This window comes from Balaenoptera physalus (genome assembly GCF_965194825.1).
Source record: "Balaenoptera physalus genome assembly, chromosome: 13".
NCBI classification, from domain to species: domain Eukaryota; kingdom Metazoa; phylum Chordata; class Mammalia; order Artiodactyla; family Balaenopteridae; genus Balaenoptera; species Balaenoptera physalus.
In genome coordinates, this window is record NC_138892.1 from 62,879,413 (window position 1) to 63,167,770 (window position 288,358).

The window sequence follows — 288,358 nt, forward strand, 5'->3', positions numbered from 1 at the left end:
TTAAATCCTTCCTCATACCTAGGTCACAAGGATGTTCTCTTCCATTTTCTTTTTTTCTTAAATTTATTTATTTTTGGCTGCGCTGGGTCTTGGTTGCTGTGCACAGTCTTTCTCTAGTTGCAGCGAGCGGGGGCTATTCTGCATTGCGGTGCGTGGGCTTCTCATTGCAGTGTCCTCTCTTGTTGCGGAGCACAAATTAACCTAAAATAAGGGACTATTGACTTAGCTCTTCATGAATTTATATTCTTCCATATAAAATTTAGAATGCATTTATTGAATTACTAAAAAAATTACTGATTCACTTTATAACAAAGTGAATCAGTTATACATATACATATGTTCCCATATCTTCCATATGAAATTTAGAATACATTTATCGAATTACTAAAAAAAAAAATCCAAGTCTTGACTAGGGTAAAACCCTCTGCTCCTCCCCTCAAGGGTCAGAAGTACGCTGACAGCTTTGAGGGCCTGAAGCCAAGAGAAGGCCCTGGTCAGGTGGTAACCAGGACTGGAAACTGTTCCGAATTCAGGAGAAAGACCTCAAGTTGTAGATGGCTGTTGGTTTTCTTTTAAACCCTGGCCATTTAGAACCATCTATTCTGCTCCTTTATGTTTGCCTGACTGTTTTATTAAGGAATGATCTCTCCAGGGAAGAGGGGAAAAGAAGTATCTACTATAAATCTTTAAAACAACCCTGTCTGAACTTCCCTGGTGGTGCAGTGGTTAAGAATCCGCCTGCCAACGCAGGGGACACGGGTTTGAGCCCTGGTCCGGGAAGATCCCACATGCCGCGGAGCAACTAAGCCCATGGGCCGCAACTACTGCGCCCATGTGCCACAACTACTGAAGCCTGGGCACCTAGAACTCGTGCTCCGCAACAAGAGAAGCCACTGCAATGAGAAGCCCGCGCACCGCAGTGAAGAGTAGCCCCGGCTCGCCACAACTAAAGCGCATGCACAGCAACGAGGACCCAACGCAGCCAAAATAAATAAATAAATAAATAAATTAATTAAAAAAAAAAAAAAAACCCCTGTCCATGATCCACGACTACTTGCACTAGTGAGGACAAAGCCTCATCACCCACCTGGTGGCAGGTTATCTTAACTGCAGGCCGAGTGCTTGAGAAAAGGGCCTTTGTTGAGCTGAGCTTACAAAACCAAACCCAAGAAGGGCAGTTGGACACGCTTTGCAAACTTGTTTGTTTTCTTTCCCTAAACATCAGTCCAGCTTCTTGTCCCAAAGGATCATAGACTCCAAATTAGTAGAGTCAAAATTAATGAGATTTTCCAGTAATGAGCCCGAGACTAAAATGATGGAAAATCCACTAATTATAGACTATGCAGCCACCTAACCACGACTTGGATCCAGGCCTCCGGCGGGGAGGGAGGAGAAGGGAAGAGGGAAGGTCGTAGATGCAACCTGTGCCTGACAGTCCTTCCTTCCTGCTGCCACTGCCCTTTTCCCTGGACTTGGGGGCCTCGCAGCACCCAGAGTTTCCTGCCTCTGAACTCCTACCCACCTCCTGCCCCCAGGTCAAACCAGGCCCTGCTTCTAAGGGCTCTGTAAGGCTAAATTCCTGGAAACTGCAAAATAGGGCCCATAGTGGAGGTGGGGGGTATGTTTTTGCCTCAGTTCTGGGAAGCAGTGGGGGAGGAGTGCAGGGAGAAGGAAGAAGGGTAGAAAAGGCAGACAAAATGCCCATTATACCCAAGCCCTGTCAATTTCCTTTTTTCATCTCTTTATCAGTGTTTGTTGACTGAGCTTCTTATCAACAGGAAACGCCTGCCTAAGGGGATGAGGCAGGTCCAGGGGGACTGGACGCCAGGGGCCAGGAGCTCTGGGTGGTACGGTGCTGCTATCCAGCCTGACTGAGTGGCCTCATGATTCCCAGGACCCAGCAAGTCTCCCAGGCTCCTCACCTTGGCATCTGGTGAATCCTTAGGTCTCCATAGTAAGACACTACAGCAGACAGGCCCTGATGATCCCCTTGCCGGGGCTCCAGCCCTAGCCTTCTGTGACCAAGGACAGGTCACCAAACGGCTCAAGCTGTGACATGAGAATTGTCCTTGCCCCTAAAATCCACCAGCCCCCCTCTTTTCTAGCTGAGAGGCCAAGTGACTTGCCAAGGTCAACAGACGTCTAGTAAGTCACCCTAACTGGCCCTTCTAGCATGTTTGCCGTGAGCCCTCAGAGCATGGTGCCTATTCTGGGCATCCAGGCCTGGGACAATTAGGTGCTTGGCACAGACTTCTGAAGGAGAGGAGGGGACTCTAGCATTGATTGACCTCCTACTATGTGCCAGATGCTTTAAAGACATTGATCATCAGACTAGGATACCGGTCTGTCAGGTGGGACTCCCGGGAGAGGGACAGACTGAGGGTCAGATTTCACAGGAGGCTAAGAGCAAGTCTTAGTGCTGAAAGTAAACGTCCAAGAGGGATAGCTGGGCCGAGCCAGCTTTATGGTGGCCGAGAGGAACAGGTTTATCTAGATGTCTTCCTTCAAACTGGCAGAAGACTGAATCAACCGTATGGGAACTGGCTGTTCTGGTAGAAGAGGCAGAAAAGGTTTGTGTAGAACAGAATATGGGCCACCTTGCTTCCCGTTCCTTGCCTCTGCTTACCAGTTGCCCCTGAGCAGCCCCACTCTGCTTTTGGTGGTGCTGGTGGTAGTAAAGGAAATGCCAGTGTGCCTCTTGCCCTGCCCCTCTGGCTCCCCGGACAAGCCTGCTCTGCCCCCCACCTCACCACTTGCTCCTGCAGTTGGGGATCTAGGTCAGTAAGAGTGGGTGGGTGAGAAAGAACAGAGAAGAGATTCATCCAGACGTGACACCCGCAGGGCAGCAGTGACAACACTTTAACCTGAAAGCTGCCTGAAAATAGACTGTGTGTCTATGATATTATGCAGATCATATGCAAAGACAAGAAGCCCTCTGTCTCTATTTCTAGCAATCTGAACGCGGCCCTGGTAGAAGCAGCTCGTTCCAAGAGTCGCCCACCCGGAGTGATGGCTGCACAGTCAGGATCGGTCCCCGCCCTGGGAGACTGGACTCCGGACGTGCACCCCTCCGCTCCATCCCTAGGGCTGGATCTTTTAGGCATGGGGATTTGCCACTTCTTGGTCTGTTAATCTGGATGTGAGTGAGGCTCTGGAGGGGGAAGAGCCACCCTCTGAGGGTAGATGTGGCGCAGGACTGAGGGAGAACGGTGACTGGGAGAATAGGGAGAACTGGGTACCACGAGGGCTTGGCAGGGGAGGGCGTGGTCCTCAGCATCAAAGCTCATGCTCCAGGAACCAGCTTCACTCTCATTTGGGCATGTTACACAGACACTCATCACCCCTCAGAGAGAATCCTTACCACACAAATGATCCTCTCCCTCTTTATATAGGTAAGGAAATTGGAGCCTGGGGTCCCCCAGGAAAGCAGAACAAAGCTGGGAAGAAGTTGATGGGTTTTCTTCTTTCAAAGGCAGGCAGGTTCCCTGAGGCTCTACGTGGAGGCAGGGGCTTAGATGCCGCGACCTCCCACCGACTCTTCTAACCCTGGAGGGCAAACGAGCCAATTCTCCTTTCCCAGATCCCAGCCTGTCTTCTTGGGATTTCTTTTCTGTAATATTCCTACGGACCTTCTGCCCACACGCCAACCATAATGTGGACATCAGGGTGGGGATTTAAGGACCAAAGACTGGCAGGCACAGGAGGAGGGGAAAAGCTGCCTTTGCAGGATGCCAGGAACGCTCTTATTTCCCCAAAGCTGGTGTAAGAGGTCCTCTGGGAAGGAGGGTACTGTCTCTTGTGGAGGTCCATGGACATAGGCATCCAGAGTCCTAGCCGGCTCCAGGGCTGAGGCCGCCTTGGGGGCTGCTGGGAGGAGGGCAGGTCCTCGTGGTAAAACGATTTGGGATACCCTTTTACCAAGGGTACCCCTTTCTGTGGCTCCCTAAGGGGGCCTCTACTGCAAAGGCACAGATTTTCTAGGCTGGGCGGTCAAATGGAAAAGTCACCTCTTGTCTTCTTTCAGTACCTGCCTCCCCCATGGTATGTCCCCGCCCCCAATTTCCCGGGCGGGGGGTGGGGGAGAGAGGGAAAGGTGCTGTCTGAGCCCGCCCAGGACGCCAAGGTGGGTTCCCGAGGATGGCGGTCACCTTCTCATTCTGGGGATGAAGACTGACTCCAGGCAAGGCGGGGGGCCCCATTTAAGCAGGGGATTGAGAACAGGGAATTAAGGCGGGCGGGTCCAAGCTGCCTCTGAGTGAGGACGCAGCTCCTTTCTAGATGTGGTTTTCGGGGGACAGTCCCTACAGAACAGAAGCATGGGGAAGGTCAAGCACGCTAGCGCCGGGTGAGGAGCTCCTGGGCGGGTAAAGGCAGGCGATCCCCCGCGCGGGGGCGGGGCGGGGCGGGAGGCGGCCGCTGGGTAGCCCTTCGGCCAGCAGAGGGCGATGCGGAGGCGCCGCGAGCAGGCTACTCCCAGCCGGCGGTGGGAACCGAGATTTGTCTCCAAGTAGGGGCCTGCGCCAACTGTGACTTGTCTCTCAAGGGCAAAGCCCGGGCAGGATACCCTGGGACCCTCTCCTTCCCCGTACCCTCTGGTTCCCTCTGCGATGGGCCACCGCAGAGGCACCGGGCTGCGAAGACTCAGCAGGAGCTCCGGACCTTCAACCATGCTTTATTGAGGACCTACTATGTGCTAAGCACGAGCTAAATGCTCCCACGAACAGTATCTCCAGGTTAAGAGACTGTCATTTCGGCCTTGGAACACCGTCCTGAATTCAGAAGCATTATGCAGACCGCTCTCACCAATGCCTCCTTCTCTCCCTGGCCACAGCTGTCCTCCCAACTGTGGCCCCTTCCCTCAACCCTCCCCCATCACTCCGCCTCTTGCCTCAGACCTTCTCCTCTTAGGGATTTTCCAGCCTTTGGGGAGCTGCTGCCTTCAGTTTCTGGCTGTAGAGTCTCAGGAGGCTTTTAACCCCCAAATCCAGTGGAGATAAAACCCTTGAGGAGTGTCCTGATTCCTGGGCTAGGTGGGTTCCGGTGACCAGAAGACGTGACACTACCGGGAAGCAGAGTGCCCCACGACGATGTGGGAACGTGGCAGGTCCATGTAGCTTTCTGTTTCACCCAGTTTCACTTCCTGGTTCTCCTCCGGGCCTTGCACAATGCTGGGAGGCAGCCTGGGAAGGTGCCTCTCTGACGGTGGAAGGAAGAAACACTCGAGAAGCCGAGAAGCTGGCCAGGGAGGCTGTGCTGGGGCGTTTCCAGCAGGAGGGGAAGGAGGCTGTGTTTCCTTAATCTCCTGTGGACAACTGAGGGTCCTTCTCCACCCTGTCCCAGGCTGAGGGCTGCGAGGCCACGACTTCCCAAGTTTGGGGCTGTCATGTCCCTAGCCGGAGCCCTGCTCCTCACCCCCAAGCCTTAGGCCCCACCTCCAGCCCCATCACCCTCCAGCCCATCTACCTGCCTAGGATTCAGGATAACCTCCTCAGCACATGGACATACACCCTTGATATTTCCAAACACCGAACTTTCCATGTGTTTCTCTACAGCCACCAGGTTCTTCCTAGACACACACTCTCTGGGGCCCGGCCAAGGGTGTGGGTCCGGGCCAGGGGCCAGTGGGGAGCAGGAACCTGGGTGCTGCAGGCTTGCTGGCTGGAGCCAGATTTCTTCTGAGCTTTGAGGCCCTGCAGGAAGCTGGCTCCTGGCCCCTCTCAGCCCTGGGCAGAGAAGGCGAAGCTACAGAGCAGGTGAGTGGCTGGCTGGCTTGCCTTCCAGAAGGCCCAGGGCTGTGTGAGCCCAAGGATGGCCACAGACATGGGTTAAGGCAGGAACTGGAGCTTGGAGAATTAAACTAGGAGGCGCTTCAGACACCCTTGGCCTCAGCTAAAGTTATTTTCAAATCTCCATCTTGAGGCAAATTGCCAGGGGCTGGGGCACAAGGAGTACAAGGGACTGATGAACTGAGTTCTGACACAGGCTAAACATTTCAAAGAACTTTAGAGCTGAAAAAAACCTCAAAAGACATCAGGACCAAATCTTCATCTACAAATCTTTCAATATGTAGAAAAGGTCCTGGGCCAGCGAAGGTCTCCTTCTTGTCCTGTAGAGCAAGCACCCGGACCAGACCCTGGGTCTCCTGACTCCCAGCTGAGCCCTTCTCTGGCGGCCATGCTTGGCTCCGACATCCTCTCAGTTTATTCTGAAAGTCCTGGGCCTTGCCCATCTGACCTGCCACCTCTCCAGTGGCCTATGACTCTGCCACACCCGCAGCAAGACTCCTTGGGTTTAATGCCACAATAAGTCAGCTAGGAGGGGAGTGGAGGAGGGGCCCAGGATCAGGCAACCCGCTCTCCTGGGCAGCTAGCATTCAGCTAGCGGGGGTCCTGTCTAGGAGATAGCGGCCCAAGGCGGCCTGGAGCTGAGATACAAACCCACGGAGAAAAACCGATGGGCCTGGGTGTCTGGGGCTTGGGACAGAGGCTAAAGCCTGGCAGGGCAGGGTGTCTACTGAAGGCTGGACGGGGCCCTGTGCCACCCTGGCAGCTCTGGTGGGGCAGTGGGGTTGACTGACGGCAGGGGGTAAAGTGCAGGCCCAGACTCTGGGCCTGGGACTGGGATTCCCTGGCTTGGCCACCCTGGCTCTGAGGCCTCTTTTGCATCGGGTCCTGGGGGTGGTAGGGGGTGCACCCAGGGCGTGGGAGTGGGGAGGGAGCCCGGCGTCAGGGAGCCTGCTGCCTTGAGCGGGCCAGACGGTGGCGGGTGAGGTGGGGGGATCGGGTTTCAGCCCAGCTGTATTTTTGGCTGGATGGGCTGGGGGCCGAGTTGGGCAGGCACAGCTGCCCACAGAGGGGCACTCCCCTCCCCAGCACACACACTCACAGAACCTCTACCCAGACAGGCCACCAACCACTGCCCACCACACACACACTGCAGGCAGAGGGGAGTCAGGCTTCAGGCCTGCGGCTAGTGAATCACTTTGGGCTTCTGGAGACCGTTGCTGAGCTTCTGTAGTGTCTTCTTGATCCGCAGCGCAGTGAGGCGGGCAGAGGGGTTTGGGTACCAGCACTCCCGCATCATCTGAGCCAGGCCTGAGAGGACCTGTGGGGAGGGAGAGCGAAGCAGAGGAGAGAAAGCAGAGACACGGGTCAGGGAAGGTGGAAAGGAAGAGGCGAGGAGGATGCCCAGTAGTGGGGAGACACGAGCAGAACAGAAAGGATGAGAAGACGGAAACGAGAGTGTCGGAAAGGAGGGGGAGAGGAGGGCCAGAAGTGGTAAGAGGGAGAATGGCGGGAACCAGGCAAGGATGAAAAAGAAAGATAAAAATGGAAGAGGAAGGGAGTGGAGTGAGAAGGGGATGGAGAAAGGCAGGCAGGACGGAAAGAGAGATGTAACTCAGATCTTCGGGGACACCCTCTGGTGAGTACACCCCACCCTCATCTCCACCAAGATCCAGGAAAGGGGAGATCTGCAGGCCTCGGGGCTCCCACATGCCCATCTGCAGCGGGACCCCAGTGTAGAGGGCAGTGGCTCCCAGCACCTCCACCAACGCTGGCTGCGTCCTCAAAATGCACGTGTCTAGGGAGGAACCCATCCCAGGAAGCTCAGCGGTCCCAGAGTGAGCCAGCCTCACTCCACCTCAGAGCTCAAGCCGGTTCCTGAGACAGAGTGTATGTGTGTGTGCACAGGAGTGCATATGAGTGGCTTTTTGTGGATCTGTATGTTGTGCAGAAATATACACGTGTCTATGTATACATACATGTATACACATGTGTACGTGTATTCATTCTTTCCATAAACATTTATTGAGTACCTATTGTGTGCCAGGCACTGTGACAGGTAACAGGGAGATAAGGGTCAGCAAAGGAGACATGCTCTTCCTCTTCATGGGGTCAACAGTCTGGCATATATGTGCATGTGTGTGTACCTGTGAGTATGTGTTTGTGTAGAAGCGCGTGCACGCCCCTGTGTGTCTATATACACATATGCGTGTGTCCTGTGTAAGTATATGGAGTGTTTTGAGAAAGAACAAAAATGAGCAACACCAACAAAAACTTCATGGCAGGAAATGCAGCAGAGAGCCTCTGACTTTTCAGGCGAGGTGAAGGGTTCTGGTTACCAGAATAACCAGAGGGTCCCGGAGGTCCACAGGCAGGGACGTGGGAGGAAGTACCCAGAGAAGTACCCTGGACTCTGTCCCCCAGAATCTATCCAGGTGAAGCAGAGGCCAGACACAAGTTCCTGGGCCCAGAAATCCCAGCTGTGAGCCACCACCCCACACCATCCCAGCCCCACCAGAGAGGCCTTACCGGGTCTGCAGCCAGCCGGTTGGGGATAGTGGGGGTCTGCTGGTCAACACACACCACCTTCTTCATGTCCTCAAAGCTGGGATCATTAGGCACCACATCATAGAAGGGTGGCCTGTAGTCCTCCACGATGCCTAGGGATGGAGGGCAATGGGACAGTCACTTGGGACCTCAAGGAGGCCCAATGTCACCCAGAGGAGAGCCTTGCCCACCCTCTGTCCCAGGGTCCAGGAAACCAGTTGCCTGGCCATGCTACCCCTGAGAGAGACACCATAATATAATAAATATATTTATAAATAATAATAATTACTGCCATTTATTTTACATTTACCATATATGCCAGGCATTGTGCTATAAACACTTTACATGCATTATCCTGTTCGTCTTCACAGCAACCCAAAGACCCATTTTACAGATGAAGAAACTGATGCTCAGAGAAGTTGAGTCCAAGGTTACACAGCTAGTAATGGCAGAGTCAAGACTTAAACTCATTGTATTCCTAGGCCAGATCTTGTTCCAGTCCTTCCACAGCTGCCTCCCACCCAGGGCCTGGGTACTGCTCCGAGGCCCCAACTATCACAGATGCCCCCAAATACCTAATATTCACTGAGCACTTACTATGTGCCAGGCACTGTCCTAACTGCATGGCATTAAATCCTCACAACAACTCTATGAGGTAAGCAATACTATTAGCTCCACTTTATAAGCAATGAAATTCAGGCCAGAGAAGTTAAGAAACTTGTCTAAAATCACACAGGTAGTAAGTGACAGAGCTAGGATTTAAGCCCAGAAAGTCTAACCAAAGCCCATGCTCTTGACCTCCAAGCTACACTTAAGGAAGGGAGGCTGGTTGACTGCTGGATGAGGATGTGAAATGAGGGAAAGGGGGAGAAAACACATCTCCTCAGAGAAAGAGATTTTTACCCAGGTCCAGATCACATCCACCCACTCTCAGGGATGGCACAGGCCTCTGCTGACCCCTTCAGCCAGCAGCGCCCCCTCCCCTCGTCATCCGAAGTGCGTGGTCCTTAGCAGGAGCTTTCTGAAGATGATGCCTGTGGAGCTGCAGGCGCTGGGGCAGAAGAGGCCAGACCCCAGAAAAGCGCCCCAGGCCACACCCTGCTTCCAGCCCCAGGCTGGGAGCCGCGGCCACACAGCACAGCCGCAACCTCCGTAGAGCCCACGCCAGCTGTGCTCCCCGTGGCGGGCTTCCAGGCCAGCCCCTGTGCTGCTCGAGCCCTAATCAGTGCTGCACAGAGGCCTGAGCGTGTCTAATGGGCCTTTAATCAGCGCCGGGGCTGACACCAGATTACAGTGTTTATAATGCGCCACGAATCTGTGTGGGGCTGACAGAGCTTCCCTCCGCTCCAGGAGTCGGCAATCAGCCTCCCCCTCAGCCCAGGCTGGTCCAGCCTTCCTTTCCTGCCTGAGGCCTGGTCCAAGGGGCTTCGGCTCCTTCCAGGTGCCCCCTTCCCCAGCCCCAGCCTCTAGAGCTCATGTCTGAAGGGGCAGGGACCTGAGCCCATCCAGAGGGTGGTCCCCAACCTGTCAGGACTCCCAGCAGCCTCTCCCCATGGACAGCCTCCGCAAAGACTGATCACCTCCCCACCTGGTCCAGACCGTCACCCAGCATCCATCCACCCCAGGGCTGGGAGGGCACCAGCCACAGGGCGGCCCCCTATATGGGGCCATCAGGAACGAGGTCCCTCCGCCTGCTCTCAGCCCCTCCAAATCTGAGTCCCCTGTGGCACCCATGGTAATAAAGAGGCAGCAGGGAATTCTCTGGCAGCCCAGTGGTTAAGACTCTACACTCCCAATGCAGGGGACACGGGTTCGATCCCTGGTCGGGGAACTAAGATCCCACATGCTGCACGGCTTGGCTAATAATAATAATAAGGCAGTAATAAGCAGGCACTGCAAACACTATTATATCCCGCATTTTTGTGGTCAAGGAAACCAAGGACCAGAGAGGTATAAAAAGCACGGTAATAAAGAGCACTGGCCCCCCAGAGTCAGATTGCCTGGTTTCAGACCCCAGTGCTGCCTCTAGCCAGCTGTAATTCTGTGCCTCAATCCCCTCACCTGTAAAATGGGGATGATACTGTGTCAAGCATGCGTCATTACAACAATAATTGCCACTAACATTCACTGAGCTACAGAACAGCTCCAGATACTGCCCTGAACACCCTATTTGGATTATCTCAACAACTAGAAACTATTTTATTCTCATCTTACAAATGAGGAAACTGAGGCACAGAGAGGTTAAGTACCTTGCACACAGCAAAATCAGGAACTGAACTTAGGCAGTCTGATTCCCAACCCACGCTCTTAACCACTAAGCAATACCACCTCCCTGCCAACAAAGGACGATTCAATAAGATAATACATGTATACAGCGTGGCATCTGGCACATATTTAAACTCAATAAATGTTAGCTGCTCTTAATATTTTTATTATTATCACTTACCCAAGATTTCACAGCCAGAACCAGACTCAGATGAACCTTAAAAGGTCATTCAGCTGGACCAGCTGGTGAGTGGCAGTAAAGGGAATATGGGAGGTCTGACCACAAGCCCCTCAGGCCACGGGCACCAGCCATGGCAGGAAGTCCCATCTCCTGCCTGTCTATCCACCCACCCCATTCCCCTTTCCCCATCCTGTGCAGGGGGAATCCTCACCATTGACAATGGTCCGGCGGGCGATTTCCCACAGCACCAGGCCGAAGGCCCAGATGTCCGTCCACTTGTAGGACTCGAAGCAGTCGGTTCGGATCTGCTCTTCCAGCACCTCGGGGGCCATGTACCGCTTGGTGCCCACTCGCGGGTTGTTGCCGATGTCCAGGTAGTCACTACCCTGGGAGTGCATTACAGCCAGGCCTGTGGGTACCGGGCCTGTCACTCCTGCCGCTCATCCCAGCCCACAGACAGGATGGGCCCTGGGAGGCTGGGGTCCGGGGGTGAGGTGGGATGGAGAGAGACGGTAGGACATAAGAGGGGCCGGCAAATGGAGACCCGCCCTGAGGTGGGCTGGGAGACAGCAGCCACGGGGAGAATAACTGTCCCAGTTACACTGTGCTTGTGTGGTGCTCTCTAGGTGCAAGAACCCAGCAAGATGCGAGTAGGGGAGGCAGGCATTATGATGCCCATTTCACAGAGCTGAACCCCAAGGCCTGGTGACGGGGAGCGATGTAGTCAGCGAAGCCAGGCTGAGAACCCAGGTTGCTGGCTCCCTGCCCCTTTCTCCTAACTCCTGGAGCTCGGCTGGTGTGGGCTTGAAAAGAACGTTAAGGCAACCTGTGGGGCTCTTGCAGAGGTGAGATGAGACCAAACACATGTCTGTAAGTTTTAAAGCGCCAATCAGTGTCATCACCGACGCCAGGCATCCAAACCAGCAAAGGCAGTACCGCGTGGAAAGGGAGAGCTCACGGACCCCACCCCCCGCGAAGGGCCCGCCCCTCCCCGCTCACCCAGGTCCGCGATGCAGCACTGCAGGTTGCTCTTGACCAGCACGTTGCGGCTCTTGAGGTCGCGGTGGGCGATGGCCGGCTTGCCCTGTGTGCCGAAGATCTCCACGTGCAGGTGCGCCAGGCCGCAGGCCGCGGACACGGCTAGCTTCAGGGCCAGCTGGGGCTCCAGCGTCTGCCTCTGCAGAAAGTCGTAGAGCGAGCCATGCTCGTGGTAGTGCGTGATAAGCCACAGCTGCGTGCTTGAGTTGCGGGAAGTCATGTCCGAGGCGATAAAGCCTGTGGGCGGAGGGTCAGGTGGCTCACCAAGGGTCTAGGGATGAAGGAGGCTTGACGGGTCAGGGTCAGGGCTGGGGACAGAGGATGGACTAGGTCAGGGCAAAGCTGGGGCTGGGGTGGGGGCTGGTCTGGCTTAGGTCAGAGGGGAAGCTGGAATCAGAGGGCTGAGGAAGCTGAGGGCCGGCTGGGAGTCCTGCAGGGTTAGGTCAGTGTCCAGAGGCGAGGTGGTGGTCCAGCCCTGAGTGCGGGGGGATGAGAGCCGGGGGCCTGGCACAGCACCCTCCCGCTTGCCTAGGATGTTGTCGTGTCTGAGCAGCACTGTGTTGTAGATCTCAGTCTCCCGGAACCAGGATTGTTCATCCCTCGAGGAGAAGATCTTGACGGCCACACTCTCACCGTGCCACAGGCCCCGCCATACCTCGCCATAGCGGCCCTTTCCTGATCCGACGGCCGGAGAGGAAGGAGGGGGTCACATACCGGACACACAGAGCCCTTGGGCACAGTAATCCCCAGAGGAGTCCCCCATCATTATGCTGCACTGACTTCATCTGCAGAACCTCTGATGATTATGTTTTAACTTAATCCAGACCCAAAGGCAGCCGGCAGGCCACCCCCATTTGCCTCTTGCTCCACCCCAGCTCCTGCAGAAGGGTCTGGCACTCACCCATCTCCAACCCCCTCCCTGGCCAGCAGAATTCCCATTCGGAGCCGGAGCCAGGCCTGGCCCCCGCTGTGACTCCGGAGGCCAAGAGCTCCCTCACCCCTCCCCCAAGCTCACGGGAGCTCTTGGTCCCCATCGCCCGGGCTCACCCACTGCTCACCCACACACTCCACCAGGGCGACCTGCCGCGCCACTGTCCTCTGCACCAGGAAGGGGAGCCCTGAGCCACTGCCGGTGGTGCACTCACTGTCCAGGAGGTCCTGGGAGCACCGAGAGGCCGCTGAGAGGCAGCACCCACCCAACCCCTTTCTCCCTCCTCAACCTGGGCCCCACCTCTGTGTCTCTCCAGGCTTCTCACTCGCCAAGCCCTCCCGTCCAGCGCCCAATCAAATCTCTGAGTGCCTGCCACTGTGCCTTTCTCGGCTACCTGCCCCTCTGGGTCCCCTCTGGCTCTGTGTCTCCTGTCTACCCTCACCACCCTGTGTCCCAGGGTCTCCCAGTCCCATACCCCCAGCATGCTGTCCCCCTGCTCGGATGCCTTCAGGATGAGGCTGGACTCGCCCAGCTCGCTGTTCAGGCCCCGCTGCTTCTCCTGCCTCCGCCGGACATGCCACAGGCCCAGGGCACCCAGAGCCACGAGGACCAGCAAGGCCAGCACGGGGCCCAGGATCAGAGGCAGCTGGCCATCTTCTCGCGGCTGCTCTGGCGGAGTCTGGGTGGCTGGCACAGGAGGGACACTGAGGCCCAGCTTCCACCGGGCCAGACGCCCCCCACCTTGCCACTCTGCCAGTCAGATCCCAGGGTCCTGCCTCCCCCGCCCTCCAGGCCAGAGCACGAGAGGCAAGCAGGGCGGGGAGGGCAGAGTCTGAGAAGACAGGGAGGGGTTGCTGGAGCAGCTGGACGTACCCTCCAGTTCCAGGGACACGTTGTGGTTGCAGAAGGGGCTGTAGCAACAGTAGTGGTTGAAGAACTCGGTGGGCCGCCCCTTGCAGAGCTCCTGGTTCAGGTTCCCGCAGCCCCGATGTTCCTGGGGGTGTGTGCCCTCCTCCCGCACCAGCACTACTGTGCACCAGGCCCCCTGGCAGGTAGGCCCCTTGCAGTGTGGGTTCGCACACGTGCAGGTCACCAGCGGGCCCCGAGAGGGCTTCACGGGGTCGCCTGGGAGACACACTGGAAGCTCAGCTGCTCTGGGCCCAACTCCCCAGGATAAGCCTAATACCCAGGTCTGCCCCCTGCCCCCCACCGCCCCCGCCTTCTGAGCTCTCAAATCTTTGAGGCCTTGGTCCTTCAGTTCCATCCTCAGATTATCCTTCCCTCCAGTGACTTATCCCTGCCAGGGGCAGCTGCCACCAGGGGAACCAGGCTTCTGTCCCTTCCCTGATCCTAGGACCTCCCCTCCCAGTTCCAGGCCCAGCCCAGCCCCCAGCGCCAACTCTGAGGGCTCTCCCAGGCCCTCCCTGCCAACATCCCCACTGCCCGCACCCCCAGATAGCGGTCCCACCCTGGAGTCCGACAGAGCAGCAGTCTGCGGGTTTGGATCAGGAGGACAGCACAGGAGGGTTGGGGTAGCCGGGAGCTTAGTCCCACTGAGCCCGTCTCCCGCCCTCCAGCCAAGCTCCTAAGTCCCCCTCCTCCCCAGCTCCTCAAATTCAGCCCAACAAGAGCTGAGCCCAGATAGCCCTTTCTCCACCCAGGCCCCTGTTCCATACTTGCTGCCCAGTACTCACCCTGGGTCAGGCCCAAGGCCGTCAGTAGCATCAGAAGGGTTCTCCTGGGAGGGTCCAAGGTCATGGTCCCTGGAGAGGAGAAGGGGCGCAATAACATCTATGAAATGTGATCCCTTCAGTGTTTTCAGCCACTGACCGTGGGTCCCTCCCACCCGGAGGAAATCACTGGGAGTTTTTTTGTGGGGGGGGCAGGGAGGCCTCCTCCCTCCTCCCTGTGTCTGGCTTTGGGGAGGGGCCTGCAGGGGAAGTCCTGGTTCACTTCCCCATGGAAACCATCCTGTTAGGGGTAAAGGGTGGGGAGCCATGTTTAAGTGACTGAGAGCTTGGTGGACTCCCAGCTCTCCTGCTGCTGAGTTCAGACTGGAGGGTGCAGAGGGCAGAAGGAGACTACGGGACTAGGGTAGAAAGAGCATCTCTTCAGCAGTACCACCACCCTTCTGTCCCCTGCCCGCTTGCCCACCCCTTCCCAGCCTCCACCCCTGCCCACCCCTTTCCCAGTGCCCCCGCCCCCCCGGCCTGGCTGCCTCAAACATAAACAGGCTCCTGTCTTCACTTCCTGCCATTCAGGGTCCCGCCAAGCTGGGAACAGGAATCAAGATTGTTTAGATTGGGGTCTGGATAGAACAGGCAGGAGTCACGCACAGCAGGGAGCAGGACGTATTCTCAGGGCAGGCTGGAGTGGCTACAGGGTCTGCAGGAGCCACCCGGGGCTGGGACACCCCCACGATGGAGTCCTAGGAGGACACCTTGTGAATCACAAAGCCCAGCTCTTATTTTAGAGAAGATGGGGATTAAGACTCAGTCAGGAGAGAAGGCTTGTGCAAGGTCGGGCAGGATTCAGTGGCAATACCAGGAGTACAACCCAGGTGTCCAGACTCCCAGTCCCGTGTTTTTCTACTCCATATCCCAATCCAGGGTGGCTGCCCATGTCTGAGCCCTCAGGGTTGTAACAACGATACAAAGCTTGGACAGTGCTGGGCTGTGCCAGGTGTGAAGGAACCTCTCTGCACCCTCATCAGAGTATAAGAGGCCCTCTCCGAGCCACTCCCCGGCCCCCTTCTCTCTCCTTGCCGTCCTGGGAAAGAGTGGGGGTAGGGCCAGTGATGTGGAAGGGAAGTGAAACATACTTAGACGTTGAATGTTTGACCTTCTGTGGCTGGCTGAACTTTTCCAGAAGTTTGGTGGAGAGCATTAGGGGAGTAATTCTGATCTATAACAGTCCCCATCTCAGCTCCCAAACCATCTAGTGCTTCAGAAGCCACCCCCTTCTTCATTTCTCAAAGGTTTAGAATGAGAAGATTAGGGCTGAGGCTGCAGCAAGAAGGACTGAGGTCAGACAGCAAGAAGGACTTTCTGAATGGTGGAGAGTATGCAGGTGTGTGCCTGGGGACTGGATCCCCAGGTAGGGGCAGCTGCCATGAGGGAGGGGGAGTGTCTTCTGGCATGACATGGTAAGGCTGGTAGGGATGGGCATATGGCCATATAGGCTGCAGAAGGCCCCTAGTCTAAGAATGGTGCCAAATGAAGATCCATGATGCTGAGGCTCTGAGGGCAGGATGACTCGGGGTGGGGGGGCGAGGGGGGCGCTCCGTGGGCCTCTCTGGCTGGTGGCAGCTCTGGCCTTCCTGCCTGGGCTTCCTCTGCCCCAGAGGCCCAGGGCTGGGGGAGGAAACGGAGCCCTGGGCTGCTGCAGCTGTGTCCCCAGCCTCTGCCTGACCTCCTGCCTCTTGCCCCTCCCAGAAGGCAGTGGGGAGTGTGGCAAGCACTCTACAGTGGGACTGGTGGCTGGAGAGGGAGCCCCAGACAAGCTGAATTTGCCCACTGGGGTAAGGGCGAGAATCCATCCTTGGCAGTCTTTGCCCAGAAGGCAGCTAGGGAGAGAGTATGCAGCAAGAAGCAAAAGGGGGTAACAATAGGATGATAGCCGGCAGCCTTCTAGAATCCTCTACCCATGCTTTCACTTCTCTGTGCTCCAGTGCACCCTCTCACCTACACAATTACGCAGCAGAATCACCTGAAGTGCTTCATTAGAAATGCACATTCTTTGGTCTCACCCCCACTCCAGATTCTGATTTAGTCCATTGGAACCAGTAAGAAACATGCATTTTAAAAAATTTCCCCAGGTAATTCTGATCAGTTTGTGTGGGTACCACACTTTGAGAACTGGGTCCTACACAATGCTGACTGGTCCCCGTGCTTTCATTTCACTGGGCAGGACCCCGCTGGGTGAGTGGGAGTGGAGTGCAGGGGGCAGGGACTCTAATTCCTACCCGGGGACCTCTCCCCTCTTCTGCTGGAGAAGGGACAGACAAGGCTAAACGCTGGAACCAGGGACTCAGAGACACTGCAGAGGGAGGGCAGGGCGCGGGCTTTGTTCAGGACATGTCCAGCCTCTGGGGCCCAGGAACAGTGCAGGGAGGGCTTGGCAGCATTTGCAGAATCCGCCTCTGGTCTAATCCTGGGAATGTAGTGGAGGCAAACTGCGACTGTCCAGTTTTTAACTGGGCCTGACATAAGATTAAGTACAGGAGGGTACTGAGTCCAGATCAGTCCCAACTCCGAGCTGACCCTGCCTGATTCGCCCTGAGACTTGACTCTAGCACAAACAGACTCCTGGAGACTGGTGGACTCCTTTCACGTCTAACAAAACATCTTGAAAGAACTCCTGCTGACTAGAAGCATCACAGTTTTAAGCCAGAAATCACAAATGCTAAACTAATTTCAAATATTAACTTACCACTGTGAGATTCTTAGTAATAAGCGTTAACCTTCTCTGAGTAATACTTATGTGCTAAGTACCGAACCTTGATGGCTGATCTCCGTCCTCACGACAATCCAATAGGGAAACGGAAGCTCGGGGATGTCAGGTCTCTTGTCCAGAATCACCAGGTATGCCTTGATCAACTTAAATTGCTGGTGATAAATCCTCACTTGGTCATTTTATTTCTGCAGTTGTTTGGTGTTAGGTAGGTCCCTCAAAAGAGAAAAAAGAGCAAGCGGGGATTGCATTAAGAGACTGCAGTTTTCATCACCTGCTGCCCAAATGCGGGTTTGTTTAGAAATCATCTGTTTGCTGTAGGCTTAGCCCTAGTTGGGGAGAAGCAGAGTAGAGGTGTGCTCAGAAGGTGGATGTCAATCCCTTTCTCCCCAGCACACCTGAGGGATTGACATAACCAGCTCGCATCCACAGCAGTGGCTCAGCACAGCAGTGACTGTCATGGGGCTGAAAGCGCCTTGCTCTGCACATCGGCACAGGACCATAAAGCAGAGGACCAGACTGAACTGCTCATCCTGGGTTGCCCCTTACCATCACAAAGGGGCACTTTCATCTGCATCACTTCACAGCGCTGGGATGTAGCATCAAGTCTGGATTTTAGGATCTCAGACAGAATGCAAACGCAGCACAGTATAGCACAGAGGTCAGGTTGTGGTCTCTGGATCATGTAGACCTGGATTCAAATCCTGCTTCTACCACTTAGGGCTATGAGATTTGGGGCAAGTTACTTGAACTTTCTGAGGCTTAGGCTCCCCTATGAAAAATGGGGAATAATAATAGTGCTCATTTCATAGGTATAATGTAGTAAAATTATTTAGCAGAGTACTGAGTGGTACACAGCAAGCACTTAACAAATGTTACCAAAAACCCAACCATCCATGGAGCTTTGGACAAGTGATTCAAATCTGAATCTCTTTCCTCTTCTGTAGGATGGACATAATAACACCTCTTCTGTTAGGTTGTGGCCAGGATTACATGACAAAAATGTATCTAAGTGTCTACATAGTTAAGTACTCAATAAATGGTAGCTATTTTTAACCACCTGATAAGATGAGAGGACAGGTACCAGGACAAACAAACAGTAAGGGGTAAGAGATGTCGGACAGACCCTGACTCAGCCAGAAGCTGCCCGTATAGAGAGGGTGAGAGCTATCGTCCACTCTGCCCCTGTCCTTAGAGAAGAAAAGAGGGGGTGGGTGGCCAGCCTTGAGATGGTCATAACAGCACTGGCCTCCAGACTGACCTCCAGGGCAGACTGAAAACCTGGGGTCCCAGGCTGGAGGGAGACTTGGATCCCCTCTGACCTGGATCCTGAAGGAAGTCCATGCATTGGGGATTATCTGACCACACAGGGTTGGAACTGAGGTTTGGGGGAGGGAGTTTACAGTGTCAGATTCCTTTGGCAAGAGCGGCCAGGACTGGTCTGGGAAAGATGGGCTTCAAGCGGAGGCTCAACAGTGCTGGGAGTAGACACCACCCCCAGGTCAATCCAGGTTCCTGGAAGGACATGTGACCCCCTTCTCTGTAAGTGAAGGAGGGCAGGGATCCTTCTGCCCATTTTATGGATGAGGATGAGAGAAGAGAGAAGCTAAGTGACGGGCCCCAGGAGCAAAGTTTTCTGATTCCCAGTGCGGGTTCGGTCCAGCCCCCTCCAGTCTTAGGTGGGGTGATGGGCAGATGCTGGTGCAGGGCGAGGGGCGGCTTGCACTACGAGGAGCTGGGACTGACCCTACGGCGACCTCTCTGAGGGTCTCTCTGGGATATGCCATGGGGAAGGGCCCACTGGGGTTGGGGTCAGCCGCACCCTCCCAACGGCCCGGCCCGCGGACCTCGACTCACCTCTGGGCCTGCCCTGCGGGCAGCGCGGCGCGAGCGTGCAGCGGGTGGCCTCCTCCCCTCCCCGGCGGCGGCCGCGGTCGCACGACGGGCGCTGGACAGCGGGCCAGGGTCTGGGGTCCGGGCGCGGCCCCGGGCAGGGCTGGGGCCGGGGAGGGGCTGGCTCGGCGCGGCTGGCGCGGCGGCCTCCCGGGACTGGGAAAGGGGCCGGAGCAAAAATGTTTCTTATTCCAGCGTCTTCCTGCCTGGCCCGGCTCCACCACTCCCTCCTAATAAACCGTTTCCTATTGCCCAGCTAGCCGACGGCCGCCCGCTCGACCCTCGCCAGGGCTCAGGGCCGGACCCTCCCCTGCGAGGCTGCAGATCCGAGGGCGGCATCCCCCTCGGCTGCCCCCGCCCGGGATCAAGGCCGCGCTCCCGCCCCCAGCCTCCCACATCCGCCTCCCCGAGGGGGCGGGCCTTGGCCTTGGGCCGCGGGGGTCTCTTGGGGTTCAGGCGCAGAGCCGTGGGGGCCAGTGCTGGGACGCTAGGCACCGTACGAGGGCCGGCCGGGGGAGGGGTGGAGGTGGAGGTGCCCCTCCCCGCTCAGAGCCGCTGAGGGGCGGCCTGGAATCCTGGACGGGTAGGGGGGCACCGAGGGAACGACATGCGGGGAGGGCAGAATGGAGAGAAGTTACCTGTCTTCCCACCCCAAACTCCAGGTCCTCCGCCTAGAAGTTTCAGAAGCACGGGCAGACTTTGGGGCTGGCAGGGTCCGAAATATTTTGGCTCCGCCCTCCCTCCCCCTCCCTCGGGGACTCCCCAGTCTGTCCAAATTCTTCAGCCTCCCCCCTCGGCCCGTTCACCCCCTTCCGCAGCCTCGCACTGCTCAGCGCTCAGCGCAGGGTAAACAGGCCCAGATGGGGCAGCTCTGAGTCAGTGGTGACGGTCTGAGCCCCTTCGGCTGTAGCACAGCTCAGTGACAGGGATACGTCTCTCCACCATGGGCGGCCAGAATAGAGGGAGAGGCTGGGAACTGCCTTGGACTGCCCCCCTTCGAGGCCGGCCCCTCAGCCCACCAAATGGAGCTTTAGAGTTGGGGACGGGGAGCCTCCCTCGGGACACTGCTGGGACAAGGCGAACAAGATGCTTTGGGGAGGGGAGCAGAATGGCTTCTCCTGGAGAAAGAAGCAAACCCTTCCTCCTCATGCCCTTGCCTGGGCTCAGAACAGTGACATCGTTGTCTTGCTTTGCTCCAACCACTGTGAGCACCGGAAGGCAGGACTCCACTTTATCCCTCGCCTCCAGGTTATCCACAAAGACTCTGAAGTCAGAATCCAGACTAGTCGTGTAACCCTAGACAAGTGACACCTCTCCATGCCTCAGTCCCCCATCTGCTAAATGGGCATAATAAACAGTGCCAGCCTCATAGGGTTGTCAGGAGAATGAAGGGACATGATGCTTATCTCAGTTCATAGCAGAGATGCCAGCTGGCTGAGCCTGGCACAGGACCTCCATGAAAGTGTTTAATTAAATTAATAAATGACAAGGTTGGGGAGGTGATGGCCTCAGAGCCAGGTGGAAAGATGTTGGTGTTAGAAGCAGAAGCAGACTTCTAAGGTGTCTTGCTCTAATATGGGGATTCTGTAAGATGGGCCAGGACATCCCTCCCAGCCCCCCACACCCTCTTCGACAGGAATAGAGGCTGGGGGAGACAATGACTAAAGGCTCAGACAAGCATCAATTGTTGACTGACCTCACTTCCTCTGCTGAAACCCTTCCCAGCCCCCACCCACAGCTGCTTCACAACTTGTGAGCCTTGTGAATTCCAGAACCAAGGCACACCCAAATTTCAGTGTCAGGGCAGAACTGTGTCCTGCAGCCAATAGGAAGTACTATGGGATTACAGTATCTGCTCTTTCAGATTATAGTGGCCGCTTCAGCACACTATTAGCTGGAGAACTGGGAGTGTGGCTGGTGTCCATCTTTCACAGCCACTCTCCCCCATGCCTCGCTGTGGTTTCTGATAAACCCTCCCCAATCCCAGCCCACGGGTCTGTGTCCTGAGAGGTGGAAGGGGGGGCTTCCCCAAGGGAAGCATTCAGTCTGAAACACACACTGAGAACAGAAACAACGAGATGGACAAGAACTGAGCATCGCTGGGGAGAGTCAGTGGGGACGGGGGACTTTATCTGGGAAGAGTTCATGAGACAGATAAAAGGAGAGTAGGGTTTGGAGGAGGAAGACGGGGCCCGATGCAGGGTGGCTGTTCCTCAGTGCTGGAGTCTCCCCACCTCTCCAGAGCATGGAGCCCTCTGGACCCTGACGCGTGCTCTTTGGGGCTTCTTGTGGACCCCATGCTTTCCACAAAACACGGAGAACCTGGGGAAGGCATCAGAGGAGGGACGCAGAGTTGGAGAAAGCACTGGAGACTCAGCCCAGTGAGGAAAGGGAAAAGGAATTACAGACTGCATCCAAGTCTACAAGAATTAATTACTCAAAAGGACCAGCTGTTCCCCATATTCAGTGAGGACAGAATAAGAGGAAACAGGCGTAAACGGCTAAGACTTAGATTCAGACATTCAGAAGAATTTCCCAGCAGCGTGTGAAGCAGAGGCCTGGAGATCCTAGGAATGGAATGTGGGGTGAAACTTCAAGGAGATTCTCACCTATGGAAGGCAGGTGACATGAAGGCAGGGGATTGGACAACTTGACCTTTCAGGACAAGCTATGAGTTCAAGCATTGATCTTGATACTAGGGCAGGGCTGACTTCGTGCATGTCCAAGCTGTACAGACACCACGCTTGGTTTAAAGCTCTGCTGGCACCATCTTGGAATTCTTAATCATGTTTGAAAAGAGGGCCCAGCATTTTGCACTGGGCCCAACAAATTATGTAGCCAGTTCTGCACCGGGATGAGTAGGAAGGAAGAGCAAGGAGTGGGACTTCCCTGGTGGTCCAGCGGTAAAGAATCGGCCTTCCAAGGCAGGGGATGTGGGTTCGATCCCTGGTCTGGGAACTAAGATCCCACATGCCACGGGGCAACTAAGCCCTCGCACCACAACTACTGAGCTCGCACGCCTCAACAAGAGAGTCCGCATGCCACAAACTACAGAGCCCACGCGCCCTGGAGCCTGCGTGCCACAACTAGAGAGAGAAAACCCACAGGCCACAACTAGAGAGAAGCTGGCACGCCACAACAAAGACCCATAGCAGCCAAAAATAAAAAACAAACCAAAAAACCCAAATAAATAAATATTAAAAAAAAAAAAAGCAAAGCAAGGAGGGTGGGGCGGTTAGCAGAGGGTGAGGTGGGCTTTGCTCCATTTAAATGGCAGAGTGGGAGATTTACATCAGACAACCTAGGGAGTTTTTCAAATGAAAACAGTAGAACAGGATACATAAGGAGGAAGAACTGTGGGTCTCCTTTAGGGGAGAAGCGGGGCAGATTCCTATGAATACCATTTATCCATCTGTTCAAAACAGAGGAGAGAGTCTCAGCTCTGAGGGCTGCAGGGAGAGGACGTGCCCTCCCTAGGTCTCCTCCGCTCAGGCCAGAGGCACCCTTACACCATTACTCCATTACCATGGAGTCCTGAGAAGAGCAGTAAACCAGGGGGCGTGGGGCCTTGGTTCCAGCCTGGCTTAGACCGGATCCTCCCAAAGGTTCTTCCCAGCCTTGTGTTATCTCCTTTGGCTGTAAGATTCAGGAAACCACCTGGTCCTGGGCCCTGACACCACAGCTCAGGTGAAAAGACAGTTTGGCCACTGCTAATGTTTGGGGAGGGGAGGGCAGCCAGAGCTCTGTCCAGCACCTCAGGAAGAGGCTGGCAGACAGGGGCCACATTTTGAGCCACTGGGTCACCTTCCTCTTCCTCTCCAGCTCTTCCAGGATGTCCCCTAGATGGGTCTGGCCACTCCTTGCCCAGCCGGAGCCCTGAGGATGAGTCATCTCAGGAGGGAAGCTCTTAAGAAAGGGACGGCACTTCAGGGCAGGAGGCTGAGATGAGACGGCGCCCGCACAATGCCTCGGGGGCCTGGGCTCTGTTGAGAAGCTGCCCCAGTCCCATCTCCTCCTCGGCAGTCCAGCAACCTGTGGATTGCCCCTCCCCATGGGCCTCCTCGAGGCCCTGACTCTCCTCCTCCAAACCGGCCCCAGCGCTGGAGGAGGGCACCCAGGCTCAGCTTCCATACCTGTAAAAAGGGGCTGCGAATTCCATCTGTACCACATTCTCCAAATAAAAGCAAAATACCTGGGAACATTCTTCTCTAGCTGTGCAACTCTCACAGCTGTCTGGTTTTGAGAGAAGGAGACTGAGCTGTGAAGCAGGAGAAGGAGCATGAACTGAGAGTCTCCAGGAGGGCACAGGCTTGCCTGTGTGACAAGGGCCTCAGTCTCCTTACCTGTTCAGAGAGGAGCACTAAATACTGCCTCTTCTATGAATAGCTCTCTGAGGGGTTGCTGTATAGGTGAATGTAGAGCCACTGCAGAGGGCTTGGAGGCATGAGGCAGCCATTCTGAAAATAACTCAGGAGATCCCAAATAAGCGCAGAGTAAATACACTTTAAAAATTCTGCAGAAGAGTTTATAATGAGAAGTGACTGTGTCCATCCCCAGACCCTCTTGCTGGGGCCATCCCCTTCCCAAAGCTATTTATTTCTCTGACATTTACTTCTATAACTCTAAATAATATGTTTACACTTCTATCTCTAGATTGTTTTCAGCTTTATTGAGGTATAACTGACAAACACAATTGTAAGGTATTTAAAGTATAAACATTGTAAATCAACTATACTTCAATTTTTAAACAGATGCAAGGTTTTACCAAAAGATACTTAAAATGTACATCGTGATGATTTGATATACGTATCCATTGTGACTGGATTCTTCCCATCTAGTTAATTAACACATCCATCACCTCACATATTTATCTTTTTATTTTGTTTTTTTTTTGATGAGAAGTTTTTTGGTGAGTAAAATTTAAGTGCTACTCTCTCAGCTAATTTCAATTATACAATAAAGTGTTATCAACTATAGTTGTCACTGAGCAAAGGGCTTGTGGGCCCATCACGCAGAAAGTCCAACTCTGCCAGCAGGAGTTTGCAGCAAAGTAAGGATTTACTGCAGGGCAGCAAGTAAAGGAGGAGGAGAGAAGCCTCAGATCCACTCCCACATGGTCTCTGAGTTAGGGGTTTTTTTAAGGGGAAGAACAAAGAGGCTAGGATTAATCATCGTCTTCTGACATTTCTGTGACATTTCTTAATCGTAGTTTCGAAAGTCAGGATGTTTCTGGTTTACGATTCTCTGGCTAGTTGGTCCATGGATTAGGGGTCCGTTAGCTGATCTTGCCTTAGAGAAACAACCTAAAGTTTGTACGTTAATGGTGATATTTATAATAACAATTTTAGTCATGAATAATGTTATCAACAACTGCAATTTTAGTCATCTGACTCTGGTTGATTAGTGTTCAGTTAGCACAGGATTGAGGTTAGAGGGGACCAGAAAGGGAATAAATTTTGGATAAAGAGATTAATCATAAACTTGGTAAGGGAACTCGGTTTTAGGGGGACTCAGTTTCATAGTCACCATGTTATATGTTAGATCCTCAGACCTTATTCACCTTACAGCTGAAAGTTTGTACCCTTTACCAACCTCTCCCTGTTTCTTCACCCCTCAGCCTCTGGCAAGCACTTTTCTACTCTCAGTTTCTATGAGTTTGACTTGTTTTTAGATTCCACGTGTAAGGGATCCCATGCAGTATTTGTCTTTCTGCTATCTCTAGATTTAAAAGCTTTGGAATTTAGGTCATTTAGGTTCTCTCCCTTCTAATTATTGATCATATGTTATTCTTTTGTAAATTTAATAATACATCTTTAGTTCCTTTCTGTTGGTATCACACAGTATCTCTTGACTCTTCACTAAGTCAGAAGCGTGGTATCTCCACTCTTCCCTAGAGTTGCAATTTTGCTGCAATAAAGGAAGGTGTGTCCACTAGCTGAGGTGAATGATCTTGTTTTGGGGGGATGTTCCACTGAGTCTCAGGACTTGAAGATGTCCTGAGGGTCTGGCTGAGCGTTTTGGGTGTCACAGGAGTTCCCAGGGGCATCAAGACTTTTGCCCACTCTAAACACAAGCAGGACCTGAGTTTGCTGTGGTGAGAGTGGGCAGAGTTGCCTGGCAAGGGGGTAGAGGCCTGGCAGGCTCTTGGGTGCTACTGCAGGGACCCTTGCTGCCTGAGGAGAGAGTCTGAGGAGTTAAAGGAACCATCCCCAATGGAGAAGGCTTGTTATTTGGACAAGGAGGGGGTCCCCAGGATTTGAGAGCTGGTAATGGCCCCAGCTGGGACAGTCATTGTTTGAAAGAGAGGCTGAGTGGCTGGGTGAGGCCAGAGGCCAGTGGGATTTCCTTCAGCTCCAGCCACTCGGGTGGGTGGGACCAGATTGCTGGAGCTGGACACAGGAATGTGCCTTTGTTTCCAGCTGGAGGGGAAATGCCACAAATCCTGCCCCTTTCCTACCCCTCCAGCATCCGTGCCTAGGCTCTGCCCTTCCCAGCGCCAGGGGGCCTGGTACTGAGGGCTCTCAGCGAGCTCTTGTCTCCAAGACTCCCTCATCTGCAGGCCTCTGCCCCTTGTCCCCCAGGGCAAATCACAGATGTAGTATGTAGGGGATGGGGGGTAGCCAAGCCTGGGCTGGAGGAAACAACCACAAAGAAGGATTTAGGCTTTAGCTGCCCACCTCTCTCCTTTCTTTCTTTCTTTCTTTATTTTTTTGGCTGCGGCGGTTCTTTGTGGCATGCGGGATCCTCACTGAGGCAGGAGGGATCTTTTTTGTTGCGGCGCGTGGGCTCTTCTTTGAGGATTGCAGGCTTCTCTCTAGTTGTGGCACGTGGGTTTTCTCTCTCTAGTTGTGGCGCGCAGGCTCCAGGGCATGTGGGCTCTGTAGTTGAGGCGCGCGAGATCAATAGTTGTGGCGCATGGGCTTAGTTGCCCTGCAGCATGTAGGATCTTAGTTCCCCGGCCAGGGATCGAACCCCAGTCCCCTGCATTGGAAGGTGGATTCTTTACCACTGGACCACCAGGGAAGTCCCCACCACCTCTCTCCTTTCCCTGAGAGGGACCATGGATTTCATAGTTACAGATGATACCTAGGTCTGTGGCGAGGACACGAGGGTCAGGCCTGGCCCTCCCTCAACCCCCTAACTCCTGCTCCCAATGGTTAGACAGACTCTGCAGCCTCGACCACCGTCACACAGGCTGTGTATGGAGCCGGTTGGACGGGGGACTGCAACGTGTTGGGGGCACAGGGGATAGGAAGGGCAGGGGAGGGGCCGGGAACCTCAGGGAGTGGGGAGACCCTGTCTTTATTTTTTCCTTTGTCAGTGAACCCATGTGTTTGTGCACCTGTGTGATGGGGTGTGTTTATGTGTGCTTGTATGGCGGGCCTCTCTGTATGGTACTAGAAGTTTGTGGACCAGTGGGCCTGTGTGTACTTCTGTGCCTGTGAGCCTGCAGGCCCCTAGGGCCCCTGGCTGACCCTGTGTCCGCATGTGACGTTGCCTGTGTGACTCTGAGGGATGTTGCAGAGTCCATCCAACCCCAAGCCTTGCCCTCAAGTCCTCCCTTCAAACGCAGCATCTTCCTTAACCATGAGAAGCCGTGGTCCCTCTGAGGAGGAGGGGCACGGCTGGCCTGGCGGCTGGTGTGATGGGAGGTACATAGATGTGTTCAACCATTTGGAAAGTACGACTGCTGGAGAGGAGGGAATCCTGTCAAGATGCCCCAGTTTGGGAAAAAGGGGACCCAAACAAATGAGCCCCCGCTTGTCTTTCTGTCCTCCCCACATATATGTACTCCTTTGCCTTCTCTTGACCCAACAGGGGTTTCCTAGGCTGTGCCCTGGAATAGCCAGGGCCACTGCCACTCCTGGAACCAGGGCAGCCCCTGAAAAGAAGAGGGAGATGATAATGGCCCCTCTGAGCATCACAGACCTTGGTGGAGCCTGAACTCAGTTCTTTTTTATACACATTTATTGAGCCTGTGTGGGTCGGGCACAGACCTAGGAGTTAGGGAGACAGACACGGTTTCTGCCCTCGCAGGAGTGAGGGGAGGGTTCCCCAGGAGTCCCCACAGCCTGGCCGACATCCCAGTGTGCGTCAGGACAGCCAACCTTGCAGTCCCCTCTGTAGGAGCCCCTGTCTGCCAGGTTGGCACGCCATCAGCGCTATGGTGATGGGGAGTGGGCTGGGCTTGGGGGCGCTGGGCTGCAGAGCCGTGTGGGAGCCGGTCTGAGAAGGCTGTCTGGGGTAAGTGTGTGTTTTCACTTCAGGGGCCACCAGAATAATAGCCTAGAATCACAGGGGAGGCCATGGGGTTCCAAGGACACGTCCGCTGGCCTCCTCCACGGAACTGCCCCCTTGGCCGTTTCCTTACCCGTTGCCGCCCAGCACAGTAACAAAAGCTGCTGTTTACCGGGCGCTGACCATGAGCCAGGCTGTGCTCCATGCCTCGCATGCCTCCCGCTGTTTAGGCCGCACAACAACTCTGGGAAGCAGCGATGAAATATTATCACCATTGGATGTTACAGAGGAGGAGACCGAGGCTGGGAGAGGACCTGGTCACAGAGATAAGAGGCGGGGTCAGGATTCGAACCCACGTCTGTGGGCCGTAGCAGAGCGGCTTTGATGTGGCCTGTGTGCTTCACCACCAGGGACCTTGTCCTGGGCTCCTTGGCCTCTGCTCACAGGGACTCAGTTCGGAAGCCGCAGGAGCCAGGCTGGGGGTGCTAGTGGAGACGTGGACTTAGGGCAGCCCACTAGACTTCTTTCCTTGCTGGTGGCCTGAAAGGCTGTCAGGAGCTGTTAGAGGGTTAGAGAGAAATGGCTTGGCCTAGGACTCTAGTGGCCCTGGAGATGGTCAGGGATGGAGGGGTGGGTCTTCTCCAAGGTGGAGAGGCTCCCTCTGCTGGAAACTGTTGTCTGACCCATGGACAAGGCATTACCACCTGCTAGCCCAGATCTACCCCAAGCCAGCGAGCCTGGAGGGAGAGCCACAGAGGGATAGTTCTCTGGCCCGGGCGTGCTGCAACGGAAGGGACATGGGCTTCCAAGTCCGACAGACTTGAACTCCAAGAACTACTTAGCCACTTACCAGCTGGTGACCTTGGGCAAGTACCTTAACCTTCACAGCCTCAGTTTCCTCAGCTGTAAACGAGGAAGGTTGTGAGGATTACATAGGATAATGATGGCATTAAGGCCAGGCACAGTGCGGAGTGCTGCATTAGCTCATTTAATTCTCACAACAGCCCTTTGGTGACAAGTCATTATAACCTTCACTCTACATATAAGAGCCTTGAGGCTCAGAAAGGTCCAATAACTTGCCCAAGGCCACAGGCCAACTCTCAGGCTGAAGCATGTAACTTCCATGCTGTTCCAAGCCTGTAGATGTAGTTTCTTTCCCTGGCTGCAATGCCCAGGGCCAGGGCTGGCTTCATGTGCTTTGATTTCAGCAGTGGGTGGGGAGGAAAGAACTCTAGCTCCATCCCAGAGGTTCGGAAGCAACTCGGTCAAACTCGGTTCCCCAGGGCCCTTCCATAGCACCTCAACTCTTGGCAGCTCTTTACGGTTTACAGAGCCTTTTTACCCATATTAGTTAATGGATCTTTCCAATAACCCTATTTGCCCCCAATTAACAGATGAGAAAAGAGGCAAGAGAAACTTAAGTGTCTTACTCAGGATCACACAGGTAGGAAATGGCAAAGTTAACCTTGAACCCATTCTGGTTCACCATAGTTGCCTTCAGAACCCTCTGGGGGAAATCACACACTATCTAACCCTAATATCATTGTCACCTCAGTGTGTGTGTGTGTGTGTGTGTGTGTATGTTTTCCTCTATTCAAAGAACAGATGTGTTTTACTTATTTATTCTTAACTGAGGTATAGTTGATTACAATATTATATAAATTTCAGTTGTAGGACATAGTAATCCACAATTTTAAAGGTTATATTCCATTTATAGTTATTATAAAGTACTGGCTATATTCCCTGTGTTGTACAATATATCCTTGTAGCTTATTTATTTTATACAAGGTAGTATGTACGTCTTAATCCCCTAACCCTATCTTGCTCCTCCCCACTTCCCTCTCCCCACAGGTAGCCACTAGTTTGTTCTTTATATCTGTGAGTCTGTTTCTTTTTTGTTAGATTCACTAGTTTGTTTTATTCTTTAAGATTCCACAAGTAAGTGATATCATGCAGTGTTTGTCTTTCTCTGTCTGATTTATTTCACTTAGCATAATGCCCTCCGAGTCCATCCATGTTGTTGCAAATGGCAAAATTTTATTCTTTTTTATGGCTGAGTAGTATTCCATTGTGTGTGTGTATATGTACATATATATAACACATCTTCTTTATGCATTCATCTTTTGATGGACACAAGAGCAGATTTATTTTCAAGTCTTTCAAAATTTGGTAATACTTGACTAAAAAGTTGAAACATTCTGTACAGAAGAATTCCAAATAATTTATGTAGATACTCCACCCCCAAGGAGACGGAGTATAACTCCCCACTCCTTAAGTGTGGGCTTCATATAATGACTTCTTTCTGAAGAGTACCATATAGAAAGGCGGTAAAAAGAGGAACATAACAGTGGAGAAACCTGACAAACACCATCTCAGCCAGGTGATCAAGTCATTTCATAGGAGGTACCCTGAATATGATGTGAGGAGAATGGTACATCTTCCCCCCCGAAAACCCATAACCCTCATCTCTTCAGAAAAACATCAGACAAATCCCAACTGAGGGACAGTCTACAAAATATCTGACCAATCCTCCTCAAAACTGTCAAGGTCATCAGAAACAAGGAAAATCTGAGAAAACTGTCACATTCAAGAGGAATCTATGGAAACATGATGACTAAATGTAATGTGGTGTCCTGAAAGGAATTCTAGACAGAAAAAGGATATTAGGAAAAAACTAAGGAAACCTGAATTAAGAATGGATTTTATTAATAGTCATGTATTAACATTCGTTCATTAATTGTAACAAATGTACTACACTCATGTTAATAAAAGAGGACACTGGGTATGGGGTACATGCAACCTCTCTGCATGATCTTCACAACTTTTCTATAAATCTACGAAAGTTTGAAAAAATTAAGTTTATTTTTTACAAAGGCCTAAAGTTTCAAAAAGATACTTAGTGAAAAGTCTCCCTTCCACCCTTGATCAGCTGCTTAGTCTTCTTCCCTAAAAATCTGTCATGTCTCTTTCCAGAAAGGTGCTGTGAGGCAGCATGGTTTGGTATGAAGAGTCTGGCCCCTACAACTGGAATGGCTGGCTCTCAATCTTGATCTCTGCCAGTTTCTAGCTGTGCGAACCTGGGCAATTCCTTACCCTCTCTGTACCCTGTGTCCTCAAAGATAAAATCCTCATAGGATTATTGGGAGTGTTAAATGTCTTAATGAATATAGTAAGCACCTTATAAGTGGTGCTTTCGTTATCATAAATAAGCAAGCAAATATATTTATGCAACAAATACGTTAAGAAAAAATACCCAAAACTTGTAAATAAGGCACACCAAAAAAACACCAAGTGCCCTTTCAAAGATATTTTAGATCATTGGCTAATAACCCCACCTATGGGTCATTCAGGGGAAGTAACTAAGTTTGCTATACGATTTACTATTGATTAGTGCGCAGACTATAAAGTTAAGAGGTTAACTAGTAGAAGATTGATAAATAGCAAATTATTTTTGTCTGGTAGGAAAAAAAAAACAGTTATGGTTTTATTGCCAGGTAGCAATTGATTTTTTTGTATCTAACTTTGCAATCTTATTCAAGCATTCTTTTTTCCCCTGAATGTCAATAAGAGTTTTTCATTTCTTCCTCTGATCCATCCTGCTAGTTTGCTCATTAAGTAGTTAAATAAATCTTCGTACTCACTACATGTCTGTATTAGTCAAGTTTATCTTGGTGCAGATTTTACTTTGACAAATAGTAGCATGCCATATACACTGTTCCAGCCCTTGTTTTTTTGGTTTTTGTTTTTTTTCCACTTAATACATCTTGAAGATAGTTTCACATCAGAACATAAAGAGCTTCCTTACTCTTGTTCTGCCACTGTATAGAATACATCATACGGGTGTGCAGTATTTACACTCAGAATCAATTTAGCCAGTCCCCTTTTGATGGACACCTAGGTTGTTTCCACTCTTTTATTGTTGCAAACGATGCTGTATGAATAACCTTGTACACAGGCTGAGAGTACAGTCACTTAGACAGAGGTGGATGGGAAGGCAGAAGGGGCTCTAGAGGGCAAAGGAGCCTCAGGGAGCGGCCTGATTACCTGTTCCCAGCCCGGCCTATCCCGTAGTCCCCTGGCTCTGTGCCAACCTGGCCTCCTCCTGCCTCCTCCTCTCCATCCTGAGCTCCTGGTACCTCCAGACAGGAAGGGACAGCCTTCGATTCCCTGCAGACCTGGACTCTGGCTTCCACTGAATGCCAGATGAGGGTGCCTTGGAGAGGAGGATCTTAGGGGCTTGGGGCCTGGGGCTGGTACTATCTCTGGGCTGGAGCCACTGATGGCACATGCTCAATACACCCTGAGGGCTCTGGTAGGGAATGAAGACCCGGGGGCCAGGGACTTCCTGGGGGAGTTGGGGTACTGGGGGAGGGGGCGGGGCAGTGCCTAGCAGCTCTGGCACAGACTTGCTTCGGGTGCCCAGTGCAGGTGGGTGGTCAGGGCACAGGGTGTGGCAGGCAGTGGTGAGGAAAGGACTCGCCAGGCTGGTCGTGACGGTCACAAGGTGGTCCAGGACACCCCCCTCCTGAGGAGACTGCGCAAAGGGGAGGCTCAAGGTGGCCTGAAGTCGTTCTAGGAAAGACGGGGCGGCCTGAGCCTGGGCCTGGGCCACAAGGCCGGGCAAGGCTGGCCACTCAGGCTGGTAATGATGGCTGAGCTGCTCCACTTGGGGCCGCCGCAGCAGCTGCTGGATCCTTTGCACCGTGTCGAAGCTGTCGGTCAGAAATGCCCACTCCAGGGCTGTCTTGCCCCGGACAGGATCCACTGCAGTCAGGTCAGCACCTGGGGGCAGGCACAGGGTGACATGGGGTAGGACAGGGATTGGTGGCTTGCAGAAGGGCAGATTCTTTAACAGCAGGACTGATTGGGGTTACATGCAAAGCCACAGAGTCCCATCCTGTTGCAGCTGGAAGCTGGGGCCCCTCTGTGGCTACAGCCCAGAGTCAGTACCAGTCCCAGATCCCAACTTCCGGTTTAGGACTGATAGAGAAATTGGAGTCCAGCGAGGGGAAAAGACTTCACAGAGACCTACTGGGGGGATGGGTATCTCCAAACCTGGGGAAGAATAGAGACCTCCTGAGCCAAGGCACTGACCAGAGGGGTGGTGTGAAGTTTGCCCAGGATGGGTGGGGGGCGAGCTGTACCCTCTGGAGCAGGTGGAGGGGGGATCCTGATGGTTCCCACTCCTGGTTCTTCTCTTCACCACCACACACCCCTAATCCTGGGAGCGAGGGGAGTGGCAGTCACTCTGAGACAAAGGAGGGGGTGTACAGCTTCCTCCCTTCTCACCCCAAACCCAGTCTGACCAGATGGGAAAGGGAAAAGCTGGAGGCTGGGGTCCCCCAGAGTGAACAACAGAGGGCAGCCCCACCTCAGGGAGTAATGAGGGCCCGAGACTCCACAGACAGTGTGGACTTCACCCCAGAACAACTCTACACGGCCACACGTCTCAACTACCCGTCACTGCATTCCTGGAACCCTGGCTCATCAGAGCTGGAAATCAGCCCAGAGAAAGCCATCACTCTCATCTTACACTGGTGAGGCCCAGAGAGGGAAGCTGTTTGCCCACGGTCACTCAGCTGGTGGCAGAGCCGGGATGAGAACTTAGGAATCTGGTTCCAGATACCAGCCTTCTTTGTATTAGGTTCTCCAGCTGGTCTAGGTTATCCTCCCAAGCTTTCCTTTCTGGGACCGCCACTCGCAATGCAAATAGAGCTATCACTAGCTGGACTTTGTCGCTTGTGAGAAGCCCCAGCACACTCCCCTCCTCCAGGAAGTCAGCCTGGATTGACCTTCCATCTCCACCTCTCTCCTCATTGCAACTATGACAGCTGATTTATATCTGGTGGGGAGGCGTGGGGGAGGGACTGGAGGCCACACATCTTGGTTCAGGCCCCATGCACCTGCCATGAGGAGGGCAGCCACGCATTCGGAGCGGTCCCGCATGGCGGCCTTCATCAGCGCAGTTAGCCCCCGCTGGTCCCGGCGCTCCAGGTCAAGGCCAGCATAGTAGTTGATCAGGAGACTCACCAGAGGCACATGGCCTGCAGGGCACCAAGGGCAGAGCTTAGCTACCCAAGAAAGGGAAGACAAAGCCCCAAACCCACCCTCCACCCAACAAGGCAGCATCTGGGGTGGGGGAACGTCGGTGCAAAGAGTGTGGGGCTGTGGCCAGGTCTGGGGGGTGATGGGGTTTGGTAAAGGGTGGGGTTAGCAGCCTCTCACCTGCTTGGGCAGCCAGCATGAGGGCTGTGTCTCCTTCTTTGTCCTGCTGGTTCACATCCAGGAAAGGACAGCGGCTGAGCAGGGCCACAACACTTTGGAAGCCGTGGTAGCATGCGACCATGAGGCCTGTCTGGGGGAGGGACAGCTCAGCCCCGGTGCTTTCCTCCAGGAGCTCCTTGGGGGGCCCTGTGCCTTCTAAACCCACAACTGTCCCAGAGATGTTCCAGCCCCTGTGAAGACCCACTCTCACCCACTCCCTCCCTCCTGAGGACCCAGGCTGTGGGTGTTGATCCTGAGACTCTCTAAGGATGAGTGTGGCGTGGTGAGGACACAGAGCGCCCCCTGCTGCCCTGTGAAGCACCCAGGGTAGCTCACCCTCCCATTGCTGTCCACCTGGGTGGCCTCCTCTGGAGAGACCCCATCATCCAGCATGGCTTGGAGCTGGGCAGTGTCATTGCGGAAACAGGCCCAGTACAGGGCGCCCAGCATGCAGCTTGGGGTAAAGGTCTCATTGTCGGGGCGGGACAGGGCCTCAGAGACGTCCAGCCCTCCCTTCTGCAACGTCAGCTCCTCCTCTTCCATCCTGGGGGCAAGAAGGCGAGTCTCCCCTCCTCACGCAGTTGGCATCTATAACACAGAATGAAGGGAACAGTCTCCCGGGATTCCGGGAGGGGTCCCAGAAGCTGCGAATCGCCCAACTGGCCCTGGGGAGAGCTTTTTCCCACGGGAGGCTCCGGTCCCATCCACCTTGGAGAGAGGACAAGCCCCTGGCAGGGATGCCGAAGGGCAAGAACCCTAAGAGGGCCGAAGTCGTTCACTGCAAGTAAGGATCCTAGTGAGAGTCAAGGAGAGAGGCGGTCTTCTCTTTCCCATGGGACCTTACGTGGGGTTTGGAGGGTCCCTAGGAGACAGTCATTGCTGGGGCCCAGCCTGGAGCCCACAGCACCCCCCCCAGACTCCTGGGAGCACATGCACGGGGTCTCTGGAGTGTCTCGAGGTGGACTATCTGCCCCAGGAAGCAACGCAGGTAACAGATGGCGCGACTTAGAAAAAGCTGCCTCAGACACCTCGGGGCTGAGCTGGATCAAGCCGGGTTTGTTAGGGATGGGGGGGCGGGCGGGGACGCTATTCTCCTCTCCAAGCCGACCAACACCCGCCCCAAAAGCCTAGCCGGAGTGGGCGGGGCCCGAGTCAGGGAGGCTCCTCCCCCGCGGAGGCGGCTCTGAGAGTAAGACCCGCCTCTCCGGCGACGCGCTCACCTTCGGCCTTCTGGGGAGACCAGCTGCCGCAGAACCAGACCTTTCGGCGATGGAAGGGCTGCCAGGTTTCCGAACTCGGCCCCGAAAGCTGAAGTCCCTTCCTCCTTGGTGGAGCAGGGCTTGGTGAGGCGGGGTGGTGGGAGAGAGTGCAGATGAAGACATCTCACTAAATAGGGGCTGGGACGGAGGTGGGGTGCCAGGGGTCACCTGAATCTATTTTTTGAGGTTCTGGGAAAATTAAAGTATAAAGAATTGCTGAATTCGGGGTACAAAAATCATGATATATTAAGTTTAATGGATTAATCTGGTGTGGTAAATTAAAAATGAAATATTTAAATTGTGTTAATACTTAAATCATTTAAATTAAACCATTTATTTACAATTATTTATTAAATTAATAAATTATTATTAAATTATTCTTTAAGTTAAATTACTATTAAATATCAAATTTAATGAATTGGTTTTGGACTTCAGGTGTAGAAAATGGAGCCAATCATATTGCTCTGCTTATATCACTCCCACTATCAGACTGTACAAGATCTCGCTCTTGTTTTATTTTACTTTATTTGGTTTATCTCTTTCATCCCCTATCCCCACAGCCCATTCTCCTCCTTTCCTTTACCAATTGACACATATATCCTTGAAAATGTACATTTCATTGAAAAAGGTAGTGTTGATTTGTGTATGTTTTAAGTAACACCTTAGATTGTGCTACAGAGCTCATCGTGTTTGTTCTTTTTACTCAGCGTTATGTTTTTGGGATCTGGCCTTGTTGCTCTGTGCAGTGTGCCAGTCATGAGTGCCTTTGATTGTAAGTAACCAAAAGCTGACCTCAGTAGTGTGGTGACTGCCACATTCTGGCAGTTCAACATCCATCCAAAACTACAGAAGCTGGAAAGCTAAAATGACACCTCCCAGATTCTTGTGAGCTAGGAATCTGTGATTTAGGTTCTACTCTTGTGTGAGGCATAAATTTGCAATAGAACTAAGTAGCATGGGACATCCGTTTTGCTGTCACAGGTCATGACAGATGCAGGAGGGTCCTGGTGAGCAGCTTCCTGATTCATCATCTTCCTGTAGTAGTGACTGTTGTTTTCCCAATCATAGGCAGAGGTCACATGCCTCTCAAAGCTGGGAGTTGTTCCAGGACCTAGAGCCTGCTTCTCCATTTAAACTAGCCAGATTTATTTCTGTTGTCTGCAATTGAACCCTAACTGACACATGTGGCTTAAACAAATAGAGGTTTATTCTTCATACGGGATAAAAAGTTCAGGCATAAGAAGCTGTTGGTGTTGATTTAGTAACTTTATGTTGTCAGGGCCTTCTCTAGGAGTCTCTTGACTTTTCCTCATGGTCACAAGATGACTGCTGTACCTCTAGCCATCACAGTAAAATGTGGTGAATGCACACTATGGACTCTATGCAGCAGTTAGAAGAAATCTACCAGATTATGTGTCAGAAATCACTGATTAGATGATAGAATCCCTATCCATAACCTCCCTTCTCCCTAGTCACCTTTTATTATAGTTTGGTGTGACCAGGTAACACAATTTTGGCCAATAAAATGCAAGCAGCAGTCTGATGGGTGAGGCTCCTGAAAAAAATCTTTGCTCTCCTGATAAAATATGTGAGGTGTACCTTTTAACCTCTTTCTTTCTTCCCTCTTATTCCTGCTGCATAGAATTCCATAGTGTGCATCCATCACATTTTACTTATCTACTCTTCCAGTGATGGACACTTATGTTGCCTCCAACTTCATGCCACTGCAAATAATGCTGCAGTGAGCATCCTTGTACATATCTAGTTGTAGACCTGAAAAAGAGCATCTCTGAGACTGCTAGGTCATAGGGAACATACATACTTATTGACCAGGTACTGTCAGATTGCTCCCTATTTTGCAGTGCACCCATCAACAGTACGTAAAAGTCTCCCAAATCATTACAAACCCTTGTACTTATTCGGCCTTCTAATATTTGTCAATCTGATGGTACAGAACTATAAGGGGATATTGCTATTTTACATTGGATTTTTCTGGTTATCAACAAGTTGAGCATCTCTCCACATACCTGATAGCCATTCTTGTTTCCCCTCCTGTGAATCACCTGTTCATAGCCTGGGTCCAATGTTCTATTAGAATTTCCTGTCTTTTTCTTATTGAGTTTTCAGGAATTCCTTTTAATATTCTAGATAATAAACCCATTGTCAGATGGGTTTTAAATGTGGCAACTGTAATATAAACCTTTCTGTTAGCTTTATCTGTGGTGAACTTCATCGAAAGAAATCCTGAATTTTGATGTGGTTAAATCCATAAAAAATCTCCTTCTACTTTGTGCTTTTGGGTCTTGCTTAAGAAGAATTTCCCACTCCAAGATCACAAGGATCTTCATCTCTCTTATTAATCTTGCAGTTTTATTTTTAATATTTAGTTTTTAATCCATCTGGAATTTACTTTTATATATGGTGTGAGGAAGAGAGCTGTTATGAACTGAATTGTGTCCCCCTAAAATTCATATGTGGAAGGCTTAACCCCCAATGTGGCTGTATTTGGAGACAGGGATATTATGGAGGTACTTAAGACTAAATGAGTTCATAGGGGGCCCTAATCCAATAGGACTGCTGTCCTTTTAGAAAAGGGAGAGACACCAGAGCACGCTCTCTTTCTCTTTTTCTCTCGTCCCTTCCCCCACCCCTGTGTGAGCACAGTGGAAAGACCATGTGAGGATACAGTGAGGAGAGGCCATCTACAAGCCAAGGAGAGAGCTCTCACCAGAAACCAACCCTGCTGGCATCTTGATCTTGGACTTCCAGCCTCCAGAACAGTGAGAAAATAGATTTCTATGGTTTAAGCTTCCCAGTCTGTGGTATTTTGTTATGTATGGCAGCTCAAACAGACTAATACAAGATCCAGCCTTTTCTCCAACTAGTGAAATAACCCCATCTGTTAAACAATTCTCTTTCCCCTGATTTGTAGCATCATCTTTATCATATATAAACTTCAAGTTTTCTTTAATGTTTTATGTTGTGTTTGAGTTCTTATATCATTTTACTAGACTGTTCCAGTGCTGATGCGACACTGATTTTATTACTCCAGCTTTGTAGTGTGTCTGACTACCGGATAGGGTGAGTTCTCCATATTTCATTTTCTTTTTCAAAATTGATTTTTATTCTTTCATATAAAATTGCAGGACTTCCCTGGTGGCGCAGTGGTCAAGAATCTGCCTGCCAACGCAGGGGACACGGGTTCAAGCCCTGGTCTGGGAAGATCCCACATGCCGTGGAGCAACTAAGCCCATGTGCCACAACTACTGAGCCCGTGAGCCACAACTACTGAGCCCATGTGCCACAACTGCTGAAGCCTGCACGCCTAGAGCTGGTGCTCCACAACAAGAGAAGCCACCACAATGAGAAGCTGTGCACCACCACAAAGAATAGCCCCTGCTCGCCGCAAATAGAGAAAGCCCGCGCGCAGCAGCAAAGACCCAACACAGCCAAAAAAAAAAAAAAAATGCAAATAAGTTTGTTGAATTCTTTAGAAAAAATTTGCTGGCATTTTGATAGGAATTGCATTGAATTTATAGATTAATTTGGAGAAAGTTGACTGCCTCACAATGTTAAATTTTCTCCTCCACAAACATGGTATATATCCATTTTCCAGGTTTTCCTTTATGTTCTTTAACAGTGTTAAATTTTCTCCAGCATGGTCTTATACATTCATTGTTAGGTTGATTCCTAGATTCTTTATAGTTTTTCTTGCTATCGTAATTAAAGTCTCATGTTTCTGTTTTTGTTTTGCTTATTGTTGATGTAGATTTAATTTTTTCTCTTTCTCTTTCTTAGACCTCATATATGCTGAATCAGATTAATCACAATCCCCAGTTCTCATTATTGGTGCCTGTATAGTCTGCTTTTATTTAGCTTATTAATTAGTTAATTATTTTTAACAAGGCAATAAACTCCCATAATACAACCTCCAAATGAAAGCTTGAACTTGACAATACACTACGTGATTTTCCCAATGTATCCCCTGCCTCTCCCCACCCAAGGCAGCTATAATCCTGAATTTCATGCCCTTTGTTTTGTTCCTTTATATATTGTTGTATTGCATCTTTAGGTATTCCTTCAAAGTATATATATTATGTATATTACACATATATAATTCTAGTATTTTAGCTTAAAGGATGTAAATGCTGTATGTAGCCTTTTGCTGTCTACTTTTATCACTGAATAACATATTGCTAAGATTCATTCATATTGTCGTGTGGTGCTACAGTCCGGTCATCTTTGTTGCTATGTGTATATTCACTCCATTGTGTGACTATACCACAGTTATCATGCTACTTTATTGATGGATATTTGGGGTGTTTCCAAGTTTCTGCTACTATAAATTGTGCAGCTATGAACACTCTTCTTTTTTTTTGATCCAGCAGGGAGGTATGCAAGATCTTAGTTACCTGAGTAGGGATCGAACCCGCGCCCCCCTGTAGTGGAAGCGCGGAGTCTTAACCACTGGACCGCCAGGGAAGTCCCAAACACTCTTCTTTTTTTAATGAGAGATTTCCATTTTAATATAAAAGTGGTCCTGTGCCTGATAACTTCAGTTATGGACTCACACAGAACAGACTGAGTACTAGCATTTAGTAAAATTCAGTTGAAGATTATAGTGCATTTTAAATATAAAAATAAGACTCTTAGTTTAAAAAGAGTACATAGCCCTGGATACATCCATAAAACAATGGAAAAGTATAAAGCAGGGCTACATCTCGTTATGGGTCCATAAGCCACAGGATTCTCAAACCTCACAGGATGTTTGATACCGAATTTTCTTAAACTTTTAAATAATGCAAGTGATCTTCTCAAGCAAGATGCATTTGAAAGGAGGCCTACTGAGTAATAATTTGGAGGCTCTTCTGAAGTGACGGGATCCTCTTGGCTCTGGCGCAGAGGCCCATGGGATTACCTGACGGAGAGGACAAACCGGGCTGCTATTTGAACAGGTGGGCACCCACATCCATCCATGAGAGATTTACATTTGCTGGCACAGGAGGGTTCCAAACCCCAACTGGAATCTTCCTTTTTCAACTTGCATCTTCTAACAATTCTCTGTATGGTTAAAATGTCCAGATTCCCCCGCAGTGCATCTGGAGGAAGGCTGAGCCGAAGAATCCCCACACTTGGTCTCCCCTGGCCACTGTCTGTCCTTGGTGCTCCTCCCGGCTCCAGGACTCCAGGGTGCTTGTCTTCACCTGGGGGCAGCCCTGCTCCTGTGCAGCTGCCTCCAATCTCCCGCAGGCCCGTTTCCAGTTCCCCGGAATCTGCAGCTCCTCTGGCCTCTGCCGTCGCCACTGGACCGGGGCCAGAGTGTCCACGCGGCCCCAGGCCTGAGTCTGCCCAGCCTCTCATCAAACGCTCTTGCATGATTGTGTATGCAAGAGTATTCTAGGAGTGGAATTGCTGAGTCAAAAATCATTTAATTATACAGTTTTAGGAGATAATGCAAACTTGTTTTCCAAATTGTTTGTACCATTTATAACTGAACCCAGTAATGTAAAAGAGATCCTGTGAGTCTGTATCTTCTTCCACTCTTGTATTGTCACTTTAAATTTTTGCCGGTTAGAAGGATGTAAAGTGGTATCTCATTATGATCTTGATGTGCATTTCCCTAATAACTAATATTGTTGCACATCTCTTCATGTGTTTGTGGACTCTATGTAATAGAATTCTCTCGCTGGACACAGGCTACCCAACTAGAGAGTACATTTTCTAGCCATCCTTGCGTTGAGTATGACTGTGTGATTAAGCTCTGGCCTAAATTGACTCTTTGTAAGTGGACATGGTATGCTCAGTTTCTAGAAGTATCTTTAATGCGATGGGAGTGTGTTCTTCTTGTCTTCACCATCTTGCCTTCTGGCTGCAGAAGTTATAGCTGGCGCTAAATCAATCATCTTGGACCATGAGGCAGAAGCCATATGTTAAAGATGAAGGAACTACAGAGAAGGTACCTGGTTTATTTGTCTATACCTGGGCCCAAATCACACTGTCCTAATTACTGAAGCTTTAAAATAAATCATGGTATGCCAAAACAAGTATTCCCACTTTCTTTTTCTCCTTTAACAATGTCTTGACTACTCTTGGTCCTTTGAACTACTGGAATTTTGAATGTTTGTCAAATGTGACAGATTGAAGACGGCCACAAATCCTTTGACACTTCTGCTACTGGGAGGTGTTCTATTTACCTTTCCCTTGAATCTGGCTGGTCTTAGGGGCTCATGGCAGAAGTGATGCTTTGTGACATATGAAGCTGGATCAGAAGAAACCTTTCAGTTTCCCCCTTGGAAGTCTCACTCTCCAGACACTCTCTCAAGTTATTCCCTCTCAGGATGCGGCCACCATGCTATGAGAAGTCCAGCTTGTAGGTGCTATAGTTGACAGCCCCAGCTGAGTTTCCAGCCTCCAGCCGGCATCAACAGCATCATGGGAGTGAGCCACCTTAGGCATCCAGGCTAGTTGAGCCTTCAGGTGACTCCAGCTTTGCAATGAACACCTGTCTGTGACCATATAAGAGACTCTTCTATTTAATCTGTAGATCAATTTAAAGAAAACGGATACCTCTATAATATTGAATCTTCTAATCCTTAAATATGGTCTATCTTCTGTTTATTTAGATTTCTTTAATGTCTTCAATATTTTATAGTTTTCTCCCTAAAGGTCTGTGCTGGAGACTTATTGTGTCCGCCCATATTTAATTCTTCTATCTCTTCCAGACATATGGAGGATTATACTTCCCCAGCTCTCTTGCAACTAAGCGAAGTTGTGTGGTTAATTTGTCTAATAGGTTGTGAGTGGAATTGACAATGTCCCTTTTGAGCCTGTGCATTCACTTGCTAATGTAAGACTCTCCAGCAGCTTTTTTCCTGCCTTGGTGATGGCGGAGGATGCCTCATGGCAAGATGATGGAGCCACAGGATCAAAGCAACCTGAATTACCAGATTGCTACCTGGATAATCACCCAGACACATGGCAGATTTTGAGTGAATAAGAGCGAGAAATCAACTTTTTGTGTCTGTTAAAGTACTGATATGTGGTTGACTAATAGAACATTTTATATTGTACATGTTTTGATAGATTTTTTCCTACATACATTCTGATGGTAGGTAACTAGTATCCTTTTATTAATTTTATTAATATTTTCTAACTGCTTATTCCTATATTCTATATTTCTATATATTATTTTTATGTTCTATTTTATATTTTATGTTTTATTCTAATAGAATATATTTTGCATATTAATTTTATATGCAACAAGCTTTCTAAACTTTCTTATTGATTTTAATAATTTATTTATAAATGCTTTTGGATTTTTGCACCTATATTCATGGATGAAATTGGCCTCTAATTCTCACTTCTTATCACCCTTGTCAGGTTTTGATATCATAAAATAATAATTCATAAAATAGGCTCATATAGTAAGTTGAGAAGTATTCTCTCATTCTCTCTTTTCTGGAAGAGTCTGTGAGGGGATCATGATTATTTGTTCCTTAATATTTGTTACTCTTCCCAGTGAAATCAACGAGGCTGTAGTTTTCTTGTTGGGAATATTTTTGACCACTAACTCAATATTTTTAATGGTAATAGGACTATTCATTTTTTGAATTTCTTTTTAAGTCAATTTTGAAAGTTATCTTTTTCTAGGAATTTGTCCATTTCATCCAAAAATTTTAATATATTGGCATAAAGTTGTTCATAATATCTTCTTCTTACAGTCTTTTTATGAATGTGACATGTATAATTAAGTCCCCATTTTTGTTCTTATGTCAGTCATTTGTGCCTCCTCCTTTTATTTTTCTTGAGCAATCTCACCAAAATTTGACAATTTTATTAGTCTTTTCAAAGAATTTTTTGATCTTCTTGTTGTTTGTTTGTTTTCTAATGCATTGGTTTCCTCTTATCTTTTAAAATATATTTTCTTCTACTTTCTTTGATTTATTTTGCTATTATTTTTCTAATTTTTTGAGATATAAATATAGATAATTAATTCTCATCCTTTCTTCTCTTTGAATATCCACATTTAAGACTTTATATTTCCCAGTAATTACTGTTTTAGTTGTTCCATTTTTATATCCTCTTTGACCAATGAATTATTTTTAAGTATGTTTATTAACTTCCAAACAAATGGTGATTATATTTTTGCTACTGATTTCTAGTACTATGGTGATAGAACATAATTTTAAATATTTATATTAATTGAGACTTGCTTTATGGTCTAGTATATGGTTAAATTTTGCCAAATATTTCATGTATACTTGAAAAGAATGTGTATGTTGCAGTTGTTGGGTGCGATAATACATTGAAACTATCTCACTGATTTCTGGCTTTCATTGCACTATTGAGAGTTCTTTGTTTCCTTTGAAGTTTGTCCTTTTTCTCTTGCTGTCTTTAAAATCTTCTCTTTGTCTTTGGTGTTCTAAAGTTTTTTCTTATGTGTAGGTATGGATTTCTTATTGTTTACCTTTCTCTGGATTTTTATTTATCCTGCTTTTGGATCTATAAATTGTTGTCTTTCATCAATTCTGGAAAATTCTCTTCACATACTGCCTCTGTCTCATTCTTTGTTTCCTCTGTTTCTGGAACTCCATTTAAACATATGTTAACTTTATCACTCTATTATCCATGTCTCTTAACATCTCCTTAAACTTTTCATCTCTTTTGTCTCTGTGTGAGGCATTCTGGGTAATTTCTTTTGAACCGCATCCAGTCTACTAATTCTCTCTTCAATTGTTTCTTGTCTGCTGTTAAATTTGTCCATTTAATTATTTTAAAGTTCTATGATGTCAAACTTTGTGGAATGAGGTAACATTGTTATCATAGGCTGAACAATAGCCTCCCCAAAGATGTCCACATCCTAATCCTCAGAACCTGTGAATATGTTACCTTACATGGCAAAAGGACTTTACAGAGAAGATTAAAGTAAGCATCTATAGATTGGGAGATTGTCCTGGATTATATGGGTGGGCTGGATCTTGCTGATAGTCTTTTTTCCTTTTGTGTTTAGTGTTTTTTTTTTTTGTTTTAAACTGTGAGCTATTTATTTTCCCTGGAATATTTTGTTGGAAATTTCTTGAAGCTGAGGATGAAGGTGTCTTCTTTCAGAGAGTGTGAGCTTGCTTCTGCCAGGCACTTAGAGGTACCACCAGTCTTGAACCACTTTCCATGGAATTCCTGACTTGGAGGTTTTTGGATCACCCAGGATAATGTAAACTTGGGCTGCAGATCAGCTCAAGTGGATAGAGGGGATAAGAACCTTTCCATCAGTTTAGCACTGAGGAGGCTTTCATTAAAGTCCCCTGGAGGTGACAGTGGGGTGGATTTATCTGAGGTTCAATCTTATATTCAGAACATACCCTTTGGACTACTAGCTTTTTTTTTTTTTTTTTTTTTTATTTATGGCTGTGTTGGGTCTTCGTTTCTGTGCGAGGGCTTTCTCTAGTTGTGGTGAGCGGGGGCCATTCTTCATCGTGGTGCGCGGGCCTCTCACCATCGCGGCCTCTCTTGTTGCGGAGCACAAGCTCCAGACGTGCAGGCTCAGCAGTTGTGGCTCACGGGCCTAGTTGCTCCGCGGCATGTGGGATCTTCCCAGACCAGGGCTTGAACCCGTGTCCCCTGCATTGGCAGGCGGATTCTCAACCACTGCGCCACCAGGGAAGCCCGGACTCCTAGCTTTTTAAAGAAATCTTCTATGAAATTCCTCACCTTGATTCTGTCAGATATGAAGGCTATGGAAATTGAAGCTCAAGTTTGCCTAATTCAACAGCTGTCCTCAAGCTAAAGCATATTCTTTGCTCTGTTTCCCTGAGTTTCTGCCTTCCCTTAGATTTTAACCTAATAAATTCTTGCTATCTGGCCAGCTCTTCTATGCTTTTAAAATAATTTGTATTTTAACTTGCATTTTTACTGTTTTACTCAGAAAGATTAGTACAGAGTCCAGCCAGTCATATTATTGGAAATAAAATTTCCTCTAATCCTAATTAAAAATCAACCTAATAGGAAAATTGGCAAAAGACATGGTAATTAATTCGTAGAAGAAATACAAATGGCCAAAATAAATATATGAAAAGATGCTTCATCTCACAAGCAAGCAGGAAAAGGCAAATTAAAACAATAATGGGGACTTTCCTGGTGGCACAGTGGTTAAGAATCCGCCTGCCAATGCAGGGGACACGGGTTCGAGCCCTGGTCTGGGAAGATCCCACACGCCGCAGAGCAACTAAGCCTGTGCGCCACAACTACTGAGCCTGCGCTCTAGAGCCCGTGAGCCACAACTACTGAGCCCACGTGCCACAAATACTGAAGCTTGCACGCCTGGAACCCGTGCTCTGCAACAAGAGAAGCCACCGCAATGAGAAGCCCACACACTGCAACGAAGAGTAGCCCCCGCTCCCCACAACTAGAGAAAGCCCGCGCGCAGCAACAAAGACCCAACGCAGCCAAAAATAAATAAATAAATAAATTTTTAAAAAAAAAGATAATGAAATATCAGTATTACTCTGGACCGACCATCAGCTTAGCAAAAATTAAACACTAGTAATATTAAATGCTTACACTGTTGGAAGAATGTAAATTAGTGAAGTATTTATGGAAAGCATTTTGACAGTGTCTATCAAAATAACAAATGTACATACACATTAACCCAGAAATTCTGATTTTAGAAACCTTTCCCAAAACAGCACTTGCATATGTGAACAAAGATATACTGTGTATAACTTTGCAGCATTATTTGTATTTGTAAAAAAATTTAGAAACCACTTAAATGTTCATCAGTAGAGGAAGGGCTTGGGAAAACATGCATGTGTAGATTTTGCCTTCATTAAAAAAAAAAAAAAATAAGATAGGGGAATTCCCTGGCAGTCCAGTGGTTAGGGCTCCACACTTCCACTGCAGGGGGCACGGGTTCGATCCCTGGTCTGGGAACTAAGATCCCACATACCGTGTAGCATGGCCAAAAAAAAAAAAAAAAAAAAAGGATAGATCCATATGGATTGCTCTGAAAATATCTCTGAGAAATGTTGTTAATTGAGAAGAAAAACTCAATGTAATATATATATCATGTGTGTGTGTGCACCCATGTACCGTTGGCTGCTTACATGTATGTAAATGCATAGAAAGGCCTGAAACAGTAGTTCTCAACATTGGCTGCACAGTGTAATCACTTGGGGACTTTTAAAAATACTGATGCCTGGGGACTTCCCTGGTGGTCCAGTGGGTAAGACGCCACACTCCCAATACAGGGGGCCTGGGTTCGATCCCTGGTCGGGGAACTAGGTCCCACATGCATGCCGCAACTAAGAGTTCGCATGCCACAACTAAAGATCCAAGTGCTGCAACTAAGACCCGGCACAGCCAAAATAAATAAATAAATATTTAAAAAAAAATAGTGATGCCTGGAACGCACCCCAGAGATTCTGAGGTAATTGGTCAACTTGGGCAAGGGGATTTTAAAAATCTCCTCATGTGATTCTAGTGTGCAGCCAAAGTTGAGGAGTACTGTAAAGAATGAAGCTCATTAAAATGTTGGCAGTGGGGACTTCCCTGGTGGCACAGTGGTTATGGCTCTGCGCTCCCAATGCAGGGGGCCCTGGTTTGATCCCTGGTCAGGGAACTAGATCCCACATGCATGCCGCAACTAAGAGTTTGCATGCCACAACTAAGGAGCCCTGGAGCCACAACTAAGGAGCCTGCGAGGCACAACTAAGGAGCCCACCTGCCAGAACTAAGACCTGGTGCAACCAAATAAATAAAAATATTTTTTAAAAATGTTGACAGTGATTAACTTAAGGAGGGGGATAGGAATGAGTTGAAAGGGGACCTTCATATTTTGCTTTTTAATGTTTGAATCTTCCACCAGGATAATTACTACTTGATAACAAAAGGGGGAAAGAAAAGAATCAGAAAGATTTCCCTATTTCCTCCTCTTCCTCCACAACCTCTCCTGTACAGAGTTCATAATTCCTCAGTGCTATCTCAGAAATTCATTCATTCACTCAATAACTATTAATTGAAACCTGCTTTGTGTCAGGCATATATTTTGGCTCCGGTGCTTTTCATACTAGTTATCATTAATCTCATACTTGGCTATTTCCTTCACCTTGGTCCCTCTGTCTCCTGCATCTAGCACAGTGTCCGCCACTCAGGAAATGTGAATTTCCTGAGGCTCCCCTCTGGCCTGAAGAACCCCTCAGCTCCATTCAGGAGTGACTGTACTAGAAGGATAGGAGCCTTTAACTTGTGCTGAGAGGCCCCAGGAACATCTAGCTAGGTAAAAGGGGATTTCACATTTTGTTTTTCAAATTCTCTTCCCCCAAGCCTTGAGAAGCTCCTGCCAGTTCAGTACACACCACCCTCCAGCCTCTGCAAGGGTCCCGTTTCTGCAAGGCCACTCTCAGCCAGCAGGTGGCAGCCCTGTGCAGGGATTGGGACAGCATCCCCACCCCACAGAGTGGAGGCTATAGCAGAGGGTTCTGGGGTCAGGTGCAGGTGCAGGGTCTTGGCAGGACTAGTGCACAGGGGGAGAGTGGTAGAGTTCGATTTATGGCACAAACCACAAAGGACAGGAGAATTTTTTTTGTAGGTCATCATTAGTCAACTTGTCTGGGTACCCAGAAGTTTCATGAGTTTTCTTTTACATTCCATCTGCAGCGATGCCCATTTGGAGGTGCTCCGTCCAGGCCTTGGTCCTCGGGAGACCTCTATGTCCCTCCCTCACCCCTGCTCAGTTCCTCAGCCTGGGTCTTGACCCTTCCTGTGTATGTCTTTGCTGATAGAGATGATTGTGGCAGTGGGGGAGTGGAGGTTGCTGGTTAATGTGTCAAATAATGGGTAACATCCTGGGTGACACAGGTGTCTGTCAGGTACATTTCCTTCTGGAGTCTCCGTGTGGCGCCCTTAAGGATTAACAGTGAAGGAACTGTGCAGGTTATCCTCCTTTTGATCTCTGAGCTGCTGGGGTCTGACAGGAGTTTACCAGAATGCTCTTTTCTTGCCACTCCAGTTTCTCTTCAGCCTAGTTCTCTTCACTGCCTTCTGTCTGTCTTCCTTCTGTCTGGCTTCACCTTTTCTCCATCTTTTCGGTTTTTGATCTTTCTCATCTTACTGTCTGGATCTTTGCATCTTTTTACCCCTCTAACTCTCTCTCTTAAGCCCTGATAATGTGCATTGTTTGGAGCACCAACTTGATTCTCTCTCTATCTTGCTCTCTGACTGTCATGCCATATCTCCAGCCATCTAATCCTCTGGGCTGGGGTTTGCAGGAGTCTTGACATGTGGAATTCAATCAGAAAAAAAGGGGGAGTTTGGGGGAGAGCACAGTGGCATATCTGCAGATAAAGAGCTCAGAAAACGCTTGGGTCCAGTTTGGAGCACAGACCAGCCACCTGTCAGGAGCCAAGTGTCCTCTCATCTCATCCTCTTCCTTTCTTCCAGGATCTTTTTCCAGCATGAACCCCCCTATTCCTACCCTACAGGTCTGGTGGCAGGTACAGCTGGGGCCAGAGTTCAGTAGGGAAACGGCCCAACCCAGCTTAAGGACTAGGAATGGTACCCAGCAGGGTGGGGCGGAGAATGGAGGAGGTGGCCTCTGACCCCAGCTCTGGCCCCTTCTGGGGGTCCTGTGTGACCTGCCATAGGTCATGCCCCCTCCTCCCCAACCACGATCTACATCACAAAACCCACAGCTCGTAACTCAATGCCAACCAGGGAAGCCTGGGATTGATTTAGGGCCCCCTCTGACCAGTTCACCCTAACTAGACTGTGGCCCCTGGGGTGGGGGTGGGGATGAGGGTCATGGGTGAAGTTCAGGCAGGGGGGTCCTGCCCACCACTACATCATACCTGTTGCACTCTTAGTGGACATTTTGTGGGAGGGGTCCAGGCACAGGAGTTCAAGGTTCTCACTGACCAGCCCATTCTTGCTGGCTCAGCTCAGGGCCCAGCTGAGGGAGCAGTATCCGTGGCTTAGCAGGTGTTCAGGGTCAGCATCCTCAGGATTCAGGCCCCAGGCATCTTCCAAAGCAAAGAGAGCCTCCTTACGCACCGAGAGAGCAGATAGGTCCTAAGTAAGCCCCTCCACCCATCGCCACCAACCTCGGTTATACTGAGCTTCTCAGGGCTCATCTTCCCAGCCTGGGGTTCCACAGTCCACCACCAATTACACATATGTTTCACCTGGTGCATTTCTTGTTGTTGGCTTCCATCCATCCACTATTCCTTTCTGGAGATCTCACTAAAGAATCTCCTCCATTTGGAATGTTTCAAACTTTTTTGACCATCACCCACAGTAAATACATCTACCTTCAGCCCCAGGACACATGAACATACCTATAACTAAAAGCAAAGTTTTATAAAACTATGTGATGCACTGCGATATTTTCTTTTTTTTTTTTTTTAATTAATTTATTTTTGGCTGTGTTGGGTCTTCGTTGCTGTGCGTGGGCTTTCTCTAGTTGCCGTGAGCAGGGGCTACTCTGTTGCAGTGCGAGGGCTTCTCATTGCGGTGGCTTCTCTTGTTGCAGAGCATGGGCTCTAGGCACGCAGGCTTCAGTGCTTGTGGCACGCTCTAATGTTTTCGACTCCATTTTATTTTGTTGTAAGAAAAAATGTTTAAAAAATAATTTTACAAACAACTAAGGTGCTGCCACTTACAGTTTATAAGTAACCTCTTACATTTTTACACCTTCACAAGTTGTAAAGCCCATTTTACAAAGAGGAAAATCCACATCATCTTCATAAAAGCCAGTGAGAAGGTAAGGCAGGGTTCTTTCATTGACCCATTTTATAGATGAAGAAACACAGACTCTGAGAGGTTAATGGACCTGCTTGAGATCACCCAGCTGGTGAGTGGCAGGGATGGGCTTCCAAGCCAGGTCTTTTCCGTGCTGGTTTGTGGTCCCCTGTACCCTGTGGCTTCCCTTCCTCTCCTCCTCAACCCTCCCAACTGATATCATTATCTCTTTTCAGTTTGAAGGCCATCCCTTCAGGGGGGAAGATGGAGGGACAGAACATCTGAGTAATTCTGTTTTCTATGTCATCTGTTAGCCTTGCGCCATCTGCCGATTCCACTCTCAGCCCCGGCCCTCTCTCCCTGAGAGGCCGGAGTGGGGGGAGAGGCTGCTTTCTGGGGTCTGCACTCAGAATACCCACAGAACGCTCAGTTTTCTGCTCAGAACCAACAGCAGTGGACTCGAATTACAGGGAGCGCAAGGGAGTGGAGCGAAATGGGGGAGAGGACTTTCTGACGTCAGAGGGATAAAACAGTAGGAGTCCCCCACCACTCGCAGGGTCTTGTCTTCACGACCCTCACACCTCCACCTTGGTGAGGCTCCAGAGCTGCTGGGAGGATGAACTGACCCCAGCAGCCAGAGCCCTGCAAGCTGCTCGGGGTGAAAGCAAAGGAAGTCCATCTTACAGGGAGCTGGGGCAGATTTATGGGGCCTCGGGTGTGGCCGGCTGTTACTCAGCCTCTGACTTTTTAATTCCCCAGCCTCCTCACCCACCCCATCTCCTCCCCAAGAAGGCCTTTGTGCAGGACAATGAAGAATCTATAAATTCCGGGGGACAGGGATGTCGGGGGAGGGGAGCACCGGACACTTCAGCTCAGCATAGATAGCAAAGGGGGCCTCCATGGACCTGCTGCATCTCATCTGATCCACGCTGGAGCTCAGAGAGAACAGTGGGCCAAGCCTTTCCAATGCTTTTGACAGATGAAGAAACAGGCTCAGAGGCAGAGGGTGTCTCTAGTCCCTGCTTCGTTCACTCTACCTTTGAGTTTGGGTGTCAATACATCACGGTATTTATTTTCCCTCTCTTACTCATCCCCTGGTCATTCCCTCAAGCCAGGCATTCACTCAACAAACACGTGTATTCACTCAACAAACACTCATTGAGTACTAACTGTGCCAGGCCGAGGACAGAGGCAGACCCTGGCCCGCCCTGGAGGAGCACACAACAGAGGGCTGTGACTTTGAGGGGCCAAAAGTGTAGCTCTAACCCCAGTTTTTCAGGCTGGCAACGTGCACCCTGATCTCTTTCCTCAGCAAGCCCTCTGCAGCTGATGACTTCCACAAGCAATTTTTTTTTTTTTTTTTGGATTGAAGTATAGTTGATTTACAACGTTGTGTTAGTTTCAGGCATACAGCAAAGTGATTCAGTTATACATACATATATATCTTTTCTTTTTCTTTCCAGATACTTTTCCCTTATAGGTTAGGGCATTTTTTAATGTAATCCTGCCCAGGGTTCTGGGAGTTAGGTATTGTGTATGCCTCCCCCGACACTTCGTTAATATGGCCCTGAGAAGGTAAGTGGTTGCCCTCTGGCGGAGGGCAGAACACCAGGACCCAGGCCCTTGCCTCTGCATCACAGCTGCACCTCTGAGTGCTGTGGGGACCCAGAGCAAGGGCACAGGCTGTGGCCTAAACGTCCTCTACTACTCACTTGCCCAAACTAGCCCTGTGCCCCCATGCTGACCCTTCCCTGGTGTTCTGTTCCACCTTGCTGCAGTAGTTATTAAATGCCCCAGCTTCAACCGTATATTACTCACCTCACGCATCTATTGTACAATGAAAATTAATGAATCCAACGCTGATGATGCGTGTGTATGTTTGCTGAACGATCACACATCGTGTGTGTCCTGTGTGTCTCTACTTGTAAACTGACGATATTAGTATGTACTTTGTCACACAAATTAAATTAATTAAGCCATGTAAAGCACCTAATGCCTGGCACATAGTAAATGCTCAGTAAGTGTTGGCTGCTAAGATTACCGTGCCTGGAAACCACAGGCCTGCCCACATGTATGAGGCATTTGGGTGAACACAGCAGTTTGCAGCTGGCCCCTCCCAGGGAGTAGGCCCCTTAGAGGTGACCAGGTGGACTAATGTCCAGTTCATTTCCCAGGGACTCCCGCATTCCTGAAATGTATGGAAATATTGAGCACCTTCTAGGTTTGCGCTGGGCATCATGCTAGCAGAGAACTAGAAAGACACCTGAATTCATGAAGCTGGCATTCTGGTAGGTGAAACAGACCACAAACCAAGTGAATGAAGAAGATAGTTACAGAAAGTGGTAAGTTCTGTGGAAGTCACAGATGAGGTTAAGTGACACAGTACATCAGGCAGATGGGTGTGGGGCTGCTTCAGTATTGTGGTCAGGGCTGATGGGGAGGTGACATACCTGTGAAGGAGCTGGGCAGAGCGTTCCAGGCAAAGGGACCTGCAAGGCCAAGGCCAGAGGTGGGGAAAAGCTTGTCTAGTTCAAGGAACAGAAAGGCAGCCAGGGTGAGCAGTGCCTAAGCAGAGGGGGGAATGACGGAGGAGAGGTCGGCATAGGCAGGGGCAGGGTGAGAAGTTGGGGCTCTCTTCCAAAGGAAGCCATGGAGGTTGTTTAGCAGGGAGTGACATGCTCTGATTTGTTTTCTGATTGGTATTTTTAACGCCCCCCTGGCAGTTGTATGAGTTGACTGTTGGGGAACCAGGAGAGCAGACAGAAGCCTCTGAAGCTGTGCAAGGAAGTAGGAGTAATAGGGGCTTGCACGCTGGAGAGGTCGGGGGCGGGGTCTGATCCAAGATACAGCTTAGAGACAGAAAGGCCAAATTTTGCTAATGAACTGGACAAGGGAAGGATGGGAGAGGAATTCGGGAAGAGAGAAAGGGCCAGGGAAGCCCAGTTTGTAGAGCCGTGTCCTGGGTCTTGAGAGCCCTCTTGTTCTCTCTGGCCCTGCCCCTGCCCCACACAGGCCACCTCGAGCCATCCGCTCCCCGGCACACAGTCCGCTGCCCTAAAGCGGGGGCAGTCCAGGCTTGCTCCTTCCATGCCTCAGTGAGAAAAGGTGTCCCTTGCCTTCCTCCAGAGTCAACACCTGCCAAGGCCCGAGCTTGGATTCCGGACCGCATTCTAAACTCCAGGCCCTTCTTTAGATCACAACCTGCACAACCGTACAGCTCCCCTCTCCCCAGCCTGAACCCCTGGCCGGACCTGAACATCCTAGGAGCTCTGAGACCTACAGGCGCGGGGCTTGGAGGGACAACCGGCCTGAACCCACTCGGGCTGGGAGCGGGAAGGGAGGGCTTGGCCTTTCCTAAGGGAATCTCCCAGCCCCGCTCCCCGGGGGAAAGTAGTCCCCTCCCGGACCTGCGCCCCTCACCCCGCTCGCGGCCCAGTCGGGTCCAGGCCGCAGAGGCCGCCGCCCCTCCCGCCCGCGAAAGCTTGCGAGGCCGATCTTCCGGCCTCAGGCTAAGGGCGGGGGAGGGTCCGAGCGGTAATTGCTGCCATCTGCTCCCTCCTCCCCTCCCCCTCCCCCAAGCCTGGGGGAGGGGCTGAGGCGTACCGAACGCCCCCCATCTTACGCGCACCCCCGCCTCGGGAGGGGATGGCGGGAGCTCCGGGGTGACCCGCGAACCCACCTTGGGGCGAATGCTGGGGGGTACCGAGAGCGCCCCGACCCGCCTCTCTGGCTGGGGACGGGGATTCGCCTGCTGGAGTCCCACAGCTTTACAAGACACAGAATCCCAGCGTTCAGGTTCTGCTCCCGGGGGCGTCGAGACTTCTGAAGCATCCTGGGGGTTGTCCCTCCTCAACTCGCTGACGCACGCATTGGTCCGTGGTTAAGTCTTGCTTTGGGATATTAACGCATCAATCTCTGAACCGGACGGCTGTGACTGGTGTGGGTGGGAGGGGAGGGTGAGGAACCCAGGGGAGGGCCTGGAACCCCCTGGAAGAGGCAGGGTGGAGGAGACAGAACTTGGCTCTCAGACACCTCCCTCGGGCTGGGCTGAAATTCTCGTCCAGTTACTCCTCAAGGGTGGGGCATCTTGAATACGTTCCTTCCCCGCTGTTTCCTCCTCTGTAAAATGGGGATACCCCAGTATCTACCTCTTGGGTGATTCCACAGAGGGCTAGTTGCTAGCCTTGGGGAGACCAGGAGCATCAGGCCCGCCCCTGGTCTTGGGGAACCCCCGGGGCAGGGGGAGTGATGGCAGGGGTTGCCTGGGTCCTGTGGAAGGTGCTGTGACAGCTGGGGACCCTGAGGAAGCAAAGACTCCGCTGGGGAAGAGGGGGTGGGCTAGGGACAGGAGGCCAGGGAACAGATGATGCGAGCAGCCTCACTGGTTTCAAGCCCATCTCCTGGGGTCTCTGCCACATCAGCTTCAAGTGGTGAGGGACATTGTCGTCTCCATCCCTGTACTGATGGCAGCTCTGGGGGCATTGGGGGTGCTCACAGGGCAGAGTACCCCACTGCCCTGGCACAAGGAAGCGCTGCCCAAATGCTTACACATCTTCACACACCCCTCAGGGGTCTAGACAATCCCCCAGGAGCAGAAGCACAGGTGATCCGGAGTGAGATTAGGCTCCCATATAGATCAAGCCCTCACCCACCTTCTCATGTCAAGGCCCCTGGGTGACACAGGTGTCCTTCCTGCCGAGGACCTCGGACCTCACCTTGCAGCACAGAAAGCCTGCTACCTCCCCTCCTGCAACCTTGCCAACTCCAACAAACCTGTGTTTGCCACTGAGGCCAGCTCCAGAGGGGCGAAGCTACAACCCCTCCCCCCAACCATCCCCATCACCCACCTGATGGCCTGATTCCTCAACACAGGTGAGCCCTGGGGATGCTCAGCAGGCCTGCTCCCAGCCCTGGAGGGGCTGTCACTATAGGGTGGGGATGCAGTGTGAGATGTTCTGGAATCCTAGGGACCACTGGCCAACCTGAAGGTATTGCCTGCCGGAGGCGTCAGGAGGCTTCTGGGTTTGGGCTGGAAGGAGAAATAGAAGTTCATGGGGCAGGAAGAACAGCACGTATGTTCAATATCCTGTGATAAACCATAATGGAAAAGAATATTTAAAAAGAATGTAGGGGACTTCCCCAGTGGTCCAGTGGTTAAGAATCCGCCTGCCAATGCACGGGACATGGGTTTGATCCCTGGTCCGGGAAGATCCCACATGCCTCGGGGCAGCTAAGCCCATGTAGGACAACTACTGAGCCTGCGCTCTAGAGCCCCTGAGCCACAACTGCTGAAGCCGGCGCGCCTAGGGCCCATGCTCTGCAACAATGAGAAGCTCGCGCGCCGCAACGAAGAGTAGCCCCTGCTCACTGCAACTAGAGAAAGCCCATGCACAGCAACGAAGACCCAGCACACCGCCCCCCCCCAAAAAAAAAATGTAGGGACTTCCCTGGTGGTTAAGACTCCGAGTTTCCACCGCAGGGGGCGCAGGTTCCATCCCTAGTCTGGGAACTAAGATCCCACATTCCGTAGGCCAAAAAATAAATTAAAAAAAAAAAAAAGAATGTCTATATGTGTATAACTGAGTCACTTTGCTGTACAGCAGAGATGGGCACAACATTGTAAATCAACTATGCTTCAAAAAATGTAAAAAATTAAAAATTAAAAAAAAAGAACAGCATGTGCAAAGACTCGGGACTGTGAAGGTAGTGATGTGTCTGGAGCAGGAGTGTTAGAGGGGAGGAGCTGACTGGGATAAGGAGCAGAGAGGTGTGTGAAGGAGGCTGAAGAGACACATACCTTAGACTTGGGTTTGTTGTAGCAAATTGAAGTGTCAGCACAGGGAGGGACAGAAAGGAACATAAGATGCTGGAAGGAGTGAAACTGACAGGAAGTAAGATAAAAAGGTCAGTGCCAGCCCAGTGATTAAAAAGACCATTCACTCATCTGGGCCTCAGACCTGGGAGCCAATAGGGACTGGTGGGGACTGTGGTGCTCACGTCAGCCCCAGGGATTCCTTCTGGAAGACCAGTTGCTACTCAGCCCCGGCCAGTTGTTGCCATGGCAGCCTGTGAGCTTAGTATTGTCAGCTATTTTCAAGAAAAATTACAAGTGTAGATTTTTATGTGTTGCCTCCTGGTTTTTAAATGTTGACAACTATTTTTTAAATCTTTAAAATGGTGTGTGTGTCTAAAACACACATAGCACAGATATATCTGAGGATGCAAACATACTGGACGGCTGTTGGAAGTTTTGTAAGAGGGAAATGATCTGAATAACAGGCCTGGGTTTTAGGACGCCCACTCAGGGGCATTATGGAGGAAAGGCCTGGTCAGTGAGGGCAGTTGCAAGCGTCAGGACCAGAGGGGCTGAGGCCTGAACAAAAGCAGCTAACCTGGAGAGGAGGGAAGGCCCCAGGCACAGTGTAGGGGTCTTCAGGGATTAGCCTTCCCTGGGGGGTTATAAGTCGCCTATCCCTTTGTCCCCTTTGACACTGCAAAACATCACCTAGCGGGCGGGGAGGCCTATTTGGAGTGGGATGCCCCAGAAAATCCCCAAGGTTGCACTTTAGCAGGCCACCTGGAAGAACTGGGTAAGATATTCCAAACAGCCCCAAGAGGGAGGGGCTGTGTTGGGGGAGGGGCTCAGGAATCCGCCTGGCCTTCAGGAAGACCCCAGCCAGCCCTAATGGGAACCACACGTGGGGTGAGCTGGAATCCTGGATTGCCTGTGACGTCTGGCTTTGGAATCAGACACTTGGCTCAGGTCACTCCTGACCTGCTGAAGTCTGAGGCCTCTCAGCCCCAGCTCCCTTCGTAATCGCTGCCAGACATATTCTGCCCTGCACCCAGCTCTGGGGCCTGCCTGGGTCCTGGAGAGGAGGTGCTTCTCACCCCCATTTCCTGCTAGGAGAGCACCTAAGTTCTGGGGGACTGGGGGTTCTCAGACCAGAATCCTAGGCTTCCTGCTGGGCCAAGGGTTGATGATCTCAGAGTAGCAGAACAAGAAGTCCTTTCCAGTGTCCCCCCAAACAGCGTGCCCTGAACTTCACATGCCTCCTGGTGCCCTGAGCTGCTTCTGGCCTTGTAGTAACTGGTGCCCTCGGCCTCCATCCCTCCCCTGTAGCATCTATGAGGCGCTCTGTGGCTCTGGCAGTCACAGCCTCTGCCATGCCCCACAGGGTTAATTTCCTGCAGGACCTCAGGCACCAGGAGCAGGGAGCAGTCCAAAGGGCAGGGGAAGAGCCTTGTGAACAGGTGGTTTGCTCCTGAGGATTCTCTGTAAAACCGGGGAAGGGAACAGGTTTCTCCTAGCATATTTCCTGGTGCTCTCTCTTCCCCCTAACTCAAGTACCTCCAGGCCCAGGAACTGGAGCTGTGTCACATGATATTTCAATACAACATGGAGGGTCTAGGAAAATTTCCAGTCCTTATTTGAGTGGCTCACTCCAGCCTTTGGGCCATGGCTGTCATCACACCTGCTAAACCCTCTTTGTAACCCTCCAACTATAGTGTGTATGTGTGGGTGGGTGAGTGGGGATGCACTTCCTGCTCGGTCCAGGACCCTCCCCATGACCCCCTACAGGCCCTCAGCCCCAGCCCCCTCCTCCTGGGTACCCTCCTTGAGAACTTCCAGGCAGCCTGCTCAGCATCAGGCCAGGGGCCCAGGCGCTCGGACAGGCTGCATTCCTGGGGGAAGGGGAGAGGAGAGGAGGACTGCACAGAGCCCCCTCCTCCCTTCCGGCACAGACCAGGCTGCCCAGCCTGGAGCTCTCTCCAGCCTGCTGAAGATGGCCAGAGTAGCGCCAGCAAAGCCCCTGGCAAAGGCAGCAGGACCAGGCACATAGGGGCCCCTCCTGGTCTCTGCTAAGGATGAAGTCATCTGTACCTTGGAGCTATTCTACTCCTGTGGGGACCTAAGGTTCCAGCATTAATAATGACCCACAGTGGGCACTGACTGGGTGAGAGGTCCATGGGGTGAGGTGCCCAGGCATGGAGGGGATGCAGGGCAGATGAATAGGGCAGCCCCTCGGCATAACTTAACACCACACTCCTGCAGGGCAGCTCAATCTCCCAGGAGTCTCTAGAGAGGGTTTAGGGACTTCCAGAGAGAAATCAGGTCCAGCAGGATGGAAATCAGGCAGCAGTTGTAGGATATGAGAGAGTACTGGGGAGGAACAGGGAGCCTCCTCCGGAGCTGGTAGATTCGGATAGTCCCTCCAACCCAATCCATCCCCATCCCCCAGCCTGGTTTCGGGAAGCTCTCCTGATGAATATTTAATAGCTCAGCGCTGGGCCTGATTGAATTTTAATGCTGGCGACCCGAGCCGGGAGCCAGTCCAGGCAATTAGTCAGGAGCCATTAACGCTGACGGAGCTGATTTATGGGCGGGACCGACCTGTGGGGGGTGGGGGGTGGGGGGTGGGGATGGGGTGGGATGGAGTGCCGGAGCCCAAGCTGCCGGCAGGCCCGGGATTGGGCAGACAAAGTCTCCGGCGTCAGCCAATCCCTACAGCTCCTTGGCTTGCTTTGCATCTCATTTGCATAGCACTCCCAGTCGGCAAACCTGGGCGATGGGGAAACCCAAGGGTAGGGGCGACTGGCTGAGAGTGGGACCCAGGCTTGGCCCTCATCCTGAGACCTGACTAGCATTTATGGCGAGGGAAATGTCTCTGTTTTGCACGTGGGATTCCAGTGGACAGTCCCATTGTTCAAAGGACCTGCCCCCAAATCTTGGTAGGGCCCGGTTCTGGGGGAAAATTCCAAAGGAGGAGGAGGGGAGCAGAGAGGAGGGCGGACCTGGGAACTCTGGGCAAAGATGCTGGGTCTCAGGACCTAACAAAGGACTCTGGGTTAAAACAGACAGGAGCCTTAAGGAGCCCTTACTGTGTGCCAGGCTCTGTGACTCCATGGGTTCCACGGCTCTGCCACCTCCCTGATCCGCTTCCCCTACCGGTTCCCAGTCCCTACTTCGCCTCTCAGATGGAGGTTCTGCACTGATGGGGATGAGGGTTGTGGGTTTTCATGGTGCTGGATTATGCCTCCGAGGCCTGGGAATGAATCCAAGGGGCTCTTGGAGGAGATGGCCCTCCTCCCCTCCCTACTCCTCATCCCCCTGACCTGTGTGAATGAGCTGGAACTCAGCCTGGAGTGCTCTATTGAACTATGCCCGACCCCTTAAATCGTAGGTCAAGGATTTAGCTGGCCTGTCGGCTGCCACTCTGGCAGGTGGCCTCCTCCTTACCAGCCCCCCACCCCTGTCTGAGCTTTCAACCACTGGAGATGTGGTGGAGAGCCAGCGTCCTTCCCCATGGGTCCAGGCCTTATCTAAGCTGGAGTGGTCTTTACCGAGGGAGGGGCAATGGAAGGGAGTGGATAGAACTCTGGGCTGAGAAGCCAGTCCCTACAGGGAGGCTTGTGGAGGGGTTGGCAGGGAAGGGGGAGGCATTAGTCAAGGAAGGCTTCCTGGAAGAGGGAGGGCAGAGTAGAGCCTGGAAGGAAGGGAGGAACGGGTAAAAGAAAAAGAAAAGGAGAGGAAATCTGCAAGGGAACACCCTGTTTGAATCAGGAGAAGGTGAAGTGTAAGCTCAAAACTCTCCATCCCTTTCAGCAGTAACTCAGTGTGAGGCTGCCTGCCAAGGCAGATGAGGCAGGGTGTGAAGGGATGATGAAAATTAGTGTCGCTATTTAATGAGCACCTACTATGTGCTAGGCACTATGCTGAGCACTTTAAATATACTGTTTCATCTAATCTTTAGAGCAACCTAATGAGGTAGTATTCTAAGAATTCCCATTTTACGGATGAGGACACTGAGGCTCCGAGAGAAGCGGTAACTTGTCCAAGATCACATAGCTACTTGGTGGCCGAGCCCTTGCTCTTGTCCACCCCTTCATATTGCTCACAGTCATCTCAAATTCAACTTATACTCTTCTTTTTAATTTCCAAATCTCCTCCTCCTCCCATGTTTCTTATCTCCCTTTACCAGCATCTACCTAGTGATAAAAACAGATACTGCAGGTAATCTTTGCCAAAATCCTGAGAAACAATCCCACTTACATTGTCACCCAAGCCTGAGACCTTGGTGTCATCAATCATTTACAGTTCCAGGATCTGCTCCCTAAAGATTTCTGAATTCTATTCCCACCTCTCCCGCTTGGTTCAGGCCCAGGTAATCCTCACGAGGGCCAGGTGAGGTAAGACAAGAGCCTTATGGAGCCTTTACTATGTGCCAGGCACTGTGCTAAGAGCTTTCCTGCATTTTCTCTTAATTAATCCTCACCAGAAGTCTGAGAGTAGGTCCTTTGATTGCTAGGTCACTACGTTACAAATGGGGTGGAGAAGGTCAGGAAAACGGCGGGAAGAAACCCCGAGTTGTCCTGGGCTCACTATGATGGTGGGGTGGGAAGCAGACCCCACCAGATCAGATGGAGCTCCCAAGTCTCTTGCCCTTTTCAGCTGTTCCTTGAAGCCTACAGTTTCCCAGGCTGGATCTGTGTCCTGATCTCTGGGTGCCTCTCCCCACTTTGACAAGAGGAATTGGGTTTCAAGTTAACAGAAGACCCAACTTAAAAATGCCCTAAACAGCAAGGATGTTTATTTATTATGGTTGCAAAACAAGACATAATAGGTGGGACTGTTGGTTAATTCAGTGACTCAACAGTGTTGTCAAGGACCAAGGAAGGACCCAGTGTTCCTTCCTTCCTTCCTTGTTTGTTTCTTTTTTCTTTATTTCTTTTGTCAACTTTACTGAAATATAATTTACATGCAGTAGAATGCACAGATTTTAAAAGTACAGTTTGATGAGTTTTGACAAATGTATACCTAGTAGCCACCATTCCAATCAAGATGTGGAACATTGACATCATGCCAGAAAGTCCTCTTGTGACCACATGTGGTCAGTCCCTCCCTCACCCCCACTGGTAACCACTGATCTGATTTCTACCCCCATAGGTCAGTCTTGCATGTTCTAGACCTTTCTATGAATGGAATCATATTATATATACTCTTTTGTGCCTGACCCTTTTGCTTCAGGGTTTTTTAGATTCATCCAAATAGTTGCATGTATCAGTAGTTCATTTTTATTACTGAGTAGGATTCTATTTTATGAATATTCCACCGTATTGCATTCTCTTTTTTCTGCCACCTGTATCGTGTTGGTTTTTGTCCTTGTACCCTAAGTTCTCTTAAAGTCACAAGATGGCTCCGCAGTTCCAGATATCACATGCAGACAACAACATTCAGAAGCTAAGAAAAGGTGTTTCTCCTTTGGCCTCTGAGAAGTCTTTCCAGAAGTTTCCCAAAGAACATCCCTTCATGTGTCATAGGCCAAAATCATATTACACGTCCAATCTTAAACCAAACACTAGTAGAGAGAATGGAATTCCCACAGACTAATCCAGATTCACCCCTGGGACTGGGGAGGGGCTCAGCCTCTCCTGAAGAACTGGCAGTCTGGTCCCTGAACAAAATCAAGGTTCTGTTAGCAAGAAAGGTGGGGAGGGGCAATGATTGTTGGTCAATAACCAGTAGTGACTGCTTTATCTGCTTCTTCAATGTTAACAGTTCAGGTTTTCCATTTTCAGCAACATGGGTGGACCTAAAGATTGTCATACTGAGTGAAGTTAAGTCAGACAAAGACAAATATTATATGATATCGCTTATACATGGAATCTCAAAAAGGGGTACAAATGAACTTATCTACAAAACAGAAATAGAGTTACAGATGTAGAAAACAAACTTATGGTTACCAGGGGGGAAGTGGGGGGAGGGATAAATTAGGAGACTGAAATTGACATATACACACTACTATATAAAAAATAGATAACGAATAAGGACCTACTGTATAGCACAGGGACTCTACTCAGTACTCTGTAATGGCCTATATGGGAAAAGAATCTAAGAAAGAGTGGATATATGTAGATGTATAACTGATTTATTTTGCTGTACACCTGAAACTAACACAACATTATAAATCAACTATACTCCAATAAAAATTTTTTTTAAAATGCATCCAAGTTGCATGTATCAATTGTTTGCTTTTATTGCTGAGTATTGTTCCATGGAATGGATGTACTACAGCCTGTTTAACCATTAACCTTTGAGGAACATCTGGGTCTTTTCCAGTTTTGGGTTATTACAAATAAAAAGCTGCCATAAATATTCATGTAAAAAATAAAAAAAATTTTGTGTGACCATTAAGTCTTCTTTTTCTGGAATAAATGTCCATGAATGAAAACAAAACAAAACAATTCGGGTTTTGTTCAGGGATCCACCTCTCAAGGAATGTAACCCGTGTCCACCCAGGAGTAAATCTTGATGCATCTGCATCAATCCTAGTAATCCTGCCCCCTGACCAGGGCTTGGTTTAAGCATGAGGACTGTGGACGACACAGATTGCAGCACCTAACATCCATTCTCCTGTCTTCTTCCTTAATAATAAAGAGTCACATTTTATTTAGGGTGACACAATGCTCTGCTGAAAAATGTTTCTAGATTTTTTTGCAGCTAGATATGGCCATGTGACCAAGTTCTGACCAATAAGATGTAAATAGAAATGCTCGTGGAACATCTGAGAAGGTTGCTGACTCTGCTGAGGAACAAACATTGGCCCTTTGTTTTGCTACTTCTGGTCTACAACGTGGATCTGATGGCTGGAATTCCAGCAGCTATTTTGGAACATGAGGTGAATTTGAGAATGAAATCACGTAAGCTAGGTGGTGGGTCTCCAATAATACCGAAACTATGGAGCCGGCACGCCAGCACCACCTATTTTCAGATTTCTTTTATGTGAGAAAGAATAAACTTCAATCTTGTTTAAATCACTCTGAGTTTTGCCAACATATGCAACTGACAAACACAGGCAGTAACAATTTCCCATCAATGAGGCAAGAGAGAAAATCTTCTGGATGTCTCTGGGAAAGAATTCTTTGTTCTCAAAAGGAGGCACTTGAGGGGAACAGTTGGGCCCACATGGGATGATTAGAATTGCAGTCAGGCATTTTGTGATTTGAGGGGAAACATCCAGGGACACAGCAGATATGCTGAGGGTGTTAGATGTGAAGATGGAAGGAACCTGGGTCCCTGAAGAAGGTGTTGAGTCTCTGAGTTAACTCTGGAGCCACCATTTCTCATTCTTATGTAAAATATTGCATTTGATGAATTCTGAAATGCACATTTGGTCACATGATAATATTTCTGAAATCAGTAAACATCTTACCATCAACAGCACCTTAACCTGCTGTCAGCCAGACAGCAGATGTGCTTAGCTGTCCTTGCTGCACATGTACACATTTTGGTGGCTTTCCTGGTGTCATGACAGGACAACTGCAACCCCATGATGTTTCACTCCACAAACCATGTAAGGACTCTTTGAGTCCTGACTGATATCTAGAAATTTTTATCGACTATCTGACAAGATCATCTGCCAGCATCGAAACTTCCAGAATGGATGTCAGTGGCTTAGAGGGAAACCCCAAGGGTAATAGTGGATGTGGTTGGCAACCTGCAAAATGGTCCCCAATGGTCCTCACCTTCTGCTAGTCACACCCTATGTAGCCCCTTCCCACATCGTTCTGGGCTGGTCTTTGTGACCAGTAGCATAGGGAAGAAATCATGATACTATGTGACTTCCAATATTAGGTTATAAAAAGACTGTGGCTTCTGTCTTGCATGATTGTGCTCTCTCTTGGATTGTTTATTGAGGAAGCCAGCTGCCATGTCATGAAGACAGTCAGGCGGCCTATGGAGAGGCCCACGTGGTGAAGAACTGAGGTATCAGCCAACAGTCACCTAAGAACTGAGGTCTGCCAACACCCACGTGCCTGAGCTGGGAAGTGGAATCTGCTGCCCACAGCTTGAGTGCTAGCTCATGGGAGACCCTGACCCAGAAACACCAGCTAAACCGCTCCCAGATTCCAGATCCATAGAAACTATAACATAATAAATGTTTGTTGCTTTAAGCTTCTAAGATTTGGGGTAATTTTTTACAGAGCAACAGATAATTCATTCAGTAGAGCAGTCTTTTAAGAAATGCTTTCTCACCAACCCTTAAATCAGCCCCGATGATGAGTCCATATAGAAAAACATTGACAGCTCAAAGCTGAAAAGTGATTCCAAGAATCAGACTCTGAATATGATAAATTTAAAGAAATTCTTAAGCAATTTATTTCACCCATGTTTTCCTTGTTATATAGGTGCAAGAGTAATTTATGTTAAAAAGTATATTTCAGGGACTTCCCTGGTGGCACAGTGGTTAAGAACCTGCCTGCCAATGCAAGGGACACAGGTTTGAGCCCCGGCCCAGGAAGATCCCACATGCCGCGGAGCAACTAAGCCCGTGCGCCACAACTACTGAGCCTAAGCTCTAGAGCCTGCGAGCCACAACTACTGAGCCCACGTGCCACAGCTACTGAAGCCTGTGCGCCTAGAGCCCATCCTCCACAACAAGAGAAGCCACGGCAATGAGAAGCCCGCACACAGCAAGGAAGAGTAGCCCCCGCTCGCCACAACTAGAGAAAGCCCACGCACAGCAGCAAAGACCCAACACAGCCAAAAGTAAATAAATAAATAAATTTATTTTAAAAATAATCAGTGGCATCTAAATTGGATGAAACATGATCATACGTTTTCCTTATTGTATAAGCCATTGTGAGGCGAGTTTTCTGGTACTTGCAGCAGAGGATTTTTGTTTGTGTTTTTTTTTTAATCTTTATTGGAGTACAATTGTTTTACAATGGTGTGTTAGTTTCTGCTTTATAACAAAGTGAATCAGCTATATGTAAACATATATCCCCATATCCCCTCCCTCTTGCGTCTCCCTCCCACCCTCCCTATCCCACCCCTCTAGGTGGTCACAAAGCACTGAGCTGATCTCCCTGTGCTATGCAGCTGCTTCCCACTAGCTATCTATTTTACATTTGGTAGTGTATATATGTCCATGCCACTCTCTCACTTCGTCCCAGTTTACCCCTCCCCCTCCCCGTGTCCTCAAGTCCATTCTCTACGTCTGCGTCTTTATTCCTGTCCTGTCCCTAGGTTCTTCATAACCAATTCTTTTTTTTTTTTTTAGATTCCATATATGTGTTAGCATACGGTATTTGTTTTTCTCTTTCTGACTTACTTCACTCTGTATGACAGACTCTAGGTCCATCCACCTCACTACAAATAACTCAATTTCGTTTCTTTTTATGACAGCAGAGGATTTTAATTCGGGAGTATTGGATAGGGTTGAGGAGGAGGTGTGTAAGGAGAAGCAGAGAACAAGTGTGTGAGGGAGAGTAGGAGGAGGTTGGGTAGGGGTCTGTGGCAAACAGCTCAAAAATATTTATGGGAAACCCATGTTGCTCACTGTTCAAGTGTGTTAGTCCTAAGCCTCCGATGCATTATTAAGGGCCTGGAATCCTGTCACGCGTGGTGTGTAGCACTTGCTGGCTGCATTGGAAATGCTTGCAGTTCCCAAACAAAAGTGGAGACACGTGACCTGACACAGGAGTTTTTCTGTATTTTAAATTTTACTTGCCCCCAGAAGGCTTTACAGTTTTACAGCTTTATGGCTTTATGGCTCATACAAGGGCAAGTGGAAACATGCTGGACAGAGGCTTCCCTGGGACATCCATTGCCCCTCATCTCCCAGAGGTGTGGCCAGTTGTTGGGAAAATGTCCAGGGGCCAAAATCTCAACTAGGCAAGAGAGGGGACTGGGGCTGGGGATCCAGTTAGCTGTAGAGGTAAGTGTGAATCACTATTCACAGATTTTGATGACTCAGCCATTTGTTTCATGAGCATCTTCTCATCCTTCCTCAGGAAAGCCCCGTGAGGGCTGGGCGTCTATCATCAATCCACTTTATAGATGGGGAAGCTGAGGCGGGAATGTTAAATTTACAGGGTAAAGGGCAAACCAAGAGTTGAACTCGGGCAATCTGGCTCCAGAGCCTGTGCCTGTCTTAGCCACTACCTTATGGCATTTTAGATGCGTGGGGAATTTAGCAGTTGCTGAATCCAAGCCCCTGATTTTACAGTTGAGGAAGCAGGGATTTTACAGAGAGAGCAGGACTTGCCCAAGATCCACAGGGAAGGGGTGGCTGGGCGGGACTCGGGCTGAGGCGTCCCGGCTTACAGTTGGTGAAAGAAGGCGGCGGGGGAGGGGGGGGCGTGTAGGCACGAGGAAGCGCTGCCCCTCCCCACCCCGTCCCCTGTGCAAAGCGCCCTTTCTTTCCATTTCGGGAACGGGTTCAACGTGGTGCGGGGGTGGCTGGGGGTGGCCTCGGGAAGCCACCCGGCCTCCTTCATTCTCGGGATTCCCTGAGGCAGCCATTGTCCCGGGAGGAATGTTCGGCCAGCAGCCCCGAGGGGGCGGAGCCTCTCTCCGTGCCCCAGACAAGCTTTGTGCTTTGTGCTCTCCACCCAGGGCCCCTCCTGGCCTTCACCAGCCGAGACTTCCGAGCATTTTTCAGGGCTTCCAGGCCAGTCGCTTAAGGAGGAAGCTATTGGGAAAGGCGTGGGCCTTGGGAGATGCACTGGGCCCTGAAACGCCAGTCTGGGAGGGCTGCCTGGAGGAAATGTGAGGGCACCGCCCAGAGGCCTGGGGTAGTGGCTCCTCAAAGCTTAAAATATGCATTCCCAGCCTCTCATTACTAGGATTTTTATCTTAACCAGACATATGCACAAAGGTGGGTGTTACAAGTCAGTTCATCAAGCTTTTACTTCTGGAAAGAAAAATCTACAGCAAAGGAAATTTGTTATTCTTGCATGTCCATATGATGGAATATTAAACTGTCATTAAAAGTTGTGTGGTGTAGATAAACAACAAAGATTTACTGTATAACACAGGGAACTATATTCAATATCTTGTAATAAACTATAGAGCTTCCCTGGTGGCACAGTGGTTAAGAATCCGCCTGCCAACGCAGGGGACATGGGTTCAATCCCTGGTCCAGGAAGATCCCACATGCCATGGAGCAACTAAGCCCGAGCGCCACAACTACTGAGCCTGTGCTCTAGAGCCCACGCACCACAACTACTGAAGCCCGCTCGCCCAGAGCCCATGCTCCGCAACAGGAGAAGCCACTGCAATGAGAAGCCCACGCACCGCAACGAAGAGTAGCCCGCGCTCGCTGCAGCTAGAGAAAGCCTGCACGCAGCAACGAAGACCCAACACAGCCAAAAATAAATAATTAATTAATTATTTTAAAAACTATAATGGAAAAGAATCAGAAAAAAAGGAATATATATATATATGCATAACTGAATCACTTTGCTGTACAAGCAATATCGTAAATCAACCAGACTTTAATAAAAAAAAATTCTGTGGGTTAAGTATATTTATAGACAAGAAAAGATACTCAAAATACTTGCCTACTGAGAAAAGCAGATTACAAGATAGTGTGGCAATCTCTTACTATATCGACATCTAGAAAAATAACCTGTCTTACTCCAAAGTCTTACCAGTGGTTATCTCTGGGTAGTGGGATTAAGGGTGTTCGATTTAAAAAAAATTTTTTGTTTTGTGCTTCTCTATATTTTCTAATTTTTAAAGTTACTTTAAAAAGGTGTTTTACTTGTGTAACAAAAGTATTACGTGTGTGTGGATCCTAACTGCCCGCTGCTTGGGCTGGGTGTCCCCCACAGGAGAAGTTTCTCCAACTCTCAGACGGTAGGCAGGGACAGCTGTTCAGGCAACAGAAAAATGAGCGGTGACCATCAGACAGGCAACGTGCCTGAGCCCGGTAATAATAGCAACAACTCACTTAGCGTTTCACAAAGTGATTCCACACACACAATCTTATTGAATTCCACCACAACCCTCTCAGGACACATCACTCACCTTTTCCAGGTGAGGAGCCAGGCTCCAGCAGCTAAGTGCTCCTCCGCTGCCCGCCCGGAGCGACAGCAGGCAAGTAGCTGGCTTGAACCCAGGGTCTCCCATCTTCAACCACTGCACCCCACTGCCTCCCCACTCATGTCCATTGCAGCATCTTACACTATCCACCTGTCCCTCTCCTCCTCTGACTGTGAGCTTCTCTACGGAGCACTGGGGTCTTACTCAAGTCTCTATTCCCAGAACCTAGTATACGTAGGCATCAGTACATGCTATTGAATTAATGAATGAATGAACAAATATTCAAACCTGGAGCCCTGGTGAAGCAGGTCTTGGTAGTTCCCAGACCTGTTCTTTGTAGCCTGTGTCCTTTTCTATTTGCTGCATTTTCTGTATTTATTTCCCTTTTGTTCTTAAATACTTGCAAAATCTTTTGGAAAATGGCTGACAGCGAGAGTTGTGGGAACAGCTCTCTGTCTGGATCTGAACCAAAGCTTTAAAAAGGCTCCCAATACCCACTACACACCAGTAACTGGAGGCAACCACCCTGGAGGCCAAGGGCACAGAGGAGAAGCTCTTCGTCAGCTCTCCTCCCTGCCTGGGGGAAGGGTTCCTATCCAGGACCAATGCTTGGAAAGGATGGGGCTCCACATATTGAGTGCACACCCTTCCAGACCCCAGACCCAGAGAGGTGGAGGTTCAAGAGTGGGCTGTGGTAAGAGAGCCTGGGCCAATCAGGGAAGGCTTCCTGGAGGAGAGACCTGGGAGGCTGGTTTAAGAAGGGGAGGAGGCCAGGCCAGAGGGGAGAAAAGCAGGGAACATGCCTGGGCAGTTGGGCGCTGGATGATTTAAGTACAACCAGATGTGCTGGGAATCTCCTGTCAGGCCCAGCCCCAGTGAGGGCAGTGGGGGTGGGGAAATCTCTGAGCCACTTGGATTTTCAGTTCCTCGTTCTTCCTTGGGTTGTAAGCTTTAGGGAGGGGAGAAGCTCAATGGGGTTCCAGAGGAGCTGGCATGTGAGCGAGTAAGCCAGGCAGGCTCGAGTGGAGTCTTCCGCCTTTGGATAGGGTGTAGGATGGGAAGGGCTCTTCTAGGAAGCAGGGTATTGGGCTCAACCCCTGGAACCTAGAAAAAAGGATTAGGAGAGCTCTGGGGTAGGATCTACCAGCTCTGCTGGGGGTAGGGGATAGCTAGGGAAGCATTACAGAAGAGGACATATCTGAGTTGGGGTTCTGAAGGATAAATGATACTCCAGGGAGAGAGACTCTGTGGTATTAAAATGGTGTGGGTGCTTAGTGAGAGGTTCTGTGGTGCTGTATTATAAAGGCGCGTGGTGGGATGACAGTTCAGTTTGGGGTGCTGGCCCAAAGGCTGTGATGCAGGATGGGGGTGGGATGGGTGTGCTTCTGCTCACAGACCAAATGGCAGAGCCAGAGAAGGTATGAGGATTTTGGAAGTGGGTCCCAGGGTCCCCAAGTGTTGGGGCCCTGGGGGAAAGGAGGGGACTGATAGCCAGCCCCAGCACCTCCTCCCAAGTCTTAGGTTGTCTGGCACAGAGCTGTGTCTGCCCAGAGGGAGGGATGCTTTTTCTCATTCTCACGGAGGCTCTTACTTGCCCCTGGCCGGCTGTGGGGTGGGGATTGGACCCAGACACAGCCTGTAGCTCACTGGGAAGGCAAAACTGGTATAAGCACACAAACAGAGAGTGAGGGCATGAGCAGGGTTGGGGAGGCACTGGGAACTGGGCCTTGAAGTCCAAACAGCCAGAAAGAGAAGGGTTAGGGGGAGCTAACACTTGTGGGGGGAGCAGCCTGAGCCCAGGGTGAGTGGGAGGTGTGGCAGCCAGCTGGGTGTGGTGTGCTCTGGGCACGCACCCCAGTCGCCCAGCCTGGACACATTTCCTTCCTTTCCTGCTTCTTAATGACTCCTGAGTGGCTGATCCAGAGGACTACAAAGAGAGGTCTCCCCACCCTTTCCTCTTCCTCCCTTCCATTTCTTTCTCCCTTCCTCCCCCCACCCCCATCCTTCCCCAAGGCCCTTTTCTTTCCTTCCTCCTCACCCCACCTGCTCCTCCCTCCCTCCCTCTCTGGCTTCCACATCTTCCCTAACTCTCCTCTCTCCCTTCAAAACCCATAACGCTGATTCTCCCTGGGCCAGCTGGGTGATTTTCCTTGATGTTTTCGGAAAGGCCTTGTTGCAAATCTCTGGACCAGGAAGATCACACACACACCCCTGCACACATACCCATGCCCCCCTCCTCACCCCCCATGCTCAGGCACTCAGCAGCACACCCAAGCACAGCACCTGCCTCCACCTTGGATGTGATACAAGCAAAAGGGCTGGGAAAGAATGGAGGGCCCTCAGCAGAAGCTGAGCAGAGCATTACCGCCATCACTACCACTATTATTATCCAATCCATTGCCAGGCACTTGACCTAGGCCGGGATGATCATAAGACCTGCCAGAACCCTGTCCTCAGCAGGGGGCTCTTAGGGCACAGATCTGTTGACTGGGGACAGCCAGGAGAGGGGTCAGCAGGGAGTCCTCAGAGAACAGACCCCCAAGGCCCCGCCCAGGAGGGCAGACACGATGAAGGGCCATTTGCCAGGATTGAGTATTTGTCAGCCCAGGAGGCTGGATGATGTATTAACAGGACTTTAATGAGCCTGGGATGGGGAGCCACACTTCATTGCCTGAGCCTGGTGGGCAGAGGGGTGAAGAGACCAACCTCACCCCCATCTGCTAACTAAACACTTTAAGTCAGCCTATGCCTCTTTGCCCATCAGAAACAATTCAGCACCTCCGAGATGCAGCACCTTCCCACGTGAAGTCCAGCAAAGGCCTCTCAGCATGCTGACCTGCCTTACTGTCTTACTGGAAAGGCCTTCCTGAGGTCTAACCTTGTCTTTCATACTGGAGGGACCTGGGGGGTGAAGGAGAACCCGATCCCTGCTCCAGGGGAGCACCTTTTCAACCCCTTTCTCCACCCTCACCCCTGTCATCCACCCCACCCTGGAGCCTGGGGGAGCATGGCCCCCAGTGACACCTAGCCACAATGCCCTGGCAATGCTGGGCTTGGCCTCCAGGCACTAGTCCTGCTGGTTGGGGTCACTCAGCTCATGTGGACATTGGCCTCTCCCTTAGCTCCTGCCCCTGACCCTTGGGGAGCCTGACAGATAGGGTAGAAAGAGTACAGTGGATTCTAGATCCAGCTTTGCTGTGTGACCCCAAGCACGTCTCTTCTCTCTGGTCCTCAGATCCTCCATCAGTAAAGAAATACTCAACAAATTCCTTACCCCTCTGTTGTCCCGGGATTGTCCCTTCAGCTAGGGGTTCAGCTCTCCTAGGGTGGCAGCTGTGGCTCCCTTTATCCTGCCTTTCTGATTTTGAAGCCATGGGTTGCCCTACCATTCTGACCCTGTGCCAGGGTGTGGTCCTAGGGGTGTGGCATAGAGAGGAAGAGAGGGTTCTGGGGTTGGAGAAGATCCTGACCTTGGTGAATTCCAGGACTTGCCTGGGTGCTAGTCTTGCTTCCATATGTGGGTTGGGAAAAATATGGGAGCCTCCCCCTTTCCCTGAGTGGCACCTATAGGGGTGCCCTGGGAGATCAGAACCCAGAGCTTCCAGAGGGGACCAGTGAGACCCCAGAGACTCCAGAGGAACCATCACTAGGAGAAGTGAAGGGGAGAGTTTAGAATTCTGCAAAACACTGAGGACAGAGCACTACCGGGCAGTTGGGGGTGACAGCACAAGGGCAACCTTGTCCGACTAGTACTCAGAGAGTCTGAGCAGCACACAAAAGAAAAAAAAAAAACAAAAACCACACCTCAGAAGAGAGGACCCTCAGACACTGCCCTTGCATGGGAACATAGAAGGCCTTGGGACCCTCTGGGTGCTCAACATCTCCTCTGGGAAATGTATCTGTAACTTCCAACCTAAGCTCAGACCCCTCTCCTCCTGGGGCAAAGTGGGTTCTGCTGCGGGCTGCTCGCCCTGCAGATTTCCTTTCCTGCCTGGATCACCGCTGAAGACTTGCGTCAGTGTGTCTGATAGAATTCTGTCTGCCCTTGTACTGGGAGCCCCACCGGGAGAGGGATGTGTCTTTGGGACTTTCTCGGGTGTCCCCAGCGCCTAGCCCAATGCCCAGGCACAGAGTAGACGCTCAATATATATCTGCTGAATGAATGCACCAATCAACGAACGCCTTTGGACACCTCCAAGCCGATCACAGGTCTGGGATTCATCCTGTTGGCCCAGTGTGAATGCTGCCTTCTTGGGGAAGCCCTCCAGGGAAGCCCACGGTTTAGACGTCACATCGCATTCTCCACTGCCCACCTCCAGGGCTCTCGGTCCTCCCCCGAACCCACCCCACTCGGAGTGGCATTAGTGCAGAGCGGTGGACTTGCTGGGCTGTGTGTGTCCCACCCTCTGCATCCCGGGCAGGCGCAGCCAACTGTTCACCTGGGGGCGGAGAGGCGGAGGGGCGGGGGGGGGGGCGAGGAGAATGAAAGAGTGAGTCTCCCAGGCTTAGGCTGAGAGGCCGAGGCAGTCCAGGGAGTGGGGGTCGAAGGCGGCTAGCGGACGGGGCGGGCCGGGCCGGCTGTCTTCCCCTTTGCCCTTCGACCCAGGAAGCCGCTCACACCCGGCGGACACGCTCGGCCGCCCTATTGCTCCGTCCCGGCCCCCCGCCTCGGGGACTGCTCCTCACCCTGCTCCGCCTCCACCCCCACCCCAACTTCCCGCTCCAACGGCCCGGGAGAGGCGGGAGCGGGCCTGAGAGTGGCGCAATGACACTCCACACCAAGGGTCATTTGCTCTTTTTCCCCCTCTGTGGCTAATTTATTTTAGAGCTCGGGGAGGAGAGGGGCGGGGCCGGGCCGGGCCGGGCGGGTAGAGAGGAGGGGCCGGGCGAGCCCAGGGGAGGTGGGGGCGGGGCGGGGGCGAGGAGGGGAGGGCGGGGAAGCAGCCGGGGTGGAGAGGGCCGGGGAAGGGGCGGGAGTTGGGGGGAAGGGAGGGGCACGAGGGGAGGGGAGGAGCAGGGAAAGGGGAGGGGAGCAAAGGCCTGCGAGGGAGGGCGCTGGGGGCGGGCGAGGGGAGGCGGGGGTGGGGGTGGGGGTCCTGCCTGCGGGGGGAGCCGGGGCGGCCCCTTGTCCGGCCACCCCCACTGCCCAGTCCCGCTCCCGCCCGCGGCGGCCGCAGCAGCCGCAGCAGTAGCGGCTCCAGGATGGTGAGCGCCGCTGCCCCCCAGCCCCGGCCTGTCGCCCCCGGCCCGCGCCCCAGCCCCGGGGCCGGACGCCCCCCCAGGCCGCGCACACTCACCTAGGACCCGGCCGGGATGCCGAGGTACGGGGCCGCGGGCCCGGCGGGGGCAGGCACGGGAGCGCGCGGGCGGGCCGGGGTCAGGGGGTGGTGACCGTTCGTTCGGTCGGGGTGTCCGGAGCTTTGTCCGCGGGCGCGGGGCAGTGCGAGGGCCGGAGAGGGCGGGGGCTGCGGGGCGCGGGGTTCAACGAGGCGGGGGTCGAAGGGCAAGGCCAGCGAGAGACCCCAGCGGGTGCGTGGGAGCCGAGGGTCACTTCCCGGGGGGAGGGGGCGGGCAGAGAAGGGGCTCTCCTCTCCGCCGCCGATGGGCACCCTCTTCGCCGCCCCCTTTGGTGCGGAGGCTGCAGCAATAGCGAGCAGCAGGCTCTGGGGGGAGCCTGCGGGATTGGGGGTGGGGAACCAGAATTTGCGGGTTCGGGTCCCAGAAGGATCCAGTGTCCGGAGCCCGAGGGCCGGCCCGAGGCCCCTCCCACTCCGTCAGGTCTTTGTCCAGCGGCCCCTGTGTGTGAGGGAGGGGGGTGGGGACTGGGTTCCAGGCCCGGAGATTCCCCAGCATCGTGACGGGGCAGTGACAGGAGACTGAGGCCACATCGGGCCCTGCGGGTCCTGCGTCCCTCACGCCCAACCCCTGCCTTTCTTCTCTTCTGGCCCGGGAGAGCATAGCCCCCATCTCAGAGTCAGGGTGTTGCAGGAAGCAACTTACCTTCACCCGTGCGCTACAGGCTGCGAGGGTGACGCTCTGAGCTCCCGGCCCTCTCTCCCGAGAGCCCTTTAAACTTCCCCACTCCAAGAGCCCTCTCTTGGTCTGTCTACACAGAGATTCCCTTGCTAAGGAACCCGCTCGATAGAGGGTCCTCCGCTAGGGTTGGGCACACAGTAGGTGCTCAGCAAATGTAGGCCCCCTTCTCGGCCCCTGGGCGGAGGAGGCCTGGGAAGGGGTCTGCGCGGGGGCGAGTGTAAGTGGCCTGGAGTCTGCGTCCAGAGGCAGCCAGGAGCCCAGAGCGCAGCGGTGGGTGGACGGGTGGGTGGGCTGTTAAAGGGACGGTCACTAAATCAGGATTAGGCCGTGGGGCTGTCAGGCTGCCAGGCCCTGTCTCCATGGATACCTAATTTGGAGGAGAATAGAGGACGGAAGAATGTTTGTGTTGTCGTCCGCGCGGGCTGCCGCGGCTGAGCGGACTCCAGCCCTCGGCCAGGCAGCGAGGAATGGGGATCCGTTTCGAAGCCCACTCTGGGCTTCCGCGGGGCGGGAGAACTTCTCGGTTCTCGGGGCCCAGAGCCTTCCCTGTGGAGTCGCTGGAGTGGGCCAGGTGATGCAGTGGTCCAAAGAACTCTGACCCTGCACAGGGGAGCCCCAGAGCCCAACCTGAACCCCTGTGCATCGTCCTGGAAGCGGCCGGGCTGGGGTTACTCAGAGCCCCCATCCCGGAGCTCCTAGCCGGGAGCAAGCGCCGTCCTCCGCTGCGCTGTGACCCCGGAGGACGGACGCGCTGCGCGGCTCGTGGCTGAGCGCCGCGGGGACCCAGCCGCACGCCGGTACCCGGCGGCCGCCGGAGCGGCGGGGCAGGGGGCGGGACGGGACTTACTGGGGTGGGCGAGAAAGGGGCGGGGCCTACCGGCCAGCTTCGCTCCACCGGGTGACAGGCCTCGTAAATCCCCCTCTCCCATATTTAACGCCATTTCATTTATTTCCACTTGATTCCACTGGTGTCCTCAGCAACCACCCCTGTCAGGAGCCACCCTCGTGCCCTCCCTGTAATATCTTCTCGAGGAAAGCCCTCTTGCGCCAAAGGGAATTAGCTCTGTGGGGCAGCGGAGTTGCTCCGGGGGAGGCCCAATAACCCCCACTTTTCAGGGGGACCCCCGTCTCCTCAGGAGAAGAAGAGGAGGGCTGAGAGACACAGGGATGAGTTTGACCTCCAAGGGCCTGCGGGATTTTCGGACTGTGGTGTAAGGGTGGGCTGGGCTGGGCTGAGGATCCCATGAGTGGACAATTCCACTGCGCCGACTGGAGCGGGGCAGGAGAGGGACCAGACCGGAGTGTGTTGTTCTCAGAGCCCTTTCCTGCCTTCCTCCTGGTCATCCATGGCCACAGCTTTTTATGGAGCAAGAATCCCCTCCCCTCCCCTCCCCTGCCTGGGCTGCAGCTTTATTGCTGAGACCTCAGACTCTCTCCACGCAATTTCACGCCTCTCTGCCTTTGCTCTGGCTGTTCCCTCGGCCAAATGCTTTCCCATTGTCCCTGTCTCTCCACAACCTCCTCATTCTTCAGGGCCCGACTCGGATGCCACACTTCCTCCATATACCCTCTCCAGAGCCCGCAGCTCTTGTCACTTGCTCCTCCCTACATGTTCTCCTAACCCTGCACCTGTGCCTCCTGTCAGCCTCTGAGGCTGAGTCCACACTAGGCTCTTCCTCCTGGAGGACAGGGGTGGAGCATCTACTTCCCCGCGCCCTGTCCCCACTGGGGACGCCTGGCACCTTGTGGGTGCTCCATAAATATTTGTTGGCTGAATAAAAGGGGTTTTGTAAGGGCAGCCTGCAAAGCATGGAATCTGGACACTTCCAAGCAAATAACTCTGTGCTCCTGGGTGGGTGGAGACCCCTGGGTGGGTCTCTTCCTCCTCCTCATTTGCTGACCCTCCCCCATCCCCAAGTCCGGGGAGGACTTTGCCCCTTCCTTTCCCCACAGACCAGCATTCTTTCCCTGCCATTATCATCCTGTTAAACAGAGAGGCCAGTCAGGATCCATATGGATCACATTAACAATTGCTTATTATCTGGGCCAAGACTGCCCCCACTCTCCACCCCCAGCTCCTACTGCTGCAGTTGCTGGACCCTTAGGAGCCCAGCCTTCCCGCCTCCCCCTCCCCCCACCTCGGTCAGCCAGGGATCGCAGGGGACAGGCTGGTCTCCCTTGCTCTCCCTATGCCTTCTAGCAGAAGTTTGCTTCTTCTTGACTTGGCTGGCAGCTAATGACTCCTCTACCCGATTTAATGAAAACCAGGTTCTTTGCGGGAGCATGGCTCAGTGAGGTTCCAGGGCCGCTGTGGAGAGAGGTGGACCTGAGGCCGGGTACACCTGTGGTCCACAACACCGAGAGCCTCCGCCTTCCCGTGGTCAGAGGCTGTGGGCTGGGGTAAGCCCCACTAGGCCGACCATGGGGTATACTGGTGCCTTCTGCCATCTCAGCCCTGGGCTGGCCCTGCTCCCTTTTTGGAGCTGGCAGGCTAGTGAGGAAGATCAAGGCAGGAGAGACCCTACAAGGCTATGTGGGTCCCAAGCCTTATGCTGCAGTCAAAGAAGCAAGAAATCTTAGAGTTTTCCAGAGTGGCTACTGAGGTTGGCCTTGAAGGATGAGGAGTGGAGTTTATGTTTAAATGCATGTAGCCCAAGAATACCAGGAATGGGAGGGGTCTTCAAGATTACCCAGTCCTGGGTCCATAACTTTTTTTTGATTTACAGACCCCTCAAAAGCCATCCCCAGAAAAATGCACTTCCATCACTCGATACTAGACTTCGCCTTCTGCTTTAGAGGGTTCTTGGACCCCGTGACACCCATGGGAACCCTACATCAAGAAACCCTCACCCCAATCCAGACCCCCCTGAAGTGCTGAGAGCAGAGTGGGGCCTGCAGCCCAGCACTCCTGCCCTCCACTTGGTGCTGTCTCCTTGGAAGGTTGACAGGATGAGCCAAGAGACCAGGGGTATCGGACGGAGCTGCTGGGCCAGCCTTTGAGTGGGAAAGGTTCACACTGCCTGGGTCGGGGTATGGGCTAGTCACCTCTGAATGTGTCACCTGGAGAGAGGAGGTCCAGGAGTTGTTTTGTTTTAGGACCCACTCATCCCCAGGAACAAGGATGAGTGGCAAGAGAGTCTAGCTCTTTTCTGAGCACGCTCTTAAGCGACTTGATGAATCATAGGTAATATTTACTTACATAGTGCTTATTAAATATTCTATATCTCATCTGAGAAATGGGACTAATCATGGTGCCCTCCTCATAAACATTATCGTGAGGATTAAATGAGGCAGGAGCCGGAAGCCCTGAGTCCCAGTCTTGAAGGACTGTGGGCCTGTGAGGGCCTGGTCAGAAATGCAGGGGACAGTTCTCAGGGCTATACAGATCTCCCTTAACTTACGATGGGGTTATGTCCTGATAAAACCATCGTAAGTTAAAATTATTGTAAGTCAAAAACACACTTAATACACCTAGCCTACTGAACATCATAGCTTAGCCTAGCCTACCTTACAGGTGACCAGAAAACTTCCATTAGCTTACAGTTGGGCAAAATCATCAAACACAAAGCGTATTTTATAACGAAGTGTTCAAAATCTCATGTAAGTAATTGAAGACTGTACCGAAAGTGAAAAACAGAATGGCTTAATGGGTGCAAAATGGTTGTTTTGTATCAGTTGTTTACCCTCGTGATGGCATGGCTGACTGGGAGCTGCAGCTCACTGCCACTACCCAGCATCACGAGAAAGGATCCTACTGCATATTGATCGCTAGCCCGGGAAAAGATCAACATTCACAATTCAAAGTACGGTTTCTACTGAATGCGTATCGCACCATTGTAAAGTCAAAAAGTTGTAAGTCAAACCATCGTGAGTTGGGACCGTCTCTGATTGCTGATGATGTTGACATTTTCCTGCTTGGGCCAGCCAAGGAGAAGGGATTGCAGTGGGAGCCATCCAGGTGCCTGGCTCTCTTTTCCTTTAGTACGGAGGCGTGGACAGTCAGCCTTTGCAATTCACCTTGGGGACTGGTGGTGGGGTGGGGTGTTCTCAGTGAATGGTAGCGTTAGGCAGTGGCCTCGGACCAACCTCCGTAGGCCCCAATCCCAATTTATGATGACCAATCATGCGCCCTACCCGAGGGGCCAAGCCCTGGGCTGCAATGACCCTGCCACTAATCAGGTCTAATTGCCCTGGACAAGTCACGTACTCTGTTTGTGTCTCAATGTGTTCATCTGCAAAATGGGGGTAAGAACACTAGTGCGTGAGTTCATAGGTGATAGAGGTGTTGGTTTCACATAGTGTGTCCTTTGTCTCTGAAGTACATGCCTACCTCTGGTGACCCACTTGGTGATTCAGAACCCACTGCAGAGAACCAACTCCCAACATAGGAGCAAGGAGAAAGAGGGGACATGTGTGTGAAAGTTCTGGCCCAGGGCAGGGCTTGCCCAGGCCATCTTTGAAGCTCTCTCCAAAGTAGATAGAGTCAGGGCAGGAGCGGGGCTCAGGAGGTGGGTGAGAGGGGAGCCAGCTTGGCTACCTCTGGAATCTGGGAGGTGGAAGCTGCCTCCCCCCTGCCTCCCCTCACTGCCTGGCACATTCAGGCCACCTGATCCCCTGCCCAGTGCTGGAATTAATCAATTGGGGATGGATGGGAAGATGTGGCAAAGAGGCTGCATTTTATTCTAACGAACCTGGGTCAAGCACCTGCTGGGTGCTGGCACTGTGCCAGGTCCTGGGCGTATCTCAGCCAGGTTCCAGACGGTGCCCAGCCAGGGCCGGGATTCCTGGGCCCCTGAGACTCCCCACACACTGCCCGGGCACCTACATACCAGCCCCTGAGTGGGGCTTTCCTGCCTCGGATCTTCCATAACAACCCTCGGCTTCCCATGTGGCCTGGAAGGAGCAGAGCGCATCCTTAGCCCTGGCGCTGTTTGCTTTGCTACAGGCACCCCCGTGAAGCACTGCTACACTCACCTCACACTCAGCAGGGCCCTGAGCCAGACCCAGATACTTTATCTGGGCAGGCTTTCATCCAACAAGCATTATTTCTTAAATTTATTTATTTATTTATGGCTGTGTTGGGTCTTCGTTTCTGTGCAAGGGCTTTCTCTAGTTGCGGCGAGGGGGGCCACTCTTCATCGTGGATGCGCGGGCCTCTCACTATCGTGGCCTCTCTTGTTGCGGAGCACAGGCTCCAGACGCGCAGGCTCAGTAGTTGTGGCTCACGGGCCCAGCTGCTCCGCGGCATGTGGGATCTTCCCAGACCAGGGCTCGAACCCGTGTCCCCTGCATTGGCAGGCGGATTCTCAACCACTGCGCCACCAGGGAAGCCCCAACAACAATCATTATTTCTGATGTGGTCCCACTTTCCAGGAGCTTACAAGACAGTCAAGGACCAGCGAATAGGCAAAAGGACAGGCTAAGCTTTCAGAACCGCTCTCCTTGCTTTCCCTGCGTAGGAGGGAGCCTCCGAAGGCGCTTGAGCTGGGGAGCGGTGGACAGGACCCAGGATGGGATGGAGAGGAGAGACTTGGGAAAAGACCACTTCCTTCACAGCAGGGCCTTGCATCTTCGGCAGAGTCCCGAGGAGACTTCTTTTTCCCGAGGGAGGCTGTTCATAGGTGACAGAGGCCCTAATTCGGGCTCTTCCTCTCCCCTCTGCAATTTTTCTGGGTCATCCCCACTTACATGTCTAATAGGCACTGCAAACCCAACAAGTCTAAAAACTGAACTCCTGACCACCCCACCCCGATGAGGCAGCTCCATCTTTTTGACAGTGGGACTTAGGAAACTGGGAGAGTCCACCTGCTGCTGACTGGCCTGTTGGGCCCTTGGATGTTTGAGAGTCTGGGGTGTTTTTTCTTCTTTCCAGGCCAGTGGGGAAAGAAAACTGGGGAGATTCGGGTTATACTGCAAAAAGACACCTCCCCCTGCCTCATGTTCTTCCACATCTACCCGGTCTACCTGGACGTTTCTGTTGGGGCAGAGGGGCTCCAGTGGGACTTTGGCCACCAGGGGGGATCGCCCCTCCCACCCAGCTCCTCAGAGAGACAGCGGTCATTGGTGGCCAGATGCTCACCCCTCTAGGAAGGGGCTCCTTTTCCAGGTGACCTGTGTTCTATGTGGGATGGCCATTCTCCTGTCACCATCTTCCATACTGTAGCCCTCTCGGGTCAGAGTTTTGGGGTTTGAGCCCCTTATTGGGAAAGATGGAGCTGCCTCATCGGGGTGGGGTGGTCAGGAGTTCAGTTTTTAGACTTGTTGGGTTTGCAGTGCCTATTAGACATGTAAGTGGGGATGACCCAGAAAAATTGCAGAGAGGAGAGGAAGAGCCCATCAACCTGCCCAAGAGTGCCCCTCCCTGTAGACAGCCTCTCGTGTTGAATGCCTCTACTGATGGGGAGCTTATCACTTCCAGAGACAACCTACATGTTCTCAGACAGCTAACATTAAGCCAAAAATCTTTCATGGCAGATTCGCCTCATTCGAGGATGGGGTGGGGGGGGAGCCGAGGGCCTGCACAGAGCTGCCACCCAGCACCGTGTCCTAGCTTGGTGACTTCGACAAGTTAACTATGCCTCAGTTTCCTCCTCTGTAACATGGGAGTAACAGTCATACTTCCTTCCTGGGGTTATTGTGAGGATTACATGAGCTCATGTGCTTACAGCAGTGCTTGGCACACGTGCTGGGGTCCCAGACCAGAGCAGACAGGAGTTGCTGTGGTTGTTTGGTTTTTGCCCAGCACCATCCCCCCCGATTTCTCTTTCTGTTCCTGTGGCCCCGCAGGTGTAGGGGGCCACCCCCTCGAGGACAGCCCTGCCCACTCACGCCCAGGTAGACCGGCCAGGCTGCATAGCTGGAGTTACTCAGCTCGGCTCCCCCAGGGCTGGGAAGGGAGTAGGAGGGGGCAGAGGCAGCTGCTGGGGAAGCCTGGGTAGGCTGCCTGGGCCTGCTCCCTTACCTCTGCTCTGCTCTGGCCCTGTGTGGGGTGTCTCTCACACACCCCTATGCACAGGGAGGGGGGTATATTTGGGGTCTGGGAACATAGGATCACACAGACTTTAAAGCTTAAGCCTTTTGGAGGCCACATGCCACCCAAACTGACTCAAGTCAACCTTGGATCCTAAGCTTGGCTGGGGGGAAGGGGGTGGAGTCTGAGAGGGGGCCTTTGTCTCTTGGGTTAAACACCCGTGATCCGTGATCCCGGAGGAGCTCATGAATAGAGTTGTATTCCAATGTTATTAATTCCCTGTGTAGCCCCGTGTATTGAATATTTTAAGAATTCTACCCCCTCCCCAGGTTTATTAAGGTATAATTGACAAAGTAGTCCCATGTATTATTTGTTTCTTAATTGAGGTATAATTGACATATACCATTAGTTTCAGGTGTACAACATAATGATTTGATTTTCGTATATAGTATGAAATGGTCACCACAATAAGTCTAGCTAACATCTGTCATGATATATAGTTACACCTTTTTTTTCTCTTGTGTATTTTTATCTTATGCACTGACAAATACTTTTGAGAACAGGCCACAGGTTTACTAGATTGCACAAGGGGCCTACGACTGAACACTGGTCAAGAGCCCTGACCTCTTCCCCCTCCCACAGCCATGCAGGGCCAAGTCCCAAGGGACGAGGGCCCCCAGATGCAGATCCACGAGGAGACAGGCACTGGGAGGGTCTCACCCAGCCCCAGGGAGCAGGCCAGTAACCCCAGTGACCACAGCCTCCTCCACCAGTGCCCGCTGCTGTCCCCACTCTGTGTTGAGAAGCCGAGTGCTCCCCAAGATTCCCAGGGACAGGAAAAGTGTGGCTCGGGAGGAAGTTGGGTCTGGCAGGGCGGGTTCTCAAGAGGGACCTGAAGGGGCATGTGACATTATCTGGGCATTTTCTAAGTTGGACAGAGGGCAGAGAGGGGGCAGGGCCCTGGGGCTCCTCCTTCTATTGGCAGAGGAGGAGTGGGTGAGAGGTGCTCCAGGACACAGGGCAGCAGGGCCAGGGGTCAGGCAGGACGTCCAGGGAAGCCGTGGGCTTCAGCCGTGGAGCTCAGTTCTCAGTTCCCCCCACGGTCCCACCCAGCAGTCGAGAGGGGCAGGACAGGGGCCTTACACTGCAGGGTGATGCCTCCGCTCTGGGGCCCAGCTTGGAAAATGCCCTTCTCTCCTAGGGGTCTCTCGAGCGCATTGGATCCTTTTGGCGCCAGAGCCTCCCCGACCCCGCCTTTTTCAGGCTGAAGTGCCTGGCCAGGCCTCTTGGGAGCCAAGTCAGAGCCAGGCCTGGTGTCTTGCCCCAACCCCTGGCTCCCTCCAGCCATTCTTGAGAGTACCACCCTTCCTTCACTGCCCTCATGCCAGCCTGGGGGCATGCTGGGACATGCTGGTTCCCCCATTTCACGCCGGAGGAAACAGAGGGGTTGAGACACTTGCCCCACATCTCAGAGGCTGACCCACTCCCTGCATCATCTGAGCCCTAGGAAGGAGCTGGGACTGTGACCTCCAGATGGACCCCTGGGCTTGCCAGGTGGTCTCAGAGACCCCCAGCCCCAGGTCAGTCTTCAGACGCCTGCCTAACTGAAATCACCAGTGAGTCCAGGCTGCATTTGAGGGTCCCTGGGAGCAGCCAGTGAAGGTGAGGAAAGGAGGAAGAAGGGAAGGAGTGTGTCCTGCTGTCCAATGGGCTCGCACCATAAACCCCTCCTAGCAGTCTGTTGGGGGGACTCAATGACGTCATGGAGATCGAGCTCCGGGCCCAGGAGGCAATGGCCTCTGGGAGATAGCAGCCTGACCCACCAAGCCCTCCGGAAAGCATGGACATAGGGTGAGCCCTCCCTCCCTTTCTGTCCTGTCCCAGGGCCCAGCAGTTAAAGCCCCCACTGACCTGCTCCAACACAGCTCAGGTAGTGAGAAGAGGGCATAGTAGGGTGGGCTGTGCTGCCCTTAATGCAGTTACCAGCCCCGAAGACTCGCTTTACTTGGCCTTGATGAAAATTCTACTTGCTCAGTAGGGCCACTCTCAAGCAGGCATGGAGAGAAGCCAATCAGCTTTGCTAACCTTCATTGAGGGCCGAGTGGCTGATAGCCCAGAATCTCCCGGAGCTGTAGGTAATTTAAAAGAGGATGCCTGTTAACCAGCATGGTTTTCTGTTACTGAAATTTCAGGCAGCCTAAATAAAGCAAACAAAATCGAGGTAGGTGGAGACAAATTGAGTTCTCTTTGGGGGAAGGGGGAAGGGTGATAATTAGGCCAGTTCTCCCTACCTGCTGTCTCCAGGGAGATAGATGAGTTGGGGATAGGAAACCCATATTCCTTGCCCTGTGTTTCTGGATATCTTCCCAGCCTGCGGAAGGGGTGAGATTGTGTGGCTGGAAGGAAAGGGCTTAGAGCATCTCCCAGCAGCTACAGCCACCAGGATGAGGGTCAAGAGAAAACATGGAGGGGCTGTCGGAAAGAAGGGAGGGGGCAGGAGAGTAGGGCTTCAGAGCTGGAAAAGTGATTAGCAGCTCTGATGAGGTTGAAGTCAGCCCCGGCAGCCCCGGGGCAGCACAGGAGAGAAGAAGAGCTGTCATTCATAGAGGGCAGACCTGACGAGTCCCACCAAAGGCAGCCAGATCACAGTGGGTAGAGGCAGGTCCCCAAGCCCTGGGAATGGGTGTGCCTCATGGGGATCGGGGATGGGACTGAGTCTGCAGATAAAGCGTTGGCTGCCTGTGTCCTGGGTCTGGCACCCCAGCACCTTCTGCAAGAGAGGGGAAAGCCCAGGAGCCATGCCCAAGTTCCTAGGGGAGTAGATGGGCCGTTTGATCAGTGAGTGTGTAAATTGGGATTTTATGGATCGCTTATTCACTGCTGGAGCTGGGGCCCCCAAATTCCTCTGTGCCCCAGAATGCTTAATTTAGTCCTGAGCTTTCCTCTGGGAGAGGAGGGAGGACAGCTCCCCACAGGCCCCCCTCCCCTCCCGCTGTGTCTCCTCCCAAGGCCCCAGGCTTTGTCATTGCAGGTTGAGCGGTTCAAATGTGCTAATACACTCCCTGGGGGCCGCTGGGCAGTGGGACTTACCATTCAGTGCTGTGATTGGCTAGAAAGACCATGGGAGGGAGTTCATGGCAGCAGCTGGGAGTGTGTGTGTGTGTGTGTGCGCACGCGCGAGCGCGCACACGCGCTGTGCGCCTGTTTGGGGGGGGGTGGTTTGAGGGAGGCTGTCCATCCTGCTCAGACCACTGGGCAGAGACAAAGGATCTTCATCTAGCCCGCAACGAGGATTAAGTCCAGAATAAGCCACGTCCCTACCTGGTCAAGCTGGTTAGGGAGCCCACCTGTCCATCTTTACACCCTCTTATTACCTCTTGACGTGGTGGGACTTATTCAGTGTGCGCTGAATGGATGGATGGATGAGTGACCACATGACTGACTGCATTTTTAACTGGGGTTGTGTCTGCTGGAATAATCCAGCATCTACAGATTCCTAAATCTCCCACTAAGATTCCTAAGTACCCCCCCCCCTTCTCTCACTGCTGACGCAAGGGCGGGCATGAAGGACTGGCCAGGCCTCAGGGGACACAGCTGTGACCCCCCAGACTCTGTTGCACTGGAGAGTGCTTTCACAGTGGTCACGTTTTCCCCTGCCGGCCCCCATCTGTCCATGGGATTTGATGAGGATGAGGATGGTAGGCGAGGGGGGATGGGTGTTGAGCCGCTGACGGGGGAGGGAAGGAAGCACAGCCTGAAGGGCCAGATGACAAACTGCCCTGTCCTACTGTCCCCTCCTCTTCAGCCTGCCCCTCCTCTGCTGGTGGCAGGCGGGACAGGCTGGGCTGGCGGGGAGTGGTGGGTTCAGCTCGTCTGCCCTCCCTCCCTGGCTCCTGGGGAAGCTGGAGTCCTGAGGAACGGAATCCGAGTCCTAGGGATGTCTTACCTGGAGACCCTAAGAAATGAGACTCCATTCAAGTTCAGGAGCAAGCGGCGGAGGCTGCAGCTGCAGTGGGAGGCACCCCGGCTGCAGAAGCAAGTCCCGGCTGGGATGAGAGCAGCACTGTGCCGTGGAACTTTCTGCAGTGATGGAGGTGCTCTGTGTCCGCGCTGACCATGCAGGTGCCACTGCCCCACGTGACTAGTGAGAGCTTGGAGTGTGGCTAGTGCTGTCGAGGAAATTCCTTGAATTGAATGTCACTTTAATCATACATTTTTTATTTTTAAATAATTAAAGTAATCATAAGTGATTTAATTTTAAATAATTAGTACCTTTTAATGAATTTAAATAGCTCCCTGTGGCTAGCAGCTGCGATGTGGGCAGCACAGGATTAGAGGCTGTGTTCAGAGGTGGAAGCCAGGCTCTTGGGTGCAGATCCCTTCCTGCCTGTGTGACCTTAGACGGGGTTCTTCACAGCGTGCGATGCCCCCTCCCCAGTCTGTCAGAGCACCCCAGCCCCAATGCGGGTGGGTGACTGAGCGGCCCTTAAGAGGTCCTGGCCGGTGAGGGGGCCCAATACCCAGGGACAGACCAGCAGCCCAGGGTGGGAAAGGAGTGGCTGTATAGAGCTCTAGACTTTGAAGCATCTTAGAACTTCCTTGGGGGTGTCAGTCCTAGAAGGCTTCCTGGAAGAGGGGGTGGGGAGCAGGCTTGGGCTGGAGCTGTGCCTGAGAGCCTAGCCCTGAGGGGGCCCTGTGTTTGGCACCCAGGCACCTTGGCCAAGGCTGAGATAGGGAGGGGCTGGCAGCATGGGCTGAGAATCTCAGCTTCCCCTCTTACTAGCTGTTGTGACCTTGGGAGAATCACTCCCCCTTCTCTGAGCCTCCATTTCCTCTTCTGTAAAATGGGGAGAATATGTTTATCTAGCAGGGAAGTCGGGAGGATGAAACTGAATGGTAATTATTCAAGTTCTCTGCAAACACTAGAAGGCTGGGAGAAAGGGAAGGTTTATCCTCAAGGGTGCTCGGCCCCTGGCCTGGCCTCTCAAGACGACAACAGATGGTCACAGCTTGTCTGTGGCCCTGACCGCGGACACAAGCAGGGATTTCTGCACTCTCCCCTCCCCCCAGCGCGTGTGCACACACACAGCCCAGATGGGGGCTGCTTGGCCAGCCTCCTGCTGCTTGGCATTTGACATATGAGGAGTCCGGGGCCAGAGCACACCCCACGCCCCCTGCCACCCCCATCCCAGAGAGGAGCCAGACTGGCGGGGAGGCCTTACTACCTTGAGGAAGCGGGATCCCAAGGGCCCTGATCTCTTTACCATGTGTCCGGTGGCCTTTGATGGGAATTCCATTGCCCCTTTTGTCCTCTCCCAGAGGCCTGGCTGGGGGAAGAGAGGAGGAGGAAGATTTTTGGGGGAAAAAGAAAAAAAAAAAAAGAAGGCCAGGTTGGGTCCCTGGGAGGCTGGGTGTCCTTCAGCTCCAGCCAGATCAGGGCTGGGTATTTCCTCTGGTGTTGACAGACACGGATTCCCCTTCCAGGCAATCCCTCCCCATCCACTCCTGATGTAATTCCCTGGCTTTGCCTCTTGCCACCCTCAACAGCTCATGTGGGCTCAAATTTAGTCACCTGGATTTTTTTCTTTATTTGGACACAGAAGCACTTTCAAGCCTCTTTTCTCATCCATCCATCCATCCATCCATCCACTCTACAGAGTCTATTAAGAACTTACTGTGTGCTAGGTACTGTCCTAGGTGCTTGGGATATGACAGTGAACAAAACCAAGTACCTGCTTTCATGTAAGTTTCCAGTGGGTACAAGAAGATAAAGCAACAAGTAGGTCAGATTATGATGAGTGCTACAGAGGACATCAGGTTGGGGGGTCAGGGTCTCATGAGGTGACAGTTGAGCAGAGGCCTGGAGTGAGTGAGGGTGTGAGCCGTGCAGAGATCTGGGGAAAGAGTGTCTCAGGCACAGAGTGCAGCAAGGCCAGGGCCTCTGAGATGGGAGAAAAGCCAGTGTGCGGGGAGCAGTGAGGAAGCCAGTGTGACTGGAGGGGAGGCGCCAGGGGACAGTGGTGGGAGGGGAGGCCTGGAGGTGAGGGGAAGCAGATAGGTGGGATGAGGTCGGCTACTAGGAGGACCCTGGCTTTTATTCCCAGTGAGATAGGAGCCTCTGGAAGCTTCTGGGCAGAAGAATGACATGCTCAGACGTGTTTTCAAAGGTCCTGTGGCTACTACGTTGCGACTAGAGAGTGGGGGACAAGAGTGGACATGGGGAGGGGAGAGTGGGAGGCTGCTGCCGTCCTCTGGGTAAGAGATGTCGCCGGAGTGGTGAGAGGTGGCTGCAGTTTGGATAGATTTGGAAGCCGGGGCCAGTCTGATTTGCTGGTCTGAGGTGTGAAGGAGAGAAGTTAGAGGTGACCCCCAGCTTTCTGGCCTGAGCACCTAGAAGGGATGAGGCTGCCATTTCCTGAGGTGGGGAGGACCCAGGGTGGGAGTAGTGGGTGGTGGGTAGGTCGGGGGTGGGTGAGAAAGTCAGGAGTTTGATTTTTGGACATGTCAATTATGTCCATTAAACATTTAAGCGGGGAGGGCTCAGGAAGAAGGTTGACTATGCCAGTGGGGTGTGCATGGGGGGACACTAGGCTGGAGAATCCTCAGTGTACAGCCGATGGTCAAGGCCGTGAGCCGGGATGGGGTCTCCAAGGAATTAATGTGGAGAGAAGGCTCCAAGGACTGAGCCCTGGGCTCAGCAAGGCTCAGAGGGGAGGGGTGAAAGGAGGGTCTGAAAGAGGTGGAGGAGGAGAGGGGGCGGGGCACCCAGTGAAGAAGCTTCCGGAAGGAGGGGGGATCGGCTGAGTCCAATGCCGCTGAGCTGAGGACTGGCCATCTGACTGACTGTCAGACTTAACAGCGCACAAGCAGACAGCTGGAACACTGGGTGTGAAAGCCTGGATGGGGGGCGTTCAAGAGAGAATGGGAGGGGAGGAATCAGAACTTGTAGTATAGGCATCTTTTAAACTCTTTCTTGCTTTTGTTTTGTTTTTTTATTTTGGTAAAAAGCAAGCAGAGTGCAATAGGATGTAGTTGGAAAGGGATCAAGAGATCCTCTTGAGCTCCCCCGACCCCAAGATGGGAAAAGGAGCAGCATGTTTGCGGGCTGATGAGGATGACCCAGTAGATGGGGAAACTGATCATGCAGGAGGGGGGAGAGTTGAGGGAACACAGTCCCTGAGCACTGAAAGGGGATGGGATCCAGGCGCAAGAGTAAGAACAACCTGTGTTCTTATTGCCAGGAGGGACTTTCTCCAGCTCTCCCCAAAAGGCAAGGGGTCAGTTAGGGCTGGAGTGGCCAAGGAGGATGCATGAAGGAGGAAGGACCTGCCATGGGCCTTGAAAGATGGGAAAGAGCTAGTTGGCACAGGGAGAGCTTTCCAGTGAGTGGACCTGGGTGAGCAAAGCCCTGTAGGCTGGAATGAGCAGGGCTGTTTTCCAGGTTTCTTTTGGCTCCGACCATTCCCACCTCCTGGCATGTGACCCCTTCCTCATCTCCCTATGGCCCTCCCTTCCCCCTTCCCCAGCTCCAGTTCTCCATTTTTCCAGCCAAGGAGTGAGTTTAGGGACATGGAGGGGAGTGTTGAGATCTGCTGGGTGGACCCCTGCTCCCCTCCAGGGTCTGCTCCTCAATTTGTATCCTTGCCTTACCAGAGCCTGTGGAGGTGCGAAAACGCTGGCCAGAAGGAGGAGGCCCTCTTTCTGACCTTGGGCAAGCAGGACCTCCTCCCTGGGACTCAGTTTTATCATCTGTAAATACTGTCTACTTAGGTGGGGTGTTGGGTGGTGAGTGATGACACGGATGTGCCAGCACTCCCTGCTCAGCTCGGCTGCGAACACACCCCAGTGCTTTCTGTCTGCAGAGACCCATTTTAGGTGCTGCTCTGATTCCCCACCGAAAATAGGCTCCACTGCCGCCCAACTGCCAGTATTAATTCTTTTCTTTTCTTTCTTGCTCTTTCATTCTTTCCTCCTCTTTCCTTCTCTTTCTTCCCTTCTTTCTTTCTTTTTCTTTCTCTCCATCCCTCTTCCTTTCCTTTCTCTTCTCTTCCCTTCCTACCTATGACCATAACCACTTTCACCTTATCTTCCCTGTGAGATGGTAGAGTTGCAAGGAAGGGTTTGATCCAGTTTTGCCCCTGTGACAGCTGCTGCTCAGTGGCTGGCACTCTGAAGGTATATGAAAGTGTTTGGCTGGCTGGACGGAAACAAGACAGTGAACCTGAAGAAAATGGGCTGCGGCCCTTGTGGCGCAGAGTTTTGTAGCTGCCTCTCTGGCCTCCTCTGGTTCATCCCCTAAACACTTCCTGAGCCCTACCCATGCTAGGCCCTGTGTCTAGGGCGGGGTGCTGGGGGTCCAGCTGTGCTGGGGGAACAGCTTCCTAGATAGTGGGTGCAAGGGCTGAGGCAGGTGACCTGTCCTGTCCTCCAGAGGCTCCCGGGTGCCCTCCCTCTCCTCTCCTCTTGCAGTAACTGGGGGTTGGCACGAGGGGGCAGGGCCCAGTGGATGGGGGAACCATCCCCTTCAAGCTCTGCCAGGCAGCCAGAGACCCCCCGGGGCATCAGTTGTGAGCGGGAGACAAAAAGCCTGGGACAAAAGGCCTGTGGGAGCCGTGGTGAATAGATTAATGAGATTTCCTTACGAGGCCCAACAATGGGATTCTCCACTCCAGCCCCTTTGTCCCAGGCTGAGATAATGGAGCCCGAGGAGCTGGCCCAGGAGGGTGACATCGGCCCTTCTCCACCCAGGCCTGGAGCCGCCACACAGCTGCCCCTCCTTCCTGCCCCGCCCCCAGCCCTGTGGGTCAGGGAATTCTGAACCAGAGAACTTCTGTGAGATGGGGAGGGCGTGTTAGGGGCCCCCTTAGGGAGTCGGAAGGGGGTGTTGACATGGCACGGTTGGGGTCCCTTCCCACCTCAGCCTGTATAAAACTCATTTAAAGGGTTCCTAGTGAGAGCAAGTTTGCTGTCCATCATCTACACCGTCTCATTTGACAGCTGAAGAAAGTGAGGCTTGGAGAGGTTGGGTGTCTTGCCCGTGGTCACACAGGGACAGCTCAGGGTGTCTGCTGCCTCTAGATGTCAGAGTGAGGGTGGAGGGGTGTGTGAGGGAGAGACACTCTCCCCCTGCGTGTCCCCCTTTCTCTCACACTGCTTCACTTCCAACACCAGCCAGTTCTGGGACACCAGCTGGGTGTCCTACACATTTAACTCAATTCTGACACAATCTACTGGACTTAGCGGCAGCTCCCACCGGTTAAGGGCCCAGTCCTACAAGACTGCTTCCTTCAGATGCCAATCACGAGTCTGGGCTGTTACCTGTGCTTCTGACCAGTGGGGTGTAAATCAGAGGTTCCCACGACCCCCTCCTCCAGTTCGATTAATTTGCTAGAGTTGCTCACGGAGCTCAAGAAACCAGTTTACTTACTAGATTATTGGTTTATTATAAAAGGATTTAAGTCAGGAACAGCTGGATGGAAGAGATGCAAAAGGCAGGTATATGGGAAGATGCATGGAGCTTCCGTGCCCTTTCCCAGCAGCCACCCTCCCAGCACCTCCACGTGTTCGCCAACCCAGAAGCTCTCCCAACCCCATCCTCTGGGGTTTTTGTGGAGGCCTCCTACACAGCCAACAGCGATTAAGCCATTGGCCACTGGCGATGGAGCTCAATCTTTAGCCCCTCTCCTTTTCCTGGGAGGTGGGGTGGGGGGCGCTGAAAGTTCCAACCCTCTAATCATGGCTGCTTCCCCTTGCAACCAGCCTTCATCCTTAGGTTTCCTAGGAGCTTTCCAAAAATCACCTCATTAACATAAACTCAGGTGTGGTTGAAAGGGGCATGTTAGGAATCACAGGACACCAATTTCATCTTTATTGCTCTGAAGCTATTTCAGGAGCTCTGACAAGAGACCAACTATTATAAAGAAAGATGCTCCCGTCACTCTTATGCTTAGGAAATTCCAAGGGTTTGGGGAGCTGTTAGTCAGGAACAGTGGATGAAGACTAAATATTGGGCTGGCCAGAAAGTTCGTTCGGTCTTTTCTGTAAGATGTTACAGAAAAATCCGAACGAATTCTTTGGCCAACCCATATATATTTCTTATCGTAAATCACACTATCACAGCCTGTGTTAGACCTGATGCACGGAGTGTCCTGGGCCTGGTCCACGGGGATCGGAGAGGCCCACGAGGACTGATATCAGTGCACTGAGTGCCTTGGCCATTTGTAAAGGCCCAGTCACTTCCCTCTTTGATCCTGGAAGACTTCCTACAAATGAGGGGAGGGTTTTATAGGATTCTTTCCTCCCCTTCCATCCAGCAATTCTTTCTGTTACTATTTATGGACCACCTATGAGTTTAAAGGACTGTACTCTGTGTGTGGAGTCAAGTGGAGTTCCAGCCTCCAAGGGTCTGCAGAGAAAGAGCTGCTTCAGGAGCCTGACCTCCTTTGCTCCCCAAAGGGTACAGTTTCAAAAAGTGGTGTTTTCTCCACGGAGTCCCAGCCACCCCCAGCGAAGGCCACACACCCAAATAAGGAACTGTCTGCCCAGCCTAGGGGTGTGAGCGCTTATCAGATGGCAAGGTTGGGGGGGGGGGAAGGGACAGCTCTACTTGGGCTGTTTTGCAGTGAGAGGGCACATATCTTCTGCGTGTGGGGCACAGTTAACTTGGGATCCCCCAGGGGGAGGTGCTTCCAACTGCAGGTTTGAAGGGTAAGCATACAGCACTTGAAGCATAGCCACATTCCCAGGTAAACACCGAAACACGTTTCCTTAGGGCCAAGGAAACGATCCTTGGTGGAGGCTGTGTCATGGCCTCAGGCTTTTCTCTGGCTGTAAGTACCAAGGGCTAGACCAGGGAGATAGTGCAGCCAAGAGGTCAAGGCCTGGGCCCTGTAGTTAGACTGCTGGGGTCTGAATCCTGCTCCCCTGGGTAACAGCTGTGTGACCTTAGGGATGTATTAATCTCTCTGTACCTCAGTCTCTTCATCTGCCAAATGGGGATGATGACAGTAGTATTTCTCATTGGGCTGTTGTGAGGGCTACACAAGACAGTGCATAAAGCACAGAGAAGGGGCTGGCTCTGCCCCCAGTGGGGACAGAGAGGAAATGGCATAAGGACCAGTCTGTCATATCAGAGCTGGAACATTCTTCACATTCCCCCAACCCCAAGGGGAAGTGACTTGTTCGGATTCATTCAGCAAGGTTGGGCCGCTGCTCAGGTTCCTAATTGTACCATTTGTCATTCTACTTTATATCCGACGCTGGACTGTGTACTTATGTTATCTTTTTAAATCCTCATGGCCATTCTGCAAGGCATATGTTATGCCCTTTAACAGATGGAGAAATTGAGCTTCAGTGAGGTTAGGCAGCCTGCTCAGGCTCACGCCGTAAGTGTTTGAGCCTGGATTCAAACCCAGGTTTCTCTGGTTCAAAACCCATACCTTCCCCCGAGTCCCCCAGGCCTTCCGTCATGTGTAGCTCAGCTGACGTAACCTGGGAAGGAGCTGGGGTCCCCCTCCAGGGGAGATCCCTCCAGCTCGTGCGGAAGGCTGACTAGCAGCAGCTTGGGCGGGCCACAGGCAGGCCCCGCCCCCCACCCCCCCACCCCGTGTGAGAGGAGAGGGCTGTGACTGGCCTGGCCTGAGGGTGAGGGCAGGGAGACTGCATGCTCTCCTCTGCTATCACTGCAGGCAGAGAGTGATGCTTGAGGGAAGAATGAAGGAGAAGGGCAAGAGCGATGGGCTGGTAGTTAGTGGGGGACTTAGGGTACAGGAAGTCTTTTTGAAAATGGGAAAGAATTAAGCTTGCTGTGGGGATGGAGGCAGGCCATGGTAGTGGGGAAGAATAGTTAATTAACGGGGCAAGGTCCCAGCCTGGGCCAGATGGGGTCACGGGTTGGGGTGGAGGGACCCTCAGGCCGCCTGGCCTGCAAAATGGATGCAGATGTAGATAAAGGTGAAAATAGAAGGCCAGAGGTGAGGGAGACGTGCCCCTGGCGAAAATGGAAGAGAACGGCCTGAAGCGGAAGGCCAGTATCTGAGGGGATTGAGGGAAGAGACAATCTCAAAGTGGGTGGGACGTGCTGCGGTGGACAAGGGCCCCTTTGGGCAGGGGCTAGGAGAGCCTGGAAGGGGCTGAGCCCGGAGCAGATGAGATAGACGGGTGTGCAGCTGGGAGGACAGGTTTGGAGGGCCAGAGGTAGTGGGTTCCTGGAGTCCACAATGGCTGAGGTGGAGTGGTTCAATGCGGCCCAGGGCCTGAGTGCTTGGTCTGGAGAGTGGGGACCTGAGTGAAGGCGGCTGCAGGCCAGGGCAGGAGCTGGCTGAGAGGGGCAGGGAGGATACTGCATGACAGCGACGAGGAGGAACAGCGGATCTGGCAGTGGGTGAGGGAAATGTGTGTGAACAAGTCCAGACCCAGAGCTTTCCTTGCTGTGTCTATGTATGTCCTTCTGCGAGGGGCCACCCTTTACCCCCAGCATGCCCAGTTTAATAAGTTCAGGGAAAGTGCTCTCATCAAGTTCAAATCTCTTTCCCCTATATTAAGGAGCCAAAGCTCCTTATCTATATTCACAGATAATAGTGAATTAAAAAAAAACAGGTTTGGGGGGCTACATCATAACACAATTTTTGCATTTGTATGACTCTGACGTTACCACATATGACCCTGCAAGTAGAACCACTTGGGATTTCTGATATCCCAGGACATTACCTCTTTGACAATAGGTGAAGCCTCTGTTCTTTGGAGACCCCTCAGTAGGAGCTGCATATCTGCATCCCTCAGACCTCACCCTCAGTTCTGCTGTCTCTGCTCTGCTCTCCCGCCATTGGTGGCCAGGATCACCTCTCAGATGGAGGCGAAACAAATCTAAGAACTCCTCTTTTAAAGATTTAGTATCCGTGGCTCATGCCTTCCCTAGGGCAGCGGGGATGCGAGTAAATAGTTTTATTTTCAAAGACTGTCCTCACCCACTGACATCAGGTTACAGCCATAAGAGGTGATACAGTCAGGCTGCTGCAAGTAAGGGCAACTGTGGAGAGCCTGAGAAGCGGTCTGATTACTTTCAGCCTCTTCTTCTACCACTCCCCCCACATATACCCACTTGCAAGGCTCCAGGGACCCAACAGTTCTTGGTGCTCCCCCTAGGCTTACAGCATATGGTTATGTAGGTTGTGCACTGCACAGGAGCCCTACTTCTAAAGGGGCACAGTTCACATCATAGACGTGGTAGATTTGTAGATTTATTATGATTTTCCAGAAGGTGGCAGTAAGGCATCTTGAAGGAGGAGAGAGGGCATATGAACTATTCCAGCCCTGGCTTTCTCAACGCACTGTGCTCTGCATCTTTGAAGGGGCTGGAACCCTCCAGCCGGTCTGGTCAGTTTTGGTCTCTCACCCTTCAAGGTCTAGCAAAGATACCCCTCCCTGGTGAGGCCTTCTCAACCAGGCATGGCACGTTCCCCTGAGCCCTAGAGCTCTTGGCACACACCTCTGTTTTCCCACCTCATAAAGGATGTTGTCTGTCTCCTCCACCTGGTTGAACCATCATATTCACCTTTCAACCTGCCCCCATGCCCAGCGCAGCTCTTAGTATGTGCTCAATAAAAAAAAAATTTTTTTTTAATTTTATTTATTTATGGCTGCGTTGGGTCTTCGTTGCTGCGCGCAGGCTTTCTCTAGTTACGGCGAGTGGGGGCTGCTCTTCGTCGCGGTGCGCGGGCTTCTCATTGCAGTGGCTTCTCTTGTTGCAGAGCATGGCCTCTAGGGCGTGCGGGCTTCAGTAGTTGTGGCATGCAGGCTCAGTAGTTGTGGATCGCAGGCTCTAGAGTGCAGGCTCAGTAGTTGTGGCACGCAGGCTTAGTTGCTCCGTGGCATGTGGGATGTTCCTGGACCAGGGCTCAAACCCATGTCCCCTGCATTGGTAGGCAGATTCTTAACCACTGTGCCACCAGGGAAGTCCCTCGATAAAATTTTGTTGAAGAAAGAATATTGAACCTGTAAGGTTAACTTGTCTTATCAAAAGCTTAGGTTTGAAAAATAATCATCAGCAAAAATCTTCTCTGGCATGTCGTGGGCCCATTTAGTCTTTGAGATGTTATCCTCAGATCAGGCCAACCAATTGGAGCCATATGCCTGGAGAGTGCTGTTTCCCAGGCCTTGAATCCCTTTTACCAGTGTGGCCCACGCCTGGACTGGTGCTGAGGGACAGTGTACAAAACAGCCGTGTTAACACTTCTGCCGTGTTTACGGCACGGCCACTGAAGAGGCCACTTTTATTACATCTCACCGGTCGGCTTCCTGAGGTCCATGAAAAAAAGTTCCATGATCTCTATGCCAGGAACGTTTTTGCTTCTTTTGAGTATGATGGTGTTTTTTTTTTTACTTTGCAAGGTGAGTTATTTGGTTCCTGGGAAGCTCAGAGACACATTTGTGACCCACTTTCTATGATGTGCACTAACTTCGCACTGCTGTGAACTAACTTTGTCCCATCTTCTCTAGAAGACATATATGTCTTTTCTAAACAAACTTTTTGTACTGTGGTGTAACATTTTGTGAACGAGGCAGGTGGCAGCACCTGCTCTGGGCACCCAGTCGTCATGGGCAGAATTGGGTCTGGAACCCAGGTGCTCTAACTTCATCAGGTAGAGACTAAAAGAAACCAAGTAGAAAGGAAGTGAATGCTTCTGGGTCAGCCTCTGGGGTTTCCCAGGGACGATATGGTGCTGCCACTGACACTGGCATCCCTCACTTCAGGCCCAAAGGGATCCCTGGAGCCTCAGGGAAGGCTAAGGTGAACAGAGCACTTAGGACTATCAGACTGCGGGGCCACCGCTAGGCCAGGGGCCTTTACACAACCCCAGTGCCCCTGTAGTGCCTAGCACATGGTGGGTGTGCAGCAAATATCTGTTACTGAATGAGCCCCACCTGGGTTTGACTACTCCCAGGGCTGGGGGCGGGGGAAGGGAGGACTACCCATTGCCTGACCCTTCACCACAACAGGTCTAAAAGTAAGGACCATGTGTCCTAGAGGGCAGGGCTGGAGGGGCCAGGACAAAACAATAGTTGTTACCTAGAAGGTGAAGTTAGGGCCAAACATGTCATTTTCAGATCCATCTTGGATCTGCGGAAAGTATCTTCAGATAACTTTAATTGTGGGACATGAGGGACAAGTCAAATATGGTGTTTCTGGTGCCAGAAGACAGCCTGGGGAGGGTGGAACGGTGTGGGTGGATGCCGGAAAAACCAACCTGTCCCAAGCTAAGGTTTAAGAAGATCGGCCTGTGGCTGGCAGTCGACGGGTTCTCAGAGGCTCTGCAGGGTCTCACTAGACTCTCCTCTCTCTTGCCTGAAGCTCTGTCGAAGATGCACTGGACACCGGAACACGCCCAGCCCCTCAACCAGTGGCCAGAGCAGCACCTGGACGTCTCCTCCACCACCCCGTCGCCGGCCCACAAGTTGGAGTTGCCCCCCGGGGGTCGCCAGCGCTGCCACTATGCTTGGGCACACGACGACATCTCTGCCCTCACTGCCTCCAACCTCCTCAAGCGCTACGCAGAGAAGTACTCGGGGGTCCTGGACTCGCCTTACGAGCGCCCCACCCTGGGCGGCTACGGCGACGCCGCCTTCCTCAACGGCGCCAAGGGGGACCCCGAGCCCTGGCCGGGGCCGGAGACCCCCTACCCCTTGGCCTCGCTCCACGAGGGCCTCCCGGGAACCAAGTCGGGCACTGGGGGCGGCTCCGGGGGCCTCGGGGGTTCCCCGGTTTTAGCCGGTAACCTGCCTGAACCCCTCTACGCCGGCAACGCGTGCGGGGGCCCGTCGGCGGCGCCCGAGTACGCGGCGGGCTACGGCGGGGGATACCTGGCGCCCGGTTACTGTACGCAGACCGGCGCCGCGCTGCCCCCGCCGCCCCCGGCCGCGCTCCTGCAGCCCCCGCCCCCGCCGGGCTACGGCCCCTCTGGGCCTCTGTACAACTACCCAGCGGGGGGCTACGCCGCGCAGCCGGGCTATGGGACCCTCCCACCGCCGCCCGCCCCGCCCCCGGCCCCCTACCTAACCTCGGGCTTGGCGGCGCCCACGCCCCTGCCCACGCCCGCCCCGTCCCGGCCACCGCCCTCCTCCTACGGCTTCCAGGGGGCCTCGGAGGCCGGGATGTCGTTGAAGCGCAAGGCCGCCGACGAAGGCGCCGAGGGCCGCTACCGCAAGTACGCCTTCGAGCCCGCCAAGGCCCCGGCGGCTGACGGCGCCTCCTACCCCGCCGCGGACAACGGCGAGTGTCGGGGCAACGGGTTCCGGGCGAAGCCGCCAGGAGCGGCGGAGGAGGCATCAGGCAAGTACGGTGGCGGCGTCCCCCTCAAGGTCCTGGGCTCCCCCGTCTACGGCCCGCAACTCGAGCCCTTTGAGAAGTTTCCGGAGCGATCCCCGGCGCCGGCTCCCCGCGGGGGCTTCGCGGTGCCGTCGGGGGAGCCTCCTAAAGGTGTGGACCCGGGGGCCCTGGAGCTGGTGACCAGCAAGATGGTGGACTGCGGGCCGCCGGTGCAGTGGGCGGACGTGGCGGGCCAGGGCGCGCTCAAGGCGGCGCTGGAGGAGGAGCTGGTGTGGCCCCTGCTGAGGCCGCCCGCCTACCCCGGCAGCCCGCGCCCGCCGCGGACCGTGCTGCTCTTTGGGCCGCGGGGCGCCGGCAAAGCGCTGCTGGGTCGCTGCCTCGCCACACAGCTGGGCGCAACGCTGTTGCGCCTGCGCGGAGCCACGCTTGCCGCGCCGGGCTCTGCTGAGGGCGCGCGCCTCCTCCAGGCCGCCTTCGCGGCTGCGCGCTGCCGCCCGCCCGCCGTGCTCCTCATCAGCGAGGTGGACGCGCTGCTGTCGGCTCGGGAGGACGGCGCGACCGCCGCGGGCGCGCTGCAGGCGCCGCTCCTGGCCTGCCTGGACGGCGGCTGCGGCGCGGGAGCCGACGGCGTGCTGGTCGTGGGCACCACCTCGCGGCCCGCGGCCCTGGACGAGGCGACTCGCCGGCGCTTCGCTCTCCGCTTCTACGTGACGCTGCCCGACGGCCCGGCCCGCGGGCAGATCCTGCAGCGGGCGCTGGCCCAGCAGGGCTGCGCGCTGAGCGAGCGGGAGCTGGCGGCCCTGGTGCAGGGCACCCAGGGCTTCTCCGGGGGCGAGTTGGGGCAGCTGTGCCAGCAGGCGGCGGCCGGGGCGGGCCTCCCGGGGCTGCAGCGCCCCCTCTCCTACAAGGACTTGGAGGCGGCGCTGCCCAAGGTGGGCCCTAGGGCCTCGCCCAAGGAGCTGGACTCGTTCGTGGAGTGGGACAAAATGTACGGCTTCGGACACTGAAGGCGCTCCGTGAGGCCGCGGGAGCCGCCGCCCCCTCCCCGCCCCTCTGTTCGGGAGGGACGTCTTTAACCCCACCGGGCTGGGGGGTGCGGAGTGAGGGATATGGGGTGGGGGAGAGAAGGGGGCTGCCGGTGGATGGTTTTTGTTCGTGGGAAGGAAAATGCTTCTGCTAGGCAGATAGATGCCGTATGCGCTGTGTACTCAGGTTTTTCCTATTTATTGTGGACGGGAAGCTCGCCATCTCCGCCCCGCGGACGGCCGGCCCGGGGGCTGAAGGAACTCCTGCTCTCTCGCCACAATCCTTTTGTCTCCTTGCTCTCTGAATGGCTCCCTCCCCCTCTTCCACTTCCCCCTTTCTCTGCGTTCGCGTAGTTTTCTTTCCCCGTCGCTTTGTCACTGACCATACCTCCCCCCCATCCCCCCGCCCCGCGCTGGCCCTGTTTCTCTTTTGCTTCTCCCTCCCCTGTCTCTCCATCTATCACCCTCTGTGCTTCTGTCTCCATCCCTTGCTCTCCAGCCCCTCTTGTCTCTTGGTCCCTCTCCCTGCCTTCTGTCCCTCACATTCAAAGACTGCAGTGTCCTTTTCAGGAGATATGGAGGTCTAGGGGCTGAAGAGGAGGGGTAGGGAGTCCCCTCCCACCCCGTATCCCTCACCCAGCTGAAACCTTGGGTCTGTGGGAGTCAAGCAAAAAAAAAAAAAAAAAAAAGAAAAGAAAAAAGAAAAAACCACCCAAAGAAGGGTTTTTTGTTGTTGTTTGTTTTTGAGGGGGGAAATCCCAGAAATGTAGCTTGTTTAATATTTTAGGCCTCTTATTTTTGTAAGATGTGTAGAATTTGCTGTTTTTCTTTTTCTTTTGACAACTCAGGAAGAAACTGACCTCAGAAAGAATGTTAGATTTTGGCTGCTCTCCTGTGTGTGTCCCCACCCACCCCTTCACCCCCAGGGAAACAAGTTCTCCCAGAAGACTCAGAAAGTGAGACCTTTCTGAGTGGGGAAGAGGAGAGGAAGACCCAGAGGCCACACTTAAACCCCTGTGCTTCTTGGGACAGAAGCAGAATGTATTGCTAGGGCTTCCTGCTCAGGTCCAAGGTTGTAGGTAGGGGTGAGGGGGATTGGGTTGTGGAATTTGGGAGGAGGTGGGTCTTGTGCCCTTCCTGCTGGGCCCACCCCTCACCCTCAGCTTAGTGGGGTGTTTTCTGTGGGGGGTTGGTTATCCAGAGTTGGGATGCCCTTGTCTACTGCCTGCCCCAGACCCAGAAAGTAGGCTGAGAGGGCCCAAATGGGAAGATGACCCAGGCAGAAAGTCCCCAGAGAGGTCACCCCACCTGGCCCTTGTCTAGGCAGAGGTCTCCTGTAACTTACGCTAAGGAGATTTCCTTGGGAGGGAAGATAGTCTGGCCACAAGTGTGGTTGGGCACAAAACTGACTACAGACTCCGCCTCCCGGGCCTTCTGGGAGGCCCTGAGGAGGGGTGAATGAGCATCCGTTACAGGAGAAGGTTCTGTGGGGACTTGTACCTCTCCCATTCTCGTAGGGTCCTAGGTCTAGAGCTCCAGGGGCTATGAGAGGGTGAAAGAGATGGGCAGGCTGTGTTCCCCTGAATAAACATTGGGGGTTTATTCTCAGTCCCACCCAAACTTTCCCCCGGAAGCCGAGGCTTGGGCGCCCTTCCTCGTGAGAACCCGTATTCTTCTTCTTCCCACTAACTCTCCTTTGATGGGGCTTTGGCAGTTTGCCCCTCCCCCTCAGGGAGCCCATTTCACAACTCTGACCTTTGGTCCAAAGGTGGGGGGGACAAGCTGTCACCCCAACTCTTCTTTCTCCCGCCCCAGCCGCCTTTCCTGTTCCTCGCCACCCTTACAGCTCCTCCAGTCTCTGTACCACCTCCCACTACTAGCTGGAAGGAAGTCCATGGGGGACATTTCAGGTGCCAAGGTGCTGAGGGCCTGTGCTGGCTTAGGAGTGCTAACAGGAAAGCTGCTCTGTTTCCCCCCCTTTCCCCCCTTGGTCCCTGGCCTTCCACTCCTTGGAGCTGGCTGATCGCAGGGCTTTGGTGCCTCAGAAGCAGTGGGTGCAGGGTCTTGGCTCTGAAAGGCCCTTGCGGGGAGCAGGGAGTGAGCAGGTCCTCTCAGGTGTGTATGTGTGTATGGGGGGGGTGGAGGGCATTGGGGAGGTGGGGTTGGGATCCCAGCCTTCCCTTCAAGAGGCAGGCAGCTCTGGGGGTTGGGGGAAGAGCTCACTGACCAGGACCCAGGGCCCCCACTGCCTCCTCTCCTGGCCTCGGGGAGCTTTGCACAAGGAGACAGCCTCCAGTCTATAGCACCTACCTCAGGGGCACTGCGGCGGGTGGGGAAGGGCAGGTCCAGCTCTGGCAATGTTTGGGGGGGCATACCAAAGAATCCAGGGGCAGGGATGGGGGGAGGGCAAGCTGGCCCTCTCCTTCCTCTGCCCAGATTGGGGTTGGGGTCCTCTCCTCCAGCTGTAACCATTTCTACCTCATTTTGATGCGTGTTGTACATGGACGTATTTATCTCCTGTCTGACGATGCTCTGCAGTTTGGTCTGTCTACCTCAGAAAAGACTGTATTTTAAAAGAAAGTATTACACAGTATTAAAACGATGATACGTGGTTTCCAGAGGATTTCTTGGGGGCAGCAGGATGTGGGGAGCCCTCTGGGGAATGCTTGGGCTTCCAGGTCTGCTGGAGCCATGGGTGTGGCTCTGTGGGTGTTTCTTTTCCTTCAGCGAAACATGACTGTGGGACTCCTGTTACTCACTGGCACAGCAAGGACCCACCATGTGCTGGGCACTGAGGCCACCGGATGAAAAGCCTGCAATTCTGAGCTCTTAGAGGCTCAGAATTGGGGCTGACATATCCCCAGAGCTCTGAATCATGAGGGATAAAGAAGGGCTCATATGTTTGTTGAATGAGTGAATGAATGAATAGATGTATGCATGGAGGAAAGCGGGGCTGAAGAGGAAGTTTCGCTCAGAACCTGGACAGCAGCCCTTGCTGGCCAGAGCTAGGATCGTACTTGTATTCCATCCTTGGACGGAAGGAAAGTGGACAGAGGGCAGGGTGTGGACACAGTGTGTTCCAGTCTTTCAGGTCACATGGGATCCTTTGCCTGCCACCATCTATTTGTCAGTCCCCAACTCTGACAGCTCATCATAAACTGGGACACAGAAAACTAGGAAGGAACATCTTGCTGAAAAAGCTATATGGAGATGCCCAGGAGAGGTTTTGACCCACAACTTCCTGAGGTCTTGAATGCGCTGAGCAAAATTATTGACAATGCACCGGAGCGCAAGGGACGTAGGCCCCCTGGCTTCCTCGGGCTCAGGCTAAGGGCATACCCAGGACTTTCAGGAGGCAAAGCAAGCCCAAGGCCAGACCCTGCAAAGCAGTTTCCCCTCCAAGAGAAACAGCTGGTGTACCTGGACATGGGGGCTCCAGGGCATTGCCCCAGGGCTCACCGACCCCAACCCTCTCGGCCCTTGGAGGTCCCGACCCCCCCCTTGCACTCTAGTTGGTTTATTACACACCTGCTCTGTGCAGACACCACGTAGCACTGAGGATACAGAAATGGTTAAGCACAGCCACCATTCTGGAGAGCCCACAGTACAGGGTGGGAAAAGCTCAAAAATGGATCGTTTGAAAATACAACTGGATAAAGCTGCTTGAGGAGGGGCCGTATCAAAATTTTTATGTTCTCACATCTGGCACAGTATTTGGTACGCATAGAAGACACTGAGTAAATGTTGACTAAATCCTCGAATTAGTTAGTTTCCAGATAAGTGTCCCGATGGACGATGCATAGGCTATCTCAAGAATGCCCAGAAAAGATCCTGACTCGCGGTGGTAGTGGTAGTGATGGGTCAGAAAAACTTCCTGGACAGGATTGGGTGGGTACAGCCTGACAAAGCTATGGAGGCTGGAAACTGCACCATACCTGTGACTTGTTACAAGAGCATAAAGTGAGGGCAGGAGTGGGGAGAAGTGGGAGGAATCATGGAACTGCACCGCTGCACTAGGAGGACCTTCCATGCCCTGTGAAGAGCTGAGGCTCCACGATGAAGCCTGCGTGTGTGGGGCGGGGAGGGGGTTAGTGGCCGGTGGACAGGGACTGATTTGCAAGTTAAGAGTTCACCCACTGATTCAACAAATCTTTACTGAACACTATTATGCGCTAGTTGCTATGGGGACAATAGATGGACCTTACACTCTAATGCGGGAGACAGACAGTAAACAGGCAGAGCGGCAGCGTGCTGTGGGAGTACATAGGCGGGGTGCCTAATGGAGAGACAAGGCAAAAGGGTGTGTGGGGGGCAGGGAGGGCGTCCCAGAAGGGACCTGTCAGCTGGGGAGTGACTGAGGCAGAGCAGAGTGCAGTCCAAGATCTAAAGGAGAGCCTGAGCCAAGCTTGCTTGGGGAAAGGAAGCCAGTTCAGTCCTTGAGGGTGGGGGACTTGAGGAGGAGCTTACCTTATCCAAACGGAGGAGGAGGGTTTGGATGCACCCGTGGGAGGACGGGAACTGGTAGAGTCTATACATATTTTGTATTTAGCAGGTAATAAGAGAATGTGGGACTTGATTGGATATCGGAAATAAAGGAGAGCAAGGGGTCTAGGGCTTCTGGTGGAGGGTGAGGGGCGGTAAATGGGTTAGAAGAGATGTGGGAGACTTGCTAAGTTTGAGACATTAGTGGGACAGCCCGGAGGCCTCTGGCGGGCATTTCAGTCTAAGGGCCCGGGATCCTTGCCTCCTGGGGGACTGAGTCCCCCCCACCCACTCCCTGGGTATTGGGAAACTCTCACTCAAATCCCCGGGTTTTGTGAGACCCTCCCCTCTTAATTCCTAGTTTCTGGATGTTAGCAGATCCTCCTCCTCCAAGTTGCCTGTGTCGGAGGGCCCCCCTTCCCGTCCCTGGGTGTCCCCCTCGTCCCGCCCCCAGTCCCCAGATGTAGGACCCTCATTCCTGCCACCATCCGTGGGTGTTGGCGCCCCTCCCCCATCCGTGGGCATTCGGAGCCCCTCCCCCCACAGTCCGTGGATTGTGGTCACCACCCGGTGATGGCTGCGCGGGGTCCGGCGGGGGCCCTGGCCCTGGCGCTCTGGGGCTGGGCGCTGGCTCCGGCGGGGGCCGTGGACGCCATGGGCCCTCACGCGGCCGTCCGCCTGGCAGAGCTGCTGACTCCGGAGGAGTGCGGCCTCTTCCAGTCGCTCCTGAAGGCGCCGGAGCCGGACGTCGAGGCCGAGCTGGCCAGGCTTTCGGAGGACCGGCTGGCGCGGCCCGAGCCGGTGCCCACCTCGGCGGCACCGGGGCGGCGGCGGCGGCGGCGCGAGGCGGGGGGGGAGCCGGCGGGCCGGGCGACCGAGCCCGCGAACGTGTCCGACGGCTGCCGGGAGGGACTGGCGGCCTGGCTGGCTGCCGAGGCCCCGTCCTTGTCGTGGGACCGCGTGGCCCGGGCCCTGCGGCGCAGCGGCCGCCCGGACGTGGCCCGGGAGCTGGGCAAGAACCTCCACCAGCAGGCGACGCTGCAGCTGCGCAAGTTCGGGCAGAGCTACCTGCCCCCAGCCGGCGCCCCCGCTGCCCCCATCCCGGCCCCGGCCCTGCGCCCCCGCCGCTCCTCTGTCCCCGAGCCCAACTGGGACGAGCTGGAGCTGATCGTGGAGCGACTGCCCCAGGCTCCGTACGAGCGGAGCCCCACGGGCTGGGCCGGGCCGCTGGCGCTCGGCTTCCTCACCGGCTTCGGAGGGGCGCTGGGCGCCGGGGCGTTGCTCATCCTGCTCACGCCGTGGATCACGGGCGGCGACGGCGACGGGGCGCGGCCCCACAGCCTCCGGCCGCCTGGCCCTCCCCTGCTCCGGCCCGCCGGGGCGCCCGGCTGCGGGGAAGAGGAGCCGCTCTTGACTGCAGAGCCCCTCGCATCCCCGGGGGCCTGGGCTGCAGGTGGGCCAGATATCCCCTTGCCTCTGTGTCCCCGGCCGTGAAATGGGAGCACAATCCTGGTGGCGTGCTGCCTTTGACATATTATAAAAGTTACGAAATACGCGAAAGTGGGAGCGATCGGTTTGTTGGTTGGAAATGGCCGGCATAGCCAGCGGGGCAGCCAGTGGAAGAGGAGGGCCTCCGGTGCCAGTCTCCCCGGGAGGGCAGACCCTCCCAATTCTTGTCAGCTTTAGTTCCTTCTTTGTCTCGCACTTATTCTTCCACTAAGAAGAGCTACCATTTATTGAGCACTAACTGTGTGCCAGGCCCTAGGCTAAGAAGTTACATGCTACAATATTTGATATAATCTTCAAAACCCAAGGTTATAAGGTATTATCTCAATTACACATAAGGAAACTGGCCACAACTAGTTAGTGGCATAGTCAGGTGTTTGCATCCAGAGCTGCCTGAGCCAAAAGTTTGAGCTCCAGAGGGAATGATCCGTGAGCAGTAAGGGAGCTGGAGAAACAGGATGGGGACCGGAACAAGGTGCAGAATTTCCGTTTATTCTGAGGCCCTGCTGGAATGGGCTGTGGGCGGCACAGCTAGAGGTGTGCCCACTTCCAGGGCCTGCTGCCTCCAAGCTGCTCTCTCCAGTCAGGCAAGGCCTCCTGAAGCTCTACCTGGAGCCCCAAACTTTTCCCACCCACCTGAGTGTCTGGGGCACCGCCCGCCCATCAGGGGAGCTGAGCCTGGGTGAGCCCTCACACAGACCCTGCTCAGACTGTGCCCCTGCCAGAGGAAGGGGAGAGGACAGCTGTGGGGTCCTGCTGGGTGGGAGTGCTTGACTCCCTGGCTACCCTGGGCTGAGGGGCTCCGGTGTGAGAGTAATGACAGAATGACAGGCCAGTCCAAGAAGAGAGTTGAAAACAAGATTGACGTAACCCTTTATTGCAAATTCTAAAGTAAAAAGATGTACAGTACAAAGTAAAATTGAAATTTCAGACTATAAACTTCCGATCCTCTTATACATTCTCATTTCTCAAGCATTTCTGCCATTTCCGCATAAACGGAACAGGGAACAAGTCGAGGGGGTGAGGGAAGGAGATACAGCAAGGGAAAAAAATTAAGTGTCTGGAATAATCACAAACCCCAGAAGCGAGTGAAAGGAAAGACATTTTCTCGACCTGCTGTCCTGGTGATGAGAAGCGGGGGTGGTTGGAGCAGTGCAGTTTAAAATGGCTCTCAGAATAGCAGCATTTATGGTACCATTTCATCTTCCATAAGTCCAAATAATACTTTGCCCTTCCCTAGTGCCTTTGCCTCTGTATCTCAAAAACACTTTACAAAACATTTAGTTAAAGCCTCACAACACCCCTGTGAGGTAGGTCAGTATTATTATCCCCATTTTACAGATGGGGAAACTGAGGCACAGAGAGGTTAAGTGACTTGCCCAAGGCCACACAGCGAGTCAGTGGTCGAGCTGGGGATGGAACACAGGAGTTCTGTCCCTTTTCTGGAACCACTGGACCACGCTCCCCTTTACCTATATACATTCTTCACACACACACACACCACACGTGCACACCCGCCCACCCCACCCCACTTAGCCTCTATGTACAGCAAACAGCAGTGGGGGGCAGGGGTAGGGGGTGCCTCAGGAGCGTTTTGATGGAGGAAATCTTGGTACTCTTGGAAGGGGAATCCAAGAAAGCACAATGCTGAGCCACAGCACAGACTGTGCAAACCTCGGGCCCCTCCGAACCCAGACTACTTCTTCCCTCCTGATGTCCCCCTGGCTGGCTAGTTGCAGCCGATTCTTTAGGGGGTGGGGGTACCTGAAAATGAACGAAGCTTTTTGCAAAACTTTGGGCAACATCTGAGAAAAGAAAGAGGCATCATCACAGAAGATGCCCAGGACTCAAGTCACAAAGTCATAACCCATGGCAATCTCACCTCCACAGCAGGCCTGGAGGCGGGGGGCCGAGGGGAGGAGGATGGGGACTGACCTACCAGCCATCTCTCTCCAGAGTGGAGCTACTGGAGCGGACTAGAGTGGGCACTTCAAAATCCTCCTGAGTGTTCCTGGACTGGGAGACACGGCCTAGAGAGGGATGTCCCCAAAGCCGGGCAGGGTGAGGGAAGGGGAGGGGCACCCCCCCTTCCCTGCCGAATGCGAATGAGAGCAGCCCTAGTCTGCTGGTTTGCCGCTGGGGCTGGTGGAGGGCAGGGCCCAGCATTAGCTAGCAGAGGGGAGGCTGCTGGGCGTCGTGCTCGCCCGAGCTTTGGGGCGTTGGGACAGTTTTTTTCTTAAAAAACGTGAAAAAGGCAGAAGTAAGGCCAGCCCGGCTGGGTTGGCTGACAGCCTCTCTGGGGGCTCTGCCAGGGGGACCGATGAGGAAGGGGTTTCATGGGCCTTGAAGCACTGGCCCAGTAGTGGGAGGAATGCCACATGCAATGGGTGACTGGGGATCTGGGTGGGGGGGGACGGACAGGACCTTGCTTTTCTCTCCAATCTCTACTTTTTAGCCAGAACTTTGCAGGAAACCCTCTGATTTCTCTCCCTTCCATTCCCCTCCTTTCCCCAAATGTGCTGAAGTCCCAATTCCCAGACCCCTCCCAGGAATCAGAAATTGGGAGAGTCAAGCAACAAACGCACACCAAGACAGGCTTCCCTTGTACAGTAAAAAGGGTCATTTTTATTTTGTTTCCTTTTGGCTTATAGTAGTGATGTACTTTTTATCACGTCTCGTTTAGAGCAGTGCTGGCCTCCATGCGTTCACTAATACACTAGTCTTCACTATTGGTCTTTTACAAGCTTACATTGGTTGCGGCGAAAAATAAAAGAACTCTGGGCACTGTCGTTCCAGGGGCTTTGACTGGGAGTTTCTGTTAGTCTCTCCTCAGCCAACTTCTGAGGCCAAGAGTGGCTCATTCAGAGAGGGATGGGAGCAGGTCCGCTGACTTGGGAAGTTCACCCTGCTCTCGCCCTCTGCTTTAAATTACGGAGTCTCCTCATCCTAAGCAACATGGAGGTTAAGGAAAGAAGAGGGGAAAGTGTTTTTCACACACAAGCCAGCAACCGTGTCAGCTGCTGCTCAGTGGCTTTGGCTCTGCGTTTTAAATTAACAGCATCACATGTCTTTTTGCTTTTTGTCCTTTTTTAAAGGTGGATTGTGAAGTATAAATACTGCACCAAGGACCTGGCTACAAAAAATAAATATTTATATTGTATTTATATATCTATATATATATACGTGCAGTGATACTGTGGCTGCTGCTGCTTCTTGATTGGCTTCGTTAATATTTGGCAAAGCGTTGCCACTTACCCACTCGGTGAAGACGTAGAAGAACGTCATCACTGACTCTTTGAGTTCAATGCCTGTTAACTGCGGGTGTCAACTGCTGGTGATGGTGTCACTTACTACCAAAGAAGTGTGGAGCAGGGCGGGTGAGGGCGAGAGCGCGTGAGCGAGAGGGTGGGTAGAGGGGCGATGGGTGAGGGGAAAGAAGGTGGGAAAAGTTAAAAAAAAAAAAAGTGAAACTTCAAATAGAGTGGAGGTGGCTTCTTCCCTGTGAAGCTGGCTGATGGGTGTCAGATACCAAGGCCCGTGTGTGTCACTGAGGAGATAACCCGCTGGGTGGGGACCAGGGTCTGGGGGAGGAAAAGGGTCAGAGCTCAGAAAAATCTCATTAATATGCTCTAGTAGCTTAATGACATCACTAGCACGAGCACTTAGAGGACGGAGCGGGATCTTATAGTTCTGTTGCCCATCTCAAGACCTAAGAACAAGAACGATTATGAAGTTTAGCCAAATCTTGCATAGAAGTGGTTAGAATTTATTGCACATTGGAACAAAAATATATATATTTTTTGTTGTTTTGGAAAAGACCATTAGCAATAAAAAATTTTTTGTCTGTCTGTCTGGTTTGGGGATGTACATTGGCTGACAGCATCTAAGTTCTAAGAAGAAAGAAAAGTATAAAAAATAAAAATAAACATGACAATGGCATAAGCCAGAAGCCATTTCCTATTTAATAAGTTAATAATTTGTATTTACAAAAAGGCATGCCAATAAAATAAAATGATATATTACAGTATTTATAATTCTCTTAAAAAGAATAACCACACGTCAGCTTCTGTTTTGTGCTGTTTACGATGTAGCCTGTCCACGTTACTATACATTCATCCTAGCAGTTAGCAGGGTCACCGAGAAAAACGCCTTCCCAACCTGGTATCAGGTGTAGTACAAAAAGTACTACGGATGATGCCGCAGAAGCAGGCTTATGAAAGCTGGACAGAGTTTCTAATGGTCCAACAAGATAGAAAGCTCTGCTTACTGACTTGCTGTGGTTTGTTCTACACAAAACTAGTCAGGTGGACTGTGAAATTACATCCAAAGTGCTTCTACTGCAAGGCAGATTGGTGTGTCTGATCATGGGTTGTTTTTCTCCCTCCATTTTATGGTTCAGGAAGAACTTATTTTGATTTGGTTTGCATGCTGAAGTCTCTCCTCACTCTTTGTATCGACTTCCTGACACATTCAACTGCAGCATCTTAGCTCTGAAATCGAGTCATCAGATGAGAAACCCCTGGACTAAAAACTGTCTTCCCTGAAGCGGGAGACGGACGGAAGCTATGACACTCCCCCGCAAAGCCACCCTCCGATGACAATGGGCAGGTCTCTAAGTAGATGGCAAAACTGGCCGAAAGGGAAGGTGCTGGGGGAAGCTGGAACTTCTTAAGAATTCATATTAAGTCGCTTTCTCATGAGAACCAATGCAATAAAGAAACCAAGTGGGCTGGGTTCAGAGGCGGCTCCATCTCTACTGAGGTCCCACCAGTGACTATTTATTCTAATAATAAATGAAAGAAACCACAGCCGTAGCTCCAGTGCTGTGGCCCTCACCCACCTCTGTGGGTAAAGGAAGCCCTGCTTGGTGGAAAAATGGGATGGAGGCAGGAGGAACCATGCGGTGTGTCAGCTTGTGACAACCCCTCTGTAGAAGAGAGGCCTGTTCAGAATATCTGAACCCCTCTCCACATGGACCCAAGCCCAGAGAAAGCCACAGTGCAGAAGGACATGATACCGATGAAGTGAGCACCTCTTTACCCCCAACGAAAGGTTGTTTTAAGTTCCCCCAAATGACCCTCTAGAGATAACATGCTACTTTGAATAGCACTTTTATCTCTACCCCAAAAAAAGTCAGTTCTCCAGTATGAAGGCTAAACAATCATCATAAATATTGCAGGATATAAATGAAAAAAGTTTTTTTTGATCTTTGTTTTTAGCCCTAGGATTTGGTTTTACAGTGACGTTAATACAAGCCATTCGAGATCAAAATTTCCCCAGGTATGGGCCCCAGAGCAGCATTAAATAGTTCATCTTTCAAAATGTGCAACAATGGCTGTATGTTAGAGATGTCTGTTAAACATATACACACAACGGATCCATCTGCTTGTTGGACTGGGTTTGTTTTTTGTTGGTGGTGGTAGTCAATTGGTTGGTTATGTTTCCCTACCCGGAAGGTGTACGAAAAGACTTCTAAGAATTCAGAAAGAATTGCAGCGGGTGTGGAACGCTTACCATTTTTTTTCCTCCAAATACAGTGAACGGTGCAGGGCTGGGTCCTGTCCAAAGGCTGACCCAGCGCAGGGGACAGGATTAGTAGTGTCCTGTGGTGTACGGTTCTCATGCATGACTTCTGATCACGGCATGCCATCATGCAAATCATTTCTACGCATTGAACGAGCACAATGTTTGGAATTGGCCTGAGCAAGTCCTCCTCAGCCTGAAGAAACCTGATTGTTTTCCCCCACCCATCTCCAAACCACGTGAAGCCCATGTGGAGAAGATGCGGCTTATGTCAAAGAAACTGACAATTAAATGACATGGGCTAAATGTGAGTGTGTGTGTTTTTTCTTTTTGCTGCTTAGCCTAACTAATGTAAGAATGCAAATAGAGTTTGCATGAACAAACAAACTTTTAAATTGATGCTTTCTGCTTCTGAGAATCAACAGAATGAAAAAATAAAATCCATTTGGCTGCAACGGAAATACACTGGTCCCGGCAGCCTCGCCTCTGTTTTTGTATCCTGTTAGTTTTGTCCTAAGTTGCATTGACTGATGTGGAACATGCAGTAACCACCTGCCCAAGCATTAGAAAATCTGTGAGTCCAGGGAGCAGGGTCCTTTGCCCTTGGCAGGTCACTGCTCGAGATGCAACCGTGTTACATGGTAAGCAGACTACGTTTGGTATAGATCTTCGGGTTAAAGTGTCTCCACAGCTGTTCTGCATTGATAATATTCAGGAAGTTTGTAAACAATCTTTCACTTGCAAGTTTTAAATCTGTACAGTGTTTAATTTTTGCTTTCCTCTAACACTTGGATTCTCTGACCTCTTTTTGTCTTTTGGCTCTTTCCCTTCTTCCTTCCTCTGCCCGTTGCTGTTTCTCCTTCTCGGGTTTAGTTACACTGTCATAGGATGGGAGGGAGGCTGTAGAAGGGGTGTTCTCTTTTTTCTCCCGGTGGGTGCCTCCATTCTCCAGCTTATTGGAAGTTGTCTTTTTGCAAATGAAGCCCCGCCTTGCTAAATGTCCCCGGTAGGCGCGCTGCAGGACCACTGCTGACACCTCTTCCTGCTTGCGCCGCAGCGTGGTCGTGATTGGCTCGTAAGACATTTTGGAAGGATTGGATGCCACGAACCTCTCCTCCATCTGCTGCCGAAGGATGTCCAACTCTCCGCTGTCTCCCAGGACCCGCTTGGTGAAGGCAAAAAGGACGTCCAAGCAGTGGATGCGATCCCCGCTGACCATTGGCAGATCCATGGCGATGAGCTCTATGGTGTTGGGCTTGGGCACTCGGAGAGGATGCTCCAAGGCATCTGCAAAGTCTGCCAGCTTACTGTACTCGATGAACTGGGTGGCATCGGGGTCGAACTTCTCCCAGATCTCATAGAAGGTCTCAAAGTCATCCTCACTCAGAGGGTCTGCGCTTTCCTCCGTGGCTACGCTGAAGTTCTCCAAGATGATGGCAATGTACATGTTCACCACGATCAGGAAGGAGACGATGATGTAGCTCACAAAGAAGAAGATGCCCACTGAGGGGTTCCCGCAGTCCCCTTTAAAGCCACTCCCTGGGTGTTCCTTATCCAGACTGCAGTCGGGGGGGCGGTTTAGGATGGGCAGCAGCAGGCCGTCCCAACCGGCCGAGGTTGTGATCTGAAAGAGGCAGATCATGCTGTTGCCGAATGTCTCAAAGTTGAACATGTCATCAATGCCAGCCTCGTGCTTTACATATGCAAAATTGGACATCCCAAAGATGGAGAAGATGAACATGACCAGGAAGAGCAGAAGGCCGATGTTGAACAGAGCAGGCAAGGACATCATTAAGGCAAAGAGCAGGGTACGAATCCCTTTGGCGCCTTTGATCAGACGCAAGATGCGCCCAATACGGGCCAATCGGATGACTCGGAACAGGGTTGGGGAAACAAAGTATTTCTCAATTATATCAGCCAGGAACATTCCTAAGAAGAGGAATAGAAGATATGTTACTGAGATTGGAGATGCCCTTTCACTTTACTTATGTCGCCTGGCACTATGGAGCCCTTAACTTCAAAGGACTTTACAGAATGAGTGCCTTACTATTCAATCTGAACCCTCATAATAAAAAATTTTCTCAAAAGAAAATCGCATGTCTCAAACATATAGAGAAGCAGAGAAAACAAGAAAATGGACACCTAGGTACCTAACACCCAGACACCAAATTTGCTTCCACTCATCACCCCCAGAAACAACCACTATCCTGCAGATGACATGTATCACCCCAGTGTCTTCGTAATTTTGCTATGTACGAACCCATAAATAATATATAGGTAGCAGCCTACTATGTTTAAGGAATTATACCGTGTCTCTCTTTCTAGATCTCTAACTTGCTTTTGAGACGTAACATTATGTTTGTGAGATTGATCTCTGGTGTTAAATTCGTTTTTTTTCAGATTTGTCCATGCGCAACTTTCTGAGGTGTTATGGATTCTTCTCCAAAGTGCTATCAAATTACCACATCCACAAACAGTGAATGAGAAGTCCTGGCTCCACCCCGTAACTTCGCTACCCTCTGGCTGTGAAGTCTTAGTCCGCTAATGCCACTAATTCTCAGGGCATCTTCTTCCTGGCTCTGAAAAGATATTTTTGGTTCTCATTGCCCCATGTTCCTACCCTACCAAACTAGCCTACAAACTAAAGGGATCTCTCGGGAGTAGTTTTCAACTCAAGAGCTTCTAGATTTTTGTGTTTAAAGCCATCAATCAAAAACCAGTATCACCAGGTAAAAATATCCAGACGTTAATAGGATATAAAAGTAGAGGGTGAAACGCACATCAGAGGGCCTTTTTCTGTTCACATTCATCCAGGGGTCCACTTCCACCAGACCACTTGCCTTTAAAACTAAAGAGCGATAACGGGAGCCCAGTGAGGGGACACAGAAGGAAGAGGAGATGAAAAGGTTGGGAGACGACAGCTGAAGGCATGGCAGTGACACCACGTGCTCTTCCTTCAGTGTCTTCTCTTGCTGTCGAGGCCCCCACGAGAGAGTGTGAGCACATCTTCATTTAAATAAAGAAATATCTTCCAACCATAAGGATTCATAAATATTGGGGTAGTGAACTGCAGGGGTTAAGGTTTTAAGCTATGAATCTTAACTTTCAGCTTTCAAGAAAATCTCTACCTCAGCCAGGACTCAAGATGATTTCTCAGCTCTCCTCTTTTTACTTCTCAATGAAGTCATAACCAGTGACCATAAGAAGGCAGGTAATGTACGAAATACTTGCATTCCGTACATGGTGGGCAAGTGAGGCTTCAGAGAGGAGATGATGCCTCAGTAATGTTCTGTAGGATGAATGTGTATTTGTGCCCAGAGAAAAGGGGAGAGAGATGGGCAGACAGCGATCCAGGCAGTGGGATCTACATTTAAGGGGTCCTCCAGGAGGTTCCAGGGGGAGTTTTACCCAAACTCCTCTTAATTTAAAAAGATTTTTTCTAACTTTTGTTTCTGAACAGATTAATGACATTAAAAAAAATCCCAATTATCCGAAGAAACTCTTCTTCTTCCTTATTTTCAAGTACCATCTGAGAATAGGGGGCATGGTTTCATCTGTGGGTTTTCCATCCCACTTAGTGATGGGTGGGCAGAAAAAGTTTAAGAAACGTGGACAAGGGTAGCATGGTCCAAAGTGTGTTTTGTGGTAGGTTAGGAGTGCGGAGCTGAGGCCAGGGGGCTGGGCTCGCTCGCTTACCAGTTGCATGTCTCAGTAACTGCTCTGTGCCTTCGTTCCTCATGATACTTACAGGGCTGTTGTGAGGGTTACATAAATTAAAACATGTAAAGCACTTAGAATGGTGACCGGCACATAGTATGTTCCATTAAACTCTTAGAAACATTATTATTACTTGAAAACGGGGTGTTGTGATTGAATAAAGGTGGGATGATGTGTGAAACAGAATTCTTTACTTCAAGACTTTCAAGAGCCTCCTGTAGGCTAATGTGCCTTGTGACCCTCCAAAGGGAAATTCAATGTATTGTACAGTGTTGCCCAAAGTAACTTCATCATGGGATTCTTTTCTTGGGGAGAAATGTATGAGATTAGTCAACACATTTTTGGACACCCTGCTCTGGAGGACAGAACTAGAAAGTGGGAGCGCAGCTGCCTTCTGGTGGCCACCTTGCTAAACCAGCTCTGGAGCTGGTTCCCTGGGTCTCGGGCACTCTACCTCTGCTAGCGTAAGTCAGTCAAACCCACCTGGAACCAAGGTAGTGTTTCACCATTCGAGATGCCTTTTAGGAAGGCAAGGAAATTTGGGCGAGGGCGATCAATAGGACAGCATTTCCGCTGCCTGCCAGGACATCAGCCCTTCCAGGCCCTTAGGGTGAAGCAAATGCCACACAGTCACTGTTAAAAACCAACTTGAGTTCTGCCTCTGCCACCTCCTAACTGAGTGACCCTGGACATCTTCACAGCAAAGATAGTAAAATACCTTGCTTCCTGGGCTGTCATAAGGATCAAATGAGATAACACAAGTGAAGAAACTCTCCAACTACTTGGCACCATAAAACCTTAGTAAATGAGCGTTGCCATCAGCAGCAGTGCTGTCACTGCTGTCGCCACCAGAATGTTCCTCATTAATATCCAACTTAACAATCTCTTACCAGGCCTTTTTCCACTTTATACTGCTATTGTAGCCAGATTTTAAAATATATTTCTTTTACCTTACCTGTTAGAATGTAAACTCTTTGAAAGCAAGAACCAAATCTAATCTTTTCCCTCTCTTCAGCCACAAAATTTACAATCCAAGACTACTATGAAGACTCGTAGAAACTTGCCGACCCATATCAGCAACTTGGGGCTGGCCCACAAGTTGACTTGGAGTCCCCCATGGGTGTAACCCGAGAGTAACCTGCCTGCCCTTCGACCCTGTGTCATTCGTTGCACTCCCCGGAATCCCATCCTCAGGGCCAGTCAGGTCCCTTTCCCCTCCTCGCCTGCCCCACTCACCCACAATGGAGAGGATGACCACCACGAAGTCGAAGATGTTCCAGCCAATGGTGAAGTAGTAGTGCCTCAAGGCAAACATTTTGAGCACACACTCACAGGTGAAGAAGATGACAAAGACCAGGTTAATCCAGTAGAGAATGTTCTCCATCTGCTTGCTCTGCGTATCTGTCTCCACCATCATTGTCACCATGTTAAGGCAGATGAGCATCATGATAACAATGTCAAAGGCTTGTTGAGTGACAAAATCAAAGATGATACCTTGGATTTTGTTCTGGGTGGAGAGGGAGGGAGGAAGACAGAAAAGGCTTCATGAAAACCTTCCCCAGCAGACTGTGGGAGCTGCCATCCTGTTAATGGAAGTTCTCTTTGCTTTCTTTGCTGGAATACTGGCCAGCTCTCTGCTGCTGCTCTAGCAGGATATCAGGAGCATGGACAAAGACCAACGTCAACATTCCCTCACCAAGAGTTTTCTAAAATTGCCACTCTTCTCTTTGTGTCTGTGCCATCACACGTTTCTGGGTGTCTTCCTACCTCTCCAGCTGCTCCATTTTAGTCTCATTTGCCAGCCATTTCTTCTCTTAATCTCTTCTTCCTCCCTTGGAGAGCTCACCTACCATCTATTCTTACTGCTCACATATTATCTAGGCACTTCAGTTTCCCAAGTGTTTTCTTCTCCAGCCCGTATCTTTCCTCTGAACTCCTGGGTTGCTTGCTTGGTATCACTCCTGGATGACTCATAAGCATCTACAAGCTCAACAGGTCCAAAGCAGAGCTACCTCCTTTCCTCTGCCCCTCTCCCAACTTGCTCTTCTCTCACCGCAATTACTTATCCAGTCTCTAAGCCAGAAATCTGAGGGTCATTCCTGCTCTTCCCTCTCCCTCATCCCCCATCTAATCCACTGCAGGTCCTGTGGATTCTTCCTCGAATTCATCCACTTCATTCCATTTCTGCTGCCCTCCTCTAACTAAGCCACCATCATCTTCCCTTTTGGGCTTCTAGAAGGGTCTCCTGACTGGTCTTCCTGCTTCCTCTCTTGCCCTCATCCAATGCAGTCTCCACACAGGAGCAAGTGTGATTATTTAAAAACATAAATGGATCCCATCACTCTCCTACTTAAAATCTCTCACTAGTTTCTCATTGGACTTGCAACAAAGTTCCTGTGGTTAACCTGACTTCAAAATGCCTTTCACAGTCTGATCCTGCTCACCTCACACCCCCTCCTCTGGTTCATCACCACCTGGCCACACTAGTGTTTCCTGCTTTTAGGGCCTCATTTGCTTTTCCGGGATTCCTTTCCCCAGCATTTTGGCTCCGTCTCATCCACTCAAATAGACCCGCCGTAGTGAGGCTTCTCCCACGACTCTGTTAAAGGAGACCCCCCCCAGCCCAGGGCTCCATTATTTTCTGTCATGGCCCTTCAGTTAATTTTTTTCTCACAACACTCTGCATTTAATTAAATTAATTTATTTATTTGATGCGGATCATTTTGAAAGTCTTTATTGAATTTGTTACAATATTGCTTCTGGGTTTTTTTTTATGTTTCTGGTTTTTGGGCTGCGAGGCATGTGGGATCTTAGCTCCCCGACCAGGGATTGAACCCGCAACCCCTGCATTGGAAGGTGAAGTCTTAACCACTGGACCGCCAGGGAAGTCCCTGCATTTTATAATAACTGTTCACTTATTTATTATCTATATCCGCACTACACTGTAAGCTCCATGATTGTGTTGTCTAAATTTGTTCATCACTTTTTGCCTAGTGCCTGGTACACAGTAGGAGATCTGTAACTATTTGCGGAATAAGTCTTTATTAATGCTTCCTACCACACTGAGCGTTTATATTTTAATGTGGAAGAAAATACGCTCAGGTTCCCACGTGCAAAGTACTGAACAGAACTTTAGAAATGGCAATCCTCTTGCATTCCCTCTGATCACATTTCTATCAAAGTGGAAACTATCATCAAGGAAATATAAAAAATGTTCTCTTTCTTAAGATCTCCCTGATATTTTAGATACCTAGGCACTTGAGCTCATGCTTATTTTGAGGATTACTTAACTTGGTGGTTTTCAAACTGTTCCACAAAGCCCTAGGGTTTCCTCTCCCTCAGAAGTTGGTGAGGGGGGTATGCCAGGAACAGGGCGTGTGGGGTTGTCAGGAAAATGGTCTGGGACTCCCACTCTTGATTCAAACAAAGTAGCTTCACTTTCATTTTTATAAATTAGGTTGCCAGGTAAGCTTTTAAGAGATCTGCTGTGGTGGTGTTGTTGTTTTAAATAAAAAGTTACTTTATTTATTTATTTATTTTTGGCCATGCCGCACGGCTTGTGGGATCTTAGTTTCCCAACCATGGATCGAACCCGGGGCCCCGGCAGTGGTAGCACGGAGTCCTAACTACTGGACCGCCAGGGAATTCCCTAAAAAGTTACTTTAAATAAAAGTTACAGAAAAAGGAGCTTTGAGCGTGGCTTTTGGGGGTCATGTCCCACTCAGCGGGATGTATGGCTTCAGGAGCACAGCGTCTCCTTCTCTGAAGCAAGAGAACCACCACCAACACAGGGTCAAGCAGAATCCCAGTCTCCAAATCTGTTTTACAAAAGGCTCAGTTCAAGGGGGGAAATCAGGCCACAGACTCTCCTAGCTTCACCCTCTCCTGCTCCCACAGATAACCAGAAAGAGGCATTAGCTTAGCTTTCAGGCACATCCTTGCAAAAGACTTACTTGTTAAGCAGAGAGCTGAGAAAATAATGACCAAATCCTATCTTGTACTGGTAGGAAAGAGATCAGCTTTCATTTCACTTTCCTTTGTTAAGTTTTAGTGGGTCTCTTAAAACATCACTCTACCAGGGTCACAGCCAATGTGGTCAACATGCCGATTCTCTGCTGCTGCCCCAGGATGCCTCAGAGGAAAGGTCAGGTGCAAATGCAAAAGCCATCCCATAGCTTAACCCCTGTTCTTCTGCCATCTTCCTCAGATCTTCTGCCGTCTTCCTCAGATCCCTGCTTGCGGGATCTTAGTTCCCCGACCGGGGATTGAACCCGGGCCCTCGGCAGTGAAAGCACAGAGTCCTAACCACTGGATGGCCAGCGAATTCCCTTCCTCAGATCTTTTGGATGGGACAGCGAGGAGAGGATTGGAGGGCACAGGCCGCCCATCATCTGCCCCTTTCCTCCCTCTGCAGTAACTCTAGCCGTGTCTTTTTCCATATGGGGCCTCACTCTGCCCTGGGCCCGCACAATGCACTCACCAGGGGGCGGGGGATGGGTTTCTGTGGTTTCTTTGAGCCCAGCTTTTTCATGGCATTGTAGTACTTCTTCTGTTCTTCGGTCATGAAGATGTCTTGACCTCCAAAGTAAAGGAGGGAAAAAGAGAACGTGCAATTACAACTGGCTTTCACATGCTACAGGTTTGGACCTAAGGTGCAACCCTGAGAACCGAGGGGGATCAACCCCCTTTACTTTCCAGAGGTCAGTTTAGCTAATGGTTGTCCCAGAGTGAGGTAGACCTGGGACAACTAGTCTAATTCGAAGAGATACCTTTGTTTTCAGCTTGGGATTTCTGAGACCTGCTAGGGGCTAGGAAGGAAAGAAGGAAGGAAATGGACTAACAGACCCCCAGGGAAGGATAAACTTGAGAGCCATGACTCTAAACACATCTTCATAAATTCTGGGGGGCCTGCTTTCCTGACACAATTCTCAAAAAAGCATTTTAAAATGAAAGGATTTTCAAGTCCTGGCTAATGGCCCATTTATTTCTGACAATATTAAAAATTTAGAAATCTTGGTGGGAGCAAACAATTTGGGAAGTTCCTTGGAGTTTGTTGGGACAGGCTTGATTTATAAAATGGATGACAAGAGTAATCTTATTTGCTTTGGAAAAATTGTTAACGATCTGGGACAAGTAAAGGAAGTGAGCTTTCCAAGGTTGATCTCTCAAATCCCAATGTGCTAGTGGTACCAGGGATTAACATAGATAATGACAAGTCGAGACAATTTCTACTTCTCACTCAAGCTATTCATCTGCTGCTTTCCTTTTCAGCTGTCACTAGACCCTCTCTGACCCTACCTCCCTCTGGTGGGAGGCCAAACCTAGTAAAAAGCCTCAGGAATTGCTAGTAAATTTGGTACTAGTAAATTGCTAGTTTGGTCTAGTAAATGTGGTAAACCGCACACTGCAAAATCCAGCAGAACAGAACGAGCTGGTTGGGACTAATGTACAGTGGGGCCAGTGCCACAGTGAGGTGATGATACGGATTTTAGAGAAAGAGAGGCATTTCTCTCTAGAGAGAGGGACAGAAGTGCCTCTCATCTGGGTTGACCTCCGGCCACGGGCAATGTGGGGAGGAGACCTATCTTTTTCTTTTGTTGATTGAAGTTATCAATGATGACACCAATGAACAGGTTCAGGGTGAAGAAGGAGCCGAAGATGATGAAGATGACAAAGTAGATGTACATGTAGATGTTGTCCTCATACTTAGGCTGCTCATCAGGCTGTCAAAGGACAGGAGAAAAAAAAAAAGAGAGTCAGCTCCTAGCTTGGGGGTCAGGTGGGGGATTCCGACATGCCAAGGCCGTCAGCCCCGCTGACCGCTTGAGCTGCTGAGCCAGCTGGGGTAGGGGAGCCCTAGGTTCTCTCTGCCTGTCTCCTTCTCCACACTGGCAGGTCCTGCCCTGAGAAGGCATTATGCCTTCCATGACGTATGTGAAGAATATGCAAATCGTGAGGCGAGGGGGGAGGGGAGGGCTGTCTGCTAGGAGCCACACTCATTTCAAATCAGCACTGAAGAGCAGACAGCTCCATGAGGGCCAGGTGAAAACCAACAGCCTCACCATCTGGAGCCACTGTAAGAGAGTGATGACTCCCTGAGAGGAGGAAAGTGATCTGTAATCAGTGAGACAGGCAAAACATGTTCTAACCCTCTCTCTCTTTCTTGATGAGCTCCACCATGCTGCTTGCTTTCTAACCATTTAAGAAGGTTGTGGTTTCACCAGGTATAACCTTACCTTTCGGGAATCTACAGCTGCATACATGATGTCCATCCAGCCTTTGAAGGTTGCCTGGCAAACAGAGTCAGTCATTAGACTGTGCCTGTGAGGGGGTGCGTGGGAGTCTGGGCAGGGTCCCAAAGGCAGGCTTAGGTTCAGCGAGAACACAAGTCAGGGAGTTTGGGCGCAGCCTCACGTGGACACAGAATTTTCTGTTTGTTAATACAGGTCCCAGGGGAGCTTTGTCTAAGTCACTGAATATAACATCAAAGATTGGCAGAGAAACATGTTGACGGTGGTAACTGGATCAATACTTTTACAAAAGGTCTTTAAAATGGGTCTGAGAAGGTCGCCTAAAGCTAGGGCAAACTCATATTTTTGAGTGGCAGGAATCTACTGAGTTTACTTAGAACTTACCCCTCCATGAAGGAGTCATTTTTTAAAAAGGTGTTAAACAAGCAATGGGGGGGGGGGAGGGTCTGAAAAATTAATAGTTGCATTAAAAAAAAACAAGGTCAGAACTTTCCCCCTAAGACACACGTTTAGCCTATGGTAGTGGCCACATTGGCTTCATCCTAGGCAGCCCCTTCCCAATTCTCCCACTATACCTAACCTGATTTTGGAAACTAATACGGATAACCAGTTTAACAGTCTCCATGTTTTCCTTTCGTTCTATGTTTTACCTACTCAACCAGATTCTAAGTTTTTTCAGGGCCTGGGCAGTTCTTTATTCATCTGATGGCCCTGGTACTGCCCAAGCACAGTGCCTTGCATGTGGTGGGGACTCAATACAATGTTTGGCTGGCTGATGTGCACTGGTTTCCTGGAGCTGCTCCAATTTAGGTTCAATCTGTGGGTCCAATTTCTTGAACTGGGAGAGAACAGCTAAAGAGCTCTGGAGTGGGATAAACCACTGCTCATCCCATTAATTCCTAAAAGCTAACAGTAAGTGCTTACTATACGCAAGGCCGAGTTGAGAGCTTCACCTGCATTATCACATTTAATACTCCCAACAACTCTATGACATAGGGAAAGTTGTAATAGTAACAAAGAAACATAATAGCAAATACCATTAATTAAGCACTGCTATGTGCCAGGCATTGTGCTAAGAAATGTTAATAAATTATCATGAATCCTCTTAACTACCATGCAAGGTATTATTACTCAAATTTAACAGATGAAGAAATAGACTCAGAGAGGTTTAGTAATTTGTCCAAGGTTACATATCCAATAAATACCAGAGTGTGTGGCTCAAACCTACATCTGTTTGAGTCCAAAGACTAGGAGCTTTCATTGTACTCTACTGTCTTGTCAAACACTCTAAAAAATCGACCAGACAGAAAGAGAAAACTAGACGTGATGGAATGCTTCATTGTTTACTGTGATACATTAACTTGAGACCTTTCTCTGGGGTTGAGCAGACATGAGTAGCGGCATCATAGCACCGTCATATTGTCATATTTAGTTAACTCTAGTGTAGCTGTTACGTGGGATTGCTCTGCTCCATCAATTTTTTTTTTTTTTTTTTGGTCTATGCACTTACCTACTTTATTTTTTCTTTCTCTTTAACTACATACTCTGTCATGGAGAGAGATGGTGATCTCTCTGCAACTTTATTATGCTGCAGGAATCCTTATTTGTTGCTAAGCAGAACTCTGCTTCTGAGCACAGTGACAGATTCCCTTGGCTGAGGTTTTGGAGATGTCAGAGTACTCAGGAAAGGTGTCTCCCTGGAACTGGTTTGGGAAATGACATTGTCCTCTGACTTATTAACAGCAATCCTGATTCTGGACGCAGGGTTGAGAAGGAACCAAATGAGAGTTCTGCTAGCCTTCTGGATTTCATAGGACTGAAAACAATCCTTACCACTTGAAGAAGCGCCAGATATCCTGCCCCGACGTTGTCAAAGTTGATCTTCACGTTCTTCCATCTGATTTCTGTATTGTTCCCCTCCATGAGCTTTTCACACTCAGTTTTATTGTTGACATCTTCAATTTCAAATCGGATTTCAGAAGACTCATTAAAGCAGTAGTGGTACTTTCCGGCAAACAGGTTAACTCCCATGATGCTGAAAATCAGCCAGAAGATGAGACACACCAGCAGCACATTCATGATGGAGGGGATGGCGCCCACCAAGGCATTCACCACCACCTGCATTTGGAAGGGGGAGGTTGCTGAGTGTCGGCAAGAAGTACAGGAACGCATACTCTTGATTTCCAGGAGGGGAATGACACTTTGTGGCTTGTTCTGACTATGGAAACATTATGTTCCCTTTGGAATTAGGGATCCATAAGCAGGACCAAAATTTTGTATATCTATGAAATATATTTTGAGGAATTCTAAAAATTACATATTTATTTCATTGAACACAAATTCCCCTGCCCAAGTTGACCTAGGTCACTCTCCTAGGCACCAACCTCGGACCGAAAAAATTATTTCATTGTCTAGTGTCCCTTCTCATCAACTCATAAAATATGCCCCCCATGGGAAAATCTGAGTGACTTCAAGCTCACTAGTTGCCTTTCGACAGACATTCCCCCTCTGCAAAGCAAGATGAGATTGTTCAAAATCACAGAGAACTACCCTGTGGGGTTAGCAGTGAATCACTCAACGGTACATAAAGTCTCTTTTATGACTGTGCAAGGCCAGTTATCTTATTTCAGGCAAGAGCTGAGCATGCATTTTTTGCAGGCTCAAGAAAAAAAAAAAAAAAGCTATATTCCCTCTACCAAACAGTATAAAATAAAATCTGAACAGTTGTGTTTTCCATGCAAGATTCATTATTCTTCTTCAGGCTTTTTTTTCTGACTTTGCAGGCTTCTAGATCTGAGTCGCCCTCTGCTTGGCTAATGCTGGTGTCTCTCTGCTCAATCCGGGGTTTGACTCAACTCTTCACAATGTATTATTAGAAAAAGGAATAATTTGGGGTTTTTTTTGGAGAATTTTGGGTTAGATCGCTGGTCTCAAAACCCAAAAACTGGCATATTGTTAAAAATCACTGACTACAGTAAGCTCGGGAGTGAAAAAAAGCAAAGGGAAAGGAGCTCCCTCAGAAATCAAAGTTTCTGTGTTGTCTTTGATTTTGCTTCACACTGTAGACGAGAATAGCTAGACAACACTTCCACTGTGGCAGCAGTTTTCACTAGAAGAGTTCAAAGTGCTTTACAAAAATAGCGTTTCAGGTGGTGGGGCAGAAAACAAAGCTGGTGTTCATTTCTTCCCTGATTCTCACTTGCTGTTGTCTTAAGCAGGACTGCTAAGGCCCAGAAAGGTGACCCTAAAATGGGAAGCATGTGTCTTCCTTTTTCTAGTATCCTAGGAGGATAAGTGGAGTTAAAATAAAGACCCTGGATAGAAACAAAGTCTTCTAATGTTTTGTTAGAAGGAGGTGACAAGTATCACCACCTTCTTCCATCCGCTTTTCAGTGCAGGGAAGAGACAGGACACGCTGCCAACCAGCACAGCATGGAAACGGCCAAAAGGGCCGTGCTGTAGAAGGAACACCAGGGGGCAGCTCTGGGCTCTAATTTGAGCCCGATTTGGGATCAGGTTTTCCTTATCTTCTGTTTTTGCCTTAGATTGTAATGTCGCTCATTGGAACACGTGGCTGAGAAGAGCTGTCTGTCCTGTCCTATATAAAAAAGGCAACGATATTCTGCTAAGGAGTCACTCTCCCTTAGATTAAAATATTAGTTTTGTGTTTCTCCAATTCATGTATCAAGGCCTTTAAATTGAGAGGCAGTTATTTCTTAATTCTTAGACCAAGAAATCTCTTCTAGATGTAATAGCTCTGTCATTGGTATAAAATAATTATACTTCCATTGTTCATTACTTTGAGCAAGGAAAGCCAGAATACCTGCAATCTGGGAACTCCCCAATGTTATTGTGGAGAATGATATTCATATTCATTCATTTATGTTACCAAATGTGTCAGGTGATCAGATATGAATTTTACCTCCTCTTTCTACAGTTGCTTACCCTTTGATGGGAGTACTTCAAGGCAATGAAATGTGCAAAAGAATAGGCAAAAGGAAGATGACCCACAAATGGAATAATTTATTTCTCAAAAGTTAAGAGAGTAGGTTATGTAAAGTTTCAGAAGCTCAAGTCTACGTGACAGCATTTTGCAGCAGAGCTCAGGTGAGACAGCGTGACCTTCTATTAGACCATCACAAGTGTGCAATACAGAAGTTCGCCCCAAAAGATTTGAAACCTAGAAATCTTGCTTTTTATATCAATTCAGAATATACCTCCTCTAGGAATTCTTCTGACTGCCTTAACCTAGTCTAACCTGTCCTACATAGTGTCTATGTGTTACAGTTAAATATGGGGCAATATTTCCAGCAGGGAAGAATAATTAGCTAATTGACTAAGAAATCTCTTTGCACTTTTAAACTCATAGATATGCTTAAAGGAATCAGTACACAAAAGTATTTACTGGGCCTCGTTCTCTGATATATATGACATAAAAATCCTGTAAAATCCAATGTACTTGTAAGATGTAAATGTACTTTCACTTATAATGAAATGTACTTTCATTATAACCAAAGAAAAACTTCTTAGCTTCATTTCATGAATAAAACAGTAAACAGCTGATGAACTTTACTAATAATTCTTCCTTGTTGTGAACATTAGCTAATATTCTCAGCAACCAAAGAGCAAGAAACCATGCTTTCTTATTTTGAACTCTTACACTGTAGACATATATATAAATGATAATTTAAGTTTCCATGGATAGTTACATAATAAAGTGGATCTCCTCTTCTGCTCCCTAATAACTCAAGTTATTCTGTGTCACCTTTAATTATGATGAAATTCATTATTGTTAAAAATTAGGTATAGAAATATTACTCAAAGCTAGGATCTAGCAACCTATAAAGTTACTTATTGCAATGGAAGTTTATATTTAGCAGTTGATAGAAATCTCATTTGATGAAAAAATTCCAATGGGTACTAATTCTTTCAGCATTTTTGTCTTCTCTATAATGCCTAGAACATTATTGCTCATTAAATACTATAAAATCTGTCAAATAGCTTTTAATATCTGGCAGAGGGAACATGGCTTTAATGGACAACTATATACTGACAACAAAAATGCATGCATGTTTCACAGCATTACTATTCTGTACCCTCAAAAATTTAACAGCACAGCAAAATCCTTAAATGAAGATTACTATGGAGGAGAGAAAAGCAAAGAAGTACATTAAGCATTCCTTTGCCGACAGCATGAGTGTTTCAGTGTTCTGGTCTTTGGTTTGAGGAAGAGACTGAAGTCAGTGTCCCAGGACAGGCTAGGGCCTTATGTTCCCTCTCAAGCGAAGGTCTGAACCTCTCACCAGAGCAGCACAGTGACAGTTGAGCCCATCTGCATTGATGTTCATAAAGATGTCTTGTTTAAAATTTTCTAAGGGGATAATCGCTTAGATTATGCAAGTGTTGGCACACACAAGGACCCAAACCAAGAAATGAAAAACACGGCCCTGCAGAAGAGTAACGTTCAAGTAAAACGTAGGTCCCTAATTCTGTTTATTATTGGGGCAAATTCACTCCTCCCTTCTTGCAGTTATTCTTGCACAGAAGGGCTGGGGGACTGCAGGAAAGGAATGGGTCCTGAGTTTTCACCTCCGGTCCAACAAGAAGTGGCCGTGCTGTTGCTGACTGGAGCCAACCAAAGGAGGTGACATCCTTTACCAGAGCTTCCCTTACTGAATGTTTACTGTTTGAAAGCCCGGCTTTGGGTTCAAACGTGTTCCTGCCCTCATTATCTCATTTGAAAAAACCTTTACTAATGCTTTTCAAATAAAACTGTCTGCTCTTCTGGTCACCCATTCCAGGCCTCTGGGCTCCTCAACCACTTGAAAGTTGACAAGTAAAAGTGTTGAGGAAATGGAAACTGCAAGTCCCGGAAAGGTGAGGAAAGAAGGAGGAGCTAAAGGGAAGAGGTGTGGCCACCAGAAGCACTCCTGTGTTGGGACAATTCACGGAATTTCCTCGTGAGCCAACTGGCGGCAGCTGGTCAGGGAGGACTGCCTCTGCCACAGGTTGGGACTGGCAGTGATGGGCACCGAGATGGAGAAAGTCAGTAGCAGTGGCAGTTGGGCATCTTTTTTTGGGCTTTCTTTGGGTATTACCAGTCTCCTTTTAGGAGTTCCAGGACCCCTCCTGGGGCATGTGGAGGATCACAGGCTACTGAGTTTAGGTACAATGTTGCAATTATCGTCTTCAGTTTTCAGTCACCAAAACGGATTATCAACTTTATAACAAAACTAGTATGACTTATTTAAAAAATTTAACTAACCCTTTCTGAAAAAAGTGGGAAGGTGGGAGAGGAGGGAAGAGCATTTTAATCCTGTTTTCAGTGACACCATGGCCCCCTAAAACACTGAGCCCTCTGCAATATCCTCTCTTTCCCCTTACATTTAGCTCGAGCATAACAATGACCTGATTGCACACATTCTGAAACCTCTTATCTGTGGGAGAAAGACTTAGAATCCCAAGTTTTGTTTCTTAAATTAAAATAAATTTATGCTGCTGTGGAACTGACCTTCCTGCAGATGGTTTCAGGTGGGTTGCAGAAAGCTTATATTTAGTAAACCAAACTGTGACTGTGCTACAGGAGAAATGCAAATTTCTTGCAGAAAGCATTTGTCTGGATAAACTAAAATAATAAAATTCCCAAGTCCCAGTGAAATTTTCATCTTCCTGTACAGATGTGGGTGGCTTCACGAAACAGCGGCCAGGAACCCACAGATGGGGACTGATGACCCAGCACTGTCCTGGTACCTAGTTTCTCTGAGCAGTCTTGCTTCACGTGGGCTACCACAACAGTTTAATTTTTATTCCTACATTCTGATATCTGCACGTTTAAAAACGCATCCTCTGGTTTGCTCTCCTGCATGTATTCAACATCTGAATTAAAATGAGTTTTCTTGGTCTCGTTAAGTATAACAGACCTCTCTGATTACCAAAGGACAACCATTACCACCAAAAGCCAGTGGTCCATTTGATTTTACGGACTTGCATGTGTGTGTGTGTGTGTGTGTGCACGCTCGCGCACGCACATGTGCACACACACACACAATTTTTTTAAACCAAGAGAGACAGCAAAAAGGCACCAAAAGAGGGAGCCTTATTTCTATAGTTGGCAGGGTGACAGCACCTTGCACTGTTTGGATTTGGGTGGAGTTATCTATCGCCAACGCAGGAATAGCAGGTGTTGAGAAATTTCAGGAGAACTAGCTGATAGTCATCTAGCATCGTACCCGGTTGTTATTTTGACAGTGTTAGGACAGGGGACCGTATAGCGTGGGCAGAGGGGTAGGGGGGTGAGGAGGAAAGCTTTGCTATCAGACAGAGGCTGCCAGTCCTTACGGGACTGGGCTGAGAACAACAAGGTGCAATAAGAGGAATCAGAACAGAAAGAAAAGCATTTCTTTTCCCGGGACCATGCCAAATTCCGCTCCGTCCCCAATTCCAGGCCTGCCATCCCGTCTTCAAGCCCCTTCTCGGCCGCTTTCTCAGCGACTCCAAGGCCGCAGTCCCCACCTGGCTGACGCCCCTACACTGCACTCTCCCTGCCTGCGGCCTCTGCTTTTCAGTGGGTCTGTGGGTGACAATTCCCCTTCTTTGCACCTGGTGATTCTCCCTATTAAATCAACAGCCCAGAAAGCCGCCCCAAGGGCTACAGGTAAGCCAGGCCAGATGAGAATAGCCAATGTTAACATGTTCTGCGATGGCATGTCGTTGGGGGTGGGGCCGGTATTAATGTGATGAGGCAGCTAAACGCGACTGCCCTTGGGGCAGGTGCGGGGGAGAAAGAGTGGAGGATCAAATCAGCAGCTGCATCCAGAGTTCGTGTGTGAATGATCTTTCCACCACGTGATCAGTTCTAGCATGCTTAGACAGTTTCCACTGGCATGCAGAAGGATCAGCTGCTCTTGGTATCTTACCCTCATCCCTTCAAATCGTGATAAGGCTCTTAAGGGTCTCAAAGCTCTTAGGGTCCTAAGGGACTTTATGGCACCTAGTTCCGAGTAGCCCAGGGCATTAGCTATAAGGCTGACTAAAGAGACCTACACGGAAACAGAAGAGAAAAACAAAAACAAAAAAAGGAAACAAAAGAAAAAAAAAAAAAAGAAAAACAGAGGTTCCAGAATGTTAGAATAAAGCCCCTAGCACTGATTATACAGATTGGGCCTCCCCCCCCCCACCCCAGGAAGAGGAAGTGGGTAACACCAGCTGCCTACTTCAACTTGGACTCAAACGACCTGGAAGGAAAGGTGGTTGAGAGGCAGAAGAAAAAACACAAAGGGAAGAGAACGCGGAGAGAGGGCAGTAGAACAGACATACAAGTTGGCAAAGGGAAGAGGCTGAAGGGAGAGGGAGAATGAGGAAGTTCCATTGGAAGGAGAGAAGCCTGAACAGATGACAAAAACCTTACCCTCGCCCTTTATAGTCTCTGCAGGTCCCAGAAGTTCCCATTAAATTAAGCCAGACAAATTTAATGGTACCTATGGAAAAGAATACAGATAAATACACACACTCCACACAGGCTGCCCCCTCCTCAGCTCATTCACCATGGATTTCCAACAGGGACAAACTCTCTTACTCCTGGTTGACAAGAAACCATTGGTTTGAGAATTGGATGCGTTACTACATCAACAAGGAAACGTATTCAGTAAGTACCACAGCTGACTTCGCAGTTCCCAACAAGAAAAGGACCAAAAGAAGAAACTTCTTGATGGAGGTTTGGCTCCATGGGAACTCACTTAAGTGATTCTATCTCTCACTTTTAACCGCAACAATCCTTCCATCTTTTAACTGTAACCATGACTCCTTCATGGCCACGAGAGCTTGGGTGGGTCTGGACAACTGAATCCATATTTTCCCTTATAATTCCCATTCTTTCTCTCCAGAACAGCCCCAAAAGAACTGGCCTCAGGTCTGTCCTTTCCAGGACAATCTTCTATTACTCTCATCATCAGAATAACAGATGGAAGGGTTCTTGGAATAATTTTTTATTTATAGATGAGGAAATTGAGACCCATACACAAGAATTTGCCCGGTGTCACACTGGCAGTTCTGGAGCCAGGATTAAAGGCTCACATGCCTGATTCCCAGGCCAGAGCTCTTTCTCCCATGGATAGGTCACCTCCCTCACTGGCAGGTTGGATGACAAAATCTCAGTAGAGGATTACGGTATCTGAACAATTTGGGGTTGAATATGTTGCCATGCTGGGGAGAAGTAGTCTGGTCTCTAGGCCTAGAGTCACGGTCAAATTCTTCCCTGCTCTTCCACCAGCAAACTCACCTTATTCTACCAGAGCTCTCGGAACAGTTACCACGCCAACCCTTAACTATACCTAGGGCTGCCTGGGCCTAACCGGAGAGAGATATGTAGCTCTTCAGGGGGCACCAGACCTGAAATACCTTTAGTTAGAATGTTTGGGCTCTGGCTTTCTTAGAGCAGTCTTTCCTTTATATTGCACCACAAATTCTGGGATCGGTTAAGATGTTTCCATCAACAATTCTTAAATTCCCTCTACTGGGAAGTGGTGATTACAGATCGGCTTGGCCTAAACTGGTATTTTAAAGCAACAATACATAACTTAGTTTCATTTGTTGCTTTTTATCTCTAGCTGAGGGATTTACTTCTTTGATTCTGTATCTCTGAACTGTAAACAACAAAAAAAAGTTGCTTTAAATGAAGATATTTATAATTAAGCAGCAGGCTGGCAGGGGTAGAAGTAGCAGGTCAATGACCTAGTGAAGGTCACGGATGACAGGCTCAAAGGTTTCAGTTTTTAAAAGGGTTGTGAACCTTCAACTATGCCTGTCCTCAGAACCCATTAGTGTAGGTCTCTTCTCTAGAGTCCTGGGCAGTATCCAAAGCAAATCTGGAATTAAATGCTGCCCTAAGGCTGACTAAAGAGACCTACATGAGTAGGTCTCATGCTCTTTGAAGGGTAGATGGCTCAGAGTTCAATTTCTGTTCAAAACAAGGGCCTCAAAATCCTTATCTAGAACACAGTAGTACCAACCAATCATTTTCCCTCCATCCATCATTAACAGTAAGACTCTACATGGAGGTGTCTTTTGCTTCTATTGCCAAGTGCAGCCAACTCTTAACCCCAAAGAATCTACAGGTATATCTGAAGGTAAGTGACCTCAACCAAATACATGAGTTCAAAATACCTGAGTCAACTTCATCCTGTGAAACTATGCCAGGTAAAGACTGCAAAAAACTAAGTTTCATACAAGACAAGACAACCCAAGTTCTTCTCGGGGCGGGGGGCGGTGCGTAATTTATCTGATAATAAATAGGCCTACCTAAAGTGGGGGGAAGGGTGGAGGAGGTACAGATGCCAATTCAGAGGCTGGCTCTAAACGGTGCTGAGAGATAGTCTGCCGCTCAACTCATCGATCTGGCCAAGATCACCCAAGACAGGATCAGCAAGCATCCTATCTGGGTTATTCCTAAACAGTTAGGGGCAATTTTATAATCTGCTGAGTCTCCATGTTAAACTCTCACTGGACATAATCAGAACATGGTTTAGAGTTAAGGAAAGAATCAAACCTGAAAAAAAAAAAAAAAGGAGTTGAGGGGAAGTCAAAATCCAGGGTATCTGTGGCTTCAGGCATTGAAAAAAAGGGAGAGACACTGGGTGGCTTTTTCAAAATGATGTGAACATTTGCAAATGGAGAATGGTTTCAGTAGTCTGAATTCAGGATGAGGTGAATGGTCTCTGCAAGTTCCCATCCCTGGAACCGATATGCTGGCTAATCTCCGGATCTGATGTGGTAAACCTCCCTGGGAAAAGATGACAAAATTCTTTTCCAGGACAAGATCTCCAGTGCAGCCAAGGACCTGGGCAAAAGAAAATGTTGTCTCTGTTTGGGAATTCACCTGGCTTATAAACACAGAGAGTTAACCTTGGAAGTTGTCTAGATCATCCCCATGATTCTAAAAGGTACTCTGAGCAGCTATAAAGGGCAACAAGGAAGAATGAAAATCCATTAGGGAAACAAACATGGTGATGAATAACAGATTCAGACATCAAGTCACCGGTGGATGAAATGGGAGGAAGAGAGTCTCAGAGATGCTGCAAAATTAGGACCTAAAATTTACACCTGCTGGATGTTCTCAAATGCCAAAGGCACTAGACACTTTGTCCAAAAGGACAGCAAAAACTGACAGTTCCACGTGTCCAAGTGTCAGTCTAAGCCTATTCTCCACCCACAACTCAAAAGTGGCAAACAGTGCAGCCACGGCATGGACTGGGGCCCCCCCCATCCCCACCCCCACCCCCACCACCAGCACACTCTGCTTCACACTGGTTATTTGTGTACGTGTCCCATCTTTTCAGTCCTTTGAGAGAAGTGACCTTGTCTTCTACTCTCTGTGTCCCCCCACAATACCTGGCAGGAGGCTTTGTGTTGCGGATGCTCGATAGACATGAGACGTGAAGAATAAATGCACTGCTCTGTCCCAGAGAAAACAGAAGGAAGGTCCTGGGAAAGCCCTGTTCCTGGAATGGTGGATTTCCACAGCCTGGAATCAGGTCAGAGTGGCCCAGCAAGCCAGTGTGAGCTTCCCAGGGGCCGGGACTATGCCTGCCTGTCCCGTGACTCCCTATGGCTTCTGGGACAATTCCACACGGAGAATGGTATTTCATTTATGTCTGTCTACTAGTCACTGGTCCAGAGGTAGTCTCAGGAGCCAGTGTCAGGTCTCATGGCAATGTAAGAATCCAGCAATTCCCCAAAGCTAGGGGGATTTAAGGATTATTGTCAGTTGGCTACACGCCTTTCTCATGTTTTTTGTTTCCCTGCCACCTAGTATAAAAAGTACTAAAAATATTTGCTAAATAAATAAATGGTGACATGCAGAATCGTTAATGCTTTTAGCAGCTTATTTGGGTACCAGAGGAATGTGGGATACTTGACTGAGACTCACAAACTCTGGGGTTGCCCACCCCAGGGGGAAGAGGAATAGAGTAGTAGAGGTTAGGGTGAACAGGAGGCAGGTCATGGTAGGGAAGATTGTTCTGAATCACAGCTTTCCTAGGGCTGCTGGAAGTGTGGTAGTGGATGTATCTATCCGAGTTCTTGGAAGGTCCAGAAGATGAGGGGCTTCTAGGATTCCCACGGGCGTCCCACCTGATTCTAAGTGGTCCTGAGGAGTTACAGTGAAATGAAGACTCCAGAGCACTTGCCCTGTTCTGTAGAAAGAAAGCTGGCCCCGTGTCACTTTAGTTCTCTGGGCCTTATCCCAAGCCCATTCTTTAGCTCCTAGAACTCAAGCTTTCCATCTGTGGGAGGTAGAGTCCCTTCCATCCAAGGCTGCTGAAACCTCTGGCTAGGAGCCTCTCTTGCTGGCAACTCTGGGGCGATACGTCTCCGGTTCATTTGGACGGCAGCCAGTGACCTCCTTGCTTCATTTAGGGATCTTCCCAAAGGCTTGCTTTTTGAAATGGGGAATGTAGATAGGAGCATAGTGACAGCTCTTGGAAGGAGTCATTAAACCACGGAAGTTGCAGGTGCTGTGTTGGGAAAGGAGCCCATTAACAGAGCAGAACGCCAGGTGCCTGTTACTTCCTTGCTGCTCTATGCTAGATCCCGGAGGCACTCTACACGTAGTTCACCATATAGCCAATGAAACCCATATTCTAAATGTATCAACCCAGCCACCAAACACTCCACTTTCTTGGCACTTCTCAGCCCTCAGAAGGAAGTGAAGTTTCCATAGGCCCTGCTCCTGAAATTCCCATCCATTCCCATTCAAATGCTGATTTGACTGAAAGAAAAAAAGCTTTAGTGATTAGACAGAATAAGAAACACTCATCGTGGTTAGAAAACCCAGTAAGGAACAAGTCGTGGTGGGGTGAGAAACAGTTTCAGGTGATGCAGCTTCCACCCTGAAAAATAACATGGCAGGTGAAGGCCACTGAGCTGTGGCGATGGTCTCAAAACCTGGAGGAAAAAGGATTTTTTAAGAGTTTGATCACCTCTGTGGAAATGGCAATGTGTGGGAAGAGGGGGGGGTTTGTTTCGGGGTAAACTCGTCCTCTCCCTGACAGTCTGACTTGTTCAGATGAGTCTGGTATGAAGACTTGAGGTGGATGGGGGTGTCCACGGGGACGGTCAGCAAGAGAGTCTACTTAGATCCCACCACCACCTCCATCCCAGCAGCACCCACCTCGTCCTCTAAGCCCTCTCCTGGCAGCAGGAGGAGGACATCACACTGGTTTGGGGACAGAATCTTCCTGTTCCCAGCCTAATAACAAGGCTCTGACACCAGTGATTCTTCCCAATCCTAATCTCTCAAACTTCTAGGCCAAACCACCAGAGTAAAGAGCTGCTGAGTTAGTCCCTGGAGCAAATGTAGGACTTCAGAGTCCCTTCCCAGAGATACGATCTGAGTGCTCCATCTACATCTTGCCCTACACCCTGGGCCCCAGGCAACTCCAGCCCTTAGAGGAAGGACAGTCCCTGTTTTTGCTTTCCTGCTGGCATGGGTGGGAAGTAGAAAGCAGGACACGTACAGCCACGATGAGGAAGTCCAGCCAGCACCAGGCATTGGTGAAGAACTTGACGAAGCCATAGGCTATCCACTTGAGCAACATCTCCAGGATGAAGATATAGGTGAAGACTTTGTCAGCGTACTCCAGGATGGTACGAATGCTCTTTCTCTGCTCAATGTAGATGTCCTCGAAGGCCTGGAAGAGAGGCAGCAGCGGCCTATAGTGCCTAAAGGGAAACAAGCAACACGGAGGTACTGCCCCCCTCGGCAGCCCTCCCACCTGCGGTGGCCCGTCATCAGCTCCCTGTCTCTTTCGCTCTATCCCTTGCTACACATGGCTTTTCTCTTTAAAAAAGTGTTCTTGAGATGTAAGTCACATACCTCACAATTCAGCTATTTAAAGTGTACGATGCAATAGCTATTAATACAATTCAGAGTCGTACATCCATCACCACAATTTTAGAATATTTTCATTACCCCCCAAAGAAACCCCACACCTCTAGCTGTCACCCTCTAGTCTCCCGATCTCCCCCTAGTCCTGGCAACCACTCATCTATTTTCTATCTCCACAGATCTACTCCTTCTGGACATTTCGTATAAATGGAATCATATAACATGCAGTCCTTTGCGACTGGCTTCTTTAACTTAGAATAATATTTTCAAAGTTCATCCATATCGCAGCACCCCTCAGCACTTCATTTTTCTTTTTATTGATGAATAATGTTCCAGTTATGGCTATACCAACATTTTGTTTATCCTTCATCAGTTGATGGACATTTGTGTTGTTTTCACTTTTTGGCTATTGTGAATAATGCTGCTATGAACATTTGTGTACAAGTTTTCATGTGGACATGTTTTTATGCCCCTTGGGTATATACCTAGGAGTGGAACGGCTGGGTCATTGGTAACTCAAGTTTAATTTTTTTGAGGAATTGCCAAACTGTTTTCCAAAGAGGCCGGACCAGTTTACATTCCCACCAGCAGTATATGAGGGGTCCAATTTCTCCACATCCTTGTTGACACTTTATATATTTATAGGACAAAAATTTTTCTCCCTTCAGCCCCTGACACCACAGGTACAGGTGGAGAGTTCCAGGACTGCAAGACACTGGGTGAAGAGAATCTCAACACTCCTTTCTTTCTCTGGAACTCCCAAATGAGGGGATGAGCCTTTGTCATGTGAAGGTCTGAGCACTTGTGCGTGCAGGGGGATGGACTGCAGAAGCTCTGTGCTGGGGGGAGGGAATCCCTGAAGCATGAAAAAAAAAAACTGGAAGTGGACAAAGGGTCCTGTGCCCTGCGGTGGAGGAGCCTGATCTGAACAGTTCCAGAAGGAAGGACAGAGTCAGGCTGCCCGCAGACTCTTCTTCCAAAATGCAGGCACACAGACATCCAGGTTCACTGCTGGGCAGTGGGGACAGAAATCACGGGTCCACAGTCCTCAGGGTCTGGTACAAATAAATCCTCTCCGCTCAGTGGAAAAGCTATAGCTTCCACGTCACGTTTCCCCTTAGCTCCACCTGTAGAAATCCATCCTAGAACCCAACATATGTGAGCTGTCTGAGACTGATCACCCTGTCACTGGGGGCTCTGATCCCCCTCTGAAATCTCCTCACAATCACATTCTAGTCTTTTCTTGGACATTTTAGCTGTGGCTTCACTTGACTTGAGTCTCACGCCTACTACTGCGCAGGGTCTTCATGTCCTGAGCCCAGACTACCCCGTTTTATTCACCTTTGATAAATAAAGACTGTCACAGGTGGCGGTAAAGAAAGTTCAATACATTTGTTTCACTGCTGCTTCTACTCTTTTTCGTAGAGACGGGGGAAGAGAAGAATCAAAGGGTGAGGCATGTCCTCTCTTATTTTAGGTTTTCATTGACTAGATTTGAAGAATAATGATGACAGCAATAATAAAAGACCTTCCTCCATCCCTGGCCTGAGTCTGATCCTCCGTTTCTCAAGGGCAGGGCCTGCGCTGTCATCTTGGGGCCTCCACAGCGCCTCAGGAGGTGCTGAGTGAATGCCTGTTGGTGCAATAAATGGCCCGGGGGCAGGCAGGGTGGTCTGGCTCCCCTTCACTAGGGATGGAGGCTTTTTTGCCTCCTGCGCTAGTCCTGATGCTTTCCTGCATTCCTCACCACCCCCCACTCCCCACTGCTTCATGCTCGGGCTCTTCTTCACCACATGTCACTTCCTGTCTCGGCTTCTCCTATTCTCCTACCTCACAAGTCAGAGAGACTTCTCAAGTCACTGGGGGATCTTTAACACTAAATCTGGGTCTTCTCTCTTGTTATTTTTTGCTTCCAGATTAGGCTCTAATTCCACACCTACATGAATGTGCCCACCTTCTTTAAAAGCATTTCAAAATCCAGCATTCTTTACTTCTCCCTTAATTAAAAGAAGGAAAATGTGTGGTGTCTCTAGTCTCTGCTGTCTTCGAATCTACTCAACTAGGAAGCAGCTCCCTCACAGCAGACCCTGTCCAGATCTCCTCAGTTATAATCCTGCTAAAAAATGAAAGCAAACACCAAGATAATTAGTCCTAGTAGGGGAGGAACCTGTGTGTTCAGTGCCCTGTGTGCCTCACTGATTAATGAGAAGCACTTACAACCACGTAAATATAAATGACCTTTGTACCAGAGATCTGACTCTTAATATCTGCTAAGGCCATGGGTTCTCCAAGTCCAGCAGCGTATGAGGGGAGAGGGGGTGGAGGGGTACCACCTCCCTCCTATCTTGGGTAACTGAAAAGTCAAGAACTAGTGATTCAGGGTATTAGGCGAGAAAGGGAAGCTCATTTTAGGAAGTTGTTTTGAATGGGGCAAACTAAGCAGTGAAGATACTTGGTAATCTGTATTCTCTTCCTGATGAAAAGGGGGTCCTAGGCTTCAGAGGGATCGTGCTGAGTCTAAAGATGAAGATTTGGACAAGTTTGAATCCTAATCCCAAAGGCTCAAAACACCAGCTCGAAGCACTTTAGTAGATCATTATTCTTGGGTCTACAGTCAAGCTGTGTTCTCAGAGAAACTGGGCTTGGGCCCATCCAGTCTTCCCTGCTCTACCCCTTCCCCAGCCAATCCCCCATGGTTCTTTCCCCCGGACCTCACCAGGGCGCCACTGCTGAGCAGAATCATGAAGATGATGAAGGTCTCAAACCAATTGTGCTCTACAATGAGAAAGCAGGTTTTCCGCAGGATCCACCAAGACTTGCCCAGCCCTTCCTCAATGTTGACCTGGCAGCACTTGAATCTCTGGACACAACCTGGCACCAGAGGGAGAGGCAGGTCAGACTGTGGGACGTGCCCCGCCCAGATGTGCCCTCTCCTCCTTCTCCCAGGCCCCACCAGGTGCTGCCCCACCACACAGCCAGGAGTTCAGTGGCTGAATCGGAAGGTCTGACTCAGAAGTGGAGAGGGTGGCAGGGCTGAGGCCACGCTGCCAGGCTACCAGGGCAAGGCCCTCTGGCATTGGGAAGATGTCCTATAAAGAAGCAGTGAGAGGGAGGAGAAAAGGGTAGTCAGGAGGCAGACACAGCCATGACAGAATAGGCCTTTCTAGTGGAAGTTCTGGGCTGATGTCAAGAAAAAAGGACAAAGAAAAGCCTGAGAGTAAAAACTTGTGACAGCTAAGAATCAAATAGGGAAAACAGTATCAACCTCCCTCAAAATGATGAGGCGGGGAACAAAGTTCCTGAAGATAGCCACTGAGCCCCCCTCCCCAGCCAACCAGTGACCCTGGCAGAAATGTGTCTGTGAGCAGTGCAAGTGCTACATGCCATCCCCTCTCCTGGCCCCCTTTCACCTTCTGTGAAACAGGCATCTGGATCCAAGTATTCCTCAGGCTGTTCCACAGGGACTTCTTCTACTTCTGGTTTGATATCAATGGTGCTGCCTTCAGAGGAGCTAGTGTCATCCAGTTTCTAGATACACAAGGAAAAGGGAGAGAAGCAACACTGCAGCACCATGTCCACCCTACACTGACTACGCTACCTTGGTACAGATGATGTACTGGCTACAATTCTTGTTACAAATCCATGATCATCCAGTTCATCACAGGCAAACGATTACCACAGCACCCTCAAAACTTCTGTCAGGATGGGGTACAACATTAAAGCCCACTCACAGATGACAGTGATCTACCCTAAGCAGAAGATGGGCTACAGATTGGTCTCAGTAATACAGCTCAGACAGATTAATGGCAGGGAAGTACTTGAGGGTTTTCTCCAGCCTCTGGATCCAGATGATCCAGAAGCAATGGAGACAGATCTGGAAACATCTCAGGAATCTAGGTCATCTAGAATAACAATGCGGGGGGTGGGTAGGGTTGGTTCTCAAAGTTGAGAGTTGGCTCTTCCAGAATCTCTCTGCCAGACCCATAGCTGAACCAATGCCTTGGGGCTGACAGAGCCGTTTGTTCTCACATAGGATCAAGACTCGTTTCTAGGCTAGGACCTTACATCTTTGCTGCCTTCAGGATCCGACTCGCTGCTAACGTCCTCGGTGTTGAGGTTCTCAAAATCAGACTCGCCTACCGCGATGGGCACTCTCACGGTCAGGTTGGGATTGTTGATGAAGGACATGTGGTCCTCATCAATGATGTACTTCTCCACGCTGCTGCCGATGCCGCTGGTTGTGCCATTGCCATTCTTCTGGAAGTCACCGTTCCGGTGGATGTCGGCGCCAGTGTGGTTGGCGATACAGTTGGCCTTCTTTTCGTACAGCTCATCCAGAGGTTTCACTTCATCGGCCTCGCGCTGCTTGAAGTGGGCCTGCATGAAGGCGCGCACTTTCAGTTTGGTCCAAGCCACGCCCTTCTTGATCCGGATTACTGAGATTTGCAGGTTGTTCATTTCCCCATCATCATCTGTGGCTGCCAAGTTGTCAGCACTGAAGGAGCTCAGGAGCAAGGCCAGAAACAGGTTCAGCACCTGTACCAGGAGCATTAGGAAAAAGGAGAGTGAATGTAGAATGGTATTGGGTAAAGGAATCCACTAAACTAGGGTTGCCCACAGACTTATGTGAAAGACTCAAGAGTTTCTATTGTGTATCATTTGACCCACGGAGTGTTTTAAATGTCACTAGGTGGGCATTTTGTTTGGTTTTGGTTGTAATACAAGGAGTTTAGTACCCCTTTTCTTGGTTCTTTTGTAGTGTTATATACATATATATGTACTTCAAAACATACTGCTTTTCTTATAATCCGAGAAAGCAAAGGCTGTATCCATTTTGGGAGAAAATTCCCCAAAAATAAAAACATAAAGGTGGGCATGGATTATTGGGGAGGATCAAAGAATGCACAGATGCCATGTGTTCATGAGCAGCAGATGTCCTGGAGGACCCAGGTGAGAAAAAAATTAGGCTTGGCGAGCCAGACTCTCATACCACAAATCTAGACGGTGGAACTGAAATATATTTGATGTCACCCTATTTTAAGAATTAATTTTCTTTGTTTTCCTAACATTTATCAAAATTAAGTAGCTCTAGCAAGACAGTGATGGTGACTTTTGTGTTCTATCATATATCGAAGTGTCAAGCCATCAGAAACAAACTTTATTTATGTTGTTTTTTCCCCTTATTTCACCACATTGGGCATTAAGTTAATTATTTTTATTAAGACTTACTTTTGAAAAGTGGGAGAGATGTTCACTTCTTGATTTACACTTGGCCCTTACTTTGTCACACTTCTGTAGAAGAGTAAGGAATAGTTTTTCGGTGGAGATAATCATATGTGCAGAGTGGGAGAAATGGAAACAATATATGAACTATATGTATCAGGGTTACTGCGGCCATTTGCAGAATTACAAAGGAATATAGTCGGTAAAATGGGGGTCAGTTGCAGAGGGCTTTGAAGGCCAGGCTGAAAGATTTGAATTTTATTTAACTGGATTCACTATTGGTCCTTGAGCAAAGGAGTCACAGATGATGACAGAGATTTGAGAAAGTCATTCCTACTAGCTATGTACACAGGTCGTGGGGGGGCGTTAGGGGGGACTAGGAATTAGGAGGCTGTTGCTTGCATGAACTGATGAGGGTCTGGATTAGGCTGTAGTAACCTCAAACCTTAGCATGCAGAAGAATCTCCTGGGGTGGGATGCTTGTTAAAAACAAGCATTTCCTTGGCCTCACCTGAAAGATTCTGATTCAGTAGATCTGATGTAAGGCCTGGGACTTGGCCTTTTTTAATGAGTGAAACTCAGGTGATTGTGATGAAGGTGGTCTTCCTCACACTTTCAGAAATAATAGATGGGTTGTAGAAATGGAAAGGAAGGGGCAGATCTCAGAAATACTATGAAGAAAGATGTAGGTATAGAAATGCTAAGAAGAAAGACATATGACAGACATCAGATATTTACTAGGAGTGGAGAGAAAAGTCAGAAAGACTTACAGATTACTAGAGACTACATGGGCAGAAGGACTGAGCCAAGGGGAACTGGGAAAGGTGTCATCAGAGGCAGAAATAATAGTGGATTCTGTCATGTGCTCAGGTATCTATAGCCAGTCATGGGGAGATGTTCCCAAGACAACTGAGAAAAGGAGGCTAGAGAAACGGTAGGAGGTCAGGGCTGGTAATGTTGATCCCACTACAGACCAGCAGGCAGTAGCTGTATTCACTGAAGCAGTGGAAAGACCAGGGGGATCAGGACTGAGGGGAAGGTGGCTGGGCATGGAGAATGGGAGTGATTAAGAAGCATTACAGTGTCTATTTTTATAGGTCCAGTGAAAGAATAGGGGGAGCATGGCTAGTTCAGAGGTTGGTGAGTAGGAACCCTCTACTGGCATGTGCTTCTCTATGGCAGAAAAAGGAAGAGACCTACTATGGATGCGCTTATAAGGGGTCATCTGAGTATGCCTTCTTCCAGCCCTCCTTGCTCTACACTTGCAAGTGGGCTTTGGCCTGATCTGAAAGATGAGTGCTTCTCAAACTTTAGCATGCACGTGAATCACCTGGGGATCTCGTTACAAATGCAGATGCTAATTCAGTAGTTCTGGGGAGGGGTCTGAGATTCTGCATCTCTAGGACACTCTCAAACGATCTCATTGCTGCTAGTCCTCAGATGACACTTTGAGAAACAAGGTGTGAAGTCTCTGTTGGGGAATGTTCTATATACAGAGGCAGAAGACAGCAGGCAGACAGATCAGAGTAAAGCAAGAAAGTGATTTGCAATTTATACAAATCAGATAAAATCCTGGGATGGTTTAGATCCATGGTTCTCAATGGAGGGCAATTTTGACCCCTAAGGACAGTTGGCAATGTCTGAAGACATGTTTGGTTTTCACAACTTGGGATGGGAGTCACTACTGGACAGTAAAGAGTAGAGGCCAGGATACTGTAAACACCCTACAACATGCAGGAAAGTTCCACAACAAATAATTATCTAGCCCCAAAGATCAGTATTGTCAAGGTCGGGAAATTCTATTTTTTTTGTAGCAGAAAGAGCACAGACTTTGAAGTCAAGGATCTAATATAAGCCCTGACACTTATCAGCTGTGTGACTCTGGAAAAATGTCTTAACTTTGCTGAGTTTTGTTTCCACAACTATGAAAGAAGGTTGACAGATTATGGGGCTCATGACCTAGCAGGACTCTGAAAACAGCAGTCTCCTTTCCTTCATTTGTACCTTAGGGTTCTCGAGCCAAGAAAGACCAACACAGACATGGAAGGTAGCAGAAGGACTAAGCAGATTGGGCTTCTGGGTCAAGGATAAGATGTTCAGAGCAAAGAACAAAAAGATCTACAAGTTAGTACTAACCACCAAGTTGCCAATAACCATGACCATCATGAAGACAATGAGGCACATGGCCTGGCCGGCCACCTCCATGCAGTCCCACATAGTCTCGATCCACTCCCCGCACAACACTCGAAAGACAATGAGGAAAGAATGAAAAAAGTCATGCATGTGCCAGCGAGGGAGTTCACAGTCCTGGTTGATCTTGCAGACACACTCTTTGTAGCTCTTTCCAAAGAGTTGCATTCCCACCACAGCAAAGATGAAAACAATAATGGCCAGCACCAGGGTCAGGTTGCCCAGGGCACCCACTGAATTTCCAATAATCTTGATCAGCATGTTCAGGGTGGGCCAGGATTTGGCCAGTTTGAAGACTCGGAGCTATGGAAAAAAAAACCCCAAACAAAACCCAAGTGAAACTCAATTCATTTATTCTTACCACATGGCTACAATAAAAACATATGAAATTACTAAGATCATCTTAACGTTTATTGAGCACCCTTGGGAAATCCCCAGGACTTTCTAACAGTATCTTAGACAAAAATGAGAGAAACTGAGGCAAAGATGAAGGAAAACAGATTAACTGCACAGTAAGTGAAAGATTTAGAACTAAGAACCAAGAATACTGCCTCTAGTCCCCTGAATTAGTCTCTGGTCAATCTACCTTTTAAAAATCCATACCTGAAATAATCCTTTTCCCACTGATTTTCCCCTGACTTCTCAAGGGTCATATCAAGGAAAATGTGATTTGTAGTGAACCAAAAGGTCAGTTGGGTAAGGACGGTGAAAATAAATCATCTGTCTCTTTAAAAAAAGCAAGCATTTAAAAATTCTACATACCTCTCTTTTTGTTTGCCAATAAATAATCAATCGCTGATATGAAACTTCGTGACATGCTTGGAATAACTTGGAGGAAAACCACAACCTCCAAGTAGGGGCAGTTCCAATATGTCAAATATCTTATGAAAAGGGACTATACTGATATTAATTCAGAGGACAGAACTTTTGGTATCTGTCAATCACAAGATTTCTGTATTCTGTAATGAATGATTACAAGGTCTTGACTAATAGCCTGAGAATTATAATGCATGAAGCCCATGAACAGAGATCATCATCATATGTCTTAAGTCAATAACTAACACGTGATGTAATAAGAATTCTGGTAGAAGGCAACAGCACTGATTAGGACTTTTTTTTTCCTATTGAAAACTTGAGTCTTCATACATTGTTAGTGGGACTGTCATTTGATGTAACCCTTGAGGAGGGCAATTTGGCATTACGTGGCAAAACCATCTGCAGATCTATCTCTGAGCAAGCAATTGCACTTTTAGAAGGTTAAACTTATTGTATTTATGTTAATGGTGTATGGTAAATCTTTGTACTATCCTTTGATATAAAAACAAACCTCAATAAATCTAAAAAAAAAAGAAAACTTGAATCTTATTTGAGAGTTCCAAGATTTACCAGATGTTGCTCTGTGCATACTCTGGGTCTCTCATATTTTTTCCCTATTCTGACTGGCTTTTAATTTATCAAGTGTATTAGTGGTAAGGCTTCTATCTCTTAATTCTTCATTTTATCTTCTAGATAATAAGAACTATTCTCAAAAAGTCTACTGTGGGCTGGATCCTAACCAAAGACCAGTAAGCAGAGGTTCCAGAAACTTGACAAATATTTGTGACTTGGATTCAATGAGATTTCTGTTTTATGAATAGTTTCACTCTAATCCAATTCTATTTCTTAGATATGCTGAATATCCTGAAATCCTTTCAGTTGCAAGTGCTTAGGTATCTTCCCAATAAGGAGATGCTTTGTCTGATGCTTTGTCTGACTGGGATACCTCCATGATAACTCAGCTTCTCAAGGGCCTTAATCAGGACATCACTTATGCCTATGCATATGGGAAGCTATTTCGAGGATATCGTTAACTATTCTTTCAGAGGCATTTTAGTAATTTGAACACTAACTTCTTCAAATACATTTGAAAAATCTTTCTTAGCTAATGATGGATGTTCAACTACTAATTTCAATATAACTTTAAAAAACATTATTTTATTCTCATTTTTTGGAAGGGGTCACCATGATAGAAGAAATGAGTAGAGCCATCTTTGAAAAAGGAGAAATTCTTGCCATTTCAGGGAGATGTTCAGATAAAGAAAGAGGCTTACTAGCAAATCCAAATTTGACCTCAGAATAGCCCTTGGGAATCCTTCTTCATCGTCTTTTAGATTAACCATTATTTTCTGAGGAACTTCATAAAATTGATTTCTGTTTGTTGACTGATTTTAACAACTACTTTCTATATTAGGTAGTTAGCAGAAAAGTTTTCAATATTTTAGTTGCTAAGCCAATAAACAGCCAACTGAAATTGGGAGTAGAATATAGCTAAGGATTTTTAAAAGTCATCAGATTAACTTATGCAAAACTCTTTCTAGTAGCTGCAAGATAGGAAATATAAAAAGAAATTGGAGAAATATGGAATACCAATCGGAAAGATCGCAGCACCGAAAGCCCCTCCACGTCTGCTAGACTCAGTTCCATTAAACTGAGGGAGACAATAAATCCATCAAAAATGTTCCAACCTTCTTGGAAATAATAGTAGGGATCCATGGCTATGAGCTTCAGGAACATTTCCGCTGTGAAAATTCCAGTGAAAACCTAAAGAGGGGAAGGCAGGGGGTAAGAAAAAGGAAATAATAAAAAGAAAATGCCTTTATCATTATCTTTGAATATGGCATGTCCAAGAAGCCCCAAGCGCCAGCCTTGGCTCAATTCTGCATCTGAGGACAATACCTGGATGTCCCCTGACCACTCCACGTGATGCAGGAAAGTCTTCTTATTTTCCTCTTGAATGAAGAGGAAATGTTCACATCTTTGTTGCCAGAACTACCCAATTCATATTGTTCAAACGTGCAGTTAAAAACTTATTCTAAGCAATTGAAAATATCACACAGGTGACTCCTAAAGGGTCAGCAGTCATTTGAATGTGTATGCCACGTTTGGGATGTTGGCCAAAAAAAAAGAAAAAAAATCACTCGTGTTATGATTATATTTAAAAAATACAGTATTATTCCTGATTTGACATTATGTGTCTTCTCAAACGTCGACATATACTGCAGGCTTTCTTATTTTAAATGGTAAAAGCAACAGAACATTGCTAAAAGGGTGAAAAATACAGGAGAAACATTCAGTCTCACCACCTTGCATACAACTATTATTTTAATGTACTCCTTTTCTTTTTTTTTTCTTCAAATGCATATATATTTTGTCAGAGTTGTAAGCCACAGACTACATAATATTTTGGCTTTACACTTATCTTGACTTATCACGACTCATTTCACTTATCACGCATTTTTCATTTATCATGACTCCATTCATGTTGCAACACGGTCTTCGTAACTCTCACTTTTATTGCTTGTATAATATTCTATTGGGTAAATATATCCTCAAAGAACTTTCTTATTGTTGGAGACTTTGGTGCTTCCTTTTGATTTTTTCAATATGATGGTCAATAATGTAGTAATTGTTTTAGATTTGGAGCTTATTGGGTACGAGAATGACTTCTTCCCTGTGTTACCTGGCTCCCACTTTTCTGCCTTTCAGAGCACCTTGTGTTTCCCAATGCTTTCTGCATCCTTCCCAAGGCCTTAGTAACATAACATGCAGGGAGAAAGTAAAATCCCATGAACTCCAGTTTTGACAAGACCAATACCCTCATTCTAGCCTAAGCATGTAACATACGACTACTACTGAATATTCTGTTTTTAGAGGAGAAGACTTTATACGCAGCAGATTTAAAATTCATAGTAAGTTAATACTTGTAACCACTTCGTTACCAAGTTTACATATGAAGGAGTTTGAGGAAAACTTTGGAGATATGGTCTGAGGACAGAATTAAAAATAGTGAAAAATACTTAGATTACAGACACTGTTTTGAATACACTGAATTAATGTATAGCAATAAACAGAATGACTTGATGAAAACACAACAAAATGGATAAATGGGCTGGAAATTCTGGGGGCCCATATACGTTTCTATGGTCCCCCATTTTTCTAAATTGAAGATGCAGTGCCCTAAAATTGAAAGAAAATATTCCCTGAAGAGATCTGGTTAAGTTAAATCAAAGTTCATAGTGCAAGCTAAGCGTATACAAATAGAATACCACTCTGCGTGAGGTCAGGAAAGTAGGGGCAGTGAATCAACTCCTGACACACACTTTACCCTTAGCATCAGCCCATCAAAGGTTTCTCTACATAGAAACATTAACCCACTTAACGCACACTAAGTAGAGAGTGAATTTGCTGTCCCATTAGTTCTTGGTGAGCATACATTAAGTGCTCAGTAACAAGCACGGGCTGACTGACCTCCGAATATCTATACTGTGGGAACTCTCGTTCCTGACAGAAGATCAATGACACAGTTATGTGGTGCTGCCTTTCAATGGGATGAAAGGCCTCCAGACACCTGGTAGAAATGCCTGTGACAGAGGTCGGCACCCATGTTGTTTCAGCACATAGTGTGCTGCCCTTGTTTGGGGTTTGGGTGAAAATATATTTGTAACTATTGGAAGGAATTAAATGGAGAAGAGTAGATTTAAGGTTATCCATTTGATGCCATTCTTCTTGGCACTGTGATATGCTTCTTGAGGAGAAAAAGGAACTACAAGGATTTTCTCGGTGGCGCAGTGGTTAAGAATCCGCCTGCTAATGCAGGGGACACGGGTTCGAGCCCTGGTCCAGGAAGATCCCACATGCCGCAGAGCAACTAAGCCTGTGCGCCACAACTACTGAGCCTGAGCTCTAGAGCCCGGGAGCCACAACTACTGAGCCCGCGTGCCACAACTACTGAAGCCTGTGCGCCTAGAGCCCGTGCTCCGCAACAAGAGAAGCCACCGCAATGAGAAGCCCGTGCACCGCTACGAAGGGTAGCCCCTGCCCTCCACAACTAGAGAAAGCCCACGTGCAGCAACAAAGACCCAACACAGCCAAATATAAATTAATTAATTAATTAATTAATTTTTAAAAAAAGGGAACTACAAGCAGCACATCAACTGTATATAAATGTCCCTCTTGTGAATGTCATCAAATATTCACCTAAGAATTTATGTTCTAGTGCAGCAGATCTCCAAGTGTAGTCAGGGATCCCTGGGGTCCCTAAGACCCTTTCAAGGGTCATGAAATCCTTTCCCTTTTCCAACTACACATCTGTGTGAGGCCAGGTTTTCGTCCTATACTTAACCAAAATAATATATCACGATGCATTAAATACAGAAGCAGGTAAGAGAATCTAGGTATCTTCTATCAAACCAGACATGAAAGACATTTGCAAAAATGCCAAACAATGCCATTTTTTTTCTCAGAAAATAGTTTTTCCCCATAAAATGTTATTTATGTAATTGTATAACGGGTATATTATTGTGATTTTAAAATAAATATTTAAGATTTTTCTTGGTTTTAATTTCAAATATGGTAAATATCAAAAGATACAACTCTCATAAAAAAAAAGCTCTTTAGCTCTTTTTAAGAGTATAAAGTGGTCCTAAGACCAAAGAAAGATCGAGAATTCTGTCCTAATTGAATGTTCTGAATTCATGGTCAGCATATGTTTCAGGGGCCTACTGGACAGGCCCCTGGGCATAGGCCTGAGCACTTGTGATGCCAGCTCACCAGGCAAGGCCTACAGTGCCCTAAGACTGGGGTATTTCATTTGGGGCTCTGCCTGGGGCTTGGGAAGGGCAGGGAGAAGCAGCACATCTCCTCTGCCATAACTGCGTCTACAAAGCTAGGCTCATTTGGGAGCCACTGGGATTTGCATGCCCCTGTCTACGCCCAGAAGGAGGCTAATCAGCTCCTGTTCTGTAGTGGATCCTCTTGCAAAGTTAATGAAATTCAATTTGATAAAAGCCCTATGTACCACAGTGGAGACATGAAAAAAAAATATGACCATGAAAAATAATGGATCCTCAGGAACTGAGTCACCCATTGGTCACAACTGAGTCAGGTGACCAACTTGGCTGGGTTTAGTACTGAGATTTGTCTGGTTTTAATACTGAAAGTCCTGCATCCTGGGTCAACAGGGTGATCAGCTTGAACTGGTATGCCCAGAACCGTCCCACTTTCAAAGTGAAAGTTCCACATCCTAGGAGCCCCCTCAGATCTGTGCTTACCCAACCAGGAGAAGACAGGCACAAAAACATTTAGCAGGTAGTAAGAATTTAAAAAGAGGTATGCGTGAGGGGCTACAGGGACACAGATAAAGAAAAATGAAAATCTGAAAAGAATTCCTTTGGGTTGAAAATCTAGCTAAGCTACAATTAAGAAACCATAACGGGCTTCCCTGGTGGCGCAGTGGTTGAGAATCTGCCTGCCAATGCAGGGGACACGGGTTCGAGCCCTGGTCTGGGAAGATCCCACATGCCGCGGAGCGACTGGGCCCGTGAGCCACAACTACTGAGCCTGCGCATCTGGAGCTTGTGCTCCACAACAAGAGAGGCCGCGACAGTGAGAGGCCCACGCACCGCGATGAAGAGCGGCCCCCACTCGCCGCAACTAGAGAAAGCCCTTGCACAGAAACGAAGGCCCAACACAGCCAAAAATAAATAAATTAATTAATTAATTAAAAAAAAAAAAAAAAAAAGAAACCATAACATTCATGTGTATTTGGTGAAGGATGAAAATAACTTCCCGTTTTTCCTTTTTTGCTTAGATTCTCAGAAATTCAACTTACATGTTAGGTTAAGCTTTTGCCCTTCCTTCCATACCCCCTCCCCGCCAAAAGCCCTTATCCACATGGAGGGGGGCCTGGTGTCAGGAGCTGGAGCCCAAGCAGGGCATCTGTGCAGGAGGGCAGCTTAGCATGGGCTATCAGAGCCAATGCAGGCCAAGGAGAGTGTCCACTTTGGGGGGGACAGCCCAGTGTCTGAGTGGGATAAGGAGGGTATTTGTGTAGAATGGCTGCCCAGCACAGGATGCTGAGGCCTAAGTGGGATGGGAGGGTGTCCACCCTGGAGGGGATGGGGGACCCGCAGAGAGAGTTAGAGCTTAAGCAGGTGGAGACTGCAACCTCATGGGGAGGACAGCCTGGTGTGGGGTGTCAGAGCCTGAGTGGGCTGAAGAAGGCATCCATCCAGAGAGGTGGCCCAGTGAAGGGTGTCAGAGCCAAGCAGAGTGAGGAGGGTGTGGCCTGGCCTCTGGAGCTAGCTACAGAGCCGGGCGAGGAGAACTTCTAGGTGGAAGGACAGCCTGAGGTGGGGGGAAAGGGTCCCTGCAGACGGGCAGCATGGAGTGGAGAGTCGGCTCCTGAGCAGGGCCAGGAAGGGTGGGCTGGCATGGGGTGCCCGAGTCTGAGCAGGATGCTGAGAGCTTCTAGGTAGGGGAAGCCTGGTGTGGGGTGAGGAGGGGTCCATGCAGGGGGAAGGTCCACTATGAGGCGTTCACGTTCAAGTGGGGCACGGGAAACAAGGATGTGTGGGGTGGCCTGGCCGGGGATGACAGTGCCTGAGAAGTGTGAGGAGGGGTCCACGTGGAGGAGCTCCGTGGCTGCTGGAGAGCCCAGCACGGGGCGTCAGAGCCTGCCCAGGGGGAGAGGACACCCACGCTGGAAGAGGTAACCATGGCTTTTTTTTTTTAAATCAAATAAGGGAATATACTAAAGATGGTGGCAACCAGGTCTCTTTTCGTTGGAGAAGGAGTTATAAACATAGAAAGAGGAACATTAGAATGAATCCTGTAATGCTGGGTTAGAATAAGCAGTGAGCCCTGTACGGAGAGGGCCCAGTTGTGTATATTGCTTCAATAGATCTTGACTTCTAAATGTCAGTTTCCACTAAAACAACAAGGGCTGCTTGAGAAATGGCTGATTCCAGACCTGAGACAGGAAAAATATAAAGTTAGCCTGGAATATTTCTGAGAAAGCAAGGAAGCAATGAGGACGTGTTGAAAGGACACGGAAGCCACCTTGAAGGGACTCCTACTGGCCAAATCGGGAATGGTTTAAACATCTAAGTACATGACAGTAATGGATTAAAACCCACTGAATAAGACTGAAAACCTTGAGTCCATACAGATTTAATTAAGTAAAGGAATAAATCAAAAGTTTAATGAAAAACAGGAAACTTAGATAGCTTCAAAGTGTCTTCCTCACAAACACTTATTAATTATAAATGGAAAAAGAGTAACTGTACAGGGGAGAAGACGGGCAGGACCTCCTTAATCAAGTGATCAAGTGACCATAGGCAGAAACGGGACAAATGCAAATCATGTGCCACCTGGTAGATGTAATGAGAAGATGACAGTCTCGCTTGTGTGACAGTCCTGCAAAAGTCCAGGAGAATGTACTTGTTTGTAAAAGCACATTACAGTATTTGGGGGTGACAGGCTGTGTCAGCAACTTACTCTCAAAAAATAGTTTTTTACACTGTACTTGAAACTTTTCTGTAAGATTAAGATTGTTTAAAAAACCATGTTATAAACTCACTATTGTGTTCAAATGGTTACCCAAAAAAAGCAAGAGAAGAATCATTACGTTTATCTACTAAACAATACAAGTCAAGTAGCTTCCCTGGGTTCACTTTCCTCTATAAAACATGGGGGTTGGATCGAATTATCTTTACTCTTCCTCCTATTATGAACATTTTTTTCTTATGGGGAGGATGGAAGAGGCAGGGGTTGCCAATTTACAGAATGCTGTTCTCATCTTCCCTCAAAAACATCTATCTGCACGTTTGTGGACAAACACAACTCAATTCACTGTCCCAGCTGTGGGAAAAGCCTCAACGTCCAACCACAAGAGAAGGTCCTAGTCTATTTCACAAGCTAGTCCACCCATTTTTTTTTGTTCTCTTATTCTCAGGTTCAGTCAAAGGCTGTATCCAAATCTCCAAGCCTTTGAAAATTCTCCTACTGAACTACACTCATACAGTTCCTAAGTATGGAGAGTACTTTTCACTAGTCCAAATACTTCTGTATAGGTTCTCATTTTTTCCTCCCAACTACTGATGACATGGTGTCATCCTCATTTTACAGATGTAAAACATTTCCGGACAGAAATCAATGGCTTATTTAAGGCTAATATGTCCAAAACAGAACTCCTGATTTTAAACTCCACCCCTGTTCCTTGCTCAGTCATCCCCATTTCCCCCTCGCTTACCAAACTTCCCCAATCTAGGCACCATTCCTGATTTCTTTCCCATCAACCCTCATGTCCAATTCACTGGCCAGTCCAAAGTATCCTGAACCATTCACTGTTCTCCATCCCCACTGCTAATCAGACATTACTTTTCCCTTGAAAACTCTGCCCCCGGAGTGCTTTCTCTTTTTAGAACTTGGTTCTGGTTGGCTTGGCTCAGGAAGTCCCTGAATATTAGCTGCTGACCTTCTCCTCTCTCCCTCTTCTTCAGTGATGATTCTGAGCAAAGTCTTCTGAATGCTCACGACTCTAATTTAGGTTTCTTTTTTTGGGGTGGGGGGGCTGTGCTGTGCGGCATGCGGGATCTTAGTTCCCCAACCAGGGATGGAACCCGTGCCCCTTGCAGTGGAAGCAATGGAAGGATGGAGTCTTAACCACCTGACCGCCAGGGAAGTCCCCTCTAGATTTTCAAGAAGAGAAAAATAACGTTATTTTCTGGCCTGGTCTGAGGGCAATTCTGCTGGTAGTATGTGAAAAGGCCTCTCAAAATCCCTTGGAAATCAAGGACTGATTCTGCGAAAAGCAAGTAAAAGTAAAGACTTTGAGAAAAACAAAACACTGCAGGAAACACATCACTGCCACTACCATCAACAACAGAGTTGATCAAGTCATATTTCTCGTTACATAACTATTGGCTAATAAAATAAAGCTTATATCTATATGATATTGTTGATTGGCTCAAAATGCTGCTTGATGGCCAAGCCCCAGGGTCGGCCAATCACACAGCAAGCCACCTTCAGAGGCCTTTCAGAGACAGTTAACAGATTTCCTGGATAGTCTATGAGGGTATCCTGTTTCAAGACTCTGGGTATTTCATTGAGCTGCACATCGCAGTAGTGAGTCTGAAGTGTGTCACTAACTCAGACATAAAGATTGGAAAGATGACAGTATCACCTTGGATGTGTACTAGGGAACATCAGCTGTAAGGACTAACCAGTGTGTGTTTTCCGAATCAGCAGTTAAAATGATATTATAACACTTTAATAGTATATTAGGACTTAAGGTAGAAACTCTGTGTGTGTGTGTGTGTGTGTGTGTGTGTGAGAGAGAGAGAGAGAGAGAAATACCAGGCAGAGATCATGCACAAATTAAATGGTAACAACTAGATCTGACATGCCTATAGTGCAACTCCTAAGGAATAATGCAGCCAGATGACCTAGAGGATTCTTTCCAACTAACTCTTTACAGTCGATCAAAATTCAATCAACTCCTGATTTCTGTACTAAAGAAGTAAAACAGAAAATCCCCAAATTACAACTACTTGACTTCACAGTACACGATATAATCTATTTTTTAAAAACTGCATACTTATCTTCTAAATAATATAAATTAATCACTTACGCCAATGTTAAAATAAATTTGGCACAGATCAACTAATGGTAGAAACTGGACGACACTCAGAAGTTGGACAGGAGGGGAAACCAGCCTAGAATTTAAAATTTCCCGTGGACAGTCCCCATATGGATAATTAAGATATGACGGTGTGCGCAAATTTATCGTTAGATTTAACGCCCTGAAAGAGCTCCCCTATTTTGTGGTGGTTGTTACTGAAGGTGAAAGGGGAAGCGATTTGCTGGAGTAATGCAGGAAGTAATGTGAGAAACAGAATGAGAAAGAAATCCACAAGTCCTTGGCTCAGGTTGCTGAAACCAACCCACTGTACCATGCCTCCCATTCTGTCACCAACAGCTCCTAAATGACGTCTTCAAAGTTCTGCAGAAAGAGGAAACAGCCAAGGGATCACAAGCGAGCAGAAGCGGCGGGGCTGCGGCATATGTGGAAGCATTTGTCTTCAAATTAACTATTACTTTCTTTTCAACTAAACTCCAGCTTTCAGTCTCAGAAACAAAATTCCTACAGGCAAAACCCGTTCAGATGGTCAAATCAGGAGGCCGTGCTCCATCTTACCAGATTTCCTACAGCCAAGACATGTTCAAACTGTGGCGTCATAGGATGGTGCTCCATTGCCATAAACAGTGTATTCAGGACAATGCAGATGGTGATGGCCAAGTCCACAAAAGGGTCCATGACGATCAAGTTTACAATCTCTTTCAGCTTTATCCAGTAGGGGTGACACTCCCAGATGAGGAAAGTGTTGGCAAATTTATACCAGCACGGCGGGCACTTTCTCTGAGACTCTTCCAGCTCTGTAGTGGGTAAAGAACAAAGGTAGCCCCTCAGTCTTGGGAAGAAAACAAAAGGGTTAGACTTGGTGGGTATCACTGCTATTAACACAAGAAGGAAGGTGGCCAGGGAGTGCTGACTTTCCTGAGAGCTTCCCTCAGTTTTCCTTCTCTTGAAGGCAGAGAGGAGGCATGACCAGTGCCAGGTCACATCCCAGTTAACAAGGATCTAGTTATAAACAAAACTCAATCCACCCGTTTGGGAAGCATAGCAACCCTGGTTCAACTGGCTTCCACACTCACAAGTGTATGATCTCAGGCAAGGTACTGCGTCCTCTACGCTTCCGTTGCCTCATCTAAAAGGGCACTGACTTTCAGGCTATAGGACTAAATGAGTCCTATAATCCTCCTCCTTTGCTTACAGATTAAGTGGTTGATAGCAGACAGCACAGGGCCTGGCACAAGGTAAGTCCTCAATAAACGGTAGATATTTTATTACACATGGTATCATTAAACTATTTATTATCAGAGAAGCAGTCAAAAGCACACGCACTGAAGCCAGACATACATGGGCATAACCAGCTCAGGCAATTGCTAACTGTGGGCCCTTGAGTAAATTACTTCCGTTTGCTGCGACAATTAAATGAGCTAAAACATATATAAAGTGCCTCAGAACACCCTAGCATACAGCAAGTGCTATGAAAGCATTTGCTATTGTTGTTTATTTTCTTTACAGCAGAACCAGCATTGTCAACCAAGCCACCACATGGACCATCTGTCTTAGGTTCCCAAAGATGTACGAGTTCACAATGTGAGTTCGCAATGCAGTCAGGAACAGAGGTTGCATTCCTTCCCCTTTGCTCCTTCCTTCCTCTTTCTCATCTCTGCTCTTCTCTCTTTCTCCTTCTCTTGCCCTTTCACCCTTTCCCACTCTCATCCTTTCTTTCTGTATCTTCTTCGTCTCCCCGTCCCTCAGTCTCTTTCTTCCTTCCTTTTTGTTTCTCTCTTCTTTTGTCTTCTCCTCTTCGTCTCTTTAGTCTGTCCCTCTTTTAAAAGCAGGACGCATTTTTTCAAACAAGATCTTATGTGACCCCCAATATGTAAAATAGACAAACCAGGAGCTGCTCTAGTTTAGGCAGGAAGAGGAGCTTGGAGTCCAGGGCAATCCAAGTCTTCCTTCCCTGAGGTACTTCCCCAGGGTCCTAGGTCTCTGATAAACCCAGACTGACAATCACTGGACTCGATGAGCTCTAAGGTCGTTTACAAAGCAAAGATTAGAAAGGACAATTAGACACTAAAGGCGGAGAGCCATTCAGCTCCAACAATCTAGGCGTGAGGCCCTCGGTAACAAAGCCCTCCTCAAATTAAGTATGAAATATAATAGCTAGCATCACAAAAGTCCAAGGACCTTGATCTGGAAGGATATTCTTGAAGAGGTGTAACTTTGAAAACCCGTCAGCATGATAATCCTTAGAGGCCAGGTCTTGGCTCTGTGGGGTTGGATATAACTGCATCCGCTACCACCCTGACCCCACTCAAATCCACTAACAAAATCAAATCATTCAGGGAATAGAAAAAAAGTTTCCCAACATTTCACGAAGAGCAAGATGGCTGCTTTAAATCAGTCTACTTTCCCTTTTTCCAACCAGCCGGATGGTGCCCATGGTGATGGCTTTATTTTAGATGGGGTGCTTTGGTTGGGCTTTTAATTGGCTCCCTGGTTGCTAAGAAAATGGTTGCCTTGGTTTTTCAGATTTAAGGGCCACAGTAAGCGACACGTGGGAGTCTGCGTGGGAAAGGAAGTCTGTGAAGAAAATTTGCTTTGGTTTCTTCCTCATAGAACTCCCTCCCTTCCCAAGGTAAATTTAGTCTTCTTCCCAAAAAAGAAAATTGAAAAGGTTCTCTTATTTCCATAAATTCTTATAGTACATATTTGGAAATCTGGTTCCGTTCCTTTTTTTATCTCCTCCTTTCTCCAAATGTCTGCTGTTCACCTGCACATGGAGGTTGAAGCAGCGGACTGTTCACGTTTCTAACAGTTGCCACAATTGTAACGTTTTACAATGAACTAGGCTCCGAGTCCTTGCCAGACAGACAAGGGTAGGGTTTCCCTACCCTATGGGGCACCAAAAAGGGATACTAGATATCTAGTATCCCTCCCATTTACTGAGAGGGGAAGATCCTCAGGATACTCGTTTCCATTCCACAAAAACTAAGATAATGTGGAGCTTTAGGAGCTAGAAGAGATCAGTTAGGTGAATAAGGAGGTTTATAAAGAGACTCACAACTCTGCACATCGTTACTGGCCCTACACACCCGAAACAGCAAACTCTGGGCGAATGTGTTAACATATGGGGGTGAGATGTCCAGAAGTTTGTGGGGCTCCCCTTAGTTTGCTCCTGGACATTTTCAGAGAGAACCTTGGGGGCACTCAACCTTGGGGGCACTGGGAATTGTAGTCTCAACCTTGCGGGCACTGGGAATTGTTTTCAGAGAGGGCCTCATGATTCCTCCAAGATGGTGGCCTTTGTAGACCAGGAGGTTTCTGAAGGCCAGGGCTTCTCCCAGGTCAATTCAACAACGTGCTAGGCACTGGGACTACACTGATGAACAAGAATCGCCACCCTCACAGAGCTTATAGCCACACCTGGAAAGGCAGATACCAGGTAAGTAATTGCACTGACACTTTTGAAACTGTTTCACCAGAGAATCAATAATGCTAAATACCATCACTGCTTCCTCATTCTTACTTCAACCCTCTCCCCTTCTCCCATAGCTTTACTGCTTTGAGCAGAAGTAAGACCACATTACTCTCTGCCGACACCCCATGCCCCATCCTCTGAAATATCCCCAAAGCTTATGGCTCTGCTGATTGTGAATTCCGCTGAGTTTATTGGATCCTGGTGAGCATGCTCGCAATAGGATAGGGGTGAGGCAGAGCAGGCAGGATTATCTCATTATTTACAGGATTCTGGAATTCTCCACTGTGGTTTCTAAACCATTAGATAAGAAGCCCGCTTCTTTGGATTAAAATAATGTCAGAGTTTCCTAACTGAAGGCTGAAAAGCAGAAACAATTATTCATTCAATGCTGGCTTTCCATGTTGTAGCAATTGTTAAATACAGAGGGAACCGTGGTTAAATAGGAATGGATCTTTCTTAATGTCCTTTAATTCTCTCACATCATTCAGCTCCAGCCATGCATCGTCCTTTGATTACAGCAGTTCTGTCTCATCAGCTTTAGCAAAGGGAGATAGGATGGGAGGATGTGTGAGCAGGGAAAGGCAGGACAGGTACTAAGGCCTCCGAAAGGAATCCTGCAGCCCCAGTACTCCTCCCCAATTCCAAGCACAACAAAATTCAGTTCAGTACACATCTTTTGAGCATCTACTTTTGCCAGACCCTGCGCTAGGCCACCGAGGTAACCAATAGATCACTGTTGCGTTGCATGGATAGTTCTGCTCTGATGTTTTTACCAGGAATAAAACAGGCCTGTTGGAGGTTGTTCGTTTTTCTTTCTCAACTGCTACAGATACTCAGAGAAATCTTGTCTTGGTCTCCAAGTGAAGAATAAAATTTGCTAAGGTTCTTAAGCTAATATTGATATATTTTACCTTGGAATTCTTATGATCTGCAGTTACTTACCTGTTATCTCAAAGTATAAACTATAAAGCTTAAAGATGTTCTATCGGACAAAGACCTCAGTGGGAATTAAAGAAAACAGGACTAAATGAAGCTGTTCAGGAGCTGAAAAGTAGTTAGTTCAGTATTCTTCTTACGTGATACATTCTCAAGATTAGTCTAGGTTTAATCTAACTCCTTGCCCATATGTGCAGATGTGAGTATTCCAGGGGAGTTTCGGGTTCCCTTCTAGGGATTCTCAGGGACTCTGATTATTCCTGGGTTAGCCTGGGTGTGTGGATTCTGAAGAACGGCAATCAGGAACGGTACGGGTCTATAATGGGACAACTCAGCTACATCAACACGAATCAGATGAAGAAGAAGCATGCAGAATCAATCAGAATCTTGTGAGAGAAAACCTGGTCACTGAATCTACTGCCAAAGAAGCCAAGAGGAGCCTGGAATACAGACCGCAGTCGGACAGAAAGCAGACACTTGCGAGGGAACTGCAGTGTAATGGGAAATCCTCAGCTGCTCCTCAGCAAGCCAGGCTGTGTCATGGAGGAGCCACCTGCTACTGACTTCAGGCTCTGACGGCTACGCCGCTGCAGGCACGCTATGATTCAACAGTGGCTGCCCTTCCCCTGGGCACAGAGCGCCAGCGTTAGAGGAGTTTCAGCTTACCTGTTCACACGTGCAATATATTTATGGATATATGGGGGTGTTTAAAGCGAGGCGGAATTAGGTATAATCACAACGCACGGCACTTTTGTCCTTAAGGGAAAACCAAAAGATCTGTAAGTAGCTAAAAAGGAAAAGAGGAAGGTGAGTTTTGTGGTCGAGGGCACAAGGGGGGGTTCCATCATTTTCTATCATCACAGTTCTTCCGTCTCTGTTCCTCTCTGCCTCACGTCACCCTATTGGCTCCTCATGGTGATGATTACAGAGACTTCTTGAGGTCCTCTAGCTCACTCTTATGTTGTTCCTTCATACTTCTTACCTATCTGTGTACAGTGCTGGCAGCGGCTTTGAAGTCCTGCCTGGATTCTCCGCATGTAGATCTGAAATGCTGGTTTCTATAACCAGCAGACTCTATTCCTAAAGCTCAGAGACAATTTTTGCAAAACTCAGACCAAGGGACTATATTTATATAATCATGCACACTACATATTTATAGCTCAGCAGCTTGGACCAGCATCACAAGGCACATACCTTCTACCAGTGTATTTGTAACAACGCTCAATATACTGTTGATCCTGTCCTTCCGCCCATAGGAGGCCAGTTGGTCCATGGAAACTAAGAGAGATCCAGGGCCTTTCTTCTTAATTTCCACCTCGGTTGTAGCCTGAAAAAAACAGCAAGTTGGGTGAGTAAAGGCTTATAAACGTTAAGGCTGGGCCTTACCGGATATAGTCTGGAGTGAGTGAGAACATATGCTCTTCCTTAGATCTTTTTACTTTGATCCTACAATCCTATTCACCTCAAGAAGTAGAATGAAACGAGCTGGCCATGGATCACCCTTAGTTCCACAGATGACAAGACCAAGTCGTTTAAGTGTGTATAAAATCTACAGTGAACCCAAGAGTCTGCCTGGGATCCAAATACCTGATCTGCTCAATGTAAGCATAGAGTAGAAAGACCAGATCCCCTGGGAAAATGCCATCAGAAGTAGACCCTGAGTTCTCCTGTCCTCCTCTCATATCCACAGCATTTGGCTAGAATCGGACCACATGATAAAATAAGTCAAATTCACCTGTACGTGAAATTTCATGAAGGGCCAGGTCCCTGATCACACTGAGTGTTACAGACACAGTTTCCTTCACTTGTAGGAGCACCGTCATTCTACCAAACTGTCACTTCCAAATGTCAAACCTGGGCCTAACTGAACGTTAGCAAGTAGAAGTTCTACTCCAAATCTCCTCCAAGCCACTGCAAACAAGAATGGTAGGTTTTGCCATCTTAATTAAAATAAACACATTGCCTCATATGTCTTTTTACATTTATCTTGTCTTTTTACATTTTTATTTTATGAGTTAACCTGAAATTTTCAAATTCCCAACCAAATAAAAAGGGCAGAAAACACCATCAGACTGTTAAACAAAATATTTTTACACGCTCCTCCTTGGGCAATACCAGTATGGTAGATTACGGCAAAGGGTCTCTGAATGTCCCTTGCTTGCGCTGTTTGTGCCAACCTGAATATTCTACATCAGATCAGGCTTAATGAGGTGGCTTAAAACGTAGCTTTCTAGTAACCATGCTGTCCACTGTAACACGTCATCCATATAAACTTAGCTGCTCCTTCCATGTGAAGGTAAGAGGACAGAGACAGTCACCACAGGACAGGGAAGACATGTGTTTGTATGAAGCTAGAGAAGTATCTGTCTGATCAGTGACAGAAAGTTTTGAAAAGAAAATAATCGTCTCTGGAGAGTTACATCAGAAAGCCTTTCTATTCTTACATATGTTTAGATTTTAAGAACTGTACTGAAGAAAGCTCCTGGCAGATTACAATTTATCCCATCATAGTGTTTTATCAAATAGTTGCACTGATTCAGAGATTTGGTTTACCTTAGGGTTTTGTTTTGTTTGTTTGGCAGAGCTACAGAAGAAATGGAAAAGAAAAAGAACTGGTTTCCTTGGGTATTCCTGGATACATTACTGTACAAACATCTGTATTTGTAAGAATGACTTAACCATTAGCTCAGGTCATGATACGGTATATTTCTTTGAGAAATCACTTTTTGCTACAATTCCCAGCCTGATATTCATGACATTTAATAAATGAGATTAAACTACTATATTTAAAAAATGACAGGACTTCCCTGGTAGCACAGTGGTTAAGAATCCGCCTGCCAGTGCAGGGGACACGGGTTCAAGCCCCGGTCCGGGAAGATCCCACATGCCGCGGAGCAACTAAGTCCAAGCGCCGCAACTACTGAGCCTGTGCTCTGGAGCCTGCGAGCCACAACTACTGAGCCCACGTGCCACAACTACTGAAGCCCACGTGCCTAGAGCCCGTGCTCCACAACAAAGAGAAGCCACTGCAATGAGAAGCCTGCACACCGCAACGAAGAGTAGCCCCCGCTCATTGCAACTAGAGAAAGCCCGCGTGCAGCAACGAAGACCCAACGCAGCCAAAAATAAATATAAATAAATAAATAAATAAATATATTAAAAAATGACAATCATCTAAAATGAACACAGAAGTCCCTATACAATGGACATTCTTATTTCTGACATTTATTGATTCTAGATTTTTATTGAACTGCCCTTCCGCAAATCTACAATAGATAGATTTTATAATGCTGACCCCCGAGGTACTGGAAGATCTAATGGACTGGCTGGTTCATCAAAGAAGGATGAAACTGCACTTAATATGGCTTTGGTATTAGTGTAGCTTACTGTCTTCTGGGCATGCTGGATATAATAAGATATAAATTCTTCAGGCTTTAATAACACCAACCTTAAAAAACAAAATTAATGAAAATGCTATCTAAAAAGACCTAGTCAAATCATTATATTATCATTTGTTGACACCTATTCAAAAGATAAAACAATTTTTAGCTTGGATAAAAAAATCCACAAAAATTAAAGAAAAATTTATCCCCAAACTTAATATTAAGATGGAACAATTACTATTTATCTTTTTCTATGTAAAATGAAAGTAAACTATAGCAAGGCTATGTGGGGACAACTTCTGAAATATTAAAATTTGTTCCATAATCCATAATGTGTTATAGAACTATAATCTATACTGTACAATTGCTTAAATTTTAAAAAAGAAACAAATGAAAGAAGGTGCTGAGAAATGAACATTTCAAAGCCCATACTTAGGAAATTTTAGAAGGTAAAAAGAGAAACCCATTAATTATCTTTTTACAAAGGCAAGAGCATTTAGCATAGATCCAAATAACTGGTTCCATCAAATGTCTTGGTAATAATAAGGTATCCAGAAAAATTCCCACATATTTGTAAATTAAACAACAGACTTCTAAAGATCTGTGAATCAAAGAGGTTTGCACAGGGAAATTTAAAAAATACTTTAACTGATGACAATGAAAACACAATACATCAAGATTTATGGAATGAAGCTAAAGAAATTGTTAGAGAAAATTTTACAGCTTTAATGTTTATATTAGAAAATAAAAAAAGCTATAAGATCAATGCTCGAAGCTTCTGCCTTAAGAAACTAGAAAAAGAGGATCAAATTAAGCCATAGGTAAGTATATGAAAGGAAATAATAAGAATGGAAATTAATGAATTAGTAAATGGACAAACGATAGACAATCAAAAAAGGTCAAATGCTGGTTCTTTAAAAAGATTAATAAAATTGATAATTCCCCAGGCAAGATTGATCAAGAAAAAAAAATAGAGAAAACACAAATTATAATTTTCAGGAGTGAAAAAACAGGATATCACTATAAATCCTATAGACGTTATTAAGATAATAAGGATATGTTGTGAATAACTTTATGCCATTTCATCTTGGATGAAATAGACAAACATATCCAAACACAACTTATAAAAACTGACATAAGAAGAAATAGAAAATTTAAATAGCCCATATTAATTTAAGAAATTATAATAAAAAATCTTATCACAAAGAGAACTCTAGGCCCAGATGGGGTTCCACAAGTGAATTCTATCAAATGTTTATGGAAGAAATAATACTAATTTTACACAAATTCTTTCAGAAAACAGAGGTTAAGAGAATACTTCTCAACTTTTTTATAAAGCGAACATAACCCTGATACTAAACCTGACAAGAACATTACAAGAAAAGAAAATTAGAGATCAATATCCCCCATCAACAGAGATGTGAAATCCTTAACAAAATATGAGTAAATAGAATCCAGCAATATATACAAAGGATACTACATCATGACCAACAGAGTTTATCCCAGGAAAGCAAGGTTAATTTAATACTAGGAAAAAAGTCAGTGTTATTCATCACGTTAACAGAATAAAGGAGAAAAACCATATGATCATCTCACAGATGCAGAAAAACAACATTTAACAAAATTCAACACCTCTGCATAAAAATAAAATTTCTCAGCAAGCCACAAATACAATGTAGCAGTTTCAGTCTGACAAAGATCATTTATGAAACCTATAGCCAACATCATGCTTCTTGGTGAAACATTAAATCCTTTTCCTCTAATACTGGAAACAAGGAAGGATGTACGCTTTCATCAAGTCTATTCAATTTTGTATCTAAAGTCTTAGCTAGTGCAATAAAGCAGGAAAAATAAATTAAGAGCATAAAGATTGCAGTTGCTGTTACTCACAGAAAATATTACTGTGCATGTAAGAAACACTATGGAATTTACCAAAAAAACACAAAAAACAAAAAACCCTCCAAGGCTAATAGAACCAATACATTAATTTATCAAGGTCATGAGATATAAGGTCAATATACAAAAATCAACTGTATTTCTATATTCTGGCAACAAATCATTGAAAATAAAAATTTTAATTATACCTTTTACAATAGTATCAAAAAATATCAAATACCAAGGAAAAAAATCTAATGAAAGATGTCTAAGACCCCCACTAAAAACTATACAACTTTGCTGAGAGAAACTTGCGAAGACTTAAATAAATGGAGAAATGTACCACATTCATAGATTGGAAGACTCAATATAATTAAGATGTCCATTCTCACCAAAGTGATCTATAGATTCAGTACAATCACTACCACAATTCTGTGTTTTTTGAAAAAACATATACATATATTTATGTATAAATTTTTGTGTGAACACCTGTTTTCCTGGGTATATACCTATGAGTAGAATCTCTGCGTCATCTGATAACTCTATGTTAAACTTTATGAGGAGCTGCCAAACTGTTTTCCAAAGTGTCTGCACTATTTCACTTTCCAACCAGTAATGTTGACTATTGATTCTTGTGTCAGACTATGACCAATTAAAGGGAAGAAAACCTGGAGCAGACTCTCTCCCATGTAAAGCAGCTTCATCGTTACTTTCCACCTAGAATCTGCTTGGGATTCTGTGAGGTTATGTCTCTACTATTGGCTCAGCTGCCCAATTCTCATCACCTGGAAAGTGGGAAGAAGGTGTCTTCCTCCAAGCATGCTGAGACCCAAGGATCAGAGGAAAGATCACATACTCATTCTCTCCCCTCCCTTATTTCTTCGGGTCATTTTTTTGGGGGGGGGGGAATGAAGGTGTATATTTTTATTTGTTTTGTTTTCTTTCATTTTGTTGGGGAGGGAGGAGGAGAACTAACAACTTTTTAAAGTCAGGGGCCTCTCTGCCTTTTAAAAATTCAGCCCCTAAGGAGCCTTGGTGCAAAACTATCAGTAACAGAGGAAGCAATTGAGAACCTTAATTACTTTAAACCCAATACAAATTTGTTGTATTTCTCTTAACTCAAACACAAAGTTTATTAGGCATTTAGCCACTAACTTCCAACCTCCTAAATTGTAGCTGTCCTTCTCAAAGAGATATTCTACCATGTCTGCAGATGGCAGGTTCTGCCCACACTTCTATAGATCTATCCAAGGAATCTCAACTTGTTATTGTTTCTGAACTGCTTTCACATGGAAATACATAACTGGCAACTTACCAGCCAGTCACCTTTCTTGGGACTAAAATTTAGAGCATTTTAGTAGTGGCCTTAGGACCTAGCCATTTATCTCCTGTTCAAGCCTTTCTACAATTTTTGTAGTATTCTGCTTTAAAATACTGTACAATAATTTCTCCTTCTCAAAGGATCTTTGGAATCTTAGAAGAAATCCGACCCTCTCCAAGTCAAGCAATTCAGCAGAAATCCCACTGTCTACTTCTCAGTCTACAAAGGTCAAAAAAGTATAGGGAAAGGAATGGAAACTGGCTTTCTGAATACCAAGGATGGGCCAAGCAATATGCTTCACATTTTATAAATGTTATTACATTTAATCTTCAAATAGCCCTATAACAACGGTCCTTTTAATCTCTTTTTTACAGATAAGGAAATGGGCTTAGAGATGCTCATTTTTCAGGATCACTTGAGTAAATAATGAACCCGGGCTTCGTAGTTAGCATAGCATAATGGTTAGTGGTTAATGCTGTGGAGTTTGATTGTCTGGATTCAAATCCTAACTCTACTGCTTACTGTGCAATCTTGGACAAGTTGCTTTATTTCTCTAAGCCTTGGTTTCCTCCTCGTAAAATGCACACAATAGTAGTATCTAACTCAGAGGGCAGGAGCTGTGAGCATGAAATGAGATAATGCTTTACATTTACAACATGATTTCTGAGTTATGTGTGTTTTTGGATGGTCAGTGGCACCTGCTTCCTTTACGAGTGAAGAGCAATGATTTTCCAGCTCAGAGATGAAGACATGGGAAGAGTCCCCTTATCCTCTGCTTCAGCAAAAAGCAAAAGTTCTCAAACTATCAAAAAATTATCACCACTCAATCACAACTGAATAATTAATGAAGATGTGAAATAGTTTTTGATGAGATTCTAATGAGGTGATGTCTGGATGTCTTTTTTTCATAGGAAATATTATATTTCTTAATTTGAGCCTAAAGAAAAAAATACAGATGTGGCATAGCCCAAGCATTAATGTTGTGTGAGATCAGCTTATGGACCATCAACGGCTCCTACAACAGTCCATAAAGCATGAGTATGTAACTGGAAGCACTCTGATGGTTCAGGAGAGGACAAGTTAATCCGTAGCTGCAGACGCATCCAAAACGTTTTGACAGTGAGAATCACTATCTTCTAGCCCAAAGAGGTATAATAATTGCTCATTTGGCCCAGGCTGCATATAACATTATGAATATATTAATTCCTTCTAAGATAAATGACTTTTCCTACTTCCCAAATAAGCAGTCAGGAAGTTCTCTTGGCATCAGGAAGACCTTGGTTCCATTTCCACAAATCACTAAGTCTCTGAGTCTATCTGTTGATTGGATAAAACCACCTACTGAATGGGGAAGTTATAAGAATTAAATGAGATCATACATATAAAGTGCTTAGCATAGTGTCATCAGAACTCAGTCTATGGCAGCTATAAGTATTAGGCCCACTGTAGAAAACTACAAAGAACAGAAAAGTGTAAGGAAGGAAAAAAAAGTCACTAATAATTTCCCCTTCCAAAGGCAGCTACTGTTAACTTTTAGTCAGTCATCTTTTTTCTATATGCAGTTTGTCTTTATATAGACGATATCATACCACACAGACTATATGCATTCTGTTATTGTTTTGTTTTGTCTTTTTGGCCTATTAATGTAACTTAGATATTTCCCCACACCATTAACAACTAGGAGGTGCTTCTTTATGGTTTCTAACAAAATACTTTTTCCTCGTTATGAAGCCCTTCATATCATTGGGAATGATACAGTCCTACCTACCTCGTCTTCCTGCCACTTTGGGATCTGACCTCCTGGCCTTGGGAATCCTCAGGTCTGTCACCACCATCACTTGGGGCCACTGCAAAGCATCTCCTAAGTGCTTACAGGGTGTTGAGTGTGCAGGACCCCCAAAGCCCCGAGGGCAGCGTTCTGTCACCCACAACGTAAGGCGGCGCAGACAGCCTTCCATTCCACAGCCAACTGCTCAACTGCCTCTCAGATTTGTCTCCCACACAACGTAACACAAGCTGCTAAAAAAACAAAAACAAAACCCGCAAACCTGCTCATCTGCCTTTAAGCTGAAGTTCAAGCTCCTTCTTCCTGGACACCTTTTCTAATACCTTCTCTTCAAAGAAAAAGCAAGATATATTATTTCGCTTAAATATCTTTTAAAACTGCTAGGATATCAAAATTTACTCTGGTTTTCAACATTTGAATTATCCCCACTGTACTGTCGTGCTGATCCACCCCTCATTCTCCATTGAGATCATCTCTTGTTTTTTTAGAGAATATAATTATCTGTCTAATTATGGAGCCAAAAAATTTACATCTAGACATAGAACCAGTGAAGACCAAAAAATTATATGTCAAGTAAAGACAGTCATTGATAACATTTATTTTGGCCAACTACCTAGCTTGGAGGGGGACTTTGGAGCCACTGTTTGTTATTATTATTGTTCCTATTACGCTTGATCTGAAACAAACAGTTCTCCAGAAGAGCAATGGCCATGTGACTAGGCGGAGAAGACATTACAATTAACTGAGAAACAGAAGATTGAGGTTTCTGAAAGGTCTGTCAATAATGAACTGTGTAACAGATTCACTGAGCCTGTTTCCCCGTCTCAAAAACAGGAATAATCAGCTCCACTTTGTCAGCCTTATGGAATTTTTATTCGAAACAAATAAAGCATGTAAAAGTAATTTGTAGCTTGTAAAGAGCTATACAAACATCAGGGGGAAAATATTTTGCTTTTAAATAAAAAGGCAGGAAGAGAAAGGACGTCAAATATCCTAACTGTCTTTTGAATTTAGGACAGTCAACAACTGCCCTAAAGGGCCAAAAGCAGATCATTTCGAATAATTCCATCCTTGATTATCCAATTTTCCTCCACACATGCATCATGCTAATTAAAGGGCTGGCTATCTTCATGCTGTGCTAGAGGAAACTGAAGTGTTGGAACAAAACAGACCGACATGCTATCTCAAGAAGCTGAGACCAGCTAAGGAGGGACTGAGGAAAGTTAAGGAACTAGAGGTAGAAAGGATTAGGATCATTAAGGTTATAAGAATTTAAAACTAGAAAAAAAGGTATAAACAGCTTAGAATCTAAAGAAATGTTAAGAGATGGCTTTTCCCAAAGAGGCGAGCCATTATCCTAACCCATAGACAAGTGATTTTGTGAAGCCATTATATACAGCTCCTCCAGAGCCTGACATTTGATTACATTTAAAATTCATCTTTCACTTCCCTTTTCCTTCCTCCCCCATATACCATGTGTTCTTGCCCTGACCACCTACCTTCCCCTCCTTTGATTTATTTCCATCTCAATCCCTTTTAAATGTCTAGGTCCAGTTCCCCACTGGTTTCCTTAACCTCTCCTTGCCTGGCTCTCCCAGTGCCTACTTCCTACCCTCAGCATCACCCAGGCACATTCCTCTTTGGAAAAAGAGGAAAAATCACATCTCACTCTTGTAGAGGAGCCTAAGAAAATTATTCAAAGCTATGTTACTTTTTTTTTTTTTAATAGGAAGATAAGAGCTTTAAATTCCAAGCTGTTTCCCTACGAGGAGGGAGGACGTAGGGGGAGAGAAGCAATGGTAGTTCCAAACCCGCTCAGACTTGGTCATTGGTGACGGCAGAGGCCCTTCTCATTCCATCCGGGCAGGATCCGCTGGCCAGAGGCATTCAGTCAAAGCAGGTGTGGGGAGGAAAATAGACAAGCAGGCAGAGACATGCAGAGATGGAGAGAGAGAAAAAGGGATAAAATAAAGGAAAGAGTTGATGGGGAAAGGGCCAGAGTCAGAAACAAGAAAGGAAGATGGGGGAAAATGGAGCAAGGAATAAAGTAAAAGGGAAAACAGGGCGAGTAAAAGAGGAGGGCTGAAGAGAGAAATAGGAACAAACCAGGAGGGAGAAAACAGACGTGGTGGGGGGTAGAGACAAGAGTTGGGATGGAGCGTGGACGAGAGACCAGGAGGAATGGACAGAGCAGGGAGAGAAGAGAGGAAGGGAGTGGGAGAGAATGCCATGCCTAGCCTCGGTCTACTTTTTTACTTCCTTACACTGTCATCAGTAGCTGCCTTATCTATTTTCACCTCTGGCAGGAGACGCCCGCTGATGTGGGAGCCGGGGCCGCCGATGAGGGACACCACACCGTTGCAGTCCACCGTGCTGTTGCGCTTGACGCTGCGCCGCAGGCTGGGGAAGATGCGCGAGGAGCGGCTGCCCTGGCTGTAGCCGCTGTAGCCGCTGTAGCTGCTGCGGCGCTCGCGGGCTCGGATGGGGATGAAGAGCGAGTCCCGGCGGCCCTCGCTCTCCTCCACCGTGCTGTGCTCGTCGTCCGCAAACTCGTTCTCGGAGCCCGGGTCCCGGAACCGCCCGGGCCCCCTGAAGCTGAAGATGCTGCTTTTGCTGTTGTGGCGGGACAGGAATGGGGAGCCCGGAATGCTGAGCAGTGACTGTAGGGGCAGGAAGACAGAAAGACAGAGAGGGAGGCATGAGACAGGAAGGGGACCCCGTAGAGGCTGAACAAAGGCTGTCAGCTTCCCCAGCCTGGCCCCATCCTTGCATTCCTGTTAATCAGAACACAGGTGTTTCCAGAAAGCACTTCTGGATGTTGAATTTCTACTGCTTTTCAACACCCATCATTACTCACCTCTCCTTGCCCCATAACCTTGTGATACACCTGTCTTTGACCTGTTAACCATTCACAAGTTCTATTCACTGTTCACCCATGTATTGAAAGGATGCTTTTATTTCATGCTCTGTGTACTGAATCCACCAGGAAATACATTCAGTGTCTATTTCTCATTACTCCGAGCTCACGTGGAGTGTGCCTTTAATCTACCAAGTTAGATTCTATGCCACACTTGGCAAAAGGGGAGAATTTAAAAGTGCCCAATCACTTGCCACTCTCTCAGTGGGTACCACACGCCCTAGAGGTTAAGAACTATGCCAACAGTGGTTTTTTAGTTCAGTTGAAAATGGTATCTGTCCCCTCCTCCTCCATTTTAAAGTCAACGTTTTTTTCATGAGAAGTTTAAGTATTTGTAAATTATATAATTCCCAGCATTGACATTTTAAAGTCAAACTTGTATTTATCACTTAGAAATTTTTCATCTTTTTCTCCTTCAGCTCATACTTCCATTCCATCTTCCCTAGAGAATTTTATGCTAATGTATATCTTTATGCTTTAATGTGTTTTATTGATCACCTTTCAATACTTTTCTGCAACAAAAAATTATAAATAAACTGTACTTAAAATTAAAAAAAAATTTTCCTGTGACCATGAGTCTCCAAGAAATTTTTAAAATTCTCCTCGATTGTGTTTTTATTATAATTCTCATTAATACAATTGATCACAAATATATTCTACATTTTATAAGTAATTACTAAGCTTAAAAAGAAAATTTTATTAAAATATATCTCAATGAGATGACTTTTTTTTTCCCAATGGGTGTTTTGGTGTTTAAATATTTGTAGATAGTATTATTTATTATTAGAATCAGACATGGTTCAACAGCAACTCCTCTCCCCCTTCTAATATTATTTAGATTTTAAGTGCTGAGAAACCCTATTCATGTAAATGGTATCTTGGAACAGAAGAATATTGTTATAAACAGTAATGTACTCAATTCTTTGAACTCCTTCTAAGTTATATGCCAAAACTGCATAGTAAGCTATCAGCAAAATTTATCTTAATGATCTATCAGCTGACAATTAAATCAAGTCCTCTTTTAATTGTGCTGAAAGTAAAGAACTGAAAACCACCCAACTTGCCAAAGGATTTGTACCCAGTTGATAGAAGTATTCCATTTCCTGATTTCTGAGGATATCAAAAAGGCTTTATTTATTATTAACTAATAATTATATCGGTACCTCTTACAGGGGTTATTCTTTTACTTTAAAGGAACCTTATTTAACCCAACAGAAAAGGCTGGAATAACCAAAATATTGTCAATTTCTACACATCACTGCCAACATTAATTTTTTAATAAAATGATGTTACCACATGCTTTAAAGATATTTTCATCAAAACCTTAAAGCCACAGATTTAGCTCATTTAATTTACAAAAATGCCCACCATATGATCTAATTAGCAAAGTCAGTCCCCAATGTCAAAGCAATTGGCCATATCAGACTTATTTTCATTGGAAAAAGTATGACTTCATTTTTCATTTTTAATAAATGTATTAATATGTATCCCAGTGACATCCATCTTGCTCCTGAACTTCAAACATCCCAATGCCCCTGATTATAACTCTATATTTCACTCTTATTAGAAGTATGTAAGAGATAGGTAAATTCAGAAAGCCTAACAATGGATTTGTTTCCTAGATTAAAGAAAACTTTTTAGACCCTAATATTTTCAACTGTCCCCTTGCTTCGCACCTCCAAAGATTTTTATATCTTAGGGCAATATACTACTTAGGATTTGGGATGAGAGAGAGGTATGCCTTCCTTTTGTAAAGTGGGAGAAGGCTGACTGTGAAAAGAAAAGTGGAAAAGAACTGGTGTGACTTTGGACCACAGGCCTCACCCTAGGCATAGGAAAATGTAACTTCAAGATCTGGAAATCAGGTTCCTTAAAACTGTGCTTAGAAAGTCTTCAAGTGCCCTGAGGGGATGCAATCCCAGTTTGAGGACCTCTGCTCTAAGAGAACAAAACCTGACAGACAACTGACCTCAGACAATCCTCCTTGCTACCCTGAGATACTTAGTTTGCCCAATTATGACTTTGAAGGAATTTCAAAGTAACTTTTAGCTATATAAGACTTTTGCCTTAGAGTTTAGGCCTTACCCTTCTGGTAAAATGATTCCACTGTGAAAGTTCTTTGTGGGTTAGGACTCTGCCAATATAGTATACATATTAAAAGTGCTAAATAAACATTTTAAAATAATACTTTTGATGATAACCCTGGAATGGCTGTAGGGCTCCTCTTTAATATTTCTGCCCATATCGTTTTTGTTACCTAGAATTCCACTTCTAGTTCTAGACTCAAAATGATTCTCTTCCTATAATGTACAAAGCCCCCATGCCCAGATGGGTACATTTTCTTTGGATATTTCTAGTTTTATCATACTTCACTCTCTAACCTGTATTTCCCTTGTTATGTAGTCTCTTCTTGCCTTGGCTTGAAGCAACTCACAAATCTCTGAGATAATAAATGAATTTGATTACTGGAAACTGCATCAAGAAAACCACCTACCACAGATCATTTTACATAAATGTTATTGTTAAATACATACTATATGCTGTATGTAGGCCTCTAAAAAATAGGATTCAGGTATGCAACATCTCTGACCCCTTTCCTGATCACTCTGACTTGTTTTGCTCTTCTGCCTCATCCCTGCACCAGAGAGGAGGAGCTGCATAGGTTAGATTCTAGAATGTTCATTGGGTCTCATTTATGAGTGGAGGGTGTCACTGTGTATTAAAAGGGCACCTACATGGCCATGTTCCTTCTCCATGCTGTTGAGCTGGTAGAGGGGTCAGTGCCTCCTCCAGCTTATTGCTTGCTATTCCTCATTTCACATATATGTTTGGGCACCCTCACTGATTCATTCCCCTGAACCACTCACAGATCAATGCTAGTATATAATCCGCTACTGGTTTGCAATGAGACAGTAAAAACCTGAGAGAAGCATTTAGAAATTTTAATAGCAAGTAGGCATTTTTACAACATCCAAGAATGTGATAGTTTTTCTAGAAGTTTATTACAATTATATTTTACAAGAGTATCATTCATGAAGAAATGGGAAAGACAAAAACTGGTCCTTCGCTACAGATAGTTTGAGAAGCACTTCTCTAAACAATGTGGCTGGCCAGAAGATTTGTTAAGTGTTAGAACGTACCTATGAGTTTTGGTTTCTTTCTTTTTTTTTTTTTTTTTAATATTTATTTATTTAGGCTGTGCCGGGTCTTAGTTGCAGCATGCGGGATCTTTTTTAGTTGCAGCATGGGGGCTCATAGTTGTGGCATGCAGGCTTCTTAGTTGAGGCATGTGGACTTAGTCGCGGCATGCATGCGGGATCTGGTTCCCCGATCAGGGATCGAACCCAGGGCCCCTGCATTGGGAGCGTGGAGTCTCACCCACTGGACCACCAGGGGAGTCTCACCTATGATTTTGTTTTAATCAGGTATGGTAAGGTGACAGACACAGAGATAACTGCCTTTGAAAGAAGAGTTTATTACTTACAGTTCCCAAAATAAGGGGGCATGGCATGCTGCATCATGTCATGCCAGGCCACACAGGGCCTCGCGGGGGGTGGGAGTGGGTACGAGGGTCAGTCAGGAGGCAGGAGAAGCGAGGGGAAAAGCCTGGCCCAGAGCCTTTGCTGTGGAAGGGATGGATGAGGCAGAGCAGGCACATTTGACCAAGCTTAAAATTGGATAGTTTGAATAATTTCAAACAGGTTCTGGGCTATAGGAATGGTCCTGGCTCTGGAGTGATTTAGGGCATGGGAAATATTGGTTGGGTGTGTGAATTAGATAACAGGAGGTTGGGGATAAGGGTCTTGGACTGGTTGATCTGCACATGAAAGGCACACTTCCTTCACTCTCTCTAAGAATTAAACTAGCACCAAGAGGGGCAGCTACTCCCAGCCAGCAAGGCTCCTAACATGTCAAAGCACCATAAAATACAGAAAATAAAAAACTGCCTCCCTTCTCACAGCAAGCTTCCCTGGACTGAATCTGTGATTTTCACAAGGCCGATGTTGGGTGCTGACCCTACCTACTATATTAGGTCTACATATTAGGAAAGAGGTTTGATTTTTATTTGACAAATGATCATTAAATACCTGTTGTGTGCTAAGTGATGTGGATACAGTGGTGAACAAGATATATAACATGGTCCCTGCCCTCTCGAAACCTGCAGCCTAGTAGGAAATACTATGTACTACATGAGGAAATATGATATACTATATTAGATCTCATATAGTGTATAATACCTGACTATTCTTAACTGATAGGAAAGTGAGAGGAAGTGACAGAAAGATAATGACCAATTCAGTGACCCAGGAACACTTAGGAATCAGGATCCTGAGACAATACACACTAAAAGGAAACAGTTTATCTATTATTCTTTAATTCTTTGTTCCATTCTTGGCAAAAGAGTTGACTGCAATAAATGTGGATGGGGAAAAGTTGAACTTGTCCCATTTTTGCTTGTACCCTTTGTATCTAATCCTGATCTAGCCAATTCCCTAAGGAGACATCCTGAGGGTAGCCCCCGGCCCCCCAGTCTCAATTTTCCTGGACTGGAGGGTTTTAGTTATGACTCAGGACCCATGGCTCTATTAACTCCTGGGATCCAGGCTAGTTTATGAGATAGGTCCTGTTTTCAAAATCTTTCCTGTCAACAAACCAGGAGCTTCTGGTCCTTTTCAGGCAGTCACATCACAGCTAACTAAAAATACTACCTTAGATCTAGGTGTTTGCTTGGGAGAATAGCTCTGGGGCGTTCTTGGTTTGGGGGAGTAGCCCTCACATTACACAGAAAAATTAATTAGGAATTTCAGGGCATCCATGTCAGCTGTTTACTGGGATAAGGCTTAACAATGACTGGGATGTTTAGAATGTAATAAATTGATGATTTAAATGTTCTACTTCCATGCCATATTTCACCTTTTCTTCACTTTTTCTTTCCAACACAGCAGTTGGTTCTTAAAATGTGGTCTGGGAACTCCTGGGGTCCTTGTGACCCTTTTATTGGGGGGGGGGTCACAAGATTAAAACCACTTCATAATAATACTAAGATGATGTCTGCCTTTATCACTCTCGTTTTCTCACAGGCATACAGTAGACTCTGTGAGCCTGACAGTTTCACAGAATTTAAAGACTTTTCTTATGAGCTTGATAGAGATAATAATATATGTGGTTTTTTAATATTGTGTGTCAGTACTTCGAAGATCTGCATAACTCAGTGAACCGGTATTTCCCAAATGGTCAATGTAAGATGCTACAAGTCATTCATGAGTTAAAGACCTATAGTGCAAAATACAGCAAAGGATTTTAATGTAACAGAGTACCAAGTTACTGATACAGTTTCAGCTTCCACATCGCAACTAAACATTTAAAAATCTACCATTATCCAGTTTTGGAAAAGCATCGAAGAAGAATATTCACAATTATCTAAAGAGGCTGTTAAAATATTCCTCCCTTTTCCAACTACATCTGTATGAAACTAGATTTTCTTTAAATACTTCAACCAAAAAAACATACATCGCAACAGACTGAATACAGGTATATTCCAGCTGTCTTCTATTAACCACAGATTAAAGAGATTCGGAAAGATGTAAACAGTACCACTTTTTACACTAATTTTTTTTTTTGATCTGGAAAACAGCTTATTTTTTCAAAAATATGTATGATCTGTGTTAAACATATAATGGGTTTATCATTATTATTTTAAATAAATCAGTAAACAAACATTTTAAAATTTCTTAATTATAATTTCTAACACAATAAATTGAAAGCACATTTAAAAAAAGCTCTTTGGGGTCCTCAATAATTCTTAAAGATATAAAGACCAAAAAGTTTGAGAACTGCTGCAACAGAATAATTAAAATACTTTGCAAAAATGAACTCAACCTAATACTTGTTTTCACCTAAACCCTAAAAACACAGCAGTTAATTTTACAGAGAAACAGGTAGGAGACAGGTTGGGCAGATGTCTCGAGAGGATCTCAGCAGATATGAAATACAGGAAACCGACATTCACTTGAACTGTGCGGTGGGAAAACTGAAGCCAGACGCCGTTAAGCCAACAGAACAGATGACCAGGTATGTGTGGAGGTGAGTGGGGAGGGGGTGGCTAGAGACTGCAGTACAAGGCTTAGAGCCAGAAGCCCCCGGTTCAAATCTTGCCTGCAACACCTACTAGCTATATAGCCTTAAAGAAATTAGTAAATCTCTCTAGGCCTCAGTTTCTGCAACCATTCCTCCAGATAAAATCAGAGAAGCTGCAGGAGAGTCCTGGGACAAAGAGTATTACTACTGTGTGGGGCTTCTAAGCAAGTCTTGGCAGTCAGCCACGGACTCTAGGAATCCACAGTTTTTTTCAGATGAGGAAATTAGAGGAAGTGAACATTTTCATGCAAAGCAGGACATCTCAGAAGCCCAGCTTTATTGTTGAGCTAGGGAGCAATCAGTGCAACTCTGTGCTGAAGCCTATGGATTAATCAGAGCCCATTCAATAGCAAAGTGTTAATGGTACTAAGGTACTTATTAACTAGCTCAGGATGGCTCTCAAGACAAGGGTTGGATTACAACAAAGCTACAATCACAGTTTTCCCCCAAAAGAGACTGAACTAGGAGAAAGGTGAGGTGAAGGTGAGACAGAGATGGTTCCGTAAAGGCCATAAAGAAGTCCCAGAAGGGGTTAAATCAGATTTATAAAAGTTCTTCATTCATTTTTCCAACAAATATCTGAATGGGCATAGAAGCAGGCCTTGACTTTAGGATTTTATCTGAGAGAGGAGAGGATATGAACATTAGTAAATATAAAACCACATACAGGGGCTTCCCTGGTGGCGCAGTGGTTGAGAATCTGCCTGCCAATGCAGGGGACACGGGTTCAAGCCCTGGTCTGGGAAGATCCCACATGCCGCGGAGCAACTAGGCCAGTGAGCCACAATTACTGAGCCTGTGCATCTGGAGCCTGTGCCCCGCAACAAGAGAGGCCGCGACAGTGAGAGGCCCGCGCACCGCGATGAAGAGTGGCCCCCACTTGCCGCAACTAGAGAAAGCCCTCGCACAGAAACAAAGACCCAGCACAGACATAAATAAATAAATAAATAAATAAATAAACCCAAAACTTAAAAAAAAAAAAAACCACATACAGTAAAAAGCAACATGCAAAGAGGTATGTATAAACATAATGGAAAGATGAAATGATAATTTCCAGTTGGGGGTGGGATGGAGGAGGGTCAGGGAAGGTTTCTTGAGAAAAGGATGTGAAGAATAAATACAATGTGGACAATTCAGAAATGGAAAAAACAGGGCATCTTAGAGAGGCTGTTTCTGGAGCAAAACAGAGGGTAGAAAAGAAGCATCATGTATGAGAAGCATCTAGTAGTTCACTCTGGTGTAAGTATAGGGCGCTTCAAGGGGCACAGGGACTGGAGACTGAAAAGGGAGTCTGCACCGGGGAGGGGGCGTGCTATGAATTCCACCCCAAAGGGGAGTTCCCTCTCCCATTCCTCTTAATAACTACTCTAAACTGTCACTGTTGTCTTCAACCTCCCGACTCAAGCTCTCAATCCCTTCGATAAGATTTTTAATTTCCTGCATTATCGAAAACTAGAGACTGACAGGTGTCATCTTTCTCCACTTCCTACTCCCCATCTACAAACTTATCCACACACACACACCTCTATTGTGCTGGCGTCTTTGGGGGGGACAAGGTACCCCCTTTCCTGTTAGAGGCTACACCTATTTTCACATCTCCCAAGACTGTGTTCTATTTTCTTTTCTATTCTACTCCATTTTTACTTCCAACCCTCCTTCTTCTGGGTTTCCTCCCCAACAGATTATAAAAATGCTTACTTTCATCCACATTCTTTAAAGAAGTTTGAGTGAGAAGTCTCTACTTCCCACTCAATATGGCATCCACCCTTACCCTGGACTGAAATGTAACTTTCAAGTTCTCAATGACTTCTATTGCCGAATCCAACGGACATTTCCAGTTCTGATCTCATCAAGCATCTCTGTTAAGTTTCAATCCACTGATCACTCCACTGCCTTCTCCCACCCTTGTGCTCTCCAGCCCTCACTGCACTGTCGGTTCTCTTAGCACCTCTAATGACCGTTCACTTGTTTTCCTCCATGAGCTCCACCTCCGATGCCCGTGAACATCAGTGGCCCACTGTTCTTCCACCTGACACAACCTCTCCGAGTCATCTCATCCAGTCTCATGGTTTCAATCCCCATCTCTCAGCTCAGGACCTCTTCCCTGAGCTATCATTTGACTATCCATGTGTCTACTTGGTTTCCCAACAAACAATTCAAACTTGGGATGTCCAAACTGAAACATACTTTTCTTCCAAACCTGGAATGTCCTTTCTTCCGTCTTACTGCTCCCTCACCAACACACATGTACATTACTTGACTAACTCCTGTTTATCTTTCATTGATCTTCCCCAGAAAATCTTTGCCGAACCTCCAGGCTGGGATAGATCTGTGCCCTCCAAAACACCCCAGCGTATCTCAATTATGGAATAATATCATCAGTGCTATTACACAAATAATTTTTTTAATGTATGTGGTTGCCCCATTACACTGTAAGCTCCCTAGGGCAGGGATGGTGTTCTAACCACCTTTTAATCTCTAGGACCTAGCACAATCCTTGACACACAGTAGGCACTCCATAAATGCTTGGTGATGAATAATGAGAGATATGTTTTAGGAAGTGATCTGCTGACAATATGTAAAACATAAAGGAGACAGAGACAGACAAGAGTGAATGAAGCTGCAATGGATAACTGCAGTAGAACAAAGTAACACAAAGTCTGAACTAAAATAGGATTAATAGGAATAAAAAGAAGGGGGTGGACATGAGAGATTCTGCTGTGATAAAATGAACTGGACTAGCAAAAGACTGAACTGGGAGGTGAGAGATGTAAGGGAGAGGCACAATCAATCATCTCTGGGAAACAAGAAAAGACACTGAATACACTGCCATAACCAAGAACTGTAATCTATTCTATACCTTACAAAACTTTCTTTAAAATGGGGAATTAGGGCTTCCCTGGTGGCGCAGTGGTTAAGAATCCGCCTGCCAATGCAGGGGACACGGGTTCGAGCCCTGGTCCGGGAAGATCCCACATGCCGCAGAGCAACTAAGCCCGTGCGCCACAACTACTGAGCCTGCACTCTAGAGCCCGTGTGCCACAACTACTGAAGCCTGCATGCCTAGAGCCCGTGCTCCGCAACAAGAGAACCCACCGCAATGAGAAGCCCACGCACCGCAACAAAGAGTAGCCTCCCTCATCAAAACGAGAGAAAGCCTGCACGCAGCAACGAAGATCCAATGCAGCCAAAAATAAATTAAAAAAAAAAAAAGGGGGGGGAATTACATGGCTTAAGAATTGGATTTTGGTGGTGTTCTCTGAAATCCAAAAATACCTATTATGTGATGAAATTTATAGTAATACAATGCTCAATAATTATCCATAAGTCCTCTCCCTTCTCTTTCTCTTAGTTTCTTGATTTATCAAAGTTGGGTAAAACTGGAGGCTTTTAATATATCATAGGCTAATTTATCAGCATGACACTATATATCTAGAATAATTAATTACTAGAACTTGCCACACTCAAATAAGGTGACCTAAAGAGTTTCATGACTTTTTTTTTTTAACCTAAAATTATATGAAACTCTTAAAAAGAGGTATTTGATCTAAATTCTGAAGTTCAGATGCTAAGCGGAGAAAAGTTCTTCATGATGTTTTAGAACATAAGGCTTGCTGGTTGTGACACAGACTTTACTGCTGTAGGAAGTTTGCCAAAGGTGACCAGGTTGTCCTAGGGCTAGCTTTAGAGCAGAGAAGGGAGGGCAGGATTAGAGCACAGGGCAGCCTAATATGCGAGTGACACTTCCTCCAAAAGGAAAACAACGTGTAGGTATGGAGAGGTAGGCCTGAGAATGCAGGGATGGGTCTGGAAAACGTAAACCCAAAGGGGAATATGAGAATCAAGGGAGATTAGGAAAACCAAAATTTCTTAGGCTTATTTGACCCAGCGCAAAGAGTTTACCTGATTCATGATGGAAAATTTCCTCCCAATTCTGTTGTCTGGTAGCCGAAAGCCCTTCCTCCTCATACCATCTTCTGACTCTGACTTGAACACCTTCTCGGGATCCCCTTTCTCTTCCCCTTCAGAGAGCTCCTTTTGTTTCCTCTTCTTTCTCCTGTTACGTCTCTCTTTGGCACTCTTGGAACTGAGCTTAGAGATTTCAGATGAGCTCCGGGGAGAGCCTGCCCCTTCTTCACCTTCTTCCTCTATGGCATCTTCTGAGACAGTTCCTGCTGAAGTGGCCATCGCCGCCGCCTACGAAAGGAGCCACAGCAGCAGAGCAGATCAGAAGCAATTAACTGGAGCCACCCAAAGCCAAGCAATTAGTACAGATCACTTCCTTTCCCATAGATAGGGGAAAAAGGGAAAAAAGGAGGAAGAAAAACCAGCCCGTCAGAGGAGACTGTGGCTGGGGCCTGGTATCTCTTTTTCCTAGCTGAATTTGTATCGTGGCACACAGCCTTGCATAATCAGAGCAGAATGGCATGGTGAGAACTCTGGGATTTATTCTCTTGAATATCTCAGACAAGAACGTGGCTGCCACCTTGGTACCAAATGATCCTCTTTTTGGACAACTCTGAAAATCAATGCTAAGAAACTATACTATACATTATGGGCCCAACAATGTAAAAATACATGTATATTTGGATAAAGATTAAAAAGTAAAGTGTTAGGGTGTTGGTGGAATCACAAGTTTGTTTTTCAAATTTTACTTTAATATTTTACCTGTATCTTCTTTTCAAGAATTGTTATGACCACGGAGAATCTCTGAAGGAGATCCTAATGTTTTTCTCAACAAAAAGGCTATGCTTATATGAAGCATTATATAAATTGCTCTGGTCACTTTTTTTTCTCCCCAGCCAGCACAGCAGTTGTACACTGAACAGTTGAGAAATTCAACAAAAGGTCATATTCACAAACAATTTGGCCATTAAGACAAATGGAATAATTGGACTGACCATCTGCAGTTGTTACTTGGGTTATTTTAATCAGATCAATGACTTCTATTTGACAGTGACTGATGGCTAAAAAGATCAATTGGAATGGCAATCAGGTGGGGCCTTAGTCACCGTGATCTGGCAGGAAGGACCACAGCAAAGAATTGGTCACCAACCTGTGCCTCTTCCTGTTGCTTCTTAAGTTGCTCCAACATTGCTTTGAATTCAGCCTCTTTCTGCTCTGCTTCCTCCAGTGTTGCCTGATTCTGTTCTTCATAAGCCATGGCCACCACAGCCAAGATCAAGTTCACCAGATAGAAAGAACCCACAAAGATGACCAAGACGAAGAAGATCATGTACGTCTTCCCAGCTGCTCTTAAGGTCTGTAAAGACAAAGAGACAAAGACCACTTTCTGAGTCGCTTGCATCAAACGAATCAGGCTGAAAACAACTCATGGGCTGGTGTTCCTCTGCAGGGGCACTACTGCATTTTGAACAGGACAGTACTTCACCGCGTGGTACTTCTTCACACTGCAGAACACTTAGCATCCCCAACGGCCAAATGGCCTCCCCTACCCTCAACTCACAGCAAATGTTGGTAGTACGTCCCATTCATTATGACAAAAAAGTCCTCTTCCACTTCCAAATACTCTTAATATACTGCTTTCGTAGAAAAATGCTTAATTTTTTTTTAAAGGAAAAATCACTCTGGGCTAAGAATTACATTTGACTTTGTCAGCTGGTTCTAAAACAAGTCTGAAGAAATGAATACAAGACCTCAGCTCATTTATCTACTGGTCCTCAAAGAGCATTAAGAGACAAATTCCATCTCTGGGATCAGGTCCAAGTCATAGGAAGTCCCTATCTTGAGGGACATCCTTCCTTAGCCTTTTGTAATAGGATGAGTTTTTAAAGAGGGATATGACATAAAGGATAGTGGAAGGAAAAGAAAACAGGAAGGAGGATCCCAAGAGTATCCCTTGGGGAATACTCAAGGACTACTGAGTACTCCTTGAGCAAGCAAATAGACATCAAAGAACAATTGTGTTTTAGGTTATGTACACGGGACCCACTATTACTTAGTTTTCATTTTTGTTCTTCTCAACCACAAATTGAAACTTAGCGTAAGTCACAAATATTTCATGGGAAAGATTCAATCCTGAGGGAATACTAGGCTGTACAACAGAAATGAAGAATTCTAGGAGATACGAATAAGAAACTTCCCTTAAAGAGCTTCCTTCATGCCTGAGGGGAACACATTTCTTATCCTCAAACTAACTTGCATTACCAAATGCCAGAGTCAAATGGAAAACAGTGGATCATCAGAGAATCTCTAAACTGGAAGACCCTCAGCAGTCACCTAGACTAACTTCTCCACCACAACCAGCAAAATTAAATGACTTGCCCAGAGTCACCAAAGCAGCCCAACAGAATAGTAGTGACCTTTTTAAAAATATCTGTCACAACATTCTTGAACAAATACAAATGTGTTACAAATTTCAAAACACTGACATATTTAGGCTCCAAGATCCCTGTGGATAAAATCTCATCTTTATAATGTCTAGCATAGTGCCTTGCACAATGTGTTTAATATTTCTTAAAAAGATGCCCTAAGCCCAAAAATCCAAAAGGAGAAATACTGAAGATGGTCTGGTGAAATGATAGGATGTAGGTAGAGAAGGCAGATTCCTAGGCCAGGCAAGAGGCTCTCAAGTCTGTGAACCTCTACAGCTATACATGATGAGCATTAAAGAACCGAGCCAAGAGCTGGGAGAATTCACTTACTTTTGTAAACCAGCTGACTCTGAGAAATACCATCCTAAGATCCTATATAACGTCTTCACCAAAGGTCTCTCACACAGAATGTCCCCAACCCCACATATCCTCAAGTAAATTCTATCACCAAAGAAAAAGAGGTAGCACTCGAAAAAGAGGTATTACTTACTAATTGATACAAGTTTTCCCAGTAGTCCTGGGTCATAAGGCGAAACAATGCCAAGAAGGCCCAGCTAAAAGTGTCAAAGCTTGTGTAACCATAGTTGGGGTTCCTTCCTGCTTTCATACACTGGTATCCCTCTGGGCATTGCCTGAGGAAAGAAAGGGAAACAAAGGGCTTTTCAATGTAATCCTACCCAGTCATCAGCTGTAAGGCATCTCTATGACCTTGGAGATAATAAATAACCATCTATATAGATGGTTATTTATTACAGGCCAACAAACAGGAATTAAAAAAAAGAAAAAGAGGAAAGAAACAAAGTAGCAAGGTCAATTTTTCAAAAAATGATGTCATGGGGACAGTCTAGGATTAGAATCACCTGAAAAATGTTGATTCCTATGTCCTACCCAAGACCTAGGAATAAAAGCTCTGGATATGGGATCCATGAATCTGTATTTTTAAGGGGCGTGTCAGATGATTCTTATGCATGCCAAAATTTGAGAATCACTGTCCTAGATTCATATCAATGTGCAATTCAACCAAATTTAACTTAGCTGCTATCCGAAATGACAAATGGCTAGAAGTTCCTCTTAATCATCTCGATTCTCTTAACACCCATTGTGACAACCATGTCATAATGGGGATTTCAGTGACCTTGATTATAACAGTTCTTCTGCTTTAAGACTCGCCTGATATTTATTTCAGTGTAATTTCTAGTATCTACTTCAATACAGAAATTAAATGAACTTCTAGTCGTCATGTCATCTTAAAACACCAATTCCTGTATTTACCAATATACTCTAAATAATGACACTACACCCTACATTTATATAGTCCTCTGTTTACAAAGCACTTTCATGTATGTTATCTAATTGGATCCTTACATAACCCTTTGAGAAAGTGAGAACGTGATTAAATCCGTTTTTAGATGAAGAAGCGGAGGCTCACATAAGTTAAATGGCTTGCCAAAAGTCTAGAAGTAGCAGAATCAGGACTAAACTTTGTTGCTGTACACTCATGTTCATAGCAGCATTATTCACAGTAGCTAAAATGTGGAAACAACCCAAGTGTCTATTGACAGATGAATGGATAAACAAAATGTGATATATACATACAATGGAATATTATTCAGCCTTAAAAAGGAAGGAAATTCTGACATATACTATAACATGGATGAACCTTGAGGACATTATGCTAAGTGAAATAAGTCAGTTGCAGAAAGACAATTACTGTATGATTCTACTTAAGTAAGGTACTTAGACTGGTCAAAATCATAGAGACAGAAAGTAGAATGGTGGTCACCAGGGGCTGGGGGGAGGGGAGAATGGGGAGTTATTGGGTACAGAGTTTCACTGTAGGAAGATGAAGAGTTCTGGAGATGGATGGTGGTGACGGTTGCATAACAACATTAGCATACTTAATACCACCGAACTGTACATGTAGAAATGGTTAAGAGACCAAATTTTATGTTACGTGTATTTTGCCACAATATAAAAAGGGGAAAAGATATTACATTGCAACTCTTTTCCCTCCCCCACGTTGTCAGGCCTGGCATATTCTGGGTCAACCTTGGGTGCTAACCTATCATGAAGATAGTGTCCTTATTCGATATTTTATTAATTGTATTAGGATAGAATGAGGAGAGTCTTCAAGAGACAGGCAAGATATCTGATGTTATAGATTCTGTCTTTAGCCTTTTACATCTTTAATTTTGGCTTGAGACTATGGACACCTTCACCTACTAGTGAAATGTCAACTTTGGACGGACAAATGCAAAACAGAAAGAAGATCTGAGTCACCCAATACGTCGGGTCCACTAAGGATCCACTGTATGAGCACAAAGAAAGAGAACATATTGTCCATTTTTGTCTGACAAATTATTTTAAGGGAGGAGAATAAAATTAGGTGAGCTACTTACCCAGCATCAGAACTGTTCCCACAGAGTAAAGGTTCCAGCATGCCAGGAACTGTGTAAAAATTTGCTAGAAAAGTTTAAAGAGGCAGGAAATGAATAAGGCAGATTTCAGTGAATGAGAGAATACACAGTTATTGATTTTAGCTCATATAAATCTTTTCTGACAGCAGTGAAACCTGATAAGAATTCTTTCCCATTAACTATTTTCCTATATATATTTAACAATGAAAAGTGCTGCTTTAGTGCAATGTTTAGCCTTTAGTGCAATGTTCTTTTCACAGACACCTGACTTCTACTCGTACTTCAGATCTGTAAGCCACGTTCTAGCACTTGAATCAAAGGGTCTAAAAAAGAGGTTTCTGAGTTCTTTACCCCTTTACACCACTTTACTCTTCTATCCTTACAACTTCTCTCTACCAAAGATAAACTGATCGCTAGTTACCATGCCCTATTTTAAATCAGAAGGTACGTTTCCCTTTCGTGTCCCTGAAATCCCCTTTGCAACACTTTCTTGTAGGTACTAACTGCCTTTATTTCCTCAGGAGTGACTAACAGTGATACTGCTAACTTTCCCCCATTGTTTTACAGAAGTACTACTATACCAAATATTCCTAAGGGTAAGACCCAAGTGCCTTGGTTCCTGAAATGAACTTGTTAAAACTCCTTAACTGTAATAGGATCAAATGATTACTTAGAGATTACTGGACTCACTAGACTAGATTGATTCCTAAGGTCTAAGTAGTATTCAGAAACCTTACTAGGTATACTCTATAAACTAAATGTTTAAATATCTCAGGGAAAAGAGGATTTTTATAGAGTTTCTAAGCCTGATTTTCAAAGCAAAAGTTTAGGGGTACATGTGAAAAAGATCTAAAGTTTCATCTTTGTTTTTAAAGGGAGAGAAAAGAGAGAGAGGGAGAGAGGGTTGATATTTAAGAGCTTCTGAACATAATCCAACCTCAAGGGAAGGGAGTAAGTTCACAAGGCTCCTTCCAGCAGCCCTGGCCTTCCTTTCTGCAAGACTTTTTCTTCCCCCACTTGCAGAGACGGGGCCACCTACTTTTATTGTTGATGTACTCTTCCCAGTCAAAGCCCTTGGTGCCGTTTTCAAGATAGCTCTCGTTGAAGTTTATGGGCCACACCACACACTTGTTCCGCAGGTTTCCCATGAAGAGCTGCAGTCCGATCAAGGCAAAGACACTCAGGCAGAACACTGTCAAGATCATCACATCTGACAGCTTCTTCACGGACTGAATTAGGGCGCCCACGATGGTCTTCAGGCCTGAGGGGAGAGAACCCCCCGAGTCAGAGTCATCCCCCAGCCCTCCCCACCTCCCCCAGCCTCCCCACGCCACCACGGCTCCTAGTCCCACAGGGCCACCCACGAAGCACGGCCACTTCACCATTTATACCACGGGAATAACAATGGGGCAGCGGTATTATCAATTCTTCCAGGGGCATCAATTTTTAAGTCAATATTTTTTGAAAAAGAAAGTCCCTTCTCCAGCATGTGGCTCTTTTCTTCCTGGAAGTACTTCCCTGTCTCTGACTTCTTCTCCGCGACTCAGATGAGTCAAGGTCTTACTTGCCTCAGTGTCGCCACACATGCTGTACCCTCTGCCTGGAATGCTTCCTTCCCTTCTCTTGTCCCTCCTGCCTGTTTCCTATTCAACCTCCACTCTCTGCTTAAAGAGCAATTCCCCCAGAAAGCCTTCCCTGACTTTACAACTCTTCTCCCTCCTCTACTATTACTATTTTAATAGCACCTTTTACTTCCTCTGTAGCATTTGTCATGGTTAGAGTTAATTATGTCTGCCTTGTTCACAGGTGTATCTGCATGGCTTAGCCCACAAGGTACTCAGTAAATATTAGCTGAATAAATAAACAGAAAATCAGGAATTGAGGAGGCTTCCAGTTCGGAAAGAGAACTACAGGTAAGTTTAAAAGCCAATAATAAGTGAGAAGGTACAATAATATTTTCCCAAGACCTCTGGAAATGCCAGTGTATTGAAAAGGTTGATCATTATCAATCCAGTATTTATGGTTTGTCTTTCCACTAAAAACTATACCTTCTCTGCGTCACATATACTATACCTTTTTTCTGTCCTAGATTAAAAACTTTACAGAGTTTAAAAAAACATATAACCCACTTGAATTGGCAGTTTAAATGCAAGCCACTGGTTCAAATTTGAATCTGCAGGCAGATCTCTTAACTGCACAGGGAGAGATCAGTGATAGGAGGCAAAGAAAAGTATGGTTGTGGGTTCGTGATGTTTGGATCAAGACCGAGTCTCCATGTGGTTCTCCTGGGCATGCTCACACATCAGCTAACCGTAAGACATGGCCAAGAAAGCACTGAGCACTCCCGGGGTGCCAAAACACCAGGACGGACAGCAGGCAGACACAGAGCCTTGACACACAGGCCCCGAGAGGGATCTTATCCCTAATCTACTTCTGAAGACAAGACTATCACACTGAAATTCTACAGAAATCCTAATCCTGGCTCTGATCCTAATCCTAATCCTAATCCTAATTCTAATCCTGAGTCTGGGGAGATAATTACGAATCTTAATCAAGTTATACAACTTACTTATGTGACCTGACCAATAAACCTAACCTCCTTGGATCTCAGTGTTTTCATCTTTAAAATGGGGATAATTAGAGTAGAGTATCATAGGGCTGTTGCAAGGATTAAGCATGATTCATACAAACACTTAACACAGCACCTGGCACACAATAAATGAATCAAATGTTAACCATTTTTGTCTGAACCTTAGTTTACTCATTTGTAAAAGGTATTTAAAATATGTTGTGAGGTTTAAATAAGATAATGAATGTTAAATACCAAGTACAGTGCCTGGTACTTAATACTTGTTAGCTATCACTGTGATACATATGTTGCCCTCCTCAAAGAGACAGGATAATGGGATAATGACACTGCATGGCTAACCTCGTACGATGGGGATCTAATGGGTGGTGTGGACGTGACTCTTCTTCTGCTGCATTTTGCAAGTGACTACCTAGAATTTTCAAAGTTGAGTCCAATAGTAGTAATGGATGCTGTGCCTAGCATAAGCCCTGGCACAAAGCAGACACTTAATATGTTTTTAAGTTCTTTATTGAAAGAGTAAATGAATAAGAAGCTTTCTTTCCTCTCACACAGATATCCTGAAAGGGATGTAAGGGAAATTAAAGAAAAAAGAGCCAAGAGTTAGACTGTAGAGACACAGCAGTGTGAAAAGGCTTATGTTTGCTCACAGAGCGGGTCTTCCATGGAGACTGTGGCCACCAAAGGGATTAGGAAGAGCTTGCCTGGGCTCCAGGAATAAGGCATTTCTGGCCTGATTCCTTGTCTCCTCACAGGGCTGTTCAGAAAGAGCACAAGGCAGGAATCAGAAAGCAGGAATTCTGATCCTGGCTCAGCCACTATTTATGACCCACTGTGTTTCAGAACAAACTTAAGCTCACCTCTCAGTCTCATTTTCTCATACACAGAACATGGATAAACACAGGAGCACCGGCAGTGGGCAGTGGGGGAGAAGCTGAAGAATCGTCTCTAAAAGTGTTTTTTTTTCTTTTTAAAATCTTTTTAACTGTGCCTTGTGGCACGTGGGATCTTAGTTCCCCGACCAGGGATCAAACCCGTGCCCCCTGAAGTGGAAGCACAGAGTCTTAACCACTGGACTGCCAGGGAGGTCCCTCTAAAAGACTTTAAAAATAGGGCAGAGATATTTACTTGTTCATGATTAAGTAGTTGAAGTTTCAATCTTTTATTCCTAAGTCCTGGAAAACTGTATCATAATCACACAGCTAGGTAAGAAGGTATTGGTAGTACAGAATAAAAGGCAGCTATAAAGAAGTAAAAATTGTTCCAGTGTTCTGGAACTCATTTCAATAAGTTGCTAAGGAATAGAAAAGCTGGGTTGAGGCAGGTGTATGTTGGGTCGATAAGTCAATTCTAGGCTCCTAGAATTATACAGTTCTGCTTTCAAAGTCAAAGAGTGATATATATTGATTGATTGATTGATTGCTGTGTTGGGTCTTCGTTTCTGTGCGAGGGCTTTCTCTAGTTGCGGCAAGTGGGGGCCACTCTTCATCGCGGTGCGCGGGCCTCTCACCATTGCGGCCTCTCTTGTTGGGGAGCAGAGGCTCCAGACGCGCAGGCTCAGTAATTGTGGCTCATGGGCCTAGTTGCTCCGCGGCATGTGGGATCTTCCCAGACCAGGGCTCGAACCCGTGTCCCCTGCATTAGCAGGCTGATTCTCAACCACTGCGCCACCAGGGAAGACCCAAGAGTGATTTTTAAAAAAGAGTAGTTGATAAACCGTAATGGAAAAGAATGTATATATATGTATAACTGAGTCACTTTTCTGTACAGCAGTAATTAAGACAACATTGTAATTCAACTATACATCAATAAAAAATAAATTAAAAAAAAAAAGAGTAGTTGAATAGGTCACTGAAGAATGGCTATAAAGTTTCTTTTCCTGGACTTCTTTATGAAGAGCTTATATAGCCATCTCTCCTGAACGGTTCAGACAATCACCTGTGTGAATACTGGATGATAGTTCAAGGCCCTTTCTACTTCTATTTTAATGAATTGAGAAGTGAGCTGTAAGCTGTCATTTGTATTAGTAACAAGAGGATAAAACTTTAAAATAGTCAAACCAATGTATTTGTGACATTAATTAAGTTTTAAAAACATACTATTTTAGCATAAGTCTAATCTGATTTTCCTGGGCTGGGAACTCTTTGGACAGTTCCAAGCCCATACAACAGGAAATTCCAGGCTATGAGCTCAAACTATCTTCTGTTCCATAAGGGTGGGCTCCCAGCAGCCTTGTTTGTAGGAAGTGACCTTCTCTTAGTAGTTAGATGTCAGGATGGACACCTGACCTAAATCTAGATCCTGTCCTCCAGGAATATAGAATGGGACAAGAGACAGTCCAGTAGCCTTTTCATGTGGTGGGAATGATAATATCTAAATCTGGGAGCTAAATGGTAGCCATAGTCTATCATTATATTAGGATACGTCTGTGAAGTCAAGACAGCATGCTAAGGGATAGAAAAAGGAAATAGGAGCATGGAGAAGAGAAAGATGAAGACAAGGTACTCCCTGGTGTCTGGGGCTTTCTGGCTCTGCATTCTGGTTTCCCTGGCTTCCAGAAGCCCCAAAGCATTCCAGCCCTTAGTTTCCTTGAAGTACTCCTGTATCTTTTTACTTGCAACCAGAGATGCTCAAATACTACACCAACCCAACATGGAACTCCTCACTTTTCTGGGGATTGACCTGAACACTCACAATCGGCTGGTTCAACATCTCTTCTCCATAAACCAGATGCCACTGCTGAAGAAATCGGTACACATGAATCCAGAAAGCTAAAAAAAAAATTTTCAAGTGTTTTGCTTTGAAGTCTGAGGCTTAGATCAACTCCTCTGTGGAGTTCTTTCAGCTTTCAAGAAGGTTAAAGTAGAGACTTAAGTTGGAAATGGTATTCAGCCGCTTATACTTCACAGGGTCTCAAAGGAACAAAACTTAATTAAACAAAAATGATCACTAAATAACACTATGGCCATCCAAAAAGTTTACTCTCTAAGATTCTCATCCAGATTGTTAGGAGAAAATTAGAGGAAGGCACAGGAAGAAGAAAGGTGATGTAAGTTAATGTCTGTAAGTGAAGTTAGGCACACAATTACTCAGCAATATTAAATGTAAATGGTTACTGGATTATACACAGGTCTCAGCCAAGACTCTTCTTCCTTCCATTAGGGTTGATAATTGCAAATGACCATATTTGCAGACACTGATGCCAATTTATGGAAATGACACCATCAATGCTTTTCTTAAGCTCAACCTTCATAGTCTTGCCAGCAGTGGCTTCTACAGTCTAGTAAATACAGCCGAGCAAAAGTGCTCCCCCAGCAACAAGCAACGCAGGTCAAAAAAAGTAAGAAGTTGCTGGTAGAATTTCTGACCTGAGGCGTGCCAAAATGGAGAATGCCACTGTTCTGGTTGTGAGGATAAACTGTCTTACTTCCTCGACTGGTTCACAACACCACATACCAGAATAAGCAAGAAAACTAATAATCCGAAACAGAGCAGAAAGCTCCTTCATATGACTCCTACACAACAGAGTGTGACACAGAAGCCACGTGGCGGCAAATTGGACAGCGAGAAGAAGAGGCTAACGTTAACTAGCCCTGGGATGTGTCTGAGCAGAAGCAGTTAATAGATTTACAACAGAACAAGGGAAGACAGCTGGACCCAATGTACAGAAAGGTCAGCTACCAGACCGGAAGTCGGACACTTAAGAAATTCTGAGAAGCAGGTGAAGCCGCTGTCACAGAATTTTACTCCGCTCTATGTCCAAAGGCGCCTCTGGACCTCCTGTCACCTTTCCCAACGCCCAGCAATCCCCTGAACAAATGAACAAAGCCTGCTTATGTGCTAAGTCCAGAGAAATCAGCCATGCATACTGGGATCAAGATCTTCCACCATGCTGATGCCAGATTATAAATAAAGTCAATTTATCTTTCCTAGTTTGTAGCTCAGGTTGAGAAATCTAACTGGTTTGAAGCAACACGAGCTACTCCTACAAAATGAACATCAGAACAGGCCTCAACAGCAGTAACAAGCAGCTCTCACAGCAGGGGGAAGAGCAGCTCCCAGCCCCACAGTCTGGCTCGGTCCAGACAAGTCCTGGGGTACAGTCATGCTGGGTCACCTTCCCTGCTGCAGATTCAGTCCTCACAGTGACAGTTCTTGGAGGTTCTTCAGATCAAGAGTAATGTGGGAGAGACGTGGGGGGCCCTCGATTTATTTACTCAAGACCAGATTCGTATCAAAGTCTGAACCAACTAAACTAGCTCCCAAAGGTGGGGCTGGGAGGAGGGGGCTGGGAGTCCCCAGTATTGCTCCACTCAGGACCACTGTGGGGTGGTAAACATCAGCTGTCTTTCCTGAGAAACAGTGTGGAAAAAGGAGAAACACGAAAGCAACTGGATTAATCACTAGAATAGTTTAAAAGAAACAATGACTCTGAATATAGTCTTAAAACACTTTCTATCCCCCTTCACAGTGCAGCAGAAATTGCCACATTCATAATGGGCACATTTAAAGAAAATACCTTCTTTGTGAATGTTGGGGTGGGAGGGAGAAGGGCCTCTCATTTTCCCTGCTTCTTATCTGATACCACAGGTAAAGAGAGAGAGAGGCGGTAACAGAAATGAAAGCAGAGAAATAACAAATCCAAGAGAAAAATAATCAAGAAATTACAGCTCTAAAGAGAGCAAAATGACCAACAGAAGTAGTACTTTGGAGAGCCATTTAAATGATGATGGAAATGAAAAGGGACTGGCAGTGAGGCCCTCCCAACCGGTTTTATTTACACCATTAAGTGCTACACTCTAAGAAAACCCTGAGACACCTCCTTTAAGACGTCCACCCTATCTTGGGGGCATGTTAGTCCTGTGGCTCATGGCCAAAGCACGCAGGAGATGAAAATTCTGACAAAGTCACTTAGAAGTTCATTTTTGTACCCAGATAGACACAAAGCAAAAACAAAGTTTTAAGACATAGGACATTCTCCACAGAATACTTCAATGTCAAGTTGAATCCGGCAAGTTCCAGACCAAAGAAAATATTAAAAGGGTCTTTTCCTATAACTGACCCTTTTAGCACAGTTTGCATGGCACTGTTCTTCAAGTTGAGCTCTCCGAAGCAGAAGGGAAACCATGAATGATAGGTATCTAGGTCTTGAGTTGGCAAATAAAAAGGGTCAGGATGTGAGTTTAGTCTTTTCTAAGCCACAAGAAGGCTCTAAATCAAAGCATCTCTTGTATAAAAGGCTGGAGCTAACTGATGCACTGTACTCTCCAATCTTCAGGGGGTCCTGCCTGCCCTGACACATTCAGAGCATCTATCAATACCAAAGATGCTAAGAGGGAGGACGGCATCAGCCAGGTGAGCAGGGTGAGTGCTCTAGGAAAGGGAAAACTCTCATAAAGAGCTCTGTGAGAACGTGCACGTCCCACATTAGTTCTGTGGCTGCTCTCACTCCTGTTTTTGGCAGCTTCGGCAAAAGCCTATCATCAAACTGGGAGCAGGAAAAGGCAAAAGAAAGCAACAATTCCACTGAAGTGGCCTATGAGAAAGCTTGGTACCCAAAGCAATGGCTTTTACTCAGAGGGAACTATGGCCCAACTCTATAACTGTGGAGTCAAAATGACTTAGATTTCCAGTCAAGAGAGGGCCCAGGTCTACTGTCTCATACACTGGTATTACCGCCTGGGAAGGAGACCTGGGTAACAGGCAGGTAGGAAACAAGGCAATAGCCCTCTACAAGTAGAATGGGGAGCAAAAGGACTTGGGATTAAAAGTCACACTTTAATTCAAGTATCAATTATACCATTCACTGATAGTGATCTATTATTGGCTTTATTACCCCTTAAAGTTATTTTCCAAAGCTTCCCAAAGCCATCTCAGTTGGGGGGTGCGTCTAGAAATAGGAATCCAGGAATCTATTTCAAACTGTGAAGCTGGTGTCTAAATCTTCATACAAACCCTTTCTTTGGGTTTAGGTTTCTTCTTTATAATTGCTACTGCTAAAATCATTTACGGAGGACTACTATGGGCCAGGCACTGTGCTTATAAATATATATTTGTAATACAGAATATAAAACTAGACATGAATATATATCTATAAAACTAAAGTAATAAGGATAAATTACGTGACATCAGTCAAGAGTTATCTTGCAGAAATGCTGTGGTCAGAAGTTAATCATACAGCAGAGACAGAGACAGAGGCTAAGAGCTGGAGCAGAGACAGCATCTGCTGCCCTAGTTAGTGAGCAGAACGCAGCTTTCCAATTTAATTCTGGAAGAGAAGTTTTGAGATCACAAGAACATAAAGAGACAGATGCCTTGCAGAGTACGCTGGGGGAAGTGAGCAGAAAACATGGGATCATATTTAAAAGAGGCCAGAGGAGGAAAGAGACCAAAGGAAAAATGAAAGTAAAGATTTGGTGGTACACATGTCTTAAAAAAAAAAAATAAGACAAGGCCTGCCTAAGGGTTAGGCTGCCATCAACAAGCTTCATGAAGCTGCCTAGAGAATGAGCTGAATTTTCTGTCAAATGGATTTGAAATGGCTAGGAACTAAACCTTGATAAGTCAGGGTTATAGTTTTTTGCCAAGGAGAATATACTCCAACTGACACCCAGCCTCTGGTTGATAAGGAGTAAGCTACCATTGCTAAAAATAAGGAATTCATTTTTAAAAAATATTTATTTATTTGGCTGCACTGGGTCTTAGTTGCGGCACACGGGATCTTTTAGTTGTGGCATGCCAACTCTTAGTTGTGGCATGTGGGATCTAGTTCCCTGACCAGGGATCAAACCCAGGCCCCCTGCACTGGGAGCACCGAGTCTTAGCCACTGGACCACCAGGGAAGTCCCAAGGAATTCTTTTTTATTTTTTAATAAATAAATTTATTTATTTATTTATTTATTCATTTATTCATTTATTTATTTATTTTTGGCTGCGTTGGGTCTTTGTTGCTGCATGCAGGCTTTCTCTAGTTGCGGCGAGCTGGGGCTCCTCTTTGTTGAGGTGCACGGGCTTCTCATTGCAGTGGCTTCTCTTGTTGCGGAGCATGGGCTCTAGGCGTGCAGGCTTCAGTAGTTGTGGCACATGGGCTCAGTAGTTGTGGCTTGCGGGGTCTAGAGCACAGGCTCAGTTGTGGCGCATGGGCTTAGTTGCTCCGCGGCATGTGGGATCTTCCCGGACCAGGGCTCAAACCCACGTCCCCTGCATTGGCAGGTGGATTCTTAACCACTGCGCCACCAGGGAAGCCCGGAATTCATTTTTAATAGGGCCATAATTTACTGGCCCGCTTCATAGCCCAAATCTGTAAATGGAGAAACTTGAGGTTTACCTTCCTGAGGTTCTCAGTAAGCTACATTCTAAGTCTTCCCTCTCTGGGATTCTACCTCTGTGCTTCCCTCTCTCTGCATCTGATATCTAGATAACGTGTTGAAAAGGGGAAAAGAGGAATTATTTTTGGTTCAGCCACAAGGAGAAGAGCCACGTGATGCCAGGAATAGGATGTCTCTGTTCTTCGTGTCCCTGTTTCTACAAAACTGCAGTGGAAAGCCTGGCCTCTCGGGAGTCTTCTCGGAAAACTCCTGAACATAACCAAAGTCGAACCAGCAACAACATAGTCTTGACTTCTGCCACATTTCTGCCAACAATATTTTAGTTAGCAGACTAACTATAATATCTTTCCTTCCAGATTTCAAGACTGGTCTTTAGAAAAATAGTTATTACCTGGTAGAAAGGATTTGAATTAAATTAATGGATCTCAACCTGGGGGCCACAGATGGGCTTTGGTGTGGGGGGGTGGTGCCTGTGACCTTTCATCTGATTCTCAAAAGGATCCAAAACCTTCAAAAGGTTAGGAACCACTGAGCTAGCTCAACCAGAACCAAGAAAAAGAAAGGCAAAAATTTTAGAGAGACTGTCAATCAACTACCTCTCAACCACCCACGGATTCCTTTTTTTTTTTTTTTCTTATGAAGTTTCTGTACTTTTTTGTTTGCCCACATGTTTAGACATATCTTATCTTACCTTTGACTTTTTTTTTTTAACAGCACCTGCATAAGCTTTCACTGGGATTTATGTTTGAGAATGGTCTCTGAATATATATGTAGTAGATGTCTACTGGTTCTTATTCTAGTGAAACAGACAGCAACAGAATGTGATAGACAGAGATTATTAAAGTTCAGGCTCTTAAATTTGTCTGCAACACTGGACTAGTTAACTGGGTAAGGTCTCTTCTGTGATTAAATAATTCCATTAACACAGTAACAATAAAAGTACAATTCTTCGAATAACATCCCATCAGCAAACCATGCTATAGGAAGCCTAGAAATCATAAGCAATGGAATGATGGTGAATGTTAAAATTACTGTAATTCCATGAGGATAGGAAGCAAATGATTTATATTCAAAGAGACAGCTAGCTCCGTGACAATTCTTTCAGATACTGTGAGATCCAAGTGATTCTTAAGCACGTGCTTTTTCAAAGCATGGATGGAATGGGGGCTGCATGCCTAGCAAGCACTGTCAGAGATACTGCCTAAGGACCAAAGAGCCATTCCAGAGAACGTCTCCCAGGAAAAACATGCGGAATGCAAGGCCATATCAGCTGTGCTGATGCCGCTTCAGAATGTGGTGGACAAAATGAATGGAGGAGAAAGAGGAGATGAGGCAAAGTCAGTCTCGTGTTTAAATTTTCTCACCTGGAATTACAGAGATAGTTTTCAAAGCTCGCAGAACCCTGAATGTTCTCAGCGCTGAGACATTGCCCAGGTCCACAAACTCTGTCACATATCTGTAGTAAGGGAGGTCACGCACAGACACAAATGACAAACACGGACACAAACACAAACACCAAAGAAAAAAACAAAACCACAACAAAACAAAAAGTACAATACGTCACGTCAGGGCCCTAACCCAACACCTAACACCAACCCCGGGCCATCTTACCTGGGATTACCGAAATAGTTTTCAAAGCCCTCAGTACCCTGAAAGTGCGTAGAGCTGAAACATTGCCTAGGTTTACAAACTCTGTTATATACCTGCAGAATCAAACCAAAGTTAACTTGTAATGGTACCACTGGGCGAGGGTTTGAGAATGGGGGTAAGAAAGGGTCTTATATACAAGCTATGATTTCATTTATTTCCTTGAAAAAGAAAAGTTTCAAAATATAAACATTTAAGGAACACATTTTTTTTTCAATTGGGCAAGGAGAATTCAAAAGTGTATTTGAAAGAAGTGATACCACCAGAAGGTTCCTAGGGCTTTCTTTCTTCCTCAGCATTGTGATGTGCAGATCCCAATCAGAATGACTACTTAGTCCATTCACTTTTTTTTAGTAAAAAGGAAGGCCAGGAGGTATTCAAAGGCTTATGTCTCCAAGTTTTATGAACAATTTCTTAGGAAAAGGAGACAAATTTCTGCAACAGGAGTCTCATAAAAACAAATCTACATTAAAATAACTCCCTAGTTGACAATGGCAAAAATGCCTAAAATCTCTGCCTAAAAACTCTTAGATAAATGATTTATCTAAGAGTTGTATGCATATCTTTGCAGTCATGCCTACAGATGAAGTTTTAGCCCATGACATACAAAAACAGGGCTCAGGAAAAATCTAGATCATGGGATCAGAGCCAATATTGTGTTAAGTGCTCATTTAGGTGCCAATGTGGCACTGTGGCACTGTGTTAAGTGCCAATATTGTGTTAAGTGCTCACCAGCTCTGTGCCTAGCAAGGACACTTAAATTTTAAATGAACACCAATGTGTATTCATAATGCTGGAAAGCTAGAAATTGTCTTAATATAACAGAAAGTCAAAGTTCCAGTTTCAAATATTCAATGCATATCATTCATTCACACTTCATAGTTGACATACATTTTTCTATCTGATGTTCAGACCCATACATACACAAATGCACTCAATTTCTTACACATCTGTGTGCACACACATAAACACACACACAATCTATACAACACACTTACCCCCTACCAAACCACAAAGTGCTTTCCCAACCTGAAAATAAAAATAAAGTCTGCTATAACTCTTCTATCACCAGCTAAACTTCCCGAAGAGATACATTTTCATTGTTAAAACAACACAAATTACCCTAGCATACCAATGTGGTGTTACACTGCTCCCTACTAATAATAGTTTGAAGCTCTGGTCAGTAATTCTTTACCAAGTGACCAGATTGGATACTTGGCTCATGTTTTGACTCTAAAATATGCTCTGAATTCTGCAACATGTGGATAGCCTCATGAAATTACATGTGATAGAACATACCCAGGACACTGAGTTCCAGCCTAAGGTTTACACCTAAAAAATCTGAGGTCTTCACCTAGGCCGCCTAGTGATAATTGTGCGACCCCTGGTCAATGTTGTAGGGGAAAATAAAATATGAGGGAGTGTCAATGGGAAATCACTTCCTACTTTCTCTCCCAGCTGTAAAGCCTCTGCTCACCATCTCCCATATATACATGCTGTCACTTCCTGAACCACAAGAGGCCCTCATAAGCAAGAATCATAGGCATAAGTCCATACCACCTTACATGGTTATCTATTAATTCCTCATACAACTAAGCCCACAAACTCACACTTACAAACTGTCATACAAACACACCCAAGAGTACAACCACACACACATAATCACACCCAGAACACCAAAAAAGTAAGCAGAGAACTTACGCCATCATGATGACACTGAAATCTAACCAGTTCCACGGATCCCGTAAAAAGGTAAAGCCATCTATGCAGAAACCTCTTGCAATGATTTTCACTAGTGATTCAAATGTATAAATCCCTGTGAACGTGTACCTGTCAAAGAAATGGATATCTTGAGGTAATTTCTGAACAGACAGAAACTTTAAATGAATCTTTTTTTTTTTTTTTTAAATGAATCTTTTAAGATAACACTTGCCGACGGGTGGCTTCAACTAACAGAGACAAAACAGAAAGAACACAGCCAATGCAGCAGAAAGGAAGTGAGGAAGAGAAAGGGATGCTTCAAATGAAAATTACTGAAATGCACAAACCAAGAACTCTGGAATGTTGCACTGGGCCCTGACGGGTATTGCAAAGAAAAAACTCTGTATTGCCATCTAGCACATGATCAATTGAACCAGGCATGGAGGCCCCACAGCTAATTTTAACTTGAGACAAGTCAAAAAGAAAGGGAAAGCTAATGTTGGAGAAGAAGGCAGTATCATCAGGAACTGAGGGTACAAGATGGTGATGGGGCAGCAAGTCAAAGCATTGGCTAACATAGGAAAGGCCAGAGGTGATGAGTAGTAACTTCCAGGGCATACTTTCTCTTTCTAGAGTTGACTTCTAAGGATATTTCTTAAATTCCACATGTATCCTCACACATCCTTGTGACATGAAAAATGGGCAATAATTTTCTTCCTTGATGCATAAGCTGTGCAGTGCAAGATTCAGTGACTAAAAATATTTAAAACAAGCTGGCAGAAAAATAAATAAATGAGCTACTTACTCCACATTCTTCGACCAGTCAGGAGGGTTACTAAAAGTCATGAATACACAGTTGGTCAAAATAGTGCACATAATGATCATGCTAAATACTGTAGAAAAAAGTCAAGGGAGAATATACAAAATCTGGCCAGTTTTTATCCTCAAGAAGCAAACACATATCGCATTGGGTATCACAGGAATTAAATCAGTAACCTGACAGGAGACAAAGCACAGAGAGGAGGAAAAGGCGAGGTGACAATGAAAACTGTGGTCATCACCATGAACACAGAGTGCCACCATGTGTACCCACACCTGGACAGAGAAGGTGAGTGGACACAGCAGGATGGCCACTCTCTTTCTTTCAAAAGCACTGTCACTGCTCTACTCCTTTTGGATAAACATTTCTCCCTCTTACCACTTATGCCTCTAAATACCTCTTTGCCTAATAACCAGAAATCTTGTAGTCTACCAGATGCCAGAGTCATCAGATGAGAAAATAAATTAAATCTAATCTATATTATTCAGTAGTCATTTATTGTTAATTATCTTGCATTACCCATTATTTGGAAATGTGCATGTCATTAATGATTTTTTTTTTTTAATAGTCTTCCAAAGGTCTGATTGTTCTTGTGGGGCAAGGCAACAGTCAATGTATGCTGAATTTGTCCAATCTGGGAAACCAGTTATGGTACATGGGGTAAGGATTTTAAGGACATCTGCACCACCGTACTCCTAAGAATTAGGTAATGAGGCAAATTCATCTGATCATTCTGAAAGTGCCTGGGAACGTTTATGGGTAGCAAATCATTTTGTTGCCATTTTAATTCCATCCAGGATCTTTCTCAGCCCTTCCTGTTCTTGTCTACTGAGAAAAATTAAACTGCTTCAGGTCAATATGAGTTACTCAAACTCAAACTGTCACTTTAATAAGCACAGAAGCCATATCTCATTTGTTGCTAATCCACTCTCTCTTGCTAATGGCATTCACTATCTTCATTCTATTAGCGGAGTTTTAAAAAGAAAAACTACTTCTTACAGCTGGATTTTTTTCTTCACTACAGCTGTATTTTTCTTCAGGGAATAATAACATGTTCTGGCTAGAAGAGAAAAAACACCATCTTCTGATCCAACAAAAAGGGAAGAAGTCCATTGTGAATTATTTATTTACTTATAAACCTTTAGATTTCAGATCTATGTTGCTTGTAAATCAAAGATTCCAGACCGGGTTGCTAAGTTCTTACTGTTAATAAAATGTGCAAAAGCTTAGCAAACCTATTTACAAAGTAGCAACTGCTGGTTTCCTCATCCTACCTGGAGGGTGCAAAAACTCTGAAGCATGGGACTAAGTACTGTCAAATTGAAGACCAACCATGAAAGTTTAAAGTCACTATGCAAAGTTGCTAACCCCATCACATAATTTTTCATCTGTCATATACTCTCCTATATTAATAAGACATAAAAGTCAAGCCACATGAATGAATTGGCATTTTCTGTTTAAGGGGAGCAAGAATACCAAAACAGATTCATAACAATCCTGCAATCTAGATCTAAACCTCTGTACCAAGGAGGCCATTTAATCTGAGAAACTATCTTAGATACTTTCTAAGCTCACTGTTCAAGAAATCAAAAATATTCAAGGCAGATCTTTAAAACACTCATTCAATTATCTGTAACTCAAGAAGTAGCTTTTCAAAAATTCTAATATGGACTTTAATATATAAAAAGCTGAATAATCTAACTCTTGAAGTCTGAGTGCTTTAAAAAGTAAGACTTCAGTAAAAGGTTACCATCTTAATTTGTCGCTCTTAATGATATCCACAGAATTCCAGACTCCCATGACATCATCCTAAGAAAAAAGGATTTGCTGAAGCTCAGCTCAGGATTCAGCAGAAGTCACTCTTCGAACTTCTAACTGGTGGGACAGTCACCTACACTATTGGTAAAATACTTACTATACAATTAAGTTGTCCACATTCAGAAACACACACCAGCGACCATGCAACTGCTGCACTCACTCCACATTTGCAGAAAAGGATATGAATGTATCAAAATTTTAATAGCTATTCTTCTTATCAGGTTAAAAGGACTTAAAATGTACAAGGCAGGCGTGGCACTAAATCTGAAGAGAGTTTTCCCTCTGTTTAATACTACAAAGGTCTGTGGAAAAAGAGAGAGAGAAATTATTAAAGCATGGGAATTAATCATCACATGAAACAACATTTTTCTAGGCAAGAAATAAACTCAAATGTACTTGTAAGTTTTACTTCCCAGTTTGGTGTCTAGGGCAAGAAACTTTCAGGCAATATTAAGACAAGAGAAACCTCTTTCCCTCACCTCCCTCCCCCCCGCCCTGACCCAGATTACATTACAAATAGATGACACTATCTTAGCAGTTTTACAGAATAAACTTTCCTTTCAGAAACAAGACATTTGAATTATACGTAAACTATTTTATGCCAGCTCTGGACAAGATACTTAAGTTTATTAATTTAGGATTCATTCACTCAACAAATATTTACTCAGTGCCTACTATATGCCAGGCACCAATCTAGGTGCTTGGGAAGTATCAGTAAACAAGGCCACCCTAGTGTGAGGAGCTTATATTCTAAGGGGGGAGACAGATAATAAATAAAAAACATAATGAGTAAGTAAATTACACCGAATGTGATAAGTGCTATGGAAAAAGGAAGACGATCAGGGAAAGGCAGCTCTAGAGTGCAGGGGTCAGGGGATGGGGTGAATGGAGAGATGACAGGTTTGGGTTTTTTTTTTTGAAGTATAGTAGATTTACAATGTTGTGCTGTACAGCAAAGTGACTCAGTTATACACATATACACATTCTTTTTTTTTTAAATAGTCTTTTCCATTATGGTTTATCCCACGTGATTGGATATAGTTCCCTGTGCTACACGATAGGACCCTATTGTTTATCCATTCTAAATGTAGTAGTTTGCATCTATCAACCCCAAACTCCGAGTCTATCCCTCTCAGGTGGTCAGGGTAAGCCTACCGAGAAGAGAGATTTGAGCAAAAACTCGAAGGAGGTGAGGAGGGTTCTTCATTCCACCAGTATTTACCTACCCAGTCTACTCTGTCTGGCTTTTAAAAGCCTCCATTATCAGCCTTGCCAAAATCATTCAACTACATTCCTGGCATGAATCCTCCTGTCTTGCCAAACTAGTACAGGTTATAGTAATTTAAACTTTGGTCTTGGCTCTCATTGCTCATCCTACCCAGAATGCCTTTTCCTGTCGCATGAATTCAATTCAATTAAAATCTTTTTGAGCATGTTTTGTGCCAAGCATTGTGCTAAGCTCCTTGGATACAAGATTGAATAAAATTGCACTCTTAGGGAAGACATATATGTGAACTAATAATTATGATGCAGGGTAAATACAAAGTTCAGTAACAAAAATATGTGTAATGTATGAGGCAGCAGGAGAGAGAGATTTTTCCCCCCTTGGGTGGGAAATGCAAGGGAAGAGAGTGGGCTGGGAGGTGTTCACAAAGGCAGGTAACTAAACATTTGGAAGGGGTTTTAAAGGATAAGCGGAGGGCTTCCCTGGTGGCGCAGTGGTTAAGAATCTGCCTGCCAATGCAGGGGACACAGGTTCGAGCCCTGGTCTGGGAAGATCCCACATGCCGCGGAGCGGCTAGGCCCGTGAGTCACAATTACTGAGCCTGTGCGTCTGGAGCCTGTGCTCCGCAACGGGAGAGGCCGCGATAATGAGAGGCCCGCGCACCGCGATGAAGAGTGGCCCCGCTCGCCACAACTAGAAGAAAGCCCTCGCACAGAAACGAAGACCCAACACAGCCAAAAATAAATAAATTTATAAAAAAAAAAAAAAAAGGATAAGCGGAGATTAAGAGAGATTAATTGGGCAGATAAAGGAGGAAGGGTTGGCAAGGAAAGGGACCAGCATAGGATTACAAAGGCACAGTAACACAGAACTGTGGGTGTTTTCAGGGAATTGATAAGTAATTCAGTGTTGATGGAGGATAAAATAGAGAGGGGAAGCAGCAGACTGCGAAGCTGGAGAGAGACGTAGGGGCCTACTAGACTGAGTTCCTAAGGACACAAGGTCAGTGGCAAGTACACAGCCCTAGCGTCTCACCATGCAGGTGAAAAAAGCAAATGGTCAAATGCTAGCCATTTTAAATAGGTTTTTGTTTTTGTTTTGTTTTTTAATTTAAAGCAATACATATTCATAATCATAAAAAAAGGAAGAGAAGACAAGTTCCATCTCATTACCCAACGATAAACTTTGCCGCTTGTATATCTTTTCAAAACTTTTCTGTGTTAATATAACATAAATATAGCCTTAAAAAGACTCTCCTTCTCTCTCTCTCTCAAATGGGATTCTACCATAAACACTCTTTTGCACCTTGCATTAAAAAAATGAACCCAGGGGCTTCCCTGGTGGCGCAGTGGTTGAGAATCTGCCTGCCAATGCAGGGGACATGGGTTCGAGCCCTGGTCTGGGAAGATCATCCCACATGCCACGGAGCAACTGGGCCCGTGAGCCACAATTACTGAGCCTGTGTGTCTGGAGCCTGTGCTCCACAACAAGAGAGGCCGCGATAATGAGAGGCCTGCGCACCGCGATGAAGAGTGGCCCCCACTTGTCGCAACTAGAGAAAGCCCTCGCACAGAAACGAAGACCCAACACAGCCATAAATAAATAAATAAATAAATAAACCCAAAAGTTAAAAAAAAAAGAACCCTCACAAAGAAAAGCCCAGGACTAGATGGCTTCTCTAATGAATGCTACCAAATGTTTAAAGAGGAATTAACACCAATCCTTCACAAATTCTTCCAAAGAATAGAAGAAAAGGGCACACTTCCCAACTCATTCTGCAAGGTCAGTATTGCCTTGATACAAAACCATACAAAGACATTACAAGAAAAGAAAACTATAGACTAATATCCCTTATGAATATAGATACAAAAAGCCTCAACAAAATACCAGCCAACAGTATCTGGTAGCATATAAAATAAGGATTATACACCACGACCAAGTGAGATTTATCCCAGAAATGCAAAGATGATTTAACATATGAAAATCAATCAATGTAATACAACATATTAATAAAATAAAGCATAATTACTGCATGATCATCTCAATAGATGCAGAAAAAACATTTGACAAAATCCAATACTCTTTCATAATAAAAACATTCAACAAACTAGAAATAGAAGGGAACTTCCTTAACCTGATAAAGGGCATCTATGAAAAATCCACAGCTAACATCATTTTTAATGTTAAAAGACTAAAAGCTTTCTCCCTAAAACGAGGCACAAGGATTCCACTCTCACCACTTCCATTCAACACTGTACTGGATGTTCTAGACAAGCCAATTAAGCAAGTAAAACTATTTCTATTTGCAGATGAAATGATCTCGTACGTGGAAAATCCTAAGGAATACATACACACAAAACTATTAGAGCTCATAAACAAGTTCAGCAAGGTTCCAAGACACAAGACCAACATATAAAAATCAGTTGTATTTCCATATACTAGCAATAAACAATCTGAAAATGAAATTCAGAAAACAACGCTATGGGGCTTCCCTGGTGGCTCAGTGGTTAAGAATCCGCCTGCCAGCGCAGGGGACACGGGTTCGAGCCCTGGTCCAGGAAGATCCCACATGCTGCAAAGCAACTAAGCCTGTGTGTCACAACTACTGAGCCTGCACTCTAGAGCCCGCGAGCCACAACTACTGAGCCTGTGAACCACAACTACTGAGCCCGCACACCACAACTACTGAAGCTTGCTCGCCTGGAGCCCGTGCTCTGCAACAGGAGAAGCTACTGCAATGAGAAGCCCGTATACCGCCACGAAGAGTAGCCCCCACTCGCCGCAACTAGAGAAAGCCCGCGCTCAGCAACGAAGACCCAACACGGTCAAAAATAAATTAAATAAATAAATGTTTTAAAAATTATAAAAAGAAAAAAAAAAGAAAGAAAACAACTCCATTTACAAGAGCATCCAAAAGAATAAAACACCTAGGAATAAATTTAACAAAAGAAGTATAAGACTTATACACTGAAAACTATAAAACATCATTAAAAGAAATTGAAAAAAACATAAATAAATGGAAGGACATCTTGCACTCATGGATTGCAAGACTTAATATTGTTATGGTTCAATGCAATCTCTATCAAAATTTCAACTGCCTTTTTGGGCAGAAATTAACAAGCTGATCCTAAAATCTGTATAGAAATTTAAGGGAACCAAAATAGCCAAAACAATCTTGAAAAATAAGGACAAAGTTGAAGACTCACACTTCTCCATTTCAAAGCTTACCACAAAGCTATAATAATCAAAACTGTGGTACTAACATAAGGATAGCCAAACACATCAGTAGGATAGAATTGAGAGTCCAGAAATAAACCCATACATCTATAGTCAATTGATTTTCGACAAGGGTGCCAAGACACTTTAAAGGGGAAAGAGCAGTCTTCAATAAATGGTGCTGGGACAACTTGATAACCACGTGCAAAAGAATGAATCTGAACCTCTATCTCACACCCGATATGAAAATTAACTCAAAATGGATCAAAGACCTAAATGTAAAGGCTAAAACTATAAAACTCATTGAAGAAAACATAGGTGTAAATCTTTATACCTTTGGATTAGGCAATGGTGTCATAGATGTGACACCTAAAGCACAAGCAACCAAGGAAAAAATAGATAAACTGGACTTCATCAAAATTCAAAACTTTTGTGCAGCAAATGACACTATTAAGAAAGTGAAAAGACAACCCAAAGGATGGGTGAAAATATTTGCAAATCATGTATCTAATAAGGGTTTAGCAGCCAGAATATATTAAAAAAAAAAAAAAAACAGCTACGACTCAACAGTAAAAAGACAAATAATCCAAGTTAAAAATGGGTAAGGATTTGAATAGACATTTCTACAAAGCAGATATACAAACAGCCAATAAGCACATGAAAAGATATTCAACATTATTAGTCATTAGGGAAATGCAAATAAAACCACAATGAGATACCTCTTTACATCCACTAGGATGGTAATAATTAAAAAAAAGAACAAGCAAAATAACAAATGCTGGCAAGAATATAAAGAAATTGGAACTCTATTACTGGCAGGAATGTAAAATTGTTAATCCACTTTGGAAAACAGTTGGCAGTTCCTCAAAAGTTAAACAATGAGTTACCACATGACCCAGCAATTCCACTCCTAGCTATATATCCAGGAGAACTAAAAACAGGTTCACACAAAAATGTATACATGGATGTTCATAAAAGCATTATTCAAAATACTGCAAAAGTGGAAATAACCCATCAACTGACAAACAGGTAAACAAAATATGGCACATATCCATATAACAGGATACTCTCCAGTCTTAAAAGGATTGAAATTCTGACATATGCTACAACATGGATGAACCTGGAAGACATTATGCTAAGTGAAATAAGCCAGACACAAAAGGACGAATGTTATGTGATTCCACTTATCTGAGGTATCTAGAATTAGCAAATTCATAGAGACAGAAAGTAGAATAGAGTTTATGAGGGGCCTCAGGCAGGAGGGATGGAGAGTTATTGTTTAATGGGCAAAGTTTCTGTTTGGGATGATAAAAAAATTTGTGGAAACGGATAGTGGTGATGGTTGTACAACATGGTGGATGTATTTAATACCACTGAATTGTGCACTTAAAAATGGTTAAAATGGTAAATTTTGTGTTATGTATAGTTTACCACAATAAAAATATATTGAGCCTTGAACAACATGGGTTTGAACTGCTCAGGTCCACCTGTACGTGGATTTTTTTCAATAGTAAATCCTACAGTACTACCCGATCCACAGTCGGCTGCAGAAGCACAGGTACAGAGGAACCGCAGACACTAAGGGACCGCAGGTGTGGGGGACACTGCATGTTTGGAGGGCTGGCTATAAACTATACGTGGATTTTCGATTATGCTGAGGGTCCATGGCCTTAACCCCTGCATCGTTCAAGGGTCAACCGTACATGATTACCTGAAAAGTGCCCAGTAAGGTGTTATTGATACACTTTTTAAAATCAGTTTTATTCCAAGCCAAATAACAGAATTAAGAATAGTAATAGGGCTTCCCTGGTGGCGCAGTGGTTGAGAATCTGCCTGCTAATGCAGGGGACACGGGTTTGAGCCCTGGTCTGGGAAGATCCCACATGCCACGGAGCAACTAGGCCCGTGAGCCACAACTACTGAGCCTGCGCGTCTGGAGCCTGTGCTCTGCAACAAGAGAGGCCACGATAGCGAGAGACCCGCGCACCGTGATTAAGAGTGGGCCCTGCTTGCCGCAACTGGAGAAAGCCCTCGCACAGAAACGAAGACCCAACACAGCCAAAAATAAATAAATAAATAAATAAAATTAAAAAAAAAAAAAAAAAAAAGAATAGTAATAGCTAAAAGTGGTTCCCAACCCATTCTGAACTTCAGAAAGATTTAAGGAGCTTTTTGGAAAATAAGGACATCTGGGCCAAGAAAAAAAGAAAGAGAAGTTAAGTGTTTATACATGCTACAACATGGCCTTGCAAAATCTTGAAAAGAGTGCAGACACAAGAGGCCACATATTGTACGATTTCGTTTACATGAAATGTCCAGAATAGGCAAATCTTGATGGAAAGTTGGTTAGTGGCTGCCTAGGGCTGGATGGAGAGGGGATTAGGAACTCGCTGCAAATGGGTCTCTTTAGGGTGATGAAGATGTTCTGAAACTAGATAGTGGTAATGCCTGCAAACCTTGTCAACAAAAAGCCAATGAATTGTACACTTTAAAATGGTGGATTTTCTGGCTTGTGAACTGTATCTCTATGAAAACAAAACACCACAAAAACACACACAAAAATGAACCATGTAAGAGGTGTAAGACATATAAAAAGGTCTAAAGAATGATACCACAAACATTTATGCACCCATCAGTTAGCCTAGGAAATAATGCCTTACCAATACTGCTCCCTTCTGCACTCCTTTCCAAATACACACTCTCCTTCCCACAGAGGTCAGTGATATTTTGAATTTGGTACTGAGGTCCCACTTTTTTGTGGTATATTTCCAGTTACTCTGAGCTCCCCCTTTTCTACACTCAGAGTTTGTGTCTTTCATTATTCTCCCAGAGCTTTTTGTACCCTCCCCACCTACTCCTAGAACTAGGTTTCAAGCTCTTGGAGAGCAGGAACCAACCTCACTCACACTTCCTCCCACAGCTCTAATATAACGCTCAACCCAAGCACTCCCAATAAACGGTTGCTGGCAGATTTTTCAAAGTTCCTGTCCTCTCATCTTCTGCTCTTTCCTTTCCTAATCTGGCAGAGTCACACCAGTCTCTCCACAGTAGAAAAGCAGTGCTGGTACTGAGCCATATACATTCTGGAAATGCTCAATGCACCATCCCCAGTGTGAGAATGCACTGCAATAATATTCTTCCTGTACTAGAAGGGACTGGTTCCAGTGGGGTACGCTGCAGGGAAAGACTAATCCTAAAAGCAAGAGGAAGTAGTAGACTTGGGGTTAGGCTGAAAGAGGTCAAGGGCTGAGCTACGGCTCTTCCATATTTTGGCTTCCCAAAGAAACAATGAGCCCCGCACTTTCCCAAAACCCCCTCTCTGAAGTCCTTGTACTCCTCTGTGTTTCTATAGCAACCCCCTCTCTGAAAATGCCAAGCCTTTTAAATAACCTCCTCATTCAACCTCATAATATTCCCATGAAGTATGTGTGAAGGAGGGATTATTATCCTCTATGCATTTCACAAAAGCTCAGGAGAGGGACACCACCTATCAAAGGTCAGGCAGCAAGGAGCAACATATTATTCCAAGTTTAGAGCCTCTTTACAGCTTCTATTGTGCCAGATTGAGAGGCAGTTCAATGGGAATATGGCAGAGAATGAACCTGGTGTGGGGGATGGAGTCTCCAGTGAATGAGAAATTTGAGCCCCTGGGGTACACTGCATAAAAGCCTCAGAGACAACGAAAGAAGCACTGGCCCGTGTCCCAGGATCTAAAACCACCAGGCTGGGCCTTTACAAAATCACCCACCTGCCTTAGAAGAAGATAGGCAACAGGGTTTTTAAAAGTTAACAAACTCTGCACCTTCCCAATTTCTCATCTTTTAGTTTGGTCATGATGGAAAGATAGGTCTAGAGGAACCACTGAGGGTGTTTCCTATCTCAGAATCAGGGCCTGCACAGCACCTGGCATGGAGCAGATGCTCGATAAATGCCTGTTGCTTGGTGACTGAACAAATGCTTGTATGTCTGAGGTGAGGGAAAAGGAGAAGAGGAAAAGGAAAAGGAAGACGTTAGGAAACTGAAGTTGTTAGGCCTTGGTTGAAGAAAGACTAGGAGGTAGCTAGGATTCTGAATGAGTACAGTGCTGAGTTTGCAAGAAAGAGATTGAAGATCCTGAGGGAAACTAGGTCTTTTTAGTGAATTTTAAAACGATGGTTTTGTAGGTATAAAGGCTTCCTTATGGACATTTTATGTGTGAAGTAGAAATTTCATAATTAATTTGGATACTGAATACTGCATACAGAATAGTTTATCATCACTCCTTTCTAAATATTTACATCCTCTATCTTTATCAAGTATAAAATCAGGAGATATTTTTTCTATTCAAAGAGAAATAAACATCTAGCTTACACTAAACCTCCGGAAATGAAGGTGAATCCTCCATACTTCAAGCAGCAAGTTGTATTACAATAAAACATACTTTATTGTTAAAATAATTAGATTTACATATGCTTAATTCATATGCAGTTTTTCAAAGTTCATCTTTTGCATAAAGCAAGATGCTGTTTGGACCAACACAAGTTCTCAAAGCTTAGGAATCTCCTTTTAACACTGGGGCTTGCAGTGCTTATCTGAGAGATAGAATAATATATATCAGGGGTCAGCAAACCTTTTTTGTAAAGGGTCAGATAGCAAATATTATAGGTTCTATGGGCCATACAGTCCCTGTCACAACAACCTGCCATTGTAGTTGCAAAAGTAACCACAGACAATACGTAAACAAATAAGAGTGGCTGTGTTCAAATAAAACTTTATTTACAGACAAGGAAATTTTAATTTCATAAAATTTTCACATATCACAAAATATTATTATGCTCTTGACTTTTCCCCAACCATTTAAAAATGTGAAAACCCTTCTTTTTTTTTTTTTTTAGCCACACCATGAGGCTTGTGGGATCTTAGTTCCCCAACCAGGGATGGAACCTGTGCCCCCTGCAGTGGAAGCACGGAGTCCTAACCACTGGACCGCCAGGGAAGTCCCGCGAAAACCCTTCTTAACTCATGGGCTGTACAAAAGCAAATGGCAGAGCTGATCTGGGCCAGGGGTCAAGGTTGGCTAATCCCTGTTATATACTAACACCAGTTCTGACCTAAACCAGACTGGTTGCTTAAGAATGATCTGATTAGCTTTTAAAAAAAAAAAAAAAAAAAGCAGATTCAGAAGTCCCACCTCAGAGGTTCTGATAAACAAGCTGCAGAGGAATGTGTGCTCATCAGGATTTGAGAACTGCCACATCACCTGTCAGGTATTAAAACACATAGGTTGTCCTTCTTCACCTGCCTCTACCTGGCTGTATGGCCTGGGGGGAGCCCCTGCAGCTCTCTGGATCTCATTTTCCTCATCTCTAACATGAGAGAGGGGGCTGCCTGATGGGCGTGCCCAGGTCCTTTCCAGCTCTGACATCTGTGAGTCTACAATTTACAAAATACACAGAAGCATCCAATATTAAGTGCAACAAAGCAGCAAACCATACTTTTGAGGAGAAAACCTACTATTATTCATTCCTTCACATTACATCTTGGTAGAACTCTCCTGAGTTATTTATTTTGCTCCTTCAACTGAAACTCTGTCAAGTCCATGGTCAACAGTGCTTAATACTATCCTGACAACTATACTTATGTGGGCAGGGGGCAGCATGGGGCAGAAGTGTACCAGACAGAACTGTACCACAGGCTGCTTTCTCCTTGCCCTATATCCCCTACTTATACCCCCTGTTCTTAGCAGAACAGTGACTATGGGAGAGAGAATGGATAGGGATGACTGGTGATGGGCTGACTTTTAAAAAAATATAAACAAAAGCATTTTAAAGTCATACACATGGCTGATTTAAATCTCAGTAATCATTGTTAAACTGCTGGTAAGAATCCAGAAAAGGAGATTTGTCCCTTATTCAATACCGTGCTCCAACACCAGATCCTTTAAAGCTCAGGAGGAATGGGAAGGACAGCAAGCTTTGGATTCTTACGAGAATATTTCTTAAGCAACAGTCACTTGGCACCCATGAAGTCCAGTAATATTTTACCTAATCTGTCTTAAATTAGATCTTTGTGAAGTAAATGAGTTAAAAGGGAAACTGAAATTGAATTGTGGTTTATGGCCCAAGGGAAAATATCAGTTTATAACAGCAGCCACTGAATGTGTGTGAGCACAATGCCCATTAGGAGTGGTGGAACAGCTCTTTACAAGTTACGGCATGGAGTATTAATAAATGTGTCATGCCGGCGTAAGATGAGCCTTCTGAAAAGCGCAGGCTTTTCATTTCTAATTAGCAATGTGGGGCTTGGAGCACACGATGGAGGAGCTTTGCCATTGCTAACGCAGGGTAAGAGATATTCTCTTCAGTCTACAATAAGGAGCAGGAACATTGTGCAAGGCCAGGTACGAGCCCATTCATATTCATGCCAAACAAATCCTAGCACACTGCAAACACAGTACAATAAACGCACACAGTTACCAAAGTACCGCACGCAGCCAACTCATGAGCATTTCCCCACCCTCACTCCAGGACTGGATTAATGTTTTTAGCCATACAAAATGTATAAATTAAAGTAATAAAGGGTGGGTAAATATGAAAGGACATTACAGGGAAGAGTACTCAATGCAGGGGTGGAGTATATCACAGAACAGAAAGCCTCTTAGGGAAAGGTTTATTACCCAGCTCCTGGTTTGCTGTGGGACACAAGGCCCAGGAGAGCAGCTCTCCACCCAACCAAGTTCTCCCTCCCCTGAGAGGTCATCATCCCAACTGGGGCGAAGGTAACCCGCAGGCATCTGATGACCTTCTGGCTATAATGAACACCTAGGGGCTCAGGGATTGAGCTAATCTACAAGGGGGCAGTTGGGAACAAATATCCTTTGGCTCCATCTGGCTGTAACTGTTATCGACACTGATTTATGACTATCTCCCAGGGTTTGGACCCTAGATCCTAACTGTTTTGACTTCTGGAATTGCCTGACCCTCTCATTTTTAGCTGACTTCTAGCCTTAAATTCTTGCCTGCTAAACCTAATATATATATATATACCTTTTTCTCCTAGACCTATGTACCTCTTCTGAACCAGGCAACTAGCTAATTTGACTTATAGTAGTTCTTAGCTCTTTCCTGCCTAACTATAAATTCTTAATTCTGCTACCTTCTACGGGGGCAAATCCTCTCTGCCTATTGGTTTCAGAGTGTGCATGCACAGAGAAGTACTCTTCTACCCAATAATAATACAAATATAGCTGATCTGAAAAACAGCTGTAACAGTGATAAGAGCAGTAGCCAGTTGTCCACTAATCAATGCCTACAGTTTTTGGCATTCGCTTCTAAGTAACTATACAGCCAATACAGCAGGTAACAAATAAATGTCCTTTCAAATTTTCCCTGTTTTAATATAGAAAAACTTAATGCTAAATCTAAACAGATTCTACCTCAGACTAGGAAGCTGTTCAGAAATAAATGACCTGCACTGTCAAAATGACTACACCCTGTTGAAAAGGAGTCCTGATGCCTTTCTTAATGCTAATCTGCTCAGTGGGTCCCTCAAGTAAAATTACAATTATAGTCCCAATGTGTCCCAGGAAAGTCTCCAGCAAAGGCACAACTGGCCTGAATTTCCAGAGTACCTGTGCCCTGGTACCCAGCTTAGAAATACTGAACTAAAAAGCAGGACATCAGGACACAGGCAATTTTTATTTTCATTTAGGCTTATACTTCTGTTTGAACTATGAATTTAGAGCCCTAATCTTCCAAGTCTCTATTCCACTACACTGAGGAGTGAGCAAGAGAGACCTCTAAATCCCATATTTATATTCCTTTTATTCATTAATAATTGTATCTATGAGTCTATTTGAAGAAATAATAACATTTAGCAGGTATTAAGCAGGTACTATGCGGCAGGCACCCTACTGAGATGCCTTATACAATACCTGTCTCACAGCAACCACTTGATGAGGTAGGTACATTTTATAGATGATGAAATTGTAGCAAGACCACAAAGTTGTTTAGTGGTAAAACTTAGAACGGAACCAAGGCAGTCTAACTCCAAAGCCTATTCCTTTTTTCTTTATAAATTTATTTATTTTATTTATCTTATTTTTGACTGCGTCGGGTCTTCGTTGCTGCGCACAGCCTTCCTCTAGTTGCGGCGAGCGGGGGCTACTCTTCGTTGCGGTGCGCGGGCTTCTCATTGCAGTGGCTTCTCTTGCTGAGGAGCACAGGGTCTAGGCGCACAGGCTTCAGTAGTTGTGGCTACTAGAACATAGGCTCAGTAGCTGTGGCGCACAGGCTCAGTTGCTCCGCAGCATGTGGGATCTTTCCAGACCAGGGCTCGAACCCATGTTCCCTGCGTGTTCCGCAGTGGCGGATTCTTAACCACTGTGCCACCAGGGAAGCCCCAAAGCCTACACTTAATTATCACACAATACTGCAATTTTTAAAAAACTTCAAAACTACTTATCAAATCTAACTCCTCACTTTACAGATAAGAAAGCAAGCACAGGGCGCTCTGCCCAAGCTGAGACCACAGAGATGGGAACAGGAATAGAAGGGTTCCTCAGAGGCCAGGTTTCCTGGCTTCCAGTCCCGAACTCTTTTCAGCACACCAGGTCATCTGGTCCAAACCTCAGACCAATGAAGAAATCTTTTTTACTTAATACCTTTAACTCTGGCAAAAAGAAAAGCCCTTGCACCTGCCACAGAGTTCACAGCAGCTATTTATGGTATTTTCCCAAGTTAAGCTCGACGCAGATAAGGCTAGCACCCCGTCTGTCTGTGGCTTTGCTGTTTCCCACTGCTTCTGCATACACTTCCTCATCTGGTTTGACCTTGTAACCCCATGCCCTCCAACCCACATTTGGAGCAGCTGACACCCGCTTCCTGCCCACATCCTGGTCACAGGAAGCCATACCTGGCAGAACAGCAGCTGCTTTAGCTCTGAAACGGCATGCTGCTGCTCCCCAAGGCAGGGCGGCTCTGAACCTCCTACACGGCCACCCCTCCTCACTGTCCTTCAGTATGAGTTTGCTTTTGATCTCCTTCCCCCTTACGCTCTTGGGGGTACCCAGCCTGCAGCTGCTCTAGGGTAAAGCAAAAGGCAGGTTTATCATGTAAAGCATGTTAATGCCTCTCTTCACTGTACTCATATTCTAGAATTTATTCTCACTCTCCTTTCTCGTAGAATGCAGCAGAGTAGAGTGGTTTAGAGGCTTTGAGGCCGCAAAGACCTGGATTCAAGGCCCAGCTCCATTGCTTATTAGCTGTCATGATTTTAGGCAACTAACTTAGGTTGCCAAGGCTAAGTTTTCTTATTGATAAAAATAGTGATAATGATTGATAGTACCTACTTTATCAGATTATGAGGATTAAGTGAAAATTCACAAAAAGTCCTTACTACAGTGCCTGGCACAGAATAAGGACTCAACAAATGCGATTATGATAATGCTGTTGCTATCACACAGATCGCTGCTGCTCCGTGGCACCACAGGTGGGGTAGCAGGAGGGGACTAAGGGGTAATATTCAAGTTACTTAGTATTCACACACTTGACATAAACCAGTAAGACACTTGTGCATAAGCTAGACCAAGAGTCCAAAGTCACTAGGACCAAAGTCACCGTACAGCTGCACTGGCTCAAAATGGGCCCCAGAGGTTATTTCAGACCTGAGAACTCTGGAAGCAGGAGAAAAAAAAAAAAAACTGCTGAATGCACACAGTGGGATCCAACCTTTATCTCCCTTCTTACCAAACCAAGCCCCATGCTCCAGTCACAATGAAACTCATGGTTTTAAACACGTCAACGTTTTGCATGTCTCTCTGTCTTTTCATGTACTGTTCTTTATACCCAAACTACTCTTTCTTCTCTTTAACAGATGAAATGTTTTTTAACCATACTTTAATACGTCAAGGTACAGCTCAAATATCACCTCCTCTCCATTCAGCTCTCTCAAACAGAATTATCCTTCCTTCCTGTGTGTTCCCACAACACTTCTGTTAGAGCACTTAACATAGTATTGTCATTCTGTTTATACATCAGTAACTCTCACTGGACCCTGAGATCCTTAAAGGCAGGGGTATATCTCCAACTACTGTGACCTTCTTAGCTTAGCAAGCAGAAGATGTAATATGATGCCCATCTGGTACAAGGTAGACAGTTCGTACATATTTGTTGAATGTATGAATGAATCTCTTAGTCATGAGGCAATGATGCAGCTAAAATCAACTAACTTATAACTGTATCCAACTTTATGCTAGGTGTCTTAATCGACCTTTTCCACTCTTTAGCTCATCCACCCATGAAAATTCATTAATTTTAGTTTGAAAAGTCTTCTCATCTTTTCTATATCTTAGATACCATGCTGAAGATACGATATGAAACAAACGAACTAAAAAAACCCATACTATATTCATATTGAGGCAGTGCAAAATGACAGAAATTATCTAAAAATGATAGTAAAAAACAAAACCCAAAAATCATCCTGCAATATACTCTATAGAGACAGCGTGATATGGCAGAAAGACCATGAGTATTAAATTCACATATCCCGGGAACTGAAACTTGGCTCTACCACACACTAGGTGAGGGAATTTCAGCAGCAAATTAACATTTCTGAGCCACAATTTTTTCTTACTTGTAAAAATGTGCAACATTCACTGATAGCTCCCTAAGTGATCCTCAAGGACTGTAGAAAATTGGAGAGTCAATGATGATACCTAGAATTTGGGTGGTATCATCAACTAAAGTAGCAGATGAAATAAGTAGGTTTGAGGGGAGAAAATGAGTTCAATTTTGAATACACTGAGTTACCTATGGGAAGTCCAGATAGAGATGCCTGGCAAGACACTGAATATTTAAGGAGTGCTCTAGGCTGGAGATACAGATTCAAGAGTAGTGAGAGAATGGATGAGATCAGCCAGGGAGAATTTGCCAAATGAGAGGAACACAGGCCAAGGACTGAACCCATGGGAATGTCAACACTTAAAGGAAAGGTGGAAGAAATGAAGGAAAGAGAAGGAACAGTCCGAGATGTAAAGAGAATTAGGCCAAGGAAGTGAAGAACTGCAAGAATCAGGGAGTAATAAACAGTGTCAAATACAGCAGAGAGGTTCAGTGAGATAAGAACTGAAAAAAATGTCCATTAGATCTGGCAATTTGAGATCCTGGAGGATCTTATATTGAGAATGCCAGTAGAGCGGGGAGGATGCAGAGTCAGGCTGCAAGGATGGAGGAGTGGGTGGGAGATGTGTAGGTGGTGAGGGTGGCAACGGCTACTCTTTAAAAGCTTCAATGGCATGAGAAGAGAGATTATACCTGCTGGAGATATGGGGTCAAGTGTGGGTTCATTAAGATGGGAGAGGCTTTTAGTATGTTTATAGGCTGAGAGGAAGAACCACTGTGAAAGGGAAAGATAGAAAGTACAGAAAAGAGAGGGGATAACTGAGAGAGGGAAGTGCTAGAGAATGTTGGGAGGCATGAACGGGCTCAAAGGCACAGGGAGAGGGATTGACATTGAGCAGCAGATGGGTTGGGTACCTTATCTTCTGAAATGGGAGGAATATTTTATTCAAATTTCATTCCATAGGCCAAACTTTGTAGACTCAAAGTGTCTGGAACAGGAGTGCCTCTTCAGAGCAGGTATCAAAAATTTTGCTAGAATCAGTTGACAGAAAATGCCATATAATGGGGAAATCCTAATCTTGAATTGTGTCAAACAGGGTTATATATAAAGAATTCACAACTCATGTGAATTTGGAATCAATCAGTAAGAGAAGCATTCCCTGTATAATGATGTCACAGTCTTACTCTCTTTTACTAAGAAGGGATTTTAAATATGGCTAATTATAGTGAGAAGATGATCAATATCACTGTAATCTTGAGAATCCTCCAACATTTATATGGTCATTATTAAATATCCCATTCAACAGGTTAATTCTTTTTTTTTTAAATAAATTTATTTATTTATTTTAAATTTTTGGCTGCATTGGGTCTTTGTTGCTGCACGTGCGCTTTCTCTAGTTGCGGTGAGGGGGGGCTACTCTTCGTTGCGGTGCACGGGCTTCTCATTGCAGTGGCTTCTCTTGTTGCAGAGCACAGGCTCTAGGCATGCAGGCTTCAGTAGTTGTGGCACACAGGCTCAGTAGCTATGGCACACAGGCTTAGTTGCTCCGCGGCATGTGGGATCCTCCTGGACCAGGGCTCGAACCCGTGTCCCCTGCATTGTCAGGCGGATTCTTAACCACTGTGCCACCAGGGAATTCCCCAACAGGTTAATTCTTGATAGAATAAAAAGATTTCATAAACTACACCCTGGAGAAACCATCAGAGATTAATTCCTAAAATTACCAGTCAGCGTAATGTTATGGCTCAGGTGATTAGCTAATAATACACACCCAAGAATTCAGGTAAAAGTTGTCTCTTATACGCTATGTGGCTCAGAACCTTGGAACTGCAAATTAGGACTTGTACAAGGACTAGAGAAGACCTGAGGTTCTTTTCTGGGGAAAATGCTAGGTTTATCTACAGGTGCCCCTGTAGCTCACACTAATGTTGAAATGTATTGAACTCCTGCCTATGTAAAAATCTAAGATTGGCAAACTCAGTGGAGTGACAATACTGGCTTTTAAACAGCTCAGGATATCTGTGGTATGGGTCCTTTTAAAGATTATAATTTAGTACTTGCTAAAAGCGTATTTAAGACACTGAATGTTTAAGAGAGCATGTAGCCTTTGACTCTCCTGCATTCTCTAAGTTTGGGTCTCTGTACCAAGTTAGAGCACCACAATCTTTAAGGTACCTGGACTATATTAAATTCATTAATGTACCTACTGTTATCTGTAATAACTTTATTTCTTTACTTGTCTATTATCTGTCTCCCCAACAAAAACTAACTTCCAGGGCTTCCCTGGTGGTGCAGTGGTTGAGAATCTGCCTGCCAATGCAGGGGACACGGGTTCGAGCCCTGGTCTGGGAAGATCCCACATGCCGTGGAGCGACTAGGCCCGTGAGCCACAATTACTGAGCCTGCGCGTCTGGAGCCTGTGCTCCGCAACAAGAGAGGCCGTGATAATGAGAGGCCCGCGCACCGTGATGAAGAGTGGCCCCCACTTGCCGCAACTAGAGAAAGCCCTCGCACAGAAACGAAGACCCAACACAGCCATAAATAAATAAATAAATAAATAAATAAATAAATAAATAAATCCAAAAGTTAAAAAAAAAAAAAAAAACTAACTTCCAGGAGTAGTATATAGAGCTTGCCTGCTTTGTTCCCAAGGGTATGGAACAGAACGTGGGTATAAAGAAAACACTCAATAACAATTGATCAAATTATCAAATGAAGGACTGAATGCTCAGCTCTTTCCTTAAGCTTCTACAATCAATCACAAATTCCTATCAATTTATCTCTACATCACTTCTGACTTCACCTATTCCCCTTACTTTTCACTTCCACCACCACAGTTCAGACCCTCACTACTTCATAGCTGGTCGCTCTGTCCCAGTTCTCTTTCCCTCTGGTTTATCCTACACATCACTGCCACATTCACCTCCTCAAAACACAACTTTGATCACATATCCTCACTCCCATTCAAAAGCCTTCAGTAGGGCTTCCCTGGTGGCGCAGTGGTTGAGAATCCGCCTGCCAATACAGGGGACACGGGTTCGAGCCCTGGTCCGGGAAGATCCCACATGCCGCGGAGCAACTAAGCCCAGGCGCCACAACTACTGAGCCTGCACGCTAGAGCCCACGAGCCACAGCTACTGAAGCCCGCGTGCCTACAGCCTGTGCTCCGCAACAAGAGAAGCCACCGCAATGAGAAGCCCGCACACCGCAACAAAGAGTAGCCCCCGCTCGCCACAACTAGAGAAAAGCCTGCGCACAACAACGAAGACCCAATGCAGCCAAAAATAAATAAATAAATAAATTTATTAAAAAAAAAAAAAAGGCTTCAGTAGTTTTCTATTGCTTACCAAGTGAAGACCAGACTTCTCAGTCTAACACTGTAAGTCCTCCATGACTTGGCTCCAGCACTCCCTTCTGAGACTTATCACCCAACTCCCCAAATTCCAATCAAATTAGACTATTTAGCTTTCTCTTACATTGTCCTATGCCCTTGTTTCTGAGCCTTTGTTTATATTGTTCTTTCTGCCTAGAATGTTTCAGTCTATCCCTCTTTTCTAAAGTCCAAATATTATGCCTACTATGAAGTAATAAGGCCCTTTCTGAGGCCCCCTCGTCAAAAGTGATACCACCCTACACACTACCATGTTATAAGCTATGTAAGGGTCAAAAATGGACTTTATTAATCTGTGTTTCCCCCAAAAGAGCCCAATACCCACAAGGTCTCACACATAGGAAGTACTCAAGAAGTATCTGTTGAATAAATAGATCATATTTTATATGAGACAACCCAAACTGGTATATACCCCACATCAGCTTCTCTCATTTCCTTTATAGTCGGTTAATACAGGGAGGGTAATACAACTCCCACAGACGAGAAAGAAGCAAAACATTTAATAAAGGTAGACATGACAGAACAACTTCAAATATTCAGGAAATAACATCCTTTGTATAATAAAGACTTGATACCAATAAATCAAGAAGAGCACTAGGTAGAGGCTATTACCTAATGGTCTTTGATAAAGTCCCTGCTAATTCTAAGGTTCTACGAGAGGAGAGTTAAGACTGGTGGCACTTACCAACAGTAATTCAGCCCTCCGAAAATCCCCTAAAATGTCAGGAAACCCATTTCTTGATCTAATTCCTCAGCCCCTAAAGGAAACTAATTCTTCAGGAAAGGAAAAGATATATTGATAATCAGTCTTTTTCCCCCTTGAGTCCCATACATTTTGGTAGATGGGAAAACTTTTCATTAGGAAAAAAAAATCATAATGTCACCTTTCATGTTCAAAGCACTTAGAAAACTACATAGTGTTTCCACAGGCATTATCTCATAAGATTGACTCATTCATTCAACAAATATGGATTGAACACTTACTATAGGGCACGCACTGCTCCAGCTAATGAGCATACAAGAGAATGAACAACAAGCAAATAAATATATGCTAGGTGTATAATGGAGAAAAATGAAGGAGGGCTAGTACAATAGGCTGTTTTGTTTTGTATAGTGTAGGGAAGATATAATCTTCACAACAACACTGCAGAATAAGTGGGATATTAGCTATTAGCATAATCTTAATTTTCTATATGAGGGAGACTGAGACGCTGAATGGTTAAGTGACATGCCCAAGATCATCTAGAATTAGGTGGAAATGGGATTAGAGATAAGGTTTCCCAACTCCTGGTCTATTACTAAGGCTATAAAAGAGGAATCTGATTTAAGATTGTTTAATTAAATTCCTTTTGCTCTAGATAATGATACTTGGAGAATGGAAAAGAACCCCATACCACGCACTTCCTTAACCCACCACCCTGAGAATGGCCTTCCTCCCATTCACTCACAAGCATTTGCCTCAATTTGATTTGGTGAATAAAACAATGGAAACATTTTGTTTTTTTATATTGTTGCAAAATGGTTTTTTTAAACAAAATAAAATGTCTAGTTTTAAAACATCTAGTTTTCACTCAAAACAGAAAGCAGCATCTAGGCCTATTGTGCAACAACAGGCAATTCAATACTTCATTAGCAATACTTCAAATCACACCTAATGAACATAAACTCTCCTTTAACAGCCTGTCTCCACTCTGCACACCTGTTGAAAGTGTGTGAAACTAGATTCAGCAAGGATTTTCTGCCAGGAGCTCATGGGCATGCATGTATGCATGCAGCGCCTGTGTGTGTGTGTGACTTAAGAGTTCTTCATTTGAGGAAGCTGATGGCATTAATATTAGGGAGGTAAGGAAAAACTGTAAACATTGCTGGGAACAGGGTGCCCTGCCATACCTAACCTGAGTTACAACTAAAACCCACTTCTTAGGGCTGGGATCTTAATGTATTATAGAAATTCAGGAGGAGGAATCCGTTCCAATGTAAACCATCAAGTTAGGCTATAAGGAAGAAGAGGCCCCAGGGCTACAGGCCTAGACAAATGGGTAGAGCGTCGAAAGGTGAAGTTAAAGGATAGAGTACATTCCAGAAGAATGGGATGGAGACCAGAAGGCAGGCGACACCAGGGAAACAGAATAGTTTGCAACAGCTAACACATAATATGTGATAGGCATAATATGTGAAATACAATTAGAAGGATATAGACATAAGCGCAACTCTTACCTTGCATATATTGTAGATAAGGAAATTTGAAGCCCAGAGAATTTAAGTGATTTGGCCAAGGGCAGACAAGAGGCAATGGTAGAACTAAAATGAGGTTTTTCTATTCCCAGTTAGGTGCTCTTTTCACTATATCATTCTGCTGGTAGGCTGGGGGGTTGGCGGGGGCTAAGAAATAATCTTCCTTTAAAAAGCAAAAATATGTGAAGAGGTTAAGTAAATTCCCTCCAAATTACATGTCCAGCTGAACAGTGGTAGCCGTATTGATACTGAGCCCATGTCTCTGGAACAAGTTGTCTAGGCTGCTAGACTACTCAGAGCTCCTTCACTTGAGAAGGTAAAATACTGGAGCTAACACAAATGCCATCCTTTCCCCCAGAAGCACTGCATTTCTTAGGACCCATCCTAAGAAGGGTTATTAAACCACAGGGATTATCAGGGATGTGAATGAAAAAGCAGGTTTTTTTCTCTCTCCGTATCTGCATGCCTCACTTCAGAAGAACTGAGCCAACCGAGGCTGAGGATCAATCAATGAAAAATTAGAAAAGTGGAAAACTAGAAATATGTTGTAACAAACTGAGAGTTAGGAGGTGTTCGCAAATACTTTTGACAAAGCATTTCACCTTATTAAATTTATAAAATGAGGAGGCTGACCTAGATGATGTCTAAGGCTACCATATCCTAATTTTCTTTGATTCTAGCTTGACTCCAATTTGCAGGAAAAGACAGACATGAAAACTTGAAGGTAAAATGAACTTTGGGAAACCATATGTAATTTTTTAATGCAATAGGTATGTGCCCAATTTAAAGGAACATAATCAATCCTGTAATTTGGATTTTTGTTTATAGGGCTTTCTTATGAGAGGGCATATCCACTGAACAAAAAGGACACCAATAACAATTATTGGTTTTAAGAAACAGGAAAAAGGGTAGGAGCCAACTCTGAAGGCCTTCTTTCAACTTAATCCACTGACTTTCTTGCTGCCCCACTTAAGACAGTTCTTAGGACTAAACACGGCCATTTAAAATTCAACAAGTTATTATTAAGCATTGGAGAGTATATTTTGTAGTAAAGATAGAAAGACACTTTGAGCAATAGAGAAGTCCTTGATTTGATTTACCAAAAAGCATGTGGAAGGGGAGAAATGAACCGAGAATTTACCCTGATAAAACTTAAGATTCTATAGCATGAAAGAAGGGAAAACAAATAACAAAATTAAGACTTCAATTGGCTTAAGAAAATAGTAGAAAGAAAACCAAGAGCAAAGGCCTTCAGGACAGTTCAAGTTCCTAAAATACCTATTTGTTTTTGCTTGTACATATACAGTATAAAGAAACTCTGGAAGATACTACTAACAATGGATACCTGTGGCAGAGAGGCAGGAAGTGGGCTGATGAGAGAGAGGTGTAAAGGGGAGACTTTTTACTCAATATCTTTTTTACTGAATACCTTTTCTTGAATTTTTAACCATGTAAATATATTACCTATTTTAAAAATTAAATAAATTAAAAAGTTTAAATGTCCTGGAAATTCAATTATTTTCAGGTGACACTCGAAAAACAAGAAAGCCAAAGAATGGAGACATTCGAACAAAGTACCAAGAGGCAAGGAAAATGTTGTAGCACTGGGCGTTCTGAGACAATCCAAAGAGAGGATGATCTGGATTTTTCTGGGGACCATCTCGGAAAGTCAGGTGAAATGCAATATGGACACCACCAAGAAGCTTACGATAGCTCAAACCAGCACCAGCTGGTACAATGGTGTCTTGAAAATGTGATACACATGTTTTATGACCCTGTGTCCCTGGACAGTGTGAAATCCGCAATGGGATGAAACCAGAACTTTACTAACAGAGAACTAGTTTTCTTTTACCCTCTAAAATAAAGAGAGAAGGAAATGAGAAACCAGTTTCTATGAGAGTCACAAAAATGATCAATCAGGTAGAAAACGAGACCTATGAGGAAAAAATAAAGAAACCCACTTGTACCATTAAGCAAAGAAAAGAAATTCTACTTAGCAAGAATTATTTAAGGCAGCCCTTGAAAAACAAATGGAAGGGAATGTCCCCTTAAAGTCCTTTGTACTCTCAGGATATTTCGATATGTGGGTTGATTCCCAGGGTGCTTCCTTGTAGGGGAAACCTCGCTAATTTGGCCCAGTGAAAGGCCTAGTTAGTAAGACGTATTAGTAATGCCAGTGAATATATGCAAGTGAACTTGAACAAGCACATTATTTTTAATCAATTGAAAAACGCTTTATTTAAAAATTCAAATAATACCTTGAAGTGCTACTAATGTTCCTTCTTGTCATAGGTGTTCGTTTGCTTTTAATAATCATTAAGCTAAGCATTTATGTTTTATGAATTTTTCTGCATGGTGGTATAGTTCAGTTTTTTTTTAAAAAAAAGAATTTAAAGAATACAATTAAAGTTATCCTTTCCACAAACTATTTACCCTTGTGGTGAGGCCAAACGCTGAAGTCAGATTTTCTATCATGAAGAGCCAGTCCCCTACTGGAGTGCCATCAACATCTGGCCTACCCAAAAAAGAGTACCCATTAGGGCCAGAGACCACTCTCTTTGGGTCCTCACTCCAAGCTAGGAGCACTGAAATCTAAGGCACTGGGAATGGAAAGAGGCTGTCTATAAGGCAGGAACCAGGGAAAAAGGCATGCAAAGGAAAACTAGGCTCTGACAATGAAGAGCTCTCTACATTTTTCATATATTAGTCAGGTTTAACAAAAGGAAGTTTAATTTGCATCTGAGTTAGAAAAACAAATAGTTCAAATAAAAGCAAAGAGGTTTCAGGCACCTGAAAGGCCAGAGTCCAAAGGGCTTTACCTATCTGCTTATTGCCATAAGAGTATTTTCTGAAAAAGTTATACCAGTTGGCCAAACTTATCTAAAAAGGCACGACCTAAACTCTGTGTTTTGTTATTTCTTTTTACCTCTACTAAGACTAAGGATGCAAGGGCAGGAAAGAGGAGGGAAATATATCTTAAAATATTTCAAAATTTTACAATCAATGAAATATTTTTTTAAAAACAGCACAAGATTCCATGTTCCCTTATTCACTAACCCAGAAAGTTAAAACCTTGTCTCCTTCCTCACCCACCTACCCCCATTCATCAAAGGCCCAGATTAAATAGTTAGATTTTAAAAAAAGGATAAGTAAGTGAGGAAATCAATGACAGTTTATGGAAACTTACTTAGACCCAGAATTTGACATTTGAAAAAGTCCTTAGAAGTCTCGTCCAACTTCTCAATTTCTACATGAGAAATCTAGGCCCAGAGAGGTGAAATGACTTGCTAAAGGCCATGAACTAGTTTTGAGAAGATTTTTTTCTTTATCTACTACTTTCTTTTCCCATGAACTATTTGTGGTAGCTTGAAAAATACACATACTAAAGAAGGAAACTATAAATAATAAACATGGTGAATTATGGTAGAGTGGGGATTTCTTACTTCTAGTCTACTTTTCTTTATATCATATCATGTTTTGTTCCTTAAACATTCTAAATTTCCCAGTAGAAGTTACAGGCTACTGATTCTACTTTTTCCTATTACGTAGCTGTTCTGAGCTACAACAGAAGCACATGGGTAAAGGGCCATTTTATGTAGACAACGTCTTAACTAGTTTTGCCATTCAGACCTAAGATGCCTCCACAACTATAGCTAAATCAAGAGATCTGTTCGCCTCAAGTCTTACTTCTGTCCCATTATTAAGACAAAGAAACAGAAATTTCTTCCATTACTGAAAGACTAAAAGGCAATTTAGTTAACGGCAGTTTATAAGACAGTTTTGTTAATAAAGGTAGTTCAGTTAAGCTTTATATTTGTAAATATATAATTACACAAAGCCTTTTCACCCTTCATCTGGAAACACCTATGGATTTAATTCTTTAAATGACATCTGTCAAATGGGGGATCCCTAAAATGGTATCTGATGTCAGTCTTCAGTATTCAATGGCTAATTACTTGGCCATTGGATTAACTGGGGGCTCTGCTTCTTTACGTGTTGCCGAGTTTCAAAAGATAATCGTGAGAAAGAAACCCAAGGTTTGGTCAAACATTTGTTAGGGAAATTTGAAACTCTTGGCGAAATGAAGATTGGTATTTCTCTCACTCATGCTTCTTACTAGCAGGAATAACAGAATTGACTCTATGTAAGAATCAGCGCTCGCTGAACCCAGACAACTGTGTAACAAGGCTACAGACCTGGTCTCCTCATTGGCCCAGTTTGGTTTACTCTATTCTATTCCTGTCCCCAAAGGCTACGATCTAATGTCACAAAGGGGGCTAGGTAAGCAGACAAAGCCATCATCTCCATTATATTAACAACAGGCTCCGTTGATGCTGCAATAATAACATCGTCTTTATATTTAAAGACAGAATTCTGAATGGGTGAGCAAGAGTCTACAGGGCTGTGCCATCTCTCACTATGCCATCTTTCTTGTACTCTATTAAACAGTCCCATTTCATGTATGTCCCCCCCCTTTTGTTCATCAATCTTTTTCTACTGTCAAATTAGAAAAAGGAGCCAAAAACAGAAGTCTTATTAACAGACTGAAAAGTGCCAAGACCCATAAATGACCCTTAGCAGCAATTAAACCAAAGAAAGAATCGCCGTAAACTGGAACGGAAACAAAAGGCTAACTACTTCTCCAAACTCGGGCAAAGACACAGCTCTTTCTCCCCATCTCCCCTCCGCCTGTTAGGAAAGGGGCATCTGAAGCTGCTGCTCCTCCTCCTCCAACTCACTTTCTGCGTCAAATAGTACGGGTCAAAGTCCTCCAGGGGAACCGCAACCAGGCCTTGGGGGATGTCCCCATAGATGAAAGGCAAACTCTTCCCCGCTTCCAGGTCACTGTTTGGCTTGGGCTTGCTGTCCTCGTCATCTTCCCGATGACTGCCATCGGCCTTTGGCGGTTTCTTGAGCTTGCTCTCGGCAATGCGCCTCTCAATGTTGGCCAGTGACTCAGGGGTGAAAGGCTTGAAACTATCAGGGCCTGGTGGTGCGAGCAGCCGCGCTGCCATCTTCTCATCCTGCAGCAGCTTCGTTAGTTATGCTGCGTCCAGGACAGGTCAGCTCTGGAAGAAACGGCAACACAGACAGCATTAATCCATCGCTGCTCTAAAAAGAGGCCAGACCAAACCATCTCACTCTCAACCTTTATTCACAACCTTCGCAACATAGAGTTGCTTCCATGGACATGGTTATTTTTCTCTTCAGAAAGTCTGTGGCATGGATGGACGAGGCAATGCCCATAACCACCCCTCAGGGGAATGAGCAGCCAAGGAGATCAAAACATGGGAGTCTCCTGAATGGCTAGTTTTTATTATTGACTTAGATGCAGCTCACAGTTAGTAACCACGTACAGCTACAAAGATACATTCCATACCCTCTATGCTTAGTGAAGTGAGTCAGACAAAGACAAATACTGTATGATATCACTTACATGTGGAATCTGAAAAATACAGCAAAAACTAGTGAATATAACAAAAAAGAAGCAGACACAGATATAGAGAACAAACTAGTGGTTACCAGTGGGGAAAGGGAAGGAGGAGAGGGGCAATAAAGGGATTAAGAGGTACAAACTATTAGGTATAAAGTAGGCTACAAGGATATATTGTACAACATGGGGAATATAGCCAGTATTTTATAATAACTATAAATGGAATATAACCTTTAAAAATTGTGAATCACTATATTGTACACCTGTAACTTATATAATATTGTATAGCAACTATACTTCAATAAAAAATAAAGTGATTTTCTTATAGACAACATTAAAAAAATATATATTCCATACCCTCGAGTAATTTCTATTCTAAATGAATAAGGTATGTTTAACATGACCGAGAGGCACCTATTAGCTTTGGAATCCTTATATGCTCAAGTCATCTTCCTTTCCTAGAACTCTGCTCCCTAAAGAAACACTCTTTTTCCAAGGACAACACAAGGGTAAACTGTCACTCTTTTCAAATTTCAGTTTCTGAAAACACTAAACCCTTCAAAACTTTGGAGGCACAAAAATATAGATAGAAATGCTTCCATTTGCTTTGGCTCTTGTGTTTCAAGTTCTTCTTCAATTCACCAAGGTTTGTAAAATCCATCCGGTATAAAAGTCCAGAAGTACCTGCTCTGATGACCAAGCTCATGCCAGGGACAAACACAAAGCGCTTTTCTTCACGGAGAGGGCAGATATTGCTCTACGTACCTCCCACTCAGCAACAGGAAAAGCAAATGGGAGAGGAATCTTAGAGACCTTCCTCTGATGCACCAGCCCTGCAGCACTGCAGGGTGAACGACAGCAGAAAGGCCCCTGAGCGGGGCTCGCGCCAGAAGGACAGGAAGTGAGAACTGAATCACAAACCAAATCCCTTTCTAAACAGAGAAACTGAAGTAGTGCCATACTAGAGCCAAAGACTTCTAAGCATGGTATTTGAAAAGCCCATTTTCATTTATGTTTATACAGAGTCCTAGGTTATTGAAATACACACCTTGGAACAGGGGGCTCCCTAATGTCAAAGCAATGTGAGTCTCCCCATGAAAGCTTTAGGGCTTCACTGGCAGTTCATCTGGTGCTTGTGGTGCTGCTTCTTCCTTTTGTTTTATGAGCTTCACAAAGACAATCTGGGAAATTTTTTTAAAGGCTAAAAACAGTTCTTTCCCTCCTACTTAGCCCTCAGGGTCCACTCCAAGGCAAGCATCCACAAAACTTGAGGCTCCTTAAGAGACCAGTAATAGAGTCAACTCTAAGTAATTTGGGAGTGAAATACCCAAGGGCTCTTTTCATAAATACACCCGCAGAGAGCCCAGATTTTTCCAGTGGTGGTGACGGCTGCGAAAGGCAGTGTGTGGTATCCACATGGGCTGATCAGCTCGCTCGGTTACAGCCTGGCACTGACGAGGCCAGAACCACAAGTCAGCTCCAAGCTGCACGCACACAAAACACCATTCCTCAGACCATGGGGTCGAAGAAATCCTTTTCATGTATGAAGCATGCGATTCTAGAGCTGCGAGGGATGTTATAGATCCAGTCCATTTCATTTTAAGAATTAGGAAACTTGGGAGTCTGAAGAGATGAGGCAACGTACCCAAGGTCACAGGGCCAGGAAAAAACACACAAAGAGCTCTGACTCCCCCAACTCATACTTCTTTTATTCTGACAAATATCAGTTACCCCTCTGCCTGTCCCAGCCTGACTCCCATTACTCCCCAACGGGAACAGTCTGGTTCAAGTAAATCGCACGCAAATGCCAATGGTTTTACTGATCTAAGACTTTACTCCCATTGTTTCCCCCAAACCTAAAATTCCTTTCCTCTTATCAGTCCCTGAATTGCCTCCCATAAATCCCTACTCCTCCGAAGAATCTTCCCATCAGCTCCAGCCCTTACTAATTATTTTCCCCTTGTGAACTCCTACAGCTTTATCGTGATCTCTTAGCTAGCATTTATCACATACTTGCTATGTTTCAGGTATTGTTCCAAGCACCTTGCTTGTATTAACTCATTTAATCTCCAGAACAACCTATGAGGTAGACATTATTATTATCCCCTTTTAACAGATGAGGAAAAAGAGGCACAGAGTCCTAACGGAGCTTGGCCAAAGTTACACAGCTAGAAAATGGCAAAGTCAGGGTTCAAGACATCTTATTCACACTTGCCTTGGCTCTCAGTCATTGTCCAACTGCACCACATAAATCCCTAGGGGCATGAGTGGTGCCTTAAACTTCTTTTGTATTCTTCTCACAGAGAATACGATTATGCCTGGAACCCATAATTGGTCCAAGTACTTGGGACTCCTTGGTTCCCACAGCCACACTCATCCTCAACCCTGGGTCACCCTCTGGGTCACCCTACTTAGAGGACAGAGAATACTGCAAGAGGAAGTCACTGCAGATGCTGACAAATTCTTGTAACCTGACTGTACACACCTGGGCTCTTCATAGGTAAAGCCATCCTAGGCTAAGTCCTCTGCCTTTGTCTCTGCCTTTGTTTCCTCCTGCCTTCTCCAAGACCAGGTTCCCTCAAAGATCATGGGTCTCCATCACATTCTCAATCTTTACTTTTCCCCTCCTACTTCTGTATTTTCTCCCTTTACATCTTCATCCCCCACCCCCCACTCTCTCTTCATTTGGCTTAAGCGATCCTGGTTCTCTTCTGATATCCTGGTTCTATCCTGGTTCTTCCCCTACCACCTTTTTCTTCTCTAAGCGCTGGTTTTCTGCAATCTCTCTGCATCACTCCTTCTTTTAGGGATCTCATCTACTCAAAATAATCTGTATGTGGGTGATTTTCAGATTTCTGTCACAGCCCTGATTGCTCTTCTGAGCCCCACAACTGCCTGTCACCACTTCACAATTAAAGCATTTAAAACCACTCATCTTTTTACTTCCAAGACGGAGTCCTCCACTTGGCTTTCTTAATCCTGTGATCGGGACCATCGTTTTTCCAGCCATCTAGCGTGGACCTTCAGTCACCTTTGCCCTGTCATCCTTTGCTGTCCTTGCCCAACCAGTCACCAGCCTCACTAATTCTTCTTCCTTCAGAGTTTCCATTTTCAACCTAATTCAGGTCCTACTGCAATAGTCTCCCACCTGTGGACCAGTCCTCAGCCCACCAGGCACATCTCCAAAGATCCGTTTCCCTAAAAAATATGCTTCCATTATGTCATTTTCCTCCCTCGAAGCTACTGGAGTTACAGAACAGAATCCAAACTTCTGCCATTTCACTGCCATTCAAGGCTTTCTACAACCTTACACTTCTCAGATATTCATCTACAACCTTATACTTCACAAACATTCTTTTCTACTGCTTCCCTGCAAGAACATCTATTCTGGCAACTGGTTTTTGTTTTAATTTTCTAGTATTTTTTTAAAGGTAGAACAATAAAGTGTATACAAATCTTAAGTGCACAGATTAGTTTGTAATATGTATACACCTGTGTAACCACCACTTAGATCAAGATACAGAAGATATGTTTCCAGCACCCCAGATGGCTCTCTTGAGCTCCCCCATCAAAGATCACCACAACCATCCCTGCCCAGCAAAAGCTATTCTGACATCTATCACCATAGATTAGTTTGGCCTTAGCAGAAGATAAAATATACTCTTCAAAATCTGGCTTCTTTCATTCAACATTATTTCTGTGAAATTCATCTTTATTGTGTGTGTAGCAGTAGTTCATTCTTTTTATTGCTCTGTGGTATTCCATGTATGAACGTACAACTTATTTACCCATTCTACTTTGCTGGACATTTAGGTTGTTTATAGTTTCAGGCTATTATGAATGAAAGCTGCTAAGTACCTTTCTGTGCATGCCTGTTGGTGGCCATATGTGCTCTTCTCTTTTCAGCATATAGACAGGAGTGGAATGCTGGGCTCAGAGCATGCGTTTATTTAGCCTTAGTGATACTTCTACCAGCAAGATAAGAGCGTTCCAGTTGCTCCACATCCTCACTAACACTTGGAAATGACAGCCCTCTTAATTTTTACCCATTCTAGTGAGCATATATACAGTGATAGCTCATGGTTTTTACATAATTTACTGAGGTGGAATTAACCATTTTAAAGCGAACAACTCAGTGGCAATGAGTACATTCACAACATACTGCAACTACCACCTCTATCTAGTTCCAAAACATTTCCATCACTCCAAAGTTAAACCCTTTACCCATTAATCAGTTTCTCTCCATTCCTCTCCCCTGCACCCACCTGACCCCAAGCCTCCCTACCCCCCAGCTCCTGGCACCCATCAGGCTGTGTTGTGTCTTTATAATCTATTGATTGATCTATTCCAGAAATTCATATAAATGGAATCATACAGTATGTAACCTTTCATGTTTGGCTTCTTTCATCCTCATTGTAGCATGTATCAGTTCTTCACTCCTTTCTATGGATGAATAATGTTTCAATATATGTCTGTATCATAATCTGTTTATTCATCCATCCACTGAGGAACAACTGAGGGGGGAGTTCTTTCCACTTCTTGGCTATTGTCAACAGTGCATGCACATGTACTTATTTTAGTTCGTCCCTGGTTTTTTTTGATGTGGACCATTTCTTTTTTTTTTTTTTAATAAATTTATTTATGGCTGCAGTGGGTCTTCGTTGCTGCGCAAGGGCTTTCTCTAGTTGCAGCGAGCGGGGGCTACTCTTTTTTTTTTTTAATAAGTATTTTAATTAATTTATTTATTTTTGGCTGTGTTGGGTCTTCGTTTCTGTGTGAGGGCTTTCTCTAGTTGTGGCAAGTGGGGGCCAGTCTTCATTGCGGTGCGCGGGCCTCTCACTATCGCGGCTTCTCTTGTTGCGGAGCACAGGCTCCAGATGCGCACGCTCAGTAGTTGTGGCTCACGGGCCTAGTTGCTCCGCGGCATGTGGGATCTTCCCAGACCAGGGCTCGAACCCGTGTCCCCTGCATTGGCAGGCAGATTCTCAACCACTGCGCCACCAGGGAAGCCTGTGGGGGCTACTCTTCATTGCGGTGCATGGGCTTCTCGTTGCGGTGGCTTCTCTTGTTGCAGAGCACAGGCTCTAGGCACGCAGGCTTCAGTAGTTGTGGCTCGCAGGCTGTAGAGCGCAGGCTCAGTAGTTGTGGTGCACGGGCTGAGTTGCTCCACGGCACGTGGGATCTTCCCGGGCCAGGGCTCGAACCCGTGTCCCCTGAGTTGGCAGGCAGGTTCTCAACCACTGCGCCACCAGGGAGGCCCTGATGTGGGCCATTTCTAAAGTCTTTATTGAACTTGCCACAACACTGCCTCTATTCTATGTCTTGGCTCTTCGGCCGCGAGGCATGTGGGACCCCAGCTCCCTGACCAGGTATCCAACCCTCACCCCCTGCATTGGAAGGCAAAGTCCCAACCACTGGACCGCTGGGGAAGTCCCTTAGTCCCTGTTTTTAATTCTTTTAAGTATACACGTAGGAGTGGAACTGCAGGATCACATGGTAACTCTAAGCTTTATTTTTTGAGGAAATGCCAAATTGTTTTTCCACAGAGGCTAAACCACTTTGCACTCTCACCAGCAATATAAGCAAGGTTCCAATTTCTTTACATCTTAGCCAACACATATTTTCCTTTCATTATTATTTTTTTTAACAGCCATCTTAGTGGGTGTGAAGTGGTATCTCACTGTGGTTTTGATTTGCATTTTTCTAATGACTAATTATGTTGAGCATTTTTCCATGTGTTTGTTAGCTCACTGGAGTTTTAATTTGCTTTTCTCTGACAACACTGAGCACCTTTTCATATGTTTATTGCCCATTTAGAAATCCTCCTTTGTGGAATGCCAGTTTAAATCTTTGCCCACTTTTTTCTAGAGTCATCTGCATTTTCTTATTGATTTGTGGGAGTTCTTTGCACATTCCCCATACAAGTCTTTTGTCAGATATATTTCAAATATTTTTCTCCTTTTTACTTTCTTAATGGTGTCTTTTGATAAAAAGTAGTTCTTAATTTTACTGAAATCCAATCCATCAATCTTCCCTTTCATGTTTTTTGTTGTTGTTGTTATAAGACATCTTTGTTTATCCCAAAGTCATGCAGCTATTAGCCTAAATTTTCTTCTAGAAGCTTTTTTGTTTTACCTTTCTTATTTAGACTTCATATAATCTGGAACTGATTTTTTAATATTGTGCGAGATAGAGGTCAAGGTTCATTTTTTTTTCTACATGGGTCTCCAACTGACCCAGCATCACTTAATATACGGTCACCGTTGTTTTCGTTGACTCCTAAACACACTTTCATTTTCTTATTTTAAATCTCCTGAAGTCTTTCTTTCCTTCTCATCTAAATTCCATTCATCTCTAAAACCAGCTTAAATTCCTCCTCCTTCTGAGGACTAAAAATAAAAATAAACTTTTTAGATTTAGAAGGAATTTAGAGACCATCTAGTCCAACTTTCCTTAACTTTACAGATAAGAAAATTTAACAGTAAGTTAAGTAAGAGAGGCTGAGTTGTCTAACTGCTAATTGGTGACAGATGCAGAGCTAGGGCACAGGTCTCTTGGCCTCCAATATAATACTTTTTCACTATGCCACACAGTCTCTTAGGCAATGCACCTCATCCATCATAACAATAAATGTGACTTTTAGCCCTGAGAATTCTGAAAGAGATTGAACCAGACTCAAAGTTGGGAGAAATCGATGATTAGGGCTCCCTTCTGTTGGTCACCCAGGAATATTAAGACCTTAAAATGTCAGTTGTGGCTTGAACACACACAAATAAAGATGACTCTAAATTAAGGAAAAGGGGGTGGAAGAGGGAAAGAAAATGGGCACTGGAGTGAGGTTATGACGGAGATGAAGGAAGAGAAGTCATCTAGGAAGAGTTGTTAAGGGAAACGCTACAGGCGGGGGTACACAAAAAACGTTAGGAGGAGGATCAAATAGCAAGTAGTATTAAAAACTTGTCTCAGACTTAAAAAAGAACAAATTGGAGGACTCATATTTTCTGATATCAAAAATTACTACAAAGATACACTAACCAAAGCAGTGTGGTACTGGCATAAAGACAGACATATAGACCAATGGAATACATTAGAGAGCCTAGAAACAAATCCTCACATATACGGTCAAATGATTTTCAAAAAGGGTGCCAAGGCCATTCAATGGGGGAAAGAACAGTCTTCAACAAATAGCGCTGGGAAAATCGGATACCCAATGTGAAAGAATGAAGTTGGACTCTCATCTTATTATACCGTATACAAAACTTAACTCAAAATGGATCAAATATCTAAATGTAAGATAAAATTATAAAATTCTTAGAAGAAAATATAGGGGAAAAGCTTCACGAAATTGGATTTGGCAATGATTTCTTGCATATGACACCAAAAGCACAGAAATAAAAGAAAAAATAGATATATTGCACATCATCAAAATTTAAAACTTTTCTGCATCAAAGGACACTATCAAGAGAGTGAAAAGGCAACCCGCAGAATGAGAGAAAATATTTGCAAATCATGTATTTCATAAGGGATTAATACTCAGAATATATAAAGAATTCCTACAACAACAAAAAACCTAATTTAAAAAATGGTCAGGACTTCCTGGGTGGTGCAGTGGTTAAGAATCCGCCTGCCGATGCAGGGGACACGGGTTCGAGCCCTGGTCCGGGAAGATCCCACATGCCGCGGAGCAACTAAGCCCGTGCACCACAACTACTGAGTCTGCGCTCTAGAGCCCACAAGCCACAGCTACTGAGGCCGCGTGCCACAACTACTGAAGCCTGCGCGCCTAGAGCCCGTGCTCCGCAACAAAGAGAAGCCACCACAATGAGAAGTCCACGCACCGCAAATGAAGAGTAGCCCCCACTCGCCGCAACTTGAGAAAGCCTGCGGGCAGCAACGAAGACCCAATGCAGCCATAAATAAATAAATAAATAAATAAATAAATTTAAAAATAAATAAATAAAAAATGGTCAAAGGACTTGAATAGACATTCTCCAAAGAAGATATACAAATGGCCAATAACCACATATAAAGATGCTCAACATCACTAACCATTAGGGAAATGGAAATCAAAACCCCAATGAGACACCACTTCACACTCGTTAGGATGGTTATTGTAAAATGAAACAAAACAAAATAACAACTGTTGGAGAACGTGGAGAAATTGGAACTCTTGTGCTGCTACGGAAAACAGTATGGCGCTTCCTCAAAAAATTAAACACAGAATTGCCATAAGATTCAGCAATCCCACTTTTAGGTACATACCCAAAAGAACTGGAAGGAGGGACTCCAACAGATATTTGTACACCCATGTTCACAGCAGCATTATTCACAATAGCGAAAAGGTGGAATCAACACAAATATCAACGGACAGATGAATGGACAAATAAAATGTGCTATATGCATACAATGGAATATTATTCAGCCTTAAAAGGGAAGGAAATTCTGACATATGCTACAACATGGATGAACCTTGAAGACATTATGCTAAGTGAAATAAAGCAGACACAAAAGGACAAATATTGTATGATTCCACTTATATGCGGTACCTATAGTCAAATGCATAGAGACAGAAAGTAGAACAGTGGTTGCCAGGAGCTGGGGGGAAGGAGCAATGGGGGAGTTATTGTTTAATGGGTACAGGGTTTCAGTTTGGGATGATGAAAAAGTTCTGGAGATGGATAGTAGTGATGGTTGCAAAACAATGTGAATGTACTCAATACCACTGAATTGTACACTTAAATGGTTAAAAAGGAAAATTTTATATTATGTATATTTTACCACAATTTATTTAAAGAGAAAAAAACTGAAGCATTGACTGTGTCCCTACTATATGCCAGAAACTGTACTCATGATCAGTATAGCTCCTTGCCTTCAGGGACCTTTAAAGTCTTCTGGGGGTAGAAGACTAATAAACAGGCAAAGTACAGTATGATAAATCCAGTAAAGTAAAATGGGCTTCTACAGACAGATACAAGCAAGACACCTAATCAGGGAGATCAGGGAAGGTTTCCTGAAGAAAGTGACATCTTAGCTAAAGCCTGAAGCTGGTGAAGTACCAGATGGCAGGAAAATGGATAGAGCTTTGCAGGAAGAAAATATAGCATATACAAAAGACCACAGACAAGGGAGATCAAGCCCCTTAGGTACTGCAAACAGTTCAGTGTAAGTGGTCTTTAGAAAATTAACTAACAGGTAAACAGGTGCCACATCAGGGGGGCAAAGTCATTATCATGGCAAGTGGTTTTGATTTTATCCTGAAGGCAATAAGGAGATACTGAAGGTCTGAATGACTTGATCAAAGTTACACTTTTAGGAAGATTATTCTGGCTACAGTGTAAAGAATGAGGCAGGCAGTGAGGAGATGAGGTGGGGGAGAACAAGATCAGAGAGAAGATGACCAGGTAAGAAGACTGTTGTAGCAATTCAGTTGAGAGAAAATGATGGCCTGAACCAGGCAGCAGCAATAGGGATGATGTACAGAACGGAATGTCGACTAACTGAAGTGGGAGGTAAGGTAGAAGGAAAATCAAGAAAGAGGCCCAGATCTTTGCTGTGGGCAATGGATGCAAGGTAGTAAAATTCAGAGACAGGGAATAAGATGTGATGCACAGCTCTGGGGTTTACGGTTATGACTTCACTTTTGAGTTGCTTTGGTACATCCAAATGGAGATTCTGAATAGGCAGTAGACATGTGGTCCTGAAGTTCAAGGGAAAGACTTAACGACAAGAACTAAAAGGAGAGAAGCAGCTTTGTATAGAGCTACAGCTAGACTCTGAGGACTGCCAGCCAGTCTCTGCATGTTGATATATAGCTCATTTGGAATTAGCCAGAGGAGCAGCAGTGCTCTGGGAGGAAGGTGGGCGGCTCTTATCACAGGAGAAGAGAGAAATGCAGCCAGATGGATAGAGTTTACACTGTCCCCACTCCCCGGGCCCCTCCTTCCTCCAGTGACAACTAGATTCTAGGCTGCCAATTTTCTACTTTGTCACTTACAGATTTCATTTTGGAAAATCATATAACAGTTCTAGAAACTGAAATAAAAACAATTTTGTCAAATCTTAATTTTACTCATTTGAAACATTAAAAATTGCTGTCCTAAGCCTCTCTCGATAACATCGAAATCTGGCTCTCCCTCCTACAAGATGTTATGGCCCATCCTCACCCTGGTGAATGTCAGCACCTGTGCTAACTGACAGCTGTCCTGTGCATTCTTCTGTCTCACTGGCTTTCCACCTCATGAGGCCACTTCAAAGTTTGTTCTTCTTAAGGCTCACACACACCAAACTTTTCCAAAGCTGAGCTATTTGCCTCTGATTCTCAATAACTGGTCTCTTCTTAATCCTCTGAGATAGTCACTCTTGGTTGATTTACAACTGTCTTCCTGCAGATACCCTTTGAAGGATCTGTTTATAGAATATTTTGAAAGAGGCCTAATATGGATATAAATTTAAGATTAACCATGATAAGTAAGTAACTCTATCCGGAGGTACGTGTGAAGCACTTACACTTTGAGTACTTGAATATTTTGATCTAAAAATGCTTTTAAGTGAAGTCAAAACCAATGATTATAATGATTTTAAATGGATCTAAAAGCTTCTCTGAGCAGGTCCCATCAGCCCAAAATGAAGATAGGTTTCCACCTTGTCTATGTATCCATACAACTATCAAGCCTAGTCTTCTATCTGCTACTCAATATACAGCCCAATCAAGAGGTCATTAGACTTCCATCTCCCTGGCCCTGCAGACACTACAAGTCACATTTTCCCTCAATTTTATCACTTATCCCCCATCACCAATTTTCTTTTTTTCAAATTTAACTGGCTTTCGATGCTCCTCTTATTTCTTCCACAAGGTACAGGAGCCTTTCCCCTTTCTATCCCTTTGTAGGCTCTGGTTGTTCCCCCCCCCTCCCATCTACTGTCATTCTCTTCACTAGTCTCCTGATTCAAGTTACGATGGAAACAATTTTTCTTGCCTATCGCTTTATAACTGAAAAGGGTTTCATTTTTGTGATCTGTGGTTCTCTACTTCTTTCTGCCTCAATTCCAACATGCACATTAGATTTTACCCTCAACTTCCTATGCATTTCTTTCACAGTAATATTGCGATTCTCCTCTCACCTATGTGGTCCCTTCCTCCCATCCCCACGCAACCCCAAGCTATTGTCTAAAGAGACAGCAGATGTTGTCTTATTTTCCACGAGATTGTCTCCATGTATTCCAGAGAGCTAAACTACTGACATATGCTTGACACTGAGAAAAGAAATGTCAATTAATAAGTGTTCCCACTCTAAGGGAAGACCAAAATGTTTAGGAAGCCATATTTTATCTCAAGTATCTAAGACAGGCTTCTAGGTACTACTCTAGAGCCTGGATGAGAAACTCTCACTTTATACCGTCTCCCATAAGCATTTATTGGGCATGGTGGGAACAGGAAAATCCCTCCATATGAAGGAACATGTTGGGAGTGGAGGAAGGAAGTAGCTGTACACACAAAAACATTATAAAATTCCTAATTATAACTGAGGAAATCAACAAATCTCAAGTTTGATGTTGCTTTTTCCTTTACAATTATATACAGTTAATCAGCTTAAGTCCAATGAATATGTGATTTGGACTCATATATATATGATTCACTGCTCTGACCAAAAATCCAACGGTTTGTTTTTTTTGTTTTTTTTTTAAACATCTTTATTGAAGTATAATTGCCTTACAGTGGTATGTTAGCTTCTGCTTTATAACAAAGTGAATCAGTTATACATATACAATATGTTCCCATATCTCTTCCCTCTTGCATCTCCCTCCCTCCCACCCTCCCCATCCCACCCCTCTAGGTGGTCACAAAGCACCGAGCTGATCTCCCTGTGCTATGCAGCTGCTTCCCACTAACTATCTATTTTACATTTGGTAGTGTATATATGTCCATGACACTCTCTCACCCTGTCACATCTCACCCCACCCCCTCCCCATATCCTCAAGTCCATTCTCTAGTAGGTCTGTGTCTTTATTCCCATAATCCAACAGTGTTAAGCTTTGCCTCTACTATATAATGACTGTGAGACCTACTAATACGACAAAGAAAGCACAGGGTTAGGGCTTCCCTGGTGGCGCAGTGGTTGAGAATCCGCCTGCCAATGCAGGGGACATGGGTTCGAGCCCTGATCTGGGAAGATCCCACATGCCGCGGAGCAACCAGGCCCGTGAGCCACAACTACTGAGCCTGCGCGTCTGGAGCCTGTGCTCCGCAACAAGAGAGGCCGCGATAGTGAGAGGCCCGCGCACCGCAATGAAGAGTGGCCCCCGCTTGCCGCAACTAGAGAAAGCCCTCGCACAGAAATGAAGACCCACACAGCCAAAAATAAATAAATAAAATAAATAAATAAATAAATTTATAAAAAAAAAAAACACAGGGTTAATACGGTGTCTAACATGTAGAAAGGGCACAGTAAATATTAGCTCTTAATACCATCTGTATCACCAGTTTAATTTTTTCCATTCCACACAACCTTCATAAAATAAATAAAAATCCAAAACAATTTCTGCAAATCACTGCATAAATCCTGCTGAACAAAGATGCCATCACTGTGGAAATTCGTTTGTGGTGGGCAGTCAGTGAATGAAACATTATCTATAATGTTCACTTTTCAGTTGATACAAAAAAATCTAAATGTGAGTATAAATGGTAGTTAAGGGGTATCAATATATCATGTGTACAAAAGACAAATGTAGCCAAGTTGCAGATATTCTCTACTACATTACAGACTACATACAGCCAGAGGCACACTTGCCAAGCTCAACTGAGGAATGCAGATGATCTCACTCTTAGCAGAGAAAGAGATGGTGGAAATGCTTGCTGGACTTATCTTTCACAACTGAGGATGAAGGTATGGACTACAATAATATTAATAACATCACAGGGTTATATTACTTTCATCTGCATATACCCTTTTTCATTGCATATAGAATTCAGAACTTAAGTCACAAGATTTCACAGCTAGCTTTAACTTTGCCATCTTCAAAATATGGTGTTTGACTATAATGAGGATTACAAGGTTTCTGTTTTCCACCATTGGTAAGACCCCAGCCCATATGCGTCTAAAAAGCTTGACAATTTGCAGTCAAAATAATGGTTGTGGACAGCTGACATCACCTATGCCATAGAGATTTTTTTTTTACATTAAGACATCAGATCAAGATCTCTACTACACCCCCCGAAGAGATACAATCCTAGGCCATGCTTAAGAAACTGATGTTGTAATTCAGATATTGTCACTGACCAGCTGTATGGCCCTTAATAAATCAATTCACCTACCCAAGCCTTGGTCTTATTTATAAAAGGAGGGAGGTGAGTGAAATGATTTATAGAGCCAGATCTATATTATGGAGGTTCCATAATATTATGGAATTTGCCCAAGGTCAGCTAAATGACCTTGGGCAAATTCCATAATATTATGGAACCTCCATTTCCTCACCTGAGGGTTAAATGAGACGATGCATGTGAAGTAGGTCTCAATAAATAAATGATAATCATAATACTACCAATAATAATAGTTAATATGCAGTATTTACTACATGCTCTAGGCACAGCTCTAAGAGTTTTTATTATAATTCTTTTGATCCTTCCTACAACCCTGTGAGGTAGGTATAATTACCATCCTGTATTACTTGTGAGAAAACTGAAGCACAGAGAGATTAAGTAATTTACCCAAGATCACAGAGTGGTATTCAAACCCAAGTTGTTTGGCTCCAGGGTCTGTGTTCTTCATCATTTCACTAAACTACTTCTTGTTATCAGCACTCTTTCCCTTTCTCTGAACCTCTTCTAAGATCCCTTTCAGCTCTGCTTCCAGAATAATAGACTAATTAGCTACCCTGGACTCTGACAGGCTAAGCAAAGTTGGCTTCTCTGAGAGAATTACAAAGGTTCTAAATGTATAGAGGCTTACATCAGAAAGAATTGTGTCCGGATTCAATACCTATCATCAAATAATTACGCGTTGAATAAAGGAATGAACACAGAGGCTAAAAAGAAGTCAAGTACCATTTGGTTGATCCTTACGATAACCGTGACCAAGAATTCATTCATTCAATAAGCACTTCTTAGGTGTCTACTATATGGCAGGCACTGGCAAGCTTATAACTTAGAAAACTGATATCAGAACACATTCTCCTAAGTCATTATTTGGCAGTCATGTTGTAAAGTAGATTCCGGTACTGGATAGTAGAAAGTTGAATGAAAACTTTAAAGCTTTTTTGTTTTCCAAATGAAATCTCAGATGAAATGTCAATATATAACATACACAAAAGCATCTCTGCTCTGGTTGAAGCAGGGAGTGAGCCTGAAGTCCACCTCGCTCTGCCCATGTCACCCCAAAGACATTCCTGCAGAGTGTCAGGATGGCTCTGAAAGTATTACACAAAACAATTATTGGGTCTCTTTGAACTCCAGAATTCAGTGGACACCTCTTATAGCAACGGATTGTGATTGTTTACTAATAAAGTTCACTTGATATGGACATGCAGAAACATATGAATGTGGTTATGTGCCTGTATGCAAAGCTGGTGTAATGTCTATAAAGATTATTATAATATCGATTGTCAGGCATTTTATAATCATTACCTTTAATTCTCACAACAACCTAATTAAGCAGGTATTGACAGCTTCATTTTACAAGCGAGGAAAGTGAGACTCATATAAAAAATATGAATTCCCAAGGTCATATGGGAAGCAGCCTCCCTCCAAAGCCCACAGGGTTTCCCTTGTAGACTAAGGTCAGGTACTTGCCTACTCCAAAGAAGCTCTATAAACAGGAGGAAGATGCAAGAATGGACAGCTTATATGGAGTTTTGTTACTCAGGCAACTCGCAGGTTGTTTCACTGGTCAAAAAAGGTGACACCCCAACTGGGTCAGACCTAGGGCATTCAAGCAGCATTGAGAACCAAAGCGTCGCGCGTGGCTAAGAGGCTGGAATACAGGAACCACAGAGGTCTCGTGGAGTGCGTATGGTTTTTGCTCTTCACTTGCTGAATCAATCTCTAACGAATAGCAGGGCAGACCCACTAAATGGTTACTAGAAGATCACCTACTTACCAAACTCAGAAGCACGGCTCACACTTCTATGAGGTTGTACGGGGGAAGGGAAGATGGGTCACCCAAGTAGCTGCTGTGGTTCTCAGACACGGTGACTACAAGCAGGGAGACAGACACAACAGGGGGGTCTGAGATACTGCTTCAACCAGGGGGTAACGAAAGCCTCCTCACAGGGTTACCGCGAGGAGCTGATGGGAGAGTATCTGCCAAAAGCTCTTGAGGTGTTACACAAATGTCAATACAGCAATACACAGTAGCCTGCCTGTGAAGTGCTAGGAGGTCATCGCAGCAAACAATCTGGTGTGGTCAGCCACGATTAAAAACAGGATAGATCTTTCCTGAACAAGATTTTAGACTTGCTAGGAATCCTAGGAGATTCAGCTGACAGAGCGACAAACTTGCAAACAGTTGCTGAGGCTACAAATTAATGCAACCTCATATTTGTATAGGGCTGTAACATTTACAGAGCATTTTCTTATCCTTTACCTCATCTCAGCCTCACTTGTGAGGTTAAAGGAGCAAATACTGCCAGATTCAATTTCACAGAAAAGGTATTTGAGGTTAGAGAGGCCAACTGACTTGTCTTGTTTCAAAGAGCCAGTGACACAGGGACAAAGTATTAAATGCGCCCCTATCCATTTTCTAAGGAGGGAGAATTCCTTACCTGTTAAAATTAGCTATCTTCCTAATGCTGAAAAGAACAATGGGTAAGAAGGGAAAGGGGAACACTCTTTAAATAATAATAATGATGATGGTAAAGAAGCCACAAAGGAAAACTCCGGGAACGTGGCTGCTACTGGAGGTGGCTGTCAGTGCAGCTGGGAAGTTTGGGGACAGAAAGAAAAAGAGGAGAGAGGACAACTATTATATGGAGTGGCTAAAGAATACTCTTTAGGAAGTCTAGCAGTTTAATGCCCAACATGCTTTGCTAATCTCTTCAAGAATCATGCAGCGGGGGCTTCCTTGGTGGCGCAGTGGTTGAGAATCTGCCTGCCAGTGCAGGGGGACACGGGTTCGAGCCCTGGTCTGGGAAGATACCACATGCCGCGGAGCGACTAAGCCCGTGAACCACAACTACTGAGCCTGCGCGTCTGGAGCCTGTGCCCCGCAACAGGAGGGGCCGCGACGGTGAGAGGCCCGCGCACCGCGATGAAGAGTGGCCCCCGCTCGCCGCAACTGGAGAAAGCCCTCGCACAGAAACGAAGACCCAACACAGCCAAAAATAAATATAAATAAATAAATAAATTTATAAAAAAGAATCACGCAGTGAAGACACGCATTACTCACAAAGTCTTTTGGAGCCAAATTTGAGGGCGTTTTGTTTCTGTTGCTGTTCTGTTTTGCTTTTATGGTGCCTTAAGACAAAAGCAAGGTAGCTTACAAAAGCAGACAGTTACATCTGAGTTACGCCGGCAAGTGGCAGGGCGTGGGCTGGGACTCGGTGCTTCTGCTTTCTACCCCAGTGCTTTTCTATGACAACACGCTGCCTCTAAGCACTGTGGACGTGATGTAGACAGTCTTTTCTGAAGCATCCATGAACATCATCTCCGAATATATAGCACAGCAGCATGCATCCCAGTACTGTTAGTAATGCTTTCACAACTACTTTCCAACTGAAATCCCACAACCACCCTATGACAGGCTCACAGAGGTTGAGTGACATCTTCAGGGTCACAAAGATAGCAGGCAGCAGAGCCAGGACTTCAACTCAGGACATGACTCTTCATCCAGCGTGCTCTTCTGTAGGTTGATGTTCCTCATTCAGGAAAAGAATGTTACAATGGGACGAGCACAGTGATAACAAGATGAGAACTCTATTTCTAATCTCATTTGGAAAGCATTAACAAAAATCAATCTTACGCTTTCCCCTACAATGTTCAAAGTTCTCTCTCTCATCTACTCAGAGACGATGGGACTAGCAAAAAATCCTGTAGGAAAAATTAAAGCAGAAAATTGTTCATGATTGTTATGGTGCCTTAACTATCGCTAACCACCTCACTGATGACAAATGAATCCTTTCAGCCAGCGCAACCCCTGCAACCTCCGGACAGTACAGTAATTCTAAACTGGTGGATACACTTGGGAACTGGTATGAAGTTTAGGTTTGATGGCCATGGCTCCCTTCTGCTCAGAAACCTTCAGACTCTCCACTGCTTTTGATTAAAATTTCAAATCCTTAAATGAGCACTCAGGGTCCTTTTCACCCTGTTAATAGACATTCTCTGCTTGTATCTCATGCTCCATAAAACCACTCCTCACTCCTTCTGTGCTTTTCCATTCCCACACCTGTGGTTGTACCACTCCTTTTTGCCCGGAATGCTACTTACCTATCCTTGCTTGGGATAGCTGTTCATATTCCCCTAGTCACAAACAATCTCACCCTCCCCTCAGCATTTTATATCACTCCTAAAATACTACTGTAAGTTTTATGTTTCTGTGTTTCATTTTCCCTATCTGATCGTAAGTAACTCAAGGGCAAGATCATGCTTATTAATCACTGCATCCTCCGAATGCCTTGCCTTGTGCTTTGCCCACAAAGAGGAATACAGTGGGATGTCAGATAACTGTGGCATAAATGAAAGAATGAGATTCAGTTTTTGTCCTAAGACAACAGCTATATTGGGAAGCAAATTGACTCCAGTATCTTTTAAATAATGCATCCAGAAGTCTTGAGATCGTCAATATCCAAGAGAACCAGGGCTCAAAAATCAACTATATAACTTTCATCACCTTTCCACATACCCATAGTCCAAGATCTCTGTGATAAAAGTTAAGTGATGGTTTGGGAATGTGGCATTCATTGTCAATAAAATGAAGCATCTCCTTTGGGCTGAAGTTGCCGTGCCTTCATTCAGACCACTAGGTGGAAGATGGTAACAGTCTGAATAGTCGGATCCAACAGGCTGACTTACTCCTGATATTAATAGGAGTATGACAGGTTGAAGTAGTCTATAAAAACTGTATTATTTTAAAAAAATGAATACTCAGGATAGTAGTTCCATTGGGGAAAGGTAGAAGAGGCAGGAGGAGACTTCTGGCTTACTGGTTACAGAGGTATGTTCACTGAAAACTTTCCAAGCGTATAGTCATGGTTTCCACATTTTTCTATATGCATGCTATATTTCAAAATGAAGTTTTTATAAATGATGATTAAAGAACTTATCTAATATTAAGAAACCAAAAAGAAAGAAAAAAGAAACCATACCATTTAAAGCAATATCTTAAAACAGCACTTAAAATCAGATAAGATGAAGGAGGAACCAATTAAAACTTTTAAAATCATTATTTATTTCGATCCTAGGTATACTTTCTTCATTTCACTACTTCCTCATTCATTATGCCTAGTAAGGCAATGGCATTTAAAACTCTGGCTTTTCATTTTCCCACTTAAAAGTTCCAGAGAGGGGCTTTCCTGATGGTGCAGTGGTTAAGAATCCGCCTCCCAATGCAAGGGACACGGGTTCGTGCCCTGGTCCAGGAAGATCCCACATGCCACGGAGCAACTAAGCCTGTGCACCACAACTACTGAGCCTGCGCTCTAGAGCCCACGAGCCACAACTACTGAAGCCCACGTGCCACAACTACTGAAGAAAGCCCGCGCGCCTAGAGCCCGCTCTCCATAACAAGAGAAGCCACCGTAATGAGAAGCCCGCACACCACAACTAAGAGTAGCCCCCGCTCGCCACAACTAGAGAAAGCCCACGCGCAGCAATGAGGACCCAACACAGCTATAAAATAAATAAATAAATAAATAAATTTATTTTTAAAAAAAGTTCCAGAGAGAATTCTGGAATTCTTATTACTCAACCTAATGACTTCTCTTGTACCTATGAGTAGAAAACCCTAAAGTTTCCTATCAGGGTGGGGGGGTGGTGGGATGAACTGGGAGATTGGGATTGACATGTATACACTGATGTGTATGAAATGGATGACTAATAAGGACCTGCTGTATAAAAAAAAAAAATTAAATTCAAAAAATAAATAAATAAAGTTTCCTATCAAATGGCTCAGTTTCCAGAATGTCCCCTTCAGTTGTGACATTTTCATTAATTGATTCATTCAATTTATTCATTAATTCAAGCATTACCAGTGCTTTCTATGTGCTGGACATTGTGCTAGATACTGGGGATTAATTGAAAAGTGAACAAAATATCTGTATCCCATCCTGTGGAGCTTAAACCCCAGTAGAGATAGACAGATTATCAGCCAATTACAATGCAGTGACACAACAGCATTAAGGATAAGGTACTAGGGATACATATAACCCGGAATTAGGGGCAGATGGGTGTGGGTGGGGATGGGGTAGAGGTAGGGTTCCTATAAAAGTAATATCTAAGGTGAGAAGAAAGGGTAGTTTGTTCTATGAACATGTGAAATGTGAAGTCCTAGGGACAAGACAAACAGAAAAGAACTTAAAATTAAGTTTATTTCTCTGAAGTCTGATCCAGTCTGTCTTCAACTCTATGAGAATTTCTTCAAACTAGGAAGTGGCTAACTTGTTAACCATGCTGTCAGTCTTTGAAAATTATTATTTGTCTTAACATGATTTTACATAATATTAAATAGCATTCTTTGGCTTTAAAAATCCTAGCAGTTTTTTCCTCTAAACCCAATTCTTTAAGAAAAAAAAAATTTTAATGCAAAGAACAGTAAAGCACTCATCAAATTAAAGTGTTTGAAAATTACAGCTAGTTAAGGTAACTGTAAAATAGTCTCAGGTCCAGATTGGAGAAAAACTCTGAGTGGCTGCCAATACTACTTTACTGTCTTATTTTGATATCCTGTGATCTCTTAAATAAATATTAAATGAGTAATATTTATTATCATTTTTCCTACAGAAAACTCGAAAAATACAGGAAAATATAAAAAATGAAAACCGTCTAGAGATGAATGACTGTTAAATCTTTCCATGTTCTTTCCTTTGTCCGTAATTTTACAAAGTTGAGGGTCATATTTTACATACATTGCTATAGGATATTTGTGTCCTCCCAAAATTCATATGTTGAATTACAAAAGATAGAGTCCCTTATAAAAGAAACCCCAGAGAGCTCCCTTGCCCCTTCCACACATGAAGACAGTGAAAAGACGGCCTCCTATGAACCAGGAAGCAGGTGCCCACCAGACCTGAATCTGCTAGCACCTTGACCTTGGACTTCCCAGCCTCTAGAACTGAGAAATAAATGTCTGTTGTTTATAAGTCACCCAGACTATGGTATTTTGTTATAGCCACCTAAATGAACTAAAACATACATTTTGAATTCTTTTTATTACAGTTGACTTATTTTATGAAATATTTCAGGTATTAAAAAAACACACAGGGAATTCCCTGGCAGTCCAGTGGTCAGGACTCCTCGCTTCCACACCAGGGGGCACGGGTTCGATACCTGGTGGAAACTAAGATCCTGCATGCTGCAGCCAAAAAACAACAACAACAACAAAAATATATAGATAGTAATAGAACCTTACAGATGCAACCGAAGCCCCCTGTGTATTCTTTTCCATACAATTCCTCTCTTCCCTCCTCAAAAGCAATCACTATTTTGAATTAGGTGTTTTTCAAATTCTTGCACTTTTTATATTATTACCACATAAACAGTGTATCCATTATAACATAAAGGACTGTTTTGCATGTTCTAAAATTTATTATTTTATATTATTTTTAACTATTACCACATAAAGCATATCCAATATAACATAAAGGATTGTTTTGCATGTTCTGAAACTTTGTATAAATGCGAAATATTGATCACATCCTGAAACTTGCATTTTTCCATTCCACATTATGGCTGACATTTATTCCTTTTGACATATTTTCTGCTAATTCATGCATTTTCACAGCTTCATAGTAGTGGGTCATTGTTTGACTATACCACAATTTATTTACTCTCCTATTGATGAATCTTTGTTACTAACAATTTTGCACTATTGTCAACAACACTACCATAAACATTCTTGTCCAGGCCGCTATGTGCTCACATGAGAAAGTTTCTCTTGGGTATATATACTTAGGAGTTCGATTACTGGCTTCTAGAGTATAAGCATTTTTAATTTCTACACTTAATCTTAAACGTTTTAAATAATAAAACTGAATAGTTCTTCAATACAATTATTCAGGAATACCTTCACCCAAGTATCCCTTCTCTAGTTTGGGCCAGGGTATCATAATTAAGTAAATGTGGAAGGCTAAGAGACAATGAGCAGCAACCAGGATCTATATAGAGAGCCTACACACAGTGGTACAGAAATGATTAAACAGTAATTACACCTGACTAGCTTCAGTTTAATGCGCTATAAAGGAATTGCTGAGGCATCCTTAACTCTTACCAGGAGAACTCTCTCCAGACTACATTCAGCAGGAGAAATAAAGAACAAAGGAGAGAAAGACGTATTCTGGGGTCATAAAGAATCGGTAACAGAAATTTTGCAAAGCATATTGGTAAAAGCAAACCTCCTTAGCCAAACAGTTGATGAAGATTCTCATTGAAAATGCGATTTTTGAGCAAACAGAGACTAAGAAAATGACTTTTTTTAAGTGGACATTCCATAGCAAAGCAATGTGGGAGATAGGTCAGAAAAAAGCTCAGAACCTTGAAAATGATAGAAGGGAATATAGAGATGATTTCCCCATGGCCTCTACCTTCCAAGTATTTCTAACTCTTATCTGTGCGTATGTACATACGTGTGTAAACACATCCAAGTAGTGTGTAGATATAGTAAAGTAGATATGTTAGAGTATGAAAAAGCCCTTGGGGATTCTGATATACCACTTCCCTTGGCAATCTCCCTTCCTCCGCTCCCCCTCCCACAGCCTTGGAAAACATCGCTGTGGGTTCTCTATACAGATGACTGACGCCACATGTAACACAGAGCTTTACAAGCGACCTCCACATACATTACTGCATTTGATTCTCAAAATAACTTGGCGACGGCAGGTGCTGCTATTATTCACATTTTACAGAAGAGAAATATAAAGCTCAGAGAGGTAAAGCGATTTGCCCAAGGTCACAGCAAAGGATGGGGAGGGGAGCTGTGAAAGCACTTGAGGAAACAGAATAATGAATATAGGTCTTGGAAGGCAGGCCTCCTACAGGGGGGCTAAGCACTCTGCAAAGAAGGTTTGTTCAAAAGAGCTGGGGAGCGGGGCACACACACGGTGATTCTGGGCTTCAGATGAACCCATGATGATTTCTGACATTCAGAAAGAGACCTAAAGCAAATACTATATTATTCTCTATGTTTTTCTGTAGGCTTAAACCATTTCAGATTAAAAATAAAAGAATTCTGTGGGCGAAGTTTAGAGATACCACCATATTGAGGTTAGGATGCCAAGGGTAGACAGTACCTGAGGCCTAGGTAGAAAAGGTTTTACTTCTCCAGGAATCAGAAGAGGTGAAAGGTATAACTATGTTTAGGATGGAGGTTGACATAAGAGCACACAAGCAAGAGAGACAGAGTTATGCAAGCAGTAGACCTAGAGGGGAACTAGGCAGCCCCCAAAGAAGCCAACAGTACTTTACATTGGGTCAAGCTGATTTCAGTAACCTGAGGCCACACACCTAGGATGAACTTACTCCGTAAACTGTTCTGAAATAATTCCCCCGCTTAACAGAAAAATCGTTTGTGCTTTTTAAAACAGCTGAATGTACCCAAGCACAATGCAGTGAGTCCTGTGGCAAAGAGGCATGACTGGTTTGAAAAAGAACAAAGACTAGGAATGCTGGAGTTCATCTTGGAGGAGAAACTCCTCCTTATTTTAAAATTGGAGGGCTTCCCCGGTGGCGCAGTGGTTAAGAATCTGCCTGCCAATGCAGGGGACACGGGTTCGATCCCTGGTCTGGGAAGATCCCACATGCCGTGGAGCAACTACACCCATGCGCCACAACTACTGAGCCTGCGCTCTAGAGCCCACGAGCCACAACTACTGAGCCCATGAGCCACAACTACCGAAGCCCACGCGCCTAGAGCCCGTGCTCCGCAACAAGAGAGGCCACCGCAATGAGAAGCCCCCGCACCGTAACGAAGAGTAGCCCCCGCTCGCCACAACTAGAGAAAGCCTGCGCACAGCAACAAAGACCCAACGCAGTCAAAAATAGATAAAATAAAATAAATTAATTTAAAAAAAAAAAGCTTTAAAGAAAGAAGGAAAGAAAAGCGGAGGCTATGGTAAGTCACTTGAGCAAGGGTGGTGACAAAGCCTGGCCAACCAGGAGTCACAGGGTAGGGGGCTGTACTGCCTCATAATCTTGCTGGGAAATCCATTTTATATAAAAAGTCTTCTATCTTATCTGTCGTGCTGGTTTTACCTATTTCCCTAATCCTTCCATATTAACACAGTGGAGGGGGGGAGGGATGTATCTTGCTGAAGGTGCATAGCTGGGCCAAGAATAGAACTCCAGCATCCTGTCTCTCGGTTCACTTCTGGACCACGCTACCTCAGGAAGGAACATTCGAAAATAGTAATTCTCTCCCACCTTGCAACCAAGCTGTGCACAAGCACATGATCAATGAATGAAGTTGGCTAAGTGACTCAGCACTGGGCTGGCTCTCCTGTGAGTCAGGCCCAGAATCCTGAGTGGTTGGAAGCACAATCTCTTTAAATAAGACTTTAAAACCGAAGTCTTTACCACCCAAGAGCATTGAAATATTTCAGGGGTATTTTATTTTGTTTGAACAAGGATCAGGATGTCACTTCTCACATCTTAGGTGTGAATCAGCTTGAGGAATTATATCGTCCATAATTTTCATGGATGTACTTTCTTTGTACATTGTAGGTTGATTCAGGTAGTAGTCTTAGAGTCCAGAACCAGTTGAAGTGGATAGAGGCAAGAGCACAGACAGGACAGTGGATAAGTGGCTGGACTATAGGAATTAACTAACAATTTAGGATCACATCTGCATCCTTCCTCTTTAATGCAAAAAAGACCCAAAAGTAAGGCCTTCTCATATTCCTCTGAAGATAACAACTAAACACACAGCTTTGGGGGCATACGGGTAAGCTGCCCCAACCTGACCCTGTCAATAGCCGTTGGTTTTGACCACCTGCTCCCAGTAGGGAAGAAGCTAGCCTCTGAGCAATGACCCCTGTGACAGATGGCACAGCGCAGACAGAAAAGGGTCAGCCAAAAATATTCCTTCCCACACAGGGAGGGAGCCTGGGTGTTTAAAGGCAGGAGTCAAAGGAACAAAGCAGTGAAATTCACCAAGTGTATCTAAAACTTACCCTCAGGATATCAATAGTCTTTTGAATGACAAATGAATCAAAACCCTTGATGAAGGGACCTCAGGACCCTGGGCACAGCAAGCTGCCACTAGCAAGGTTTTAGAACAAATTATCTTGGGGAAAAATGTGACAATGAGTTTAGTGAAGGACTCTCAGAGCCATTAAAGAGAACCTGAGCACTTAAGGCAACCTTAAAATCAACTCCAATTTCCAGAGATTGACTAGTCTTGATATAACACAAAGAGTTCAGAGGGCAGTGACTGCAAACATCAGTCCTGGAACGGACTTTAAGTGGCAGGAAAAAAAAATCCATTAGCCCCTGCTTTGGTTTGATTACCAGTACTAGGAGGGAGATATAAAAGAAGCAAAAGTGAAGAAGCTGGCATAAAAAAAGGTGAGGAAAGGAAATGTCACTTATCATGTGCCAATGCGCGGCACTCCTCAAGGAGCCTTTACACATGGTACAAAGGAAGCATTATTTGTTGCCATTTTTAAACAACAACAACAGAAAAGAAAATACCATAGCAGCATCATTTGCAGTAGCCGAAAAGTGGAAGCAACTCAAGTGTCCACTGATAGATGAACGGATAAAGAAAATGTGGCATATACATACAATGTAATATTGTTAACCCTTAAAAAGCAAATTCTGACACAACCTACAACACGGATGAAGCTTAAAAACATTCTGCTAAGTGAAATAAACTAGTCACAAAAGGACAAATACTATATGATTCCTCTTATACAAGGTACCTAGAGTAGTCAAATTCATAGACAGAAAGTAGAATGGTGGTTACCAGCGGTTGGGGGAAAGGGAAAATGGGGAGTTATTGTTTAAATGGGTACAGAGTTTTAGTTCTGACAAATGAAAAAATTCTGGAGGTGGATGGTGGTGATGGCTGTACAACAATGTGAATGTACTTAATGACACTGAACTGCACACTTAAAAAATAGTTAAAATGGCAACTTAAGTACCCATCAATAAATGAATGGATAAAGAAGATGTGGTACATATATACAATGGAATATTACTTGGCCATAAAAAAGAATGAAATCTTGTCATCTGCAACAAGATGGATGGACCTAGAGGGTATCATGTCAAATTAAAGAAGTCAGGCAGAGAAAGACAAATACTGTATGAGCTCACTTACACGTGGACTCTAAACACCAAACAAATGAATAAACATAATAAAACAGAAACCAAGTCACAGATACAGAGACCAATCAGGTGGCTGTCAGAGAGGAGGGGGTGGAGGGAGGAAAGAAATAAGTGAGGGAGATTAAGACGTATGAACTTCCAGTTGCAAAAGTATGAGTCATGGGTATGAAATGTACAATGTGAGGAACAGAGTCAATAACTATGTAATATCTTTGTATGGTGACATATGTAACTAGACATAGGTGGTGATCACTCTGAAATGTATAGAAGTACCGAATTGCTATGCTGTGTAACAAGAACTAGCATAGTGTTATAAGTCAATTATCCTTCAAAAACAGACAAACTCATAGAAAAAGAGATCAGATTTGTGGTTATCAGAAGTGAAAGGGTGGGAGGAGGGGGAATTGGATGAAGGCAGTCAAGAGGTTCAAATTCCCAGTTGTAAGATAAATAAGTAGTGGGGGGGGGGAAATGCTTAAAATGGTAAACTTTATGTTATGTGTATTTTACCACAATTTTTAAAAACTGAAATAAACAAAGCATAGGAAACAAGGTTAAGAAACTTGTCAGGTCAAAACTAGTAAATGGAGGAGCCAAGATTCAAGCTTGTAATCTCCTTGGGCACTCCTTCCTCCTCCACCACAGACCTGTCCAGGCTTTCAGAGGGAAGGAAAAGGATCAGGAAGAGAATCTTGATGTGCGGCCTGACCACAGTGGACTTGGCTGTAATGGCTAATTCACATCTCTCCCCTTGCTCTAGTCATTCGGGTGTCTTTACTCAAACCTTGTCTAATTTTCTCATTTTCATCCCATAGCTCTCTCCCAAGAGTATGCCCTGTTTAGGAAACGTCCTATATATTCCAAGCTCACGGTCACTCAAAAGGTTCTGAAAACCTTCCAACCCTAGAAAGCCTCCCAGAATTGGAAAGTAACTGAATACCACGACTCTAATTATGTAGGCCCTCTAAACAGTTCTTTCCTGCTGAAAAAAAATTTATGCTGCAGAATTCACTTGCAAAGGAAAAAAAAAAAAGTTCAAAAAGTTCTGAGGCACCTTAACTTCACCTGGCCCAGAGGTTCTCTACTGGGGCAGTTTTGCCCTTCAGGGAACATTTGGCATTGTCTAGAGACATTTTTGAGTGTCACAACTCGGGGCAAAGGGGGTGCTACTGGCATCTAGTGGTAGGCCAGGGTTGCTGCTGAACAGCCTACAATGCACAGAATAGCCCGCCACATCAAAGAATTCTCCCAATCAAAATGTCACTGGTGCCAAGGTGGAGATACGCTGATGCTGACAACCCAACCCTTCCATGCCACTTGCACTCCCTTTACAAATTGCCAAGAGACAACAGCCTCTGCTGTCGTGATGAACAGAGAGCTGTGACCTGAGGCAGTTCATTTCATCTGTGAACAAATAAGTGCATTCCTCACATTCCATCAGAATTTGCCTCTAAGGAGCTTTCACCTATCAACCTTAATGATAATTCTTGAGGTCAAAAGGTAGTCAACTCCCTGATCTACATGGCGTCCTTCAAAATCAGAAGACAGTTACCACATCTTATAAACGTAGTAGATGGACATTTATATAATTGTCTAGACATGCTTTTATGTTTATTTTGGTTTAAGAGTCCTACACTGAAATTGTCAGGTAACATGTCTAAATTGTGTTGCCCAGTTTACCAGTAAAAATATCCAGACTAGTACTTAATAGTATATAACTAGTACTCACTAATATATAACTAGGTTGATGGTGAACATGAAGGAGGTGACACCTGCCAACCTGCTGTAATTCCTGGATAAGCAAGGTACCCTTATTTTAGGGGAGAAGTGCCATCACTAGCCCACACAAACACAGGCCTGTTGATACCCATACTCGACTCCTCTTCCACTTTAAACAGTCTCTACCACGGAGGCCAGCATGTAGACACAGACACACACACACACACACACACCCCAGCTTGTGAGAATCCCTACACAGCAAGAATTCTCTTCATCCTCCAGAAGGAAAGTAACCCAAACATCTCCATAAAAGGCTGCTAATTCCTGGCCTATCTGCTTATCTGAGCTACAAAACTGCTAAAAACCCCTGACACTCTACATGGATTATATTATTAATGACATCAGCAGTCTAAGAGATTGGCTCTGCAGAAGCAAGAGGCTTTGTAAGCATTAAGTCTAAACCTTGAAGAGCTACTCCATACAATGACAAGGACTCATTTCTGAACAAAGTTCGAACGTTGCGTGTTTGACTCTGACAAATGTATAGCCACAGTGAATAACTGCAATTTTTAAATGATTCTTAAAACCTCAACAACTTGGCCTTTACTACTGTCCCACCAGTTCATGCACCTCCTAATACGCCACTGTCATTCCAACCTCTAACCCTCCATCAGGCATGCCCTTCTTCGTTTCCCAAACTAAACCTCCAGTGTCTTTAAGGTCTACATCAGGATCTGCCTCAAACCTTCTATCAAGTCTTTTTTATTAAATCCTTTCCTTGATGATCTCTCCCAGGCAGTATACCAACTTCTCACTCACTTGCATATATCCTGCTTTAGAATTAGTTCTCAAAGGGTTTATTTAGATACCCTAAACATTGAACCAGTATCAATGAATCAACAAATATTTATTGAGTACCTATAATGTACTTTGCACTCTAGGTTCCATAGGAGATAGGAAATATATATACTCTTTAGTTATCCCCTTAAAGTGCCAAAACTAACTCACTCAAAACAATCACTAAATATAAGAAAGAACATAATTACTAAATTATAGCTATAGATGATAAATACTGCCGAAGTTCAGAAAATAAGATCAAGGTCGCTCAGTCCTCATTCCTTGGAGTGAATGTCAGAAACAAAAGAAAAAAGAGATATATTCATTCATTCCCTCAATATCTTCTGAGGCTTTTTATGTATAAGGCATTGTAATATACCTTACATTTATAATGGACTTTAAGTCTTATTATCTCATTTCATCTTTAACAACAATATAAGATAGGTAGACCAAGTGGTAATCATCAACCCCAACTGTAAATGAGGAAACTAGGCTTAGAAGGAGGAAGACATCTGCTCCAGATGCACATGTTAACAACAAAATCAACAGCAGAACAAGTTTCCTGACTCCTAGTCCCGAGTTTCTAACTCTCTCCTCACAGCCCCAAATAGTGCCCCACAATCCCTCCTCCCCTAACTCCTTCAGCTACACACATATGACTATGCTCCTTCCCCCATCGCTGCTTTTCAGATGCAATAGTAAAAAGACAACTACCTAAACACAACTTTGAGTTTTTAAAATATCTGCTCCAGATCCTTAAAAGAAAATCTGTCGATCATATGCCTTTCCTTATATCTGTCATGAATGTGAAAACTCAAATCCATAAAATAAGCTCCTCTAAATCTGAAGTATTGGGTGGGCCCAAAAGTACCTTCGAGTTTTTTTGTTTAGTTTGGTTTTGGGTTTGGTTTTGTTATTGGGGTATAGTTGTTTTACAATGTTGTGTTAATTTCTACTGTACAACGAAGTGGAGTTCCCTGTGCTATATAGCAGGTTCTCATTAGTTATCTATTTTATACATATTAGTGTATATATGTCAATCTCAATAACCCAGTTCATCCCACCCTGCCAACCCCCTTGGTGTCCATACATTTGTTCTCTACATCTGTGTCTCTATTTCTGCCTTGCAAACTGGTTCATCTGTACCATTTTGCTAGATTCCACATATATGCAATGATATACGATATTTGTTGTTCTCTTTCTGACTTACTTCACTCTGTATGACAGTCTCTAGGCCCATCCACGTCTCTACAAATGACTCAATTTTGTTCCTTTTTATGGTGAGTAATATTCCATTATATATATGTACCACATCTTCTTTATCCATTCGTCTGTCGAGGGACATATAGGTTGCTTCCATGACCTGGCTATTGTAAATAGCGCTTCAGTGAACATTCGGGTGCATGTGTCTTTTTGAATTATGGTTTTCTCTGGGTATATGCCCAGTAGTGGGATTGCTGGGCCATATGGTAATTCTATTTTTCGTTTTTTAAGGAACCTCCATACTACTCTCCATAGTGACTGTACCAATTTACATTCCCACCAACGATGCCAGAGGGTTCCCTTTTCTCCACACCCTCTCCAGCATTTATTGTTTGTAGATTTTCTGATGATGCCCATTCTAACCGGTGTCAGGTGCTACCTCATTGTAGTTTTGACTTGCATTTCTCTAATAATTAGTGATGTTGAGCATACTTTTATGTGTCTCTTGCCCATCTGTAAGTCTTCTTTGGAGAAATGTCTATTTAGGTCTTCTGCCCATTTTTTGATTGGGCTGTTTGTTTTTGATATTGAGCTGCATGAGTTGTTTGTATATTTTGGAGATTAATCCTTTGTCCATTGATTCATTTGCAAATATTTTCTCCCATTCTGAGGGTTGTCTTTTCGTCTTGTTTATGGTTTCCTTCGCTGTGCAAAAGCTTTTAAGTTTCACTAGGTCTCATTTGTTTATTTTTGTTTTTATTTCCATTACTCTAGGAGATGGGTCAAAAAAGATCTTGCTGTGATTTATATCAAAGAGTGTTCTTCCTATGTTTTCCTCCAAGAGTTTTATAGTGTCCAGTCTTACATTTAGGTCTTTAATCCATTTTGAGTTTATTTTTGTGTATGGTTTTAGGGAGTGTTCTAATTTCATTCTTCTACAGGTAGCTGTCCAGTTTTCCCAGCACCACTTATTGAAGAGACTGTCTTTTCTCCATTGTACATCCTTGCCTCCTTTGTCACAGATTAGTTGACCATAGGTGCGCCTTTAGTTTTTTAAGTAAAAATAAAAGACACATCTTTCTTTTTTTTTTTTTAACGTCTTTACTGGAGTATAATTGCTTTACAATGGTGTGTTAGTTTCTGCTGTATAACAAAGTGAATCAGCTATATGTATACATATATCCCCATATCCCCTCCCTCTTGTGTCTCCCTCCCACCCTCCCTATCCCACCCCTCTAGGGGGACACAAAGCACCGAGCTGATTTTTCATTTTCACCAAGAACTTTATTGAACAACATAGTCACCCTTTTGTTCTACTACCTTCTGCCATTTTTCAGGCAACTTCATAATTCCATCTTCCCAAACCTTTTTATCTTTTGAGCAAAGAACTGTTCCAGGTGCCTTTTACAGTCTTCCAGGGAATTGAAATTTTTTCTATTAAGCGAATTTTGTAAAGATCAAAATAAATGGAAATCCAAAGGTGCAACGTCTGGTGAATAAGGTGGATGAATCAGAACTTCCCAGCCAAGCTGTAACAGTTTCTGCCTGGTCATCAAAGAAACATGCGGTCTTGTGTTATCCTGATGGAAGATCATGCGTTTTCTGTTGACTAATTCCGGACGCTTTTCGTCGAGTGCTGCTTTCATTTGGTCTAATTGGGAGCAGTACTTGTTGAATTAATCATTTGGTTTTCCAGAAGGAGCTCATAATAGAGGACTCCCTTCCAATCCCACCATATACACAACATCACCTTTGGATGAAGACTAGCCTGTATTGTGGTTAGTGGTGGTTCATTTCACTTGCCCCACGATCTCTTCTGTTCCACATTATTGTACAGTATCCACTTTTCATCGCCCGTCACAATTTGTTTTAAAAACAGAACATTTTCATTACATTTCAGTAGAGAATCGCATGCAGAAATACGGTCAAGAAGGTTTTTTTCGCTTAACTTATGTGGGACCCAAACATCAAAGCAATTCACATAACCAAGCTGGTACAAATGATTTTGAACACTTGATTTGGATATTTTGAGTATGTCAGCTATCTCCCGCGTGGTATAACGTTGATTGTTCTCAATTATCGTTTCAGTTTGATCGCCATCAACTTCAACTGGTCTACCTGACCATGGCGCATGGTCCAGCGAGAAATCTCCAGCACGAAACTTCACAAAGCACTTTTGACATGTACAATCAGTCACAGCACCTTCTCCATACACTGCACAAATCTTTTTTTGCATTTCAGTTGCGTTTTTACCTTTCTTGAAATAATAAAGCATAATATGCCAGAAATGTTGCTTTTTTTCTTCCATCTTCAATATTAAAATGGCTACATAAAAATTCACCAAATTTGATGTATTTTTAAAATGCTCGCTGATATGACAGCTGTCACATACAATCTAACAAAATTGTTTCAAATGAAGTTAAATACAACTAAGTGTTACTAGAGTCATCTTATGGGAAAAAATGAATGAACCTTTTGGCACACCCAATATATTCAGAAAACAACTGGAGTGTAGGGGGTAGAGGGAAATTGGAAACACAGAGCAAAATAAGAGGATGTATTTCTGTATGAAACATTAATGTTTATAAGGGAGAGAAATGTACTCTATTTATTTGGTTATAAGCTTTCCATCTGTTAGATTAAACCCTGTATCTTCAGAGACTAGCAAGTGCCTGGCACATGGTAGATGTTCAATAAAAGTTAGCAAATGAATGAATCTGTTTTTTCTGATATATCATGAGCTCCCTGAGGGCAAAGACCTCATCTCATACACTTTTGTATTCCTGTTTCAAAGTAGGCAATCAATAATGTATTGAATTAGATTATTCGACTGCTGGGTAGAGACAGCACCATGTAAGAAGGTTCTATTAGTACTCTGTGTTTTCGCAGAGCCTGGATTTGTCTATTTGGCATCCATTGATCACAGGGCCAAACTAATGGCCAGCATTGTTTACACCACCCCTGCCAGCAAGAGCCCATATTCGGGACTATCTTATTTAACTCTCACACACAAGGCCAATATTTCCCCTGCCCTAAATCAATCCAGGGCCAGGTACCAGACAACAAGGAACAGCCCCTATGCCCCAGGATCCAAGGAATTATTCAAACTAGCCAATTCTAAGCCATTTCCCCTGCCCTGCTTTGCCTTTCCCGTGGAAAACACAAAGGCTCTGAGCCATGCTTTCTCCTCGCTACTGACCAAACCAGGTGCTTCTCCTTGCGTCCCCGTGTGATGTGGCATGTCCCCTTCTCTTGGGAAATGTAAATGATAAATTTTTCTTTTAATGGCATTGACCTCTCCATGCTGTTGTTCATCGCCTTTATATTTATTTATTTATTTTGGCCAAGGGATCCTAGTTCCCTGACCAGGGATCAAACCTGGGCCCTCAGCGGTGAAAGCGTGGAATCCTAACCACTGGACCACCAGGGAACTCCCTCAGTCGCCTTTATATATTAAGACTTTGGCACAAATCAGTTGGATACTATCGCTACCACACCACCAGACACAAAGAACCAGAACTCAACCCAGACTAATCCTATATGCCGCCTTATACCACTGCTTACAATATCTTACCTCCCCTATTAGATGGCACCTCCTTTGATGACTTAAACAAGACCTTCTCTTGTATCACGTAGTCACCAAAGTTAATGCTATATATACAGCAGCCACTTGGTAAGCTGAATGTTACAAAGGTAAGTAAATAATTAGTTGACTTTTTTCAGCCCAAATTTTATCAATTGTTAATTATTCCCTCTGCCCTCAAAAAAGAAAAAAAATCCTGAAAATGGGTGACTAAACTCTAAGGCTGCACAGCTGGGCAGTTTACTTAAGTGTTTATAGCAACTTTATCTATAAAGATCCTATAACTTTAAACTGGAAGCAACCAAGATGTCTTTCAACAGGTGAATGGATAAACAAATTGTGGTATATCCATAGAACAGAATATTATTCAATGACAAAAAGGAACAAGCTACTGGTTCATGAAGCAATATGGATGAATCTTCAATGCATTTTTGCTAAGTGAAAGACTACAAATTGTATGATTCCATTTATGTAACATTCTAGAAAAGGCAAAACTATAGGAATGGAAAACAGATTAGTGGTGTTAAACAGATTAGACAGGGTGACTGCTATGCGGGGACGTACATGGAAATTTTTAGGGTGATGGAACTGTTCTATATGGTACTGGGGTGGTAAATATCTGACTTTATGTATTTGTCAAAACCCAAAAAACTGTACCTTACAAACAGTGAACTTTAATGTACACAATTTTTTTAAAACTCAAAAAGGGGGACTTCCCTGGTGGCGCAGTGGTTGGGAATCTGCCTGCCAGTGCAGGGGACACGGGTTCGAGCCCTGGTCTGGGAGGATCCCACATGCCGTGGAGCAACTGGGCCCGTGAGCCACAACTACTGAGCCTGCGCATCTGGAGCCTGTGCTCCGCAACAAGAGAGGCCGCGATAGTGGGAGGCCTGCGCACCACGATGAAAAGTGGCCCCCGCTTGCTGCAACTGGAGAAAGCCCTCACGTAGAAACGAAGACCCAACACAGCCAAAAATAAATATAAAAATAAATTTAAAAAAAAATAGCACAATACAACGGATACAGTCAGCCCTTTGTTTCCACGTGTTTTGTATCCATCAATTTAACCAACTGCAGATGGCTGACTGTATAAGGTAGGAGTAAGGTTTAAAAAAAAAAAAAAAAAAACACTCAAAAAGGATATCAAGGGATCCCAAGATAGAATGCAGACTGTGACAAATGAATCTCACATATTATAAATGTATGACATAAACTCACTGAAGGGGGTGGGGGGAATAAAGGAGCTGACCTAAGTAACCTTGGAAAATGTTTCAATGGGGAACTATAAGGCTAAAGACAAAAGGAACTGTACATAAACACTGTATGCTAATTGGTAAATTTACTGCTCACGGGAGTATGGGTTGACAATTCTGAACTTGCTTCACGTGAATACAGAATTAAATAAGTAAGTAAACCCACCATCTACTGTGGTGGATGGTGACAGGCAGGTTTCTCACTGTCAGAGAAGGAACTGCAGATAAGCAAGGGGGGAAGGCTAGAATAAACTCTGTGGTACTGGATTAGAGTCAGAGATAACAGTATGAATCCATGTTTAGCTTAATATATATGCAGATGGATACATAAATAATTATACATATGTATATACATGTGGGTTAGTATACATATGTGTATTTCCTAGCTCTCTCTGCTGAGGGGGGCTACTAGCAATGCACACACCCAATGCTCAGATCTTGGTTTCTCCAAAGAAAAGAACCAGGGCTCCTGAAGAAAATGCTGATTCTAGAGCAAGGGCAGGGAAAATACAAGATGAGCCTGGAACACCTCCTAGTTCCAGAAAGCAAGGAAGTGCTCAAGTGGCAAAAGGAGGAGGGCATGTCAAAGGGATACAGAAGCCAGCCTGGAATAGTTCCCAGTAGCTAAAACTGGAACAATTTGAGCAATAAAATAAATAGAATGGTACTGTATTATAACCCAAAATATATGCGTTCATAGTGATGTAAATTGCAATTGTAATTGGCAATTAATTGTAAAGCCAATTGTAAATTGTAAATGGCAATTAATAAACACACGGGTAAAAAGAGTAAGTCTTCCTTTACAGAAGAATTCCAAATAATATGTGCAGACAGTACCTCCTCCAGGAGGTGGAGCTTAATCCTCACCCCTCCTCCCCCAATTGTGGGCTGGACTTAGTGACATTTCCAAAGAATACAGCAGGGAAAGGGGAAAAGAGTCACTTTACGGTGGAGAAACCTGGCAAACACTACCTTAACCAAGTGATCAAGGTTAACACCACTGGTGATAAGTCATGTTAGCATCACATCCCCAGACAGGATGTGATGAGGAAGACACTTCATCTCTAAGGTATTCTTCCTCAAAACCCATAACCCTTGTCTAATCACGAGAAAGACTTCAGACAAACCCAAATTGAGGAACAGTCTACAAAATTCCTCACCAGTACTCTCAAAACTGCCAAGGTCATAAAAAACATGGGAAGTCTGAGAAACTGTCACAGACCAGAGGAGCCTAAGGAGAGAGACATGATGACTCAATGCAATGTGGTACACTGAACTGGATCCTGGAACAGAAAAAGAGCATTAGTGTAAAAACTGGTAAAATCCAAACAAAGCCTTGAATTTAACAGTAACGCACTGATGTTGGTTTCTTAGTTTTGACAAATATACCGTGGTAACTTAAGATGTTAACATTAGGGGAAACTGAGTGAGGTATGCAGGAACTCTCTGTATTGTATTTGCAAATTTTCTGTAAATCTAAAATTATTCCAAAATTAAAAGTTGATTTTTTAAATAATCTAATGCTGGTTTGGGGTCAAATTAGTGAGGAACAATTAACTAAATTTTTATTTGCAAGACTTCTGTATGACAGAAGTATAGGATCACATTATTGGGCACATCTTTTTACAGACAGCAAATGAAGTGCACCTGACACACTATCTTATAAACTGAATCTACTGTAATGATACTCCTGTTGATGGAGAAAATGCATTTCCATGGCACATTCACAGTCAGGTGCTTCTTTACCAGAGGGAGAAATAATCCTCCCAGTATAGGACTACATGTTCTTTCTTTGACAAGAACACCTCCCTTCCCTCCCACACCTCCAGATGCAATTAAGTAGGCTTCCTTGGCCATTTTTGCCTTTGAATCAGAACTCTGGCCTCTCTTGAGACTCTCACCTTGTCTGGTATGGACCCTGGCCTGCCTATAAGAGGTCTAGGGCTGTGACTGAGACTCTGCCCCTTCCTTCTATTCACTATTGCCTCTGACACACAACTAAAGAAAGCTGAACAATCCCAGTCTCTCCATGTCCAGATTAAATCATTCCCAGAAGCATCACTGTGTACATAAACTGAGAATAGCAATGTCTTAGCCTATAGTCAAATAACTGCATAAGGTATTCCAACTGACGAGTAATACCCTACTAGCACAATTTTGAGAGCTCACTATCTAAAAGAGGTCATCATTACAATGCACTTTGTATTCCTAAATGAAAATTAGCACTATTTAGGGTAATGATTTAAAATTCAAAGAATTCATCAGCTGCCTTCTCAGAAAGATGAATACTGACTCTGATCTCTAAATCCAACTTCAGTAAATAACATTCAAAAGAGAGAGAGTTTCTAGACCCAAAGAGACACGGTAAGTTTATAATAAGGGTCACACTTGATTAACTTGTTTTATACAATAAGCAGAGAAGGTCACAAAACTTTATGATGATAAAAATAAAAGATAAAGTATTTAAACAATAAAAGTTTCTTAACAGTCTTTCCTCTACTGCATTACTCTGTAAAGCCACAATCGGAGGAAAGGCCAAGGATACACCATGAACCATCCTCAGCATCTTCCAGTAAGCCCACTCCGTTCAAGTCATTGTAAGAACCGTCACACTCTTCCTTCCCAGTTTGCCCCATAGTGTTATCTGATCCTAGTCTTTTTTTTTTTTTTTTAATTTGACTGATGTGGAACAGGTTTGAAGGGCAATTTCAAACAAGAAATTCCAACAATATTTTGTGTAACAATTGCTTCACTGTATTAAGTGCACAGCCTTCCAAGATCACTGTTTTCCTTTGTTTTATATTTTCTACTGAGTTATATTTCTTTGAAAAAGTAATACAGGGGCTTTCCTGGTGGCTCAGTGGTTGAGAATCTGCCTGCCAGTGCAGGGGACACGGGTTCGGGCCCTGGTCTGGGAAGATCCCACATGCCGCGGAGCAACTAAGCCCGTGCGCCACAACTACTGAGCCTGCGCGTCTGGAGCTTGTGCTCTGCAACAAGAGAGGCCGCGACAGTGAGAGGCCCGCGCACTGCGATGAAGAGTGGCCCCCGCTCGCCGCAACTAGAGAAAGCCCTCACACAGAAACGAAGACCCAACACAGCCAAAAATAAATAAATATAAAATAAAAATTTAAAAAAAAAAAGTAATACATACTCATCCAAATTTTTCCAAAAATATAGGGTTAAATACATAAAAATTAAAAGCAAGATGACTATTTGAAGAGCCACCCAAACCAGTTTTATTACTTAATAATTTACCCAATTAGGGTCCCCACTTGGAGAGAACACACCATTCACTTTAAAAATAGTCTTTTTTTTCCAGATTAATTTTATAGCTAATTTTATTTTTTAAAATTAATTGAAGCAGAGGATTAACCAAGATGGCGGAGTAGAAGGACGTGCTCTCACTCCCTCTTGCAAGAGCACGAGAATCACAACTGGCTGCTGGACAATCATCGACAGGAAGACACTGGACTTCACCAAGGAGGATACCCCACGTCCGAGGACAGAGGAGAAGCCACAGTGAGACAGCAGGAGGGGTGCAATCAGAGTAAAATCAAATCCCATAACTGCTGGGTGGGTGACTCACAGACTGGTGAACACTTATACCACAGAAATCCACCCACTGGAGTGAAGGTTCTGAGCCCCACATCAGGCTTCTCAACCTGGGGGTCCGGCAACGGGAGGAGGAATTCATAGAGAATCAGACTTTGAAGCCTAGTGGGAATTGATTGCAGGACTTCGACAGGACTGGGGAAAACAGAGACCCCACTCTTGGAGGGCACACACGGAATAGTGTGCGCATCGGGACCCAGGGTAAGGAGCAGTGACCCTGGGGGAGACTGAACCAGACCTATCTGCTAGTGTTGGAGGGTCTCCTGCAGAGGCGGGGGCTGGCTCTGTTTCACCGTGGGGACAAGGACACTGGCAGCAGAGGTTCTGGGAAGTACTCCTTGGCATGAGCCCTCCCTGAGTCTGCCATTAGCCCCAACAAAGAGCCCAGGTAGGCTCCAGTGTTCGGTTGCCTCAGGCAAAACAACCAACAGGGAGGGAACCCAGCCCCACCCATCAACAGTCAAGAGGATTAAAGTTTTACGGAGCTCTGACCACCACAGCAACAGTCACCTCTACCCACCACCAGAGCCTCCCATCAAGCCTCTTAGATAGCCTCAACCACCAGAGGGCAGACAGCAGAAGCAAGAAAAACTACAATCCTGCAGCCTGTGGAACAAAAACCACATTTACAGAAAGATAGACAAGATGAGAAGGCAGAGGGCTATATACCAGATGAAAGAACAAGAAAAAAACCCAGAAAAACAACTAAATGAAGTGGAGATAGGCAACCTTCCAGAAAAAGAATTCAGAATAATGATAGTGAAGATGATCCAGGACCTCGGAATAAGAATGGACGCAAAGATCGAGAAGATGCAAGAAATGATTAACAAAGACCTAGAAGAATTAAAGAACAAACAAACAGAGATGACCAATACAATAACTGAAATGAAAACTACACTAGAAGGAATCAATAGCAGAATAACTGAGGCAGAAGAACGGATAAGTGACTTGGAAGACAGAATGGTGGAATTCACTGCTGCGGAACAGACTAAAGATAAAAGAATGAAAAGAAATGAAGACAGCCTAAGAGACCTCTGGGACAACATTAAATGCAACAACATTCGCATTATAGGGGTCCCAGAAGGAGAAGAGAGAGAGAAAGGACCAGAGAAAATATTTGAAGAGATTATAGTCGAAAACTTCCCTAACATGGGAAAGGAAATAGCCACCCAAGTCCAGGAAGCACAGAGAGTCCCATACAGGATAAACCCAAGGAGAAACACACCAAGACACATAGTAATCAAAGTGGCAAAAATTAAAGACAAAGAAAAATTATTGAAAGCAGCAAGGGAAAAACGACAAATAACATACAAGGGAACTCCCATAAGGTTAACAGCTGATTTCTCAGCAGAAACTCTACAAGCCAGAAGGGAGTGGCATGATATGCTTAAAGTGATGAAAGGGAAGAACCTACAACCAAGATTACTCTACCAGGCAAGGATCTCATTCAGATTTGATGGAGAAATCAAAAGCTTTACAGACAAGCAAAAGCTAAGAGAATTCAGCACCACCAAACCAGCTCTACAACAAATGCTAAAGGAACTTCTCTAAATGGGAAACAAAAAAGAAGAAAAGGACCTACAAAAACAAACCCAAAACAATTAAGAAAATGGTCATAGGAACATACATATCAATAATTACCTTAAACGTGAATGGATTAAATGCTCCAATCAAAAGACACAGGCTTGCTGAATGAATACAAAAACAAGACCCATATATATGCTGTCTACAAGAGACCCACTTCAGACCTAGGGACACATACAGACTGAAAGTGAGGGGATGGAAAAAGATTTTCCATGCAAATGGAAATCAAAAGAAAGCTGGAGTAGCTATTCTCATATCAGATAAAATAGACTTTAAAATAAAGAATGTTACAAGAGACAAGGAAGCACACTACATAATGATCAAGGGATCAATCCAAGAAGAAGATATAACAATTATAAATATATATGCACCCAACATAGGAGCACCTCAATACATAAGGCAACTGCTAACAGCTATAAAAGAGGAAATTGACAGTAACACAATAATAGTGGGGGACTTTAACACCTCACTTACACCAATGGACAGATCATCCAAAATGAAAATAAATAAGGAAACAGAAGCTTTAAATGACACAATAGACCAGATAGATTTAATTGATATTTATAGGACATTCCATCCAAAAACAGCAGATGACACTTTCTTCTCAAGTGCGCACGGAACATTCTCCAGGATAGATCACATCTTGGGTCACAAATCAAACCTCAGTAAATTTAAGAAAATTGAAATCATATCAAGCATCTTTTCTGACCACAACGCTATGAGATTAGAAATGAATTACAGGGAAAAAAACGTAAAAAACACAAATACATGGAGGCTAAACAATACGTTACTAAATAACCAAGAGATCACTGAAGAAATCAAAGAGGAAATCAAAAAATACCTAGAGACAAATGACAATGAAAACACGATGACCCAAAACCTATGGGATGCAGCAAAAGCAGTTCTAAGAGGGAAGTTTATAGCTATACAAGCCTACCTAAAGAAACAAGAAAAATCTCAAGTAAACAATCTAACCTTACACCTAAAGAAACTAGAGAAAGAAGAACAAACAAAACCCAAAGTTAGCAGAAGGAAAGAAATCATAAAGATCAGAGCGGAAATAAATGAAATAGAAACAAAGAAAACAATAGCAAAGATCAATAAAACTAAAAGCTGGTCCTTTGAGAAGATAAACAAAATTGATAAGCCATTAGCCAGACTCATCAAGAAAAAGAGGGAGAGGACTCAAATCAATAAAATCAGAAATGAAAAAGGAGAAGTTACAACAGACACCGCAGAAATACAAAGCATCCTAAGAGACTACTACAAGCAACTTTATGCCAATAAAATGGACAACCTGGAAGAAATGGACAAATTCTTAGAAAGGTATAACCTTCCAAGACTGAACGAGGAAGAAACAGAAAATATGAACAGACCAATCACAAGTAACGAAATTGAAACTGTGATTAAAAGTCTTCCAACAAACAAAAGTCCAGGACCAGATGGCTTCACAGGTGAATTCTATCAAACATTTAGAGAAGAGCTAACACCCATCCTTCTCAAACTCTTCCAAAAAATTGCAGAGGAAGGAACACTCCCAAACTCATTCTATGAGGCCACCATCACCCTGATACCAAAACCAGACAAAGACACTACAAAAAAAGAAAATTACAGACCAATATCACTGATGAATATAGATGCAAAAATCCTCAACAAAATACTAGCAAACAGAATCCAACAACACATTAAAAGGATCATACACCATGATCAAGTGGGATTTATCCCAGGGATGCAAGGATTCTTCAATATATGCAAATCAATCAATGTGATACACCATATTAACAAACTAAAGAATAAAAACCATATGATCATCTCAATACATGCAGAAAAAGCTTTTGACAAAATTCAACACCCATTTATGATAAAAACCCTCCAGAAAGTGGGCATAGAGTGAACCTACCTCAACATAATAAAGGCCATATATGACAAACCCACAGCAAACATCATTCTCAACGGTGAAAAACTGAAAGCATTTCCTCTAAGATCAGGAACGAGACAAGGATGTCCACTCTCACCACTATTATTCAACGTAGTTCTGGAGGTCCTAGCCATGGCAATCAGAGAAGAAAAAGAAATAAAAGGAATACAAATTGGAAAAGAAGAAGTAAAACTGTCACTGTTTGCAGATGACATGATACTATACATAGAGAATCCTAAAACTGCCACCAGAAAACTGCTAGAGCTAATTAATGAATATGGTAAAGTTGCAGGATACAAAGTTAATGCACAGAAATCTCTTGCATTCCTATACACTAATGATGAAAAATCTGAAAGAGAAATTATGGAAACACTCCCATTTACCACTGCAACAAAAAGAATAAAATACCTAGGAATAAACCTACCTAGGGAGACAAAAGACCTGTATGCAGAAAACTATAAAACACTGATGAAAGAAATTAAAGATGATACCAACAGATGGAGAGATATACCATGTTCTTGGATTGGAAGAATCAACATTGTGAAAATGACTCTACTCCCCAAAGCAATCTACAGATTCAATGCAATCCCTATCAAACTACCACTGGCATTTTTCACAGAACTAAAACAAAAAATTTCACAATTTGTATGAAAACACAGAAGACCCCGAATAGCCAAAGCAATCTTGAGAACAAAAAATGGAGCTGGAGGAATCAGGCTCCCTGACTTCAGACTATATTACAAAGCTACAGTAATCAAGACAGTTTGGTACTGGCACAAAAACAGAAACATAGATCAATGGAACAGGATAGAAAGCCCAGAGATAAATCCATGCACATATGGTCACCTTATCTTTGATAAAGGAGGCAAGTATATACAGTGGAGAAAAGACAGCCTCTTCAATAAGTGGTGCTGGGAAAACTGGACAGCTACATGTAAAAGAATTAAATTAGAACACTCCCTAACACCATACACAAAAATAAACTCAAAATGGATTAAAGCCCTAAATGTAAGACCAGACATTATAAAACTCTTAGAGGAAAACATAGGAAGAACACTCTTTGACATAAATCACAGCAAGATCTTTTTTGATCCACCTCCTAGAGTAATGGAAATAAAAACAAAAATAAACAAATGGGACCTAATGAAACTTCAAAGCTTTTTCACAGCAAAGGAAACCGTAAACAAGACGAAAAGACAACCCTCAGAATGGGAGAAAATATTTGCAAATGAATCAACGGACAAAGGATTAATCTCCAAAATATATAAACAGCTCATTCAGCTCAATATTAAAGAAACAAACACCCCAATCCAAAAATGGGCAGAAGACTTAGATAGACATTTCTCCAAAGAAGACATACAGACGGCCACGAAGCACATGAAAAGCTCCTCAACATCACTAATTATTAGAGAAATGCAAATCAAAACTACAATGAGGTATCACCTCCCACCAGTTAGAATGGGCATCATCAGAAAATCTACAAACAACAAATGCTGGAGAGGGTGTGGAGAAAAGGGTACCCTCTTGCACTGTTGGTGGGAATGTAAATTGATACAGCCACTATGGAGAACAATATGGAGGTTCCTTAAAAAACTAAAAATAGAATTACCATATGACCCAGCAATCCCACTACTGGGCATATACCCAGAGAAAACCGTAATTCAAAAAGACACATGCACCCGAATGTTCACTGCAGCACTATTTACAATAGCCAGGTCATGGAAGCAACCTAAATGCCCATCAACAGACGAATGGATAAAGAAGTTGTGGTACATATATACAATGGAATATTACTCAGCCATAAAAAGGAACGAAATTGAGTCATTTGTTGAGACGTGGATGGATCTAGAGACTGTCATACAGAGTGAAGTAAGTCAGAAAGAGAAAAACAAATATCATATATTAATGCATGTATGTGGAACCTAGAAAAATGGTACAGATGAGCCAGTTTGCAGGGCGGAAGTTGAGACACAGATGTAGAGAATGGACATATGGACACCAAGGGGGGAAAACTGCGGTGAGGTGGGGATGGTGGTGTGCTGAATTGGGCGATTGGGATTGACATGTATGCACTGATGTGTATAAAATTGATGCCTAATAAGAACCTGCAGTATAAAAAAACAAACAAAACAACTAATACTAAACTTTCATTGGGTTATTTGTATGGAAATATGTTAATATAAATGTTTCAGACATTACATGAAATTTCTAAAAATCTTATATTTGTATTTGTATGGAAATATGTATGGAAATATGTTAATATAAATGTTTCAGACATTACATGAAATTTCTAAAAATCTTATATGTTCTGGTATAATGTTATAAGTAATAATCCTAGTTATTACTTTAAAATGTATATCTCAGAAATAACTAATTTTCTTGTCAACTGCATTATTATGAACTTTCATCAAATCTTTAACCGTGGTCATTTTTAAGTCTTTTGTCATTTACAGACAGTTCTGGGTGTACTCTGATGATTTTGCAAATATGTTCCTATAAAAGGGTTTCATCTTCAAGAAATTCATGGAAAAGACTCTGACAAGTACAGGTTTCTGGTAACTGACTGTACTGCTGAACTGAATGAATAAGCATTTTCAGAACTCTGATGAAAAACTGATGAACTCATAAAAGTGCTAACAAAAGATCAAGATGAAAAAAACAATTAATTACATGAGACTGAGTGAACTGATGAGGATGAGTATAATTTTTGTGACTTTCTGTCTGAATTTAAAAAAAAAAAAAAATCCCACAAGGACTCAGAGGCAAAGAATATACAAATCAATTTTCACTGCAAAGTAAAGGAGCTGTTACAGTGGAGGATTACTGGACTGAATGTCAATATTATGACATAGTATGAGTGTGTTTCATGTTTGGTAATTGCAATCATTGTTGCTTTTGTTGTGGTCATCCATGTACAATGCTTGGTGTCAGTCTATTTATCTCTTGTAAAAATAAAATACAGTGTGTGTGTGTGTAAAAAAATAAAAAAAAAAAGAAAATCTACAAACAACAAATGCTGGAGAGGGTGTGGAGAAAAGGGTACCCTCTTGCACTGTTGGTGGGAATGTAAATTGATACAGCCACTATGGAGAACAATATGGAGGTTCCTTAAAAAACTAAAAATAGAATTACCATATGACCCAGCAATCCCACTACTGGGCATATATACCCAGAGAAAACCGTAATTCAAAAAGACACATGCACCCGAATGTTCACTGCAGCACTATTTACAATAGCCAGGTCATGGAAGCAACCTAAATGCCCATCAACAGACAAATGGATAAAGAAGTTGTGATACATGTATACAATGGAATATTACTCAGCCATAAAAAGGAACGAAATTGAGTCATTTGTTGAGACGTGGAGGGATCTAGAAACTGTCATACAGAGTGAAGTAAGTCAGAAAGAGAAAAACAAATATTGTATATTAACGCATGTATGTGGAACCTAGAAAAATGGTACAGATGAGCCGGTTTGCAGGGCAGAAGTTGAGACACAGATGTAGAGAACAGACATATGGACACCAAGGGGGGAAAACTGCGATGGGGTGGGGATGGTGGTGTGCTGAATTGGGCGATTGGGATTGACATGTATACACTGATGTGTATAAAATTGATGACTAATAAGAACCTGCAGTATAAAAAAACAAACAAACAAAACAACTAATACTAAACTTTCATTGGGTTATTTGTATGGAAATATGTTAATATAAATGTTTCAGACATTACATGAAATTTCTAAAAATCTTATATGTTTTGGTATAATGTTATAAGTCATAATCCTAGTTATTACTTTAAAATGTATATCTCAGAAATAACTAATTTTCTTGTCAACTGCATTATTATGAACTTTCATCAAATCTTTAACCGTGGTCATTTTTAAGTCTTTTGTCATTTACAGACAGTTCTGGGTGTACTCTGATGCTTTTGCAAATATGTTCCTATAAAAGGGTTTCATCTTCAAGAAATTCATGGAAAAGACTCTGACAAGTACAGGTTTCTGGTAACTGACTGTACTGCTGAACTGAATGAATAAGCATTTTGAGAACTCTAATGAAAAACTGATGAACTTATAAAAGTGCTAACAAAAGATCAAGATGAAAAAAAATTAATTACATAGGACTGAGTGAACTGATGAGGATGAGTATAATTTTTGTGACTTTCTCTTTGAATTAAAAAAAAAAAATCCCACAAGAACTCAGAGGCAAAGAATACACAAATCAATTTTCACTGCAAAGTAAAGGAGCTGTTACAGTGGAGGATTACTGGACTGAATGTCAATATTATGACATAGTATGAGTGTGTTTCATGTTTGGTAATTGCAATCATTGTTGCTTTTGTTGTGGTCATCCATGTACAATGCTTGGTGTCAGTCTATTTATCTCTTGTAAAAATAAAATACAGTGTGTGTGTGTGAAAAAAAAAATTAATTGAAGCAGATAACAATACAGTCAAAGCCAAGTAAACATGAAAATTTTTAAGCACCTCACTGATCTGATTTCTAGTCTCAGGTGTAATGTAAGGACTGTTACTAGTAAAATGCTCCATCATGTTGGAAAATCTGTATGTCAGATTTTCCAAGAAAGCCTTGCTTTCAAATAAATACTATGAACCATCAGAAAAACCGCTAAGTGACAACTCTTTGGTATCCATGATAGTAAATATGTCTCCAAGATTGCTTCACATTAAACATTTTCACATCAAATGTGTTGATCTAGGGATCAGAAAAAAAAAATCATTATATTTGTAGGGCTTCTGTTCCACCCTAAGTACAGTAAATGATAACAGCTTTCACTTGCCCTCTCTACCTACCTATATGGGCATGGTTGTGTAGGTGAGAACACATGATAGATAAAATGTTCCTCAGAAGAAAGGCTTTAATGCAAACCAACATTTGAGGTTTAGGAACTGACTGTCCAATCAGTTGGTCATCCAAATCCTCTTGACTGTTATAGCCTTCCTTTTGGATATTTCCTATTTAGTTATTTTACAATATTTTTTTCACAGCTTGTTGGCATGTCTCTTACTAGAGTAAGAAGGGAGAAGAAAGAAGGAAAATCCCAATTAATACATTTTCCTTTTCTTCCATATCATGTTGGTAAAAGACTAGGCAGAACCAGAGTTAGATGTTAACCAGAGTTAGAAAAAGACTTAAGATTATATGAAGGTTTCTATTACCTATTCTAATATTACTCTCCTTACCAAGGCTTAAAAAATTGATGGATTATTTGCAGTTGTATGAAATAAGGTATCAATATGCTATTAACAATTTGGTAAATTTAAATGGACACACATACTTTCTAGTCCAGCAATGTCACTCCCAGGTATTTATTCTATAGATATTGCCCCACATATGTTAAATATGTATACAAGGGTATTCAATACAACTTTCCTGTAATAACAAAGGACTGAAATTGATGGAATAAATATTTATTTGCTGACTAAATAATCATTTATTGGTGGAATAAAGCCCACCAATAAGGGACTTATTAAATGAATCACAGTGCATTCATTCAATGACATTCTCTGCAGCTGCTAAGAAGAATGAAGCCTTCGGTAGCCACTGCTATGGAAAGGTCTCCAGGACACATTAAGTGAGATAGCAAGGCATAGAGCAGTATGTACAGTACACTGCTGTTTTTGTTATTATATGCACACTTATTCCCATTTTATATTTGGTATTGTGGGGAATGTCTCTGTAAGGATACACAAGCAATTGGTACATGGGTGCCTCCAGGGGAAGGAACTGGGTAGCTAGGGGATAAGTAAGTGAGGGAGACATACCTCTCTCGCTTTGTTCCCTTTAAATCTTTGAAATTTTGTACTGAGTACAAATATAATCTATTTTTTTAAAGCTTTTAATTTAAATTTAAAAATTAAAAAGGAGGAAGAGAGAGCATCCTGCACTGAAAACACTGGAGCCCTTCCTTGAGGTGTCTTCTCCACTAGGGACCCTAAGGCCTGTCAGTCCAGTCATTTGATCTTTCAGGATTGATAACCTGCCTTGAAGCCAACACCTTTCTTGCCCCTGCAACCTTGGTCCTCTCTTAAAATGTGTCTAATAAATAACCAAAGTTTCTGGTTCCAGTTAAGATGGAGTAAGTTCACTCCACCCTGTCTCTCCCAGTGAACTCAGCTAAAATCCATGGATAGACAGAGATGCTCCATGCATTATCCGATGACTGAAAAGTAGGTGATAGCAGGTGGATTGGAAAAACAAACCAAAGCTCAAAATATCATGAAACCAACAGAGCTTCCCTTTTTTCTTCTTCTGGTATCTCTTGGCCTGGACTCAAAGGCAGCCCAAACCCAGAACTGTGCACCAGGTACAGACAGAAAAAGCTCCAAGAGAAGACCTCCATTTTTGGCCCAAGAAGCAGGAAAGGGAGCCCCTAAGGTCAAAGGGAGTAGAGGAAATCCCCTGATTTTCTCTGTTTGTTTCTCTTTTGTCCTCTCTTGCCCTACCTCCAAGGCAATTAGGCAGCAGTGGCAATGACAACACCAGCCAGAAAGGAAAACCTTTTCTCTGACCTGAGGAACTGTGATCCCAGGTGCATAGAGGGAACCTCCACTGCTTTGTTTTCTCTCCCTAGCCTCTTGCCATTTGGTTCCCAAGGGAAAGGTAGTCATAGGGTGTGCAAGGCAGAGCAGAGAAATTCAAGTCTCAGCTTTCTAGCAAGAGGAGCAGGAAGGAGAATCCTTTGGATCTAGAAAGTTTGGGAGAACAACAGGAAGAAAAGGGAGCTCAGTGAAGCTGTGTGTGAACTCCAGGAATCATCCCCAAGCTGTACATGAAAGTATCTGACCCTAAACAGCATACTGAAGGTTTTGACAACTGATCTATGAGGTATACCACTGCCCAGGTCTGAGTCTAGCCACTGGCTGGTATGTACATGGAACAGACACAAATAGCACAGCAAACAGAACTTTGAAAACTGAACAGATACTGAACCCCAGCCCAAAGAAGGCGGTAGGTACTTGTAGCCTGAACCTAACTGGATTGACTGCCTGCTCACATAAACAAACAAACAAAAACATTCTCTACAGGATTTAAACAAGACCCAAAGTCTCATAATATAATATTCAAAATGTCCAGGATACAAATCCAAACTGATATACAGTTGACCCTTAAACAACATGGGTTTGAACTGCGTGGATCCACTTACATGCAGATTTTTTTCAATAAATGCATACTATAATACTACACAATCTCAGCTGGTTGAACCCGCAGATATGGAACTTCAGATATGGAGGGCCGTTGATAAAGTCATATGTGGATTTTTGACTGCATGGGTGTTGGTGTCCATAATCCCCACACTGTTAAAGGGTCAACCTGTACAAAGAGACTTGAAAATGTCAATATCTCACAAGGGAAAAGCCAATCAACAGACACCAACCCCAAGATATTGGAATTAACACACTTTAAAGCAGCTATTATAATCATGCTGCAAGAAATAAAGGCAAATGCTCTTGAAGTAAATGCAAAAATAGACAGTCGCGACAAAGAAATAGATGAAGAAAAAGAAGTAGAAGGAGGAGAAGGAGAAGAAGAAGAACCAAATGAAAAAAATCTAAACTAGAAAATACAATAACAGAAATTTAAAACTTCACTAGATGGGCTCTATAGTATAACTGAGATGACAGAAGAGTCACTGAACTTGAAGATGGATCAACAAAAATTACCCAAGCTGAACAACCGAGAAAAAAGATTGGAAGACAAAAATGAACAGAGCCTCAAGGACCCATTGGACAATACCAAAAGGTCTGACATTTGTATCATCAAAGGCCCATAAGTAAAGGAGAAAGAGTTGGTGCAGAAAAAAATATTTGAGGGAATTCCCTGGTGGTCCAGTGGTTAGGACTCAGCACTTTCACTGCCGTGGGCCAGGGCTCAATCCCTGGTAGGGGAACTAAGATCCCACAAGCCACACAGCACAGTCAAAAAAAAAAATTGTTTTTTGAAGAAATAATAGCCGAATACTTCCCAAATTTAGTAAAAGACATAAACTTGTAGATTCAAGAAACTCAGTGAACAGCAAACAGGATGAAGAAATTCCTGCCCAGTGAAAACGGAAACAAAGAAAAAAATCTTGAAAGCAGTCAGAGAAAAATAATGCATTACACATAGGAGAAAAAATAATTCAGTTGACTGTGGATGTTTTATCAGAAACCACAGAGAACAGAAGGCAATGGAACAAGAATTTTAAGTGCTGGAAAACAACTATCAACCCAGAATTCTATATCCAGTGAAAATATCTTTAAAAAACGATCATGAAATAAATTCTCAGATGAAGAAAACCAAGAGAAGTCATCACCAGCAGACTTGCCAAAGATGCTAAAGAAAATTCTTCAGATGGAAGGAAACGTTACAATAGGGAAACTCAGAATTTCAGGAAAGAAGGAAGAACAATAGAAATGGTAAAAATCTGGGTAAATGTAATAGCTTATTTTACTTCTAAGTTCTTTAAAATATGAAAGATGATTGAAAGCAAAAATTATAACAATGTCTGATGGGGTTTTCAATGAATGTAGATGTAATGCATATGACAATTACAAGATAAAAGGAAGAGGGCAAACCAGTCTATGTGGTACTAAAGTTTCTATATTTCACTTGAAGTGATAAATATTAATTTTAAGTAGACTGAATACTTGAGTATGTGTACTATAATCCCTAGTCAACACTAAAATAACTATACAAATGCAGATCATAAAAAATTCAATAGAGAAATTTAAATAGAATACTAAAATAATTCAAATAATCCAAAAGGAGGAAAGAAAGGGAAACAAAGAAACACAAAACAGAAGGAACAAACAGAAAACATATAATAAAATGGCAGACCTAAATCTAAAATATCAATAATTATGTTAAATGTAAATGGTCTAAACACATCAATTAGAAGAGAGATTATGAGGATGGATTTTAAAAAAAAGACACACTGTATGTCATCTACCAGAAACCCACTAAATACAATGATATATATAGGTTAAAAATGAAAGGATGCTAAATGTAATATGGCAGCCTGGATTGGATTACAGAACAGAAAAAAAAAAACATTCGTAGAAAAACTGGTGAAATCCATATAAAATTCTGTAGCTTACTTAACAGTGTACCAATGTTAATTTCTTAGTTTTGATGAATGTACTATGGTTACGTAATATGTTAACATTGGGGGAAGCTAGGTAAAGTGCATATGGGAACTCTCTGTACTATTTTTGCTACTCACTTATAAATCTGAAATTATTTCAAAAAAAAATTTTAAGTAAAAGGAGGGGTAAGTATATACAATGAAAACATGAATTATCAGATCTATATTAACTATATATTAACAGGCTATATTAATATCAGATAAAGTAGACTTTAAAACAAGGAAAATGACCAGGGATAAAAATTTATTTATCATTTTAAAATTTAAAAATGTATTTATTTAAAAATAAATTTTAAATGTATTCATCATTAAATAATGATAAAAGGGTCAATTCACTAAAATGTATAACAATCCTAAATGTGTGTGTACCTAAGAAAAGAACCTCAAAATATATGTTGCAAAAATTGATAGAACTAAGGGAAGAAATGGACAAATCTACAATTATAGTTAGAGATTTCAATCTTCCTTTCTTACCAATCAATAAAACAAGTAAACAGAAAATAATCAAGGATATCAAAACATGTTGTACATGTTAAATATATATAATTCCTATTTGTCAATAATATCTCAATACATTTGAAAAAATAAAGAGATAGGATATAATGTTGCAATTAAATAATAAATCACATTTCAATTTTTTTTTAAAGGAGAAGGATAAAAATCAAGGATACAGGGGAGTGAGGGGAGGAAAGAAAGAAGGGAAATTAAGAAGTACAAACTTTCAGGTGCAAAATAAATGAGTCACGTGTATGAAATGTACAGTGTGGGGAATACAGTCAATAACTATGTAATATCTTTGTATGGTGACTTATCATGATGATCATTTTGAAATGTATAGAAATATCACAACAATATGTTGTGTAAAAGGAACTAACATAGTGTCGTAGGTCAAGTATACTTCAAAAACAAAAACAAACAAACATAGAAAAAGAGATCAGATTTGTGGTTACCAGAGGCAGGGGTTGGGAGGAGGGGGAATTGGATGAAGGCAGTCAAAAGGTAGAAACTTCCAGTTATAAGATAAATAAGTATTTGGGATGTAATGTACAACATGATAAACATAATTAACCCTGCTGTATATTACATATGAAAGTTGTTAAGAAAGTAAATCCTAAGAGTTCTCACCATAAGAAAAAAAGTTTTCTATTTCTTTAATTTTATGTCTATATGAGATGATGGATGTCCACTAAACTTATTGTGATAATCATTTCATGATGTATGTAAGTCAAATTATTATGCTGTACACCTTAAACTTATGCAGTGCTTCACATCAGTTATATCTCAATAAAACTGGGAGGAAAAAAATCAAGGATACAGAGGAACTGAACAACCAATTCCATATAATTAACATTTATAGAACATTCCACCTAACAACAGTAGGATATACATTCTATTCAAGTGCACAGGGGATATTCACCAGGATAGACCACATCTTGGGTCATAAAACAAACCTTAACAAATTTAAACCTATTGAAACCATACAACGTATGTTCTCTGACCATAATGGAATTAAACGAGAAATCAATAAAATAAAGACTCTGGAAAATCTCCCAATACTCCAAACACTTGAAACAACACACTTCTAAATAATCCATTGGTCAAAGAAGAATTTTCAAGGGAAATAAAAGTCTGACATATCAAAATTTGTAGAATGCAAACACAGCAGTGCTTACAGGGGAATTTATAGTATTAAAAATAAAAGCTTATATTAGGAAGGAAGAAAGGTCTCAAATCAATGATCTAAAAAAGATAGTTTTCCACCTTAAAAAAATAGAAAAGAAAAAGAAGGGTAAATTAACTCAAAGCAAGCAGAAGGAAGAAAATAAATAAAAGAGCAGAAATCAATTATATTGAAAACAGAAAAAAAAAAGAGAAAAATCAATAAAATCAAAAACAGGTTCCTTGAAAAGATGAATAAAATTGCTAAGCCTCTAGCCAAAGGAAAAAAAAGAATGAATACACAAATTATCAATATTAGGAATGAAAGAAAGGATATTACTATAGACCCACAGACATTAAAAGGATAATAAGGGAATACTATGAACAAATCTATGTACGTAAAGTTGACAACTTAGATGAATGGGCCAATTCCTTCAAAGCCACAAAGTACCAAAACTCACCCAAAAAGAAACAGACAACCTGAATTGGCCTGTATCTATTAAAGAAATTTAATTCGTAGTTAAAAACTCTCACAAAAAGAAAACTCTAGGCACAGTTCACTAGAGAATTCTACCAAATATTTTTAAAAAGGAATTCTACAATTTCTCTTCCCCCAAATACTAAAGGGAACACTTTTTAACTTATTTTATAAGACCAGCATTATCCTGATACCAAAACTAGATAAAGACAAGAAAGAAACAAAACTACAGACTAACAACTTCACGAACACAGATGCAAAACTCAACAAATATTAGCAAATCAAATCCAACAATACAGAAGAATAACACATCACAACCAAGTGGTGTTTATCCCAAGAATGCAAGGGTAGGTCAATATTTGAAAATCAATCAGTATAATTCATTATATTAACAGATAAAATAATTTAAAAATCACATAATCATATCAACTGATACACAAAAAGTGTTTGACAAAATTCAACATCCATTCCTGAAAAAACTCTCAACAAACTGGGAATAGAAGGGAATTTACTCAACCTGAGAAAGAGTATCTACAAAAACTAACAGCTACCATCATACTTAATGATGGGACTAAATGCTTTTTCTCTAAGATCAGGAAGAAGTCACAAATATCCACTCTCACCACTTTCATGCAATATCTTACTAGAAGTCTGTAATAATGGTGGAGGAGAGAGAGAAATAAAAAGCATATAGATTAGAAAGGAAGATATAAAACTGTTCCTTTTTACAGAAGGCATAATTGTCTATATTGAAAATCCAAAATAATTTATAATAAAGCTCCTAGAATTAATGAGTTTAACAAGGTTGTAAGAGACAAGTTCAACACACAATGAAGACATTTATCATATTCATTGATTGGAAGACATGATACAGTTATCAATTCTCAAATTGATCTACTGATTTAATGCAGTTCCAAGCAAAATGCCAGCAGGAGTTTTTGTAGACACAGACAAGCTGACTATGAAATTTAATGGAAAGATGAAATAACTATAATAGCCAAAATGATTTTGAAAAAAGAAGAATAAAGTTGGAAGACTCACACTATATAATTTTAAATCTCACTGTAAAGCTACAGTAATCAGAACAGTAGGGCATTGGTGACAGGACAGATACATATGTCAATGGAAGAGAATAGAGAACCTAGAAAAAGGCCCCCAAAAAATATAGCCAATTGAGTTTTGACAAGAGTGCAAAGTCAATTCAATGGAAAAAGAATAGTCTTTTAATAGCAATGTGCTGGAACAATTACACATCTATCTGCAAAATAAATACATAAAAATGAACCCTGACCTAAATTTCATACATTATACAAAAATTAACTCAAATGGATCACAGATCTAAATGTAAAATGTGAACTATAAAACTTTTAGAGGAAAACAGAGAACATATTTGTGACCTTGGATTAGACAAAGAATTCTTATTTATAACATCAAAAACATGATCCATAAAAGAAAGAAATTGATAAATTAGACTTAATCAAAATTTTAAATGTTAGCTCTACAAAAGACATGGTAAAGAGAAGAAAAAGAAAAGTTACACACTAGGGAAAACATGTCCAAGTAATTTACCTGATGATTTATATCCAGGATATATGTTTTTTTTAAAAACTCTCAAAACTCACAGTAAGAAAACAAATAATCCAATTTAAAAAATGGGCAAAAGATTTGAACAGACACTTGACCAAAGATATATGGATGGCAATAAGCATGTGAAAAAATGCTCAAGATCATTACTATTAGGGAAATGCAAATTAAAACCACAATGAGATACCACTACATATCTATTAAAATAGCTAAAATAAAAATTCTGAATGCTCAATGTCACTAATCATCAAGGGAATGCGAAATCAAAACTACAGTGAGAAATCACAGCTGTCAGACAGCTATTATCAAAAAAATACCAAAAGGGGGGCTTCCCTGGTGGCACAGTGGTTGAGAATCTGCCTGCCAATGCAGGGGACACGGGTTCGAGCCCTGGTCTGGGAAGATCCCACATGCCGCAGAGCAACTAGGCCCGTGAGCCACAATTACTGAGCCTGAGCATCTGGAGCCTGTGCTCCGCAACAAGAGAGGCCGCGATAGTGACAGGCCCGCACACCATGATGAAGAGCGGCCCCCACTTGCCGCAACTAGAGAAAGCCCTCACACAGAAACGAAGACCTAACACAGCCATAAATAAAAATTAAAAAAAAAAAAAACCCAAATGATAACAAGTGTTATCAAGGATGTGGAAAAACTCCCTGCACGCTGTTGGTGGGAATGCAAAATATTGCAGCTTTTATGGAAGACAGTATGGAGATTCCTCAAAAAATTAAAAACAGAACTACCATACGATCCAGCAATCCCACTTTTGGGTATTTATCCAAAAGAATTAAAATCAGGATCTTGAAGAAATATTAGCTCTATCATGTTCATTGCAGCACCATTCAACTGTAGCCAAGATAGGGAGACAACCTAAATGTCCATCAACAGATAACATCTAAAGAAAATGTGGCATATACATACAATGGAATACTATTCAGCCTTTTTTTAAAAGAAGGAAATTCTGACATATGCTATAACACGGATGAACCTTGGGGACATTATGCTAAGTGTAACAAGTCAGTCACAGAAAAAGAATGCTGCATAATTACACTTATATGAAGTATATAAAATCATCAAATTCATAGAATCCAAGTAGAATGATGTTTGCCAGGGGCTGGGGGAAGAGGGAAATAGGGAGTTACCACTGGGCAGAAAGTTATAGTTGAGCAAGATGAATAAGCTCTAGAGATTCACTGTAAAGCACTGTACCTATAGTCAACAATAACGTATTGTACACTTAAAAATTTGTTAAGAGGATAGATCTCATGTTAAGTGTTCTTACCACAATAAAACTAAAAAACAAACAAAAATCTGACAATACCAAGTGCAAATGAAGATATTAACAACTGAACTCTCATACACTGCTAGTGGAAATGCAAAATGGTATAACCACTCTGAAAAACAGTAATTTCCTATAAAGGTAAACATATACTTACTTTATTACTCAGCGATCTCACCCTTAGGGTTATCTTTGAATACTGTAAATTTAGATTCACACCAAAACCTACACATTTACAGCAGCAATATTCATAATCACTTGAAATTGGACACATCTCAAATATCCTTCAACAAATGAATGGATAAACAAACTGTTACATAACCACACAATGGAATACCACTCAGCAGTAAAAAAAAAAAAAAAAACTATTGATAAAGACTACAACATAGATAAATCTCCAAGGTATCATGCTGAGTGAAAGAAGCCAGTCTCAAAAGGTTATACTCTGTAGTATGACTCCATTTACATGATATTCTTAAAAAAGCAAAACCACAGGAATGGAGAGCCAATTGGGAGTTGCCAGAGATCACAGGTTACAGAGAGTCTGACTACAAAGGGGCAGCAGAGGGGGGCTTTTTGAGGTGATGGAACTATTGTGTATCCTGATTGTAGTGCTGGTTACATGAATCTATACATGTGTTAAAACTCATAGAACTATATTCCAAATTTTTTTCAACTGTACTGCTTGTAAATTTTTAAAATAACAATTAAAAATAACCAAAGCTGTTAAAAATGTTAAAAAGGAAAAAATATATTTGTCATACATAAGTTAGAACTTCAAAAGGTTTTCAAATATTAGTAATATTGAACTTATTCTTCTGAAGGAAATAGTACTCTACTTGGTTATAGTACCCTAATAGGTATAAATTTCCAAATAGGAAAAAGGACACTGTTTGTCCCAGGGGCACTGTGTCTTGGCCCAAGGCCACAACTAGACTTCAAGGGTTATGATGCCTCAATTTCCACCAGAAGAATATCTGATACTCTCTTGCCCAAAATATAGACTAGCACCCACATTTCGAACTCCACAGATCCACTAGATTTTTATAATACCCTCAAAAGTCAGCATTCAGTTCTCACAAATAAGAGTTCTTACTAGGTTCTGTGATTAAACCATGGAAGGAAAAAACAACTGGCAAAGCCCTGACAACTCAACATGTATAAACAGAAGCAGTGCCTATAAGAAGCTGATGGCTCTGGAATTCTGGCTAGAAAAGTTGTACTGTTTTCTGGAGGATTTTTTTTTTCCTTGAGATTTTGCAATAGATTGCACTGAGTGATAAATGCATTGCTCTTAAAAAAAAACCTTTCTCTGAGCACTAGCCTGGGCAAAGGCAGGGCTGCAGAGCAGAGCCCAAGCAGGGCATAGAAGTCACACACCCCTGTGTGCTCTGCCTCACCCCTGGGAACCTGGGCAGCCTGCTGAGGAGAGGGAAGTGAAAGATGCGCACCTCCTACAACCTGAAAGGGACAATACGGGCCAGAGACTTACTAATGGTCAGGAAGGAGCGTGTGGCTAGGAACAAAGCACATCAGCCCCCAAGGGTCAAGCTGCACATAAGCTTATTAAAATTAAAGATGGAAGACACTCAGATCTAATTAATAACAAGTCTTTGATGTCCACTAATCACACAAAACGGACTTATTTTCTTTGAACTATATAGCTTTTGAGCAATTTCTAACGCAAAGAATCTACATTAAGATCCCAAAATAAAAGAAATTTCTACCCCTTTGGCCCTTATGGCTGAAGTTTTCTTGTATGAGTCAGAAAAGAAAACAGCCTTGTGAGGTAAGTGAAATTCTCATAGGATCATTCTACTTTGTTTCCCCACTGCATTTAATCACTCAATCACTCAATCTGCGCCTTTCTTTGGTTTTATACCACCCCTCTTTTCTAGAGACAAGGAAGAAGAAATATTACAAACAGAAGGAAAGTGAAAAAATAAAAACCTATAAACCTACTGAAATATTACTTGCACTAGAACATCTAGATTAATAAAACAGATTGCCATCTTTCAGTTTAGTGGTCTTTATGGACTTTCCTCACCCCAAACTATTTTAAGAATGGCTTCCCAAGAGTCTGTTGTTTACCTATTCTTCATCACTGTTACTTTGAGCATTCATACTAGGAAGCAGGTACAAACTTACAGTGTGACTGCACAGAGAGCCTCCTGATGGGATTACTGTAAGGATGCTTTATATCCCTAAACAGAGTCTAAATTTACTAACATCTTTTACATGAATTCTGCCTGCTCTACTGGTTCCACATAAACCATGGAGACTTCTGCGAACAATCTGAGTGCAAACTATGGCAAATGTTAATGGAATTTGCAAAAACTCAGTAACTTTGGTGGTGAGAAGGAAAATTAAATGGAAAGATTTACTGAATTAAATTGCTTTTCTCCAGGCGCATTCTATTATTTTGCATGTATATGTTCTGATGTTCCAATCACCCTTAATTTTTTTTATTTTTTTTTAAAATTTATTTATTTTATTTATTTATTTCTGGTTGCGTTGGGTCTTCGTTGCCGCACACGGGCTTTCTCTAGTTGCAGCGAGCAGGGGCTACTCTTCGTTGCAGTGCGCAGGCTTCTCATTGCAGTGGCTTCTCTTGTCGCAGAGCACGGGCTCTACGCACGCGGGCTTCAGTAGTTGTAACACACGGGCTCAGTAGTTGGGGCTCGCGGGCTCTAGAGCGCAGGCTCAGTAGTTGTGGTGCACAGGCTTAGTTGCTCCGCGGCATGTGGGATCTTCCCGGACCAGTGCTCAAACCCGTGTCCCCTGCATTGGCAGGCGGATTCTTAACCACCACGCCACCAGGGAAGCCCACCCTTTATTTTTTCTTATTCAAAGATCTTTACTGACTGCAAAAGGCTAGACTAGAACCCAAGCTCCCTGAGCTCACCCTTTGCTCTAAGTTATCACAGTATACTGAAATTACACATTAGGGCCCACTCTCTACTCTCTTGTACCCCAGCTACACCAAGGAAGTTTATGCAAGTCTGACATTTTGTATTGACAGCCCAAGGTCAATACCTGAAATAACAAGCAACATCACTGGCTGATAAGGCCTAACACTTTCCCTCTGCTTTCACCTATTAGAATTCTCTCAGTTGCTACCATTAATTCAACCTGCAATTTCAAATACTTACTATGGCTTCCATGAAACACACAGAATATAAGCAAATGATCAAAGAAAGAAAGTCATTGAGTTTCAGTAAGGACGAAACAGTCATCCACCTATGAAAAGGTGCATAATTCTCGTTTCTTTACACACTAAACCGAAGGTTAGTTGAGAGTATCAAGGAGAAAGACAGCGAGCTAAGTGCCTATAAATGGACAGAATGAAAGACCACAAAATAAGAAAAGGACAGAGACCCACAAAGATTAAGTAATATTTATCAGTGAGAGAACGCACAGAATAAAGAAGCTGGAAGATTTAGGTTTTCCTTAAAGAAAGCATGAGAAGCTGATGGGGGAAAACCCTCTGCAGAGAGAGGATTAAAAATTAGAAATTAAGGTAGCTTGCTAACCAAGATGCTCTGGACTACCTGCCAATGTGTATTACAGAACTTACTTCCTCAGAGTTTCTAAACAGAAGATTCTCTGTCGCTGAACTTTAAAACAGCAAAATAATCTTAACTCCTCCTCCTCCCTTTTCCCCAGGTAAAGTTATTCACCAATTCCTATTGGGCCTTCCTCGAAACAATTTCTTACATTATAAAAATGCTACTTAAACGCACACATCCATGTGACACACATATACAAAATTGTATTTATATTCTTTCCTTTCCATCTTCATCACTACTATCCGAGTCCAAGCCTTTGTCACCACACAGCTAGGCCAAATCAAACAGTCAATTAACTGGATGTCCAATATACACACTGCTGCCCAATTCTCCTAATATATTAAAGCACGGCTTTGATGATGTGTCATTTTGCACCCCCTAAAAAATCTTCTATGTTCTCCATTGTCTCCAAGGATAAATGCAACTTCAAAAAACTTCTTAGTGTTTGGCTAACTCTACTGTATCTTTGCAGGCTTATCTGCCACTGGGGGATTCTACCCCAGCCCAACTGATTTGTTCTTAGCAAAATTTCTATTCTAATTTGAATATAACTCTAATTATACTCTATATTCAAATCCCCAAATTTATGACACAGAATGGAAGAGATACCTTCAACAGTGCCTTTTGAGAAAATGTTTTCATATTAAATGACTTAAATCCTTAAAACAATAAAAAGAGGAAATAAAAAAAAAAACACTTAAGAATGACGCTAAAATTTTTGCTAACGGGGAATTAACTGATCTAAGATGACCTAGAATGAGAGTTAAATCCCTAAACTATTTTAACAGTCTTCCTCAAAAGGCCATGGACATAATTGTGGGGAAGGGCAGGGGAGAGAAAATGTGTGCAGGCATATATATGTAGAAAGGATACAAGAGAAACTGGTAACAGCAGTTGCCTTTATGGAGGGCACACTGAGTGAAGGTGACAGTATAAAAGACTTAACTCTGAACTCTGATTTTTTAACCCTTTGCCTCTATTAACTATTCAAAAAAAATGTAAAAGATATATTTTATGTATAGAATACAGAGATACCTTCCACAGTGCCTTTTGAGAAAATGTTTTTTATATTAAATGACTTAAAATCCTTTTTTTAAAAAAAAAGGAAATTTTGAAAGAACATTTAAGAATGGTACTAAATTTTTTGCTACAAAGCAAGAAAATTTCTCCAGCTTTTCCAAAGCAGACATCAGATAAAGTAAGCAATTTGCAGCAAAGTTCTAGCAGAGAAAGGGATACAATAACATTTAAAACACAAAACATCTTCCTAAGGTTCTGTGCCCTATCCGGAAAATCAGGACAACTTTAGTTCAGGAAGAAGAACAAAGACATGTATCCAAAGGAGTTTGCAGAGGAGAGAGAACTCCTTCTCTTAAAACATGAGCAGGGCTTCCCTGGTGGCGCAGTGGTTGAGAAGCTGCCTGCCGATGCAGAGGACACGGGTTCGAGCCCTGGTCTGGGAAGATCCCACGTGCCGTGGAGCGACTGGGCCCGTGAGCCACAACTACTGAGCCTGCGCGTCTGGAGCCTGTGCTCCGCAACAAGAGAGGCCGCGACAGTGAGAGGCCCGCGCACCGCGATGAAGAGTGGCCCCCACTCTCCGCAACTGGAGAAAGCCCTCGCACAGAAACGAAGACCCAACGCAGCCATAAATAAATAAATAAATAAATAATTTAAAAAAAAAAAAAAAAACATGAGCAGTTCCCCCAAGTTCACATCCAAATTCCCTTGTCCATTTTCACTACAGTCATTCTTTCACCTTTCCTCACTCTCCACTCTGATGATTCCTCACACTCCCAATGCTTTCTTCCCTATCACAATATAAATCTGTTTAAAATGCTTTATTTTGTTCAAGGTATCTTTCCTAGAAATAAGACATTCCGCCTTTTTAGTCTTCACCAAAATCTTAGGAAATCCAATTAAGAATTCTGTAGCAGGGCTTCCTTGGTGGCACAGTGGTTGAGAATCTGCCTGCCAATGCAGGGGACACGGGTTCGAGCCCTGGTCTGGGAAGATTCCACATGCCGCGGAGCAACTGGGCCCGTGAGCCACAATTACTGAGCCTGCGCGTCTGGAGTCTGTGCTCTGCAACAAGAGAGGCCGCGATAGTGAGAGGCCCGCACACCGCGATGAAGAGTGGCCCCCACTTGCCACAACTAGAGGAAAGCCCTCGCACAGAAATGAAGACCCAACACAGCCATAAATAAACAAATAAATAAAAATTAAAAAAAAAAAAAAAAAAAGAATTCTGTAGCAAATGAGATTTCTGGCTATTCTGACCTCCGAGAAAGCTCTACCAGTCTCATTCACAACCTGCTCAATTTTTCTCTGCAATTTAATAATAACGCATCAATTTGTTTTCATTTAAAAGCATTTTATTCAGCTTTTTGCTAAGACAAAAAGTCACTAGTGAATGTGAAGAAAAGCCTGCTGCATTATCCTTAATTGAAGAAGAATTCCTTGTGAAACAAGAAACTAACCATGTAATAAATTAAGCCCTATTTATTTACAGGGCTGTCACTCAGTAAAATGAGGGGAAAATGCTATTTCACACTGGCTTCCAGGGAAGCTCTTGGAGGCTCAGCTTTCAACTGTCTGTAACTTTAAAATAAGGAGAGAATAAGAATAGATTAAAAATGAGTTGCCTTCTCATTGATCTCTTCTTTTCTCAATCATTATCTAAAAATTTAAAGTAACATTTTAATTTTGACTTTTTCTCCCTTCCCAAGTTCACTCTGATGGAAATGCTAACGATCAGTTAAATGCTCAAGATGCAGAAAATGAGAGGAAAATAAATGACATGTATAATTCATAGCCTAGATAATCCATCCTTGGATAAATAACCATTCGCTATATTTCTCTAATGTTCTTACTCCCTAGGAACTCAAAAGATTTTACATCATAAAAATCGCACTAATCAACTGAACATAAAAGGAGCCTGTTAATGTGTCTTTTGAGGGATTTCAGGCTTTCCATTTCCAGATCCTGGGACAAGCCCAGTGAACACAGGAGGACTCTCGCTACCACCAATAGTGAATATAAAAGCGTTCCAAACCTCTCCAGACAACATTTTAGTTATCCTAACCCAATTGACTCCTTCCAGGATCAAGAGAGCTTCGGTCCCAAACTAAGAGCACATCTTAGACCCTCAGGGTCCCAGCTTTTCTTCTGTTCCACTCTCCTCAGTGTAACACATCTCCATATACCTAAGGGAAATTGTAACTATTATCTACTTTCACCTTTGCTCTTTTAGATCTAGAGCCTCCCAGAACTTTTTCTGCTTCAACTAGCATAACCCTCCCGCCACCCAGCACCAATTCTTCTCTGAGTCCTACACCAATTTCAGCCTTGCATAAGCAAAAAAGTCCAGGTGACAGTGGCCATAATTCCCCTGTGGTCCTGGTTAAAACTTATACTGGCAACGTGGGAGCATTTATGAGTAGCCAAATGTGTATTTACGCGCAAGAGAAATGACGAATGACAAGTAGACACCAAGACATGATGACTTTTAAAAAAGTAGCCAGGATAGCTGCAGAAACAAAACGACCACGTTACTTCAATGCCTCCTATTTTCATCCATATTTTATTTATTGATACATCTTCTGTTAATTTTCCCTCTCCTTCCTGCTTCCAAAATGCTCTCCTTCAAAGGTACTCTTGCCCTCCCTCTGCCTATCCCAGAGTCTTTCATTATGCCCACTCAGTAAGATACGTTTAGTACCTAGGATAATGATAATTTCTTAAAGCCAAAATCGTTCACAATACTTGGTTATATGAACATCAGAATATAACACCATTTAATGGAAAAAAAATCTTTAAGCATGAGTCAACCAACCTGGGTCCCTGTCTCCACTCCATCACTTAATGGTCCCATGGCCCTAGACAACTCATTCAAGCTCTGGGATCCTCAGTTTCCTCAGCTATAAAATGCATAGAATAATATTTGTCTTACCTAACTCAAACAATCAACTGATAGAAGGATTTTTAAAGTTTTTATAAACAGATAAACATAGAGTACTAATTACCAAAAGTAGATGGTCAGCCATGAGACCTAAATGTATGAGACTCATTCAAATAAAGCAATTAAAAGACTATATAATGGGAAAACCTAGAAGGGTGCTGAAGACAAAAGCAACTCCAAACCCGTATAATCACTTACTACAATTAACACATTCAGCTCAAGTAAGGATAAAGGGACACCTCAGCCTTTGGGCCCATTCCACCTTCAGATGCCAAACTACAGCTAAAAACAGCCCAGTTGCCTGCCAACCGGCGAATGCCAGAGCATTCCTATTTGGTAAAGAGTCCTATTCTAGAATAGTTTGGGAATGAATGCAGAAAGAGTTACTTTGGTAACTGCATTTGCACTGTGTTGGTGCACTGCAATTATACAGTAAAACTTTTCTCCTTTTATATTAGCAATGTCCACCCAAGTCAGCACACCTGCAGATTCTATTCTCTCTGCCAGACTGAAGATAAAGCAACCGTCTGCTTTTCAGACTACTGTAATTTAATACAGTACATATATACTCTATCAAACACACATATAAATACACACTAAGCTGCTAAATCCCTAGAGGAAAAGGAGCTAATATATACTGAGCTCTATGTGTCAGGAACCATAAGGAAACAGAGATTTCATTTAATCCCCACAAACACCTTGCAATGTAGGTATTATTATTCCTATTTTTATAGATGAGAACACTGAAGCTCAGATAGATTAAATAACTTACCCAAGGTGACAAAGCTAGTAAGTAGCAGAATCAAGACTTGAACTTAGTTTTGCCTACCTCCAAAGCCTATACTGCTTCTGACTTTTTCTTCTCAGCAGTGTAACTAAGGCAACTTGGGTCTTCATTTCGCCTTAATTCCTGATATGTAGTTAAATGCGGGTCCTGATTTTGTATCTATAACTTCACGAAGGGACAGACAAAAATTTTCCAGAGGATTTCTTCTTTGTCTTTTCTTTACATACATTTACTTCATATTCCTGCACACATTATTCTCTTTAGGTTAAATCACTGGGTAAGATCAATAGGCTTCCAGTTAACATTTCAGCAATTAATATATGTGAAGGGTGAAAGTTCTGTTTCCTTCTTTTAACACTTTAATAGCCATAGTTTTTGAGCATGGTATAATTTTCTAAGCTGATTCTTGCCATTTAAAGAGTGTTAGTGCTTAGTGCAATGCTTCACACACAGTAGGTGCAGAGGGAGAATATTTGTAAAGTTTTCTTTATTCTTCTAGTTAACTTGCTATATTTAAATCAAAAGACTTTACAGGAGTCCAATTCTAAGAATGAATTCTTTCACATTAAAGATAATTTCGTGGAAATTTTTTTTACATGATTCAGAAAACAAAGGTAAACTGAAATATAACGATCTAGCTGTTAAGCCTCTCAATGACTAACTAGTGGACTGTGAACTTAAGAGTTTAAAAGGTTTGGTTTTAAAATACTTATTTTTTGCTCTTCTGAATAACTTCTGCAAGTGCTTCTTGCCCTCTCTACAGAAAAAAAAAAAAAGACTGAAATAACCATAAACACAGACAACTGTTTTGCTAAGGATGACTTTTTTCCTGTCTTTTATACATTAAAATATTTCTGCAATAAGTATACATTATTTTTATAATTATGGAACCTGATCTGACTCTGGATAAACTATTTTTTAACACTTTCTATACAGTGTGGGGTTTTTTTTTTTTTTTTGCTTTTGTTTTTAACATCTTTATTGGAGCATAATTGCTTTACAATGGTGTGTTAGTTTCTGCTTTATAACAAAGTGAATCAGCTATATATATATACATATATCCCCATATCTCCTCCCTCTTGCGTCTCCCTCCCACCCTCCCTATCCCACCCCTCTAGGTGGTCACAAAG

General features: G+C 45.2%; 5 protein-coding genes and 1 long non-coding RNA gene across 20 annotated transcripts; 3 read left to right on the top strand and 3 right to left on the bottom strand.

Moving 5' to 3' along the window:
* Window positions 1-5,986: 5,986 nt before the first annotated feature.
* On the bottom strand, window positions 5,987-19,745 carry ACVRL1 (activin A receptor like type 1). Of its 3 annotated transcripts, none has more exons than XM_082421418.1 (11): window positions 19,729-19,745; window positions 19,055-19,246; window positions 14,440-14,508; window positions 13,619-13,870; window positions 13,221-13,432; window positions 12,873-12,972; window positions 12,343-12,489; window positions 11,776-12,051; window positions 10,988-11,185; window positions 8,313-8,443; window positions 5,987-7,104 (listed from the first exon to the last, which is right to left on the bottom strand). In XM_082421418.1, the coding sequence occupies exons 3-11, from the start codon at window positions 14,501-14,503 to the stop codon at window positions 6,970-6,972; spliced, it is 1,515 nt and encodes a 504-aa protein (XP_082277544.1). In that variant the 5' UTR covers window positions 14,504-14,508; window positions 19,055-19,246; window positions 19,729-19,745; the 3' UTR covers window positions 5,987-6,969. The 3 variants fall into 3 exon arrangements, with proteins under 3 accessions (XP_082277544.1, XP_082277543.1, XP_082277542.1); XM_082421417.1 differs by lacking the exon at window positions 19,729-19,745 and adding an exon at window positions 17,244-17,413 and having other exon boundaries at window positions 19,055-19,192; XM_082421416.1 differs by lacking the exon at window positions 19,729-19,745 and adding an exon at window positions 17,177-17,413 and having other exon boundaries at window positions 19,055-19,192.
* Window positions 19,746-27,492: 7,747 nt separating this feature from the next.
* ANKRD33 (ankyrin repeat domain 33) lies at window positions 27,493-34,945 on the bottom strand. 4 transcript variants are annotated; one of them, XM_082421448.1, is made up of 5 exons: window positions 34,813-34,945; window positions 33,929-34,180; window positions 33,554-33,683; window positions 33,232-33,372; window positions 27,493-32,110 (listed from the first exon to the last, which is right to left on the bottom strand). In XM_082421448.1, the coding sequence occupies exons 2-5, from the start codon at window positions 34,133-34,135 to the stop codon at window positions 31,389-31,391; spliced, it is 1,200 nt and encodes a 399-aa protein (XP_082277574.1). In that variant the 5' UTR covers window positions 34,136-34,180; window positions 34,813-34,945; the 3' UTR covers window positions 27,493-31,388. The 4 variants fall into 4 exon arrangements, with proteins under 4 accessions (XP_082277574.1, XP_082277575.1, XP_082277576.1 ...); XM_082421449.1 differs by lacking the exon at window positions 34,813-34,945 and adding an exon at window positions 34,437-34,647; XM_082421450.1 differs by lacking the exon at window positions 33,232-33,372.
* On the top strand, window positions 34,806-46,040 carry LOC309641479. The gene is made up of 4 exons (XR_014252620.1): window positions 34,806-34,935; window positions 37,516-37,631; window positions 37,998-39,806; window positions 39,934-46,040. It is a non-coding gene; the product is annotated as an uncharacterized lncRNA (long non-coding RNA).
* Window positions 46,041-72,511: 26,471 nt separating this feature from the next.
* Window positions 72,512-102,672, top strand: FIGNL2 (fidgetin like 2). 2 transcript variants are annotated; one of them, XM_082421354.1, is made up of 2 exons: window positions 72,512-72,735; window positions 95,770-102,672. In XM_082421354.1, exon 2 carries the CDS (start codon window positions 95,781-95,783, stop codon window positions 97,749-97,751), a length of 1,971 nt encoding a protein of 656 aa, XP_082277480.1. In that variant the 5' UTR covers window positions 72,512-72,735; window positions 95,770-95,780; the 3' UTR covers window positions 97,752-102,672. The 2 variants fall into 2 exon arrangements, with proteins under 2 accessions (XP_082277480.1, XP_082277479.1); XM_082421353.1 differs by lacking the exon at window positions 72,512-72,735 and having other exon boundaries at window positions 92,548-102,672.
* On the top strand, window positions 102,669-104,522 carry TMDD1 (transmembrane and death domain 1). The gene has a single exon (XM_082421484.1). It carries the CDS (start codon window positions 102,825-102,827, stop codon window positions 103,743-103,745), a length of 921 nt encoding a protein of 306 aa, XP_082277610.1. The 5' UTR covers window positions 102,669-102,824; the 3' UTR covers window positions 103,746-104,522.
* Window positions 104,523-104,618: 96 nt separating this feature from the next.
* Window positions 104,619-226,518, bottom strand: SCN8A (sodium voltage-gated channel alpha subunit 8). 9 transcript variants are annotated; one of them, XM_082421282.1, is made up of 26 exons: window positions 222,892-226,518; window positions 197,647-197,788; window positions 195,654-195,741; window positions 194,849-194,977; window positions 192,865-192,956; window positions 182,625-182,846; window positions 181,568-181,631; window positions 179,659-179,800; window positions 177,890-178,096; window positions 176,737-177,030; window positions 166,076-166,438; window positions 156,608-156,740; window positions 151,561-151,799; window positions 142,950-143,123; window positions 140,490-140,846; window positions 137,196-137,666; window positions 136,541-136,658; window positions 135,847-136,001; window positions 132,760-132,933; window positions 127,165-127,287; window positions 121,082-121,366; window positions 119,234-119,287; window positions 118,583-118,720; window positions 117,478-117,582; window positions 114,234-114,504; window positions 104,619-111,209 (listed from the first exon to the last, which is right to left on the bottom strand). In XM_082421282.1, exons 1-26 carry the CDS (start codon window positions 223,165-223,167, stop codon window positions 110,062-110,064), a joined length of 5,964 nt encoding a protein of 1,987 aa, XP_082277408.1. In that variant the 5' UTR covers window positions 223,168-226,518; the 3' UTR covers window positions 104,619-110,061. The 9 variants fall into 9 exon arrangements, with proteins under 9 accessions (XP_082277408.1, XP_082277409.1, XP_082277410.1 ...); XM_082421283.1 differs by having other exon boundaries at window positions 166,043-166,438; XM_082421284.1 differs by lacking the exon at window positions 127,165-127,287.
* Window positions 226,519-288,358: the final 61,840 nt, after the last annotated feature.

Excerpts from the sequence above, each read along its gene's own strand:
- FIGNL2 (XM_082421353.1), top strand. The coding sequence starts at position 95,577 with ATGAGGGACAAGTCAAATATGGTGTTTCTGGTGCCAGAAGACAGCCTG.
- ANKRD33 (XM_082421448.1), bottom strand. The coding sequence starts at position 34,135 with ATGGAAGAGGAGGAGCTGACGTTGCAGAAGGGAGGGCTGGACGTCTCT. Across the intron at positions 33,684-33,928 it reads AGGTGGACAGCAATGGGAGG|ACAGGCCTCATGGTCGCATG; the intron begins GTGAGCTACCCT and ends TCCCTCCCCCAG. Across the intron at positions 32,111-33,231 it reads GGCTGCCCTCCTCATGGCAG|GTGCTGACCTGACTGCAGTG; the intron begins GTGCATGGGGCC and ends GCCTGCCCCCAG.
- SCN8A (XM_082421283.1), bottom strand. The coding sequence starts at position 223,167 with ATGGCAGCGCGGCTGCTCGCACCACCAGGCCCTGATAGTTTCAAGCCT. Across the intron at positions 195,742-197,646 it reads TCCTTTTCTGCAAATGTGGA|TATTTAGCATGATCATTATG; the intron begins GTGAGTGCAGCA and ends TTTTTTCTACAG. Across the intron at positions 119,288-121,081 it reads ATCTGGCGCTTCTTCAAGTG|GCAACCTTCAAAGGCTGGAT; the intron begins GTAAGGATTGTT and ends TCTGTTTGCCAG.
- TMDD1 (XM_082421484.1), top strand. The coding sequence starts at position 102,825 with ATGGCTGCGCGGGGTCCGGCGGGGGCCCTGGCCCTGGCGCTCTGGGGC.
- ACVRL1 (XM_082421418.1), bottom strand. The coding sequence starts at position 14,503 with ATGACCTTGGACCCTCCCAGGAGAACCCTTCTGATGCTACTGACGGCC. Across the intron at positions 12,052-12,342 it reads CAGACACGACAACATCCTAG|GCTTTATCGCCTCGGACATG; the intron begins GCAAGCGGGAGG and ends CTCCGCCCACAG. Across the intron at positions 8,444-10,987 it reads CCGCCGGACCATTGTCAATG|GCATCGTGGAGGACTACAGG; the intron begins GTGAGGATTCCC and ends CTCCATCCCTAG.